Consider the following 211,148-nt stretch of genomic DNA (forward strand, 5'->3'; position numbering starts at 1 on the left):
TTCAGTTCTGCCTGGGAGGGCAAAAGCAGCTGTAGACAATATGTAAATGAAAGGGTGTGGCTGTGTTCTAATAAAACTTTATTTACGAAAACAGGGGGCTGGCAGATCTGGCCCCCAGCTGTATTTTGCCAACCTGTGCCGTAGGCGTAGAGGCTAGGCACGGCATAAAAATCTTACTAGCTAGCATTTGTGGAGCACTTACTGTTGGCCTGGCTTTGTTCCCATTCTACAGATGAGGAAACTGAGACACAAAGAAGTTAAATAGCTTGCTTAAGGTTAGCCAGGCTTTGAATCTACCCTCAGGGCCTCTGCTCTGCCGGCTACGCTTCTCTCAAAGTTATGGGAGGAGGACCTAATTCCCTGCCCACCCCCCCTAGCTTAGGACAGTGTTCTGGTGTTCAGGTTCCTCTTTAAAAAACAAAACAAAACAAAACAAAAACGGATGGAGGGAAGAGAAAGGAAGAGAAATGGAAAACTGAAGCAGTCTGACAAGCGTGGGGAAGAAAGCAAACCTCACCTTCAGCCCCTCGAATGACCAACCCCCTGGGGCCACTGACCACAAAACCGGAAAGGAGGTTAGCACTGCAGTGTCTGAGCTGTGTTCTTTGGCCAAGTCACCTAACTTCTCTGAGCCTCAGTCTCCGGCTCTGTAAAGGGCAGATCACAGCCATGCCCACGGTGATGAACTGTCCTCGACTTTTTTGAGTAAAACACTTAGAATCCTGCCAGACACACATCGAAGGCTATATGCACGTTTTTATTTTGTTTTGTTTTGTTTATATCAAGGGGAGGCGGGGTGGACCTGTGGAAAGGGAAGCCGGGGAAGGGGGCTGGGATAAGGCTTTCCCCCTTAGCGCCTACCTTTTAGAGGATTAACCATTAAGTGGCTCGTTTGGTTCTTGATAAAGGACGCCACGTGTTCCAGGTGATCTATCCCTGGGGGCGAGAGGGGAAGAAATTCCAGTGGGTCCCTCAGAGAGCCAAGGGACATCTCCCCCCCCCCCCATCTTCCTCCAGGACTGGTCCCACCCTCCCCTCTCGGGAACTGTGGTCCCCAAAGCGCCTGTCTCCCCACCCCAGCCTCGCTACCCCCCACGTGTCCCTTTCCCCCGCTGTGCCAGGCACCCTCCCCTCTCCAGCACGCACCCACTTTCCCCACAAACGCGTTCAGAGCGTAGTCCCGGAAGAAAGGCCCCTCCATGCCCAGCAGCAGGGCCCGGGCGCGGGCCTGCAGCCGCTCCTGATGGAAGCGTTTGGGGACGAGGGCCAAGCGCAGCTGGCTCAGGGCCTCCTGCACCGAGTGGTCACACTGCAGGCAGCCCCAGCCTCCGGGACCGCTCAGGCCCAGCAGCAGCAGGAGGGCCAGGGCCAGAGGCATGGCAGGGCCTTTGTGACGTCCTGGAGTGAGAACCTGGCCGGCCCCACCCCCCAAGCAGGGGCGGGGTCAGGGAGGAGGTGGGGGCGGGGTCAGGGAGGAGGTGGGGGCGGGGTCAGGGAGGAGGTGGGGGGCGGGCGTGGAAATACTCTGCGCAGGCACCTGTTTGCTGGGCACTTGCTATGTGCCAGGCAAGGTTCTAGAAGCTAGGGAGAGAGTCTAGAAAAACAGAGAGCTCTGCCTTGCCCTCCTGTATCTTACATTCATTCATGCAACCCGTGTTTTTTGAGCCCCTGCTATGTGCCAGGCCCTGTTCTAAGCACCCGATATGCAGCAGAGGCTAACAGTCTCTGTTCACATGGAGTTTATATTCATTTGTTCAACAAATTCCAGTGGAGCAGCCACTGCTGGAGGTAGACTGAATAAAATGGACGCAGTCCTGGGGCGCCTGGGTGGCTCAGTTGGTTAAATGTCCAACTCTTGATTTTGGTTCAGGTCACGATCTCACAGACATGAGCTTGAGCCCTGGTCATGTTCTGTGCTGGGTGTAGAGCCTGCTTAAGATTCTCTCTCTCTCCCCCTCTGCCCTTCCCCCACTCACTCTATCTTGCTCTAAAAAATTAAATAAATAAATAAATAAATAAATAAATAAATAAATAAATAAAGAGAAAAATGGGCAAGGAGCTTGAACAGACATTTCTCCAAAGAAGATAGACGACTGGCTAATAAGTGCATGAAAAAATGCTTAACATCTCTGAGCAACAGGGAAATGCAAATCAAAACCACAATGAGATACCACCTCACACTTATTAGGATGCCCACTTCTCAGGAAAACGGAACATAACAAGTGTTGGCAAGCGTGTGGAGACGTTGGAACCCTTGTGCACTGTTGGTGGGAATGTAAGCAACCGCTATGGAAAGCAGTATGGAGGTTCCTCAGAAAATTAAAAAAAAAAAAAAAAAGAATCTAGAGAGATCTGGAAATTTCGCTTCTGGGTATATACCCCAAAGAACTCAAAGCAGAGCTCAGGGATATTTGTCCACCCATGCTCACAGCAGCATTATTAGCAAAAGCCAAACTGTGGAAGCGAACAAAGTGCCCATTGACTAATGAATGGGTGAACAAAATGTGGGATATACCTACAACGGGATATTATTCAGTCTCCAAAAGGAAAGAAATTCTGCCAGGCTACAACATGGATGAACCTTGAGGCCATTATGCTAAGTGGAATAGGCCAGTCACAAAAAGACACATGCTGTCTGATTCCTTTCATAGCAGGTATCTGGAATATCTAGAGTTGTAAAATTTGCACTCAGGACATTTAACATTGATTTGATTGATTCAACCCTCCCAAATGCCTCCTAACTCCTCCACTTCCATATTACCTCCTCTGAGAAGTCCTCCCAGATTACCCCCTATAAAGTACGTCAACCTTTGTCGTTCCCTACTTTACGGATCAGCACACTTTTTGAAGGCCAGGTTGCAATGTGGAAATGAGTGGGTGGGCTGTGTTCCAATAAAACTTTATTTATGGACACTGAAATGTACATTCCATAGAATTTTCATGTCACAAATATTATTCTTCTTTTGACTCTTTTCAACCATGTAGAAATGTAATAATAATTAGGGGGGGACCATAGTTTGCCACTAACTCATTATCCTGTTGGTTTCTGTCCTCACGTTAATTACAACCGATAATATTTTTTCGTCTTTCTCACGTATCATCCAACAAACCCCTTGAGGCCAGGAACTATGTGTATTTTGTCCACCATTATGTCCCTAACCCCTTGGAAGGAACCCGGCATACAATAGATGTTCAATAAGTATTTTTTGAGTGAAAGAAAAATGAAAAAAAGTCAGTTTCCCTTTCTGGGCTTCAATTTTCTCCCGTGTAAATGGGGAGTCATAATATGCCTGCCTTACGTCAAGGGTGAAATGGTGTGAACCAATGTGTGTGCTTTCCAGTGTGCAAGCCACTGGTCACATGTGGCTGTCGAGCACTAGAAATGAGGTGTGATTTTTTTGTTTTTCTTTTTGAGGGAGAGAGAGAGCACAAGAGCAGGGGAGGGGCAGAGAGAGCGAGAGAAAGAGACAGAATCCTAAGCAGTCTCCACACTCAGCTTGGAGTCCCACACGGGGCTCGATCTCATGACAGTGAGATCATGACCTGAGCCGAAATCGAGAGTTGGAGGCTTAACCAACTGAGCCACGGAGAGGCCCCTGCGAAACTGAACTTTTAAGTTTATTTAATTGTAATTGATTTAAACTTAGATTTTTAAAAATGGATTCTCAGTTCAGTTACTGGGAAATATTTCAACATGTTTGGAACAACTTGACTATGTGACTCTGCTTCCTCAGCAGTAAATATCATGAAATCTAAATAGAGATCAAGTGTTTTTAGAGAAGATTTAGTGTTCAAATTGACATGTGCTATCCCGAGGACGTGTCAAAGGCTTGGTACCAAAGGGGACAAAAAAGTAAAATGTTTCAGTAATTTCTATATTGGTTGCAGGTTGAAATGATAACATTTTGGGTATCAGTTAAATAAAATATTATAATTAAGTCACCTGCCTCTTTTTACTTTCTTAATATGGCCAGCAGAAATTTTGAAATTACATGTGGGACTCATTTCAATTGGACGTCGCTGGTCTAGCCTAAAGATGGTGTCCAATAGGTACCATTTCAGTTGATGTGATTAGCCGGGTTGGTGCGGGGGAATCACACCAGGTGTAATGGGCTATCAGACCACAAGGGGGAGCTCACACCCGAGTGCAATGCCTCTCCCCGACCTGAGTCTCACCCATGACTTCCTGCTGCTCTCGCCTACCCAGAAGGAGCCACTTAAAATCGTAGCTACTGCCGCGGAGCCCATACTTCGAGGTGAGAGCGGAGATACGAAACTTGTAGGCCTTCCCTCTTCTCCCATCCCCGTGCCCCATGCACGCAGCGAGTCAGGGGGCCGTCCGCCCTAAGAAGTTGTCAGAATGGGGTGGAAAACAAAGGTAGGAGAACAAAGGCTGTAAACGCCACAGCTTCTAAGCACCAAAGCCTCAGGTCCCGGTCGGAGGCGGGAAGAATCAGGAAGCAGAACCGGTTTTATTTCTCTGATAATCCAGCCACGTTAAAGCGCATTTTGGCAAAACTTCGTTAAATTAAACATCTGCAGATTTCACAGCCCAGCGATTCCACTCTTCTTGGTGGAGAGGCTGAAGAAGTTCTCAAACTCGCCCACCAGGCGCATGCTGTTCGTCACAGTGTTGTTTATTTTTATTTATTTAAACAAAATTTTTTAACGTTGACCCGCAGGGGAGAGGCAGAGAGGGAAACACAGAATCCAAAGCAGGCTCCAGGCTCTGAGCTGTCAGCACAGAGCCCTACATAGGGCTCGAATCCACCAACCGTGAGATCATGACCTGAGATGAAGTCTGAAGCCTGATGGAGCCACCCAGGTGCCCCAACCACAGTGTTGTTGTTTATGATGGGAGTGTCAAAGGCAACCTGGGGGCCATCACCGAGGACGTGCCCTGGAGTGTGCGGCGTGGAGGCTTCTGCAGCCACAGGAAGCAATGGACTAGGCTGTGCACGAAGCAACGAGAACGGACCCAAGTGAAAATAGTAAGGAGCAGAGCCAGAACTACCACCCGATACTGTTGATATAAATTAAAGATTCATACATCCCTCCAAGAATGTGCAGGGTGGAAGAACACCTATAAACAAAAGGATTCACATAAACAGGACAGAATGGGAGCTCTGGCAGGGAAGGAAAAGACTGTGGGTGGGAGTGCAGAGCGGAGTTAACTAAGAAATAGATAAAACTTGAGGCGCCTGGGTGGCTCAGTCGGTTAAGTGTTCGACTCTTGATTTCGGCTCTGGTCACGACCTCACGGATCGCGGGTCTGAGACCCGCGTCGGGCTCTGCACTGACAGTGCGGAGCCGGCTTGGGATTCTGTCTCCCTTTCTCTCTGCCCTTCCCTGCTTGCTCGCGTGCTCTTTCTCTGAAAACAAGTAAATAAAAAAATACAACTAACACTGGCTCTGTGTGAACCAGGTGGTTAAGGGTACTGCTGGGGTGGGTCTGGCTGCCTGCGTTTGAATGAGTTAATCGTTAAGCTCCTGCACTTAATTACTGGGTGGCCTCAGGTACATTAGGTAACCTCTCTGTGCCACGGCTTCCTCATCCGTAAAATGAAGTGACAAGAGTCCCTACGTTACAAGTTGGCCCGAGGATTAAACAAGGAGTATAGGGGTGCCTGGGTGGCTCGGTCGGTTAAGGGACCTGAGCCGAAGCGGGTTACTTCACTGAGCCACCCAGGCGCCCCCAGGAGCAATGTCTTTTGTAACCTAGCCTCAGAAGTCACACCCCGTTATTTCTACCATGTTCTATCTGTTAGCAGCAAGCCATCGAGTCTAAGCCGTCGAGTCTGGCTCCCATTCAAGGGAAAGGGAATTAGTCTCCACCCTTCGAAGGGAAGAATTTGTGGATGTATTCCAAAACCACCACAGGCAGCCAGATGGTGGAATGATGGTGTGTTTGTGTGGCCTTGGGAAGGCTCCCTAAATGTCCCATAGGCTCAGGGGCATTATGGGAAATGTGGAAACTCTGCTAGTGGACAGCGAACTCTGGTCCCCCTTAGCTTGTACCAAGTGCCACACGCTATTCTAGATACTCATGTTTAATTCAAGTAATTCTCACAACGATCCTACGAAGTAAGAAAACAACACCTTGGGGGAGCTCAGTTGGTGAAGCGTCAGACTCTCGATTCAGGCTCAGGTCACGACCTCACGGTTTGTGGGTTTCAGCCCCGAGTGGGGCTCCTCGCTGACAGGGCAGAGCCTGCTTGGGAGTCTCTCTCCCTCCTTCTCTGCCCCTCCCCTGCTCGTGCTCTCTCTCTTTCAAAATAAATAAATAAACTTCCCGAAAAGGTTAAAAAATTAAAACGAATAAAACAACACCTAACGTTTATTGAGCACTTACGACATGCCAGGCACTGTCCCAACCATGCTTGACACGCATCAACTCATTTAGTCTCACAGCAGCTCAGTGAGACAGGTGCTGTTTTGGCCCCCACCCCCCATGGATAAACGGGGAGACTGAGGCCCAGAGAGGTTAAGTAACTATTCTCAGGTGGCACAGCCGGTTAGTCGGAGAGCTGGGATTTGAACCCAGGCGGTCCAGATCCGGGATCCATGCCTTTGCCAGCTCCACTGTGTCCCCAAATGTGTTATGCACACACTGCCGCTGCCCCCAAAGCTGCAACTGCTCCCCGAATATTTTCAGAGGGTTCACGGTGCTCCATGAACCTGGAAAAGCAACTGACATAAGATAGTGTATTGTCTAAATGAAGGCAATCTTTAGCACATTAAATCAGCAGCACACGGCTTAAAAAATCCCTATTGACAGATGTGGCAAGTGAGGTTTAGCAGGGTCGAGCCACTCACGCTGGGGGGCGTTGGTAAGGACAGAAGCGGGAGTGGGGCCAGGCAGCCGAGATGAGGTCACTGGCACCCTGCTGGGCCACGCTGATGGCCCGGTTTGGCGTCGGTGTGAGGCTGGTGGGAAAGAATGCCAGGGAAACGGTTTGGAGGGATTTGGCTTTGGGCCCAGAGGAGGAGGCAGAATCAGAGGAGACAGCTCCAGGGTTGGGTGGGGGTGGGATGCGGGGTGCGGTGTTGGCGAGGTGGGGGAGGGGCAGGTGAGGCGGTTAGGGGGAGGGTGGGGTGTGGTGGGGGAGGGGAGGTATAAGTTGGGTTGGTTGGGGTGGGTGTGGGGGCCGTGGAGGGGGGGCGGGTGGGGGTTTTGGTGGGGTGCAGGGAAGGGAGGAGGCAGTGGTGAGTGGGAGAGGTTTGGGGTGGGGGAGGGGGCGGTGGGTAGGCAGGAGCAGGGTACGGTGGGTGGGAGAGGGTGGGAGTGCAGTGGGGGAGGGGCGGGGTGCAGTGGGGGTGCGGTGTGGCGAGGTAGGGGGCAAATGGTGGGTTTGAAAGGGCTGGGGTGCCGTGGGGGAGAGGTGGTGCGGTGGGGGGGAGGGGTGGGGTGCTGTGCGGGTGGGGTGTGGTGACGCGGGGGGGCGAGTGGTGGGGGGGAGGGCTAGGGTGCGGTGTGGAGGGGCTGGTGGGGAGTGGTGGGCGGGAGAGGGTTTGGGTGCAGTGGGGGAGGGGCAGGTGGCGGGTTTGGTGGGGGTGCGGGGTGGGAGCGGGAGAGGTTGGGGTGCGGTGGGGGTGCTGTCCCCTCCCCCGTCGACTGCCGGGGCCCAGCCCCCTCTCCGGTCCGCAGCGCTGGGGTGCCGAAGCAGCAGCTGGTCCTCACGCGCTGGTGTGCGAGGATAAATCGGGACAACCCCTCTGGAAACGGTCTGCCAGGATCCCTCGTCAGGGCCAGGGCGCACTGGTGCCCAAGTGTGTGCACACGTCCGCCCTGGTACACGGCCGGCGAGCGCCCGCGGCCACGCTGTGCGTCCTGATCCCCAGCCGGAAACCCCCCGTGTCCGTCCCCGGGAGACTCCCTGGATAGACGCGCTGTGCTTTTGTAGATGAGTAAAAGCGCGTTACTGTTCCTTAGTGTTCTAGGGACCAAGTGTGAAAATCACGTGTAGCAGCTTTACGGTTCTTAAAGTATTTCAGATATTCTTTTCTTTCTTTCTTTCTTTCTTTCTTTCTTTCTTTCTTTCTTTCTTTCTTTCTTTCATGCTTATTTATTTTTGAGAGACAGAGACAGAGCGCGAGCAGGGGAGGGGCAGAGAGAGGGGGAGACACAGAATCCGAAGCGGGGCTCCCGGCTCCGAGCTGTCGGCGGGGAGCCCCGCTGGGGGGGTGGGGTGGGGCTGGAACTCTGGAGGGCGAGATCATGACCTAGGCCGAGGTGGGAGGCTTAACGACTGAGCCCTCCAGGCGCCCCCAAGGTTGGGCCTTTCAACCGCTAGACCAAAACTGCTTTCATGGACGGTTGCGGAAATGTGGAGTGGTTTTTACCTTGATCTTTTGTGAACGCAATTCATTGTCGGCATGTTTTGCATATGTGGCAATAAACCCTTGGATCCTAAAAACAACACAAAATCCCACCGTGGCACATTCATCCGATTCATTCACCCCGCGCGGCACTGGAATAGCCTCCAGATGGCTCACCATCTTGGAAGCATCTCTTACACGCGGCCAAGCCAAAGAAGCCACAGGAAGGAGACGTGATCCAAGATTCCATTGACATAGCAAAGATTTTGTGTCTCCCTCTCTCTCCGCCCCTCCTCTGCTCATGCTCATGCTGTCTCTCTCTCAAAAATAAGTACACATTAAAAAAAAAAATGAAAAGAAACAAAATGGAGTTAAAAAAATCAAATCAATTGTATATTTTATTCTTAGAGGAAGGATAATCGATTGACAGGATCTGATCTATGGTTTGCAAAATTGTGAACACAAAACAGAGAATTTACCATTTTAGCCATCTTTCGGCAGCCAGTGCGGGGACATTAAATACTTTCACTTGTGACCGCCACCCCCATCGTCTCCAGACCCATCAGACACTAACTGTCCATTCCCGCCCCCCTCAGCACCTGGCCTCCAATATTTTATTTTCTGACTGTATGAATTTAACTACTCTAAGTACCTCATGTAAGTCGAATCAGGCAGTGTTTGTGTCTCGGTGACTGGCTGATTTCACTCAGCATAATGTCCTCAAGGTTCATCCGTGTTAGAGCAGGTATCAGAATTTCCTTCCTTTTTTTTTTTTTAAGTTTTTAAAATTTATTTTGAGCTAGAGCCGAGGAGGGAGGGAGGGGGAGAGAGAGAGAGAGAGAGAGAGAGAATCCCAAGCAGGCTCTCCATCTCAGCACAGAGCCAGATGTGGGGCCCGAACCCAAGAACCATGAAATCATGACATAAGTCAGACACTTAACCGACTGACCCACCCAGGCGCCCCAGAATTTCCTTCCTTTTTAAAGCTGATTAACATTCCACTGGATGATGCGGCGCCTGGGTGGCTCAGTCGGTTGAGCATCCGACTCCGACTCAGGTCATGATCTCACGGTTCACAAGTTTGAGCCCCGCATCGGGCTCTGTGCTGACAGCTCGGAGCCTGGAGCCCGCTTCGGATTCTGTGTCTCCCTCTCTCTCTCTCTGCCCCTCCCCTGCTCATGCTCTGTCTCTCAAAAATAAATAAACATTAAAAAATACTCCACCGCATTTTGTTTATCTGTTCATCCGTCGACAGACACTTGGCTTGCTTGTACATTATGTGTTATGTAGTTTTCTGGATGTACATTATATTTGACAGTAAAAAAAAAAAAGCTTTAAAAATAAATACATGCAGTGCTATTTGCTGGGTAAATAGCACATGTGCACCCGCGTGCAACATACACGCACCCTCACACCCCGGCCTGGGCCCGGGTGTCACTCCAAGAATGAGGTGGGGCCGGTCACCTGTCTCCTGGGGTATTTCTCACACCCACGGGTAGAGCACGGTCACACCCACCCACCAGATTCTCCGCGTCCAGTCACCTGCTCTGGGGTGGGGGGAGGGGGACCATGCCACCTCTGCTCAAATTTCAGCTGCAGGTGGCCTCTGGGGCCAGGACTCCCCAGGACACCCAGCACCCTCCCCAGTCCAGGCGCTTCTCTGCAAACAGCTGCTCCCTCGACCTTCTCTCCCAGGCTGTCCACCCACCTCCAACCCCGGCTGTCCTTCCCCTTCCTCAAACTTGGTCCCTCAGGTTTTTCTCTTTTTGCCTTTCCCTTCCTCTGGTCTCCGTCTCCCACCTCTGGACCTCGGTCTCCCTGTGTCTCTCCTTTTCCCTGACTTGCTTTTCCTTTATCTGCCTTCCTGCTTTTCTTTAACCTCTCTTTGATTAATTTTTTTAATGTTTATTTAAAAAAAGAAATTCTAATCGATCAAGATTCAGCCTCCATCCCCTCCCTCTGCCCCTGGCCCCGGCCTCCTCCCTGCCTCCTTGCCTCCAGTGTCCCCGCTCCAGCCCATTTCCTCCAGGGGCCCGGAGCTGACCCTGCCCCTCCTTTGCGAGTAGCCCTGCCGTGGCTCCCTAGTGCCCCCAGGACAGAGGCTGGTCTGGCATTGGAGACAGCTGGCCATACCCTTCTTTGCATCACCTTGACCGTGTAGACTCAAGTACTCGGGGAAACCCTTACACCCCCATACCCCTGTCCACGCAGGTTTCCTCTGTCTCGAATGCCCTCCTTAGTCTCTCCTTCCCCACCTGCCCCATGAACTTGGTTCCACGCCCAAGTCACAGCCTTGCATGTGCCCTTTGACCTAGTGACTTCAATTCTAGGAATTCAGCCTTCAGGTAAACTCACACATGAGCTCAGAGAAGTAGGCACAAGGATGTTTGTTCACTGCAGCACTGTTAATCATGGCACCACGGGGGGAATAACTTAAACACTCATCCGGAGGGGACGGTCAGATAAATCTCCGGAGGAGAATGGTAAATAGTGAAATGTGACAGATGCATGTGGTCACAGACAGACACCTCCTCAAGATCTATTACTAAGGGGAAAACACCAGGCATAAACCCTGCAAAACCCCTCCCCACCTCACCGTGTGACCTTGGGAAAATTATTTTGCCTCTCTGAACCTCCATGTCCTCATCTATAAAATGGGATATTCAAAATCTCAGAGGTTTTAGTAAAGATTTAAGTAACAAAACATGTGGGGAGGAAACATATATATAGTAAATAGTAAGGGTTCAGAATATGTTGTTTTTTGTTTTTGTTTTTTGAGAGAGAGAGAGAGAGAGAGAGAGAGTGAGAGAGTGCAAGCAGGAGAGGGGCAGAAGGAGAGGGAAAGAGAGAATATTAAGCAGGCTCTATGCCCAGCAAGGAGCCTGACATGGGCTTGATCTGGCGGGGCTTGATCTCGCGACTATGAGATCATGATCTGAGTGGAAATCAAGAGTTGGACGCTTAACCCACTGAGCCGCCCAGGTGCCCTAGAAAATGTTTGCCTTTTTAAAAAAAATTTTTTAAATGCTTATTTATTTTTGAGAGAGAGACAGAATAAGTGGGGGAGGGGCAGAGAGAGAAGGAGACACAGAATCTGAAGCAGGCTCCAGGCTCCGAGCTGTCAGCCCAGAGCCCGACCCAGGCCTTGAACCCACAAACCACGGGATCATGACCTGAGTCGAAGTCAGGTGCTTAACCGACTGAGCCACCCAGGGGCCCTTGTTTGCTTTTAATATGAGGGCAGAAGCTGGAAAATTTTTCTGGGAAGGGCCAGATAGTCAATATTTTTGGCATTATAGACCATATGGTCTCTGTTGCAGCCACTCAACTCTGTTATCGTAGCACAAAAGCAGTCACAGACCGCCGCATCAACAAATGCATACGGCTGTGTTCCAACCAAACTTTATCTAATAAAACAGACAGCTGGCCCATGGGCCATGGTTTGCCAACCCCTGTCTTAGACCTGAAAACGAGACTGCTATTTGTTTTTATAGGCTTTCTATGGCCCTCCAACCTTGGAACTCTTCTCTCTCGAAGTCCTTATCAGGCAGCATTGTGATATCAGTTTCTCTTTCCCTTTAGGGCTCCAGGCCCCTCCCCACCCCCACCAGACATTGAACTCTCCCAGGGCAGGAGCCTTATCTGAGCTACCTGCGTCTCTAGAACCCAGCCTCGATCCCTGTTTTGGGAGCACAGGAGAAATATTTTTTGCATGCATTCATTCATAAAGGCAACTCACAACACCAACTAAGTCCCGGCTACCCTTCTAGACACTGAGACCGTAACACGGACACAAACTCCTGGGTCTTACGTGGTAAAAGCAGTCAAATAAATACCTGAAATATATATAAGCCATTAGGTGGTCCTAGGCACCAGAGGGAAGTAAATAAAGCGAGAAAGGGGTAGAGAAGTAAGCGAGGCGTTGTGAATTTTCATGGTTTGGCCAGTGGAGGCCTCACTGTGATGTGAGTGAGGCCAGGAAGGATGAAGGAGTGAGTCATGGGGATATCTCAGAGATGAACCTTTGGGCGGAGGCAAGAGAAAGTACAAAGTCCCTGAGGTGGGAACAAGCCTAGAATTTTCGAGACGCAGCAAGGAAGTCAGACAGCAGCTGAGTGTGTGAGGGAGAGTTGAAGATCGGAAGCAGGGTCACAGGGGTGACGGGGGCTGGGGGGGGGGGGCGCTACCAGGGCACTAATCCCCATCATGAAATCTCCACCCTCATGACATCATCCCTGCCGAATCTAACGTCCTAATACCTTCACTTTGGGGGTAAGGATTTCAACAGACAAATTTTAGGGGGACACAAACATTCAGGCCGTAGCAAGACTAAACACGATCTCCAAACGTCGTCCCCTGAGCGACCCGCTTGCTCCCTGTCGACACTTATCTGATGCCTGTAGTGGTCGGAATGAAGTGGGGTATGCCGCAGTGACGGGCCAGCCCCAACTCCCGGGGCATAAAAACGGCAAAGGTCTGCTTCTCTCTCATCATGGTCACAACCCTCGCGGGCCGCTGAGGACACCACCTCCAAATCCCCATCGTTCTCCCTATGGAACTCAGGCCGACCAAACAGCCACTCTTGGGGACCCTGCTGCCAGTTAGAGGGAGAAGGCAGGGGTGCCTGGGTGGCTCAGTCGGTTAAGCGGCCGACTTCGGCTCAGGTCATGATCTCACGGTCTGTGAGTTCGAGCCCCGCGTCGGGCTCTGTGCTGACAGCTCAGAGTCTGGAGCCTGTTTCAGATTCTGTGTCTCCCTCTCTCTGACCCTCCCCTGTTCATGCTCTGTCTCTCCCTGTCTCAAAACAAAACAACAACAACAAAAAACACATTAAAAAAAAAAGAAAAAAAAAAAGGGAGAAAGCAACGCGCTTACTTCCTCCCAGAAATAAGGATCATCTCGCTCTCGTTTCATTGGCCCGAGCGAGTCACATGACAGGAAGAACGCCTTTGTCCTGTGCTTCGAAGGAGAGAAAAACGAAATACTTTTTTTTTTAATGTTTCATTTAACTTAATCATGTATCTGTTTTAAAAATTTTTTAATGTTTTATGACTTATTTTGGAGAGAGAGGGAGGCAGAGTACGAGCAGGGGAGGGGCAGGCAGAAGCAGGCTCCCGGCTCTGAGCTGCCAGCACTGAGTCCCACGTGTGGCTCCAACTCATGAAATCATGACCTGAGCTGAAGTCGGAGGCTTAACTAAGCCACCCAGACCCCCCAACGAAATATTTGTGAACAGTCTACCAGGCTGTCTCAACATCAGCATATTGGAATTCATCCTATTTTATATGCGTTATTTTCACTGTATTTCTCCTTTATTTTTTTAAGCAGGCTCCACACCCGACATGGGGCTTGAACTCACCACCCTGAGATCAAGAGCTGCATGCCCCACCGACTGAGCCAGCCAGGCGCCCCTCCTTTATTTTTTAATTGATTACATGTTCATTCATTTTTTGAAATTACCTGCACAAGTAGATAATTGATTTTTTAAATTACATGTGCGGATAGGTCATATTACTTTGAGTTCATTTCAGCAGAGTAAAAGGCTGTGAGTAGCATTTGTTACGAAAAGGGGACATGGCAGGTGATTGGGTGGCTCAGTCAGTTAAACATCCGACTTGGGCTCAGGTCATGATCTCGTGATTCAAAAGTTCAAGCCCCCCTCTGTGCTAACCGCTCAGAGCCTGGAGCCCGTTTCAGATCCTGTGTCTTCCTTTCCCTGTGCCCCTCTTTTGCTCATGCTCTGTCTTTGTCTCTCAAAAATGAATGAACGTAAAAAAAAATTAAAAAATAAATAAAAAGGGCACACTGTTGCATATCCAGCAACAGTACGTATATATGTTCACCAAAATCCACATGTGGAAACAGGGATGGACAGACTATAGCCTGGAGGCCAAATATTGTCTGTGGCCTGGCCCAGAGCTAAGGATAGCTTTATATTTTGAGAGTTGTAAAGAAGAAAAAACAAAAGAATATGTGATAAAGATCATATGTGCCTCAGAAAACCTAAAATATTTACTATCTGGTCTTGTACAGAAAACGTTTAACAACCTCTGTACTAGAATGTTCTTAGCAGCCCTATTGTAATAAACCCAAACTGGAAACTACACAAATACCCATTCACAGTTGGATGAATAAATAGTGTTATATTTGTACAATGGAATGCCATCCTGCAGGGGTTGACAAACTTTTTCTCTTAAGGGCTAGATAGTAAATATTTTCAGCTTTCTAGGCCATATATGGTCTCTGCCACGGCCATTATAGCAAAGGGCTATAGACAGCAGTAAGTGAAGAGATGTGGCCATGTTCCAATAAAACTTGAATTATTCATTTAAATATTTTAATGTTTATATACTTTGGGGAGACAGAGAGAGAGCAAATAGGGGAGGGGCAGAGAGAGAGGGAGACACAGAATCTGAAGCAGACTCCTGGCTCTGAGCTGTCAGCATAGAGCCCACCGTGGGGCTTGAACCCACAAACTGTGAGATTATGATCTGAGCCAAAGTCAGACACTCAACCGAGCCACCCAGGCGCCCCTGGACTGTTCTGCGTTTTAATCTGGTTTTAATCTGGCTTCACTGGCATGCTCACTTTGTGATAATTCGTTGAGCTCTGCACTTATGATGGAGGCCCCTCTCCTGTGTTTATTCCTAACAAAGGCTGGCAGGGGCATTGGCTGGGAATGTCTGAGACCTTGCCTGGCAGCTTGCGCTCATCAGAGGCGCCCCAACTTCTCCCTGCCAACGGGATCTGACCGCTTCTCAGCCTCGCAGCTGTTGGGGCTTCTCAGAGCTGCTGATGGAATGAATTCGACGCGGCGGAAAAATTCTCAGATTCTTAATGAGAACCACGCCTCCGCGACTACTCCCTCTTAGTCTCGCCAGTTTCAGACCAGGAAATGAGCAGGAAAACAACAACAACAACCAATTAAATACCACCGAGATGCCAAGGGAAATGTCAGAACGCCCGGCAATGAAATTCACATTCATCACTATAAGAGAGCAGTTGTCTACTCCTCTCCTTCAGGCTGTGACTCCAGGGTCCCCTCCACAGAGAGACCTTCCCAGGCCCCCCCATCTGAGGGAGCAGCCCTTACCCCACCACCTCTGGTCTGCCTTCTGTGCTTTGTGTTCTGCCTTAGTGTGTGTTAGGGGTTGAGTTTTGTGGCCCCCCTCCCCCCCCCGGCCCCCCCCTCCCCCGACAGGAGGGTATGTTGAGGTCCTCGGCCCCAGACCTCAAGAAGGTGAACTTCTGTGGAAATAGGGTCGTTGCACATGGAGTTAGTTAAGATGAGCTCATCCTGGGTGAGGGTGGGCCCTGAATCCAGTAAGACTGGTGTCCTCATGAAAAGAATGCTGTGGTGCCTGGGTGGCTCAGTTGGTTGAGCGTCCGACTTTGGCTGAGGTCACGATCTCGCAGTTTGTGGGTTCAAGCCCTGTGTTGGGCTCTGGGCTGACAGCTCAGAGCCTGGAGCCTGTTTCAGACTCTGTGTCTCCCTCTGTCTCTGCCCCTCCTCTGTTCACGCTCTGTCTCTGTCTCAAGAATAAATAAACATTAAAAAAAAAAAAAAAAAAAACACACACAGGCAAAAGTAACTAGACCCGTCCGCATGAAATGAATGTAGAGGAGGAGATCTGGAGAGCCAGACAGACTGATTAGGAAGGGTTGGGCAATGAGGGAGCACTTTTAGGAGGAATTGGGATTTGAGATGAGTATTGACAGGTCGAATTATGTCGGCCCAAACAGATACGAAATCTTGACCCCCAGGACCTACGCACTTGACCGTACTTGGAAATAAGGTCTTGGCGGACGATCGCGATAAGATGAGATATTAGGGTGGGTCCTAATCCCATAAGACTGATGTCCTCATAAAAAGGGGGAACTTGGGTGGGGGGGCTCCTGGCTGGCTCAGTTGGTAGGGCAGACGCCTCTCGATCTCGAGGTGATGAGTTTGCGCCCCCCGTTGGGGGCAGAGTTTACTTAAAAAGTGGGGGCAGATGGGGCGCCTGGGTGGCGCAGTCGGTTAAGCGTCCGACTTCAGCCAGGTCACGATCTCGCGGTCCGTGAGTTCGAGCCCCGCGTCGGGCTCTGGGCTGGTGGCTCAGAGCCTGGAGCCTGTTTCCGATGCTGTGTCTCCCTCTCTCTCTGCCCCTCCCCCGTTCATGCTCTGTCTGTCTCAAAAATAAATAAACATTAAAAAAAATTTTTTTAACCACCCAGGTTGTGGAATCAGTGATGGTCCCTCTCGGGAACTGCTAGATGGGGAAGTGAGGGCAGCCCAGGCTCAGAGGTTGAAAATTTCTGCCTCCCCTGGGCTTCCATTTCCTGTTCTCAGAATTCATCTGCTAACAGCTGTGTTCTCTGTATCCCCTGGGTCAGCATTTTAAAAGACTTATCACCACCTGATATTATATCATATATTTTATTGCTTCCTTGTTCATTGTCCATCTACTTACTGTCCCCGCCCCAGAAGGTGAGATCCAAGAGGAGAGAGACTCAGGACTCTGTGTTGTCTCTGGGGCTATTCCCAGAACCTAGTAGGCACTCAGAAAATTCATGTTAAGAATGCAGGCGCTGAACGGGGCACCTGGGTGGGTCATTTGGTTGGGCCTCCGGCTTCAGCTCAGGTCATGATCTCCTGGTGCGTGAGCTCGAGTCCCACATCGGGCTCCGTGCTGACAGCTCAGAGCCTGGAGCCTGCTTCGGATTCTGTGTCTCCTTCTCTCTCTGCCCCTCCTCGCTCACCCTGTGTCTCTCTCTTCTTCAAACATAAATAAATATTAAAAAAAAAAAATGCAGGCACTGGAGGTTCAATGCCCCGGTTCTGCCTCTTGCATGTTTCTCTCTGAGCCTGTTTCTACCTCCACAAAATGGATACTGTGGTGAAACCAAGCGGGTGGGGTGTGGGAAGTTTTTGCCACATGCAGCTCATTTTCTTTTAATGTAGCATTTTGAGAGACTCTCAGACTTCGCCAATAAAGTTGCAAAAGTAGAGTGAAGAATTCCCATATATATTTTTCACCCAAGTTTCTCCAAACGTTAACCCCTTACGTAAATAACGGCAGTAAAATGATCAAAGCCATGGTATTAACCTGGGAACCTGCCTATGACCCAACTCACAGGCTTTATGCAAATTTCACCAATATCCCAGTCCTGTTCTTTTTCCGATCCAGGATCTCACATGGCAATTAGTTGTCATGCCTCCTTAGTCTCCTCCAATTATGCTTCTTCAGTCTTTCATGGCTTTGGCCCTTTTGAGAAGCACTGGCCGCTTATTTTGCAGTATGGCCCTCAGTTTGGATTTGTTTGATGTTTTCCCCTACGATTAGATTCAGGTTATGTGCTTTGGGCAGGAACACCGTGGAAGTGATGCTGTGTCCTTCTTGATGCATGACATCAGGAAGTGCATGATGATGGGACTTCTCATTACTGATCATATTAGTGTTTGTGGCGGGGGGGAGGGGGTGGAGGGGCAGAGGGAGCGGGAGGGAGAATCCTAAGCAGGCTCCACACTGACCACTAACCGCGTGGACGCGGGGTTTGAGCCCACGACTTTGGGAATCATGACCTGAGCTGAAATCAAGAGTTGGATGCTTGGGGCGCCTGGGTGGCTCGGTCAGTTGAGCGTCCGACTTCGGCTCAGGTCATGATGTCACAGTCTGTGGGTTTGAGCCCTGTATCAGGCTCTGTGCTAACAGCTCAGAGCCTGGAGCCTGCTTTGGATTCTGTTCTCCCTCTCTCTCTGCCCCTCCCCTTCTCGCGCTCTTTCTCTCCCTCTCTCTCTCTCTCTCTCTCTCTCTCTCAAAAATAAACATTAAAAAAAAAGGAGTCGGACGCTCAACTGACTGAGTCACCCTGGTGTCGCCATCACATTGGTTTTGATTACTTGCTTAGGGCACTATCTTTCTAGTGTCTCCTCTGTAAACTATTTTTTACACAGGGCAATTTTGATGTTAACTATTATTTATTATTTTTTCCAACACATATTTACTGAGCACCCATTGTGTGCCCGGGGCCCTTTCTAAGGTGTTGTGGCAACCAAGATGAGTAAGACTTGTCCCCTCTGGAAAGTCACACTCTCATAAGGAAGACTGAAAGGTGGCCAGAAACTCACAACAGAGAGAGACCAGTAGGTGGCTAAGGGCTTGAAGGGTACTTGCTGCAGGGGTGCAGAGGGTATGTACTGGTCTGTCTGAGGGAGTCAGAGGAGGCTTCCTGGAAGAAGGGATATGTGAGTCGGGTGTTGAAGGATGAATAGGAGTTCACCAGGGAAGGGGGAGAGAATCCTGGGTAACGGGAGCCGTACCTGCGCAAAGATGAGAGCGACCACTTCCAGGGCCAAGTTGAGAGGCTGGGATATTGTCTTAGAAGCATCGGGAAGCCATGGGCGGACTGTGAGCAGGCGATGGGCAGAATCGGCTCTGGGTATAGAAAGACCTTCTGGGGCCGTATGGGGGACAGTCCAGAGGGGGCAGCCTGGAAGCCTGGGAGGAGAATAGGGTAAGGGCTCAGGCTGGAGAGGAGGAGGCCTGAATGGAGGCTGCGGCCAAGGGGATGGTGAGAAGGGCTCGGGGGCAGAGGGGACAGCTGTGGGGGTTGAGCTGAGAGGCGAGAAGCAGTGATGGTGGTACCCTTGCTATCCGACCGAGACAACTGGGTATTTGGAGAGGCCATTTACCAAGAGGGAGAATACAAGGTTGGCAGGAAAGATAACGAGCCCCATTTTAGTGGAAGTGCATGGCACATTTTTTTTTTCTTTTTCAAGAAAACTCTGCGCCCAACACGGGGCTCGAAATCATGACCCTGAGATCCAGAGTCGCATGCTCTACTCACTGAGCCAGCCAGGATCCCCGATGTGCATGGCACATTTGAAAAAGATTTCCTTTAGGGGCATCTGGGTGGCTCAGTCAGTTAAGCATCGTCGGACTCTGGCTCAGGTCATGATCTCATGGTTCATGGGTTCAAGCCCTGCCTCTGGCTCTGTGCTGACAGCTCAGAGCCTGGAGCCTGCTTCAGATTCTGTGTCTCCCTTGCTCTCTGCCCCTCCCCTGCTCACACTCTGTCTTTCTCTCTTTCTCTCAGAAATAAATAAAAACATTTTAAAAAGTTAAAAAAATTAATTAGAGAAGATTTCCTTCCTAACCAAAAAAAAAAAAGAAGGAAGGAAGAGAGAGATTTCTTTCGCGGACGGCTGGCCTCAGGAGATTCGTGGCGCTTGAAGAGTTAATCCCTGTGCTATTTGGAAAAGAAAGGGCTTGGCTGGAGTGTTTTTCCCTCTTCCTCCTCCTATTTCTCTGAGAATAAACATAAGTCGGATAACTTGGTCAAGAAATTACCTGGCACTCAGTAAATGCTCATTAGCTGGCAGTTATGTGTGTACTTTTTTTTTTTTTTTTAACATAATGAGTACCTACAAAGTGCCAGACAATTATTATTATGGCTGGATGTTTTTTCCTCTCATTTTGCTTCTTCTTTATTTCTTCCTTTCCTCACCCCCAATGGGAAGGCAGTCGTCTGGCACAATACATCTGTGTAATCTTAGGAAATACAGTTGTTCCTGCAAGAGGCAGGTTGGTTTCCCTGTAGATACTTCTAGAACTTTCCATGATGATGGAATTATTGCATATCTGTGCTGTGGAAATGGTAGCTACCAGCCTGATTCCTGAATACTACTGAATACTTGAAATTTGGCTAGCAAGACTGAGGAACTGAATTCTTTTTTGTAAGTAATCTCTACCCCCAATGTGGGGTTTGAACTCATGATTCTGAGATCAAGAGTCACGTGTTCTGGAGCGCCTGGGTGGCTCAGTCAGTTAAGCGTCCCAACTTCAGCCCAGGTCATGATTTTGTGCTTTGTGGGTTTGAGCCCCACGACGGGCTCTGTGCTGACAGCTCAGAGCCTGGAGCCTGCTTCAGATTCTGTGTCTCCCTCTCTCTCTGACCCTCCCCCGTTCATGCTGTCTCTCCCTGTCTCAAAAATAAATAAACGTTAAAAAAAAAAATAAAAATGAAAAAAAACAAAAATAAATAAACTTAAAAAAGATTCTCTCCCTCTGCCTCTCCCCCTGCTCATGCACACTCACTCTCTCTAGAAAAAAATCTATAAATTAAACAAAGTAGATATCTAATCTAATCACATCACAATGATATCTAATTATTAATAACATCTAATAATAACAATAATCTGATAAGATGTCCATGTCCTAATCCCCAGAACCTGTGAACGTCTCCTTACATGGCAAAAGGGACTTTGCCAGTGTGAGTAAATAAGGATCTTGAGTTGGGGAAATTATCCTCAATATCCGATACCTTCTTGGGTGTTACCTTGGGATCATCACAAGGATCCTTATGAGAGGTAAGAGGGCAGCGGGAAGGTCAGAGTCTGAGAGGGACATGTGCGGGCGAAACTGGCTGGAGTGATCAGGCATCGAGCCACAGAATAAAAGCAGCTTGGAGAAGCTGCAAAGAGCTGGAAACGAATTCTCTTTTAGAGCCTCCTGGAAGCAGGCTCCAGGCTCTGAGCTGTCAGCACAGAGCCTGATGCGGGGCTCGAACCCACAAACCTCGAGATCGTGACCTGAGCAGAAGTCGGACGCTCAACCAACTGAGCCACCCAGGCGCCCCTGTGCATTTTTTCTAAGGAGTGGATAGATTGTAGGGTTTCTCAGTTTTTGTTACTGACATTAGGGGCCAGGTCATTCTTTGCTGTGGGGGCCGTCCTATGCACTGTAGTTGACCAACACCTCTCCCCCACACACAAGTTGTAACAATAAAAAAACGTCTATTTCTAGGGGGCGCCTGGGTGGCTCAGTCCGTTAAGCATTTGACTTCTGGTGCTGGCTCGGGTCATGAACTCACGGTTCGGGCGTTTGAGCCCTACATCAGGCTCTACACTGACAGCACAGAACCCACCGGAGATTCTCTCTCCTCCCCGACTCAAAATAAATAAATAAACATGAAAAGGAAAAAAAAAGAAGTCTGTTTCTAGACGTTGCAAAATGTCCCCTGGGGGGTAAATTTGTCCCTGGTTCAGAACCCCTGAGCTAGAGGGAAGGACGCATGGATATACATGTAAAAAAATAAACACAGCAGGGACGCCTGGGTGGCTCAGTCAGTTGAGCGTCCGACTTTCAGCTCAGGTCATGATCTCACAGTCTGTGAGTTCAAGCCCCTCGTCGGGCTCTGTGCTGACGGCTCAGAGCCTGGAGCCTGCTTCAGAGTCTGTGTCTCCCTCTCTTTCTGTCCTTCCCTGCTTGTATTCTCTCTCTCTCAAAAATAAATAAAACGTTAAAAAAAATAAAAAATAAATAAATAAACACAGCAAATGACAATTGGAGAATGTAGCCAGTGGCTACATGTGTCTTCACTGGGCCCTTTCCCCCATGACATTTCCATATGCTTGAAATGCTTCATAATAAAATATGAGGCAACAATGCACAGGCCCTAAGATCCGTCAGTCTCACTGGCACCTGCCCTGGGGAAAGACAACTGGTCTCTGTTCACAGGAAGGCTTGTGTGGAACATTCAGTTTTCCTCTCATTTCCTTGTCTATGAAACACTGGAAACCCTGTAAGTGTCCGTCAACCCCATCAACCACTGGTTGAAATAAACTCTGATACATCCGTGCTGCGGGATTCTGCGCAGCTGCTTTTTTTGAATTTTATTTGCTTAGGTTAATTTATTTATTCTTGAGAGAGAAAAAGCAACCGCAAGTGAGTGGGGGAGGGGCAGAGAGACAGGGAGGGAGAGAGAGAGAGAGAGAGAGAATCCCAAATCCCAAGCAAGCTGTCCGCACCACGGTCAGTGCAGAGCCCGATGTGGGGGCTGGGACCCACAAACCGGGAGATCATGACCTGAGCTGACATCAAAAGTCAGACGCTTAACCACCTGAGCCACCAGGCACCCCTGTTTTTATTTATTTATTTATTTATTTATTTATTTATTTATTTATTTATTTTTGAGAGAGAGAGAGAGAGAGAGAGAGAGAGAGCAAGAGGAGGAGAGGGGCAGAAAGAGAGGGAGACACAGAATCGGAAGCAGGATCCAGGCTCCGAGCTGTCAGCACAGAGCCCGATGCGGGGCTCGAACCCACAAACCGTGAGATCATGACCTGAGCTGAAGTCGGACGCTCAACCAAGCTACCCAGGTGCCCCTGGTTTTGTTTTGTTTTGTTTTTTTAACTTATTTATTTATTTATTTGTTTTTGAGAGAGAGGGAGAGAGAGCAAGAGGAGGTGAGGGGCAGAGAGAGAGGGAGACACAGAATCCGAAGCAGGCTCCAGGCTCTGAGCTGTCAGCACAGAGCCTGACGCGGGGCTCGAACTCGTGAACCGCGAGATCACGACCTGAGCCAAGGTCGGACATTTGACCGACTGAGCCACCCAGGCGCCCCCGGTTTTGTTTCTAATGAGCAAGACACGAACGTATTACCATAGTGAGTGCCGTGACACCCGCCGACCTCAGCAACTGGACAGAGGTCTTGAGAGAATTTCGAGGGTGATGGATCTGTCCTGTATCTGAATTGTCTGTCTGCTTCTGTCAGAACCCACAGAGCCATGCACTAGAAAGGGTGGAATTTGCCTGGTGTAGAAAAATGATATATGTGTCTATGATATAATTATACGTGTGCATATAGATTATACCTCAAGATCCCTGGCTTCACCAAAAAACCCCCAACTATCCTGAGGAAGAGCTTGTGCGTTTTATTAGATGGCAGAGGTAAGAACGGGAAGGGACAGGAAGGCAGGTAGGGGGAGTCAGGCTCGCGAGGCTTAAGGCGCGAGCGTTGTGTGGGCACATCAGCATCACCTGTCACAGCGCACACGGAAGAAGGGGCAGGAAGGACATCCCAAGGTGAGGGCCCCGCCCGGGCTCAGGCGGAGGCTCAGAGGTGGGTCCTGGGGCAGGTGTGCCAACCAGGAGGCCGGAATGCAGGCAACATGGAGAGGAGTGGTTGGGGAGGAGGCAGGAGGTGGGTTGAAACCAGACTGGGACTCTCCGCGTTTATGGTTTCTACCCTGTCACCAGGCTATTCACATATACAGCCTGCCATATATTCGTTAATTATACACTTGCCTTATCTGCCCTCCTAGCCTGCGTTCCATTCAGGTGGGCAGACGGTTCCAGAGGCCTGAGGGACACTGGCTGCTATGCTGGGCTCTGAGGAACTCAAGGGGAGCCAACCCAGGTCCCTGGCCTTGAGGAGCTCCCGGGCCAGCGGCGGAGACCAGCAGGTGAGCAGTCAATGCCCACACCTGGGGAATTGGGGCCACAGGTGTGGGCAGAGCTCTTTATGAGAAATCACGGAAGGCTTCCTGGAAAAGGAGGCATGGGGGGGAGGCCTTTCCCAATGTCCGCAAGCCAATCTCAGTAATAATAATGATGTTAAGATTGCTAATAATAGCTGGCAGCGTTTATTGAGTGTTTGCAACGTGCCAGAATCACCGTATTAAGCACAGGGCAGGAATCGATTTAACCCTCCAACAACTCTGTATGGTGGATACTCTTTTATCACGGTCATTATCACAATCCACCTTCTTGTGGATTAGGAAAATTGAGGCAGGACTTGGTTTCCTGCCCTCAAACTTCCCCCACTGTGGTGGGGGAGGCAGTCACGGACAGCATCTCAGTCTGGGGGAAATTGGTGCTTTACTGGTTGCGGCAGAAGTCACAGGAGGGAACCGCCTGTTTCTGGCTGGGGAAGGCTGGGGGGCTTCTGAGAAGGGGTGACCCCCCTGAGATGGAGGGGCCAGAGCTGGGCACATAGAGTTGTGACGTATATTTTCAGTGCTTGTCTCGTTCTCCTTTATCCATATTCCCATTTTGTCCTTCTAATTTTTTCCCCCTTGATCCCCCAGCTCCACTCCTGCACAAACCCAACACCTTTAAGTTCATGCCTCCTCCGGGGTTTGTGCCAAGGCTTGTGGACCAGACAATCTGTGTAACTCTATCTTCTAAAGTGATACAAAAGATACATTTTGTCTTTTAAATGGTGCTGTAGAAGCCAGTTTTGTTTCTTACTTTTTCTGCTCAACCTTATGTTTTTAGGATCTTCCCTAAAGTCCGATTTATTGCTTCTAGAATACCCTGGGGAGGGGGAGGGGTGGGGAATCCACTCCCTTTTACTTCTACACGTTCACTCCCCAAGTAACAGGGATTGTCACCACGATTGTCTCTCTGTCCCCACACACGCCGCGAGGCTGCCCCGGGCATCTTTGGACATGTCCTCGTATGTCCCCTGGGCATGCCTTCCTGTGGGTGCTTGGAAATGTGATTGCTGGGACGGAGTGTAAGTGCACAGTTAAGGTCACAAAATTCCTCCTGATCATCGAGGGTGGATCTCGAGGCCCTCACAGCATTTTAGCAGGCAGACAAGGGTGGAGAAGGGAACAGCCAGCTGGAAGAGCTGAGAAAGTCCACTGCGTTGGGATGGTGACACCCCTCCCCCCACCAAGGGGTGGAACCTTTCGCAGAATAGCCATGTAATAAATACTTGACTTGGATTGGTTTCTTTTTCCATTTCTTTCCTAAAAAGGAAACCGGCTGTGTTGTGGGTGGCAGTTTGGCAACATTTATTACCATTTTAACCGCTTAACACTCTGACTCAGCAATACCTATCCGTGTTGTGCATGAGGAAGTAGGAAGAACAATGTTCGATGTTCGCTGATTGTCATTTGCAAGGGTGAAAAGTGGAAAACCACTGAAAGCCCCATCCATAGGGAAAGGGTCAAAGGTTCTACAGATTGATGTTGGAATGCTATGCAGGTGTGAAAAAGATTAAAGTGACTTTAAATGTAGGGGGTCCAGAAAGTTCTCCGGGACCTATTGCTAAGTAAGAAAAGTAAGTTCAATATATCAAGTGTTATCCTATTTCCTAAACACAAGAAATCGTAGGAAATATTTTTCAGTTACTTTATCTATCTATCTATCTATCTATCTATCATCTGTCTATTTCTCATCTAAATCAGAGGTTGGCTGGGACGCCTGGGTGGCTCAGTCAGTTAAGCGTCTGACTCTTGGCTTCGGCTCAGGTCATAACGTCATGGTTTTGTGAGTTCGAGCCTTGCATCAGGCTCTGCGCTATGAGTGCAGAGATTGCTTGGGATTCTCTCTCTCTCTCTGCCTCTCCCCCCACTCACGGGGTCTCTGTCTCTCTCAAATAAATAAACTTTAAAATTGTTTAAAAATAAATAAATCAGAGGTTGACAAACTTTTTCTGTACAGTCTCAAATAGTAAATATTTACAGCTTTGAGCATCATACAATGTCTATCCTAAGTCCTCAGCTCTGCCCTGATAGTGTGAAAGCACCATCGATGATGCATAAACCAAGGAGCCAGGCTGTGTGCCAATAAAGCTTTATTTACAAACACAGGCAGTGGATCCCTGACGTCAATAAATAGTGCACGTTTTTGGAAAAGGACACACCACAAAACTGTGAGGGGTCCATCTGGAAGGGGAAGTGAGAAGGAAGGTGATGGTCAAGGGAAGTATTACCCTCATATTCGAATTTTTTCCACCTTGCATAATTAAAATCGTTTTAATCCGAAAAGAAAATAGTGTTTGAAAAATAGCTTTTGGTAGCCTTTTCTCCCTTCCTGGTTATAAGGTAATGATTATTGAAAGTGTGAAAAAGTAACCAGGAAGCAAAAGTTCCCCATCATCTTACCAGCTCGAGCAGAATTTTTTTTTAAGTTTATTTATTTCTTTTTAGTAATCTCTACACCCAACGTGGGGCTTGAACTCAGGACTCTGAGATCAATAGTTGTATGCTCTTCTGACGGAGCCAGCCAGGGGCCTCTCAAGCAGAGTTTCTTAAAGCGTTTATTTCAATCATGCAACAGATACTTCCAGAGCACTCACTGCAAGCAAGGGTTGGGAGATGGGGACAGAGCAGTAAACGAAGCAGAGTCCCCGCCCTCGAAAGGCTGATGTTCTGCAGTCAGAGACAGAGAATGAATAACAAACACAACAAATTAGTAAATGATATAATATGTTGGAAGGTCAAAAGTGCTGTGGGAAACAAAAACAGGAGAGCAGGTGAAGGAGATCGGGGTCACCCGGGGGCTGGTATGATATTAAACGGAATAGTCAGAGAAGCCCTCATTGCCAAGGTGACATTTAAGCAAATCCTTGAATGAATAGAGGGAGCAGACCATGGGGATTCTGGGAGGGAGGTAGCTCGTGCAAAGGTCCTGAGGTAGGAGCATGCCAGGTGTGTTCAAGGAACAGCCAGAAGGTATGGATGGAGCAGAGTGAGTGAGGGGTGGAGGGTGAAAGGTGAGGTCAAGGAGGGGACGTATGCGGGAGGGGGGGGAGCATACCCTGCTGGGACTTGCGGTAATGGTAAGAACTTCCTTTTTATTCAGAATGAAATGGGAACCACGCGAGGGCTCTGAGGAGAGAAGGGACATGAGCTGACGTGGAGGAACAGGCTGACGGAGGCAAGGAGCTGAAGCAGGGAGACCAGAGAGGAGGTGACCCCAGTAGTCCAGGCAGGAGACGATGGTGGGTTAATTAGAGCAGAGTGGTGGCAGCAAGGGGTCGGATTCTGGAATCTTATTAGAAGGTCAAGCTGGCAGTGTTTGCGGGTGGCCCGGATGTAGGAGGTAAGGAAAAAGAGGAATCAAGGATGAAGCCAAGTGCTGTGCTGTGTGATCTAGAACCACCTGCCTCGAGATCACCTGGGAACTCGTAAAAATGCAGATTCCCAGGCCCCACCCGGGTCCACTCAGCTGGGACCTCTGGGGTGGGGCCCGGGAACCCGCCTTCTGAGCGAGCTGCCCCGGTGAAGACTGGAGACCGTCGACCCCAAAGTAACCACGATGGGCTCCCCTGGGGGTGGGTCTACTCAGGAACAGAATAGGGGTAGGTGAGAGGCTCCCCGTTCCCCAGCTGCGTGGCCTGGAGGGACCCCTTAAATTCTCCCAGCCATGATTTCTTCATCCGTGAAATGGGGCCATCGACGGAGTCTGCCTCGTAGGGCTGACGTGTGATCCGCGTGAGCTCATGTGTATAAAATATTTAAACCAGAGCCAGCGCATAAAAGCTCCCCATAAAGGACAGCTATAATTAGCAGCCTCTTCCAAAGAGGATAAATACTCGGTAAAGGACCAAACTGATCATAAATAAGCCGCGATTTCCAGCAGACGCGAGAACGCCTGGCCCCATGTCGGGGAGTACAGGGACAAGAGGCAAATCAGGACCCAGTCCTGGCCCTCCGGAGCCCCCAGCCTCGTGGGCGAGGCAGTGCCAGCCCCAGACAGGCATGACTCACGGGCGTCAGAGTACGAAAGAGGAGGGCAGAGCTAGGGGGGCCCCAGCGTGGGAGCCCGAGATCCTGGAAGGGGTGTCTCTGATTTGCCAGTGAATACATGAGTTCTAGGCAGATAAGGGGGGCCGCAGAAGGGTGCTGTGGACGTTCGGAAAGGTTGGAGGTGCCTAGAATATTCCCGCGAGTGTGATGAGCTTAAAAGGCATCGGAGCCATGTGGTCAAGTGCGTGAACTTTTGAGTCAGACTGCCTGAGTTCAAATCCCAGCTCTGCCCCTTTCTAGCTGGGTGATCAGGGGCGAGTTTCTTCACCTCTCTGTGCCAAACTGCCGACCCTGTACTGGTTCTCCATGGGTGCATAACAGGTCACCCCCAAACAGAGAAAACTTGATGACTTAAAACCACACACATTTATGATCTTATAGTTTCTGGAAGGCAGGAAACACCAACAATTTTTTTTTTTAAGTTTATTTCTTTATTTTGAGAGACAGAAAGAGAGCATGAGCAGGAGAGGGGCAGAGAGAGAGAGGGGGAGAGAGAATCCCAAGCAGGCTCTGCACTGTCAGCACAGAGCTGGATGTGGGGCTCAAAGTCACGAACCGTGAGATCATGACCAGAGCTTAAATCAAGAGAGGGACGCTCAACCGACTGAGCCACCCAGGCACCCCAAGCATCTGACTCTTGATCTCAGCTCAGGTCTTGATCTTGGGGTCGTGAGTTCACTCCCCACGTTGGGCTCCATGCTAGGTGTGCAGCCTACTTAAAAGGAAAGGAAAAAAAAGTGGCTTTACTTCGAAACGAAAATAATGTTTTAAAAATAGCTGTGGTGACCCTCTCCTTCAGGACTCCCGCAAAGCCATAATTGAAGTGTTCCTGGGAATGTGGTCTCATCTTGTGGCTCAGCTGGAAAGGGTCAGCGTCTGAGCTCACTCTCATGCTTGTCCACAGGATTCAGTTTCTTGCAGGCTGTTGGCTAGAGGCCGACTTCACTTCCTTTGCCACATGACCTTAAATGTGGCAGCTTGCTTTATCAAGACCACCACGAGAGTCAGCCAGCGAGACAGAAGTCCCCGTCTTTTTATAACCTCATCGTGAAAGTGATATCCCATCACTTTGGCTGTATTCTACTCATTAGAGAAGTTTCTCTCATTTGTAAGCAATAGAATCTGACTCTAGATGCTCGTTGGGAGTTAAATGATACAACATATATGTACAAGAGGGAACTTGGGATGCCTAGGATACAATGGGTATCATAAGAAATATTAACAGTTATTATCTGGCCAGCCAGGAGGAGTCAGAGAAGTCTTCTCAGAGGAGGGAACTTCTGAGCTGGGTTTTGAAGTATGAGTAGGAGCTCACCAAGTGCTAAAAGTCATCCATCCATTCATCTTCTTAGTCAACAACCTTCTGCTGAAGCATCCTGTGTTCCAGGTCCAGTGTTGGGGGATCCCAGGGACCCAATGAGTCTGACCCTGACCTTTGTGAAGCTACCGGTATCAGGGATGTTAGTCAGACCCAAGACTTGTCCTCTAAAGGAATCAGCTGACAGATTGTTCCAATCTAGTGCAATCAGAGCATCAGTATGAGGGTAAGGACATGGTGGCCGGACATAGGATGGGGGTGGAGGGAGACCAGGGAGCCTTTTATACACCCAGCACAGATTGGAACTTGGGAAGTTGGCCTGGAGTTCTTGGGGTGGAGAGATGGAGAGAGGGTATAACAAACAGAAGGTACAGCACGTGCAAAGGTACGGGGGCACGAAAGACCATTTATCCATCCATTCATTTGTCCATCTGTCCATTCATTCATCTTTTGATCTGTTTATGCATTAATTGATTCTTCTGTCCATGTGCCCACTTATATATTTATTTAGTATATATACACTCCATTCATTCACTTATCCCTCCATTCAGTCATCCGTTTCCTCACCAGCCATTTATTTATCCACTCCTTCAGTTACTTATTTATTCCATCAGTTCCACATCCATCCATTCATTAATTTACTCATAGTACTGTCATATCATCCTTCTACTCCACATGTCCCCTCCTCAAGAGGATTTCCCTGATCCCTTTCTAAAATAACAAAGGGATTTTAGAACTCTCTGCCCTCTCTTCCGTCCTTTACTTTTTCTTTTTTTCATAAAATTTACAAATTTTTTTAACATTTTTATTTATTTTTGAGAGACAGAGCATGAGCGGGAGAGGGGCAGAGAGAGGGAGAGACACAGAATCCGAAGTGGGCTCCAGGCTCCAAGCTGTCAGCACAGGGCCCGATGTGGGGCTCAAACCCACGAACCGTGAGATCATGACCTGAGCTGAAGTCGGACACGTAACCAACTGAGCCACATAGGTGCCCCTCTTTTTCTTTTTTTTAAAAGATGCAATTCTTTTTTTTTCTTAATTAATTAATTAATTTCGAGAGAGAGTTTGAGAGAGGTTGAGAGAGAGAGAGAGAGAGAGAGAGAGAGAGACAGCATGAGCAGGGGAAGGGCAGAGAGAGAGGAAAGAGAGAATCCAAAGCAGGCTCCACGCTGTCAGCACAGCGCCTGATGCGGGGCTCGATCTCACAAACCATGAGATCATGACCTGAGCTGAAATCAAGTCCATTGCTTAACTGACTGAGCTGCCCAGGTTCCTCTTTGTCTTTTTCTTCACGGCACTTACCCCGATTTGCCAATGTGCTCTATAATTATGTGTTCACTTGTTCAGTCTATCACCAGGGCATATTCATTTCTTCAGCGAGAATTTGTTGAGTATCTACTGTGTGCCAGGCTCTTTTATAAGCACTGGGAACACAGCAGGGGATAAGACAGACAAAAATTCCCACCAGCACGGAGCTGCCATTCCAGTTGGGGGCATCAGACAATGATGAATGTAATAAGTAAATCACTGGCACGTTGGAGGATGCTGAGTGCTGTGGTTCAAAAAACAAAAACAAAAACAAAAACAAAAGGTGAGCAGGTGAGGGGCATCAGGAGTCCAGGAGACAAGGCGCTCAGAAAAGCCCTTATGGAAAAGGTGATATCTGAACAGAGACTAGAAAAAGATGAGGCAATCAAAGGGTTATCTAGGGGAAGAGCATTACAGTAGCGAGAATGGCATGTGCAAAGGTCCTGGGGCACGGCTGAGTCTGGTATATTTGAGAAGCGTCAAGGAGGCCAGCACGGCTAGAGCAGAGAAGTGGGGAGACGCCAGGAAATGAGGTCAGAGAGGGGACAAAGCGGGCCAGAGGGTGTAGGGGCCTGTGGGACCCCATGAAGACTTTGCTTTAACTGAGTGAGACTGGTGCCGGGGGTGGACTCCGAGCAGAGGAAGCAGTTTCCCTCCACCTGCGTGTAGGAGTAGATGAATATCTGAGTTCTGTGAGGGCTGGGATTATGTCTCTGTAACCTCCACCCCTTCAGCTTCCAGAACAGGGGTCTGCAGACTATGGCCCACAGGTCAAACCCTCCCACCTCCTGTCTACGGAAACAAAGTTTTAGGGAAACACAGCCACACGTATAATTTACATATAAGCCATGGCTGTTTACCTGCTCCAAGGGCAAGCAGAGTTTGTACAGCAGAGGCCATGTGGCCCTGGGAGCTGAAAGTATTTACTGCCTGGCCCTGTACAGAAGATGTTTGCTGACCCCTTGTTCAGAACAGGCCCAACACGTAGTAGGCACTCAATAAATATTTGCTGTCACGGAACTGAACCCTTCACTTATCTGGCTGCCAGCTTGCTCTTGTCTCGGAGCCAGTTCCAGCCCTGAGTCACATGCGAGAAGAGAACAGCCTGGCAACCAAAAATAAAATACTAGAATCATTCAGCTCTTTACCACAGAGAGACAACGCGCAGGGAGGATCACAGTCGGGACCCGCAGTGAAATTTAACATGCTCTTTGTCCCCGTCTTTGTCTCTGTTAAGACTTGGGACGCCTTCAGCCCCGCCAGGCATGGGAGCTGCTCCCCTAACTTTTTTTTCTGGCTCAGTCGGTAGAGCATGTGACTCTTGATCTCGGGGTTGTGAGTTCGATCCCCACGTTGGCTGTAGAGATTTAAACACAAAATCTAAAAAAAAAAAAGAATCCTCCCAGAATCTCTTCCACAGAGCAGCCCCTGCCTGGTTCTCCTGTGTCCTCTCCTCTCAGCTCCAACATTTTATTCTTGTATATGAACTTGGCTCCCCGATGGCTTTGATCCCACACCTGTGCTGCCCGTGCCTCAGATTCTGCATAACAAGGTCATGAGGAGTTAAGAATAATGAGGTCTGCGCTAGCTCGAGGGAATCCCTCTCTGCCTCTGGGGGCTCAGAATGCTCCCCCATTCCCATCTCCTTTCTCCCTGATACATCCATCCCGATAATCAATCCACCCCGATTTTCTGAGTTCCCTCTTTATTACAGCTTATGCTGCACCCACAGAGGAGTCAGACCTGGCCCCTGACAGCTTTGGGCTCACAACTTAATGGGGACGATTCCCGTGCCTGGGGTGAAGAGACGGGTGGATGGTGGAGATGCCTTGACCGCCAAGAGAATGAGTTTGGGGCTTTATCCTGAGGACCTTCGGTAGCCGACTTGGGATAGAGGACAGATGGAGGGCTTTGAACTGGTTTCCCGGGTCTCAGTCACTCTCTCGTGGTTTCATGTAGTGATCCACATTCCCTGCTTTGGAGCCAGACTGCCTGGGTTCAAATCTGGGCTCTGATGCTTTCTAGCTGTGCAAACTCGGGCAGCTTTCTCTCAGTGTCCTCATCTGTAAAATGGGCGTGACACTAGTACCTACCCCTTGGAGTTCAAGACTTATAAAGGGGGTAGCACCGTGCCTGGCAAACAGTAAGTGCTAAATATCTAACCCCAACGATTAAAGTGCTGAGCACAGTCATCCGTCTCATAGACCATCCTCAGCAAAAGGAAGCTCAATATCACCCGTCCTCGATATCATCAGTTACCCCATAGATTGAGCAGAAGCAATGACGTCTCCTGCTTCCCCCTCGGTGGGAATGATGACATCACCAGTTGCCAAGTAGATTTAACCCTAGCCGGCACTGATGACATCACCAGTTACCAGGCAGAGTGTGGCTAGAACGGGGGCGTGCCAGAGCCTTCTTTCCTGTTTGAGTTTCTGTTGTGTCCTAGTTCACACACTCTTCCCTGGTGCCCTCAAGGACATGGGATTTCATGGGCTTTAGCCTTAGTTTTCTATCAGTCCAATGAGGATAATAAAAGTATCCATTTCACAGAATTGTTGCGAGAATCCAATGAGTTAATACACACAAAGGGCGCAATGTCTGGCACACAGTTGGCACTCAGTAAATAGCAGCTCGTGTTATATATATATTTTTAAGTTTATCCATTTATTTTGAGAGAGGGAGAACAAGCATGAGTGGGGGAGAGGCAGGGAGAGAAGAGAGAGTGAGATTCTCAAGCAGGCCCCACACTGCCAGTGCTGAGTCCCATGCGGGGCTTGAACTCACAAACTGTGAGATCACAACCTGAACCGAAGTCGGATGCTTGACCGCCTGAGCTGCCTGGGCGCCCCCAGCTCCCGTTATCTTCACTGCAGGAGGCTTTCATGGAGAACACTTCGGTCGGAGTAACAGGGGTCTCAGCTCTGTCTTGGTTAGCCGCACAGACTCAGGGGTCTGATCTCCTGCAATCTAAGCCCAGATCTGCCACCGGGAGCAGCCAGGGGACCCTAGGCATGTTGCTGGCCTGTGCAGTGGGGTAATGACAGTGCCAACCTCACAGGAGCCGGATGAGGATGCACTGAGATAATGGTGGGCACATTCCCAGCACGCAATCAGGCCTTAGACATGTGAGCTGTATTATCAGTTCGGGGCCCTCGGAAAAGTCCTTCCCTCCCTGGAATTCAGTTTCTCTGTCTGCAAAGAGTAGTCAGTGAACACAGCAATGTCAAAGCTTCTTGCCCACGAGGGCTCGCCTTGCTGGGCAAATGCAGTGGGAGACAGACGCTTGCACCTGTTTCTGCCCCCAACCCAACTCCATCTCTCTCCTGTGTCTTTGTTCCCCATCTCTTACCTCTCAACCTTTCCCTTTCTCTGGTTTCTTTCCCTTGTGGTAGACTTTCTCTAGCTGCGTTGTTTCTGTCCTGCATGCTATCAGAAGGGTTTGTAGGGCAACAGATCACAACTCTCATAATAATCATTGTTTATTCAGCCTTTCCCTGATGTCTGGTCCACAGTAAGCTCTTTGCATGCATTAATCATTCATATAATACAAGGATTTGTTACTATTGACTCAACAGAAACTCACTGAGTGCCTACTGTGTGCCTGGCCCTGACCATCCAGCACTGAACAAAACAAAGATCCTTGCCCTCTCGGGACCTATATTCTAGTGAGGAGACAAGATGATAAATAGATAAGCACATAAATACTTCCAGCGCTTCGAGGAAAAACAAAGCAAGGTCAGGGGAGAGAGTGATGAGGGGTATCAGTTTATATAGAATGGTCAGGACAGGCTTTCCAGAGCAGATGACATTGGAGGAGAGCTGGCAATAGGAGAGGCAGACAGCCATGCAGAATATGGGGGAAAAGAGTTCCTGATGGAAGACACGGCAAATGCAAAGGCCCTGAGGCAGGACCACGCATAAGGAGTGTGTATAGAATTGAGGAACACCCAGGAGGCCAGTGCCACTGGAGAGGAGTGACAGGGAGAGGAAAGGGAGATGAGATCAGACAGAGCCCCAGGGAACACATCACCCTGTGAGCCACGGTGAGAACGGCTTTTACTTTGAGGTGGAGCCACGAAGCACACGTTTCTGAGCAGAGGAGGGGTGCCGTCTGAATAGAGCTCGACAGGATCCCATTGGCAGTAGTCTGTGTGTGTGTGCGTGTGTGTGATTGGGGGGGGGGTGGGCAAGAGCAGAGGCAGGGAGACATCATCCCATTTTACAGATGCAGAAATCAGGAACTTCAAAAAAAAAAAAAAAAAAAAGCCGGCAACAGGGCCAAGCCCACACAGCTGTTGAACAGCGGAGCCAGGCTGACTGGTGCTTGGATCATGAGCAGTCCCCTGCTGCCACCCTAGCTGCTCACTCCTCCTGGAATCTCAGTGCACACCTGTGAAATGGGGACACTGCTCAAAAACCAATGGTCCAGGGCTCTCCCGCAACAGGCTGGCTTCAGTCGCGGGCTCCACCTTGTGGGTTCGCCGGGCCTTTGCTTTGTGACCTTGGGAACTCACCTGCCCAAGGTGAGCCTCAGTTTTCCCATCTGTAAATTGGGAAGCATTAACCACCATTTGGCTGTAGCATGGTGATTAATTAAGAACACAAGTGCTGGGGACGTCTGGGTGGCTCCCTCTCTTGGTTTCCGCTCACCTCACGATCTCATTGTTCCTGAGTTCGAGCCTGGCATCCGGGTCTGCGCCGATAGCGGGAGCCTGCTTGGGATTCTCTCTCTCCCTCTCTCTTTGCCCCTCTCCCACTCGTTCTTTCTCTCTCACTCTCTGTCTCTCTCAAAATAAATACACATTAAAAAAAAAAGAACACAAGTTCTGGAGTCAGATTTGGCGGGATCAGAGTCCTTGCTCTGCCACTTGCCAGCTGCACGACTTTCGGCAATTAACACCCTCTTTCTAAGCTTGGGTTTACCTCATCTGGAAGATGAAGATCTTAATTCCAAGCAGTAGTTGTAAGGATTAAATGAGATCATGCAGGTAAAGCGCTTAGCACAGCTTCTGGCTTACATCAGACACTCAATAAATGATCATTATTATTCCTGACGGTATCGCCCACACCTCCCTGGTGGGTGAGAGCCTGGGAGAGTGCCTGGTACGCGGTGGGGATTCGACAACAGTGAATTCTCTCTCCTGTCTCCTGCCCGCCGGCTCCCGGGGGACCCAGGCATTCCGGCCTCCAGCCGCCAACCCCCCCTACGCCAACTCTCACAAAGGCCCCCATTCATGCAGCGCGTACAAAGCGGCGCATTCACCCGTATCCCTTGGACCTCCCGCCCCCAGCCGCCCCCCACAGATCGCCATTGGTCGCCTTCCCTGCCCGTCAGGCCTGGGGTCCTGCCCACGACCGCGCCGCCTGGCTCCGCACTCCGGCGCCCTTCTTTTCCCACGGCTGGCACACTCCGACAACTTCTGATTGGCCCGGTCAGCCAGCCGCTCCTCTTGATTGGCGGGAGCGTCCCCTACGGGCGGGGCCGTAGCTTGTCGCAGCGGGCGCCGATTGGCCCCAGCTGCGCTCGCGTGGGCGGGGCTTTCCTGGCGGGCCCGCCCCTCTTTCTCCCCAGGCCGAAGCCTCGGACGGCCCTGGAAGCCGGTGAGTGCCCGGGGCCCGCTGCCCGCCGGAGGCGGCGGAGCGGGGCTGGGCCCGGGGAGGCTGGAGCCTAGGGGCTTCGGATACGGGCCCCGAAGGCGGTGCGGGCGGCGGGGGAGAGGCGGTGACGCGGCCACTCACCTTGGGCGCGCAGCGGGACGGTGGCGGGGGGGGGGGGGCCGGGGGGGGCGGGGCGGGGAGTCTACACTCCCCCCGCTCCCAACTCGAGTTCCTACTATGTGTAAGGCCGGGTCTGGGTCCTCGCTGGAGGCTCCAGGCCTATTCCGCAGGAGGGGAAACTGAGGCTCGCTTAGGGACCTTGGACGCTCTAATACCTGAGTCATCGCCTTCACTCCTCCGCCCCCAGATGACAGTGTCTCTGTTTTCACGTGTAAAATCTGCGGACCAGAGGCAGGGGTCATGACTGGCAGAGGCAGAGGGGTAGGGAAAGACATATTTGAGCACTTATGATGTACTTGGACGCTTTTATTTTTTACAACTAAAAAATTATAGTAACTCGAGATGGGTTATATTGTACCCATTTTACAGGGAGGGAAAACTGAAGCTGGACAGAGGCGGTGATTGCACGGAGAAGGGTTAAGAATAACACTTTGGAGGCCAACTGTGTGCCGGGCCCCTTAAACTTTTTAATCTCATAGTAGTTCCCTAAGGAAGGCTGTGGTCCCTATGGCGTAGGTGGGGAAGCAGGTTCAAGAGATTTCACCAACGAGGAGGAAGACATTGATCTCTGAGAGTACCCACTACCCGTTCTCTCCAAATCCCTCTTGAGAAAGAAAGAAAACGGGTGAGCTTGAGTCCCAACTCTCCCTCTGTGTGACTGTGTGACCTTCTTCGCGTTACTTCCCTTCTCCGTGCCTCGATTTCCCCATTGGACAAATGAGGATCCTGAGCGTCCCTATTGTATTTTTTTTTTAATTTTTAAAATGTTATTTATTTATTTTGAGAGAGACAGTGCAAGTGGGGGAGGGGCAGAGAGAAAGGGAGGCACAGAATCCGAAGCAGGTTCCAGGCTCCAAGCTGTCAGCACAGAGCCCAACGCGGGGCTTGAACTCACAAACCGTGAGATCATGCATGACCGGAGCCAAAGTGAGACGCTTAACCGACTGAGCCACCCAGGCGCCCCCCTATCGTATTGGTTTTTGAGATCATTCTATGAATTAAAACTCGGAGAGATGTTCTGAGAGCAGAAAAACACCGGCGCAGAGTAGATGCGCTTACCACTATTGAGTCCTCCTTTCGCCCACGAGAAGAAAGGAGCTCCGGAGGCTGGAGTAACACCGTGGTCTTCTTCGATACACCTAGTCACTTAGTCCTCTCTGTGGATTGTGTTGTCCGGGGTTGGGGAAACTGAGGCTCAGAAAGATTAAATGTTGTCGTGAGGCACTGCTTGATTAAACACTGGGCCGGGGGCATTTTCTCCCACATCATCTTATTTCATTGGCCACAATTCACAGAGAGGAAAGCGGAGGTCCAGGTAGCTTGAGCTGGATTCGAACCGCGGAGGCTTCTCCGCCCCACCGGCCCTTGACTTTTGCCGGCCAGGAGGAGGAGGGGTGCATGGTGCCGCTGCTGCGGCCGCCGCCGCCCACCTGGCAACAATCTCATCTCCGCCTCCTCTTCCCTCCCACCTCCCCCCGCCCATCGCCGCCGCCCCCCCCTCCCCCCCCGTGAAAGGCCCTGCAGCTCCAGGACCCGCCCCCTTCCCAGCCGGGCAGGTGCTGGGTGACATCAGAGCCGGGCTCCCTCCCGGTGACGCGACGTGGCCCCGCCCCGCGCTGGACCGCGGAGGTAGTTGCACCTGAGAGCTCAAGCGGCCTGGGGATTCCCGTGCCCCTCCCCATCTTCCTGATTCCCGCACCGGCCCCGCACCGGCCGGCGGCCCCAGGTAGCCCAGAGGACCCGGGGTTGAAGGGGCGGCCACAAGGGCGCTTGGGTCTCGGGGAAATGGGGGTTGGGCGCTCGGATTCCTGGATCAGAGGAGGGGAGTTGGGGGCCAGGAATCCCGGGTCTGAGTGAGGACAGCACTGGGAACTGGACTCCTAGATCTTGAGGGAGAAAGGCACTGGGGCCAGGAACACTGAGTCTGGGGACCTGGACTCCTAGTCTTAAGGAAGGAGGGGCCTGGGGGCTCGGATTCCTGGGTCTGAGGGGGGAGCTGCTGGGGCCCAGACTCCTGGGTCTGTGGGAGGAGGGGGCTGGGAGTCCGGACCCCTGGGTCTGGGGGAGGAGGGGGCTGGGGGCCCGGACCCCTGGGTCTGGGGGAGGAGGGGCCTGGGGGCTCGGATTCCTGGGTCTGAGGGGGGAGCTGCTGGGGCCCAGACTCCTGCGTCTGTGGGAGGAGGGGGCTGGGGGCCCGGACCCCTGGGTCTGGGGGAGGAGGGGGCTGGGGGCCCGGATCCCTGGGTCTGGGGGAGGAGGGGGCTGGGGGCCCGGATATCCGGGTCTGGCAATGAGGGTACTCCAAAACTATCACTAGGCTGAGGTCAGAGGGCTGCATGCCAAGGGCCCAGCCCCTGCCCCAGGGGCGGATACCTGGCTCCTTTTCCTTTTCCAGCCCAGCAGCCTTTGCCCCTCCCAGGGCAGCTGAAAGCACCTGCCTTGGTGACAGTAATGAGCCCCGGCAGAGGTGTTCCTGCCGGCTCACGAGGGCGGGGCTGCCGGAGGGGCTCGGCCATTCCTCACCGGGCTGCTGTCGGGGCTCAGAATTTGGATGTCCCATCATCCTCACCTGTAGCCTGGCTGCCGTGAGGTGAGGGGCCCCCGGGCTCATGGGTCCCAGGGAGGAGGGACTGGGGGCCCAGACTCCTGGCTGTAGGGAGGGGAGGCCTAGGACTGGAGGATTACAAAAACTCCCAAACCTTTCCTGGTCAAAGGTCGCAGATGGGAGGGAGCAGTGGGTGGGTGGGGTAGGGTGAGGGTAGGGGCAAAGTCCCAGGGATGGGACTTGGCTCTGGGTGGATCAGGGCCTCACCGGAGGCCCGGGATTAGCCTTGGCAATTGGGGGGTCTGTGGCGTGGAGTGTGGTAGAACCCCGCTGCTTGACTGTGGGGACTCTTGGTGTGAGGCCTGAGAGCATCAGGCCCGAGGAGTGTGTGTGTGTGTGGGGGGGGGTCCGGGTGATGGGGCGCCCAGGTGGCTCAGTTGGTGGAGCGTCCGACTCCTGATTTGGGCTCAGGTCATGATCCCAGGGTCGTGGGATTGAGTCCCGTGTTGAGCTCCGTGCTGAGCATGGCTTTAAGATTCTCTCTCTCCCTCTGCCCCTCTTCCCCACTCTTGCAATCTTCCTCTCTCTCTCAAAAAAAAAAAAAAAAAAAGGAATTGGCCATTTGGAGGGACTTCTCCAGGGGAATGTTGGAGGTGGGGGGCCTGATGGGCAGAGGCAGAAACACTGAAATGGGGAGACAAATGCTCCCGAATTCCGGTGACTGGGGTGGCGGGGCAGTGATGCGGGCGTTTGAGGTGGTGGAAGAGAAGAGGCAGACGTCTTCAGGGACAGGGAGGGTGTTTTTCCCGACTGGTGCTTAGACCGCCCTGGAATTGCTGTGGTCTATTCACCGCTGACCTGTGTGCCCGTTGAGGGCAGGGAGGGGTCTAGCACGTTCTGGCTCACCCAGGGTCTCCACCACGGCTCATCGGCTCATGGCTCACACTGGCTGCAGAAGCTCCTTAAGGCAGGGCCCCATGGGAAGCATCTCTGGGTCCCCAGACAGCCTCAGGGAATGTTGAGTGACTGGAGAAGTGAGTGAATGGGGCCTCTCTCCCCATCCTAAAGAAAAGGAAGCCGGTTTGCCAGGAAGCAGGGCACGGATTACTAAAGCATGAGATCTGAGTCTGTTCTGCGGTTGTGGGGCAGACCATAGGTGGTTGGGGAACCTGCGTGACAGAAATCAGATTGACACTTTCCTAGGGCTTACACCTAAGAGGTTGATGTCCTCATCATGACCCGGTCTGGCCCTCTTGGTCCCCCTTGTTACCTCCCCTACTGCCTTCTCCCTCCTGTTTACTGGGCTCCAGCCACACTGGCTTCTTACAATGCCATAGACACATAGGCACACTCCTGCCTCAGGGCCTTTGCACTGGCTCTTCTCCCAGCCCGGAATGCTTTACCTCTTGACATTCCCATGGCTCATCCCTTCATCTCCCTCAGGTCTTTATTCAAATACCATGTCAGAGAAGCCTTCCCTGGGCAATTAAAACTGCAGCACCCCTCAATCCTCACATCTCCTGTTTCCTGCTTTATTTTTCTCCTTGACACTTATCACATTTAACATACTATATAATTTACTTATTTATCTTTTTATCTGCCTCCTGGGATTAGAGCAGCCCTATCCAATAGAAATACAATACAGGCCAAATATGTAATTTAGTATTTTCTAGTTGCCACATTAAAAATGAAAAAAAAAAAACAAAAACCCACACCAACTGGGGGTCACCTGGGTGGCTCCGTCGATTGAGTGTCTGACTCTTGATTTCAGCTCAGGTCATCATCCCAGGGTTGTGGGATCGAGCCCCGCATCAGGCTCTGTGCTGGGCATGAAGCCTGCTTAAGATTCTCTCTCCCTTTCTCTCCCCTGCGCACTCTCTCTTTTTCTCTAAAAACAAAAAAGCCTTTTGAGTTTTTGAGGAAACCCTCAAAAGGAACAAGTGACATTAATGATGTATTTATTTAACCGAGTGTATTCAAAATAATTATCATTGCAGTATAACAGTCATCAAATATAAAAAATACTAACGATTATTTTGTGGTACCACGTCTTGGAAATCCGCCCTGCGTCTTATACTTAGGACCCTATCTCAGTTTGGATTCTCCATTTTAAGTGCCCAGGAGGCGAGCCCAGTGGCTCCCATACTGGACAGACAGCACAGGGCTGGAAGGTAGAGGTGTTATTAATGTGGGCAGAATCCTTTGCTAAGGCTTTGAATGGTGCCTGGCTCAGCCAGGCTTGTTAGATAATTATTAAATGAATGAATGGAATTAGTAAAGGAGATCTGTGGGCCCATTTTGCAGATGTGTAAAAAGAGGTCGGGCGAAGAAAGGCAGTGGGGACGGCCTGGGGGCGGGGGCGGCCCGGGCTGGGGATGGAGCCCCACCTGACTCCACTCCCTTCTCTCCCCTGCAGACCATGGCCGCGGTGACCTTGTCCGTGCCTGGGCGGAAGGCGGCCCCCAGGCCCAGCCCCGTGCCAGAGGCCGCCCAGCCGTACCTGTTCACGCCCCGTGGGCCGGGCGTGGGTGGCGGGCCCGGGGGCGCGGGCACCTCGCCGCAGGTGGAGTGGACGGCGCGGCGCCTGGTGTGGGTGCCTTCGGAGCTGCACGGGTTCGAGGCGGCGGCGCTGCGGGACGAGGGCGAGGAGGAGGCCGAGGTGGAGCTGGCGGAGAGCGGGCGGCGGCTGCGCCTGCCGCGGGACCAGATCCAGCGCATGAACCCGCCCAAGTTCAGCAAGGCGGAGGACATGGCCGAGCTCACGTGTCTCAACGAGGCCTCGGTGCTGCACAACCTCCGGGAGCGATACTACTCGGGCCTCATCTACGTGAGTGGCCTCCTGCGGGGAGGGCGGTGCTGGGGGGGTGCGGAGGAGCTGGGTGTCAGCACCCGACTGGACTGGACCGACGCTGGGCGATTTCTAGTGCGCATCCCGCGCGGTTGCCAAATTCCAGTTTACTGGGCCAGCGGAACTGCCTCCGACCCCATTGGGGGTGGCCCGGAATATTATACAGTACATGCCCCGCACTTTACTGTTTTCCTCAAGTGTAAAAAAAAATTCCGATTTCGCAAATATAACACATCGAGAGGATTTTGAGAAAGGGATGTGGGTCTGTAATAATAATGGATAACAACCCTCCCCGCGTATGGAAACCGGCAGGTCAGGCTCTGCGCTAACCGCCTTCCATGTGTTAATTCACTCCCTCTCACTTCGCACAGAGGAGAGGCTATTATTAAGCCCCTTTTATCTAAAAGGAAACTGAGGCCCCGGAGAGATTTAATAACAGTAAAAGCTGACATTTGTTAAGCATGTACTAGACACTCTTCCGTACATTGTCTCCATACACTTTCACAATTATAAAGCATGTTGTCCCCGTTTTACAGATGAAAAAACAAACAAACACTGAGGCACAGAAAGGTCAAGTCCCTTGACCAAGGTCACCCAGTTAGACATGGCAGACCTGGGTAGTCTGGCTCCAGGCTCCATCCCTTTGCTCTGGTGCCTCTTAAGATAAAGATAACATGAGGGCGTCTGGGTGGCTCAGTTGGTTAAGCATCCGACTCGGTTTTAGCTCAGGTCATGATCTCACAGTTCGTGAGTTCACGTCCCACATGGGGCTCTGTGCGAACAGCACAGAGCCTACTTGGGATTCTCTCTCTCTCTGCCCCTCCCCTGCTTGCGCTGTCTCTCTCTCTCTCTCTCTCTCTCTCTCTCTCAGGAATAAATAAATAAACTTGAGAAAAAAAGATACAAATGGTGTTGATGATAGTGAGGTTGACTATGGAGCATTTCCTACCTCCCATGATTTCGTCTTCACAACAGATAGGAGGAGTAGGGCAGTGGTTCTCAAGCCTGTCTTTGCCTTAGAATCACGTGGGGAATTTTTTGAAAATATAGCACCTGAGCCCCATCCCCCGTGTAAATCAGCCTTTCTGGGGCTGTGACAAGGCCGTTGGTCTCTTTAATAAGCTTCCAGGGCGGTTCTAATGGGCGGTCAGAGCGTTATTAGAGCAAACAGGATTAAAGAGATTGACAAAGAATGTCGACAATAATAACGAAAAATAATAATACTGGTGGCTAGCAAATATTTACTGAGCACTTACCATGTGCCAAGTGCTGTTCTAAGTGCTGACTGGGTTATCAGCGCACCCCTGGGTGGGGGACTGTTGCTATCACCTGATGTTCAGGAATGTCAAGTGACTTGGGCCCTGGGTCACCTAGATAGGAAGGAGTCAGGTCGGGATTTGAACCCAGGCGGCTGGCCCCAGAGTGGTATTCCAAACATCCGCTTACAGGACTGTGGTCTTACCGCCTTGGTGCCCTCCCCCCCAAGAAAAATCATTAAATTCCTAGCTAACACCTCGAAAGGGACAGTGCTGGTTTTATATTAAAAACAACAACAACAAAACTTTTTTTAATTTTTTTTTTTTTACATTTATTTATTTTTAAGGACAGAGACAAAGCGCCAGCAGGGGAGGGGCAGAGAGAGAGGGAGACCCAGAATCTGATGCAGGTTCTAGGCTCTGAGCTGTCAGCACAGAGCCCGACTTGGGGCTCAAACCCACGAACCGTGAGATCATGACCTGATCTGAAGTTGGACACTCAACCGACTGAGCCATCCAGATGCCCCCAAAAACAAAACTTCAAGGAGAGTGATAAAAGGACATTGACATCAGGAGTGACATATATCAAAATATTATAAACATTAATATTTATATATAAATATTATACTATAATATTATAATATATATTTAGTATAGATATTATATATTGTAAATAAATAAAGAGGCCCCAATATCCACCCTGTTAAAGGTCACAAAGCACAAGATCAGAGGTATTTGGTTTTTTTTTAAATTTTTTTTAATGTTTATTTATTTTTGAGACAGAGGGAGACAGAGCATGAATGGGGGAGGGTCAGAGAGAGGGAGACACAGAATCCGAAGCAGGCTCCAGGCTCTGAGCTGCCGGCACAGAGCCCAACGCGGGGCTCGAACCCACGGACCGTGAGATCATGACCTGAGCTGAAGTTGGATGCTTAACCGACCGAGCCACCCAGGCGCCCCAAGATCAGAGTATTTTTATGAAGTCAGACTCCCGTTTAGGAAGGAGGGAACCGAGGCTGTGAGAGCCAGTGGCCGGCTCAGGCCCCTCCACTTGTGGTGACGGGCACGGGCTTTGAATGGAGGGCTGTCTGACCCTGGATGGCGTTGGCACCTTCTCCAGGCCGCACTGGCCCCTGCTGAGTCCTCCCTTGCTCTCGCAAGCCCTGGGAAAGAGACTCTGTTCTGGATCTCACAAATGGAAGTGACATGGAAGATTCCGGAAGACTAGACAGGAAGCTAATTGGGCCTTAATAATAATCATTAGCACTTACTGAATGCCTGCTTTCCCTGTTCTAAACTTTCTGATGTGATCTTGCTGACCCGCCCCCCGGCCCCCTTGCCCAGGGCTGCAAGGTAGGAATTAGCAACTATTCCCACATCTTGGAGAGGAGAGGCCGTTGGCCCGGCAGTAGTTAGCAGCTAACGTATTGCGCCCGCGCAGGGCGCCCGGGCCCTTGCTGTGCCCCACTCGTGCAACGTGAACCTGTGGATGGTTCCCAGCAGCCGTATGTGGATAGTGCTGTTCCTGTCCTCGTGTGATGAGAAAGTGAGACCCAGAAAGCTCCAGGCGCTTGCTCAGGGCGCCAGCCAGAAGATGCTAGAGGTGTCATCGGGCTGCACCCGTCCTGCCTTCGGGCCCCCGCTTTGTAAATGTTTGCTTAGCGGCTGACCGGTGATGGGGAAGGCGGTGTCACCCGGTGGAGAGTGAGGTGTCCGGGGCGCCAGAAACCCGGTTTCGGCCACTAATAACGTTATTTGGCTTTGAGTCGCTGAGGGTCTCAGTCCCTTTGCTGGGATGCTTCGGGCGGGAAGGGAACCCGTGTGTGGGGAGCACACGCTGTGCTCCCTGCTCCTTGAGGCACCGAGGCGGTTCACTCCGAATCTTTCTAGGTGGTGGGGGCGCCCCGGTGGCTCAGTCGGTTAAGCGTCTGACTCTTGGTTTCGGCTCAGGTCACGATCTCACGGTTCGTGAGTTCGAGCCCTGCATCAGAGCCTGCTTGCCTGTGTCTGTCTGTCTCTCTTTCTCTCTGCCCCTCCCCCACTGGCGTGCGCACATGCACACTCACGCTCTCTCTCTCTCTCAAAAGAAATAAATAACCATTAGACAATAAAAACAAGAATCGTTCTAGGTGGTGAGGGTTAAAAGCCCCATTTCCCAGGCCTGGGGACTGAGGCTCAGAGAGGGCAAATCCCTCTGATGTGCCAGCCACACGCAGCTGGAAACCCGGGATGACTCGGCTTCCGAAGTCTGAGCGAGCTCCCAGGCGGGATGGGTAACATGAGAGTCTCGGACCTGCGCTGGGAGTGCCTTTTGTGGGCCCCGCCTTGGGCCAGCTGGTTTTTATTCATTATCTCCCTTAATCCCCACAGCCTCTGTAATGAGGTGGGGAGGAGACCGAGACTGGGGAGAGAGGGGGGCAGGGGGAGAGTTGCTGGGCTGGTCCGCTTCAGAGCCCCTAGGGCTGGGGCCGCGGGGCTCCAGACCCTTCTGCTGGGCGTCCCCAACTCTGCATGCCCCAGCCTCTGCCCTTTGCTCCCTGGCCTTGGCAGACAACTTGGGTTGCCATGGGGTGGAGGGGTGTCGCCCGGGCAACGAGGTATGGCTGGCAGGAGGGGGCTGCGGTGAGCCGATGGGTGGCGTGGGGAGGGGGTTCCTCTGCCAGCCGGGAGTGGGGGCCGGGGCGCCAGGAGCCATGAGATACCCTCCCAGGGAATGTGGTCCGGCCGCCCCGCCCTCTGCTGCGAACAGGGGAGCTCAAGGCAGGGAGGGCAGACACCGAGCAAACCGGTTGTTCTGCTCCCGGCCAGGCCACCCACCCTCCCACCATTAAAAGGTTGGCACCGGGGAGCTGGGCCGGCCTGTGGTGGCCACACCCTGAGAAGCTCGAGCTGTCTGAGCTTAAAGCAGTCCTTGTACCAGCCAGCTAAGTAGCTGGCTAGCTGGCTGAGTAGCCAGCGGCTTAATAGTTAACTAGCCGGGTCCCCGAGCAGCTAACTGTCTGGCTAATTTTGTGGGCAACTCCGGCTAGCTTCGCCGGCTAGCTCTCTGGGTCGGTCTAGCTAGGTGGCCAGGCAGCTCTCTGGCCATCCTGTTGCCTCTCTGTGCCCTCAGTGCCTCCCGTCTACCAGATGCTCTGTGTGAGCTGGAAAAGCTCTTAACCCGTTAACGGGGCCCTGAACCCCAGGCCCCCACGGGTGTGACGACGAATTCGGGGCGTCCGTAAACTTGGACGCAAGAAAAATCGCAGCTTTATTTCCACGCACCTTGAAACCTGACGCTTAGCATTTCCAAACCCCGATGGGAGTGTACCTCAAAGGCTGTCGCGTACGAGGCCCTGTGAGTCTGTTTTCAGTAGAAACCGCAGACTTGTCCCTGTCCTGTTTCAGCTGCAGAGACTGTGATGGCTTCTGAGGCTGTTTTATGCCCGTGCGCACAAAGACATCCAAATTATTCCTCTTTTGCCTCTTTCAGTGCAAACAGCGCTCACCTTGTTTTCTTTATTCGATAATGTTTTGGAGAGAATTCTCCATCTGTACACCGAGAGCATCCTAGGAATCCATTGAAAGAACACGCATGCTGGGTCAGCTGGACGCACCTGCAGCTCTTGATCTCGGGATCATGGGTGTGAGCCCCAAGTCGGGGGTAGAGATGACTTAAATAAGTTAGTTAAAAAAAAAAAAAAAAAAAAGAACATGAAGGCAGGTCGTTTTCAGTCTCCCACCATTATATAGGGTGGTGCACATGAGCTGGCACGTGGTCGCTTTCTGTGTGTGTGCGTCCAGGCGGTGATGGGCTGTGAGCCAAGTCTGGCTGGCTGTAAAGGCCACACTCTCTCTCACGGTGAATCATCCATACAGCACTTTTGTGCCATTTGGAAAGATCCTCTTCTGCCATCAGCCTGAAAGTCTTTGTAACAAAAGTTCGAATCTACGTTCTCCTGGTGTGAATGGCAACCCCTCTGATGGATATCCTCGTGCAGTGCACAACATGCCCAACCGCACATGGCAGTCCCATGCTGCCCTCTGGGCCTCAGGCAGGCAGCTGAAGCCCTCTCCTTTCTTGCCCATTGCAGACGTACTCTGGCCTTTTCTGTGTGGTCATCAATCCATACAAGCAACTTCCCATCTATACGGAGGCCATTGTGGAGATGTACCGGGGCAAGAAGCGCCATGAAGTACCACCCCACGTGTATGCGGTGACAGAGGGGGCCTACCGAAGCATGCTCCAGGGTGAGTGTGGGGCTGGGACTGCTGGTCATGTCTTTCCAAGGGGGGCTGGTCTGGGGGTCCGAATAAGATGACAGGTTAAGAATTTCAGACTCTGTGAGGCTTCTTTGTGGGGCAGGAGGAAACACAAATGGAGGGCTCAGCGGGCAAGTTCTGGTCCTAACAGACAGGCCCCCTTTTTATTTGTCTCTGTGTTCACTCACCCAGGCCTCTGCAACATTTCCTCTTGAGACAGTGGTTCTTGGTGTTCATTCATTCAACACTTATGTCGTGGACATGATCTGCGTTGCCATGGAATTAATGTCAGTCCCATAGATGATGGGCAACATGGGGTTGCTGTGTACAGCTGGTCAGGTTGCACAAAGATGTCCAGGCAGGGGCACAGGGGTGACTCGGTTAAGCGTCTGACTTCGGCTCAGGTCATGATCTCATGGTTCATGAGTTCTGAGCCTGCTTCGGATCCTGTGTCTCCCCCTCTCTCTCTGTCCCTCCCCTGCTTATGCTCTGTCTCTCTCTCTTTCAAAAGTAAGTAAGACATTTACAAAATTTAAAAAAAATTTTTAATGGTTTATTTATTTTTGAGAGAGCGAGAGAAAGCACGAGCAGGGGAGGGGTAGAGAGAGAGGAGGATACAGAATCTGAGGCAGGCTCCAGGTTCCGAGCCATCAGCACAGAGCCCGACGCGGGGCTCGAACTCACGGACCGCGAGATCATGACCTGAGCCGAAGTCGGACGCCCAACCGACTGAGCCACCCAGGCGCCCCTAGAAAATATTTTTGAAAATGAAAAAAAAAAGATGTCCAGGCAAAATTACATAATTCACATGTCTTATACGTAATGTAACCATTATATATTTATTGTAAGTTTATTTGAATAACTATTTGGTTTATATAAATCACATTCACTATTTTAAAATGTACGTCTTACTGACGTATAATAGTATGCAGCAGGATATTTATATGGTACCTATATACTTACATCATTTACATCCTTACATCACTTGTGTATCTTATATCATTTATTACATGCCATCGTTCTATCGTGTGTTATAATAACGCATTTATATTATATAACGCAGTGGTTCTCGGAGTGTGGTGCCCTCACCACCAGCATCAGCATCACCTGGGCACTTGTCAGACCTGCCAACTTGGGCCCCACTCCAGACCTGCTAAGTCAGAGAAACTCTCGGGGTGAGGCTCAGTGGTCAGTGTTGGCACAAGATTGCTGGGCTCCTTCTGGGGATTCTGATGCTGGAGCCAAGTTTGAGATCCACTGGTGTAATATCCAATATATCACACGCCTGCATTATGCGATAGAACGCATCCGTATGCGATGTTCTTGTATTCACATTATAAATTTCTAGGTAATCATCGGGAGCGCTGATTGCCTTTCGTTATGTCACCTAATTTGTTCTACATTTCTTTTTAAAATAATTTTTAGCCTTTATTACATATTAGTTATTACGTCTCGGGAATAAATCAACGTACAATAAAGTAAGGGTGAGTGGCTACTCTGTGCTAGGCACCTTTCGTGAATTAACACGCTTAAATCTCACAGCAACCCCATGACGTAGGTGTGCTCATTATCCCTGCTTTCCAGATGGGGAAACTGAGGCACAGAGCGGTGCGGTCATTGCCTACAGTCCAGTGGTGGGTGGGTGTCTGGGATGGGACTTGAACTGAAGGCCCCCAACCTCCGCCTCCCTGTAAGTCACGCTGTGTGTCGCATCCTCCTCCTGGGCTGGGTGCTGTGGGTGTTAACGTGTGACCCGCCTGGGTTCCGATGCCGCACCCCAACTCAGCCCCTTGCTTGCTGTGTGACCCTGGCAGAGTGGCTCCCCGTCTCTGAATCTCAGTTTCCTCACCTGTAAAATGGAGACGATAAACCTCAGCTGAATAGAACGTGGTTCACTCAACAAACTACAATTCGTGCTGGGTGTGTGAGAGTCAAAGACGTGAGAGCGAGATCCCGGGCCCCAGGGCTCAGCCCTGGACACAAAACAGGCCACAAAGCAGCACTCTATACCAGCTAGTATGTAGAAACTTTTTGGACGTTCTCTCTGAGTTCTGACTACAGCCCTGTGATGTCAGGGCAGATTTGAGCCCCGTCTTTGAGATGGGGAAACTGAGGCACAGAGCACCTCGGAGTTACTAGGCAGAGGGGAGGCTGGACCTTGAACCCACGTCCGTATGGCTGCCAAACCAGGCTGAATGTAGCTCTCCCTCTGGCTTAAAACCACGTAGAGGCCTCCTGTCCTGCTTAAAAACCATCCAGATCTTTTTTTTTTTTTAAGTTTATTTATCTGTTTTGAGAAAGGGAGTGAGTGTGAGCAGGGGAAGGGCAGAGAGAGAGAGAGAAAGAAAGAGAGAATAAATCCCAAGCAGACCCCACACTGTCAGCGTGGAGTCCGACGTGGGGCTCAAACTCATGAACTGTGAGATTATGACCTGAGCTGAAACCCAAGAGTCGGATGCCTAACTGACTGAGCCACCCAGGCGCCACCCCCCATTCGAGCCTTTAACCATGGCCTCCAAACCCCTCTGCACCTATCTCCAGCTCTGTCCTGTCCCCCGGCCTCACTGGCCTCCTTTCTGTCTCTCAGACATCTCCAGCTTGGTCCCACCACAGGGCCTTTGCACTGGCTGTGTCCTCTGCCTGGAATGCTCTTGCCCTACTTCCTCGTCCTGTAGGGCTGAGCTGAAACACCACCTCTTCGGGGAAGCCTTCCTGGCTCTCTACCCCTCAGTCACTTCTTTGCACCAGGGTTTCTTATTCCTCACCCTATTGGCATTTGGGGCTGGGTGATTCCTTACATAGGGGCGTCTCATGCATTGTAGGGTGCTTGACAGGATTCCCAGTTGTGACAATCAAGGATATCTGCGGGTATTACTAACCAGTCAAATCACCTTCGGTTTTACTTTATGTGCTGCTTGTCCCCACTCAAGCAGAAGCTCTGTGAAGGGGCAGGGACCTTGCCAGTTCCCACTGTCGTAGGCGGCTGGCACTCAGTAGGTAGTCAGTGCACGTTTCTTGAAGAGTTGTGTCAGGTGCAGGGTAAGCACTGGGGGAGTCGCTGCTGTGTTGTGGCCTGTTGGATATCAAAGGCACACGCAGGGGCTCAAATTGAAGTTTGTTGAAGGAATGACATTCTTTCCGGTTGGAGTTCGTTGGCTCCCTTTTATAGGTCAGGAAACTGAGGCTGAGAGAGGGATAGCTACTTTGCCAGCATCACATAGCAGGCAAGAGGCTGAGTTGGGCTGGGGTATTAGAATCCAGGAGTGTCATACACCAAAGCCCTTCTTGGGGGCGGGGCGCCTGGGTGGCTGAGTCGGTTGGGCATCCGGCTTCCACTCAGGTCATGATCTCGCAGTCCCTGGGTTCGAGCCCCACGTTGGGCTCTGGGCTGACGGCTCAGAGCCCGGAGCCTGCTTCGGATTCTGTGTCTCCCTCTATCCCTGCCCCTCCCCTGCTTGCGCTCTCTCTCTCTCTCTCTCAAAAATAAATAAACATTAAAAAAAATTTTTTTAAACCCTTTTTGGGGGCAAAAGGCTTCCTTACCCCCTTTGAAAAGGGTTTGGTATAAGGGACCAAAGTCTCACTAGAGAGACGAGACCCTCCAGGTGACCTGTCCCCCTCTATCTCTTCCAGATCGTGAAGATCAGTCCATTCTCTGCACGTGAGTAATCCTGGAGGACTTCCTGGAGGAGGCAGGGTCCTGGCTGGGTGTGGCTCTGCTTGGAATGGGCAGGTCTTACCTGGCACCACGGTCCACCCTTTTGCTTCCCCCTTGTGTTCTCCCCCATAGTGGGGAGTCCGGGGCTGGGAAGACAGAAAACACCAAGAAGGTCATCCAGTACCTCGCCCACGTGGCATCGTCCCCAAAGGGCAGGAAGGAGCCAGGCGTACCGGTGAGTTACCTGCCTTGGGACCCGCTCTGGACCCTGCCACCTGCAGTGCCCCCTCCATCCCAGGCTCTGCTTTCCCCATGATCCCCTGCCTCCCGTGTGGAGGGCCACAGCTGTGAGCCTTCATCCGGCTGCCCGTGCTGCCTGCGCGCCTGCTGTGTGCCTGGAAACGGAAATTCGAGGGCCGGTTCTTGACCCCCCTTAGCCCTTGGAACGGCACCCAGCACGTGGTAGGCGCTGACGGTCTTGAGCACCTACTGTGTGTCGGGCCTGATCTGAGCACCTGCAGTCCTCAGTGTACTTCAGCAGGGAGCATCTACGTAGTGCCCGTCTCTCTTCTTAACGTTAACCCAACGCTCCAGTGAGTGGGTGTCATTTTCCTGAGTGAAAGAGGAGGAACCGAGGGCGAGGCTGGGGTGCCTTGGTCGTCGGAGGTCACGCTCCCAGGAAGGGGCTGGAGAGGATTCGAACCCGGGCCACCCAACCCCACGTGCCCAGTTTCGCAGCCCCTCACGTCTCTCCCCACCCTGCCCGCCACCCGGGACCTCCGGTTCACCTGTGTGTCTGTCCACGTTCCATGTGCCGCGTCCCGGTCTGTGTCCTGGTCCGTGTCTCGTGTCCCGTGGCTTCCTCAGGCTGCCATCACCGTGTCTTATGTGAGTAGCCGGGAGTCGCCTCAAGTCCTGCCCTCGTGCCCCGCCCCCCGGGTCAGCCCCACCCACGTCCTCCCCGGCAGACAGGTCCAGGGCATCGCCGGCCACCGGGGAGCCGCGCTCCTGTTTCTGTGTGCGTGCCCGGCCATGTGCCGTCACTTAATGCAGCCCCACTGTGTACATGCGGGGCTCCTTACTGCTGTTGTGGGGCACACACCGGGTTCCATGCTACTGTGTGGTGTGGCCCTACCATGGCCCACGCAGCTTGTTGATGTAAAAATTCTTTCGAATGTTCAGAGTCAGACCTGAATGGTAGAAGGGACCTACCGCCTCTTGAATGCCTACTATGTGCCAGAGTTTGAAGCGCGTCATATTGATAGTACAGATCTTTTATTCTTTTTTAAAAAAATTCTTATTATTTGTTTATTTATTAAAAAAAAATTTTTTTTAACATTTATTTATTTTTGAGACAGAGAGAGACAGAGCATGAACGGGGGAGGGGCAGAGAGAGAGGGAGACACAGAATCGGAAACAGGCTCCAGGCTCTGAGCGGTCAGCACAGAGCCCGACGCGGGGCTCGAACTCAGGGACTATGAGATCATGACCTGAGCCGAAGTCGGATGCTTAAACAACTGAGCCACCCAGGCGCCCCCAAAAATTCTTATTTATTTATTTTGACAGAGAGAGAGAGTGAGCGCAGGACGGGCAGAGAGAGAGGAAGAGAGAGCCTCCCAAGCAGGCTCCTTGCTGTTAGCACACAGCCTGATGCGGGGCTCGAACTCATGAAAACCATAAGACCATGACCTGGGCTGAAACCGAGAGTCGGATGCTTATCTGACCGAACCAACCGGGCGCCCCTAGATTTTTTTTTTTTTAAATTTTTAATGTTTATTTATTTTTGAGAGACAGAGACACAGAGCACGAGTAGGGGAGGGGCAGAGAGAGAGGGAGACAGAGAATCTGAAGCAGGCTCCAGGCTCCGAGCTGTCAGCACAGAGCCCGATGTGGGGCTCAAACTCCGGAACTTCGAGGTCATGACCTGAGCCAAAGTCAGCCGCTTAACCGACTGAGCCCCTCAGGAGTCCCTCTCAAGGGATCACGTTGTGATCTGCAGCTGGCTTTTGTTATGTTTTGTGATGTTTCCACTTCTTGTATCTTGGAGTTTCTCCCTGTTCCCTTAACAATCGGGAAAGCAGGCCCCAGCCAGTTGCAGCACAGACCCCTCCCCCACAGCTGGGCCAGCCCCTCCCCCACCCCTGGCGGTCCTCACTGACCTGCTGTCTCCCATGTCCGCAGGGTGAGCTGGAGCGCCAGCTTCTTCAGGCCAACCCCATCCTAGAGGCCTTCGGCAATGCCAAGACAGTGAAGAATGACAACTCTTCCCGATTTGTGAGTGCCTGGGGCGGGAGGGGGTGGGGGGAAGGGAGGCCGCAAGTTGGCTGCAGGGTCAGTGATATGGGAGGTAGGAGTGTAGGGGGTGGTAAAGGGGAAGGAAGATGGTGTGGACTGGCTGAGGGAGGAGGGTGCTGGGAACTAGACTCCTAGGTCTGAGGGAGGAGGGGCTGGGGGCCTGGACTCCAAGGTCTGAGGGAGGAGGGGGCTGGGGGACTGGGCTCCTCCAGGTCTGAGGGAGGAGGGGGCTGGGGGCCTGGGCTCCTGGGTCTGAGGGAGGAGGGGCTGGGGGCCTGGACTCCAAGGTCTGAGGGAGGAGGGGGCTGGGACAGGACCCTTGGGTCTGAGGGAGGAGGAGCTGGGAGCAGGACTTCTGGGTCTGAGGGAGGAGGGGGCTGGGGGTCAGGACTCCAGGGTCTGAGGGAGGAGGGGGCTGAGGGCCTGGACCCCTGGGTCTGGGGGAGGGGCTGGGGGCCAGGACTCCTGGGTCTGAGGGAGGAGGGGCTGGGGGCTTGGACTCCTGGTCTGAGGGAGGAGGGGCTGGGGGTCAGGACTCCAGGGTCTGAGGGAGGAGGGGCTGGGGGTCAGGACTCCAGGGTCTGAGGGAGGAGGGGGCTGGGAGCAGGACTCCAGGGTCTGAGGGAGGAGGGGGCTGGGGCCTGAGGAAAGCAGTCAAAGGGGCCTGGACCTTAGCTTCCCCAGGGAGCCCCTGGTTGGGACCTCATGATTGGGATGGGGTTCAGGAGGAGGGAGAAAGAAAGTTGAGATGCCGCCCTAGTTCTGGGAGGGGTGAGTGTGGGTTAGGGGTGCTGTTCAGGTCCTCAGGGGGGGCAGGAGGACCGTCAGCTAACTCCCAACCCCTTCCTTCCCAGGGCAAATTCATCCGCATCAACTTTGACGTGGCCGGGTACATCGTGGGCGCCAACATCGAGACCTGTATCCTCTCGTAGCCCCCGAGGGGCACCTGGCGGCCGGGGAGGGTGGCCCTTGGGATCTCCCTGCTTGCAGGAAACAGGTGTTCACACACACTGGGAAGCCTGGCTCCTCGCTGCTCAGAAACGGTGCCTCAGTTTCCTCCTCTGTGAAAGAGAAAGGAACCTTGGGTAGGCGTAGGTGCAGCGCCTCCCTGTGGAGGGAGGAGGGCAGGGGCGGTGGGTTGGCCGCGGCTTTACCGCAGAGAGAGGACACAGGGCACAGGCAGCAAAGGGAGAAGGTGCTTGGGGCAAGTGTGGGGGGGACCAGGGCAGAGTCTCCTCCCCGTGGAGTCACACATAATGCACAAGATGCGACAACACATGTGAGGTGTCGATCAAACAGAGGAGCTCCAGGAATGCCGCGTTTAAGAGGAGGGGCAAAGAAATCACAACGACCTGGGTTCACATTCTGGCTCTGCCACTTTGAGCCGTGGGACCTACGGTATGTTTTTTGACCGCTCTGTGCCTCAGTTTCCCCCTGTGTGCACAGGGAAGGATCATAGAACCTGCCCTCGAAGGGTTGTAGGACAATGGGGGCCAAATTAGTAGCATGGCACCCACCACATGGTAAGCATTCCAGAACGAGCTGCCGTCGTTCGGAGTTAATGATGGGAATAAATTAGCAATGTCCTTATGGGAGTTACTGGGAGCTTCCTGGGGCTTTTGGCCTCGGGTCCCCTGGAACTACCGGCACCTGCAGCCCACGCTGCTCCTCAGCATCGAGGCTCCTGCTTACGCAGGTTCTTAGAGTGCCCGGCTCTTCCTGCCCCATCCATCCCGCCATCTCGTACCTCCTCTGACCCCGGGGCTCCTGGTGGGGTATGGGGGGAGGAGAAGGGCATTTGTCTTCTCTGCCCACCTCCAGATACAAACTTTCTTTGTCCACACTCCCCTTCTAGTTCCAGCTGCCCCTCTGGGCAGATCTCTAGTGCATGGCTGCCTCTGCCTCGGGGCCAATGACCAGCCTGTGGGTTGATGTTCATGGAGGGTGAGGTGGGGGGGGGGTGCCACCCCCAGGCCAATCAGCAATCAGGTGCGTCTCAGGCTCAACCTGACCCCTCAGCTCTAGCATTAGCATGACCAGAATTTTTTTTTTTTAAGTTTATTTACTTCTTTTGAGAGAGACAGAGACAGCGCAAGTCGGGGAGGGGCAGAGAGAGAGGGGGAGAGAGAGAGAGTCCCAAGCAGGCTCCACGCCGTCAGCACAGAGCCCAATGCGGGGCTCGAACCCGTGAAACCATGAGATCATGACCTGAGCCGAAACCCAAGAGTTGGACGCTTAACCGACCGAGCCACCCAGGCGCCCCGAGCATGACCAAAATTTCTGGAGGGTTTCTCCTCTGAGAGCTCACCCTATGAGATCCCAGCTCCTCTCTCTGTACCCATACCAGCCAGATATGGCTATCATCCCATTTAACAGAAAAGGAAACCGAGGCTTGGGGTGCATGCTCCCCCAACCCTACCCTGCCTTGGGGCATCCCTTCTCTGGGTCATCTCCTTCTTACCTGAGCAGGTTAGCGACCCAGGGCTTTTGGTCAATGGTTTGCAGCTGACCTTGGTCAGGGCTCCCCAGGGTAGGTCTTACTTATGTGACTGCTGTCCCTTGAAATAGGTGCTTTGCGGTCCATGAGCGTGAGGCGCAGAGGGGCAAACACATTATCAGGTGTTTGATTTTACTTTAGGGCGGCTTGCCAATTTTTAGTGTGTGAACGTGCCATGTGACTTTCCTGGAAGGGAGGCGCCGATGGCCCCCCCGTATCTGTACGGGGAAACTGAGGCTGGCAGGGAAACAACGGACAGAGAGATTCTTTTTTTTTTTTTTTAATTTTTTTTTCAACGTTTATTTATTTGTGGGACAGAGAGAGACAGAGCATGAACGGGGGAGGGGCAGAGAGAGAGGGAGACACAGAATCGGAAACAGGCTCCAGGCTCCGAGCCATCCGCCCAGAGCCCGACGCGGGGCTCGAACTCACGGACCGCGAGATCGTGACCTGGCTGAAGTCGGACGCTTAGCCGACTGCGCCATCCAGGCGCCCCTGGACAGAGAGATTCTTGGTCGCAGTTAACTACATGCCAGGCACCGCTCTGGGTGTTTGACGCACGATAACGCACCTGCCCTCGCAGCGGCTCATTCCTGCGTGTTGCGTCCCCCCTGTTGCACAGATGAGGAAACTAAGGCGCGGTGTTTGAGTGACGGGTCTGAGGCCACTCTTCCAGTTAGTGGCAAGGATGCTGGCCTGGGCTGTGAACAGCTCCACGGTTTCACAGGAGAGCAGTGGGGAGCGGCGTGGGTCGAGGGCACTGTGTGGGCTCGCCTCCCCGCCCGTCACCACCCTTTCCCTGTGGCACTTGACTCCTGGCCGCCCAGACCTGCTGGAGAAGTCGAGGGCCATCCGCCAAGCCAAGGACGAGTGCAGCTTCCACATCTTCTACCAGCTGCTGGGAGGCGCGGGAGAGCAGCTCAAGGGTCAGTGCAGGGGCTCACGGGGCGTGGGAGGGAGCCCCAGGTGGGCGTCTGGCTTCCCTGGGCCCTCGGAGGAGGAAACGGGAGGCGCTAGAATTTGCCAGGCACCTGCTTGAGGTCAGGCTCCTGCTGGGCGGTGGATACGGGTCCCCTCTACGCCGCCTCCTGCCTGAGCTCCCCGCTGTCTCCTCTTTGCTCCTCCCACGCTCTGGCTGAAGAAAGTCCGGGGCTCCCATTTACAGTGGTCCCCACTGTCCCGAGGCTCCTTCTCAGGCTGGCTCCTTCGCCCATAGCCTTGGCTGCCTCCCGGCCCCCCTCTGTCAGGCTCCAGGACCCACGTGCCTTCTGCTGCCAACCCCACTGTCCCACGGCTTCTGCTAACTCAGGCCCCGCAGCCTCATTGCTTCTGCAGCCCCTGCCTGCCCTGGGCAGTTACGGGACTGGACAGTCTCTCCGGAAGGAGGGAAGACAAAAGGGTCTGATGTGTGCTAAGCGTGCACTCCACCGTGAGGGAAGGGTCCTCACTCGTTGGACAGGAGGAGACTGAGGTCCCCGGGGGTGGCCATTGGGAGGTGAGTCTGACTCCACAGCTCGCCCCTGACCTTAGGCCTCCACTCATGACACCCTGCAGCTGACCTCCTCCTGGAGCCTTGCTCCCACTACCGCTTCCTGACCAACGGGTCGTCGTCCCCTCCCGGCCAGGAGCGGGAACTCTTCCACGAGACTCTGGAGTCGCTGAGGGTCCTGGGATTCACCCCGGAGGAAATCACCTGTGAGTGAGCCCCAAACCCCGGCTGCAGGTGGGGCTGGGGCGCCGCATGGGCAGGCAGGGAACCTGGACAGTCAGTCCCGGGTTGGGAAAAAGAACCAGGGGCGGGGGGGGGGGGGGGGGGCGGAGGCTGGAGGAGGGAGGAGGTGTAGCTTTAAGGAGGGGATCGGGAAGGGGACACAGCGACGGTGGCCTCTGAGCAAAGGCCCGAGGAGCTGAGAGAGTGAGGACCGGTGTTCCCAGGGTGTTAACCCCAAAAATAAAGCTGTTGGCTCAGTTGCTAACAAAATGGATTGATTTGGGAACAGCAGACAACCGTAACTGGGGACAAGCAAGCTATGGCAAAACCACAGACCCGCCTGAGTTGCTGGGGCGGCCAATTTCTTTTTCTTTTTTTTTAATGTTTATTTATTTGTTTTGGGAGAGAGAGAGAGAGAGAGCGAATGAGCAGGGAAGGGGCAGAGAGAGAATCCCAATCCAATGCGGGGCTCGATCTCATGAGCCGTGAGATCATGACCTAAGGTGAAATCCAGAGTCAGACGCTCGACCGCTCGACCAACTGAGCCACCCAGGCACCCCGAGGTACTGTATTTGTTTGCTAGGGCTGTTGTGACAAAGCACAACCCGAGCACCTTAAACAGTGGAAGCCGCTGGTCTCCTGGTTCTTTCTGGAGGCCGGCAGTCCGAGATTGAGATGATGGCAGGGCCGCCTGGTCCTGGGAGGATCTGTTTGTTCACTGCCTCCCTCCCAGATTCTGGTGGTTTCCTGGCAGTCTTCGGTGTTCCTTGGCACATAGGAGCATCACCCGATCTCTGCCTTCGTCATCACGTGGCTTCTGCCCGTGTGCACATCTGTGTGTTCAGATTCCCCCGTTTATAAAGACACCTGTCGTGTTGGATCAGGGGCCACCTTACCCCACTGCGATCTCATCTGGACTTTAATTATGTCCGCTTGAGTCAGTACCCGTATAAGGTCACATTCTGAGAGGTCCTGGGGGTTAGGACGTCAGCATATCTGTTTGTAGGGGAACAGGCACGATTCAGCCCATAAGTGCATATAGGTGGACCTCAGTCCTTCTGCGACTGCCTGACTTTTCATTGTTCGTGTGAACTTTGAGGTCTAGGGTTGAGTGGAGGGGCCACGTCCCTTTCTCCTCTGGCCTCCAGCACTGCGGGAGGCCCAGGGAGCTATTGTTGGCTCCAGGGCCAGCTGGGAGGGCTGGAAACCCAGCGCCAGCTTGCCTGTCTACCCAGGCTGCAAACTGGCCGGCCTCCTGGGGCGTATTGACACAGGGTCTCAGGCCTTCCCTGCTGGATTTCCCAACCTTGGTTGTGTAACTTCCTCCGCCTGCCTGAGAGTCGCCCGGGCAGCTGGCAAACAAATTCAGATGGAAGCCACAGGGGGGCCTGGCCTCTGACACAGGTTGCCTCAAGTAACCCTGGGAGCAGCCGCCCTGCTGTGCCCTGGGTGTGGGCAATTCTTTTCCTTTATTTTTTATTTATTTTTATTATTTTTTAACTTTTAAAAAATGTATTTATTTATTTGGAGAGAGAGAGAGGAAGAGAGAGAGAATCCCAAGCAGCTTCCACACTATCAGTACAGAGCCTGACGTGGGGCTTGAACTCACGAACCGTGAGATCATGCCCAGAGCTGGAATTAAGAGTCAGATGCTTAACTGACTGTGCCACCGAGGTGCCCCCGATTTTTGCAATTCTGAAAAACAAAAAACTTTTGAAGTGCCGTAGGCGCGTGGTGACATAATCTGAATGTGCCAAAGGTCGCGGCGAGGAAACCCACGTCTCCTGAGGTGCCCTGAACCCTAGATTCCCTCCCACTGTTCAGCTTCCTGCATCCCCTTCTAGAAATATTTTAGACATCTACGAAAAGACACATGTTACTTTTCTATAAAAGGAGGCATTTCCTAGCCCCTGGGCTGATGTTCAGCCGTACTAGGGACAAAAATGTTAAGATATTGCTCTACTGCATTTTTTAAAGTTTATATATTTATTTATTTAGAGAGAGTGGGAAGGGGGGCAGAGGGAGAAGGAGAGAGAAAATCCCAAGCAGGCTCCTGGCGGTCAGCGCGCAGAGCCCAATCTGGGGCTCGATCCCACGAACCGTGAGATCATGACCTGAGCCGAGTTGAAGAGTCAGGCGCTTAACTGGCTGAGCCCCCCCAGCCAGTTTAAATGCCCCGCTGCTGCATTTAAAAGTTCCTCTGTAGTTGCTGCCGCAGGGGGACCGCATCTCCTTGACCTTCTGCCCAGGACCATCCCAGATACAGCAACGAACAGGTGAAAGGCACCTGGTACACTGGGGGTGGCATTGCGGTTAAGGACTCAGCTCATCTCTCCTCTGCTAATGTGCTTTGTGCCTCACTTTTCCCAGCAGACAGTATATTTTAGCAATAATTCTGGTTTTGTATGTATAGGTAGACTTCAGTTGTGTGTTGGGGAGGGGCTGCATGCGGTTTCATTGTTTAAATGGACTAGGATTCTTTCTAAAAAAAATTTTTTTTAACGTTTATTTATTTTTGAGACAGAGAGAGACAGAGCATGAACAGGGGAGGGGCAGAGAGAGAGGGAGACACAGAATCGGAAGCAGGCTCCAGGCTCTGAGCTGTCAGCCCAGAGCCCGATGCGGGGCTCGAACTCACGGACCGCGAGATCGTGACCTGAGTCGAAGTCAGATGCTTAACCGACTGAGCCACCCAGGCGCCCCCCGACATTTTAATCTTTTTATTATGGGCACCGCATCCGATAATCAACCATCCACTTGTGGTTTTTTGGGTTTCCCCTCGAACCCCCCCCACTCCCCACCCCCACTTCCTCTCTGAGTGTTTTTTCTTTTTTCTTTTTTTTAAATTTATTTTTGAGACAGAGAGAGACAGCGCATGAGCAGGGGAGGGGCAGAGAGAGGGGGAGACACAGAATCCGAAGCAGGCTCCAGGTTCTACGCTGTCAGCACAGAGCCCGACGCGGGGCTCGAACTCACGGACCGCGAGATCGTGACCTGAGTCGAAGTCGGACGCTTAACCGACTGAGCCACCGAGGCGCCCCGAGTGTTTTTTCAATTGTGGAGAATCCACTTCATCGCCGCCCAGAAGGTGGCGCTAGTTTCCATCTCCACCCACAGTGTCCCCAGAGTGCTGTGTCCCTGGGTGCGTGCCAGCAACCACCGTCGTAAGCTTTTGGGCTTTCGCTGGTGTGGCAGTCGGATGGGGTCTCGTCGTCGTTTTCTTTAGCGTTTTATTGACAAGGAGTGGAGTCAGCCAGTCACCTTTTCGTAGACTCCTTCTGACAGAAGAGGTGACCGAGGTCCAGGGAGGTGGGGTGTCTTCCCTGGGACTCATCCCAGTGGATGAGGAGGTGGTGGGACCTGGGTCGGACCCCACAGCCAGCCCGCGACCTGGTTTTAGGGAGGCGGGTGGGCACCTCTGGGAAGCTTTCCGGACCATCTCTGGGAAGGTGGTCGCCAGCGGGAAGCCCGGGGCGGAGAGCACTGGGGACCAGTCCAGGCAGGCACCATGAATGACACTTCCAGTGGTTGAGCAGAGAACCTGGCACTTGGGTCCTGGCTCCTGTGAGCAGGACTGGGCGTCACCGGCCCCACGCCCCTGCCCCCGCCGGCCTGGGCTTCCTTGCCATCGGCTGGTCCGAGGTTACCAGCAAGAGCTAACTGCCAACTTCTCGGGTGTCAGATTCACCCGGGCGCTTGGCCCCGGTGCAAGTTCCTAAGTCAACTGTCAGAGGCCATTTTAAAGGCCACTGGGGGGGGACTTAAGTCCGGGCTGAGTCCGGGCTGATGTTAAGGAATGAATGATCATTCAGTTTTTAGGTGATGATGCTATTGTGGGTCCATAAGGGAGATGTCCTGGTTTATTTATCTTCTGGGAGGCGCGCCGCTGTCCCCAGGGGAGACTCCCAGAACTACCAGGGCTCTGGGCTGTCCCCCGACTGCCCAGTGCCCCCGGACCCCAGGCGGGCAGAACCAGAGATCTCTGAACCCAGCTCCTCTCACTGCCCAGCTTGGGAAACTGAGGCCCACGAGGTCACCCAGCTTGTCCAAGGCCACACTGCAAACTCCCACATCCAGTAATGTATCCCCTACTAGTTAACTTTTTGCCATTTATTCATTAATAGAGTGAGTCATCCAGCCGCGAAGGGGTTTGTGGGCCAGTCATCTGTAGGCACTGACAGTGGCCAAGACAGAACGAGCCCCTGACCCATGGAATGCTCAGACCTAGAAGCGCCCGTTTACACAAACGGATTAGAGTTGAGCCCGTGGAGGGGGGAAGGGTGACCAATAGAAGGTGCATGGAGCAGGGACCACATGTCACAGGGTTCCATCACCGTCGGGGGAGGGTCAGGGCAGCCTCTGGAGGAGACGGCCCTCGGCTGAGCACTGATGACCTGGCAGGAGTTAACCAGACATAGATGGGAGTGTCTGAGGCAAAGCCCTGGCAGCAAGGAAGAGTGTTGGAGGAACCGAAAGGGGGCTGGGTGGCTGCTTGGAGTAAGCGAGGGGACCCTGGGGCCGGCGGAGCTGTGAGGGTCAGGGACAGGGTGCCAAAAACCCTGATAAGAGGTTAGATTGAATCCCAGAAGTAGTGTGGACCACGGAAGGAATTCCTCCCTGGAAACAGGCAAGCTCAAGTTCATCCGTGAAAGCATTTATAGAGTACTAACTGTATGCAGAGCGCACGCTCAGGAGATGAGGAAGGAACAGGTACTTTCCATAGGGATTATGATCTCAGTGGGGACGGAGAAAAATCAGTATTTGTTGGACACCCTGTTGTGCCCTGCAAACTATACCAAAACCTGTTTTTTTAACTTATTTTTATTCTTAATGGATGTTACATTAGTTTCAGATACACAGCGTATGGATTTGACAGTTCTTTCATTAGTCAGTGTTCACCACAAGTGTAGTCAACGTCTGCCTTTGGTTTTCTTTGAGAGAGAATTCACGTAACCGTGAAATTCATCATTGTGAAATGCACAATTCAGCAGTTTCTAGTGCACATAGATTCCTGTGCCGCAAGGTGTTTAATTCCCGACACCAAATCCTTTTCTTAAATGTTTATTCATTTATTTTGAGAGAGAGAGAGAGAGAGGGAGAGAGAGAGAATCCCAAGCAGAGTCCACACTCTTCAGGCAGAGCCTGAAGTCAGGGCTCGAACTCACCAACCGTGAAATCATGACCTGAGCCGAAATCAAGAGCCCGAGGCTTAACTGACTGAACCACCCAGGTGCCCAACATACAGCTTTTATAGTAGGAACTCTCTGGAGGTGCCTAGTTGGCTCAGTCGGCTGGGTGTCCGACTTCAGCTCAGGTCATGATCTCACAGTCTCTGAGTTCGAGCCCCACGTCGTGCTCTGGGCTGACAGCTCAGAGCCTGGCTCCTGCTTCGGATTCTGTGTCTCCCTCTCTCTGCCCCTCCCCCGCTCACCCCCCCGCCTCTCAAAAGCAAATAGATGTTAACAACAACAACAAATTTTATAGTAGTAACTCTCTGTAGACTCTCCTGTCTTAAACAGCCAGGGCTCCGAGGAGATCAAAGCCTGCCATTTGGACACTCTCGGTTACGAAGGAGACGCCCCGGCTTGGCCACCCCTGAGCCCCTGACCTGGAACACTGAACAACATGTTCTACATATTCTGCTTGATGGGCTTAGAGATGGCTCTCTATAGTCTCAAGACAGGGGCTAACCCGGGCGTGCAGGGTATGCTTGTACTAACCAGCCTTCCAGCACGTGCCTTACAACGTGGTACCTCTGACCCCCTGTATTAGCTTCCCATGACCAGTCACCAATGACCACAAACAGTGGCTTAAATCAACACACCCTTATTCTCTTACAATGCCTGAGGCCGGAAGTCCAAAGCCAATCTCATGGGACTAAAATCGAGCTCTGGGCAGGGCTTGTTCCTTCTGAAGGCTCACCAGGAACATCCGTTTTCTTGTCTTTCCCGGGTTCAAAACACATCACTCTAACCTTTGCTCATGTGGTCTTCTCCCTCTGCCTCCCTCTTTTTTTTTTTTCCCTCTGCCTCCCTCTTTTTTTTTTTTAAGTTTATTTATTTTGAGGGGAGGATGGGCAGAGGAGAGAGGGAGACAGAATCCCAAGCAGGCTCCTCCCAGCTCAAAGCCCAATGTGGGGCTTGAACCCACGAACTCATGAAGTCATGACCTGGGTCAAAATCAAGAGGCGGACGCTTAACCAACTGAGCCACCCAGGCGCCTCCCTCTTACAAGGATCTACAGTGAGAGTCTACCTGGGCAATCCAGAATAAATCTCTATCTTGACTTTTTTTTTTAATTTTATGTATTTATTTTGAGAAAGAGAGCACGAGTGAACAAGGGAGGGCCAGAGAGAGAAGGAGAGAGAGAGAATCCCAAGCAGGCTTCACGATGTCAGCAAAGAGCCCGATGTGGGGCTTGAACTCACAAACTGTGAGATCATGACCTGAGCCGAAATCAAAAGCAGGACAATTAACTGACTGAGCCACTCAGACGTGTCCCCGTTTTGACATTTTTAATTTAATCACACCAGTGAAGGCCATTGTGCTCTACAAGGTAATATTCACAGATGCCAGGAATTCGGATGTGGCTCCTGGGTGGCTCAGTCGGTTAAGCATCTGACTCTTGATTTTGGCTCAGATCATGATCTCACGGTTTGGGGTGTTCGAGCCCCTTTTTGAGCTCTGTGCTGACAGCATGGAGCCTGCTTGGGATTCTTTCTCCCCCTCTCTCTGCCTCTCCCCCACTCTCTCTCTCTCTCAAAGTAAATACATAAACATTAAAAAAAAAAAAAAAAGTCGCACACTCCACCGACTGAGCAAGCCAGGCACCCCTCACAAATTTTTTAGGTTACACACACACAGGTGCACGCACACGCACAGGCACGCCCATCCACACACATTTCCCAAGGATCACACGTGTCTAGCACGTTTCACTCTCCGTCCGTCTGGAACTATTCCTTCTTTATCATTGGTGACCTTGAGACTTTTGAAGATTACAGACCAGTTGTTTTGTCTCAACTCGGCGTGTTTCCTTGCGATTAGATTCAGGTTACGGGTTTTTGGCAGGAGTATCCCAGCAGGGTGCTCCTCCCTTCCCCCTCCACCACCCGCTTTTTCTAAGTAATCAGCCTAGAAGCAGAGACACCAAAAAAATGTGCCTGGAGCCTAAGCATCCAGTCCGGGGGCTTTCTGCAAGCGAATGCGTGTATAACTGGCACCTGGAAGGTCCCTCGTGCCCCTCCCCGTCACCAGAGTCCCCCCCCCCCCCAATGTGATCATTATTCTGGCATCTAACAGCTTACTTGTTCCTGCATTTGGGTACAAACAGACCCATACGGTGGGTGTGCTTTCGTGTCTGTCTTCTTCCGCTTAACCACGTGACAGTGAAGTTTGCCCAAGTTCAGCGAGTGGCCAGGAAGGGGCTTCTGAGAGGCCGGCTCCACGGGCGCATCCCCTCCGTAAACGCTCGGCCAGCTGGAAGGGGATGATTTGTGCGCTTTTCTGTATGCGGGCCACGTGTACGTGCTTCCATGCGAATTTTATGCTGGAAGAAGGCGGCAAAGAGGAAACGCAGCCGTTAGGGATGCGGACCCTGGAGTCAGACTGTCCCAAGTTTGCGTCTCCCCTCCGCTGCTGGTGAGCTCCAGTTGGTCGCCTGACTGTGCCTTGGTTTCCCCATGTGTGAAGGGGTTTTTTTTACTCACAGGTAAAATGTTATTGGAGGACCTGCCTCGCGGAGTTAAGAAGGTTAAGTGAGTTCATTTGGGAGTGTTTGGGACAGGACCTGGCATGGAGGGGGTGGAAAGAAATCGACGTCCATTTGAGCCCGGAAATCGCGAAAACCGTTCTGGAAGGCGTGGTTGATGGGGAAGCTGGGCGCTTGCGCGGATCTGTAGCGTCGCCATAACAGCGGCGGGTACAGGTCCAGCCAGTCCCGTGTTCATGGGTTTTCCGGTCCCACTCAAGGGCTGCGTGCAGCTTTGCTGTCGCAGATGAGAGGGCTCCCAAATCTTGATAAAATTCTGAACAAAACCCGACCACAGCGTCTCCTGGGATTTCACCGTGGCTCCGTTCCTGGAAAATCTACCGCGTGTCAAAACCAAACACGAAACGCTTGTGTTTATGCATAAACCAGGTCGGGTTGCTCAGATCATTACAAACCATTCTGTCATGGGCAAAAATGTCCACGGGGACGCTTAGGAGTCACGCGGTGTGTGGGCAGTGCTTTGTTCCACAGAAGGGCGTCTTCACCCGGGTCCCCACCCGCCCGGGCCCTGTGGTATCCAGACGCACCCCGCAAGTGGCCCCGTGGCCTCCGTCTTTATGCCCGCCACCCCCTGGGAGTTCCTGCGATGTACTCTAGGGGGCAGCACTCACCACGAGCGAAATTTCTGGCAGCTCTGTGCTGACAAGGGGGGGGGGGACAGTGCATCCTCTTTTGCGGGTTCTGCATTTGCGACTTCGCCTACTCGCTAAATTTAACCATACCCCCCACCCCCCACCCCGAACCAGTACTCCTGGTGTTTCTGGGAACGTTGCGTCTTTCATACAGGGGTGGAAAGTTGGAGTTGCCCACGCAAACACGGGGCTGGGGTTCCGCGACGCAGTGCTCTGCCGCCTCGTCTCGATTCCACCATAAACCGGCGTCCTTTTCGCCGGCTACTGAGTGCCACGTGTTTCACGGTTTTGCGCTTTGCTGGTTGATGGTTTCACTGTCTAAAGTGCCCCCCACGCATCGGGCTTAATGCGGGCTGGCATCCCCACGTGCAAGAGGGCTGTAGTGTTTCTCACAGAGAAAACACATACATTAGATGAGCCTTCTTCCGGCTCCCATTAGAGGGGTGTTGGCCGTGAGCTTGATGTGAACGAAGCAACATTATATAGGTAAGGTATCTTTGGGACAGAAACACGCATACAATGAGGTGATGTAAGGGCTCCTGAGTGGCTCAGTTGGTTAAGCATCAGACTTTGGCTCAGCTCATGATCTCGCAGTCTGTGAGTTCGTGCTCGGCATCCGGCTCTGTGCTGACAGCTTGGAGCCTGGAGCCTGCCTCAGATTCTGTGTCTCCCTCTCTCTCTCTGCTCCTACCCCACTCGTGCTCTCTCAAAAATAAACAAACATTAAAAGAAAAAAAGAGGGGCGCCTGGGTGGCTCAGTCGGTTAAGCATCCGACTTCAGCTCAGGTCACGATCTCGCGGTCCGTGAGTTCGAACGCCGCGTCGGGCTCTGGGCTGATGGCTCAGAGCCTAGAGCCTGCTTCTCATTCTGTGTCTCCCTCTCTCTCTGCCCCTTCCCCATTCATGCTCTGTCTCTCTCTGTCTCAAAAAATAAATAAACGTTAAAAAAAATTAAAAAAAAAAAAAAGAATTCATTTATCTGCTTATATGTTTTAAGAGCTTCCCAGTGTCACCAATGGATTTTAAGCTGAGGAATAGTGGTGTAATTTTGACGTAGGGTTTTAAAGCTGGATTTCCTTTTTTTTTTTTTATGTTTATTTATTTTAAGAGTGAGAGGGAATGCACATGCATGCGAGCAGGGGAAGGGCAGAGAGAGAGGGAGAGAGAAAATCCCAAGCACACTCCTTGCTCTCAGCGCAGAGCCCGACTCGGGACATGATCTCGCGAGATCATGACCTGAGCCAAAATCAAGAGTCAGACGCTTAATGGACTGAGCCACCCAGGCGCCCCATTAAAACTGGATTTCTAAGGGGCTAGTTAAGAGCACGCATCAGAGTGCAGGCACACGAATGCCCTCTCTGCCCCTTAGCCATGCTGCGGATGGTCTCGGCTGTTCTCCAGTTTGGCAACATCGTCCTGAAGAGAGAACGGAACAATGATCAAGCCTCCATGCCTGACAACACAGGTAACCCCACCTGACCCGCTGCCCACGCGAGGTCCTTGTGTCCCTCTGTTCCCCCGGACAGAGCAGCCCCCCCCCACTCCCTGCTCCCCAGCAGGGCATACCTCCAGGCTGTGCTGATCCTTTACCAAGATATCATCGTCCACTCTGTTCCTCATTGTAAAAGGTGTGACCTCTGCCAAAGCTTTGAACAAAACCAGTGTGCCCGAGATCCCCCCATCATCCTGGCCCCTCTGACAAAACTGCCCTCAGCATTGGGCTTATCTCCTCTTGGCCTCTGTGCTTTGCATATATACTTTAGTTTTTGCTTTTCAGAAGCAGAATTACAACTGATATTCCTTTTTTTTTTTTCAACGTTTATTTTTTTGGGGACAGAGAGAGACAGAGCATGAACGGGGGAGGGGCAGAGAGAGAGGGAGACACAGAATCGGAAACAGGCTCCAGGCTCTGAGCCATCAGCCCAGAGCCTGACGCGGGGCTCGAACTCACAGACCGCGAGATTGTGACCTGGCTGAAGTCGAACGCTGAACCGACTGCGCCACCCAGGCGCCCCGATATTCCTTTTTTTTAATCAAAATGGAAATAGTTCTGCTTCTTTATTATCATGAAATAATACAAGCTGGATGGGGGGGGGGGATCAGGCAATACAGAAAAGTATAAAAGCAGGGAAATTACCCACTGTCATACTCCTGAGCGGTAATTCACTGCAACATTTTTGGGCATTCCTCTCTGGGCTTTGTTCTTTTTTTTGTTTTTTATTTATTTAAAATATTTTTTTAATGTTTATTTATTTTTGAGAGAGAGAGCAGGGGAGGGGCAGAAAGAGAAAGAGAGAGAGAGAGAGGAGACCCAATCCAAAGCAGGCTCCAGGCTCTGAGCTGTCAGCACAGAGCCCAATGCGGGGATTGAACTCAGGAACTGAGAGATCATGACCTGAATCAAAATCAAGCTTCGGCTGCTTAACCGACTGAGCTACCCAGGCGCCCCACGTCCGGGATTATTTATCCCATGTCGGGGTCCCAGAGAGAGAATCGTTGGGCCAGAGGAACATACACACTTTTAGGACGTGTGATACCTCTGGTGGGAGAGGCCAGGCCCCTTGTCTGTGCTCAGCGGCCGCTGCCGCTTCCTAAGGCTGATCAGACCCCCTGTCCCTCCCGCCCTCAGCCGCGCAGAAGCTGTGCCGCCTCCTGGGACTAGGGGTGACGGATTTCTCCCGCGCCCTGCTCACCCCCCGCATCAAAGTCGGCCGAGACTATGTACAGAAAGCGCAGACCAAGGAACAGGTGGGCGGGGCGCCGGGGGGCGGGGCGCCAGGGTCCTGGAGCTTTCAGCCGCTTATGCCGGGTTTTTCTTGCACTCAAACTTTTGCTGAGTGTTCGCTCTGTTACCGTCTCTGCTTCTGGTGCTGGGAATAAAAGTAGTAATGGAAACAGACCATGCCTTTGTGGAGCTCAGGCTGAAGTAGGAAACAGATCATTAAAAAAAAAAAATGCATAAACGGTGGGGCCTCCTATGAAGGAGGGGGTTTGGGGGGTCAGGGAAGTCCTCTATGAGGAGATGATGTTTGCGTTGAGACCGAGATGGTTCAAGGCAGAGGGAACAGCATGTGTAAAGGCCCTGGGGCTGGAACAGGGTTGGCGAATTGAGAACATGAAGGAGGTCAGTGAGGGTAGATAGCCAGGGCCAGGGAGGCAGAAGCTGCAGTCGGAGGGGTTGGAAGGGGATGGATTACACAGGGTGTTACACAGTAAGGAGGTGAGTTTTATTCTGAGTGCAGCGGGCCAGTGAGGGTTTAAGCCAGGGAGTGACTTGATTCGGTTTGTCTTTTATGAAGACCCTCTTGTCTACTGCATGGAGAATTGGACCCAGGGGGCTTGGGTGGGAGCAGGGGGACATGAGGAGGTTGCTGTCAGAGTTCAGGCGAGCGATGGGGGTGGGGGGATGGGGAGTGGGGCGAAGCGAGCCCATGTTAGAAGTTTCCAGAATCCAGCTTTTGGGCAGAGGTCTCTGACTGTCCCCAGGCTGGGAACTCGAATGAAGTACAATTGTGAAGACAGAAGGGGACACGAGGGCCAGAGATCAGAGCTCCCGCCGACCCAGGTTCCATCTCGGCTGAGGTCCTGTCGTTAGTACCATTTTACAGATGGAGAAACTGAGGCACAGAGAGGTTTATTCACATGCTTGAGGCCACACAGCTTCTAAGGGGCAGAGCCAGGATTCAAACCCGGGTTGTCGGCCTCCAGAGTCCACCTTTTGAACTCTCCCGATGCTGTTGAAATTCGTTCAGGGGTTGGGGGGGCGGGTTGATGACCTCACACGCCCCCAAGCGGTTCCCAGTGCCTGGCGCAGCGTGGGGGTCTGTACCGGTCGGTGTCATCGATTAACGTCATTGTTCTCCGTGAGCCGCGAGGGGGCCTGTCCATGTCAGTGTCTCCTTGCTGGCCCTGGGCTTGTTCTGGGGCAGTGGAAGGGGGACCAGGCCCTCACATGTGCCCTGCCCCACAGGCCGACTTCGCGCTGGAGGCCCTGGCCAAGGCCACCTATGAGCGCCTCTTCCGCTGGCTGGTCTTGCGCCTCAACCGTGCCCTGGACCGCAGTCCCCGCCAGGGCGCCTCCTTCCTCGGCATCCTGGACATCGCCGGCTTCGAGATCTTCCAGGTCTGCACCTGGGGCCAGGCTGGGGCCGGAGGGCTCCGTCACTCCGGCCCTGTCCTCCTCTCTTTGTGTCCCTGTCCCCCTCTCTCTGGGTGTCTTTCCACCAATCCTGGACCATCCCCCCCCCCCCCGTCTCTTTTCTCCTCCCTGTCTCTGTCTCCTCCCTTTCTCTTTTCTCTGTGCCCCCCCCGTCTTTGTCCTCCCCGTGTCTCTGTCCCCCTATCTCTGTTCCCTTACCCATCTCTGTCCCCCTCCTCACCTCTGTCTCCCAGTCTCTGTCCCCTCTGTCGGTATCCCCATTTCTGTCCCCCCATCTCTGTCCCACCCCCTGTCTCTGTCTCCCCCATCTCTGTCCTCCCCCCCAACTCTGTCCTCCTTGTCTTTGTACCCCCCGTCTCTGTCCCCTCATCCCTGTCCCCTATCCCTGTCCCCCATCCCTGTCCTCCTTGACTTTGTACCCCCGTCTCTGTCCCCCATCCCTATCCCCCATCCCTGTCCCCATCCCTGTCCCCCCATCCCTGTCTCCCCATCCCTGTCCCCCATCCCTGTTCCCATCCCTGTCCCCCATCCCTGTCCTCCTTGACTTTGTACCCCCGTCTCTGTCCCCCATCCCTATCCCCCATCCCTGTCCCCATCCCTGTCCCCCCATCCCTGTCCCCCCATCCTTGTCCTCCTTGTCTTTGTACCCCCGTCTCTGTCCCCCATCTCTGTCCTCCCATCCCTGTCCCCCCTTCCCTGTCCCCCATCCCTGTCCCCTCTCTCACTGGTCCCTTATCCTCCGCAGCTGAACTCCTTCGAGCAGCTGTGCATCAACTACACCAACGAGAAGCTGCAGCAGCTCTTTAACCACACGATGTTCGTGCTGGAGCAGGAGGAGTACCAGCGCGAGGGCATCCCCTGGACCTTCCTGGACTTCGGCCTCGACCTGCAGCCCTGCATCGACCTCATCGAGCGGCCGGTGAGCCTCAGGGCCCGCCCGCTGCCGCGTCCACTGCCGGGAGACAACCCCCCCCCCCCGCCCGCCCCCCTCCGCCTCCTGCCCCGCTGGGCCTCAGGCCTCTCCCTCAGTTAAGGACTCGCAGGCGCGCGGCCGCCGTGGGCCCCGCTTCCGCCCAGGCTCTGATCGACAGCCGTTCTCACGTGTGGCTTCCGTCCCCGTGCCCCTCACAAGAGCTACGAGTTAGCAGCAGCCTAAGTGTCCAGCATCCGGGGATCTGACGTCCTCTTCCCCTCCTGTGGACGGCTAGGCTAACCCCCCTGGACTCCTGGCCCTGCTGGACGAAGAGTGCTGGTTCCCGAAGGCCACGGACAAGTCCTTCGTCGAGAAGGTGGCGCAGGAGCAAGGAGGCCACCCCAAGTTCCAGCGGCCGAGGAACCTGCGGGACCAGGCCGACTTCAGTGTCCTGCACTATGCGGGCAAGGTTGGAGGCGGGGCGAGCCGTGAGGCTCGTGGGCGGGAGTGGGGACCACCAGGCTGCAGACCCGGCCGAGGGCAGGGGGAGAACGCGGGGGGAGGGGGGAGGGCAGGGGGGAGAGAGGGCAGGGGGGAGCAGGAACTGCCTGATGTCCTGACAGGGGCCAGGAAAACCCCAGGAGGACTGAGGACTCTGATGTAGGCAGCAATAGCTTCCTCAGGGCGCCTGGGTGGCTCCGTTGGTTAAGCGTCCGACTTCTGCTCAGGTCATGATCTCACGGTCCGTGAGTTCGAGCCCCGTGTCGGGCTCTGGGCTGACGGCTCAGAGCCTGGGGCCTGCTTCGGATTCTGTGTCTCCCTCTCTCTCTGCCCCTCCCCCTCTTGCACTCTGTCTCTGTCTCTGTCTCTCTCTCAAAAACAAACATAAGAAAAAAGAAAAGCTTCCTCAGGGAGGGGCTATTTACGATAGGTTTGGAGGGGTGGGTCCGAGTTCACTGAGAGGAGAAAGACAGACAGCATTTTATCCTCTCATTCGGCAAAGGTGTGCCTTCTGTGCTCAGCCCTGTGCCGAGCAAAGCTGGGGCCCCAGGGTGGACAGGGTCTCTGTCCTCGCACATCTCCTGCTCTGGGCGAGAGACAAGTACAGACCGTTAGGGGGTAAGGCGGGGGTGGGGGGGTGTTTAGTGAGGGCCGCGTAGGGCGGTGTGAAAGCCCAGCCGAGGAACGCCAGGGGCATTTCACAGAAGAGAGGCAGGCGTGATTGGAAATTGAAATCGGGGGTCCACAAACATTTTCTGTAAGTAGTTTTGGCTTTGTGGGCCAGTCTCGGCCACAGCTGCTCAGTTCTGCCATTGTAGTGTGAAAGACACAGCGGGTAACGCGTAAATGGATGCATAAAGGAAGGCTGTATTCCAACAAAACCTTATTTACAAAAACGCGACAGCCTGGATTTGGCCTGCGGGCCGTAGTTTGCCAATCCCTGGCCGAAATGACGAGAAACGGGGGGTGCCTGGGTGGCTCAGTCACTTGAGCGTCTGACTCTTGATTTTGGCTCTGGTTGTGATCCCAGGATCATGAGATCAAGGCCCATGTCTGGCTCCGTGCTGAGTGTGGAGCCTGCTTAAGATTCTCTCTCTCTCTCTCTCTCTCTCTCTCTCTCTCTCTCTTTCCCCCTCTCTCCCTCTCCTTCTATCCCTCTCCTGCTTGTGTTCTTTGGTCTCTAAAATAAAAGCAAAAAATTTAAGGGAAGCCTGGGTGGCTCAGTCGGTTAAGCGTCAGACTTTGGCTCAGGTCATGATCTCACGGTTTGTGGGTTCGAGCCCCGCGTCAGGCTCTGTGGTGACAGCTCAGAGCCTGGAGCCTGCTTCGGATTCTCTGTCTCCCTCTCTCTCTGCCTCTCCCCCACTCACGCTCTGTCTGTCTTTCTCTCAAAAATGAATAAGCATTAAGATTCTCTCTCTCTGTCTCTCTCTCTCTCCTTCTGCCCCTCTCCCACTCGTGCTCTTTTTGTCTCTAAAAAAGGGCAAAACATTAAAAAATAAATGAGGACTAACAGCCATCAAAGGATAGGTGAAGGCTGGGAAGGGCTGTCTGGGGGGGAAGGAACAGCATACGGAGGCTGGGAGACAGGAGACCTACGTGTTCTGTGTCCAGCACTCACTTCCTTTCCCAAACGTTGCCTGAGACCTCCGGTGTGCCCAGCCCTGTGCTGTGAGTCAGACCTGAATCCTGGCCTCAGGGGAGCCACTGTCTTTGGGGGGCGCACACGTGTGGGGAGTTGTGTGGGTCAAGACTCGGACTCTGAGAGCCTCAAAGCAAAGCCCTGAATACTCAGAAGGCGCCCGCCGTGTGAAACTCCGCGGTGATCAGGAATGGCAGGGGTAAACGCCGAAGTGGAAATGAACTTGCACGTTTGAGGAGCCGTGAGGAGGCTAGGGTGGCTGGAATAGAATGGATAAGGAAGAAGTGATGGCGGGCGAGGTCCTGGAGGTGGGACAGAGAACAGATGAGGAAAGTGAAGGGAGAGGGGCCAGGCAGGTGGAGGGTGCAGTTCTGGGCACAGACACTAGGTGGCACTGACGCTCTCTCATCTGTGGAGAGCCCTGGAGCTGGAGGTCTCCAGGGTTTCTGGGAGGTTCCTTGGGAAACTGGGAGAGCTGGTGAACCTGCGGGCTCACCACCTTCCTCTGCCTGACTTCGTCCAGGTGGACTACAAGGCCAATGAGTGGCTGATGAAAAACATGGACCCTCTGAACGACAACGTCGCAGCCCTGCTTCACCAGAGCACAGACCGGCTAACGGCAGAGATCTGGAAAGATGGTGAGGACCGTCATTTCCCCAGGCCCTGTCCCTGGAGCTCGGTGCATCCCTCTTCCCAGCCCACAGGGTGCACACCTTTGTTCTAGAGGCTAAGTTCTGAACGTGACTTGTCTGCTCAGACGCAGAAGTGAGGCAGGCAGGCCAGACGGTCTGACAGTAGCATTTCCAATCGGTGACTCGTTGATTGAATGATTGGCTGACTGCTACAAGCCAGCCTCATGCTCAGTGATAAAACACTCCTCCTTAACCAGAAACAGACGAGGATGCCCGTGGTCGCCACTGCTCTGAAACACGGTTTTGGCAATACTAGCCTATGCAATCAGACTGGAAAAAGAAATAACTGTATGAATGTTGTAAAGGAAGAGAGAAAGTCATTCATTGTAGATGGCCTGTGATCCCTAAGGAAAAAAAAAATCAGATTTGACTGAAAATTAATTCATCACATGAAGGAAACTCAGCAGGGTGGTGTTTTACAGATTAGTCACCTTTTAGGCTTTGCTTTCTGCACTCTCACAAAGTTCCCTTCAGGGCCCCAGGGAAGAACAACGGACTGAGATGAAGATTTTGCAAAGCTTTCCTCCTCCAACAAGGCCCCTGTGGGTTTGGTCATCAGTCTTTTTGGAATGACCCTTCTGGGAGGCACGGGCAGAAAAAGTATGAGACCCCATACCTTTCCAAGCCTTGTTTGCCACTTCCCCTCCTTAGAGGAGACATGATTTTCACAACCGACAAAACCAGCATCCTGGGTTTTCCCCCCGATTCAAGGCGTCCAGGGTCTGTCCATTTGCTGACGCCTTTTACTGAAATGAAAAGCAAAGTTGTAATTGCTAGCCCACGCAATTAGACAAGAGAACAAAATAAGCAAGATGAATGGTTCCCAAATGGACTCACAGAACTAGAAGAGTGTGAGGTGCCTTGATGTTATGAGGTGATTTTAGACAGAGGAATTTGAGGTTTGTGTCTTCTGTGGTTTGTACAAGAGGGACTGAAAAGTAGTGCTTGATGTTCACTAACAGAACCAGATTCTGCTATGAGAATCATCTCCTCAGAAAATCCCCACCACACACACACTTCTTTAATATCTGTGTCCCCTTTATGGACACATCATGCCCCACCCCCACCCCCACCGTGATCCCTCACATGCCCCATCTCATATGAGCCTGGCTCTCCAGGAATTCCAAGAGAGAAGCGGAAGCTGTGTCCTTGTCTCCAACCCGGTACAGTGTTCCTTCCTCCACAACTCTCCTGAACAAAGCAGGTCAGAGCAGCCCAGATTCAAGGAGCTGCAAGTCACAGGAGGGACAGGGAACTGGGGCCCTCGTGCATCAATCTCTACTACGGCTGTCCTGAGCCCAGAGTTGGGTGCCCAGCATCCTGGGAGCCCAGGGGGAAAGCTCTCCTCAGAGAGACCAATGCAACAAGCTAGGAAGGAGCATTGAGTTAGTCCTTGAGCTTCCTGGCAGCCAGGGCAAAAAGGGATACCTAATAAAGCAGATACAGATTTAACCTCTAGGGAAAGAGATTTTTTATCTCCTTGGCATTGAATTCCCACAAAGGACGGTCATCCTTCCGGTCATCGTCATGCCCTCAATGGGTAGACACAAAGGTGAACAGGACAGTCGCCCTAGCTTTAAAAGTTCATGGCCAACATTCAAGTTTTTCCTCCCGCTTTGCCCTGTGCTGTTGACTAATAATGCTCTCTTTTTCTCTTGCCACCTTCTCTCCCTCCTCCCTTCTCTTGCTGTTCCCATTGCATCTCCCACCCCTCATCACTCTGCCTCCCCCCTCCATCTGTCCTCACCCCCCAGAACATGGGGGCTTCCAGCAATTCCCTTTCCTTGGCTCCTTCCCACCGTCACCCCCAGGATCTTCAGGGAGGCTCAGCTCTGCCATTTCTCCGTCAGGGGGTGGGTGTTGCTGTGCACCGACGGGTGAGATTTGCCGGATGAAGAGGGTGGGCCTGTTGGACCGGGTACCTGACTTTGAACATCTGTCCCCTCTCCTCTGTGCGGGGGACTCTCGCTCTCCTTCCTTGTCGCCTCCCTCAGCAGTTTCCAGACTCTTTGTAGCCACACGACGCCTTCTAATTAAACCGCATGTAAAAGTACAAGCCTCTTGGTAACACCAGCTGGTATTTACTGAGCATGTACTACGTGCCGTGTGCTGTGCAGAGCCTGTTTACAATTACTAACACCTAGAACCCTCTGAACAGGGGCGCCTGGTGGCTCAGTAGGTTAAGCGTCCTACTCTTGATTTCAGCTCAGGTCATGGTCTCACGGTTTCGTGAATTCAAGCTCCATGCCGGGCTCTGTGCTGACAGTGTGGACCCTGCTTGGGATTCTCTCTCTCTCTCTCTCTCTCTCTCTCTCTCTCTCTCTCTCTCCTCCCCTCCTCCCCCACTCACACTGTCTGTCTCTCTGAAAGTTAATAAATAAACTTAAAAAAAAAAAAAAAAAAAAGGATCCTCCGAACAACCCAACGAGGCAGGTGTTAGTGCTATTATCCCCATCATACAGATGAGAAAGCACAGAGAGGTTAAGACACCTGCCTGAGGTCACACAGACAGTAAAGGACAGAGCTGGGATTTGAACCCAAGACATCCCAGGGCCTCTGCTCTCATCTGTGCTGTAAGAACTTAATTACCATTTTGATAACAGCTGGGAGCATGGCGGTGAGAGGGAATGTTGAACCTGGGTAGGAAAAGGCCATAGGTGAGCCCCCACTTGTGCACCAAGCCCTGCCCTAAGCGAAGATTATCTGGTTGACCCCTGATGACCCTCATTGCTGAGGACTACAGGACATCAGAGTCTGCCCCCGCCGCAGGTCCCTGAGAAAGGAGGCGTGACTTCAAACAGAATTCGAGGGGCACGTGGGTGATTCAGTCGGCTAAGCATCCGACTTTGGCTCAGGCCATGATCTCGCGGTCCCTGGGTTCAGGCCCCGTGTTGGGCTCTGTGCTGACAGCTCGGAGCCTGGCGCCTGCTTCGGATTCTGGGTCTCCCTCTCTCTCTGTCCATGCCCCACTCACTCTCTCTCTCTCTCTCTCAAAAATAAAAATAAAAATAAACATTAAAAAACCCCACAGAATTCGAGATGAAGGAGTGGGGATTTCTCACTAGCTGAAGTGACGCCACCAAATGACAAAAGAGAGAAGAGTCACCATGAAATCAGGCCTTTTTGGAAAAATGGTTCATGCGGAGAGTGTCTGTGTGCTTTTAAATATCGCACAGAAAAGCTGGGCTTTATTACGTCCTCAGTGGGACATCGTGTTAAGTTCCTAAAACTGCGGCCATGCTGAGTGCGCTGTTTCCCTCTCTGTGCCTCGGTTTCCTCGCCTGTAAAATGGGAACGATTCTTACAGGCTTATAAACGAGAAGGCATATATAAAGCGCTTCGAGTGGGCCTGGCAGAGAGAACGTGCCAAGTAAGCATATGCCATTGTCATGACCACTTTTTGATAAGGAACAGTGGAGATCATTCCTCGAGAAGAAGAGCGGTCAGAGGCCAGGTTTCCAGTGGACTCTCACTGCCTGGGTTCGAATCCTAGATCTGCTCTTTCTCAGCTGTGTGACCTGACTTCCACCTTTCTGAGTTTACACATCAGTCCAATGGGGCTGCAAATACCTACCTTACCGGTGTTTCATATGTAAACTGCCAGGTCCTATAAATGACAAGACCCTTGAACTTTGACTTAAAACAGTGCACCTAAAACTGACCGCTGACCCGCTTCTTTCTCTACATCTGTTTCCTCTCCCCGTAGTGGAGGGCATCGTGGGGCTGGAGCAGGTGAGCAGCCTTGGGGATGGCCCACCCGGCGGCCGCCCCCGCCGGGGCATGTTCCGAACAGTGGGACAGCTCTACAAGGAGTCCCTGAGCCGCCTCATGGCCACACTCAGCAACACCAACCCTAGCTTCGTCCGCTGTATCATCCCCAACCATGAGAAGAGGGTGAGTGACCGGCCTGGGGACGGGGCGGGGGCAGCGCTGGCATTGGGTAAAGGCGAGGCCACTGAACCCGGTTGGAGCCACGTCTGGTCCCAGGCTCGCCTCCGACTGGCTGTGTGACCTTGAGCGAATTCCTTTCCCTCCCAGGCTCAGTGCTCTGTTAGGAAAATTCATTCTTCAGTGGGACTTAAATTTTATTGAGCACCTACTAAGTGCAGGGTATTGGGGATACTGGAGAGAGAAAAGTGCAGCCAACCCCTACTCTCACAATCTAATGGGGAGCCCAGACACTCGACTGACCACTCACGATAAATGGCCAGTTGAATTTGTAGGGGAAGTAAGTATCACCTAAGGTGAAGTCAGCAAAGCCTCCCTGGAGGAGGTGGTGACTGAGGTGGGATGAGCTTGTGCAAAAGCCCAGTGGGAGGTTGAGGCATGAAAGGTACAAGGGATGGAAAGCAGGCTGTTGGGGCTGGGGGCATCACGGAGGTGTGGGGAGACCATGTCTGGCTTCGTAGGCCACCCAAAGGTTTTCTTGTTAGGAAAGTCAGGGAAGGGGCCCTGCAGGGAAGGGTCAACATGAGTGGAAAACAAGAACACAAAATGAGGGGTGCCTGGGGGGCTCAGTTGGTTAAGCATCCAGCTTCGGCTCAGGTCAGGATCTCGTGGTTCATGAGTTCAGGCCCCGCATCCGGCTCTACACTGACAGGGCAGAGGCTGTTTGGGATTCTCTCTCTCCCTCTCTCTCTACCCCTGTCCTGCTCTCACTCTCTCTCTCTCTATCAAAATAAATAAGTAAACTTAAAAAAAAAAAACACACAAATGAGGTTCCGTCCTCAGAAACTAGGAACTGTAGTTACTGTGTGTGTGTGTGTGTGTGTGTGTGTGTGTGTGTGTGTGTGTGTGTATCTCCTGTCTGCAAATACTGTTATTTTATCGAATCTAAGACACATTTATTTCTCACACTTTAGCATCTCTGAAATTGGGCATGTGGTTTCCAATCAGTAGCCTGGCAGAGGTTAATTGATAGGAGTTTTTCTTTCTTGGTGGTACAACAGCGTGTTTGGCGATTGAAGGTGGCTTATATTTGGTGAAATACATAGTACATAGAGTCACCCATTTCTCCGAGGGGACCTGGTTCTTTTTAGCGAATGGTGCTTAGAGTCTACGATGTGGGTGCTAGGTGGGGCTTCTGGGTGGCTCAGCTGGTTAACTGTCTGACTTCAGCTCAGATCATGATCTCTCCGTTTGTGAGTTCGAGCCCCATGTCAGGCTCTGCAGTGACATCTCAGAGCCTGGAGCCTACTTCGGATTCGGTCTCTCTCTCTCTCTCCTTCCCCCACTTGTGCTCTCTCCATCAAAAGTAAATAAATACACATTAAATGAAAAAAAAAACAAAAAAGATGTGGGTGCTAGGTATACTCAGCCGTATCAAGGTGCTTCCAGAACCTCTCAGCAAATAGCTGTGTATATACACACAAATGCATATACATACATACACACACGTAAACGCATGTACTCACATATATATATACACACACATAAAAATTTTTTTAAGTGTTTATTTTCTGAGACAGAGCAGCAGAGGGGCAGAGAGAGAGGGAGACACAGAATCCAAAGCAGGCTCCGGGCTCTGAGCCGTCAGCACAGAACCCAACGCGGGGCTCGAACTACGGACCGAGAGATCAGGACCTGAGCTGAGGTCGGACGCTTAACGGACTGAGCCACCCACGTGCCCCTTCATGTTTATTCTTGAGAGAGAGAGAGAGAAGGGAGACACAGAATCCAAGGCAGGCTCCAGGCTCTGAGCTGTCAGCACGCAAGTCGGACACAACCGACTGAGTCACCCAAGAGCCCCGATACACGCACATTTTTTTAAGTAAACTCTGCCCCCAACATGGGGCTTGAACTCATGACGCCGAGATCAACAGTTGCACGTTCCGTCAACTGAGCCCACCAGGCACCCCTGGATATAAACATTTACATCTATATTTACTTATATAAGTATCCTTACATATGGAACTCTGAGTTCACACCAGTGTCATGTTCTAGTTCAACATCACAGAGTTCAGGGTCTCTTTTTCCTCGTGCAAATTTGTACCTGTGTGTGTGTGTGTGTGACAGTGAGAAATTGGGTTCCTACAAAATACTGTATATTTACATGTTTTCTCGGTCTCTTTTAATGTAATCCACCTCCCCAACTCCAATCTGCCAAATAGTTTGTCAAAGGAGGGGCTGGAGGGAGGCATGAAGAGAACACAATATTAATGTGAGACCGTCCACTATATCATTTTCAACTTACTGGTCTTTCCAGCTATTTCCTTGGGGCTGTTTTGATGGTGAGACAGTCAACTAAGATGGCTTAAGCACACATGAGGATGTATAAACTACCTAATTGAAATCCCAAGGTTGGGTTCAGTGACAGCTGGATCCAGGTGCTCCAACTGTGATGTCAGGGATTTTTCCCTTGCTTAGCTCTGCGTGGTCTTCACTCTGAAGCAATCTCATTCTCTTTCTTTCTTTCTCTTACTCCCCTCAGGACGGCAAGGCAGCCCCCAGTAGCTCCAAACTTTCATTCTCCTAGTTCAGCAACCCTGGAGGAGAAAGAGAGTCTCTTGTCCCGTGGCCTCATGGGTCCAAGATGGGTCTTGCGCTCACTCCTGAGCCGCTCACTGTGATTGATCAGCCCTGGGTCACGTGACCGTGCATGGAGCCAGGGTGGGCTAGCCCTAGCCACTCATGGACCGAGAGCAGCAGAGGAGACAAAGCTCTCTCCCACGGGAGTGCAGCCTATTGCCAAGGAATAGGGGACACGTAATAATAAAGAGAAACTGCCTTTTTCCAGAACGTAAGCAATCTGAGGGCAGAGGCTTTTACCTCCTTTTTCACTGTTGAGTCCCCAGTGCCTAGAGCAGTGCTTGGCACACAGTGGATATTCAATAAATGTTTGACAGATGCACAAATATTAGATATTTAGGCTGCTTAGATGGCCCTAGAAAAAGATCCAGAATGACGATTCTTATGGTTTAATTCTTACCACCCCCCCCCCCCCCCCCCCAGAGATCCAGATTCTACCCTGTGCTGTAGCCAGGACATTCGTTGTTTTTTTTTGGCAATTTTTTTGGTAAGCTTCCCAGAGAGTGCCAGCGTATAGCCAGAGTTGAGAACAGGTGATCTAGAAGGTTCTATAAGAAACTGGGGACTCTGTGGCTCGCTCTGGGGGCCTGGGCAAAGCAAGGCAAGAGTTCTCTTTTAGAATGTAGAGTTTGGGGGTTCCCCGGGTGGCTCAGTCGGTTGAGCGTCTGACTCTTGCTTCCAACAAGAATGATCCTGCGGTTGTGGGGTCAAGCCCCACGTGGGGCTCCGTGCTGAGTGTGGAGCCCGCCTGGGATTCTCTCTCTGTCTCCCTCTGCCCCTCTCCCCTGCTCACTTGCGCTGTCTCTCAGAAACAAAGAAATAAAAAATAAAAATAGAATGTAGAGTTCGAATTTTCAAATGGTTTAGATTTTCTAGAAGCAATTAAAAAAAAGGAAAGAAAAAGCAACAAAAGTTAGCTACCCCCAAATAATGATGTAAGGGTTTTTTTTTAATGTTTATTTATTTTGAGGGGGAGGGGCATGGAGGGAGAGAGAGAGAGATTGATTGAGATTGGGAGAGAGAATCCCAGGCAGGGCCTGCCCTGTCGTCTCAGAGCCCAGGTGGGGTTGGATCCCAGAAACCATGAGATCATGAGTGGAAATCAAAATGCGGGATGCTCAACCGACTGCGCCCCTGATGTTGGGTTTTATTCAACTCATCACCTTCCTGGGGAGGCCGGTCCCCGACTATGCTCCGGGCAAATTCACCACTCCCCGCCCGTCCTCCGGGCTGCTCTTTTCTCCTTAGCACTTAACGTTTTATTTTTCCCCCGTACTGAGTAGGGATTGATTTCTTGACCTCGTTTATCGTCGGCCTCTCCCGCTGGTCGAGCCCCCCCCCCCCCCCCCACCGGCCGGCATTTCTAAACCGGCACGCGTAGGTGCTCAGTACATTCTAGGTTCAACCATATGAAATCGCCAACCGTTTCTGAGCCGGTGTCTTGGGGGGCTGGCCCCCCGTGTCCCCCGACGGCTGCGGGCCCGCGAGTGGCGCCCCCGTGTGGCCGCCGCCGACGCCGCGTGTCCGTGTCCGCTCTCCGCAGGCCGGGAAGCTGGAGCCTCGGCTGGTGCTGGACCAGCTGCGCTGCAATGGGGTCCTGGAGGGCATCCGCATCTGCCGCCAGGGCTTCCCCAACCGCATCCTCTTCCAGGAGTTCCGGCAGCGGTGAGTGCGATGGGGTGGCGGTGGGGCGGGGTTCGGGTCTGGAGGCCACCGTGTCTGCACCCACATCCCCCCTACCGGCTACTTCTGAGCCTGGGGACTCTGGGCAAGTTCCTCTGGTTCCTGTTCTCAGCTTTCTCCTCCATGGAATGGGAGAGCGTTCTCAGCTTTCCCTCAGGATGGCATACCCTCCCCCCCCCCCCACCAGTGCCTTCCCTAAAAGCATAGAGCCTTATGTTAAGTTGCAATGGTTATGATACGTTGCCATGTTGCCATCAGCGTGGGGCAATCTGCATTTCTTTACAAATGCAATAGAACGGGACAGAACAGAAAATATTGGCATGTAAGAAGCCAGTAATCCAGGGGCGCCTGGGTGGCCCAGATTCTTCTTGGTTTCCCCTCAGGTCATGATCTCAGGGCTGGTGACATCCAGCCCTGAGGGAGGCTCTGTGCTGACAGTGGGGAGCCTGCCTCAGATTCTCTCTGCCTCCCTCCCTCCCCCGCCCCTTGTCTACCCCTCTCCCCAGCTCACGCCCTCTCTCTCTCTCTAAAAAAAAAAATACAGTAAATATTGTAACATAAATTACACTTCACACAAGCTGTATACAGCAGCACCATTACAAAGAGCAGAATGTGAGGCTTCTCCACAATTTAAAATTATCCAGTAGCGATATTTCTAATAATAAAAAGAAACAGGTGGGGCGCCTGGGTGGCTCAGTCGGTTAAGCGTCCGACTTCAGCTCAGATCACGATCTCACGCTCCTTGAGTTTGAGTTCGAGCCCCGCGTCGGGCTCTGGGCTGATGGCCCAGAGCCTGGAGCCTGCTTCCGATTCTGTGTCTCCCTCTCTCTCTGCCCCTCCCCCGTTCATACTCTGTCTCTCTCTCTGTCTCAAAAATAAAATAAATGTTAAAAAAAAAAAGAAACAGGTGAAATTAATGTTACCAAGATATTTTATTTAGTCCGGTTACATCTAAGGTACTAGATAATTTTAACATGAATCAATATAAAAACGTGGTAGTGAAATACTGTGCATTCTTTTTTTTTCTACCAAATCTGCGAAATACGGTGTGTGCCTTAAGTTCGGATGCTCTGAAATGTAGTCCTAGCAAAACAGTGAAGTTGCGTTTAACAGAAAAATAGTTTACGCCGCTTCAGCTTTTTTTTTTTTAAATTTTCATAATTTGTTTTGAGAGAGAGAGTGCGTGCAAGCAGGCAAAGGCCAGAGAGAGGAAGAGACAGAATCCCAAGCAGCTTCTGCAGCGTCAGCGCCCAGCCGGGTCTAGAGCTCACGAACCGTGAGATCGTGACCTGAGCCAAAACCAAGAGGTGGACAACCAACTGAGCCCCCCGGGCGCCCCTACACTGCTTCAGTTTTCAAATTTAAATTCCACTTAAATACAGTGAAAAACCCCCCCGTTCCTCAGGGTGCCTGCGTGGCTCAGCGGGTTAAGCATCTGACCCTTGGTTTCGGTTCAGGTCATGACCTCACCGTCGTGAGATCGAGCTCCCCATTGGGCTCCTCGCAGCACGGAGCCTGCTTGGGATTCTCTCTCTCCCTTTCTGCCCCTCCCCTGCTTTCTCTCTCTCAAAAAATAAACTTAAAAAAAATATATATATATATATATATAAAACATACATTATGTCCATGATATTCGTTTATGTGTATACATATTGTATATATAATGTGTATTTTTTTTTTTATGAAATATTGAGATCCAGGGAAGGGCACAGCAGGGGAAAGGCTCTGAAGACAGACATGAATGTGTTTATGAAACGTATCCTGCTTTATTCTCAGTTGCTAAGTTCCCACTTAGAAGTTGGGAAGACCGTGCAGTAGGGCACTTAGCTCAGGGCCTGACAAACAATACATATTTCAAAGCAGCAAGCTGTTTGTTATTCGCAGTTGCCCGGGGAGATCCGCTGGCCGGGCGGTGAAACCCTCCCGATCAGCACGTGGCGGATGTCCACCAGGTGGCGCTCTTACTGCCAGTGCTGTCGGTGGTAACGCCCTCCGCCCCGTGGGCGCTGCTCTGTAAATGTAATTTAGTTGGCTTTTCTTACTGTCCCTGTTGTTATCGCTGTCGGTGCCTCCGAGCCCAGCCCCGAGCCATGGCGGGAGTTCATTGACACCTGGCTGTAACCCACCCCCCCCTGCAGGTACGAGATCCTGACGCCCAATGCCATCCCCAAGGGCTTTATGGATGGGAAACAGGCCTGCGAGAAGATGGTGAGTGTCGGGCGTTGCCTGGGGATGCAGGTGTGGATGTGTGCATGTGCGGGGTCCCAGGTGGTGGAAGAGGGGGTCCGGGACCTCCCCCCATCGCCCCTCCTCTTTGTCACCCCTCACAGATCCAGGCCCTAGAACTGGACCCCAACCTCTACCGTGTGGGACAGAGCAAGATCTTCTTCCGGGCAGGGGTCCTGGCCCAGCTGGAAGAGGAACGGGACCTGAAGGTCACAGACATCATCGTGTCCTTCCAGGCAGCTGCCCGGGGTTACCTAGCTCGCAGGTAGGGCACCACGCCATCTCCCGGGGCAGGGAGGGGTTGACCAGACGGCTCCAGGTGTCGGGGCCTCCAACAGGGCAGAAGGGCTGAGAAACAAAGAGGGATAGAGTCACCAGATGCCCGGGCTTTTCGATTCTGCAGTCCCTGAGGGCCCCGACAGGCCAGGTCCAGTGCAGAGCGGTGCTCGGGACACGGAGAAGATCTAGGCTTGGCCATAGGGTGACCGACCAGCCTGCTTTGCCCGAGACTGGAGGTTCCCCAGGATGTGTGATTTTCAGTGCAAAAACAAAGAAAGCCCCAGGTGAACCGGGTCACAGCGGTCACCCTACTGGCCAGTGCCTCGGGGGACCCCAGTCTGGAGTGGGGGAGACCTACCAGGGCACAGAGCGTCACAGTCTGGAGTGGGATGTGCTTCGATGGGGGTCATACAAGTGCCGTGTGCAGACCCAGCTGTATGCCAGGATGCCTCCGGGTCACCCTGGATGACCAGGCAGGTGAATGAGGATGGGAAAGGTGCTCCAGGCATGAGCGACAGCTTGTGCAGAGACCCAGTGACATGAGAGTGTGATGTGTTTCAGGAGCGCAAAAAGTTTGCAGGAGTCTCCTTCCCCCTTGAAACGGCCCAGAGGGAGGATCAGACAATAAGGGACTCCCCAGACACCAGGCTGTGGGGCGGGGGGCTTGTCCAGGGATGCTGGGGAGCCGTGGGAGGGCTAGGAAGAGAGAAGGGATGGGTAAGCTCTGGGTGACGAAAGATCCCTTGGGAGGCATTTTGGGGATGGGCTGGAGGCAAGAGATTGGAGGCTGGGAGGTTGGGGGAAGGGTCCAGGTGGGGGAAGAGGAGGCCTGTCTGTGCAGACAGAGAGGCGGGGACAGAGCAGAGAGAGTCAAGGGCAGAAGGACCGACAAACTGTACACAGATCTGCCAATGAGAGAACGGTGCTTGCATACAGTAGGCACTTAATAATGGTTGACTAACGGGGATGCCAGGGTGGCTCAGTCGGTTACGCATCCGACTTTTGATTTCGGCTCAGGTTATGATCTCGCGGCTTCGTGAGTTCAAGCCCCGCATCAGGCTCTGCGTTGGCAGCGTGGAGCCTGCTCGGGATTCTCTCCCTCCCTCTGTCTGCCCCTCCCTCAAAATAAATTTTAAAACATTTATTTTTTTATGCTGTCTCTGTCTCAAAGTAAATTTAAAAAACTAATATGGTTGACTAATTGAAGGGAGCTTTGCTCTCTTGCTAAGGGGACAGGCCTGTAGGGGCCGAGCTTTCACTCTCCCACTTGGCCGTCTCCCCACCCAGAGCCTTCCAGAAGCGGCAGCAGCAGCAGAGTGCCCTGAGGGTCATGCAGCGGAACTGTGCGGCTTACCTCAAGCTGAGACACTGGCAGTGGTGGCGGCTCTTCATCAAGGTGAGGGCACCTGGGGAAGTGGCCTGAGCAGCAAGGAGACAGGACCGTGGGGCCAAGCCTGCTTGGGAAAGTGGCCTTCCATGTTTGGGCCTCGGCTTTCTGTATCTGTAAAATGGGATCCATCGGCCCAACCTTTGTTAGCCAGGATTCTTTGGGTGGCAGGTGACCAAGAATAAAAAAATCTGACTCAAACCAGCAGAGATAAAAGATTCAGGACAGCTTCAGGATCCAGGGCTGAGCTGGGGGGTCCCGAAGGCTCCCCGCCCCAGAATCAGTGATTCACTGGAAGGACTCACAGGACTTAGAGAAGCTATTTATTACACATATGGTTCCGGTTTGTTACTGTGAAAGGAAAGGGACTAAAGTCAGCAAAGGGAAAAGGTGCACAGAACAGAGCTCAGGAGAGACCAGGCACAAGCTTCCAGTTGTTCTCTGTGGACAGTGCTTACTTCTTCCAGAAACAGCGTGTGACACACATATGGGCTGTTGCCGACCAGGAAAGCTCTCCCGAGCCTCAGTGTCCGCGGTTGAGATTGGGGGGGGGTGAGTCTCATCGGCATGGCTGACCCTCCGTGTGGTTGACCTTAGTTACCCAGTCTCCAGCCCCTCCAGAGGTCAAGTTTATACCATGTGGCCCAAGACCCCCAGGTAACAAAGTCACTCTTATCAGTCAGAATATTCCAAGAGCTTGCAGATTATCTTCCAGGAGCCAGGCAGGGGCCAGTCCTTTCAAACTCGTGCGTAGGGTTTGGACAACCCAGGCCTGCTGAGCCAACCCTTTATTGCACAAGGGCCCGAATAAAGATGTCAGGTATGTGACATCCTGTGCCTCCCAGTTGGCTTTTCCTCCATGATGATCTCCTGCAGACTTTTCCACGTGGGGGCCACCAGCAGATTGAGACTTGTCCCCCAACCAGCTAGGCCACTGTGGTCCTTTCTTACCGCAGATCTCCAGAGTTTGACTCGCCCTTGGATGGCTGGAGTCATGTGACCACCCCAGAACTCACCACTACACATCAGCCTGCTTGGGATTCTCTCTCTCTCTCTCTCTCTCTCTCTCTCTCCCTCTCCCTCTCCCTCTCTCCCTTTCTCCCTCTCTCCCTCTCTCTCCCTTTCTCTGTGCCCCTCCCCTGCTTGTGCTCTCTCTCTCTCTCAAAAATAAATAAATAGGGGTGCCTGGGTGGCTCGGTTGATTAAACGTCTGACTTTGGCTCCAGGTCATGATCTCACAGCTTGCGGGTTCGAGCCCCATGTTGGGCTCTATGCTGACAGCTCAGAGCCTGGAGCCCGCTTCGGATTCTGTGTCTCCCTCCCTCTCTCTCTCTGCCCCTCCCCTGCTCTCTCTCTGTCTCTCGCTCTCTCTCAAAAATGAATAAACATTTTAAAAATTTAAAAATGAATAAGCATTAAAAAAGAAAATGATTTCTAAAAATTATGAGTATAAAATTACAGCCGTGATAAATGCCGTGGGTTAGGACAGAAAAGAATATGATACACTAAAGAACCAGGTAGAGTGGAGAAGAACCAGACACAAAGCAGGGGGACAGAAATGATCAGAGTGGGGGCGCCTGGGTGGCTCTGCCCCTTAAGAGTCTGACTCTTGATCTTGGCTCAGGTCATGATCTCGCAGTTCGTGAGTTCGAGGCCAGCATTGGGCTATGCACTGTCAGTGCAGAGCCTGCTTGGGACTCTCCCTCCTTCTCTGTCCCTCCTCCACTTGTGCTCGCTCTCTCTCTCTCTCAGAATAAATAAATAAACTTAATAATAAAAAAAAAGAAATGATCAGAGTGGCTCCCACTAACAAGGAGGAGGGCGGTTCTGTGAACCTGTCATTTCAGTCGTTCATGTGTGGGTGGCACCTGTCCTGCCCCCCCCCCCCCCCCCCCCCCGGATCACACAGTGTCAAGCGCATCTCTCACCCTGGACCTGGGACTCGGAACACACTTTGAGAAACGTTGCGCTACAGACCAGCAGCCCCCGATGTGTCTTGTACTCCCGGGTTGGTTCAGCAGAGAAGGGGACCCGTGTAGCGCTGCTTGTTGGCGGGGGGGGGGGGGGGGGGGGGGGGGGGGGGGGGGGGGGGGGGGGGGGCCTGACTGTTCTAGGCGCTTCACAAGCGTTAGCTCATACACCCATTGCAAAGACCCCGTGAGGCAGGGGCTCTTATCATCCCCGATAGCAGAGGACACTGTTGTGCCTGCCTGAGGCCACACAGCTGGCGGGTGGCAGAGCCGCCACTGGAATCCGGAAGCGGGCCCTGCTTGCTCGGTTCGGGGCAAGTGGAGCAGCCATTCCCCTCCCCTCCCCCCAGGTGAAGCCGCTGCTGCAGGTGACGCGGCAGGATGAGGTGCTGCAGGCGCGGGCCCAGGAGCTCCAGAAGGTGCAGGAGCTGCAGCAGCAGAGCGCCCGCGAGGTGGGCGAGCTCCAGGGCCGCCTGGCACAGGTAAGGGGCGGGGCCGCGGGTGGAGCCAGGGCCTGGGGGCGGGGCCGCGGGTGGAGCCAGGGCCTGGGGGCGGGGCTCCCAGCTGAGCCGTGGAGGCTGTGGGGTGAGAGTGCGGGGCAGAGCTGAATGGAAACCGTCGGGGTGCTGTTGGGCTGTGATGTGCAGGAGGCAGGGCCCTGGGGTGCAGCCGGGGTATGGGGTGGGGGACTGGCTCCTGCGGAACCCGGATGCTCAGGGGGCCTGGCTCCAGCGTCGGGGCAGGGCAGGGGCCGGCCTTGGGGCAGGGCTAGGGTATGCAGGCGGTCAACTTTTCATGGTTTCCAGCTTTTCTGGTGGCTTCTAAGTAATGGTGAAGTGAACCCCTTCTTGAGTGTTTTTCTGTTTGCTTTTGCTGAATTATTTCCTTTGGTTCAATTTCTGGGCGTAGGAGTGTTAAATGAAATGTGAGATGGTAGAAAGGCCTCTCTGGGCCTATTTGGAAGGTGGATTGGAGAGGGAGAGACTGGAGGCAGGGAGGCTGGGGAGGAGGCTGGGGAGAGAGTCCACTGGGAGAGGATAAGTAAGGCCTAAGCTTGTGGGGCCGCGGGGCCAGAGAGGAGGGGGCAGGGCAGAGAGAGTCCTGGGACAGTGGGTACAGGGCTGGGGACGGATGGGCTGTGAGGAGGTGAAGGAGAGGGCAGCCCCCGGGGGTCTGACCTGGTGACCCCGGGGGGGATGGAGGTCATCCCCAGATGGGGACCTGGAGGAAGGCCCTCCAGGCATCAAAGAGCAAAGCAGGGGTGCCTGGGTGGCTCAGTTGATTAAGCCTCTGATTCTTGGTTTTGGCTCAGGTCATGATCTCACGGTTCGTGAGTTCGAGCCCCACATTGGGCTCTGCGCTGTCAGCGTAGAGCTTGCTTGGGATCTTCTCTCTCCCTCTCCCTCTGCCCCTCCCCTGCTCGTGCTCTCTCTCTGTCTCTCTCTCTCAAAATAAATAAACTTAAAAAAAAAAAGAGCAAAGCGAATCAGGAGGCAGGAGGGACCCGGTGCTCCCCTGAGACTGTCCTGGGAGTGGTGCCTGCTGAGCGCTGACCTCCCACCCTGCCCGCAGCTGGAAGAGGAGCGCACCCGCCTAGCAGAGCAACTGCGGGCAGAGGCAGAGCTGTGTGCCGAGGCCGAGGAGACGCGCGGGCGGCTGGCAGCCCGCAAGCAGGAGCTGGAGCTGGTGGTGTCGGAGCTGGAGGCCCGCGTGGGCGAGGAGGAGGAGTGCAGCCGCCAGCTGCAAACCGAGAAGAAGAGACTGCAGCAGCATATACAGGTCGGCCTCTGCGTGCCCACGGGTCGCCCCTCCCCGTGCCCGTCTGTCTACCTTGGCAACCTTGGCTTGTGCAAACCCCTGTCTCTTTGGGCCATGAATTTGCAGAAAAGTCGACTCAAAGTGGCTTAAGCAAAAAAAAAAATTCTGTCTCTCTCTCTCTCTTTTTTTTTTTTTTGGTTCCAATAATGGGAGACTCCAGAATGCATAAGCTTCAGGCATGGCTGGATCCAGCTGCTATCCTTTGAACTCTTTCTCTGTCCCTCTCCTGGCTCCGTTTGTCTCTAGGTTGCTGCATTCCCAGGCTGGCTGCCCTGTCATTGTTCCCCTTCAAAACCCAGTGTGTGTTTTACACTTATGGTACCTTTGGATTCGGATGCTAAGTTTTCACTGGCAGTGAAACTTCACCTGCGTTTATGTTTTATGACTTCTTCGTTTGAAAAGGTGGATTTAGGTACCCGAGTTATTCCGTACTTAAAATTTTTTCCCAGTGATTCACCGAGTGTCTGCTTTTAAATTTAAATGAAATAACATTTAAATAAGCTGGTAAAGGCAGTTCCTCAGTCATACTGACCACATTTCAGGAGACTCGGGACAGATAAGACAGCGGTTTATTAAATACAGCCTGCGGGAGGCAGACACCGCACCCCCAGAGAGCCACACAGGAGTTGGACTCAGGAATAGAATGAATAGGCCACAGCCGTGGGAGGCAGGCTGTGTCGTAACGAGAGGTTGAGGTGACCCCTGGTTCCTGCAGGAGGATGTGATTGGTTTGTTTGAATAATTAGTCCACCAAGAGGGCACAAGCCAGCGCTGTGCCCGGTCCCCGTGATACGGAGGGTTATGGGGCCAGGGGAGGGTGGGTGGGCGGAAGACATGTGGTTAGACCATTATGGGTCCTTCCAAGACCAGATAGGGAGGCAGCCCATAATACTGAACCCTTTTATAAAAAGTGGAGGTTTCATGGACATACAGTGTAATATTAGCTTCAGGTGTAGGACATGGTGAGTCAGTATTCACGTATGTTGCAAAGCGATCACCATCTAGTTAATATCCGGCACCTTACACAGTAACAAAAATTTTTTTTTCCAGTGTGAGAACTTTTTAAAAAAATTTTTATTTAGTTTTGAAGGAGAGAGGGATGGAGTGTGAGTGGGGGAGGGGCAGAGACACAGAACCTGAAGCAGGCCCCAGGCTCTGAGCTGTCAGCACGGAACCTGACACGGGGCTCGAACTCACGCACTGTGAGATCGTGGCCTGAGTGGAAGTCAGACGCTAAACTGATTGAGCCACCCCTAGGTGCCCCTCTGTTGTGAAAACTTTTAAGATCTAGTATTTTAGGGGCACCTGGGCGGCTCAGTCAGTTAAGCATCCGACTTCCGCTCAGGTCACGATCTCACGGTTTGTGAGTTCGAGCCCCACGTCGGGCTCTGGGCTGACAGCGCAGAGCCCCCTTCGGATCCTGTGTCCCCCTCTCTCTCTGGCGCTTATGCTGTCAAAAATAAACAAACATTAAAAAAAAAGATCTATCTTAGCAAGTCTCAAATACACAATACAGTACCATGAACCACAGTCACGCTGTGTGTTACATCCCTAGAACTTATTTACTTTATAACTAGAAGTTCGTACCTTTTGACCCCCTTCGTTGGCTCTTCCTCCCCCAGACTCCACCCTCAGCAACCACCCACCTGTTCTGTGTATCCGTGAGCTCAGTTTTTGTTCTTGTTTTTTAGATCCACATACGAATGAGATCGTACGGTGGTCTCTCTCTCTCTGACTTACGTTACTTAGCGTAATGCCCTTGACATCCATCCATGCTGTCCCACAACCTTAATTTCCGGTCCTCATACCACACGTTGCCACATGTGCCTGGGCGGTGCCACAGGGGACAGTGCCCATCTCTAGGATATGTTCATTATGTTTCTGGTTTATAGTCTTCATGCACACACAAGAACGTGATTTCCAGGGGCACCTGCGTGGCTCAGTGAGTTAAGCGTCTGACTCTCGGTTTCCGCTCCAGTCATGACCTTGCGGTTCGCGAGTTCGAGCCCCGCATCAGGCTCTGCCCTGGCAGCTCGAAGCCTGCTCGAGATTCTCTCTCTCTCTCTCTCTCTCTCTCTCTCTGCTCTTCCCCCACTCGTCTCCGTCTCTCTCAAAAATAAATAAATAAACTTAAAAAAGGAAGAAGAACGTGATTTCCATAAGGACAAAGATTTCTCATCTACCCTCGGTGCCTAGAACGGTGCCTGGCTCACACCGGGTACTCCGTGAAGGCTCAGGGCTCATGGATGAAAACAGGAAGACCAGTAGAGGCTTGATCCTTCCCAGCCTCGCCCAGAGTGTGGACCTGAGTCACGAGCCCTAGGGGCTTGGGACCGTCCCCTCCACTCTAGCCGTCACATCACACCCTAACCCCTGGGTCCTGATCTCTCCTCCCCACGCCCCCTCCAGGAGCTGGAGAACCACCTTGAGGCAGAGGAAGGGGCGCGGCAGAAGCTGCAGCTGGAGAAGGTGACCACGGAGGCCAAGCTGAAGAAATTTGAGGAAGATCTGGTACTCTTAGAAGATCAGAATGCCAAGCTGAGCAAGGTCAGTGGCCTGTGAGCCCCCAAGGGCAGAAGGCGGTGGGTGCACTGGGGGCGCGTGGGTCTCTCTCTCCGTCTTCCCCACCTCTAGGGGTCTCCGGCTCGCAGTCTCAGCCGTGTCTCCCTTTGACCCTTTCTCTTCATACCTTCGCCCAAGCAGGTATTTATTGAGCAACTACTGTGTGTCATTATCTATCGCTGATAGATCGTAAGACCCCCCCCACCCCCAGAGCCACGTGACTGAAGACAAGCACCATTTCATTACGTCCCATCCTTCTGTGGGTCAGCCATGGCTCTCTTAGGCAGTCACTGTGATGTGGCTGGGTGTGGACGTCTCGTGTCTCGATGCTCCTTTGTGTGGCTTCTGTCCCCACAGGAGAGCCTGAATTTCTTAAAAAAAATTTTTTCTTTAACGTTTATTCATTTTTGAGAGACAGAGACAGAGCGTGAGGGAGGGAGGGACAGAGAGAGGGAGACACGGAATCTGAAGCAGGCTGCAGGCTCCGAGCTGTCAGCACAGAGCCCGACGCGGGGCTCGAACGCACAAACTGTGAGATCTTGACCTGAGCCAAAGTCGGACGCTCAACTGACAGAGCCACCCAGGCGCCCCGAGCCTGGATTTCTTAACTGACAGCTCAGGGCTCTGAGGAGGGGAAGCAAAAGCCTCCAGGCCCTGTAGGAGCCTCTGGAACTGACAGAGCACCACTTACGCTGAATTCTATAGATCAGGGGTTGGCCTGGCAAATACTGTCCGTAAAAGGCCAGACAGCAACTATTTCACACTCTGAAGGCCTCTGTGTTTCTGTCACAAGCACTCACTTCTGCCGTTATAGCGTGAAAGCAGCCGCAGATCGTACATGGTCCAACAAGCGTGACTGTGTCCCAATAAAACTTTATTTATAAAAATAGGTGGTGGGCCAGATTTGTTTGACCTGCACACTGTGGTTTGCAGACCGCTGAACTTAAAGCCCTCATAGGCTCAGCCCAGATTCACTGGGTTTAAATTAGACTCTGTCCCTGGGTGGGGACGTGGTGAAGAATCAGCCGCCACCTTTAACCCGTCACAGCGAGGACTAGGCTAGGCACAGGGTATATGGCAATGGCATTGAACAAACTAGAAAACCATTCATGTCCTCACAGGGAGATGGGGGAAAGGGATGCTAGATGAGTCACCACAGGGAATAAATATAATCACATATCGTGCACAGTTATGAACTGTTAGGGACGCCTGCGGTTACGCTCAATCCGTTAAGCATCTGACTTCGGCTCAGGTCATGATCTCACAGTTGGTGAGTTCGAGCCCCACGTCGGGCTCTGTGCTGTCAGCGCAGAGCCCCTCTTCAGATCCTCTCTTCTCCCTTCTCTCTATTGCTACCCCGCTTGCTCTCTCTCTCTTAAAAATAAATAAACATTAAAAAAACTGTTAGAAAAGAAGACTATGAAGGTCCCTCCACTGTTCTAGGGGTAGTCAGGGAAGCCTTCCTCGACGCAGTGAAGCCTGAGATGAGAGGTCAAAGACGCACAGGGGTTTTCTGGAACGTTCCTTTGGTGCAATGGCTATTCTATTCTCCTCTGTTCTATTTCTTTCTTTTCTTTTAAGTTTTTTAATGTTTATTTAATTTTGAGAGAGAGAGAGAGAGAGAGTGCGAGCAGGGGAGGGACAGAGAGAGAGTGAGACACAGAATCCGAAGCAGGCTCCAGACTCCGAGCCGTCAGCCCAGAGCCCGATGCGGGGCTCGAACCCACGAACAGCGAGATCATGACCTGAGCCGAAGTCGGGCGCTCAACCAACTGAGCCACCCAGGCGCCCCTCTATTTCTTTTTAAGGGTAGTGCGAACACAGTGCATTGGTTTCCAGAACCACTCACGGTCTGAAAAGTGCTTCTCAAATGCTAACGTGTGCAGGAATCCCATGGAACGCTTGTTAAAATGCAGATTCTGATCCCGTGGGTCTGGGGTGCAGCCTGACATGCAGCATTTCCAAAAAGCTCCCGTTCGGTGCCGATGCCGCTGGCCCACAAACCATACTCTGAGCCGTATGGATCCAGGAGGCACTGGAGTGCGCCCGCCCTGCAAGGATGTTCGCGCAGTGTTGTTTACAATCGCAAAAACGAATTGGAAGGAACCTCAGTGCCCACGAGTGGGCAAGCGGGTCAATGAATGCCTGGGGTGCATGGAACCATGGCATCTACCTGGTGGTTACTGGGTGTGAACCGGTGGGCGGGTCTGCGGACCCAAGAGAGATGGGAGAGGAGGGAAGGGTTTGGGAGCAGAAGGCTCAGGGAAGGGTGGAGATGAGCGTGGAGGGGGGCTGTCCTGACCGCCCCCACACTCCCCACGTCCCTCAGGAGCGGAGGCTGCTGGAGGAGCGTCTGGCCGAGTTCTCGTCGCAGGCGGCGGAGGAGGAGGAGAAGATCAAGAGCCTCAATAAGCTTCGACTCAAATACGAGGCCACGATTGCGGACATGGAGGGTGAGCGCCGCCCCCCGGGGAAGCCAGGGGAGCCTGCACAGGGTGGGGGGGGCCTGTGCGCGCTCCGCGGCCCGGGGTGGTGGTGGGGACGTTGGAGGAGCCTCCTGCGTTCTGGGGGGCGGGGTGGATGTTGGGTGAGTCTCCTGCGCTATGGAGCCTCAGCGGTCCAATCTGTTAAATGGGGGTCAGGAAAGATGGCTCGAGACAGATTGGGTGCCTTCCCAGCTCTTAGGTGATTTCTGTCACTCTCGATGGCCGTTCTCTTGCTCTCTCCATGGCGTCTTGGGTCACCCTCTCTCTCTGACCGTCCCACTGTTTTAGACACACGGTGGGCTCTCCGCCCCTTGCTATGGACTCAGTCACAGAAGCAGAAGGGACAGGGTGCAGGAGGAGGCTGCGGAGGCAGAGAGGGGAGGACAGGGCAGAGACAGGCACTGAGCAGGAGCAGGGCAGTCACTTGGGGGTGAGGAGGAGAGGACAGCACCTGGGGGTCCGGCCCAGGGTCCGCGACGTTGGAAAGGGGGGGGCGCAGAGGGAGATGCCTTGCGGCGGCTTTCCCCCCACCCTGGCCACTGCCGGGGGCGGGGCCGCGGGTCTCGGGGAGCCGCCGGGCGCTGGGGGCGGCGCCCCGGTGCGTGACCCCCCCACTCCCGCCCCCAGACCGCCTGCGGAAGGAGGAGAAGGGCCGCCAGGAGCTGGAGAAGCTGAAGCGGCGGCTGGACGGGGAGAGCTCGGAGCTGCAGGAGCAGATGGCCGAGCAGCAGCAGCGCGCGGAGGAGCTGCGGGCCCAGCTGGGCCGCAAGGACGTGGAACTGCAGGCTGCCCTGGCCAGGTGCGGGGGGCGGGGACGCGCGCGGGGCTCCCCAGGGAGCCTCCACCCGCGCCCTCGGAGCCTCAGTGTCCCCTCCTGTGAACTGGACCTGGCGAGAGCCCCAAGGCCGCCTGGTTAGGGAGAGGGCGGACCGAGGCCCCGCCGGTCTAGTAACTTGCCCGGGTCCGGGCGCGAAACAGGATCAGCCGTGATCCGACAAGCGCCGTGCCCGCGAGAGGAATCGCATTATTAGAATCCCGGGCATTCGCAATCAGGGAGCACCTACTGTGCGCCAGATTCCGTGCTCGGTATTTGCGAATGCTTTTTCCCCCGCTGTGCTTCCCGCCGTCGCAGAGCCCTTGGTTATCGGTGCAGCTCAGGGTCAGAGTCGTTAAAACGTGGGGAAAAGCGTGTGTCTTACCATCAGCGATGCGAGAGGTTGTGTGCGTGGTTAAGAGCGCGCACCGTTGTCTGGCCCCCGGGTTCACGCTCGGGCCCCGCCCACTGCTGCCCACCTGACCTCGCTCCTGGGGCATCGCCTCCCTGGCCTCGGTTTCTTCGTCGGGAAAATGGGTGAGATTGCAGGAGGTGCCTAGGTGATTCAGTCGGTTGTGTCAGACTCTTGATTTCAGCTCAGGTCATGATCTTACAGCTCGTGAGTTCAAGCCCTGTGCGGGGCTCTGCGCCGACAGCTCGGAGCCTGCTTGGGATTCTTTCTCTCTCCCTCTCTCTGTCCCTCCCCCACGCATGCTCTCTCTCGCTAAATTAAAACCAAAAAAATTTTTTTTTTTTAAATGGGAGCGATTTCTTCTAAGGTTAGTGTGGGGATTAAATAAGAAAGCGCTGATAAAACGCTGGGTGTCCCCTAAGCCCTCGGCTAACGCGGGTGTGTCTGTTACTGTTTCTCCTTATTTTATTCACCCATTATCATTATGTTTTCTTTTTTTTTTAATTGAGGGCAATTTTATGTAACCATTTTATTTTTTGTAAAGATTTTATTTAAAAACTTTTTTTTAATGTTTATTCATCTTTGAGAGAGAGAGAGAGACAGAGTGTGAGTAGGTAAAGGGCAGAGAAAGAGGGAGACACAGAACCCGAAGCAGCCTCCAGGATCCGAGCTGTCAGCACAGAGCCCAATGCGGTGCGCAAACTCATGAACCGTGAGATCATGACCTGAGCCAAAGTCAGATGCTTCACGAGGGAGCCCCCCAGGTGCCCCATGAGCAATTTCACCCGCGGTCCATGCTGTCCCTCCATTCGGCTTCTCTTTGCAAGAGGCCGTGTCTCACGGGGGCCATGAGGCAGGCTGCTGGGGTCAGCTCTGCCACTTGCTGACCGTGTGACCTGGGCAAGTATTTTCCCACTCTGTACCTCAGTTTCCTCATTCGGTGTGGTCATTAAATGAGACGATAAAGCAAAGGGTCATATGTGGCAGGAGCTCGGTAAGCGTCCCTGTGGTTACTCGTGGTGTCATTCCCATTTTACAGCTGAGAAAACCGAGGCTCTGAGTACTGAGCATGTGCCCAAGGGCTGAGCTGGGATTTCACCCCGGGATGGGCCGCCCCCAAATCCACACCAAGCCTCCCCGCCCCCAGAAATCATCCCTGCCCTCTGCCTGTCCCCGTACCAACTCCGTGGCCCCTGTCCCCCCCCAGGGCGGAGGAGGAAGGCGGGGCCCGGGCCCAGCTGCTCAAATCCCTGCGGGAGGCGCAAGCAGGGCTGGCCGAGGCCCAGGAGGACCTGGAGACCGAGCGGGCGGCCAGGGCCAAGGCAGAGAAGCAGCGCAGGGACCTGGGCGAGGAGCTGGAGGCGCTACGGAGCGAGCTGGAGGACACGCTGGATTCCACCAACGCGCAGCAGGAGCTCCGGTGAGGCCGGGCTGCCCTGCGGGTGGCACAGCCGGGGTCCGTGAGGGGCAGGGGCGGGGCGAGGGGCGGTGGGGAGAAGGACTTGAGGCGCGAGCCCTCCATGGACGCAAAGGTTTAGCCATTCACCAGTTGATTATGGAACATCAGCTCTGCCCCTAGTCTGGGCCAAGCTGGGGGAAGGAGATGAGTCAGACACAGGGGTTTGCCAGGAACTGCCCGGCAGATTCTGGCAAAGGGACCCAATCGAGAACAAAGTGTGCTCTAAGGGAGCAGCACAGGGCATTGTGGGTGGAAAGAGAAAGCCCCTAAACCGTGTCTGTGGAGGAAGTCCAGGAAGACTTCCTTTGAGAAAGGGCCTTTTGGGTAGGGTTTTGAAGGATGCGCAGGAGTTCACCCTCAAAGCCACACTCCTCCCACGGTTCCCGCCCAGACCCCTTAGGGAATGTAGAGTGAGGTCCTCCTCCTTGAAGGGAAACAATCAAAGGAGGCATACCCAGCTGTCAAGAGGACTCCCCCAAAGGCCCTGCCTCTCTTCTGAAATGCTGTTCCCTGTTCGCCTCCTTCAATGCAAGGTCCAAGAGGGAGCAGGAGGTGACGGAGTTGAAGAAGGCTCTGGAGGAGGAGACGCGTGTTCACGAAGTGGCGGTGCAGGAGCTGAGACAGCGCCACGGCCAGGCCCTGGGAGAGCTGGCCGAACAGCTGGAACAGGCCCGGAGGGTGGGTTGGGACAGGAAAGGGGGCTTCTGAGGGGCTGCGGGAGGGGGAGCCAGGAGCAGAGGAGGGGCTTCCTGGTTCTAGGCCGGCTCGTGTTTCCTCGTGTGTCCATTTTGCTCTTGTTTCATTTCATTCGGCAAACGTGGAGCAAATACCATGTTCTGGGGGTGGTCCTGGGGACCCCGTGGTGTATCAGACTGCTCTCTGTGGTGGAGCTCACATGTTAGCGGGAGAGGCAAAGACTGAACAATATCGACACATTCATGATATATACTGGGAGAAACATACATCTGAGTGGAAAACCGAAGGAGGTGGGGGGTGAGCCATCCAGTGCCACAGGGAAGCATGTTTCAGGCCGCCGGAACAGCCAGTGCAAAGGCCCTGGGGCAGGAAGGTGTCTGGGGATTTAAGGACCAGTGAGGCGTTCCAGGCAGAGGGATCAGCCAGCGCCAAGACCCTGAAGCAGGAGTTTGCCCGGTGGAGGGAGGAAGCATAAATCTTCGCCGGTCTCTCTCCCTTGCCAGAGCAAAGGTACGTGGGAGAAGACCCGGATGGCCCTGGAGGCCGAGGTGTCTGAGCTACGGGCGGAGCTGAGCAGTCTGCAGACCTCGCGTCAGGAGGGCGAGCAGCGCAGGCGCCGCCTGGAGTCCCAGCTGCAGGAGGTGCAGGGCCGGGCCGGCGACGGGGAGCGGGCACGAGCAGAGGCTACAGAGAAGCTGCAGCGAGCCCAGGTGAGGAGTGGGGCAGCCGGGCCACCTCTCTGGGCTTCGGTTTGCTCCACGGCAGCCCTGTCGTCCCTTCCAACTCCTCCAACACAGTCACGCATGAGTAGCTAGTGTTTGGTGAGCAAATACTCTGTACCGAATATCCTGTGTATTTCACCAAATCTTCCCGACTTCTCCTTTGAAGGAAGTGCTAATATGGTTCCCATTTTACACACAAGGAAACCGAGGCCCAGGGAGGTGAAGCTGATTGTCCAAGACCCCTCCAGAGCCTAAAGTCAAACCCAGGCATGCCTGAGCCTGTACCTCTTAACCCTACCATGACTCCCACCCTCCTAGAAGCCGTAAACAATCCGTATTCTGATTGGAAAAGCCCAGTGTGAACGCGTGGAACTGTGTGGGGACAATATCACACTGTGACTGTTTAAAGAAATGCAGCCCTTTTAAAAAATGTTTACTTATTTTTGAGAGAGAGAGACAGAGCACAAGCGGGGGAGGGAAAGAGAGAGAGGGAGACACAGAATCTGAAACAGGCTCCAGGCTCCGAGCTGTCAGCAGAGAGCCCGATGGACGCGGGGCTCGAACCCATGAACTGCGAGATCACGACCTGAGCTGAAGTCGGACACTCAACCGGCGGAGCCACTCAGGCGCCCCAAGAAATGCGGACTTTTAAATTTTAATCTTACTATGCTTTTTAACTAAATGACCGATACTTTTGCGGTACTGAGAATATACAAAGAAGCAGAAAAAACGAAGGGAAGAGCGAATTGTAATTGTCCAACTCCTCCAGGGGAAAACATCATTACAGTTTTTAGTGTCCAAATTAAAAGTAGTGCGTTGGGGTTAGGGTAAAAAATTAAGCTGCTATCACAAAGGCATCCTGGAATCCATCAGCTTAAATAAAAGGCATGTGTCTTTCCCTCTCGAGAAGGAGACTCAGGGCAGGCAGTGGAGGCCAGCAGGATACTATGCTCCACGAGGTCAGCCCAGATCCCGGTTCCTTAGTTTGTCGATTTGATGACCCCTGAGAGCATTGTCGTCTTCAGAGTCGGATCTGGGTTATGGGCACATCTGGGATCCTGCTTAGGAAGCGGGAAAGAGAGGAAGTGACAAAATGTGCATCCATCACTCTGCTTGTATTCCATTGGCCATAACACAATCTGAGCCACCCAGGCACCCCGAATGTTTTTTTTTTAATTTTTTTTTTGACGTTTTATTTATTTTTGAGACAGAGAGAGACAGAGCATGAACGGGGGAGGGGCAGAGAGAGAGGGAGACACAGAATCGGAAGCAGGCACCGGGCTCTGAGCCATCAGCCCAGAGCCCGATGCGGGGCTCGAACTCACGGACCGCGAGATCGTGACCTGAGCCGAAGTCGGACGCTCAACCGACTGAGCCACCCAGGCGCCCCCCGAATATTTTTTTAAGTAATCTCTACACCCAGCGTGGGACTTGAACTCACAACCCCAAGATCGAGTCGCGTGCTCCACCGACTGAGCCAGCCAGGTTTTTCATCACCCTCCAAAAGGAATACTATATTCTGCAGCTACCATCCCCCAGTCCCCCCTACCTCCCCTCCCCCCCCGACCCCCCCCCCCCCCCCCCCGCCGCCAAACACAACCCTCTTCCCCTTTCTGTCTCTTTAAATTCCCTGCCCTGGGCGTTTCGTATCGGTGGAATCATACGATGTTTGTCCTTTGGGGTCTGGCGTCTTTCACCCAGCGTAATGCTCTCAAGGTTCACCCGTGCCGTAGCGCGTTATCAGCGCTTTGTTCCTTTGTACTTCATTCCTTCCATCGTACGGAGACGCTCCATTTCGTTCCCTGTGCCTCAGCCAGTAGACATTTGGGTAGTGTCCACGTTTCGGGCCACGGCGAATGGTGCCACCCAGAACATTCCCTACGCGGTTTTGCAGAGATCTACGTTTCCCGTTCTTGTGGGCACATGCCTAGGAGTGGAATTGTCGTGTAACCGTTTGAGGAGCCGCCAGGCTGTTTTCCACAGCACCTGCCCCACTTGACGTCCCCGCCAGCCCAGGGTGGCAGGGGTGTGAGGGGGAGGAGCGGCTGGGGCCACCGGCTGGAAGCCGCCACTGGAAGGTGCCCCTTCCCCGCAGGCTGAACTGGAGAACGTGTCTGGGGCCCTGAGTGAGGCCGAGTCCAGAGCCATCCGGCTGAGCAAGGAGCTGAGCAGCACGGAGGCCCAGCTTCACGATGCCCAGGTGAGCCAGCCCCCCCTTGCCCCCACGCCCAGCCCCCCACGCCTCCCCACCGCCGCCCTCACCGGACCTCCGCTCTGCCCTCCGTGTGCAGGAGCTGCTGCAAGAGGAGACCAGGGCGAAGCTGGCCTTGGGGTCCCGGGTGCGAGGCCTGGAGGCCGAGGTGGCGGGGCTGCGGGAGCAGCTGGACGAGGAAGCCGTCGCCAGGGAGCGGGCGGGCCGGGAGCTGCAGACCGCCCAGGCCCAGGTGAGAGTCCTGGAGGGAGCCCTGGGGGGGCTGCCACACCCCTGGCGGCCCCCCTCCTCGTCCCTGGCCCTCCCGCAGCCCTCAGAGGGTCGGTGCAGAGCCCATCCGATCCGCCTCGCTCCTGCTCTGTGTCCGCACAGCCCTGGCCCTGCTCGGGCCTCGTCCTCTGACACCTGGATCCTCATCTGAGCCTCCCTGCGGGTCTCCCCGCCTCCAGTTTCTCCCCTTCCAGCACATCCTCCACGCGGTCTTTCTACCACAGAGCTGCCCCCTGCTTCTGCCCTGATGACAGCGCCCCTGGGATACAGCCCGCGCCCCTCAGCCCCGCATTTGCTGGCTTCACGTCTCACCTCCTTCCCCATCTCACACGACACACCCTTTTCACTCTTCAGGGCTTAACGGCAGCCTCTCCTGTGGCGGGAAGTCCCTCACTGCCCCCACTTGGAGCTCCTGTGCCCTTTTTCCTCCTCGTCCCCATTCAGTTACCTCCGGCTGCAACTTTCTCTGCCCATGGGTTCCCCTACCAGGCTGCGCGCTCCTTGAAAGGGGGACCCTATGGGAATTCGATCTCGCTCTTCAGCATAGGCCAACATGTGGGAGCCTGACGTATGGGAGGCCTGGAGACAGGCCCGCTGAATGAATGAGTGATGAATGCGTGCCTGTAACTATCCTTCTTCAACTGGCAGACTCCTCTGCATACTTCGGGACCCATCTCAGATGCCCCCGCCTCCAGGAAGTCTCTCTGGAATGTTCTTAGCAAATTCTAAATGCCTCCTGTGGACTCCCATGCCTGTTCTACCGTAGCCTCCACCACCCTGACCCTGACGCTCAGTCTCTCCCATCAGAGTGGGGGTTCCCCAGGGCAGAATCCAAGTCTGATTCATCTTCTGGGTCCCCGTGGGAGTCATTTTAATCCCCCAGAGAAGCTGAGGTTCACAGAACTCACCACCTCAACCCTCCTCCAAGGCAGAAGAGCCCAGGGCGGGAGTCTTTTCCCTCTTCAGGCCTCAGTCCCCTCGTCCGGGAAATGGGGCACTACCTCGGTGGCAGCCATGACTGTCACCCACTCCTCCTCTCCCCCCCCCCCCCGCCCCCTCCCCGCAGCTCTCGGAGTGGCGGCGCCGCCAGGAGGAGGAAGCGGGCGCGCTGGAGGCCGGCGAGGAGGCGCGGCGGCGGGCGGCGCGCGAGGCCGAGGCCCTGACCCAGCGCCTGGCGGAAAAGACGGAGGCGGCGGAGCGGCTGGAGCGGGGCCGTCGCCGGCTGCAGCAGGAGCTGGACGACGCCACCGTGGACCTGGAACAACAGCGGCAGCTCGTGAGCACGCTGGAGAAGAAGCAGCGCAAGTTCGACCAGGTGGGGCACCGCAGGTTGCCCGGTGGGGAGTCGGGATGCTCTTTCACGCTTCCACGGTCATGGTCATTGCGTGGAACTGGTAATACGCGCTGTCACAGCTCAGCTGTGAACTCGGGGGCGGGGGGGGGGGGTGCTCAGGCAGGATGCTTCTTTTTTTTTTTTAATTAAAAAAAATGTTTATTTATTTTTGAGAGAGACTGCACGAGCAAGGCTGGGGGGGGGCGGTGCAGAGATAGGGAGACAGAACCCCAGCAAGCCCCAGGCTCCGAGCTGTCAGCACAGAACCCGACTTGGGGCTTGAACTCGTGAATTGCGAGATCATGACCTGAGGCGAGGTCCGAGGCTCAACCGACTGAGCCACCCAGGCGCCCCAGGATGCTTCTTTCTTCTAAATCTCTGGAAAATAGGACTCCCATCCATCCAGATTTATGTCTCTTGTCCCAAAATAAGTGTTGGTAGTACCCACTTTTTTTCGCCAGGATATCCTGAAGGTGCACCGGAGGGTACATACGAGGAATAAATGAAATAACCCATCTTGCTTCTCCTCCTGACTCCCTGTGTACCCCCATTTTGGGCTCAGTTTGCCCATCTAGCTGGGTATCATATCAAGCTCTGGCACATATCATATCTCATATCATATCTGGCACTCTGAGAGTGCAATGAAAATCACAGAAATCCGGGGCATTAAGGTCAGACACCCCTGAGGTTCCCATCCCAGCTCAGCCCCTTCTGGCTGTGTAGCTTCTGCAAATTGCCCCACCTCTCTGTGCTTCATCTAGAAAATGTGCTTCATTCTTTTACAAAACTTCGTTTTTGCAAGATATTTATTTCACGGGCTCTTGAATTCGAGGTAAACGGTTTATTCTTTCAGCACTCTGAAGAGGTCATTCCATTATCTGTGACTTCCATTGTTTCAGATGAAAAGTTAGCAATTTTTTTTTTTTTTTAAATCCTGTGTCTTTGTAGGGAATATGATGTTTTTCTAGCTGGTTTAATTTTCTTCTCTTTATCTTTGATTCTCAGTTTGGCTATGATCTATCCGGCTGTGGGTTTTTGTATTTATTCAGCTTTGGCTGTGGGTTTGTGTTTTTGTGAAATGTGGAATTTTCAGCCGTTATTTCTTTAATATTTTTCTGCCCCATTCTCTCTCTTTCCTCTTCTTCTCAGACTCCAAATGCATCTATTTTTGACTGCTTAATACTTTACCATTGAGGGGCGCCTGGGTGGCTCAGTCACTTAAGCGTCTGACTTTGGCTCAGGTCATGATCTCCCCGTTCGTGAGTTTGAGCCCTGCATCCGGCTCTGTGCTGACAGCTCAGAACCTGGAGCCTGCTTCAGATTCTGTGTGTGTCTCTCTCTGTCCCTCCCCTGCTCACACTCTGTCTCTCTCTCTTTCAAAAATAAATAAAACGTTAAAAAAAAAAATACTGTACCATTGATTATCCAGGGTCTATTTTCTTGTTTCTCCTAGAATTTTATATAAAATCTTTTCATATAAATCTTTTTTTTTTTTTTTGATTGGCTTCTTTCACTCAGAATTATTTTGAGATTTATCCATGTTTTGGTATGGATTAATATTTCATTCCTCAGGGTACCTGGCTGGCTCAGTTGGTGGAGCAAGTGACTCTTGATCTCCGGGTGGAGAGTTCAAGCCCCACGTTGGGCATAGAGATTATTAATTTAAAAACATTTTTTAAAGATTTTTCTTAAATGTTTATTTATTTTTGAGAGACAGAGACAGAGAGAGAGAACAGTCAGGGGAGGGGCAGAGAGAAAGGGAGACAGAGAATCTCAAGCAGGCTCCGTGCTGCTAGCCCAGAGCCTGATGCGGTGCTCCAACTTACGGGCCATGAGATCATGATCTGAAATGAAACCAAGAGTCAAATGTTTAACTGACTGAGCCACCCAGGCACCCCCCCCCCAATTTTTTTTAATAATAATTTTTCCTTTTTTTTTTTTTTACTGCTGAGTATTATTCCTGCATAAACCACATTTTGAAAACCATTAACCTATTGATGAACATTTAAGATGTTTCTAGCTTTTGACTATTACGAATAAAACCTTAGTCTTTCTTGGAGTGCCTGGGTGGCTCAGTCCGACTCTTGATCTCCGCTCGGGTCATGATCTTGGGGTCATGGGATTGAGCCCCACACTGGGCTCTGCACTGTGAAGCCTGCTTAAGATTTTCTTTCTCTCCCTCTGCCCCTCTGCCCCTCTCCACTGGTCACACCCTCTCTGAAAAATAAAAATAAAATAATAATATTAAAAAAAAAACCCTTAATCTTTCTAATAGGATGTAGTGGCGTGAATTCATGATTCCCTAATGAGCACCAACATTGGATACCTTTCATGTGCTTTTTGGCATGCAAACTCTTTGGGGAAGTGTCTGTTCGAATCTTTTGCCCATTTTTTTTGTTGGGTTGTTTCTTTTGTTTTGGGGGGGCATTGTTTCTTTTCTTATTGAATTGTGAAAGTTCTTTATGTATGGTGAATCCAAGTTCTTTACCAGATATATTGTTTTGCAACCATTTTCATTCAGTCTGTGGCTTATCTTTTTGCTTTCATAGAGTTTTTCAAAGAGCAACCGTTTGGAATTTTGATGAAGTCCAATCTATTAACTTGTCATTTTGTGGACCATGCTTTTTAATATTGTGTCTGAGGAAATACTGCATGACCCAAGGTCACAGAGGTTTCCTGTATTTTTTTCCAGAGGTTTTCTCCTTTTTGCTTTTATATGTAGGTCTCTGATCCAGATTGAGTTAATTTGTTTATATGGTGCTGTCATGGCTCCAGACTAATTTTTTATACATGGCTATCAAATTGTTCGAGCATTATTTGATGAAAAGGCTTTTTTAAAAAAACATTTTTTTAAATGTCTATTTATTTTTGAGAGAGACAGAGACAGAATGCAAGTGGGTTAGGGGCAGAGAGAGAGGGAGACACAGAATCCGAAGCAGGCTCCAGGCTCCAAGCTGTCAGCACAGAGCCCGACGTGGGGCTCGAACTCACGAGCTGTGAGATCATGACCTGAGCCAAAGTCAGACGCTCAACCGACTGAGCCACCCAAGCGCCCCCTGAAAAGACTCTCTTTACTGACTTGTTTTTATGTATATATTAAAAATCAGGTAGTGTCAGCTCTCTGTTTTTTAAAAAAATTTTGTTAATGTTTATTTATTTTTGAGAGAGACAGAGTCAGAGACAGAGCGTAATTGGGGGAGGGACAGAGAGAGACACACACACCCAGAATCTGAAGCAGGCTCCAGGCTCCGAGCTGTCAGCATACAGCCTGACTTGGGGCTTGAACTCACGAACCGCAAGGTCATGACCTGAGCCGAATTCGGACACTTGACTGACTGAGCCACCCAGGCGCCCTTCCAATCTTTTCTTCTTTTTCAAAGTTGTTTTATTTCTTCTAGGTCCTTCACATTTCCACATGTATTTTAGAATCTGTGTGTCAGTTTCTACACACAGAAGAAAAATCCTCCTGGTTTGGGAATGTGTTCAATCTATAGATGGATCTGGGAAGAACTGACATCCTAATAACGCTGAGTTTTCTGGCCCAGGAACGTGGTCCATGGGTCCATTTGTTTAGGTTTCCTTTCCTTCAGGAATGTTTTTAGTTTCCTGTGTTCATCTTTTACATCTTTTGTCGGATTTATTTCCAAGCATTTTGTATTGTTGATGCTATTTTCAGTGGTTCCATTTTTATTTCGGTTTCTGATTGCCAGTGTATAGAGATACAATAGATTTTGATATATTGATCTTGCAATCCTACAATGTATTCGCTGAACTCACATCTGAGTGAGAGTAGATTTTTTTTTATAGGTTCCATTGGGTTTTCTACATTGGTGACCGTATTTTCTATGAATGAAGACCGTTTCACTTCTTCCTTTCCTTTTTCTTCCTCTTCCTGCGGGACTCAAAATACCGGTGCAGTCGACTGCTTGACGCTCCCACACAGGTCATTAAAGCCCGGTTAATTTGTTTATGATCTTTTTTGCTTTTTCTTTTTTTCTCTATCAAGGTCATTTCTATTAACCTGTTTTGTTTTGTTTTTTAATGTTTATTTATTTTTGAGAGAGAGAGAAAGAAAGAGCAGGGAAGGGGCAGAGAGAGAGGGGGGACAGATGATCTGAAGTGGGCTCTGTGCTGACAGCAGAGAGCCTGATTCGGGGCTCGAACTCACCGGCCATGAGATTGTGACCTGAGCCAAGGTCAGATGCTTAACCAGCTGAGCCACCCAGGTGCCCCTAGATCGACCTGTTTTCAAGTTTACTGGTTCTTCTGATGTGTCCAGTCTGCTCTTAGTTTCCTCCAATGACTTGCTGATTTCAGATATGATGTTTTTCAGTCCTGGCCCTTCTAATTGGGTCTGTTTTACTTTCAAATCCCTCCTGAAAAAGCTGTGGGTCTTTACACACTGTGTCCATCCGGTCCTGACATTTACTAAATGTAGTTAAAGTCCTCCTGTGATGATCCCAGGGTGGAGGTCATCCGTTGGTCTGTTTCCACAGACTGGTTTTTCTCTTGACTCTGAGCCCTGTTCTCTTCCCTTTTGGCAGATCTTGTGATTTTTCTTGTTGCTAATTTCTGTGTCTTAAAACAAAACAAAACAAAAAAAACCAAAAAACAGCAAAGGCTGAAGTACATTGTAAAAAATGACGTACCTGCTCTCTGTTACGACCACCCCAGGAGGAAGAAACACCCTTTTGTCTGGTGGGTTTCTAGAGTGAGGGGCTCGTCAGTTTGATCCACTCAGGAGCTGGGCACAGCTGCAACTTTAATCCCTCTACCTCCCTCTTGTGTCTCTGCCTCTGTCTGTCCGTCTGTCTCTCTTTCTCTCTGGCCCTGGCTGCTCCCTCCTCCCCGTCCGCTTGTACACTCCTTTCAGCTAATCTATTTCCTCCACCCCATCTCCCTCCACCCGGAAGCTCCTGGCAGAGGAGAAGGCGGCCGTACTGCGGGCGGTGGAGGAGCGTGAGCGGGTCGAGGCGGAGGGCCGGGAGCGCGAGGCTCGGACCCTGTCCCTGACCCGGGCCCTGGAGGAGGAGCAGGAGGCGCGGGAGGAGCTGGAGCGGCAGAACCGGGCCCTGCGGGCGGAGATGGAGGCCCTGCTGAGCAGCAAGGATGACGTTGGCAAGAACGTGAGTTTGGGGGGAGCCAGGGGGGCCCGCTCCCCAAGACACACATGTGGGCGGCGCACGCACACCTCACGTTGGGAGACGCACACACACGTGTGGGCTCTCACGCGTGGGACATGGGGAGAACCAACCGTCAGAGTCACGTGTTCATGCCGCGCACAGAGTGGGAGCAGAGCCAATCCCCAAACAGGCGCTCACGGAACACACGCTGAGGGCGCCCGGGTGGCCCAGTCGTTAGGCATCCGCTTCAGCTCAGGGCCTGATCTCACAGTTTGTGAGTTCGAGTCCCATATCGGGTGAGCTCCTGCCCCTCGCTCACTTGTGCTCTCTTTCCGCCCCCCCCGCCCCACAAAAAATACACAGAGTGTGAGGGGAATCTTCCACCAGACACCTGTGTTTGTACATACACGCAGGAAGTAAGGAAGCCACCCCGCCCCCCACTGAGCACATACAGGCTCCCCACCCTCCCCAGGCCTCTGTCTTCCTCCCTGGCTCACAGGCCAGTGAGGAGTCCCCTACGCCTGTCCCCCAGTCCCCGCTCACCCAGCCAGTGTCCCAGCCTTCCGAAAACTCCGCCACGCCCCTCACCCCATCCTTCCTTAAGTTTGCCCAGTAAATGTATTCACCGACGGGCACCTGGGTGGCTCAGTCCGTTGAGTGTCCGACTTCGGCTCAGGGCGTGATCTCACGGATGGCGAGTTCAAGCCCCGCATGGGGCTATCTGCCATCAGTGCAGAACGCGCTTCAGATCCCCTGCTCTCCGCCCCCCGCCCCTCTCCCACTCATGCCCTCTCCCTGAAAAAATAAACCAAGTAAATAAAACATTTTTTTAAAACTAAATACATAAATAAATATTTTTATGGAGTGGCCGCAAGGCCAGGTCCAGGGACACCAGCCACCATGACCGCTGATGGGAGGCACCGGACAGAATACGCACTTCAATGAGGCTGGACCCAGGCGCTCCCGACGTCCTTCCTTATTGCCAAACAACGTCCTCTCGTGGGCACATCAGATAAAGGCTTTATCTTCTCCACACGCTCCAGGGATGATCTGGAGAGAACCACCAGGCCTGGGGAGAACCCCTCACCCCGCGACCTACCCTTGGCCTGTAGCCCCAGGGAGACTAAAGCCAAAACTCCAGCTCCTACTGGAACTACTAAGGTCTCTACTTACGGAAAACTGTCAAGTTACTTGTGGCGCCTCCAGATGCCTACTTTGTGGGAAATAGGGTGTTGACAGGAGAAAGTTTAATTCCTTCCAGCAAGCAAAGCTGATTGGCAGGTGCCTGGTAGGAGGGGAAACCAGCTGGCCTCTTCCAAGGAAGGAGACCCGGTCACTGATGAGAATTTCCAAGCGGGTCATTGGGCAGTGGGGACATGCAGATATTGTCCCTGTCCTGTGGAGTTCACAGTCCAGTGTGGGGGCGAGCGTTGCACAAAAAGACACATCAGCTCATGTTAAATGACCGTTGTGACTAAGGCTGAGTCGAGGAAGGGCTCGGGGCCAGGAGTGTGGATAACAGGCCCTGACAGGTCAAGGGACGCTTCTCTGAGGCGGTGACAGTTAAAAGAGAGGGATGGGGCGGGGGTGGGAGTGGGGGAGGATCTGAGAATTCATAAGCCCGGATCTGCCCTCACAGGGTGTTTGGGATTTGAATTTACAACTCGCCAGAAGCTCTGGGAACCTCACCACCCCCCCCCCACACCCCCCCTCCCCCCAACCCCGCCCAAGCTGAGAAAAACATCTCAGTAGACGGGATGGTGCTCTCCTGGGAGTCTGGCACAAATGAACACTTCCCTCCGGAGCTACGTGCCTTCAACCCATGACCGCACAGGATCCCCGAAGATGAAGCCCGAGTGAAGTGAGCTCACGATGCAAAAATCACAACCGAAGACGAAGCCCGAGTGAAGTGAGCTCACGATGCAAAAATCACAAAACCCGTGAGGAAATAACCCACTGTGAGTGAGAGCCGACCTAACACACACTTGAACTGGACTCTCACGGGCTTCAGATAACACAGCTTGCAATCAGGTTATTCGTGAAATGTTTTAGGACAGTTCAGATTGAGGCACATCGTGCACTAGGTGTCAGGGAGATGGTGAGTGAACGAGCAAACTCAGAAGTGCACGTGGACCCGCTGTTTTCCCCCTTGTCCGTCGAAGCTTCCCTCACTCTGCCCTGGGCTAGATCTAGGGTCCTGACCTCCCCTTCCCTAGTGCCGCAGGTGCCCAGAGCTCACCCTCCCGTCCCCACCAGGTGCATGAGATGGAGCGAGCCCGCCGGGTGGCAGAACAGACAGTCAGCGACCTGCGAACGCAGGTGACGGAGCTGGAGGATGAACTGACGGCGGCCGAGGACGCCAAGCTGCGCCTGGAAGTGACCGTGCAGGCTCTCAAGGCCCAGCACGAACGTGACCTGCAGGGCCGTGACGAGGTTGGCGAGGAGAGGCGGCGGCAGCTGGCCAAGCAGGTACAAGCGGTCAGGCTGGGGCTGGAGGCTGCCTGGGTGCCCGCAGGCAAGAGGGGCCGAAAGTCATATTCAGCTACCTGTCGCTCGGTCATTCTTCCCGGGACCCTCCTGCTCCCCAGCGCATTCACCCACAATAACCCACCAACCCACACATATGTCCCAGTGACGGACGGATATACCCGATGGGACGTCAACCCCAAACCATTCACCCAGCCACCTACTACCCCGTCTACACAGGCCTCCCACCCACACACAGCCTCCTCACCAATCCACCTCCTCTCCACCATCTGCCAAACTGCTCCATTTCCGGCAACTTCCTCTCCCCAGCACCCCCCTCCCTGAGCCTGCCCGTGTACTCACGGAGCTGCTACACCCCTTCACCCACGACCTTCCTCCCTCATTCATTTACTCGTCCCCTCTTCCTGTGGTCTGCGCCCTTCATTCAGGACTCAACCCATCAAGGGATTTCCGGTGGTCTGTAGCTGGCTCATGCTGCATGAAGAGCCAGGGGTGGGGGGTGGGAGTGGGGGAGGGGTGGGAGTTGCAGGTCAACTCTGAGGGTAGAAGGACCCTCTAGAGGTGGGCCGGATGGGCTGGAGGGGAGAGATGGGAGCAGAGCGGGGGGCAAGGGGTGGGGGGCGGGGTTGCTGGGGGAGGGGATGAGCCCAGAGCTGGGGCCCTGGGGACGGAGAGGAGGGATCCGTCTGGGCTGTAGAGAGGCAGAGGGCAGGGGGAATGGCGCTGGAGGCCTGGGCAGCGGCCGGCAGGTGGACATCCGTGTCACCAGCACGGAGAGGCAGCCCGGGCCTCCTGTCCCTGAGCCTGCCCCTTCCGGCCTCCCCGCAGCTGAGGGATGCCGAGGTGGAGCGGGACGAGGAACGCAAGCAGCGCACCCAGGCCGTGGCCGCCCGGAAAAAGCTGGAGGTCGAGCTGGAGGACTTGAAAGCCCAGAACGCGGCCGCCGCGCAGGGCAAGGAGGACGCGGTGAAGCAGCTTCGCAAGATGCAGGTAGGGGTGGGGCTGAAGCCACCTGCGAGCCGGGCCCGCTGTCGCTCCGCCCCCTGGGCGCCGCGAGCCGCATCTTTGTAAGCACCCGCGCCCCAAGGGCTCGCTTGCTGCTTTTCATATGTTTTATTTCCTTTACTTAAAATGCTTAGGGTTTAGGTCCAATTTCTTCAGTTCATTGAATTTTTGACATGGAAATGCCTTAGGGTTCCTCCCCTAATGTGAAAGTCATAGCTGGTTGGTTTTGGTTTGGTTTTTTTTCTTTTCTTTTTTTTTTTTTTTTTTTTTTTTAATTCTTTTTTGGCGGACGCCTGGCTGGCTCGGTAGGTAAAACATGGCGACTCTGGATTTTGGGGTCGTGAGTTCGAGCCCCACGTTGGGAGTAGAGATTACTTAACTTTTTTTCATTCTTTTTTTTTAATGACAACGGTGTGTCGGTGTACGTCCATCAGTTGTAACGTCCCACTCAGACGAGGGAGGCTGATGACCGGATTCCGTGTGTGTGTGTGGGGGGGCCAGGGGCTGTGTGGGCAATCTCGGTACCTTCTGCCTTGTGTTGTCCTGAACCTAATACTGCTCTAAAAAAGAAAGTCTAATGTTTAAAAACTCCACTTTTTAAGTGTCCGATAAAGTGGGTGCCGGCCCCATGCGGCTTGGGCATCTAAGATGTGCTAGGACTGAAATCCAAATTACATGCTATATATGTTATATGTTATGATATATATGTGTATATATATATATATATATATATATATATGCACAATTTTTATAGTGATTATAAATGGAAATAATAGGGGCGCCTGGGTGGCTCATTTAGTTGAGCCTCCAACTTGGGCTCAGGTCATGATCTCACAGTTCAGGTCATGATATCACAGTTGGTGAGTTTGAGCTGGGCATCAGGCTCTCTGATGTCAACAAGGAGCCTGCTTTGGATCCTGTGTCCCCCTCTCTCTCTTCCTCCCTCTCTCTCTCTCTCTCAAATTAAATAAATAAATAAATAAACAAATAAACATTAAAATAAATAAATAAATAGAAATAAATAAATAATAAAATAAAATTGAATAAAAAATAATTGAAATAATAAATCGTTGAAATAAATAAATAATAAAATTAGTAATGTATTAAATTTTGTAAATTTAATAATAATTAATAAGAAACAAATAAATAATTGAAATAAATAGAATAAAAAATAAATTGAAAAAATAAAAAATAAATTGAAGTAAATAATAATATTTTAGATATGTGAGGCTATGTAAAAATATAGTGTTCAACCTAATTTACCTACTTCTTTTTTGCCTTTTTAGTGTGACCATTAGACAAGGTAAAACGATGTATGTCTTCCCACTGGGCAGCACTAGGCTAGAAAGATCCCTCCCCCAAAAGTAAACCTGCCCAACCGTGTCTTCCCTGAGAGAAAAAGCCTGCAGTGAAAAGCTGCTATTGTCAAACAAGTAATAATATTAATGACAGCGATGATAATTGTCCTGCTAGTTCCAAGCCCAGTGCTGTCTTCACTGTCCTCTCTGCACAGTAGGTTATTATTTGTATTATTTTTTAATGGCGGTGGACGTTTAGTTTGTGTTTTTTTTCTTTAAGCGCCATGGAAGAAAGAATTCTTATACTGGCATCTTTACTCACTCAGTGGTGTGGTCGGGTAGCAAAGTGGCTGGAAGTGTAAACCCTGGGGCCATATGGCCCGGGTTCAAGTCCCGACTCTGCCACTTACCACCCTTGGCACGTTGCTGAACCTCTCTGTGCCTCAGTTGCCCCATATGTACACCGGCCAGGAAACAAGTCCCCACCAGCTAGAGTTGTAGGATTAAGGGAGCCAGTGTGTACGTATAACAGGGCCTGGCCCACGGTAAGAGATCAGGAAATGTGTGCCATCCTTCTTATCACCACAGAGTCCAAATACAACACCTATTTCGGGCTTACTTAAATTTTTAAGATACTATTTTATTTTTGAGAGAGCGAGAGGCAGAGCGCGAGCGGAGGAGGGGCAGAGAGAGAGGGAGACACAGAATCTGAAACAGATGAAACGGACTCCAGGCGCCTAGCTGTCAGCATGGAGCCCAACGCGGGGCTCGAACTCAGGAACTGAGAGATCATGACTTGAACCGAGTGGAGGCTTAACCGACTGAGCCACCCAGGCGCCCCTAAGTTGTTACATTTTTAAACTGGAGGTTGCCGAGGCTCCAGAGCAGGGGAGGGACTGGCCCCGGGTCACACAGTGACCCAGGGACTGGCTGCGGCGGCCCCGGGCTGCAGGGTTTTGTTCGCTCTTGGGGAACCGAAGAGCCCCCGCAGGGCCGAGGCGACGTTAGGGGCTCCCGCATGAGTCACGGCCAGGCGGCACCCGCTCACTCGCTTCGTTCCGCCCAGGCCCAGATGAAGGAGCTGTGGCGGGAGGTGGAGGAGTCACGCACTTCGCGGGAGGAAATCTTTGCCCAGAACCGGGAGAGTGAGAAGCGCCTCAAGGCACTGGAGGCGGAGGTGCTGCGGCTGCAGGAGGTGAAGCCGGGATGGGCGTGGCCCTGGGGTGGAGGCGGGGCGGTGAGGGTGGGCGGGGCCAACCGGCTAGGCCTCCTGGGGAACTAGGGAGCCCTGAGAGGGTTCTGAGCAAAGCGGGCGGCCAGGTCTGCGCTGGTGCCATTAAGGAGATGGACTGGAGGGGGGACATTGGAGGCAGGAAGTCTGGGGAGAGAGGACAAGGCCAGAGCTGGGACTGTGGGGACGCGGGGAAGAGATAAAGCAGAGAGAATAGAGGGTCGACATGGACAGGGCTGTGGGTGATAAGGGGGCAGGGGAGGTAAGAAGGGACCTGGGGGTCAGGCCTGGTGCCTGGGGGCACCCGGAGGGGGAGCAGGTTGAGGCCGCGCTGAGGGGGAGGGGCCTGGGGACAGGAAGGGAGAGGTGGACAAGGGTCAGGGGCTCAGGAGACAGCTTTTAGGAGGCACCTGCCCGTGCACTGAAGTTCGTTCCAAGCTCGCCCAGGGATGGCATGTTCACGTGCAGCGAAAACAAGTCTGGGAGCCTTGAGGTGTGAGGAGCAGGGAGGCCGGTGCCCAGATAGCACCCCCCCCCCCCACTGCTGACCTCCCCCCCTCTCTGTCCTCCCAGGAACTGGCCGCCTCAGATCGTGCCCGGCGGCAGGTCCAGCAGGAGCGGGACGAGATGGCAGACGAGGTGGCCAACGGCAGCCTTAGCAAGTGAGTGGCCCATGGAACTGTGGGGCAAGACGCCCTCCTCCCGCCGTCCTGCCCTCTCACCTCCCCCCTCCCCGCCCCGCTCCCGTTCTCCCCAGGGCAGCCATTCTGGAGGAGAAGCGGCAGCTGGAGGGGCGCCTGGGGCAAATGGAAGAGGAACTCGAGGAGGAGCAGAGCAACGCTGAGCTGCTGGGCGACCGCTACCGCAAGCTGCTCCTGCAGGTGACACAGCCCTGTCCCCGCGACGGCCCCGGGGGCCCCACTGACCCGGGAGCGTCATCCCCAGTCCTTTCATTCGACGCAGAACGGAAAAGGAAATGTCTGGGTTGGGTTTTAGTGGTTGAATAGGAGTTCTCAAGGCGGGTAGGCATCGATGAAGGGCTGGATCCCGAGAGTACTTACGTGGGTCGCTGCACTGCGACGTGGTCGCATCCACTGCGTGGACGTGGGTAAGGTGGCACGTGTGATAATACAAGTATCTTTGGTCCGGGAGGTGGGCGCCCGGGCGGCTCAGTCAGCTGAGCGTCTGACGCTTGATTTTGGCTCAGGTCATGATCCCAGGGTCTGGGGTGGAGCCCCCACATTGGGCTCCATGCTGAGCATGGAGCCTTCTTAAGATTCTGCCTCTCACGTGCAGTCTCTCTCTCTCTCTCTCTCTCTCTCTCTCAAAAAAAAAAAAAAAAAAAAAAAAAAGGGAAGTATCTTCAGTCCAGCAGAGAGATGGAGGGAGGGAGGGAGAGAACGCTGCAAGAATCAGAAGAAAGCATGTGGAAAAAGGGACATTTGGCTGGGGTTTTAAAGCATAAGTAGGAGCAAGGCAGCTAAGCAGACAGAAGCATATTTCCATTTGTAGATTTATTTATATATACTGTCTGAGGCTTCTGGAGGCTGAGGTCCTATTCTGGGTGATGCTGGGGACCTGGGGATGGCTCATTCCAGATCTCTGCCCTTAAGGACATCCTAGTCTGATGGAGGGGACAGACTCTCCCAATACAGAAATACAAGTGAAAATGCAGGAAGCACAAGACACTGTGAGGACGTAGAAGAGAATTCTTACCCCGCATGGAGGCTGGGAGCTATCAGGGAAGACTTCCTGTTGGAGGAGATGTCTTAAGAGGTCATGCTGGAAGTTAAGAGTTTGCCAGGCAGACAATGGAGGGATGGGATTTCCAAAGAGAGACCTGTGTCTCCATGACTTCGTCAATTTTTTTTAAATGCTTATTTATTTATTTTGAGAGAGGGAGAGAATCTCAAGCAGTCTCCGCACTGTCAGCACAGAGCCCAGCACAGGGCTCAGTCCCACGAACCATGATTTCCTGACCTGAGCTAAAATCAAGAGTAGGACGCTTAACTGACTGAGCCACCCAGGCACCCCAATTATTTCATTGATTTTTTAAATGTTTATTTATTTATTTATTTATTTTTAATTTAATTTTTTTTAACATTTGTTCATTTTTGAGAGACAGAGACAGAGTGTGAGTGGGGGAGGGGCAGGGAGAGAAGGAGACACAGAATCCGAAACAGGCTCCAGGCTCTGAGCTGTCAGCACAGAGCCCAATGTGGGGCTCGAACCCACGGACTGTGAGATCATGACCTGAGCCGAAGTCGGACGCTTAACTGACTGACCCACCTCGAGCTCCCCTATTTATTTATTTTTGAAAGAGAAAGAGCACGAGCAGGGGAGGGGCAGAGAGAGAGAGAGAGGGAGACACGGAATCTGAAGCAGGCTCCAGGGTTCCAAGCTGTCAGCACAGAGCCCCATGCGGGGCTCGAACCCACAGACTGTAAGATCATCCATGACCTGAGCTGAAGTCAGACACTTAACTGACTAAGCCACCAGAGCACCCCTCATTAATTTTTTTAAAGATATTCTTTTTTTTTTTTTAATAATTTTTTTTTAACGTTTATTTATTTTTGAGACAGAGAGAGACAGAGCATGAACGGGGGTGGGGCAGAGAGAGAGGGAGACACAGAATCGGAAGCAGGCACCAGGCTCCGAGCCATCAGCCCAGAGCCCGACGCAGGGTGCGAACCCGCGGACCGCGAGATCGTGACCTGAGCTGAAGTCGGACACTTAACCAACTAAGCCACCCAGGCGCCCCAATATTCTTTTTTTAAAAAATTTTTTTTTAATGTTTATTTATTTTTGAGAGAGACAGAGACAGAATGTGAGTGATTTAGGGGCAGAGAGAGAGGGAGACACAGAATCCAAAGCAGGCTCCAGGCTCCGGCTAGCAGCACAGAGCCCGACGTGGGGCCTGAACCCATGAACTGTGAGATCATGACCTGAGCCGAAGCCGGATGCTTAACCGACTGAGCCACCCAGGCGCCCCATCCCCTCATTAATTTTTAAAAACACATTTTGAGACTTCTCAGGGGACATGCCCTGACACCGCTGGACATTCAGAGCAGAGCGAGACCCCAGCTTCAGCCCTTGGGGAGCACCTAGACCAGTAGGAGAGGCCGTCACACTCCAGAGTGATGATTTCACTTGTAGTAAAAGCCCAGTCACAAACAAGGCCCCACACTGTGGTCCCTGGCTACCTCAGACCTTGTCTCTAGCCTTTCCATCCCTGGTTGACTCTGCTTCAGCCACACCAGCCTCCTCACTATTTCTTGACTCTGCCAAGTGTATTCCTACCTCAGGGCCTTTGCACCTGCTTTCCCCCTTCTTCCTGAGAGAAAGCTCTTACCCCAGACCATCCCATGTCTCATTCCCAGTAAGAGCCTTCCCTGACCATACTGTGTGAAACAGCCACCCTCTCACCCGCAATTCCCCTCCATTCTCTCTGCTTTGATCTCCTCCCTTTCCCTTATGACTACCTGAAACTATATTATATATTTACTTGCTTGTATGCTGTCCATCTCCCCAGCAGAATGTAAACACCTCGAGAGTAGGGCCTCTGTCTTTATTTATTTTTTTAATTTTTAAAAACTCTTTATTTTTGAGAGAGAGAGAGAGAGCGTGAGCAGGGGAGGAACAGAGAGAGGAGACACAGAATCCGAAGTAGGCTCCAGGCTCTGAGCTGTCAGCACAGAGCCTGATGTGGGGCCTGAACCCACGAACCGTGAGATCATGACCTGAACTGAAGTCGGACACTCAACCAACTAAGCCACCCAGGCACACCCCCAGCCCACATCGTTGGCTGTTGTTGAAAAGGAGAACTTTATAAAAAATCAGAATAAAACTAGGGCGCCTGGGTGGCTCAGTCGGCTAAGCCTCCACCTCTTAATTTTGGCTCAGGTCATGATCTGGTTCATGGGATCAAGCCCCGCATCAGGCTCTGCACTGGCAGTGTGGACGGAGCCTGCTTGAGATTCTCTCTCTCTCTCTCTCTCTCTCTCTCTCTCTCTCTCTCTCTCTCTCTCTCCCTCTCTGTCTCCGCCCCTCCCCTGTGCATGCTTTCTCTCTCGCTCTCTCTAAATAAATAAATAAGCATTTAACACATTTAAAAAATTAAAATGAAACTTAAAAGACGCCAAAAAAGGAATTTCCAAGAAAATTGCAAATATTGAAGACAGGCAAAGAAGACCCAACGTACGGTACTGAGAGTCCCCAAAGAAGACCCAAGCAGGGAGACAGAGCAAATAACCTAAGACCGTCGTGCGAGAAAGCTTTCCTGAAACGATACAGCGGGAAGCGACATCCGGGAAGAGCACGCTGAGTACCGGAGGACATCGACCTGTCAAGACCGATACTGAGACCGATGCTAGTAAAACTTGCGTGTGTTAGAGGCGGCAGAAATCCTTTAGGTGGCTAGGAAAACATGAGCAAGCAATCCACAAGGAAAAGGAAATTCACCGGTCATCAGATTTTGGACAGCAAGACTTTGTGCTGCAAGAAAAGAAGGACGTAGCTCAGATTCTCAGAGAAAGATGAGGGCACCTGGCGTTGGCGCCCGTCTTCACCTGGCCTCCGTGTCTTCTGTATGTGTTTGTGACTCCTCTCCTCTTCTCATGAGGACGCCAGTCGTATTGGGTTTTGGGCCCACCCTCATCTGGCATAACCTTATTTTAATTCAACTCATCGCAGCTCCAAAGGCTCTGTTTTCCAAAGAAGATCACATTCTGGGGGCGCTTGGGCGGCTCATTTGGCTAAGTGTCCAACCTTTGATCTCAGCTCAGGTCTTGATCTCACACAGTTGTGTGAGCTCAGACCCTGCGTTGGGCTCTGCGAGAGGCATGGAGCCTGCTTGGGATTCTCTCTCCCTCTCTCTGCCCCTCCCGCACTCGGGCTGTCTCTAACCCTCTCAAAATAAGTCAACTTAAAAAAAGGGGGGGGGGGCGCCCGGGTGGCTCGGTCGGTTAAGCGTCTGACTCGTTTGCCTTTAGTTAACTCGTAAAGCCGCATATTTGATCAGTTTCTGACTTTCCGCATCACCGTTTCATTTTCTGACAAGTTACAAAAAAGAGAGAGCATATGCTAATCACCGTGTTGATGTGTTCCCGTGTGGGCAAAGTGAAATAAGGCATGAATCAGACTGGATCTGACTCATTTCCTTCTCCCCGGTGCAGGACCTCACTCGGAATACTAGCTGAGTAAATAAACGGAAACTATTATTAGGGGCGCGTTTCCAAATTCTCAATGTAGTAGCTACCATTTGTTCAGCTGGCGTTTCTTAAAATGACCCCAGAACATTACCCACATCAGAACCGCCCGAGGTGTTTGTTAAAAATGCAGATTCATGGACCCCACTCCTGATCTGCTCAAGTGGAGTTTTTGGAGGGTGGGACCCTGAAGTCTGCATCTTTTTTTTTTTTTTTTTTTTTTTTTTTTTACAAGCTCCCCAGATGATCCTGGTGCAAACAAAAGTGTGATAACCCTTGCAATAGACTCTTTCACAATCAGAGGTAGAGTTCATAGCATTGAAACAAGTTTGTGATAGTCTTGTGGACGTGTTAAAATAGCAAAAAAACTACCCAAAACGTTAAAACCTGGGGCTGGCGCTGCTGTTGGCTGATCCGCCAATCAGGAAAAAGACGTGCTAACATCTATTGTGTATTTAGTATGTACCAGGCTCCGTGCTATGCACTTAACAGTTGTCGACTCATTTAACTGGGAGGTGCCTGAATTTACCTACCACCTTCTTCCAAGACGCCACCACGATAGTTCTGCTTTTGCCTCTACTACAGGTGGACTCGCTGACTACAGAGTTGTCAGCCGAGCGCAGTTTCTCAGCCAAGGCGGAGAGCGGGCGGCAGCAGCTGGAGCGACAGATCCAAGAACTCCGGGGGCGCCTGGGTGAGGAGGACGCTGGGGCCCGGGCCCGCCAGAAGATGATCATTGCTGCCCTTGAGTCTAAACTGTCCCAGGCTGAGGAGCAGCTGGAGCAGGAGAGCAGGTAGGTGGGAGGGGAGGGCACGGCTGGAGGGTGATTCCCCACACTCTGGTCGTGAGACAGAGGAGAGCTGCGTTATAAGCACCTGGCTTAGAAACATCCAAAAGGCATCATATTATTTATGACTGCTGATTTCCCACCTCACTTAGGATGCTTTGGGCTGTAAGTAACTGCACTGCGACTAAGAATGGATTTAAGTGGTGCCTGGGCGGCTCAGTCAGTTGAGCGTCTGACTTCAGCTCAGGTCACGATCGCACAGTTCATGGGTTTGAGCCCTGGGCTCACTGCTGTCAGCGCAGGGCCTGCTTTGGATCCTCTGTTTCCCTCTCTCTCTGCCCCTTCCCCGGTCATCCTCTCTCTCTCTCTCAAAAATAAACAGACGTTTAAAAAAAAACAATAAAATATATTGTTAAAAACAAAAGAATAGGAGTTAAGCAGTAATGTAGCAGTCAGCTCTAGCTGCGTAACAAAGAAGCCTAAGCTTTACTGGTTTCAAACAGCTACCATTTATTATTTCTCATGAGCCTTTGGCTGGCTGATAGGTTCTGCTGATCTCAGTGCCGGGGTTTCATTCATGCATCTTTAGCCAAGTCAGCTAGATGGGTTTGCTGGTCTTGGATGAGCTCTCCTATGCCCAAGGCCTTGCCTGGGACAGCGAGGCCGACCCGTCTCTGCTCCAGGTTGGCCCAGGATCGTTCACATGGCAGAGACAAGGTTCCAAGAGTGAGGGAAAGTGTTAATGCCTTCTTGGGGCCTAGACTCGGAACTGGGCCAGTGTCACTTCTGTTGCATCCCGTTACCATGGCAAGTCACGTGGCCAGCTCAGATTGAAGGGCATGGAGAAATAGATTCTATCTCTTGGCGAGGGAAGCTGTAAAGTTCTGTTGCAAAGGGTGTGGATACAGGAAGAGTTGAAAATTGAGGCCATTTCTGTCCCAGGCAGAGCAGCAGCCCTGGGGACTCATACAGGAGACATCCAGGGCATCTGGAGGAGGGTGACTGGTCCTAGAAGCCTGTGACTTAGGAGAGGGATGGAGAGGCAAGAGCCTTGAATGCCAGGCTGAGGAACTCTGTCCTGGGAAGATGGGGAGCCTTGGGGGCTGTGAGCCAGAGAGAGGGAGGGCCAGTGCTGGGTGTAGAAAGTCCCCCCTGGGGTCAAATTGGGAGCAGACTAGAGAGAGACTGGGAGCTGAGAGGCCAGGGTGGAGGCTGGGTGATGGTCCAGGTGGAAGGAAATGAGGCCTGAGCTGGGGCCGGGGCCGTGAGGATGGACACGAGGAGGTGAAACAGCGTGAGTGGGGGGCAGAGGAATGGAACTGGGGGCCGATATGCTGTTGTGGGTGTCAGGGGGAGAGTACAGGGTTTGGGGTAGAGTCCTGGTGCCTGGGGAGAATTGGGGGAACATGTTGAGTTCACTGGGGAGCGTGATGAATGTGAGAAGTCTCAGGACAGGCAGTGGGAACTGGCCCCAGACGCTCATGGGAGTTGTTCTTATCCAGGGGCTCATGGGAGATGTAGTTTGGGGTCTCTGGGGAAGCCCCGCCCCCATTACATACATGGAGACACTGAGGCTCAGAGGGTGTCGGAGACCTGCTCAAAGTCACCCCGGGAGCAAGGAGTGGCGGGGGATCTGTAGCTGGAGCCCCCACCCCCACCCCCACATCCCTTTCCACGGCTGGAGCCTCCCGCTCCCCCCACCCTGGGCCTGCCTCTCAGCACATCTGGGGCTGCCCGTCGCTAGGGGCCCCGTCACGCGGACTTCACCCTGGGGGTGATGGTCCACGCAGGAAAGGGCAGATGCGCCGGGGCCACGGGGATGGGGGAGTTCGGGAGAGGGAAGGGGCGGGCTTTGGGGGGGGGGGTTTGAGGATGGCTCCGGCGTCTGGCCTGCAGATCTCGGTGGAGCAAGGGCAACCCGGAGGAGGAGCGGGACTGGGAGAAGGCGCTGAGCCCAGCGGGGAAGGGCGTGCAGGGTCTGGTGGGAGGCCGAGGCCGGGAGGCCGGGAGGCCGGGAGTGGATCCGGGCTGGAGCCCAGGAGACACATTTAGCAGACAAAAGGCTGTTGATGGGTGTGGAAACCTGGGGCGCAGATGAGCCTGTCCAGGGAAAGCGTGTGTGTGTGTGTGGGAAGGGGAGGAGGGGCCCCGGGGAGCCGAGAGGGGAGCTCTGGGCTTCCAGAATGTCCCATCGACACTAGGGACGGTGGAGAAGGGAGTTGAGAGAGAAAGGACAGGCTAGGCCAGGTGGGCGAGCACAAGTCTTGAGCTGAGGGCTGGAGGACAGAGAGGAAGGGACGAGACAGAGTTTGGAGGGGCAATGTGACAGGGTTTGGGTACTGACAGGCTGGGCGTGGGGCAAGGAGAGAAGGGGCGAGGACAGTGCCCCAGATCTGACCCGGGGACTGGTGGTCAGTGGGTCAGTTCCCTGAGAGGAGGCTGGGGGGAGGCGCTGTGGGGGATGGAGAATACATAGAGGCATGGAGACACTTTCAGGAACACCCGGCAGCTTGGTACAAGTTCAGGATGAGATGCCCTGGAGTCGGGAGCCTGGGAGCCATGTCTGGCCTGCGTAGACCGTGGGAGCCACTTGGGGGTGGGAGAGAGGGAAGAGGCCGCTCCAAAAATAGGACGCGGCCACTGGACAAGGTCGAGGGGACAGAAGCCCCCGGGAGCCCCTCTCCTGATTGTCTCCTTCACACCTCTCTCCAGGGAGCGCATCCTCTCCGGCAAGCTGGTGCGCAGGGCTGAGAAGCGGCTTAAAGAGGTGGTGCTCCAGGTGGAGGAGGAGCGGAGGGTGGCCGACCAGCTCCGGGACCAGGTGAGCCGCTCACGTCTTTGGGGAGCAGTGGGAGGGGGCGTTCCCACTGACAGAGAAATAGCACGTGTTGTCTGTGGAGGCAGTGAGTTCCCATCACAAGAAATAACGTGCAGGTGCCAGACTGGGACTGAGAGCAGACACCATCCTGGGACTTGGTGCATCAGCAGAGAGCTGGAATCAGTGACTTTGCCATCTGTAAATTGTGGAATTTTTTTTTTTAAGTTTATTTATTTTGAGAGAGACAGAGAGAGAGAGAGAGAGAGAGAGAATCCCAAGCAGGTCTTGCACTGTCAGCACAGAGCCTGACTCGGGGCTTGAACTCACGAACCGTGAGATCATGACCCAAGCCAAAGTCAAGAGCCAGACTCTTAACCAACTGAACCACCGAGGCACCTCTGTAAATTGTGGGAATCTAGGAAAGGTCCTGGTGGGGAGCTGAGACAGCCAGGGAGAAGGAAGAAGTTAAACTCTACCAAGAGGCTAGGCTGGCGCTGAAATAACGTGTGATGTTTATTGAGTTCTTCGTCTTTTTTTTTTTTTTAATGTTTATTCATTTTTGAGATACAGAGACAGAGCACAAGTTGGGGACGAGCAGAGAGAGATAGGGAGACACAGAATCTGAAGCAGGCTCCAGGCTCTGAGCTGTCAGCACAGAGCCTGATGCGAGGCTTGAACTCACGAACCACAAGATCATGACCTGAGCTGAAGTCAGATGCTTAACCAACTGAACCACCCAGGCTCCCCTATTGACTGCTTTCTATGTGACGGGCACTGTGCTACAGACATAACACATGGTACAATTAGTTCTTATTGGAACCCTAGGTACTACTATTTTCCCTCTCATTCTGGTGAGAAAACTGAGACACAGAAAAGGGAAGTAAATTGTTCAGATTACTTAGCTAGTAAGAGATGGAGTTTGGGATCAAACCCCAGCAGTCTGGCGGCAGTCTGTGTTCTTAATTAAAAAAAAATTTTTTTTAACATTTATTTATTTTTGAGAGACCGAGAGAGGCAGAGCATGAGCAGGGGAGGGGGAGGGAGAGAGAGAGAGAGAGAGCGATACAGAACCCGAAGCAGGCTCCAGGCTCTGAGCTGTTTGTTAGCACTGAGCCTGACACGGGGCTCGAACTCGCGAACTGCGAGACCATGACCTGAGCCAAAGTCGGACGCTCAACTGACTGAGCCACCCAGGCGCCCCTGTTCTTAATTATTTATTGAGCAGTGACTGTGCCCCAAGTATTGTGCCACGTGTTTTGTTTTTTGTTTTGTTTTGTTTTGTTTTTTAAATATATGCTTGCAGTCTCTCACCAGCCCCAATGCACAGGTGAGAAAATGGAAACTTTAAAAGGGGACATAGTTTCTACCAAAGTCATACAATTAGTAGAGACAGAGCCTGGATCAGATCCCAGATTTGTCTGGCTCTAGATAGAGTCGCTGTGCCCTTAAAAGCTCAGCCGCGTCTTATTTGCCATTCATTCCACAATTATCGGGTATCCACTACTGTGCTTGGCATGGGAGATATGGCTGTGAAAGAGGAGAAGGTCCCTGCCCTCACAGAGCTCACATTTGTAGCATAGGAAAATAAAGACACAAACCTATAATCAAGGAAAGATAATTACAGATGTGACAAGGGCTATGAAGAAAAAAGTGAATGAAGAGAGGAGACATGAGGTTTAGGGAATATTCCCTAGATTGGGGGTGGTGGGGTGGGGCAGGAAATCTCTTCTAAGGAGGTGACATATGAATTGAGAACTGAGAGGACAGGAAGAGTCAGGCAGAGGGAACAGCAGGTACAAGGGCCCTGGGGTGTGGAAATAAGTTTGGTGAGTTTAGAGTGAAGAGCAGAGCAGTGTGGCTAGAGAGAAGAATGGAGCAGGAAGACTGAGTGATAAGAAATGAGGCCGGGGCACCTGGGTGGTTCAGTTAAGCATCCAACTTCAGCTCAGGTCATGATCTTACTGTTCCTGAGTTTGAGCCCCAAATCGGGCTCTCTGCTGTCAGGATGGAGCCAACTTCAGATCCTCTCTCTCTCCCTCTCTCTCTCTGCCCCTTCCCTGCGTGCCCTCTCTTTCAAAAACAAATAAACATTTAAAAAAGAAGAAGAAATGAGGCCAGAGGGATTGGTGAGAGGCAGATCATATGTGGCTTCCCCCTGGACAGGGTTTAGGGAGGGTCTTAGTGAAGATGATCTGACCAATGGGTTTATAAGAAGAAGACCCTGCATGGCCTGGAATGCCAGACTGAGGGCCTGGGACCTTGTCCCAGCACCACTGGGGAGCCATGGGGGCGGGGGGAGGGGGGCTTTGAGCAGGGGAGGGACAGGGTCAGCTCTGGACATAGAAAGACCCCTCTGAGACCACATGGGGGGACAGTCTCACATTTGAAGTTGGGGTAGAGGCTGGCAAGAGGATCTAGAACAAAACGAAGCATAAACAGAAGGCAAGCGCAGGGCAGAGTCGGGGGTGGGGTGGGGCAGGAGGGATGCGGCCCAGAGCCAAGGGAGTGGGTGAGGCCGACACCCCCCGCCCCCGGACTTGACCTGGACCTCTGCTTCCACCAAGGTGGAGAAGGGCAACCTTCGGGTGAAACAGCTAAAGCGACAGCTGGAGGAAGCCGAGGAGGAGGCGTCCCGGGCGCAGGCGGTCCGCCGGCGGCTGCAGCACGAGCTGGAAGATGTCACAGAGTCCTCGGAGGCCATGAACCGCGAGTTGAACGCGCTGAGGAACCGGCTCCGGTAGGGTCACCTGCACCTGCGCACCGTCACTCCATAAGCCCCGCCCCCATCTCTCTCTGCCCCTCCCCCCCATTGTATTCTTTCTCCCGTAGCTCCTGCTCACTTTTCCCCTGCTCCCCTCAATTAACCGCCGTCTCTCGGTCTCTCGCCCCCCCCCTGCAGACGCGGCCCCCTCACCCTCACCACCCGCAAGGTGCGCCAGGTCTTCCGACTGGAGGAGGGCGTGCCATTGGAGGAGGAGATGGAGGAGGAGGAGGCCGGGTCTGGGCCGCCACCCCCGGAGCCTGACGAGCCCCCGGCGGCGCCCCAGCCCCAGTGACCCCGCCCTGCCCCCAGCTTTGGCCCCTCCCTCCCTGGCCCCTGGTCCCTCGGGGCGCCTGTCCCGGGAACCCAACCTCTGGCTTCTTGCACTTTGAAAATGGTGCCAGCCTTTGGCACTATAGCACTTACCAACCCCATGTGAGGGGGCAGGGGCTGAGACCCATGGACCCCTAAACACAGGGGAGCAGGGGAGCAGGGCAACGTGGAGGAGGGCTTTCGCTTGGAAGGAAATCCGGGAGCAGTTAGCAAGCTGTGGCCCCATAGGGCTCCCCTCCCTCCTTAAGTTGTTAATGATCTTTATAAGCAAGGGAGCATGGCTCCCCTGTCCTCGGAAGCCAGGGCTCCCATTCCCCTCCCCCTCTCTCCCCCCTCTTCCCCTCCTCCTCTCCACTCTCCACTGACCCCGGAACTTCTGAGCGACAGCAGCCGGAGCCCCAGGTCTCCACCAACCTTTGACCCTTGCAGAGGGGCGGGAGAAGGGAACCCCCCCATCACCCCCTCTCTTCCCCCATGTGTTCCGCCCCCCCCCCCTTCTGGTTGCTCTTGTGTGATCACAATTAGGTTTGGAGTTTCCTGTGGGGGCTGGAGGAGGCCCATATCCTCCCAGCCTCCAGGCTCTGGCAGAAATAAACTCCCACCCCAAGTGGACCCCCTTGGCGCTGTGTGTGTTCCTTCCGGGGGATCTCTGATGGGGCGGGGGAGTCACAGGCTTCTTCAGCCGCTGGGACAGCCGTCCAGAACCAGCAGGTGGGGCTGTCAGCTTGTTCTCACAGCTGACAGTGTTGGGAGCCTCCTGTGTACCGGCGTTTCATGTGAAGTAACTCGTTTCAGCCTCCTTCCTGCGTATTGCCTCCATTATACAGATGGGGAAACGGAGGCTGAGCCGTGACGTGCCTTGCTTCAAGCCTCCCAGTGAGTAGCTGGCAGAAGGGATGCTGCGCTCTGGCTGACCCTCAAGTCTTTGCAAAGCAGTGACAGAGTGACCGTGGAGCCATCTGTGGAGTAGCGGTCATTTGCGTAGCTGTGCTAAACAGGGGAGCTCGCCTCCACCTAGAGCACAACCCCTAGAGGTAGGAATGATTCCTTTGTTTTCCGGCGCCTAGAACAGTGCCTGGCATGTGGTTGAGATTCGTGTATTTGCTGAATGAACAGATCACCCCCTCCTGCCCTTTTAGGGTGGTGGAAACAGCCCAGAGAGGTTGAGAGACTGCCCAGGAACACACAGCTACTGAGAACTTAAACCCACAGTCTGGCTTCAGAGTAGGCAATATGGGGCATGTGGCCCTCAGCCCCTAACCTCTTATTGGAGACCCAGCTCCACTCCTCTCCTAGGGTCTTGCTACCCTCACCTAGGAGCTCATCTAAAACCAGGTGCCGTTCACAGTTTCCAGTTAGGGATGTGGATCCTATTTTACCGTCAGGGAAAAGGCAGGCACTACCCCCCGCCCCAAGTCACAAGGTGAGAGCCGGTGATCAAGGGGATAGCCGGCCCCCCCAAAGTGCACACCCTTGTTACTTTCATATGACCCCTGCTCTTGAGGCCCCCACCCTGGCCCAGATCTGGAAACCTTCCCAGGAAACAGGATGCAACTTTTAAATGAAAAGGAAACTTTTATTTCGGTGGGAAGTGAGAGGGCCGGCGGGAAGGGGGCATGACACTTTTTCTTTGGGGAGGGCAGGTGACATGCGGCAGCTTCTGCATTGGGCGGTTCATGCACCCAGGGTGGGCGTGGGGGAGACTTGGGGGAGGGGCCACGCCGACCCCTCCCTCCCTGCCCTGGGGGTGGGCTGAGAAGACCCGCCATTAGCACCAGAGTTGGACGATTTGCAGACCTCCCCTCCCCACACTGACTCCGGACACCCGCCCCCATCCCTGAGAGCGCCCCCTGGCCACTCCTCCCACCTCCCGTTTCGACAGGCCAGGCCCGCCCCGCCCACGTTGGAGTGAGAGACTCTTATTGCTGTGTGTGTGATGGGGAGGAGGAGCCGCTGAACTCAGGAAGACCCCCGCCGTTCGTTCCTCCCCAATCGCCCCGCCCCTCGCCCCGTGTCCGTGCGTTCCCGGAGCGCTGGAGGGGCGCGACATGCGTGTGGGGAGCGCGTCATGCAGCGCATGCGTGTAGTTGCAGGCACCCTGGCGGCCGGGGAGAAAAGGGGAGCGGGACTTAGAAGTTGTCCCTTTGGCTCTCTCTTCCTCCCCAAATCCCACACTGTTTGTTTGACTTGGGGGATGGGGGTTGGGGTGAAGGACGTGAATCACGTTTTGTAAAGGTTTATGATTGTGATTATTTTTAAAAGCTGAACTAAAAAGCTGGGTACGTGTGGCAGACTGGCGAGCAGGGGGAGACGTTGGGAAGAGGGCTGTACCCTTTGGAAAAGATCCTCACCCCCTTTCCCCGCACCGTTCGGCTTCCATGAGGGTCAGGGGAGTCTGGGGTCTGGTTTTTTGTTTTTTTTTTTTTTTCGTTTTTGTTTTTTTTTAAAGAAGTTAAACCCTTTGGCAATATAATCAGTCCCCACCCCCATACCCTGGTGTCTGGAGCCCCTAGCCCTTTGCCTCGCCCCACCCCGCTCCCACCAGAACCTGCCCCACCCCTCACCCCTGATTCGCCAGGGTTTAGGGTCCGAGGGAAGGATGGGGGACTCAAAATGCCCCTTGCATAGGAATCGTTGCATCAAGAATCGCGCTCAGTGACACCCCCCAACCCTCGGATGGGTGTGTGGGGGGAGGGGGGGTGGTTCCTGAGGCCGTGGGAGCAGAGGGAAGGAGGTTGCTAGTTCCGTGGGCCTCCAGCTCCAAAAGGGGAGGGGTCCCCTCTAAGGATTCTGGGACCGGTGTGGTCTCTGGGCTTGGGGGAGGTAGCGCATCCTTGAGCCAGGATGGGGTATGAGAAATGATTTTCCACCCGCGAGCGTGGCAGGACGCGGAATGCCGGGGAAGGGTGGGCTGGGATCCCAGCCCCGGTAAGGTATGTCGTCGTTTCCCGAGCTTCTGCTATTCCAGTGTCCCTTCGCGCGGGCACAGCCTCTGCTTTAAGTGGAAACACTCTACCTTGAATAAACAGTGTCTGGGCCAAGCAGCAGTATCTGGACTTACCGGCTTGTGAGCAACATGCCAGGAAAGACAAAACTTTTTAGATTAAGCGTCCTTACACTGCCTAAAACCTTAGCACATCACCAGGGGGTACCAGTACAACTCTCTGGGAAACACTGATGTCCATGAAGAGGGTCCCTTTTGGGCACCATTTAAGGAAAGGGGCTCTTGGAAGAGGCAGGGCGAGGCATACGAAAGGGGATGCCCAAGGTTGGGGGTAGGGGAGGTCTGGTTCCCTGGAATTGCAGACAGGTTGAGCCTATCTTGGAAATTCTAGTATCAAGAGAACCTGAGGTGGATGTCAGATGTTAGAGATTTGGGGATTATCTAGGGGTGGGGGGGAAGGCCTGAGGATTTGGGGGTGTCCAAGAAATGCCCAAGTGTGGGAAGGATCTGGAGCATCCCAAAGGCTGAAAGTGAGCTGAAGGGCTGGGTCAAGTCTTGGAGGTTTGAGCTGTTGGGATGCGGTCCAGGGATTGGGTGGGGTGGGGTGGGGCGGGGGACAGCATCTGTACGCAGAAGTTAAGTCCCAGGACCCGGTGGGGATTTAGGGGATGCGGGGTGCCAGAGTGGGTCTCGGGAACTGTGGGTGCAGGTCTCGTGTCCTGGTAACCTGGAGGGGGCGTTGGGGAATTTTGTGTGCTAGGGCCAGATCATCCCAGAAATTCCGAGATGGGAGGTCTGGGTCCATGCAGCAAGAATAGAGGCGAGCAGACCCCGTGGCGGGGATGGAGAGGGATGAAAGGGTCACGTTCACCAGAGGGATCTTCCTAAAGGCTGAGGGAGAAGCTGTCCACAGGCCACTCCCCAGGTCTCTGCTTTCGCCCTCTGAGCTCAGCTCGTTTGGGGGCCTGGGTGGCTGTTCCTCCTTCCCTCACATTGTTGCTACTGTATTACTCTTTGCATCAATGTGATGGGCTGTCCTCCTGGGGCGAACGGCGGGAGGCTCGGAGACCCTCCCGCGGCTGCAAAGCCGGCCGGACCCCCTTGAGGCCCCGCCCCCTTCCCAGACTTCCCCTTCCCTCAATCGCGTGGCATGCAGCCCCCGGCGGCTTATTGCTGAGGTGGAGCTGGAAGGGGGAGGAGGGATCCGGGTTGAGGGAGGCATGCAGACTAGCGGAGAGGCGCCCCAAAATGTAACTGGCATAATTTGGACGTATTTACAGGAGTTTATGGGAGCGGGATGTCCTATGGCTCATGGAGACCTGAGAAGGCTTTATTGGGGGGAGAGGAGGGGGGAGAGGTGGGTGGGGGCTGGAGTTTGGCTCCTCCCCCTCCATCCTGGGGGCCCAGGTGGGGGTGAGGGGTCCGGGGGTGTCTGCTGGCGTCGTCGTCTCGGTTGCATATTATTAATGACTTTTTGATTTTTAAAAAAAACCCTTTCCCCCACCCCCCACCCCCAGCTCCTTTGACCTTCTTCCCTGTCACCCCCAGTCCCCCCACGGGGGGGAGGGGAGCGTTAGAGGATGGAGGGCAGGGTTGGGGGAGCGCGGCGGGCGGCCCTGGGAGAGCCAGGGGGAGTGGCAAGGGGCGCGAGGCGCAGGGACACCCCGCTCAGGCCCGCGATGCTGCTCAGGCTGCGGGATTTCTCGTAACCTGGGGGGGGGGAGGGGGGGGGAGGGAGGGGCAGAAACATGGGGAGGAAGCATGGAGGTGGGGGTGCAGGGGGAGGGTCCAACAGACAGACCCCGAGCCAGGGAAGCAGGGGGAGGAACGGCCAGAAAGGATAGGAGTCCAGAAAGGATAGGAGCCGGAGAAAGAGAGAGAGGGACGGGAAGAGGCAAGGAGACAGAAAAAGGGTGGAAGCACAGAGTCCGGGATAGAGACGGCGAGGGAGACAGAAGGGATAAGAGACAGACAGTCAGACACCAAGACATAACAAAACAGATGGCAAGAGGCAGAGAGATGGACAGAGGCGGACCAAGGAGATGGAGAGAGAAAAGTGAACAAATCGGACAGTCAGTCGGAATCAAGGAGAAAGGTTCAGACATGGGGAGGGGGGAGAGACTCAGGGTTAGGAGGCAGGGTGGTGCCCACCGAGCCTCCCCCACCCCATCCCCACCGCAGCCCGCCCCTCCCACCTCCCCTCTCCCTACCCCCGTTGGCCCCCTTATCTGAGGCAAAAGGGTTGGGGGGGGCAGCAAGGCGGATGGTGGGCAGCACGGGCATGGGGAGGGAGCTCGGTGGAATGCATGTGGGGGGAGCAGCCGGTGGGGAGGGCTCGGGAGGGCTCCGGTGGGGGCTGACCTAGCGGTGGAGAAAGGAGGAAAGGCAGGTGGGTGGGGCTGTGAGAGGCAGAAAGGAGCGTGAACTGGCAGTGCCCCCCCCCCGTGGGGGGGCGGACCTGAGAGAGGCAAGGCTCACCTGAAGGTTGTGATGAGGTATCTTTAAAGGGTCGTGGAACCTTCTGATGGGAAGGTCTAACAGAGGCCTGAGAGCCAAAAGGGTCTAAGACCGGGGAGTGTGTGAGTGTGTGTGTGTGTGTGTGTGGTTTCTGGAAAGCTCGGGAGGATCTCAGAGTACTGCCGGTGTCTGGGGGAAGTTCTAGTGCGTTCCCAGTCAGTGCCAAGGGGTCTGTCTGGGCGAGGGGGTCTTGACCAGAGGACAGAGGGCCTGGGGCGCAGGGGTTGGAAGCCCAGTATCTTGGGAACACCCCCTCCCAGCCATTCCCAATTGCTAACCTGGGGGGAAGGGGCAGGGGGGGACCGAGGGTCTCGCGAGGTCTCAGGCGGTGACAAGAGCTGGGGACAGAAATACACAGAGTCACGGCGGGGGGAGGGTGGTCAGGCGGAACCCCCCAACACAGCCTCACTGTTGGGGGGACGGAGAAACGCCGGAATCTCTTCCTCCTCTCTGGTGTTTTCCGGGGGAGGGGAGCAGTGAAATGGGGGCGGCCAAAGACATCAAATATGGAAGGAGCTTCCGGGGTGACTGGGGGGAGGGGTGGGGGGAGGGAAGATGACAGAAGGAAGAGGGGGAGGGCTGGGGAGGAAGGGGAAACAGGTGTTAGGTGTTGGGCTCAGGTGATTCGGGAAGATGGACAAGGGTAGGGTCATGGGACAGGTAGGGGATTGGGGGGGGTTCTGGGAGAAAAAGAGGGGGACAACAGGGGATGGTGGGTCACCCAGGAAGGATGGAGAGAGAGGAAGGAGCTTGGAAATGCAGGAGTGGGGAGGGATCCAGGTCGTTGGGGCAGAGAGTTCAGTCAGCCCCATCAGCTCCGGCCATCATTTGAGTTCAATGAATGGATTTTGGCATCAGAGGCAAGAGAAGCAGAGACCCCTCCCCCAACCCACCCAGCCCCCACACCTCCCTCCCTCCCTCCCATTTCCAAATCCTCCCCCCTCCCTCAATTCTGTGGGGGCCCATCCAGACCTCATGGTGGGAAACAGGGTGGAAAGGGCCTGGGCGCAAGCAGGGGGAGGGGTGGGTGAGGTGGGAGCAGGGAAAGGGGGGGGATAATGAGATGAAAATGGAGGGTGAATTGGGGAGTTAGGGATTGGAATGAGAAGGGCCACTGTCCCTTCTGGACTCGGAGCCCAGAGGCCTGGGGTCTCATTCCTGTCTGCTCATGCCCCACCCCCCCAACTTCCGTGAACCAAGGCTGTCCCTGGAGGCCCCACGTCCCACTACAGCACCTCCCTAAGCTGCAGGTAGCGATTCGATTCTTTAAGGATGTGTCTGTGTATTTCTAAAGAAGATTCCACAGAAGTTTGTTGAAGGAATAAGTGATAGATCAAATTCCTTCGGGTAGCTCCCTGTCACCTTTAAGGTCAAATCCAGCCTCTAGCCATGGCCACAAAAACCTCTCATGATCCTTCCCCCCACCCCCACCCCAGGCTCTGTCTGGCACCCCTCTCCCCTGAGCTGCTCAGTTCCAGCCACACCCCCCTCCTTGCTACACCTTTAACAAATCAAGCTCATCCCACCTCAGGACCGCAGGACCCTTGCACCTGCTGTTCCGCCGGCTGGCCCTTTTTACCTTTCAGGGTTCACGTCACCTCAAAAAGGCCTTTGCAGACCCCCTTATCTGAAGTGGCCAGAGTAATCATCATGTCCTTTTGTCCATTTGTTGGGTTGCTTTTCTGCTTCCTCTGATCAGGGGGTGGCAAGCTTTTCCTGTAAAGGGCCGATCGCTACATATGTTCAGCTCTGCGGGCCACACGTTCTCCGTGACAACTATTCCACTCTACTGTTGTAGCATGACAGTGGCTGTGCTCCAGTAGAGCTTTATTTACAAAACAGCCTGTTGGCAGGTTTGGCCCAGGGGCCGTAGCGTGCCAATCCGTGCTCTAGAGTGTCAACTGTGATGGCAGAGTCATGCTTTGTGAATCGCCAAAGTTCCAGTGCCTGGAACTGTGCCCTCAGTGATTAGCTGCCGAAGGGAGGAAGGGAGGGAGGAAGGAAGCGAGCTGTGTGTTAGCTAGGGGTGCAGTGAAGATTACAGAATCCTGTTAAATTCCTGGCGTGTGATAAGTGCTTGGTTATGTTTGTTGAATTACTCAGCTACTCTCTGTCTCGCCAGTGCCAGTTCCCAGCCCTGTCCCTCCCGGTCTGTCCCTGATCCCTAACTCCCTCTGCCTTGTCCCTTCCTCTGCATCCCCTCGGACCCTCATCCCAGCCTGCTCCCCAGGCCTCCTGACCTCCAGTCTTCTGTCCATGCCCCACACAGCCCAGGTGCTGACCTGCCCGCCCCCACCCCCAGGGTCCCTAAACACGGTCCCTAAACAAGGTTCAGCCCAGGCCTGCTTTCCTACCTCACGTCTACCTGCCAGTCCCCAGTCTCCTCCGCTCTGTTTGGCCCAGTCTCTGTGGTCACTATGTCCCTTGGGATCACTTCTGCACTTGAGGTCAGGACACCTCCAGACCTCAGTTCCTTCGGGAAGCCTTCCCCGTTACTTTCATCCTGTCCTGGGGAGCGTGCGAGTTCCTCTTACTGCGTGTCCCTGTGGTACCTCCCCTTGCGCATATATCACCCCAAATAGTGGCTTTCTAGGTCAGTGTCTGACTCTCCCAGCAAACTGGGAGCTCCTTGGGCCGTGTGGTGGTGGGGGGGGAGGGTTCTTCCCTGTTGATTCCCTGTGCCTAGCACCACGCAGGTGACACACAGGTCCTTGGTAAGCGCTGGCCAATTCACAAGCGACTGGACGAGCGGCTGAGTCTTCCCCATCCCATCTTGCACCCCAAAGTGTCCTGGGCGTGTACCCCATTTTCTCAATTGAACAAAAAACCCGGGGGGGGGGGGAGGCAGGGAGAGAGATGTGAATGGGGGTGAGGATGGGGGTCAGTCGTGAGGGCAGGGGAGGGAGGTCAGGCACACGGTGGGGAGGGTCGGGTTAGTTCTGGGGGGTTAGTGAGGGGCAGGGCAAGTCCTGGGCGGGTGGGTGTGGGGTCAGTGTCGTGGCTGCTGGTTAATTGGATGGAGCTGTTCACAGTGAGGGGACAGGAGTCTCGGTCAGTGGGGGATGCATGTTCTCAGAGGGGTTAGTCAGGAAGAAGGTGGGGATCAAAGGGTGGGGGCTACTTACCCCGGGGGGAAGGGGTTCGTCCGCTAGGGGGATATCCAGGCTGCGGCGTTGGCGTTGAGGTCGGGCAAGAAGCTTGGGGGGCCTGGCTTACGCCAGTCTGGGGGGGGCAGTGGGGGAGCACCGGTGGCTGGGGGTGGGGGAAGAGGCCAGAGGGTCCGGGGTGGGGTGGGGGGAAATGGAGATGGAATAAAGACAGGTGAAGGGTCAGTGGTGAGGAAACTTGGGGGGCGGGGGATCTGGGAGGAAGGGAATTTGGGGCCAGGGGATGGGGGAAGAGAAGTCCAGCACCTCCTCCCCCATCTCCCTCCCTCCCCTGAGGGAGGGAGAGAGAGAGAGAGAGAGGGAGGGCTCCAGGGGGCCAGTGGAGGGCACCTCACCTTTCCGGATGGAGCCATCAGGGGAAGGAGCGTAGTCAGTGAGGAGGAAGCAGGCTCGGTCCCGGCTATAGCGGCCACGGCTGCCAGGGGTGATGGGGCTCTTGTCTTCCGGGGACATGGCGGGCTGGTCGATGGCTGGGCAGTCCTCGTGGGCAAGCGCAGCTGCTGCAGGGTCCCCATTGGGGCGGGGATCTGCGCCGGAGGGACAGACAGAGACACAAAGGAGAGAGTGAGGTGCAGGAACTCAGGGTGGGGGTGCCATTAGCAAGGAGGGTGCTGGAAGTAGACGACTGAGGGGCAGGGTGTCTCAAGGAAGGGACAGGAGGGGCAGGCCGGAAGCTGGGTGCTGGCGTGTGTGGCTGGTAGGTTTAGGGGACAGGTCACGGGGTGGGGGGAGGTGTTGAGTGCCGGGAAGGACAGCAGGGATGCGGAAGGGCGGTCAGGAGTTGGTGTGGATGGAGGGTGCTGTGTGGCGGGAGGTGTTGCTCGGGCCAGGTGTTGGGTGCTGGGCAGGGCAGGACTGGGTGGGGTGCTGGGCATCTGGAGGGTGGTTGGGAAGCGAGCTGGGTGCCTGGAAGGAGGCTGGGGTAGAGTGTCGGGTGGGCGGCCGGCTGAAGTGAACCGAGTAGGGCGGGACTGGGGTGCGGTGTTGGGTTGGTCGGGTAGGTGGGTTGGGGTAGGTTTGGAGGGACGGCTGGGGGGCCTCAGGGGGCTGGGAGGTAGCTGTTTAGGGAGGGTGTTGGGTGCTGGGAAGGGCACAGCGGGGAAGGGTTGGGAAGGTGACAGAGGAGGGAGGGCGGGAGGTGGGGGTCCCCCAGGCTCTGACTTGAGCTATTTTTAATTGGTGTGAAACTGGGTCAGCGGCCGAGGGAGCCAGATGAGGGCCGGGTGGCCCAGCTCCCTTTCTTGACCTACTTAAGTCATGGGGGTGGGGCCCACCGGCTTCTCCCTGCTCAGGACCACAGGACCTTGGCCCCCAACCTTCAGAGACACAGACTCCCCTAGGGGAAGGGACATACCGGGTCAACTTTCTTCTCCCTCATCTCCTTCCCTTCACCTCTTCATTTGGCCTCTCTTGTGCGTCTCTCGGACTGAGCCGGAGCCAAGGGCCCTGGGTCCCGAGTCACTGTCACACGGCCGGCCCGCCCTCTGGGCCTGTCTTCCTGGCCTCTACCTACTTCTTGGTCTTTGAGTCTTGTCTCCTCTCTTGGCCTCGCTGTCATTAGAACCTGAGCTCTCTACCACTGGCCCTCCGCCTCTGTCCTCTCTCTCTCCGTCTCTCCTGCTCTCGGGGACAACTTCTTGCTTTCTGTCGCTTTCGGGCTCTTTCTCCGCATCACCACCGGAAGACTCAGACGCCGTTCTCCGGTCGGCTGGTGATTCACATGTTAGACCGTCTCTGTGCCTGTGCCCGAGTCCCCCCTCCCGGTAGGCCGATCTCTCTGCCTCCCTGGTCCCCCCGAATGTCCTGGCCGCGAGTCTGGCTCTCCCCCAGACCGTCTCTTTCACACAGAATCCGTCTGTTTCCGTGCCTCTTTGTTGACCTCAGCAGTAGGTGTTCGCTTTTCTCTCTCCCCTCTGTAGTGACCGCCGGTCTCTTAACCGAAGCAGTGGCCTCCTCCCCCCACCCCCCTCTGCCCCTCATGCACCCCTGCTCACCTGCGCGGTTGATCTCAATTACTTCCTCCTGAGCCAACGGGCAAGGCTCCCCGGGGGCCGGCAGAGGAGGCAGCCCCATGATCCCGAGCCCCCCCGCGCCTCCCCTGAGCAGCCCGGGGTGAGTGTGGGGGCCCGCTGGGTAGGCCCCGGCCACAGTCACCCCCACGGAGGGCGGGGTGATGGGTGGCGGAGGACTGATACCGCCGCTGCCGTGGTGGGGGTGGTGCGGGGGCGGCGGGGGAGGGGGGTCGGGCTTGCAGTAGTTGGGGGAGCCGGGCTGCGGGGGCCGGGGGATGTGTTTGTTCTTCTTCTTGGGCAGCTTCTGCTTGGCCATGGCCAGCGAATAGTACATGCCAAAGTTGTTGACGATGACGGGCACGGGCATGGCGATGGTGAGCACCCCCGCCAGGGCACACAGTGCCCCGACCAGCATCCCCGACCACGTCTTGGGATACATGTCTCCGTAGCCCAGGGTCGTCATGGTGACCACGGCCCACCAGAAGCCGATGGGGATGTTCTTGAAGTAGGTGTGGTTGGAGCCCAGGATGTCGTCGGGGTCGGCGCCGATGCGCTCCGCGTAGTAGATCATGGTGGCGAAGATGAGCACGCCCAGCGCCAGGAAGATGATGAGCAGCAGGAACTCGTTGGTGCTGGCGCGGAGCGTGTGGCCCAGCACGCGCAGCCCCACAAAATGGCGCGTGAGCTTGAAGATGCGCAGGATTCGGACGAAGCGGACGACCCGCAGGAAGCCCAGCACGTCTTTGGCAGCCTTGGAGCTGAGGCCCGAGAGGCCCACCTCGAGATAGAAGGGCAAGATGGCCACGCAGTCGATGATGTTGAGGCTGCTCTTGAGGAATTCCACCTTGTCCGGGCAGAAGGTGATGCGCATGAGGAACTCGAAGGTGAACCAGACCACGCACACGCCCTCCACGTACGTCAGGAAGGGCTCCGTCTCCACCTCCACGTTGGTGATGTTCTCCGGTGGAGCCCCCGGGATGGGGGAGGCCTGCGTCACCGTCTTGTTGCTGATGTGGATGAAGCCTTCGTGGGTCTCCAGGCAGAAGGTGGTTATGGAGATGAGAATGAAGAAGAGGGAGGCGAAGGCCACATACTGTGAGGCAGGGCAGGAGAGAGAGGGCAAAAGGTGACCCAGGCATCTGGTCAGCCAGCCACCTCTAGGAGACCCTCCCAGTGGCCGCCCCTCCCCAGCCCCCACCTCCGGGGAAATCCAGGAGTCCCCACCCCACGCCTCCATCACAGCCCGTGTCCTGCTCTTCCCTGTAAAGCTTGAAAAGGATCAGAGGCAGCTCTCCCCGGCTTGGGAGAGGAGCTGGCCCCAGCAGTGGTGGCAGATGGGCAACCAACTGTTCTCACGGAAACGGCCATTTCTGGTCCTTTACTCTGTCTCCCAGACCACTTCCCCACACCCGGTGTCCCATCTCAGGACTCCCCAGCGGGTCCAAGGATTCTGCGATGGGAGGGGAGTGGCGGGGAGACTAAGATCACTCACCCTCGGGGTATCAGAGGCTTTGCAGCTCAGCTTGGAGCCAAGGGAAGGGGAAGTGGAGAAAGTGGGCAGGGAGGCAGAATCCCAAAACAGTTACGAAAGTTATGAAAGCCTGCATTTGGAGCCAGCGTTTCCATGGCCTAATTTGGGCAAGGAGATTAAGCTTTCTACACCTCAGGTTTTTCACAGGATGATTGAGGATTACATTAGATGAGTATACAAAAGTCCTGGCTCCAGAAACAGTGCTTGGCCCAGTACCTGGAACTCAGTAAGAAAATCTGAGCTCCTGCTAGGGTATGGAGGCATCAGTTAGTGGGGGGCAAGGTCGATGCCTCAGAGAGAAGCCAGGGTTTAAGGACCTTGGTCACAATGCCCGGGACCCAGAGAAGGGAGAAAGCTGGGTGTCCAGAGAGGACAGCAAAGGGATGGAACCACCGAGGGGTGTTAGGGCCATAAATGGGGGAAGAAGTGAAGGGTCAAGTGTGCAAAAAGAGAAAAGGACAGAGGCAAGGAGGGTTGGAGTTTAAGGCTCTGGAGAGAAAGGGAGGGTCAGGGGCCTGAACGTGGGGGGAGATGGGAGATGGTGGAGCTAGGGCCAGAAAGGTGATGAGGCTTTAGCCAGAAGTCCAGGGGTGGGGGGCACATGGGTCATTTCAAGATGGGGAGGACTCGAGTCCTGCATGCATTGGTGTGGATTTTGAAGAAAACCTTGAGGAGCCGAAGGGGTGCAGGCAAGATCTTAGAGAAGGAAGAGGAAGGAGCAGGCCCCTGGAGATGACTGTGGCCTTTATCAAACACGCAGAGAGAAGAGTGAGGTTAGTACCTTGGAGAGAGAAGGGGATGGGTGTTAGGGCAAAGAGAGGGCTTTAGTCAGATGCGCAGAGGAGGAGGGCCTGGGTCGCTTGACTTTTAATCAGGGACTCAAGAAGAAAAGGGGGCTCAGGGTCAGACTGAAGAGAGGACCCTAGACTTTGGGGTGGACTGGAGAGCAGCAGGGTCCCTCAGCAACTCCCCTTCCTCCACAGGGCTGAGGGGGCGGGGTCCGGGATTGGGAGGGCTTAACTTTAATCTGAAGTGCAGAGAGGCAAGCCAGAGGGTGCCGCAGAAGGGCCCGGGACCTTGAGGTGGGCTGGGGTCAAACTTGGCCCTCTCTGCCCCGCCCCCCTACTCGGTTCTCCGCAGTGGTTTAAGAGGCCAGAGGCCGCCGCAGAGCGCATGCCCGATGCTCCCCCGCCCCCTCCGAGCCGGGTGCGCGGCGCAGGCTGCGGCACCGCAGTGGGGGCGGGCCGGCCGGGCCGGGGGGCGGGGCGCGCGGCGGCCAGCACCGCGGCCAGCTCCCCCGCCGCAGTGCGCAGCCGCCGCGGCCGAGAGCGGTCTTAACCCCTTAGGGGCCGGAGCAGAGCAAGAGGGGCGCAGCCGCAGTGCCGCCGCTTCGCGTCGGGAGACCGAGGGCCAGGAGTTTAACTCTTTCCCTCCCAGGGCAAGGAGGGGAGGGTGGGCACCCGCCGCAGTGCGCAGCTGTAGAGGCTGGACAGCGCCGGGACTGGTTTAACCCCTTGCCCCGAGGTGGTTCAAAAGCAGAAGGGGTAGGAGGACATGGAGTCCCTGTAAGAAGGAAAGGAGAAATTACGGGGAGGGGAGCGAGGATGAGGTAGGGCCGTACCCTCCACTTTGCATTGGCCTCCGCTCCCAACTCTCTCAAGCGATCTCACTAATAGTCTGGAAAGTGCTTGGCACGCCTACACTCAAGAACCATTTGTGGAGTGAGTGACCACCCCCACCCCCACCCCGTACCTGTCCCGGACCCCTAGTCTCACTTCAGCACCCTTCAATGGGTTCACGAGGGAAGGGCGCCCCAGGCCATGGGGGAGGAAGCCACTCAGAGGCCTGAGGGATCATTTAGGGCCAAGTCCCTTCGGAACCTCTTCCTCCTCACCTCCCCCCACCCAACCCCAAATCTCGCCAACTCAGCGCTTCTCAGGACCAAACTTTATGCGGTGCCTCCGGGTCCCCCCCCCCCCCCTTCGCTTCCTCCCCTGGCGCGAATGCGGCACTGCGGCTCCGCGTCCTTCCCGGCCCAGGACACGGCACGGTGGGGGGAGGGGGCCGGACCGTTCCTCTGGGTGTTTGGGTCCCAGGGAGGCTGGGGGGAGGGGGGGCCGGAGTTGCTCCTCTTTGCCCCTCTTTCTAATCCTCCCCCATTTTGAACTACCCCCCCCCCTTCCAACACAGGGAGGAAGTTAGTAGGAGGAAGAGGTTCAAGGGAGAACCAAGGGGGACGGTATCTGGGAAGTTATAGATGTTTAAGGAAAGTTTTGGGGGGAAGATGAAGGGAGCTTTGGGGGAAATCTGGCATTTCAAGGGAGATAAGGCTGGAGTGTGGGCTCTTTGGCTCACTTTGGGGGTAGGGGAGCAGAGGGGCCCAGTCCTGGGCTTTAGATGGTGGGGCAGGGAGCTTGGGAATGGGGGAGTGAGCAGGGCTGGGGTAGGGACCAGTGGAAAGATACCAAGGCAGGGTGGAAAGAAGTGGGAGCTATTTTGAGAAGGAGGTTTGGGGTTGCTAACTTGTGGGGGAGTCCCAAAGACAGGTTCGGTAAAGTTCTGGAGCAGGAGGAAAAGTCAGTTGACTGACTTGGGAAAGGGCCAGGAGGCTCTGGATGGGGGATCCCAGAGATAAAGAGTGGGCTGTGGAAGGGAGAAGAAGCTGGGAGAATCTGTGGATGAAGAAGGCATATGGGAGCTTCTGGAGAGGAAAGACATATTATGGGGGCTCAAGGCTCTTCTGGAGACACTGAGGAGGAGTGTGAAAGGCTTGGGGGAAGTCTGGAGCTTTATAGGGAAAGTCCTTGGGATGGGAGTTGGCGGGGAGGATGCAGGAAGATATGTGAACACAGAGGACTGGAGGGTCCCAGAAAGGAAGACTCTCCAAGGCTCAGTGTTGCAGTAAGGGGGAGGGGGAAAGTGTCCTAGCCAGACAAGTGGTTTGGAGATTCACAGGGGTCTAGGAGGCTCTGAGATGAAGGCGGAGGAGTCCTCTAAGACTTTGGAGGCAGAAATAGGGTTCAAAAATAGCCAGAACACTCAAACTTGGAGAGAGGAGGAGGTGCGGGGAGAGGGGCAAAGGGAGAAAGAATCAGGGAGGTGTTGTAGAACTTGAGGAACTGAGGGCTGGAGAGAGGGCTTCAGAGGAACTGCAGGGGGCAGGGGAAGCCAGAAGCAGTGTTCACAGGGTCTGGGACACTGAAGGCTAAGGAGGGAGGTCTTCGGAGGGTCTGGGGATGGTCCAAGAAACTCAGGGCTGCGGAAGGGTCTTCTGGGGTCTCCGGGGTGGCCAAAAGAGGTGAAAAAGGATTTGCAGGGGCTCAGAAGACTCGGGGCTGGAGAAAATTCTTTTGAGGGTCTCAGAGAAGTCCAGGAAAGGAGGGGTGAGGTTGTTCACAGACGCCCAGGAAATTCATACTCGGGGAGGAAGTTTCTAAGAGTCTTGGGGATCCTAGGGAAGCAGGGTGGGGTTTGGAGGGATCTGGAGGATTCTGAAGGTTGCGGAAACGTCTTCTGAGGATCTGGGGATGGTCAGGAGATGGGGGTGTGTTCAGAAAAGTACAGGAGACTCAGGTCTGGGGAAACAGGCTTCTAAGACACTGGGGAGCCCAGAGACCAGGAAGACCAGGAGGGGCTGGGATGGGCCAAGGGATTCTAAGGGTTAGGATGGGGCATTCACAAGAGGCTGGGATCTCCAGGAGAAGGAGGAGGGAGGGGGGCTCCGAGAGCACGCTCACCCTGGCGGCCCGCGACGAGTAGGGGTCCTCGAAGAGCGCCCACACGCGGGGCTGCCAGCGGCGCCACCACGTGCCGCCTGCGCCGCCCGCGCCCCCTGGCGGCCCCCCGGCGCCGCCGCCCGCGTCCTGGAAGCAAAGGCGCTTGAGCTCGCCGCCCGCGCCGTCCAGGCCGCCGCCGCCCGCGCCCGCCTCGTCGTCCAGACCCGCGTCGTGGGCGCCAGCGGCGTTGGCGGCGTTCGCTGCGCCCGCAGGGTCCGGAGCCTCAAAGGAGTCGAGCGCCTCTTCGGCGTCGCGGTGCTGCCGGTAGGTCATCCAGCAGCAGGCCTCCACGTCGGTCTCGTCGATGCCCCAGAAGCCAAGCTCCTCCTCGAAAAGAGGCCCGCACACGTCGGCCGGACAGTGCAGCTTGCCTGTGCGGTAGTAGTTGAGCACGTAGGCGAAGACTCCCGGGTGCCGGTCAAAGAAGAACTCGTCGGCGCCGGGATCGTAGTCGAAGCGCGCCGCCGCCTCCGGCTCCGTCAGGCCGGCCAGCCGCGTCCCCGGCAGGGTGCGCAGCGTCGAGCGGTACGTCTCATGGCGCACGCCGCCCACGTTGATCACGATCTTGCCGCTGTCGCCACCGCCGCCGCCGTGCCGCCCCATGGCCGCCGCCGGCAGCCCGGGGCATGGCTCGGCGCGCCGGCCCCCGGGCCCGCGGGGTGCCGGGGGGCCCGCCGGGGACGCGGCGGAGCCGGGCTGCGCAAACTGCTGTTGCTGCAGCGGCGGCGGTGACGGCGGCGGGGGCAGCGGCGGCGGGGACTCGGGCGGCTGCGGCGGTGGCGCCGGCTGCTGCTTGCTGGCCCCCTGGCGCCCGCGGAAGGACGAGACGCAGACTGAGCTCAGCATTGGACGGGGGGCGGGGCTGAAGGGGCGGGGCGTCGGGGGCGGGGCTGCAGGAGGAGAAGCAGACGTGATTGGGTGGAAGAAGCGACTGGTGGAGGGGGCGGGGCCTCGGTGGGGGCGGAACAGAGCTGATTGGTCTGGGGACGCTAGGGCGGGGCTGAGGCAGGGGGAAGGACAGGGATTCCACACAGCCTAGCTGCTCGGGGCGGGGCTGCAGGTGAAACACACCGATTGGATCTTTCCGAGAGAAGGGGAGGTCCGAGAGAGGTGCCAAATGGGCAGGGCGGGCAGCTAACTGAGGGGGTGGGACTAGATATGGGAAAGAGATCTGATTGAACTGAAGAAAGGAGTGGGCGGAGCAGAGGAAGTGGACAAGTCCAAACTACTTAAAGACTTCTGACTGGCATGGGGGAGACGGTCCTGATTGGACAGAGAAAGGATCTAAAGAGCCGGCAACCTGGAGCCTGTGGGGAGGGGCAGATGGAGACAGCCGGGTTGGACCCCTAACTTTGCTTTGTCGGGGCAGGGCGGATCTTAAGAAGAGGCAGGGCCTAGGAAAGTTAGAAACAGTCCTAACTGGGCTGGGTAGTGAGGGGGCGAGACTGAACGAGGGGCGGGAACTGGAAATGAAGAATAGATCGTACTTTCGCGCGAAATGGCACTAGGCTGGACAGAAAGGAGGAATAGGGACTGAGACCCAGTGAGCAGGAGAGGATATAAGCGAGGCCTGGAAACCTGAGAGCGTCTGCCTAGGACTAAGAAAGGGAACGGAGCGAGGAAGGGGTCGGGCCGGGGTTGCAAGCTTGGCCTGGTCAGACAGGGCTGGGCGGGAAAAGGAGTGTCAGGATGGATGGATGAGACCGAGGAAGGTGGGTGGGATCTACAAATGGTAGAAACCGTCTTGAATGGACTGTGGGAAGACGAGACTAGGGGAGTACTGGGGCTCTAAGAGGCTTGAAAGCAACCAGCCTAGGCGGGGTTGGGGCAGGGCTAAGAGAGTACAGAACGGGTATGGGGACGCTACGGGAAAGGTGAGACCTGCAGAGTACAAAATTACTGGGCTGGATGGAAGAATAGGACCTGGAACGGGGAGTCTGGGCTCAGAGAACCTGGGAGAGCGGCGTGAGGGTCAGCAGGGCTTTGGAGGGCGCTGCAAGAACTTCCAACTGGTGATGTAAAAGGGACCAAGTCTAGATAACAGCGGACTGCAGACTGCAGAACCAGGGGATGGATGAGGACAGGTGAAGAGAGAGCCTTAAGGGCGGCGGAGGGGAGAAACCTAAGCGCCGGGAAACTGGCTAGGCTGAGGAAATAAGCGGGGCCAATGAGAAATAGAGCGGGGCTAGGTGTCCGAAAGTCCCGGCGGGGGCGGAGAGTTGGGGCGGGGCTAGTGGAGGGGCGTGTCCTGCCCCGCCCCCTTGGCTGGCCAGACACCGAGCAGCTGGGCGCAGGCGCTGGAGCGGGGGCCTCAGCTTCTGCCCGGGCTGCGGCGGGAGGAGGCGGTGCCTGCGGGAGCGAAGGGGGCGGGTCAGGGGCTGCGGGCTTTCTCCCGCTGCATTATCCCTGGCCCACCGCCTCCCTCTGCAGGTGCGGCGGCTGGTTCGTATCGCCTACCCACCCGCCCCCGCTCCCGTTTTTGTGTCTCTCGATGCCTTTCTATCCCCTTTCTTTGAGTATTTATTTGTCCCCTCGTCTCTGCCCTCGCCCCGCTGAGACTCTGGACCCTCTTTTCTAAGTCTCTACCCTCCCTCCGGGTCTCTGTCTCATTGTTCTCTGAATCTGTTCCCCTCCTTCTGAGTCTTTACTCCCTTCTCCCTAAGGTTCAGTCTCCTCTCCCCCAACTGTGTCTCCGTCCCCCCACCCCCAGTCCCTTTCTCCTGGTCTCTGTAGCTTATTCTCGGGGATTTGCCTCTCTCTCTCTCTGGGCCTCTGCCCCCTCCCGGTCTCTGTCTCTTCTCTTTGTGTCTCTGTCCTCCACTCCCTCTCTGGGGCGCTGTCCTCCTTGCCCTAGGCCCTTGTCTTCCTCTCCCTGGGTCTCTGTCCCCTCCAGGTCTCTGTCCCTCTTCTTTGTGTCTCTGTCCTCCACTCCCCTCTCCCAGCCTGTACCCCCCACCCCCCGTCTCTATCCATTCATCTGCATCTCTGTCCCCCTTGCTCTTGTTCTCTGACGACCTCTCTGTCAGTATCTTTTTCCTCTCCTCCGTCTCTCTCCCTCCTCTGTAAGTGCCTTTTCTCTTTCTCTCCTTTTTCTCTCTGTCACCCTATGCGGGTCTCTATCCCCACTCCCCGTGCCTCTTTCATCCCCTTATGAGGCTCTGTCTCCACTTCTTTGGGACTTTGTCCCGCTGTCCTTTGGTCTCTGTCCCTCCATCACCCCCTCTAACCCCCATCCTGGCCAGGACCCGAGGCTGCGTCACTGCGGAGAGAGTTGCAGAAGTGGAGCCTGTCCTGCAGACCAAGGAGGTATTTCCTTCACCCCCCCAGACCTTGGGCGGTACTCAAGCCCCCGATGGGACCCAGGAAGGCAGAGAAAAGACATCAAAACTTCCTACTCTTCTCTACCCTGAATTCTGGTGTATCCCCAGGCAGAAGCAGTGAATCCTGAGGTGAGGGACTGGGCTTAGGTTGAGGCTTGGGTTGAGTGAGGTTTCTGAGCGAGTCACGAGTGGGGGTGGTGGCTGGAGGAGGGGTTGGGTAGGCACTAGGGGTGGGAGTAGGGACTAGGGTAAACACCTAAAAATCAGCTATGCTCCCTTATATCCTCTCCCCTCCCCCCAATTCTACTTTTCTCTTCTGCTTTTGACAGCAGCCAGGCACGGGATCCAGTTACCAAATCAGCGTTTTTGCAGAGGTCAGAAGGTGTGGGAGAAGGTGGGGGCTGTGGGCGAGGGGGCTGCCATAGGGGACGATATGGGATGAGACTCCAGATTAGAGACCATGGGAGCGGGGCGGAGGCCCTGGGGCAAGGAGTAACAGTATAGTCCAGACTCCATCAGGTCCAGCGAAAACTGAATGCCACCACTCCCTCGTGGCCCTCTCCAGGACCCACCGGGGTATGTGGGGGATTTGTGAGCCTCGAGTCTATACCCATGGGGTAGGCGACTGGAGGCATAATGTAGGCTCCGGGTATGGGACACCCAGCCCTGCAAACAGACCAGGGGAAGCGGACTTGATTTGGGGCGATGGACACCAGGAGGCTGTAGACCAATGTCTGTCCTGGTTTCCAGCCCTTTCCCACCCCTCCTCCTTCCCAATCTATCCTTTTCCTGGTCCTCCAGGCACAAAATTCCTGAAAGCTCCAAACTCCCACCTCTGTCATCCTTGGCGCCCCCCTCATCCCCCCTCCCCCATTCTCCAAGGCCCTGGAATTGGGAAAGGGTCTCCCGCTTCCCGACTTCTAGGATCCCAGCCTCGTTCCTCCACCCCCATTCCCATCAGTTATAAATCCAGGAAAGAGGGTCTCCCGAACAGTAAAGCTGAAAATATGGAGACTCTCCGCCTACGATCCTTGGTCCCCCCCAGGCCTTCCAAGAATCTTGGCTCCCAAAGCTCGTTATTAAGGAAGAATTTCTCCGCTGTGATCTTTGAGTCCCCATCTCCCGGGTCTCTCGCCTCCAAAACTGGGATTTGGGTCGTTTTACCGCCCCCGGACCCTGTGCCTTCTCCCCCTCCCCCCGTACTCACCCCAAGTCGAGGCGGGGCGGGGATGGGGGAATCCGGGGCTGGCGTTGGGGGAGGGGTGACCCAGCCCCGGCAGCTCAGGGCAGCAAGAAGCTGCGGAGGGGGGGGATGACATCATCGCCGGAGGAGGGACAGCACAGCTCCCCCAACCCGGGGGCTTCAAGCCCCGCCTTTATGGCGGACCCAGGGGTCTCGGAATCCCAAGGGGAGAAAGGAAGAACAGAGGTTGAAGTCTGCGGGAATCATATCCCCTCCCCTTAAAACAAGGGTTGGAAAGCCCTTTACGATTCAGGCACCACCCCCCACTGCCACCTGTCGCTGCCGTCGCGACCTGTCGCCTCCCACGCATGTTGTGGCTGCGCCCGCCCCCGGCAAGACGAGAACACGGCCTGGAATACAAGGTCCATGAGGCTTCGCGGTGCCGGACGCCTCTGTCTATAGACAGCGTAGGCGAAGGGCCTCCTGGGATTCGTAGTACAAGACCTCCGCACCGGCGGGAGCCCTGCCCTGAAAAGGAGTGATACCTTTCTCCTTCCTTTCTTCCTCAAGTCAGAGAGCTGGACACTAACTTTTCTCTCCAAAAATCACGCGCTTAAAAAAAAGAAAAAAGTGACCCAGGTAGAGTCAATGGTAAGAACGGATTTTTACGGAGTACCTGGGCCTCGAGTACCACTCGGTGCGCATGCGCCTAACCGAGTTGCCAACCGGAGAACTGCGCCTGCGCGGGCCCACCCTTTCGTGGGCCGGTTTCCCCAAAGCGAGAGCGCGCCAGCCCCACTCGGGCCCCGCTCGTCAGGTTCCCGCGGTCGAAGACGGCTACGTAGGTCCGCAAGAAGACATCGCCGAGAATCCAGAGGGGTCCTGCAGGCGAAGGCATGTCGAGGGCCTGGAAGCCAGACAAGCAGAGGCGGAAACCACCCCGAACACTCTGCAAGGCGACAAAACGGGCCACTGGGTGTCAGGCACACCGAACCCGCCTCTTCCCCGGGAGCCACAGCTTTGCCCCGCCCACTACCCCTGGCACCAGAAATGTTTCTGTGGCCCCTACTCCGTCCCAGTGATGTCTCGTTCCCAGCTCCATCCTCTCAAATCCCATCTTATTGCGTCACTGCCTTGTGACGGCCACCTACCTGGATGACGTAGTCCTGAGCCGTGAGGTTAAACCAGACCCCACCAAGGAGGAAGGAGACGGGGGGCAGCGTGGGGATTGTCTCGCACTGGATGAGGTACTGAGGGAGAAGAGGAACAAGTGGGGCTGAGGGATTCCCGCTCTGCTTAAGATAGGTCTTCACGGTCTTGTGCGGTCAAGTTCTGCTGCCTTCTCTCGCCTCACCCGCTCTTCCTTCGCCCCTAACATTGTTGTTGTCACTTCCTTTAGGCTCCCATTTGATCAAACCCTCTTTTCCTTCATCTACTTGTGGATCAGAAACTACCGGCCCCGAGGCACATGGAGCCCACAGGGTGCATTTAAGTTGTCTTGCACTGTGTCTAAAATGTTTTAAAAATTAGTTACCAACTGTACCCCACGGTGGTGCAGGTGGTATCCTTGGAGTCTGCTGCTGTGCAGCCTTAGGCAAGTTACTTAATCTCTCTGTGCCGCGCGGTGTCCAATTTGAAGGTGTAGTTGATAGTAACACTTCATAGGTATGTTATGTGGATAATAAGTTAGTTTGGAAGAATGCCTGGACACATAGTAAGTGTTATCACAAACCAGGGGCTTGCTTGCTTGCTTGTTTTTTAAGTGAGCAGCGGGCCAAAGTTTATTATTGAAAATTAGAAAGTTACGAATAATATGGTGGCGCCTGGATGGCTCAGACGGTTAAACATCCAACTCTTGGGTTCAGCTCAGTTCATGATCTCATGGTTCATGGGTTCGAGGCCTGCATCGGGCTGGTGGCACAGAGCCTGCTTGGGATTCTGTCTCTCCCTCTCTCTGCCCTTCCCCAACTCGCAAGCACGCGCATTCTCTCTCAAAACAAATAAAGAAACTTAAAAAAAACAAAACAAAACAGTATGAAAACTCTCTTTACAGAGAGGGGACATTCGAAGGTGAATACCTGTGGCTGTAGGCAAGGGACCTTGTTTTATAAGGTTTTGGTCACCCCCTCCTTCCTTTCCCCCTTGTTCCTTCTTTTCAGTTTCTGCCCTTATTGGCTTGATAACTCTAAATACCTAGTCATTCCTTGTTGATTGGCTCGTTTCCTTTGTTTAAGGGGTGGTCTGTGGCCCAAACCAGGAGCTTTCAAATAATGTGTTCAGCTTTCTCCAACAAACCAGGAGATCTGGCTTTCCCCACATGGGAATACTTAGCCGGAGCTGAGTGGCTGAGAGCTGCCCTTTTTATTTTTGTTATGTTTATTTTTATTTTTTGAGAGAGTGAGAGAGAGAGAGAGAGTGCAAGTGAGTGAGGGTGGAGGCAGAGCGAGAGACAGAATCCCACGAGGGACAGAGAGAGAGAGAGAGAGAGAGAGAGAGAGAGAGAGAGACAGAGTCTGGCTCACCCTGAAGCCGGGCTCGAGCTCACCCAATGCGGACTCGAACTCCTGAACAGTGAGATCATGACCTGAGCTGAAGTCAAAAAGCTTAATCGACAGCCACCCAGGCGTCCTGAGAGCTGCCCTTTTTAGATTGTTAGAACAGTTGTTCTTCACATTACCTCAAATCCCACCACCCCCCAAGTACCCAAGAATACAATGTTAGGCCACTGTAAGTAACTGCCAGGAAGTCTGTCTTTCTTCAAAACCAATAGTCATTACCTTGTTGGGAAGATAAGGAATAATGGGAACAAGGTTGATTTCCGGTGTATGATCAGAGCATCAGCTTAGAACCTTATGTAGGCTAATGCATTCAACCCTCACAACATACCTAAAACACGAGTATTAGTAACCCTGTTTTAGAAGTTAGGAAACTGAGGCAAAGGAATATTAATGTTTTATTTATGTTAGAGAGAGAGAGACAGAGTGTGAGCAGGGGAGGGGCAGAGAGAGAGAGAGAGGGAGACATAATCTCAAGCAGGCTCCAGGCTCTGAGCTGTCAGCACAGAGCCTGACGTGGGGCTCACACCCACGCTTAACCAACTGAGCCACCCAGGCGCCCTGAGGCAAAGGAATATTAAGTGGCTTGTCCAAGAGAAAACAGTGGCAGAGCTGGGTTCCAACCCGGACAACCCACGCCCATAACCACTCCAATCTACCTGGTTCCCTTGGCTCATTATAAGCCCACATCCTAGGCATTGGATAGACCTCGTGGAAATTTCTACCTGGAAGGACCCGCCCCCTGCCCCCCCCCGCCCCTCCCAAACTGAAGGGCCTGCTGATGAGAAGTGGGTGAGCACCTTTTATGTTCACCGTGCCCCTCCCTGCCTGAAGCTTCCTTTGCACAACCTCAGTGAGCCCCCACTCTCCAGGCGCCCCTCCCCTGCCTGCCATCGCTCCTGCCCTGTCTCCACTTCTCCATGTGGATGTGCCCCAAGGCTGCTCCTGAGACCTCTTCTCTCTCCCAGAGACGGCTGCCCTCCAAGGCTCTGAGTACCATCTGATGGTAAATATTCCTCAGCTTCCTGTGTACCTCCCCCGGATGTCCCCAGGCTCCCTAGGCGTCTCACTCCCATGCAGTCCTGAATCAACCCGTATCACCATCTCCAGACTCACGCAGCAGATGCCTAGGAAGTGTCCTTGCTTCCGACCACTGCCCCACAGCCTGTCACTCGTGATGCCCAGTGCCTTCTGCCTTGGGATACCTCTTAACCACCTAATCCCACCCTCGGGCCCCAAGCATCCTGCCCAGTGTTTGCCATCAAAGCCCCACCAGATACTAGGTCCTCACCACGCCCACCAGCAAGGAGATTCCTCCAATGGCTGTATTCAGGGCCCGGATCTCTTCAGTGGGTCCTGTGATGAGGGATGTGCCCGTGTCCAGGATGGCAGCGCAGCCCTGGGCACAAAGGGTCAGCCCTGTGCCCACCTTCATACTGTGAGGGGGCAAAGGGTAGACGTTGGAGCCAGTGTCCTAGGAATCCAGGCCCTCAGCCCCTCCTCCCTCAATCACAGGAGCCCTGGCCCAGCCTCTCCTCCCCCAGACCCAGGAGTCCAGGCCCCCAGCTTCCTCCTCCCTCAGAGCAGGAGTCCAGGCCTCCGGCTCCCTCCTCCCCAGGACAATGGGGATTGGTCTCTGGCCCATTCTTCCCAGACCTAGGAGGCCAGGTCTCTCACCGCCCCATGTGGATCTGCCAGTAGGCGGGGATCGTGACCGGCACGAAGGTGAGGGGTGGGATATAGTGAGCCGGATCAGAGCCCCCCAGGACCAGCTCTCCTCCGTCGGCCGCTTCAGGATCCCTGCAGAGGCAAAGTGCCGTCAGTGTCCTGCCGGCCTGGCAGGGTCAAGGAAGAGAGTTCCTGGGGCTCCTGGGTGGCTCAGTCGGTTGAGATTTCTCATGGTTCGTGGGTTCGAGCCCTGTGTCAGGCTCTGTGCTGACATTGCGGAGCCTGTTTGGGATTGTCTGTCTCCCTTTTCTCTCTGTCCCTCCCCTGGCTTGCACGCGCATGCACTGTGTTCTCTTACTCTCTCTCAAAAATAAATAAACAAACTTGGGGTGCCTGGGTGGCTCAGTCGGTTAAGCATCCGACTTCAGTCAGGTCATGATCTCAAAGTTCGTGGGTTCAAGCCCCACATCGGGCTCCGTGCTGACAGCTCGGAGCCTGGAGCCTGCTTCGGGTTCTGTGTCTCCCTCTCTCTCTGCCCCCCCCCCGCCCCCCTCCCCCGCTAACACTGTCTCTCTCTGTCTCTGAAAAATGAATAACCATTTAAAAAATAAAACCCTTTTTTAATAAATAAATAAACTTAAAAAAAAGGCAGGGAATTCCTGCCAATGGGAGGTCACCAGTTCTGGGTGGAGTAGTGGGATGTAGGCAGGGTCTAGATGTTGGGACTGGAAACAAAGCAAAAAAAGGAAAAGGAAATGGGACTTTTCTTGGTGAAGGTCTTTTAGGGTCCTGGGGGGCTTCTGAAGTGGGGACAGGACTTCTTTTTTTATTTTTATTTTTAAAATTTTTAATTAATTATTATTATTATTTGAGAGAGAGAGAGAGAGAGAGAGGGAAGCGGGGCTCACCCAGAGTGGGCTCCTGTTTTTTTTTTTTTTTTTTTTTTTTTTTACCTGAAGTGGGGCTTGAGCTCATCAGATACGTGGTTCGAACTCACGAACCATGAGATCATGACCTGAGCCAAAGTCAGATACTTAACGACTGAACCACGCAGCAGCCCCCAAGGGCTTCTTGATTTGACTGTGGAAGGTAGAACTTTTGGGGTGGAATTTGTTACTTACTGGAAGAGAGCACATACGCGTGCGGGTGAGCAGGGGAGGGGCAGAGAGGGGGGAGAGAGAATCTTAAGCAGGCGCCCCCCCAGCGGAAGAGCTTGACCTGAGCTGAAATCGAGAATTGGACTCTTCACCAACTGAGCCACTGGGGTGGAGTGCACATGGAGCCCTGGGGTTTGCGAATTGGCTCTGGCAGGTGTCACTTGGGCAGAAGTGGGGTGGCTTCCTGGGCACATGGTGAGACTTTCTAAATTGTAGGTCTCATGGGTCAGAGGTGGCAGACTTCCTGATTTGGCTGAGAAGGGCGGGGATTCCTGGAGGTGTGGAAGGAGAGGACCCCTCCAGAGGTAAGTGGAGCTTCCCGAGTGGGTGGGACCTGCTCAGGCGTAGGATTTTATGACTGTGGGGGATGGACCTCCAGAGGGAGGGTGGGGCCTTCCTGGATGGTGGGTGGGGCTTTCTGAGCGTAAAGTTGAGCTTCCTAAAAGATAGGTGGGACTTCTTCGATTAAAATGGGTAGCTTCGGACTTCTGGAATGTATTCTCAAATGGAATTTGGGCTTTGTGTGCGGGGAAGAGGGAGTTCCTAAGTTGAGTAGGTAAGGCACGGAGTTTCCTGGTTTGGGTTTGAAACATGAGGCATTTAAAGTGACAGTGAGTGCTTGTAGTAGGTCTTAAGGTTGCTCGGTGAGTGGGACTTTTTGATCACGTGTTATTTATATTGGGTAGGTGACTTCCTGAGTGGAAGATGAGACTTCCTTTATTGGACATGGGACTTCTGAAAGCAGACAGAACATCTTAATCGGGGCTAGGACTCCTAGGAAGGTAGACCCTCGCCCATTACCTGTTGAGGTAGAAGGAGAAGACGGGCTTATCCAGTAGCCCCTGGTCCACCAGTACATCCAGTGGGGGTCGGACCCCTCCCACGGCCAGAACGGGGAAAGCAAGGCCCAGTACCCCATCGAAGCGGGCAAGAGTGAACACCAGGCTGGACTCCCACAGAGCCTCTCCAAAAATCACTGATGCATTCATCATTCCTCCAATCTACGGATAGATTCAAATGGGGCAGGTTGCTCCTTGAAGGACATAACCTACATAACCCTGAAATGTTCCAAACCAAGGCATGAATCCCATATGGACACACCTGAAAACAGCCCCCAACCGTCTAGGAAGGATTGCTTCCCCACTTAGGAAGCCCACCCCTTTAACCAGGAAACCCCGCCCCCTTCATCCATTTCCCCAGAAGCCCCGCCTCCTAAGCCCCCTCCCTAAGCCAGATCCTCTCAGACGGTGGGGGTTCTCCCAGCCTCAAGTCTTCCTGGGGTCAATGGTCACGCACAGTCAGCTTGTCCTCACTCAGGATGCCAGCTAGCCTCCCAGTTCCATACTGAATGGCAAACTTGGTCCCATTGGGTTGGAAGGAGCTGGAGGCCTTGGGGTTGAAACGGTGGTGGAGCCCTAGGTCAGAAGATCAGGGAGGTGTCACTGGAGGAAGGGAGTCTCCCCAGTGGCCTCCTGCCTTTGTGAACTTGTGACCCATGAGGGCATGTCAGAAGAGAACAGCACCTCAGAAATCCTCGGGAAGCCAAGACCCAGGCCCCACTACTCCCATCACCCCTGTTCAGTCTCATCCTCCCCCATGAAAGCTCACAGCAGGGCAGGCTGAAGAAGTGGCATCTTATGGACGGGACCCAGAGATTGGAGGAGCCAGTGTCAAAAACGACAGAGAAGTTTTGTGGGGGCGTTCCCAGTCCAATTTCCCCGTAATACTGGACCTGAGGGTCAAACGGAGAGAGGGTGAATGAAGGGTTTGACTTCTTAAGTGGGGAGGAGGGTGAGGACTCTCTGGGGCTGTGACTCACATTCATGTAGTTAGAGAGAGGTATGAAGGTGGGCTTGTCTCCAGGGGAGGGGGCCCCCAAAGCGGGGGTCACTGCTGGCTTCCCCCATCCCCTCAGTGGGTTCAGAGTCCTGTGTCCAGTGTGCACGCGGCGGAGAGGGATCCTGTGGGGGAGGATACTGACACTTAGGAAATTACTCTTCCTGGAGACCCTCCATAAAGGAATCTCCCAAATAGGGTGGAACGACAAAGCAAACGTCTCAATGGTCCTACAACAGCAGCCATTGTCAGAAACCCTGCAATAACAACCTTCCAGGAAACCCAACGGAATACCTATCAAACCATGATGACAAATCTCCCCAAAGACTCTGCAAGAGCGAACCAGCCCACCCCAAACAGACTTTCCCCAAAGTCTTTCAATAAGGGCCATTTCAAAGAACATAACATAAGCCATCCTCAGGAACTCGACACTCACAAAGGCTTTCAAAGACCCCACCGTGAAACTAGACTTGGCAAAAAACACTTGCATGCTTCACTTCATGATGTTGGAGACTATTTTCTTCACTGTTGGTGTGGGGGAGACTGTAAGCACCAAATCCCAGTTTCACTCTTTACACTAAAATACATGCCTTGGGGCACCTGGGTGGCTCAGTCGGTTAAGTGTCCGACTTGGGCTCGGATCATGACCTCGCGGTTCATGAGTTCGAGCCCCAGCATCGGGCTCTGTGCTGACAGCTCGGAGCCTGGAGCCTGCTTCAGATTCTGTGTCTCCCTCTCTCGCTGCTCCTCCCCCTCTCGAACTCTGTCTCTGTCTCTCTCAAAAATAAATGAACATTAAAAAGATAATAATAAAATACGTTGCAGATAATCAAAGATCTAATGTGAAATGTAACATAAGAGCACTAGAGAGAAGTAAAATGTTTACATAACTCTGGGAAGAGTAAGATTTTTCAAATCATGTTACCAAGACCAGAAATCATTGGGGAGAGGATTGATGAATGTAACTCTAAAATTTTAAACCTTTGTACTCCCTTCCCCAACACACAAAGCTGTTTAAAACGTTTTTTAAAAATCTAAGGGAAATAATTACAAGTTGTATGTCAAAGAATTAATATATCTAATATGCAAAGAGCTTTTACAAGCAAATAAGAATAATATAAACAACCCGGTGTTGGAAGACAATTCCCTCATGGTTCTCTCACATTTCTGCAGACAGACTGACTGCCTTTGTCAAGGATTTCATTTAGTGAACAGCCTTGGGGGAGAAACAGTGTCTCCCTCTGGGCCAAAGAGCACGCAGGTTTATGATCCATTGTAAAAGGTCCGGGTTCCCTAAACTTGGGGTTCCCCTCCTGTAATGCACCCCACTGCATGGGCAGATCTCAGCCAGCTCTCTTCATCTCGCCCTGTGGGAACTGGGGCTCAGAGAACTGATACTCTGGCTACTACTGTTGCCAAGAGTAATAACCTGTCCTTGTCTCTGACCCGGGGGTCTTGTGTCTTCTACAAGCAGCCACAAAACTGTGGCAAGCTAACATTACAGTTCTTGACATTTACCAGGATAATAAGCAAAGGACACAAACAGGTAATTTGCAGAAGTACAAACAGCTTCTAAACAAATAACATCTTTTTATGTTAGATGTCCAACCCCAAGAGTTGTCAAAAGAATCCAAATGATGAGAGTCAGAAAACTTTTTTCGCCCTGTAGATTGGCAAAGACCTAAGAATACTCACCGTTGACTAGGGGCTATCGATTGATACCAACTTTCTGGAGGATGATTTGCCAGATGTGTATCATTGGGCTTAAAATTGTGCACACCTTTTTTGGGGGGGAGGGGCAGAGAGAGAGAGATGGGGACAAAGGACCCAAAGCGAGCTCCATGATGACAGCAGCTGACAGCAGTGAGCCCGAGGTGGGGCTCAAACTCACGAACTGAGAGATCACGACAGGAGAGGAAGTCAGACGTTCAACCCACTGAGCCCTTACACGCCTTTTAACCCAACTTCACTTCAGCTCAATGAGTTTCATCCACAGGAGATCACTGGACAGGTGCACAAAGCTGTGTCTGTGAGGATGTGTCTAATTTTGAAGACGGGACCGGCTAGCTAGGACTTGGCTCTGCAGAATGGAATTCCCCCAACCGCTAAAAAGGAGGAGGTAGCTCTCTGTGCCAGTGATTCTCAAACTTTAAGTTTTTTGGTAAAGATCTTGCCTGCCACCAGCCTCTGTTGCAATGGCTCGGCTCCGTCTGTATAGCACAAAATCAGCCCTAGACAACGTGGCTGGGTTTTGTTAAACTTTGTTCGCAAAAAAACAGGCGGCAGGTTGAATTTGGCCCCAGGTTGAGAGTTTGCCAGCCCCTGCCCCAGAGCTGAGATTCAGAACTTGTAGTTTCTAATGAATTAGGTCTGAGATGGAGCCTGAAGGTTTGCATTTCTAACAAGTTCCTGGGTCCTGCGGCTGCTGTTGACCCTGAAACAACTCTGAAGAGAATCACTGCCCTTTGTGCTGGCTGGGGAAATGGCCGTGATCTATTAGGTTCAAGAAGCAGGTTAGCAAACATCACGTGCAGGGATATTCACGTACCTGCCTAAAATCACTCCTTGGAGCCCTGCCCCCTCACTCACTTCTTTGCCACCCCCCACCCCACCCCCGCCATGACTCAATCTTTGAGAGGCTCAAGAACGTCAAGTGGGGGAAGTGTTTCCTGGAAGAGGACCCCTCCCTGCCCCCCCCCTCCGGTTCCAGGGGATGGGAGAAGAGAGGAGAAGTAAGAGATTGGGGTGGGAGGCACCAGAGGCTAGGTGAGTGAGGGATCCCTGGGGTCCCCCAAACTGGGCTTCTTGAGACCTAAACAGTCTGGGAGATGTGAAGCTGGGGGAGTCAGAGTTCTGAGTCTCCAAGATCTGTTGGGTTGGGGGCCAGGGGAGTTGCATGTCTGGAAACCCCAGTACCAGATCATCAGAGCTCAGGGTGGGATCTCCCAAAAACTTGTCTGGAGAGGGGAGGGAAGGAGGAGTCCTCAGTTGAGGGTCTCAGGATTGGAGGACCTTGGACCGAAAGGGCTGTGTGTCCTCTTAGGACACATCAGGGCAGAAGCCCCCCACCCTGGGCGAGGGGAGGGCGGCGAGAGCCCAATTTGGAGGTCTGGGAACCCAAGAGATAGAAGTCACGGGTCCTGGGGTGCCAGCTTTGGGAGTCACTGAACTTGGGGGCCCCAGTCTTGAAGGGCAAAAGGGGGAGAGTCCATCCCAGGTTCAGGGTAGGGGGTCCCCAGTACCGGATCAGCGAGGCGCTGGCAGGCTCCACAGTCAGCAGCAGCAGCCACCACAGCAGCAGCGTCGGTAGCAGCGGAGACATCTCTGGGGACCCGAGTGTTGACCCATCCGTTTTCTTTCCTCAGAGACTCCGCCCTGTTCACCGCCCACCTCCGGGTTTCTGAGGTGACCGGGGAGGTGAAGTCTCTCTGTGGGTGAGGGGGGACAGGAGCGGGAAGCGGGTAGTGTATTTTGAGGGACGTGTGGAGTATTTTTGTAGGGACACCAGAAATGTCAACTTGTGTCACTGGTCGCCTCACTCCCGACTTCAGCGAGGGGACAGGGACGGTCTCCCGCGGCCCCCACCCCACTTCTAATCCTGTAGCTGCTGTTGCTTTGTTTACCACTTTCACTTCACTTTTCCGGGACTCATTAACCACAAGGTTTCCTTGGGCAAGTGCAGGGATGGGCGGATGTTGCGAAGGATCTGGGGGAAGGGAGAGACGGTCAGACTAGAGGAGCTCCTTCCCCTGGTAACTGGGCAAAGAGCATAAAAATATTTGACAATGTCTCTCTGGGTCTCATTGTGCCCCTTTTTTCATTGACTAAGTTTCTCAAATATTAAATGGGCATCCGAATGTCTAGTTAAAATGCAGATTCCTGGGCACCACGCTCAGAGATTCTGGTTCCCAAGGCCTGAGATAGAGCCCAAGAATCTGCATTCTTTTTTTTCCTTTTTTTTAATATATGAAATTTATTGTCAAATTAGTTTCCATACAGCACCCAGTGCTCATCCCAAGAATCTGCATTCTTAAACAAACGCACTGATCATGGAGCTACAAACATTTCTGAGAAACAATTTGAGGTCTTTGGTTTTCTAGCTTAGATTTACATGTCAATAATCAGCTTGTCGTTTTTTTAATTTAAACATTTTTTTAAAGTTGGGCACCTGGGTGGCTCAGTCGGTTAAGTGTCCGACTTCGGTTCAGGTCATGACCTTGCAGTCCGTGAGTTCGAGCCCCGCGTTGCGCTCTGTGTTGACAGCTCAGAGCCTGGAGCCTGCTTCACATTCTGTGTCTCCCTCTCTCTCTGTCCCTCCTCCGCTCAAAAATAAATAAACATTTATTTATTTAATAAATAATTTATTATTTATTCCCTCAATAATAAATAAACATTAAAAAATTAATGTTCTCTCAAAAATAAACATTAAAAAATTAAAAAAAATTTTTTTTAAGTTTGTTTGTTTATTTTTGAGACAGAGAGAGAGTGCACATGCGAGCGGACGAGGGGCATAGAAAGAGGGAGAGAAAGAATCCCAAGCAAGCTCCACATCACCAGCGCAGAGCCCAGTGCTGGGCTCGAACTCACGAACCTGTGAGATTATGACCTGAGCTGAAACGAAAAGTCTGACACTCAACCCACTGAGCCACCCGGGTGCCCCTGCCCTTTTCTAATATTAAAACAATGCTACAGTAATCTTCTGCATATGTATTTTTCTGCGCACTCATTCCATAATATCTGCATGACAATTTCTTTTTCTTAATATTTTTAACTTACATTTTTTAAAGTCCATTCATTTATTTTGAGGGAGAGAATCTCAAGCCCGACGGAGGGCTCGAACTCACCACTGAACCGAATGAGACGCCCTGGAGCCCCTTTGCATGACAATTTCCAGGTTTCTTTAAAAAAAATTTTTTTTAATGTTTTATTTAGAGAACGAGTGGGGGAGGGCCAGAGAGAGAGGGAGACACAGAATCCAAAGCAGGCTCCAGGCTCCCAGCTGTCAGCACAGAGCCCGACGCGGGGCTCGAACTCCTGAACCGCGAGATCATGACCTGAGCTGAAGTCGGGCCCTCAACTGACTGAGCCCCCCAGGCGCCCCGACGATTTCTTGTTTTTAAAAATAATCTTTACATGCAACATGGGGAAACTTATGTCCCCAAGATCAAGAGTCACACGTTGTCCCTGCATTCCGATTCCTCGAACCATAATTACTCCAGCCATGAGCAGATGTAAGTTGTAGATCTGGATATATGTTGCTTAGTTACTCCCCAGAGAACTTGTGATGATGTAGGCTTCCAACTGCAGGGGCGATAATAACCCCAATTTCCCCACAGCCTCACCAAAGCTACATGGAATCAGATAGATAAAGAAAAAAAAAAAGCTCTTCCATTGTCTTGAAACATCCTGTCCCCTGGGGCGTCTGGGTGGCTCAGTCTGTTGAGCTTCCATCCGGCTTCAACTCAGGTCTTGGTCTCTTGGTCTGTGAGTTCAAGCCCCACCCCCCAACCACCCCCCCATCAGTCTCCATGCTGACATATCAGAGCCTGGAGCCTGCTTTGGATTCTGGGTCTCCCTCTCTCTCTGCCCCTCCCCTGCTCATACTCTCCCTCTCTCTCTCTCTCCCTCTCTCTCTCTCTCTCTCTCTCTCTCTCAGAAATAAACATTTAAAAAAAAATAAAAAATAAAGCGGCATTATTCACGATAGCCCTAAACTGGAAACAACCAGTATGGTCGTGAGCTTGAGAATAGACATACTGTGGAAGGTATCCATTCAGTGGCTCACTACTCAGCAATAAAAAGGAATGAACTGATAAGTCATGCAATGATACGGGTAATTTTTAAAAATAAACTTTGTGTCTTTATTTTTTTTTAGTAATCTCCGCGCCCAACGTGGGGCTCAAACTTACAACCCAGAGATCAAGAGTCACGTGCTCTTCTGACTGAGCCAGCCAGGCGCCCCCAGGACATGGGTAATTCTCAGAGACCTAATGATAAGTGAAAGAACGAAGAGTGCCTAGTATGGACTGAATGTCTGTGTCCTCCTTCCAATTCAATGTTGAAAACGAACCCCCAGTGTAAAAGTATTTAGAGGTGGGGGTTTGGGGAGGTGATTCATTCAATCAGGAAGGTGGAGCCCTCCAGAATGGGATTCATACCCTTTCAAAATTGACCATAGAGAGCTCCTCCGCTCCTCCAACCCTTGTGTGGACACAGTGAAAAGGCTATTAACCAGGAAGCAGACCCGATCAGTCAGTGCCTTGATCCGTGGGCTTCCCAGCCTCCAGAACCATGAGAAATAAATATCTATGATTATTAGCTACCCCATCTACAGTATTTTGAGACCAAACAGGCCAAAACACGCGATTCCATTCATATTATGTTCAAGAACAGGCAAAACCAACCTCAACTTAGAAGTTGGAATAGTGGTGATCCTTCGCGAAGGGTATTGACTGGGAGGGGGCACGTGGGAGCCTTGAGGGATGCTAGAGATGTTCTCTACCTCAATCTGAGTGGGCGTTCCACGGGTGAATACATCAGTAAAAATGCATCGAGCTGTACGTTTAAGATTTTGTATTTCACCTTGGGTAGGTTTACTTTATAAGTTTTTAAAAGTTTATTTATTCTGAGAGAGAGAACAAGCTGGGGAGGGACAGAGAGAGAAGGGGACAGAGGATCCGAAGTGGGCTCTGCGCTGATAGCAGAAAGCCCAAAGTGGGACTCGAACTCATGAGCTGTGAAATCATGCCCTTAGCCGAAGTCAGACACTTAACTGACTCAGCCACTCAGGCGCCCCTCAGAAGAAAAGTTACTTTAGGGAAGTTTTACCTCAGAAGAAAAGTTAAAAAGAAATATAGAAACGCATTCCAGAAAAAAACAGGGCAATGCTTACAGTATCATAACACTGTAAATGCTATCCTCATTTGCAAGGTCTGGAAAGACACAGAGAAAAGCAGACTCGGGAGCGTGTACTAGTTAGCTAATGCTGTGCAACAAGTCACCCCCGGACTAAATGGTTTAAAACAGAAATACACATTTATTATTTTTCATGGTGTCTGGGTTAGAAATTTGAAAGCAGCTTGGCCATGCGGTTCTGGATCACGGGGTTGCGGACAGATGTCAGCTGAGGTGGCCATCGTGCAAAGCCTTCACTAAAGCTAAAGAATCTGCTTTCAAGATGGTTGGGGCCCCCAACTCTTGAACTTGGGTTTCTGTTAGAGAACTGTAGCAAGAAAGTCCCGTAGGTGGAGCCTAGAGGAAAGGGATCTTCACGGATGGAGCTATGAAGTGGGAGAGGTGGGGAGCTCGGGCAGAGGAGTGAGCCCAACACACGCAGGATTCAGGAAGTATACTCAACAGCACCGTGAGGACATGCTGGCATTTGGTGAAGGGGAATCCTTGAAGGTCAACGGCTCAAAGGTTGCACAAACAGTGATGCAAGAGAGAGGAGGAAACATTGCAAGAGGGAAAGTTTTGAGTACGGGAAGGAGAAAGGATCCGGTGCCTAAGTGGGGGGGTGGGGGAGGCCTCTTACATGCTGTCCCAACACGGTCATGGGCAGGGCAGCCGTTCACCTGTACCTCTGCAAGTGAGCTCGTGGTGTCCCTGGGGTAAACGCACGGAAGTCTTCTTCTGGTGGCTTCTATTTTTTTCTGCCAAAGAAGAAGTGAGAATGAAGAGGGGGAGGGGTGCTGGAGATTTTGAGAGAGAAGGTGAGAACACGCTTTCTTAGAGATTAGAGAAGGGAACTGCAGAGGCCCTGCAGATTGTTCTGAATGTCCACTGGAGGCTTGCCCTCACACAGCTGAAGTGTGTCCACTCACAAGCTCAGCTGGGGGGAGCAGGCACAGGAAAGGCAAAGTCCATTTTTAACCAGCGTTGGGGTTTGCCAGGCAAGCAGGACTGAGGGAGAAAGAGCAAGGAAGTTAAAGTAATGTGTACAAGGACCTGACTGCACTGGGCCACAGAATCCAAGGAAGGAAGAGAGGACGTGAGAGGAAGTGAGGCAAAGAGAAGAGAAGATCAAAGGATCAGGGGGTACCAATGGCATCCCAGAATTGAAAGGCACTTTATGACTTGGCCCCTCTCTGACATCTTCTCTCCTCTATCCCCCTTGATCATTCAGCCTAGCCACATTGGCCTCCTTGTTGTTTCTCAGAGAAACCCAGACATGCTCCTGCCTCAGGGCCTTTGCACAGGCTGTTCCACCCAAGTGTCTTGCCTCCGAAAAACCCTAATCAGCCTCTCTCCTTTAAATATTTTCTTGAATATCACCTTCTTAGTGAAGTCTTCCCTGACCACCCAATTCAATATGGCAACCATCCCCTCCCCAAATCTCCAATCTCCTTTACCCTGACCTATTTTTTCCCATAGCATTCAACCTCTTTGAACATTTAATTAACTCTAAGATGTCATCAGGTTTAAGTCACGTGCATCTTAGAATCAGTGATACTGCCTGTTTCCCCATTATAATCTTATTTCCACGAGGGCAGGGATCTTGGTTTATTTCATTCGTCACCACGTCCCCAGCACCTAGGACAGTGCCTGGTATCTAGCAAATGCTCAGCAAGTATTTTCAACAACCTACTTTGAGCACAGCTGCTTTAGGGAATTTCCTTGACCCAGAAGACGGAGCATCAGTTTCTCTACGATAAGTCTTACCACATCTCCCCCTCATCTATTTTAGCAGCTGGAATATTCCATCTCGATCCCTCAGAATCCCCTCACCCAGATGTCGTGTCCCAATTCTTGCTTGCTCCGGGGTTAAGGGATTTCTGAAAGATCCTGCTGCAAATTCCCAAATGGCCACACGGCGGTGCTGTGGGCCTGTTTTCCCAGCCAAGATAGCCTCGGTTCGCCGCCGCCCCCCCCCCCCCCCCCCCCCGCCCCACGTCCCCGCCAACCTTCCGCCCTTCCTTCCTTTTTTTTTTTTTTTTTTTTTAAGCATCCTAGCGCCTGATTTATTCACTCTATAAACCACACGCCCGAAACCTGGAAATGTAAAGCCTTGTGATTATCCTCTATTTGGTATGGGGGAAAACATTTCTGATCAGTCTCTTTTACGTGAATTCCGATAATACAGTTTCATTTGTTTTTTCACATCAATTTCAACGTACATTTTCTGAAAGTCTTAAAAACTTAGCATATGTGGTATAAAAATGGTTGACTCTACACACGACATTTTTATGTTAACAACAATATTTAATGAGCTGTTTTTGGTAATTATGAAGAACCAGTCTCTTCGTTCAACTGAATTTGCTGCAATCCAATAGGCTTTTTAAAAAATGTTTTTAAGTAATCTCTACACCCAACGTGGGGCTCAAACTCACAACCCTGAGATCCAGTTGTGTACTCTTCCAACTGAGCCAGCCAGGTGCCCTGCCCCCAACAAGTATTTGGTTAAGCACCTTCCCCAAGGAAGCAACCAAAAAAAAATATATATCTGTATCATCTATATCTATACCTATGTTTATCTAAATATCTATCTAAATATATATGTGTATATATATATATATATATATATATATATATATATATATAGTTTTTTCTTGCACCCTGTCCCCCCACCTCACTCAGCTCCAGCCACCCTGATGTACTTGCTGATGTACCATGATTTTTTTTTTTTGAATATGCCAAAATTATTCCTACCTTGTCTTATTGATAACTTTATTAAGACTTGGCCACAATTTTGGAAAAAAATTGTATCACCCACGGCAATGTTGCCTGAGGCATTTGAGCTGATGATCCAGCCCTCCTGTTAGACTGCTCTGTTGCTTTTAAATTTTCAATAATTCTGTCTTTTGAAGTAAGATCTGACTGCCATATTGTGTCTCTTGTGCACCTATGTTGAAGTAGGTATCGCTTTATTACAAATTAGCTTCCAGGAGTGCCTGGGTGGCTTAGTCGGTTAGGCGTCCAACTACCTGATTTAATCATAATGACAATCCAATGAACTCTTGTTGGTCTCAGTTTAAAATTCTTTTAATGCTTATTTATTTTTGAGAGAAAGAGCAAGATTGGGGTAGGGGCAGAGAGAGAGGGAGACACAGAATCTGACCCAGGCTCCTGGCTCTGAGCTGTCAGCACAGAGCTAGACCCGGGGCTCCAACTCACCAACCATGAGATCATGACCTGAGCCAAAGTTGGGCGCTTAACCAAATGAGCCACTCAGGTGCCCCTAGTTGGTCACAGTTTAGAAGAGGAAACTGAGCAATGGGGAGGGTAAATAGCTTGGCAACATCACACAGCCAGGAAGTGAGAGACAATAGATAGTTCAGCCCTTTCCCTGGAACCCCATGTCCATGCCCATGCCCATGTAATCACACCTTTTATTGGTAACATACTCAAATCCCACAGCTTCAAGATCATGTGGGAATGGATAAAACAAAGTGTAAAAGAGCATGGTTCATACATTCCAGTTTCCTGAAAATGGATGTATGATCAATATAGGTCAGATTATCGAGGGAAGACTTTGGAACGATTCCTTCTACCTATTCAATTACTGTGAGTTTTCTTTAAAAGCTGTTATTTTTCTCTTCTTGGTATGAGAAGGCTATGCCTTTTTTTTTTTTAATTCCTATCAACAAGTTTATTTTTTAAACATATTTTTCCTGGATCTAGGTTTGTAATTAAATTTATTTAAAACCAATAAGCAGCGCGCCTCTAAAATCAGAAAACTTGTTTAATAACCAAAAAATGACAAACATGCTTCAAATCGGCCGTGTGCGAAAAGGAGCTATAGGCGGGGAAATTTATGCCGAGCCAATCCTTGGCCGCAAACACCGAGGGGCACTGGGATGACTTAAAGCCGCCCCGTGGGGGCCGGAAGGTTTGGGACTGACCACGCCCCCCTCGCCGGCCCTGCGTTTGATCGAGCTGGTCCGGAACTCTTCTGTCTGGCCCCAGCGGAGCTACCCCGGAGGGTAAACTTCCGGTGACCGTACGACTTCCGTGCGGGGCAGCCGATTTGGCTAGTCCTAGGCGGACCGGAAGTCCGTCACTCCAGACTACCCGCCCCTTTCCTAAAGTGACGCACGGCGGGGTTGCCGGAAGAAGTGGCGAAGTTACTTTTGAGGGGATCCGAGAAGCGGCGGCGTGCCAGGGGCTACAGAGCAGGAAGAAGAGAAGCAGAGCAAGGGGACCGAGGCAGGTGCACTAGAGTATGGGAAGATGCGGGAGGCGTCCCGGGCCCGGGGCTTCCCGGCGTTCTCCGCGCTGCCCCCGCTCAGCCCCTTTCTCTCCTTCCCCCCCCCTTCCGTAGCTCGCGCTGTCTCCGGCTGTTTCCAGGGCAACGGGAGTAAGAGACCCCCGCGAGAGGCGGCCCACGGGACCCTCGCGCGCAGCCATGAGCCCCGCCCCCCACTGGTGTTCGGAGAGGGGCGGGACCTGGAGCGAGGTATGGGGGCGGAGCGTGATGGGAGGAGGTGGAGGCGGGGCAGGATGGGAGGGGATGGGGCTGGACCTGGAGGGAGGGGTACCGATGGGGCGGGGCAAAGTAGCGGGGCGGGGCATTGTGGATAGAATGAGGGTGCAAGCTACAAGGGTTGGGCGGGACCTAGAAGGAAAAGATGGGGAGGAGGTGGGGTCAGAATGGGAGTTGGGGGGTGCTTCTTCAGCAGAGGTGGGGAGTTAGAGGAGGCAGGGTGAACTTGGTGGGAAGGGGGAAGTTAGGGCGGAGCACGATTGAAGCAGAAAGGGCAGTACCTGAAGAGGGAGTGGGCAGGATCCGGAGTGGGTGGAGCCCACATGAGGGGCGGGGTCTAGATGAGGGCAGGGCTTGAGACCCAGCCGGAAGATCTGGAGCAATCGTGGGTGGGGTCTGTCAGAATCGGAGGAGAGGTTTTACAGGCCGGCAGGGGCCTGGGGTGGGGTCTGTGTGCAGTAAAGGAGGAGTCTGGAGAGATGGAAGAAAGTGGTGCATCCTTCGAGACCTGGGGCTGGCCTAACCTGACCCTACCTGGCCCGACAAGGTTCTCAGTCCCCCTATATTCTGCAGGTTGCTCCGTGACTCCACCATGTCCACTCCCACCACCAGTTCCCTGGACACCCCCTTGCCTGGTGAGCGACCCCTTTCCCAGCCCAGTCCCTCTCCCATTCCACACTTGGCAGGAGAAACTCACTGTGTTTCCCTCTCCCAGGAAATGGCCCGCCTCAACCCAGCGCACCCTCTTCTTCACCAGCTATAAAGGAGGAGGGTCCTGAACTGTGGCCTGTGGGTCCAGACCCTGATGTCCCAGGCGATGACTGGGCCCGTTCAGCCTGCAGCGAGGGTGAGATGGGGCCCAGGGACAGGGGCTCGGGATGGAGATGGGGGGCCTTGAGGGGAGATCTAGGAAGGGAGAAAGATAAAAAATCAGAATGGGAGGCCCCAGTTTCTTGATTTTTTTTCTTCCGCTTCTTCTTGTCACTTCTTATTCTTTTTTTCCTTCACTTTGCCTGTGAGTGTATTTTTTTCCTGCTTGACACCTTTTGTTGTTATTTGTTCTTTGGGGTTCATACATCTTTCCTTCTGAATTGCCGTCTCCCTGGTCACCCCCTATACACTGGCTCTTTGTGTCTTCTGTGTCGTGGGGATGGCCCTCTGGCTGCTGTTTCTTTTGGGGGCTTTGTCTCTCTCATGGCTTCTCTCCGCCCACCCCAGTCGTCCCAGACCCGGCAGAGGAACCAGAGCGCAAGCGAAAGAAGGGCCCGGCTCCAAAGATGCTGGGCCACGAGCTGTGCCGCGTGTGCGGGGACAAGGCCTCCGGCTTCCACTACAACGTGCTCAGCTGCGAAGGCTGCAAGGGCTTCTTCCGGCGCAGCGTGGTCCGAGGCGGGGCCAGGCGCTACGCCTGCCGGGGCGGCGGAACCTGCCAGATGGACGCCTTCATGCGGCGCAAGTGCCAGCAGTGCCGGCTGCGCAAATGCAAGGAGGCCGGAATGAGAGAGCAGTGTGAGTGCTGGAGAGGGCGCCGTGCTTGCCTGGCCCGTGCCCAGCTCCGGGGCCACCGCTGAGGCCTCTGTGTCCCGAATAGGCGTCCTGTCGGAAGAACAGATCCGAAAGAAGAAGATTCGGAAGCAGCAGCAGCAGCAGCAACAGTCACCTGTGGGGCCATCAGGCGGCAGCAGCTCAGCCTCTGGGCCTGGGGCTTCCCCTGGAGGGTCTGACGGAGGTGGCCAGGGCTCCGGGGAAGGCGAGGGTGTCCAGTTAACAGCCGCTCAGGAACTAATGATCCAGCAGTTGGTGGCGGCTCAGCTGCAGTGCAACAAACGCTCCTTCTCCGACCAGCCCAAAGTCACGGTACTGCCCCTCCCGCAGCCTTGAAGGGTGATGAGGCCAGTTGGGGGAAAGCCATCAGGGCTGCAGCCCAGGGCATGGGGAGGGAACAAGGCTCCAGAGGGTGGGGCCTTGGAGAGGAGGGTCTCCTAGGGCGCATTCTTTGCCTCAAGATGTCCCCTCGGCCTCGGGCTCATTGGAGGAATCTGTGAATAACCTTGACCCCCGTTGGCCCTAGCCCTGGCCCCTGGGCGCGGACCCCCAGTCCCGTGATGCACGCCAGCAGCGTTTCGCCCACTTCACGGAGTTAGCCATCATCTCAGTCCAGGAGATTGTGGATTTTGCCAAACAGGTGCCTGGCTTCCTGCAGCTGGGCCGCGAGGACCAGATTGCCCTCCTGAAGGCATCTACCATTGAGGTAACGGGCAGTCTTCCCATCCTCAACATGGCCCTTCATTCCTGCCCACAGGGAACCCCAGGGATAAGCCTCAGGACAGATGTTGGGGGAATAGGGATGAGCGAGACCCCTCTGGTGGTTGCCCTCGTGGGGACGATATCCTACAGGGGGACGCCGAAATACTAAACAGAGAGTCAGAGCCTCCCATGAGCCAGGGAGAGAGAGGAAATGGGTTGAGGCTGAGAAAAATTGAGGATTGGCTGGGAGGACGCACTCTAAAGAATGTGCTGAAAAGGCCGTTCAGAAGAGTTGACATTTAAACCAAAGCAACAGTAACAAATAAGTATTGAGTTACTAGTGGACCCCAGGCTCCATTCCAAGTCCTGGATAGGTCGCAGTGAACAAAACATGCCTGTCCCCATGCCCTGCAACCACCTGGGGAGAGTATCCTGGGAGGAGGGTGCTGTGGGCGTTGAACCTGGAGGAGGGAGAGCTTGGAGTGTCGGGCGTGCTGACTGCAGGCCGGGTGACTGAGGGAACGTGCTTGGGGGCAGAGGGGTGAGAGGTGATTCTGGCAAGATTAGGTCCCCCCATGGGCCAAGAGAGGAGAGACCAGTGGCTGCCAGCTCACAGGGACTTGTGGCGCCCCTGCCCCTGCCTCCTCCTCTCCCTGCTGCCCACAGATCATGCTGCTAGAGACAGCCAGACGCTACAACCACGAGACAGAGTGCATCACTTTCCTGAAAGACTTCACCTACAGCAAGGATGACTTCCACCGCGCAGGTGTGGTGGGGAGAGGGCTGGGGGGGGTGCAGGGCCGTTGCCCCTGCCGGGCCTCTGCTGGTGGCAGACCTCAGGCCATCTCGCTCTTGTCTGAGCCTCTATTTTTTTACCTCCAAAGTGGAGTGAGCCAGCCTCAAAAGGAGACGAGAATGTATTTATTGAGTGCTGAGTCTGTCCACTGGGATGCAGTGCGGGATGAGACAGAGGGGTGTGTGCTCTCACAACGGGGCATCTTGATAGGAATTAAGAAAAGACACTCCCTCCTTCCCAAACCTGGTGTCACTGGAGGGAGGCCGGATCTCAGTTCATTGTGAAGTACGCAACCTACGCAACTGTACGCGGTAGGTCCCTGCCATCCAAGAGCGCTTACCTGGGGATGTGACCTAGGCAGTGGGCTTCTGGAGGAAGTGCATATGAACTGAGGCCTGAGGGGTGAGATGTATTGCCTAGGAAAAGGAAATTGGGGGGTAACAATGCCCACCAGGGAACCCCATGTACCATAAAAGCCTTGTTCTCCCTCAGGCTCGGGCTTCACTCTGGGAGTCCAACTCTCCCCCATCATCTCTTCCCGGGGCACCTCTGTATTTTCCTAACCCCATATTCTTCCTTTCCTCTAGCCGCTGGCCCTCCCAGTCCCCTTTGAATATGAGTGTGGCAGGGGAGCACCGAGCGGGGAGAATGTTTCTGGCAGTGGGCTCAGCACATACAAAGGCCCTGAGGTGGGGGAAGAGCTGGATGGTGTTAAGGAACTACAAGGAGGTCCAGGCATCGGGAACACAGGGAGATGAGGCTGGAGAGGAGGTTGGGGTCCTACCGCTTCCCCCCATCCTCTGCCATTGTCCTCCAGTGCCTCTCCCTGGAACACTGTCGGGGCCCCTCACTGGGTTCTCCCAAGTGTGTCTGTTCATACAGCGGTCGGTCGGAAGGGTCGTATTCATAGTTAGCTCACGTCCCTCCTCTTGCTCGCTACCCCTGCATGGCTCCCGTCTCACTGGGAGAAAAGCCAGAGTCCTTGGCCATTTTTCACAGGCTCCGAGGGGCCTCTCCACCCCCAGCTCCCTTTGTTCACCCTCCTCCAGCCACACTGGTCTCCCCCCTCTTACTTGAACCCACCAAACATGCTCCCGCCTCAGGCTTTTGCAGTTGCTCAGCCAACATGGGCGACCACCTCCTCCTGGTTTGCATGGGACCTTTGTGGTGTCAACATTTGGAAGGCTCAAGGCCCAGAAAGCTGCCCAGTCCTGGGAAAAACAGACAGGTGGTGCCCACCTGGAACACTCAAAACGTCCCCGTGACTCATCCCCTCCCCTCCTGGTGGTTTCTCAAAGGTCACCCTACCGTGTGGCCTTCCTACGGCGTCACCCTACACACTGGCCACCTTGTCTAAGATGTTGATTTGATTTTCGATGCCCTGATTACCTTTCCTTGTGTTACCTTGATCCAGCTCACAGACCGGATGATTTAGTTACACGTTTGTCTGTTGTGTTCCCTCAGCCCCCAAGTGCAAGTTCCGCAGGAGGGGAGGCTGTGTCTTCTAAACAGCTCTGCCCTGGGGCCTGCCACATAGTAGGTGCTCAACAGAGTCTGAAAAACAAATGAATGAACTACTCCTGGGGATGAGTTCAGGCCTTACTCGGTGAACATTGGAAGCCACCACAGGGGTGACGCAGCGTGACCTAGGTTTAAAAATCTTTCTTTTTCGTTAGGAGAGAACCGGGGAGGCCGGGAAGGAGGTGAAGGCAGTGATGAGGTCGCAGGAACTACTGAATAAATGTTCACATTCATTACTCATCCCTTTATTCAGGCAGGGGTTAGGGCGCACTTCCCCGTGCCAGCCACTCGGATGGGGACACAGCTGAACAGAAATGACCAGAAGGCTAGCATTGCTGCCCTGTCCCTCACCCCGCTGATAGCAGCGTCAGGGACCCGGGCTGGGGCCAGTTCGGGGCTGGGGGAGCTCATCCGGCCCCGCCTCCTGCCCCCCCAGGCCTGCAGGTGGAGTTCATCAACCCCATCTTCGAGTTCTCCCGGGCCATGCGGCGGCTGGGCCTGGACGACGCGGAGTACGCCCTCCTCATCGCCATCAACATCTTCTCCGCTGACCGGCCCAACGTGCAGGAGCCGAGCCGCGTGGAGGCCCTACAGCAGCCGTATGTGGAGGCCCTGCTCTCCTATACGCGCATCAAAAGGCCGCAGGTACGGGAGCCCACCCGTCCCAGGGCCCTGGCGGGGACAGGCAGTCCAGGCCCCACGTGGGGTCCACCGCGGGCTAGGTCTTGCCTCCTCATCAGGGCCGGGCCCTGTCTGCTGCCCCCACTGCCCGGCTCCTCTGGCAGCGCCCTGAGCCCTGGCCGGTGTCCTCTTCGCCAAGTCTGTCCTCGGGCCTCTGTCCCGTGACCAAGGATCCAGGCCCAGTGCAGGCATAGGGGTGGGGCTCCCCACGCTCTGCCCGGCCCCTGCCTACACCGGTGGTCCTGCTGGCTGACCAGAGCCCACCTCCCTCCTGCCCCCCGCCCCCCCCCCCCCCCCCCCCCGCCTCCCTGCAGGACCAGCTGCGCTTCCCCCGGATGCTGATGAAGCTTGTGAGCCTGCGCACGCTGAGCTCTGTGCACTCAGAGCAGGTCTTTGCCCTGCGGCTCCAAGACAAGAAACTGCCGCCTCTGCTGTCTGAGATCTGGGATGTCCATGAGTGAGGGGCCCGGCCGCCCTGCCCCACAGCCCTGTACCCTCCAACGCATGGACGTTGTCGCCCCTTCCTCCTCCTGGAGTGGGAAGGAGCCGGGCCTGGGGTCCCATCTTGTGGCTTATAGCACAAGCCCTGGCCCCACCAGCCCTCAGCCCTCGGGTGAGCCCCCATTAGGGTCCAGGAGGCTCCCGCCCTGCCCACTGAGTCTTCCTGGGAGGGCTGGGCGGGTCCTAGATCCCAACCTCTGACCCTCCTAGCACTACCGGCTGCCCTCCCCACCCAGCTTACACCTCAAGCTCACTGCGCAGTGCACCTTGAACAGAGGGAGTGGGGGGCCCGTGGCTCTCCCTGACAGCCTGAGAAACCGCAGGCCCCCTCCCTCTGTTCCTTTTATTTAATAAAAACTAAAAAAAGACAAAAACAGGAAAATAAAGTATGAATAGAAACCTGCCCTGAGCCAGAGTGAGTTCAAGATGTACGGGGGATGGGATCAGCCACCTGAACCTTGTGTTGCTAGGCTGGTGGAGGGTTCAGGGTGATGTGACTGAGTGCGGGGGTGGGGGAGGAAGTGGGGCGTCCAGGAGAGGCTGACGTCCTTGGGGTCATCTTCCTGTACTAGGTGAGTTGGAGACTGCTGAAGGACAAAGAACACTTAAGTGGATGAAGGGTCAGGCACTCAGTCCCCAAATGTTTCCTGAAGCCACTGGGCAGTGTGCTGGCCGTTCTGGGGATGCAGATGATATTCACGTAACGTGTGTGGGGCGCACTTACTATGTGGCAAACACAATTTTAGGCACTGGAAACACCAGAGAACAAGATAAAGCCCCTCCTGGGAGGTGGCTACCAGTCAGGGCTGGCAAAGGGGGGATGGATGGGGCCAGCTAGCATGGAAGGGAATAGGGGCTTTCTTTAATGCAGGCAGCGCGTGGCAGCATGGGAGCCCAGAAGTAGAAGGCAGGCAAGTCCTCACACAGGATATCATGTCCCAGGGGGGAACCTAAACCATGACAAGGGGGCTGGGCCCCCAAATTGAGGGGAGGGTGCATGCCAGGTCTGGGAGGTGGGAGAGTCTGGTGATTTCAGAGTAAGGACGGGCTGTGGACATCTCTTAGTCCCTCCTTCTCCTGTGCCAGGCTCCCAAGGGGTCTCAGAAGTGAGCTGGGTGGACAGTCCTGGCCAAGAGTGAAGGGGGTGTTGCTTGGAGGGATGGGCTGGGTACTGAAAGGTGTTTTTCTTTCGAGCAGCTGGGGGTAAGGTGGGGAAGTGACTAGTTACGAGGAGAAGTCCTGTTGCAAGCAGTGTGCCCGGCGCCCCCAGGTGTGCCCGCCCTGCGCTAAGTCTAGTTTACAGGTAGGGAAACCGAGGCATGAGACAGAGCTGACCAGACCTCCCTACACGGGGAGGGCAGACGTCAGGTCTTCCGCCAGCGGAAAGAAGGGCCGTGCGCAAGTTGTCCTCTCGCCTGGGCCTTCCTCAGAAAGCAGGCCCGCGAGCCGAGGATACGCGCGATGCCCCCGCGGGCGGGGAGGCGGGTCCGGGAGGACAGCGGGGCCGGCCGCGCCGCCGCGCCGCCGCGCGCAACGAGAGCCGGAATCCGCCGAGCTGCCGTCGGAGGGGGCGTGGCTTAGGAGCAGGCCCCTCTCTCAAGGCGGGGCGGGGTTTGGCGAGAATATATGGAAAGTAGGAAGAGGCAACATCCTAAATTGGACGGACGGGGCGTGGCCTAGGCCCAGTTGAAAGGAGGGGCGTGGCTCGAAGGCTTGTCGGGGCGTGGTCTCGCCCTACTTGGGCGGGAGGGGCGTGGCCCAGGGCGGCGCGCGGCGGCTCTGAGCCTGCGCGCGCCGGAGTCAGGGGTCACAGCGACGTAGGCTGTGGCGGGAAACGCTGTTTGAAGCGGGTGAGTGAGGGGAGAAGGGGGCTTGAAGGGACTCGACTTGGCAGAGAAGGAAGGTGGAGGAGTCGGGCATGTAGGCCTGAGAGAAGGGTTGCGAAGGGGAGCGTGGAGGCGGGAGGGCGCGCGGTAGAGGGGCGAGGGCCAGTGGTTCTGGGCGCGTGCGCGGGGGCGCGCAGGAAGATGATTGGGGCTGGGGGGCCCCTCGGGATGCGGGGGGCTCTTGTGCTGGGCGCCTGGCCCCTGGGGTGAGCTGGGAGATGTACCCTGGAGGATCTTTGGGGCGACGGGATCCCGGACGCAGTGGAAGACTGAATTGGTGCACGTGGTGGCATGCTGATATGCTTTATTCTCTAAATATTGAATACTCCGTGCCAGGCACTGTTCTAGAAGCAGAGGCTACAGCCCGAACAAGTCAGAGAAAGTCGTGGGCTCAGGAGAAGACAGTAGACAAGTGATAAATAATAACGATAAAGCAACGCCTTCAGGGTTTGATACCTTATCCGAAGTGAAATAAAACAGGGTAGCCTGTTTCTTTAGCTGGAATAATCAAAAATCCTCTCTCTGGGGAAGTGACATTTGACAGAGCAGTCAGCCATGCAAAGAAAGATTTGGACAGGGGGACCATGAGGTGCCCAGGCCCTGAGGTGGGAAGGAATTTGGCTCCTATTCCAGGTTCCACAGGGAGCCATGGGAGGTTTTGAGCATCAGAGCAACATGACCCACCCTGCGTTTTGAAAAAGTCCCTGGGTGCTGATTGAAGATGGGATTGTAGTGGGAACAGGGATGCGAGGAGGAAGACCAGTTAGGAGACAAGTGGGGACATTGGCTCAGACCACAGTGCTGTCAGCCTCAGGTTGTCTTCGGGGTTTGAGCCAGCAGGTCGCGGGGGTGTAAGGAAGAACTCAGGCGGCTGGGGTATGTGGTTTGGCTGGATGGAGAGAGGAGGCGGAGGCAGAACGGATTCGGGGTGCCACTCTGAGGTGGCAGTGAGGGGGCAGGGTTTAGAGAGAGGCAGGTTGATGATGTCACCTTCTCAGCTTTATAGCCCCACCCAGGCCAGGTTACCTGTCTACCCCCAGCACGGGCTGCACTTCACCCAGGCATCCTGTCCCGTAGAGACGCTCCTTCCCCCCGAAGGCCTTTGCCACGCTGTTCCTTCTCCTGCGATGCTTTTTCTTCTCTCTTCGGTCCCTTTTACTCAGCTGCTCTCAAGAACAGGCACTTTCCTGGGCACTGGGAAGCCAGTCATAATTCAGTCTGGTTGGGGAGAGGACAGGCGATCTCCATCCAGAGTGCTCTGAGCCCAAACGAGGCAGCACTAGTCTTTGGGAAGCGAGAGACGCTCCAGGGACTTGGGAAATACCTGGGTCGGTGGCACTCGAGAGGAGTCTAGACTGCCCTGCCGCACCTTGAAGTGACCTGCGTTCTGGACACCGCGTGAGTGATGCTGGGACCCTAACTGGAGTGAGACCCTGACCCCTGTTTTTTGTTTTAAGTTTTTAAATTTATTTTGAGAGAGGGAAAGAGAACGTCAAGCAAGCTTTGCGCTGTCAGTACAGAGCCCAACGCAGGGCTTAAACTCACCAACCACGAGATCATGATCTGAGGCTTTTTTTTTCTTTTCTTTTGTTTAATTTTAAGATTTTTATTTTTAAGTAATCTCGGTACCCAATGTGGGGGCTCAAACTCACAGCCCCGAGATAAAAAGTCGCATGCTCCACCGACTGCGCCAGCTGGGCCCCCAGTGAGGCCTGTTTAAAAAAAAATTTTTTTTTAGTGTTTATTTATTTTTGAGAGAGAGAGACAGAGCGCGAGTGGGGGAGGGGCAGAGAGAGAGGGAGACACAGAATCCGAAGCAGGCTCCAGGCTTGGAGCTGTCGGCACATCAGCACAGAGCCCAGCGTGGGGCTCGAACTCATGAACCACGAGATCATGACCTGAGCTGAAGTCAGATGCTCAGCCGACGGAGCCACCCAGGCGCCCCGATTTATCTTACTGTCCGTCCCCACAATGCCGAATGAAAACTCTGTGAGAGCAGGGATTCTGTCTCTTCTCCTGCTCTGTCTCATGCGCCCTGAAGAGTGCCCAGGACAGAGGGTAAAGATGGAAGGAACTCACAGAATCTCCTGAGGCAGGTGCTGTTACCCTCCAACGCAATGACTAGAACCAAGGCCCAGAGAGGTGAAGCTGTCTCCCCAGGGTGGCACAGCTAGCTTGGAGGGTTCAGAGCCTCATCCCAGAGCCCCATTCTGAGCCGGCACCGCAGACTGCCGGCCTCCAGGGGTGTCTGGCGAGGTACGGGGGTGAACTCTCTACCCAGCGAAGGAGACAGACTGGGGATGGATTCCTCTGCTGGCTCGCCCCTGTACCCTGGCTCACGCACCTAGCGAGGGAAAGGTTAAATAATTGCAGAAGTACCTGTTCCGTCTGCCCCCTCCCCAGAAAACGACCTGCTTTTCGTGCTTTGGCCTCATCCCTCCTCTGGGCCTCCCTGACTCTCACTACCCTTGTCGCAGGCCAGGGACCATCTGGGCCTGTGTCTGACTCCCCTGCCAGACGGGAACCCCTTGAGGTCTGCTGCTTCTCTGCGTCCTCAGCATTGCCCGGCACAGGCTTTGGGAAGTGCGTGCTGGGTGAGACTGCCCCCCTGCTTTTCTCAGCCACCTGACTCCTCTGTCCATAGAGACCCAGCTCCAGTTCAGCTCTTCCAGGAGAGTCGGCGGCCCCCCGGGGCACCCCAGGCAGCTGGTCCTACTTCCCTTACTGTACAGGTGCACCCAACCCAGAACTGCTTCAGAATGTGAGCCCCCCAAAAACAGGGGTCAGGGGGCACCTGAGTGGCTTAGTCGGTTAAGCGTCTGACTCTGGATTTTGGTTCAGGTCTTGATCACACAGTTTTGTGAGTTTGAGCCCCGTGTTGCGCTCTGCACTGGCAGCTCAGAGCCTCCTTGAGATTCTCTCTCTCTCTCTCTCTCTCTCTCTCTCTCTCTGTGCTCACATGCTATCTCTGTCTCTCAAAATAAATCTTAAAAAAATTTTTTTAATAAATTAAAGTTAAAAAAAAAAAAAACAGGCCTCGCTGAGAAGGTGACATTTAAGCAAAAACCTAAAGGAGGGGAAGGAGGAAGCCGTGGGGACATCCGGGGAAGAGTAGGGCTGTGGGAACAGCTTGTGCAAAGGTCCTGAGGTAGGACCAAGCCTGGCACGTTCAGGGAAGAGAGAGGAGACAAGTGGCTGGAGCCAAGTGCACAAGGGGGAGAGGGCAGGAGATAGTGTCTAAAAGGGAAGGGGGTGATTGCGCAGGGTCGGTGGGCTAGCCGGAGGACTTTGCTTTAGCTCTGCATGAGATGGGACCCAGGGGCCAGTTCCGAGGGGAGGAGGGATGGGATGACCTGATATATTCGTATGGGATCTCTCTGGTTACTGTGTGAAGAGTACACTGAGGGCTCCTCATTCATTCAACACATCGTTCTCCAGCACCTGCTGTGTACCAGGCTCTGTTGTAGACACCCTCAAATGCTTCAGTGACAGGGCAGACCAGATCCCTGCCGGCGCTGGGCTCAGGTTCCAGCAGGGGGAGACAGACACAAAGCAGTGCACAAAATAATGCTGCCAACAACCTCTGAGAAGCAGAAGGGCAAGGCTGGGAGCCCAGCGGGGGCTGGGAAGTGCTGAGACTCTGTCCAGTGGCAGTAGAGCCTATGGGACTGACAGGTGTGTTCTGAGGGGAAGGGAGAAGCTGGGGTGACTCCGAGGTGGTTGGCCTGGTGGGAGTTGCCTCTTCGTGAACTGGGGGAGGCTGTGGGATGCAAGGAGCAGGTCGGGGCAGGGGAAGGCGAGGGGCCCGCCTTTGGAGTGTGAGATGCCTGAAGAGACACATGCTCAGTGAGCAGCTGGGTTGGGCAGGCTGGGGCCTGGGGGGCGGTCTGGGCTGGAGACAGGAAGGGCAGACGTGATCATCGGCATAGAGGTGGCAGTGAAAGCCGTCAGATAGAGATGGGACGAGAACCCTGAAGGAGGGAGTGTCACAGAAACCAGCGGGCACTCAGCGTTGTCTGTTTGCCAGTGAAGGGTCGAGAAAAGGAGAGGGCCCCGTGTTTCCCCAGCTCCTGTCCTGTGCCAGGACACACTGGGGCCTCTTTCCTTCTAATCCTTCCTTGACGCGCCTGGGTGGCTCAGTCGGTTGAGCGTCCGACTTCGGCTCAGGTCACGATCTCACGGTCCGTGAGTTCGAGCCCCGCGTCGGGCTCTGGGCTGATGGCTCAGAGCCTGGAGCCTGCTTCCGATTCTGTGTCTCCCTCTCTCTCTGACCCTCCCCCGTTCATGCTCTGTCTCTGTCTCAAAAATAAATAAACGTTAATCCTTCCTTGCCTATGATGGGGAACTAGCATAGGAACCTCGGTTTTGCCCCCAGAGTCCCCTTCCCTCCCACCACACCCTCCTGGCCACAGCCCGCTGACCTGGGGAGCCAGACTGCCCCCCTCCTGCCTCCCTCTGCCAGGCCAGGGCTGGCCACTGCCCCTCTGCCCCACCCAGGCCTCCCCCTGCAGGTCCGAACTCCGTCTCTCTGGCCGCCTGTATGGCTGGAGCAGAGGCCTCCAGGCTTTTTCCTTCCTGTGGGATAAGCCACTCGTAGGCACAAAAGGAGAGGCCGTACAGGGCCTCCGTCCCTGTACAAAGTGTGTGTGTGCCCGGTCCCAGCAGCGCTATCCACGATAGGCCAAAGGTGCAGACGCTGCCAATGTGCACTGAGCGACGAACGGATCAACACAACGTGACGCAGCCACACAGTGAGGCAATATTTGGGCGTAAGAGGGAATGAAGGGCTGACACCTTCTGCATCCCGGTGAACCCGGAAAACACTATCCTAAGTGAAAGAAGCCAGACGCTGAGGGACACATATTGGAAGGGTCCGTGAATAGGAAAGGCCCAGAATAGGCAATCCAGAGACAGACAAAGTTGGTTAGTTGGGAAAGTGGGGTGGGGGTGGGCTGAGTTGAGGGGTGATGGCCAAAGGGGTGTGGGGATTCATTTTGGGGTGATGAAAAGGCTCTAAAGTTGACTGTGGTGATGGTCACACAGCTGTGAATATACTAAAAGCCATCAAACTATACACTTGAAATGTGTGCGTCACATGGTGTGTGAATTCTATCTCAATAAAACTGTCCCGGAATGGCTGGGTTGGTCGGTCAGTTAAGCGTCTGACTCTTGAGTTCTGCTCAGGTCATGATCTCGTGGTTTGTGAGTTTTAGCCCCGAGTTGGGCTCCGTGCTGAAGGCGCGGAGCCTGCTTGGGATTCTCTCTCTCTCCCTCTGTCTCTGCCCCTCCCCTGCTCATGCTCTCTCTCAAAATAAATAAGTAAAACTTGGAGCTCCTGGGTGACTCAGTTAAGTGTCCGACTTTGGCTCGGGTCGTGATCTCACGGTTCGTGGGTTCAAGCCCCACATCAGCTGATGTGCTGACAGCTCAGAGCCTAGAGTCTGCTTCATATTCTGTGTCTCCTCTCTCTCCCTGCCCCTCCCCCACTCACACTCTCTCTCTCTCTCTCTCTCTCTCTCTCTGAAAAATAAATAAACATTAAAAAATTAAGTAAATAAGTAAAATAAATAAATAAGCATAAAGCTGTCCCATCTTGTCCCTCCCCTCCCCCCTCCTGGGAAGCCAGTGTTACCAGTTTATTACCTATCTTTCCAGAATTATGCATTAAAAACAAACATGCTTTTACATATTCTCCCACACGCCTTGTAAAAATGTTATTTTTTAAATTTTACATATTTTCCCCCAACTTTTTTTTTTTTTTGGTAAGTAATCTCCACACCCAATATGGGGCTTGAACTCACAACCTTGAGATCAAGAGTCGCATGCTCCACCAACTTTTGTTCTGAAAAGGCACCCCTGTAACTTTTGTTCTGAAAAATTGCAAGGCTGCATAGAAGTTGCATGACAGGGGCCCTTGGGGACTCAGTCGGTTGGACATCCGACTTCAGCTCGGGTCATGATTTTGCTGCTCGTGGGTTCGAGCCCCGCCCTCGGGTTCTGTGCTGACAGCTCTGAGCCTGGAACCTGCTTCCAATTCTGTCTCCCTCTCTCTCTCTTTCCCCCTTCCCCCACCATGCTCTTTCTCAAAAATAAATAAACATGAAAATTAAAAAAAAGTTGCATGACAGATACAACAAAGCCCTGTGTACCCTTTGCCTGGACTCACCAGCTGTTAACATCATTTGCTTTATATGGATGCACATACACTTTTTTCTTTCTTTCTTTCTTTCTTTCTTTCTTTCTTTCTTTGCTTTATCTGGATGCACATACACTTTTTTCTTTTTTTCTTTCTTTCTTTCTTTCTATCTATCTATCTATCTATCTATCTATTTATTTATTTTAAGTTTATTTATTTATTTTGAGAGGGAGAGAGAGAATCCCAAGCAGGCTTGATGCTCACTGTGGAGCCTGATGAGGGGCTCAATCTCATGACCTGAGTCGAAATCAAGTCGGACGCTAAACCGACTGAGCCTCCCAGGTGCCCCATGTTTTCTTTTTTGGCTGAACTATTTGTAAGTTATAGTCATCATGGTACCTGACCTGCAAAAACTCTAAACAGTGACATCCTACAGAACTGCGGTTTAATCATAATCAGACCATTTAACCCGCGGCAACCCTTGTTCAGTTTGTCCAGTTTCCTGGTAACATTCTGCATAGCTGTTTTCTTTCTAATTAATTTTTTTATGTTTTTTATTATTTTTGAGAGAGAGAGAGAGACAGCATGAGCAGGGGAGGGGCAGAGAGAGAGAGACCTGGAATCCGAAGCAGGCGCCAGGCTCTGAAATGTCAGCACAGAGCCCGACACAGGGCGCTAACTCACGAACTGTTAGACCATGACCTGAGCTGAAGTCGGACACTTTGCTGACTGAACCACCCAGGCGCCCGTACATAGCTATTTTTGAGAGAGATATATATATGTATTTTAAGTAGGCTTCATGCCTAGCACAGAGCCCAGTGTGAGGCTTGAACTCACAATCCTGAGATCAAGACCTGAGCTGAGATAAAGAGTCAGATGTTTAACCAACTGAGCCCCCTAGGCGGCCCTGCTATTTTTTTTTTTTTTTTTTTAGTGTGTTTTTATTCATTAGAGAGAGCACGTGCATGTGCGCACGAGTGGGAAAGGGGCAGAGAGAGCGGAACAGAGGATCTGAAGCAGGCTCCACTCTGACACCAGTGAGACTCCACTCGAACTCACAGACTGTGAGATCATGACCTGAGCCGAAGTCAGATGTTCAACTGACTGAGCCACCCAAGTGCCTCTGTTTTTTATTTTTATTTTTAAAAAAATTTTTTTAACGTTTTATTTATTTTTGAGACAGGGAGAGACAGAGCATGAACAGGGGAGGGTCAGAGAGAGGGAGACACAGAATCTGAAACAGGCTCCAGGCTCTGAGCTGTCAGCACAGAGCCCGATGCGGGGCTCGAACTCACAGACCGCGAGATCATGACCTGAGCTGAAGCCGGCCGCTTAACCGACTGAGCCACCCAGGCGCCCCTGTTTTTTATTTTTTAATCTAAGATCTGATCTGGGGTCATGTTACATTTAGTTGCCAGGACTGTGCAGTCTCTCCTTCAATTTAAAAGTTTCCTGGCTTTCCAGCCCCCACCCTTCCATGCCATTGACATTTTTGAAGATTCCAGACTGGTAATTTTTGCAGGCCAGTCCTTACTTTGGCTTGATTGTTTCCTAATGCAAAGAATCAGGGCAAACTTTTTTTAGACATTTTTTTTCCTAATACAAAAAGATAGCGATCTAAGTACACCGTTCTGCACGTTGGTTTCTCTAACAATGGGTCTTTGAGAGCCCTCCACATGAATGCATAGAGAGCTTCCTCATTCCTTTATACAGCTGCATAATATTCCATGGAACAGTCTTCATATAATTTATTTAAACAGTCCCCCGGGGGAGGACATTTAGGTGGTTTCCAGTCTTTTGCCATTGCAAACAATGCTGCCGGAAATAACCTCGTAAATGCAGTTTCTCATATGTGATAGTATATCTATAGCACAAACCCCTAGGTGGGGAAATGGGGCCTTCCAACTTTTATGTTTTAATGGAGGTGGAATTTACATACAGTGAAATGCACAGGTTCTCAAGTGGACAGTTGTGGGTAAGGTACATTTTTGTCAGCCCAGAAAATTCCCTCATGCCCCTTCTCAGTCAGCCTCTCCCTCCTGGTAAGCAACCACTAGCCTAATTTCTAGCACCATAGATTAATCTATTCTAGAACTGTGTAGGGGTGCCCGTGTGGCTCAGTCGGTTAGGCATCCCACTCTGGATTTCAGCTCAGGTCATGATCTCACGGTTTGTGGGTTCAAGTCCCACATTGGGCTCTGCACGGACAGCGTGGAGGCTACTTGGGATTCTGTCTCCCTCTCTCTCTGCCCCTCCCCCATGTGCACCTGTACACGCACTCTCCCTCTCAAAAATAAACATTTTAAAAAACAAGTTGAAAAAAAAAAACTTTGTGTAAATGGCACCACACCATATATACTCTCTCATTTTCAATTGAGGTGAAATTAACCATTTTAAAGCGTAGAGTTCAGTGGCATTTAGTACGTTCACAATATTGTACATCTACCACCTCTGTCTACTTCCAGAACATTTTCATCCCCCCCAAAAGGAAGACCCCATACCCCTTAGCAGTCACTCCCCATTCCTGCAATGCATACTTGTGTGTCTGGCTTCTTTATTTAAAAAAGAATTTTTATTTATTTATTTATTTTTTAATTTATTTTTTTTTCAACGTTTATTTATTTTTTTGGGGACAGAGAGAGACAGAGCATGAACGGGGGAGGGGCAGAGAGAGAGGGAGACACAGAATCGGAAACAGGCTCCAGGCTCTGAGCCATCAGCCCAGAGCCTGACGTGGGGCTCGAACTCACGGACCACGAGATCGTGACCTGGCTGAAGTCGGACGCTCAACCGACTGCGCCACCCAGGCGCCCCCCAAAAAAAGAATTTTTTTTAAAATGTTTGTTTATTTTTGAGAGAGAGAGAGAGTGCGAGCAGGGGAGGGGCAGAGAGAGAGGGAGACACAGAATCTGAAGCAGGCTCTAGGCTCCCAGCTGTCCGCACAGAGCCCGACGTGGGGCTCGAACTCACAAGCAGTGAGATCATGGCCTGAGCTGAAGTCGGACACTTAACCACCTGAGCCGCCCAGGCGCCCCTATGCATCTGGCTGCTTCTGTGCAGCATATTTTTGAGGTTCATCCATCCATTGTGTCACTAAGTAGCTGCCTCCTGTCTGATGCTGAGACATATTCCATTGTATACCATCCTGAACATTTGCCAACAACACATCCCCAGTCAGTTCAGGATTTTTCTGTGCTCTATTTGTTAAGGTCCGGGCTAAGCTGCTGGAACAGAGACCCCACGGCACGGTGGCCCGGGCAAGATACAAGTGTATTTCTCCACATAACTGCCCTCAAGTAGGCATTTCTGCCCCAGAAGCTTGTCAAGGGGACTGGGTTCCTTCCATCTTGTAGCTCTGCGTTCCATGGGGTGTTGTCCTTGACCCCGTGGTCAAGGTTGGTTCACCCCCACTGTATCCATGCTCTAGCCATAGAGAAGGGAGAGGAGGCTAGAAGCAAGCTTCCTTTTAAGGCTGTCCCAGTCATTCCTTCCATGAGATAACTCAGTAAAGTGACCATCCCTAGCAGTGCATGCTGGGAAATGTAGTCTCCGGCTGGGTTGCCTGCAGCAGCTCAGAGGCAAGGGGTCAGCTGCAAAAGGACGAAGGGGAGACTGGATCTGGGGTTTGGGTGGGGTTACGGGATCCAGAGGTGTTCACTTGAACTCAGAGCAGCTGACCTGTGCCCTTCCTGCCCTCCCTCCCAACTGGGTCTGGGGTCTGCCTTAGGTTCCTATACTCTGTCTAGGCCTGGATGCTGGGAAACAAACTTTTAAAAAACTTCTTTCTTTTTTTTAATCTTAAACTGATGGGAAGATCTAAAGAATAATACAAAGAGCATATACCCTTTACCCAGATCCACGTTTTAACATTTTCCCTTACTTGTTTTATGATTTGTATGTACATAAGCTTTCTTTTTCTCCTGTCTCTACACACATATGCCACCTAAAACAAATTTTTTTAATAGCTTGCATACATCATGGTTATTTACCCTTAATAGTTGAGTTTTTATTTATTTATTTATTTTGAGAGAGATAGACCGTGCAAGTGGGGGAGGGGGGGGGGAGAGAGAGAGAGAGAGAGAGAGAGAGAGAATCCCAACCAGACTCCCACCTGCCAGCACAGAGCCTGATGTGGGGCTCAAAATCATGAAACCTTGAGATTATGACCTGAGCCGAAACCAAGAGTCGGATGCTTAACTGATTGAGCCACCCAGGCACCCTGAGTGTGCATTTTCTTAGAATATTCTCTTACCGAACCATAGTGAAGTTGCCAGCCTAAAGAGGCTTAACTTGAATACAATCTTCTGTCGAACCTACTAGAGGATGTGTACTTTTGTATCAATATATCTTGTCAAAATATGCTCCAAAATGATTTTTTATATGTTGCAATTAAGGAAACATAAATGGGGCGCCTGGGTGGCTCAGTTGGTTAAGCGTCTGACTTTGGCTCAGGTCATGTTCTCGCGGTCCGTGAGTTGGAGCCCCGCGTCAGGCTCTGTGCTGACAGCTCAGCCTGGAGCCTGCTTCAGATTCTGTGTCTCCCTCTCTCTCTGTCCCTTCCCTGCTCACACACACACACTCTCTCTCTCTCTCACGTGCGTGTGCACTCTCAACAATAAATAGTAAACTTGTTTTTAAAACATCAAGTTTATTTTAAAAAAACCTATAAACATGTATATTGCAGCCTCTATTTGGTTTTTTGTTTGTGTTTACTACATTAGATCCTAAATTACAAGGGGAATACTATAAAGGGCATTTGGGGGGATTGTTAGAGAAACTGGAAAATGGACTCTTTACGTTGTGATTGGATTGTTAAATGTCCTGGATTTGATCACTGCACCTTGCTGGGTATAGAGAATGTCTTTGGGACGCCTGGCTGGTTCAGTCAGTACGGTGTGTGACTTTTGATCCCAGGGTTGTGGGATCCACTTGGGGCATGGAGCCTACTAAGAAAAAGAGAGAATGTCTTTGTCCTTCAGCAACACATTGTAAAGTACTCAGGGGTCGAGGGGCATAATATCTAACTAACATATCTACCTGACGCACAACTCACTCAACTGACTCAGAAAAAGTAAATCATTTGATGATGTGTGCATATTACCTTGTTACGTATGGAGGAGGTAATGAAGCAAATGTGGCGTCAAGCTGACACTTGGGGAATCTGGGTGAAGGGTGTGCAGGTGTGGAAATTTGAACTTATTTCAAAATTAAAAGGGCTCCGTTTCTGTTTTGTTTTTAAGGGGGAGGGAAGCCTCTGAAGTGTTTTGAGCTGGGAAGGGACCAGATCAGATTTGTGACTGGCCTGAAGAGGTGCTTCCCGGCTGCTTGTCGAATGAAGGCCCGGGCAGGCAGGGTGACAGGAGGGTGTGGACACCAGAGAGAGAGGTTTATGAAAGGAAGGGATGTGCTAAGGACCAGGTGTGTGAGTGTGAGTGTGGAGGCCCTGCAGACCGGGTGACAAGGGGTTGGCCAGGGGCAAGCAGACAGCAGAAAGGATATGGAGGGTTTGAGCATGTGAGGAGAGGGTTACACCGAGGTGGGGAGTGGGCTGTAATCACAGTAACTGATAGTATTTGACACGTGGAATGTACCACCACCCCGTGAGCCTGCGGGTAGAGGGTCGTGTTACTCTTGAGGCACTCTGGAGAATGGAAAAAAGGCTCACAGTCACGGTTGGTACACGGGGGGTTCAGGAGGAAGACAGGAACCTTCTCCGAGCCTTGACTTGCCCCACAGGATGGATGCCAAGCGGCGGCCGGGCCCGGGCCCTGGGGTGCCCCCCAAGCGGGCCCGTGGGGGCCTCTGGGATGAGGATGAGCCGTCTCAGCCATCCCAGTTCGAGGAGGAGCTGGCGCTGATGGAGGAGATGGAGGCAGAGCACAGGCTGCAGGAACAGGAGGAGGAGTTGCTGCAGCCGGCCCTGGAGGGAGCCGCGGACGGTGAGACCCACGGTGGGAACCCCTTGCCCTCCCTCCCCCTCTTGCCTGTGAACCGTGTCGGCCACGAGGCTCACCTGTAACCTCTGACTTCTGGCCCACTTTGAGCTCCGTGAAGTGCCAGCCTCTGACCTCACACCAGTATGCATTCTGCCTTTGTTGTCTGCAGCTCCAATTCTGACCTTCACCCTTGACCCCATGACCTCTCCCGAGTTTCCGGCCAGACCCAGAGCCCCGCCTCCACCTGACTTTCTCTGCACATCAGGGGCCACCTGAGAGATCATGGGCTGGGTTGGGCGGGCCCGTTACTTACTTCTGGGGGAGGACCACCATTCCATGTAGCCTGCCTCCCTCCCCCCATCCAGGGCCGTTCTCCCCAACGGCCATAGATGCCCGCTGGCTTCGCCCCTCCCCGCCCTCCCTGGATCCCCAGACGGAGCCCCTCATCTTCCAGCAGTTGGAGATCGACCATTACGTGGGTGAGCTTGGTGGTCAGGCCTGGTGGGTGGGAGGAGGGGCCCAGGGCTCCTGGGGCGCAGGCTGGGCCGGGTCAGCACCTCTGGCTTTGAGAGAAGAGATGGACACGGACAGTCCCCGTCCAGGTGGCCAGGGCTAAGAGAGGGAGGGACAGGGCTGTGGGTGCCCGAAGGGGCAGCAAGAGGGAAAGTGGCGGTGCAGGTGTCCAGCGGGGCTTCCTGGAGGTGGGGACTGTCTTCCAACTGAGGCCTGAAGGTAAGAGCCGGCTCCTTGCTGAGGAGGGAGGTGTGCAGTTTCGACATCCGTCCGTCCATCCAGTGTCCATCAGGAACAGCCAAGCATCTGTATTGAGCCAGGCCCTATTCCTGTCAGACCAGGTCCCTGCTCTCAGAGGTTCACCTTCTAGAAGGATAGGCAGAATAAAAAAGGAAGTGGAGCCTCAGGTGGCCATGAGGGTTATGGCAGAACATAAAGGAGGGTAGGGGTGCCAGATTGTGCATCTTGGAGGTCTGGGAAAGCCTCTCTGAGGAGGCAACAAGGAGCCACGGGGCTGTCTGGGAAAGAGGGGTTCTGGGCAGAGGGTCCTGAGCAGGCAGCTGGTCTAGAACGTTTGAGGAACAGCGAGATCAGTGTGGTAGGAACAAGGAGCAAGGGGAGGGGCGAGGGGTGGCACCTGAGATCCTGCCCGCCGAGGCAAGGACTTCGGGGCTCCGTTCTGAGCAGGCTGGAAAAGTCTTTGGAGAGACCCAACCCCAACTCACAGGTTAGAAGGCTCCCCGGTAAGAGAGGGAAGGGACGAGTTACAGGCGGGGAGGAAACATTGCGTTCCCCGGATCTGAGCAAGAACTCGCGCTGCGAAAATATAAGAAGCATTCAGATCTCGACAGCGAGAAGACAGTCCAGTCCAAAAGTGGACCAAACACCCGGGTAGACAATTCACTGGAGGATACGCAGGCGGGAATAAGCTCAGTGTCACTGGCTGTCAGGGAAATGTAAATGACAGCCACACTGAGACCTGACAACCTATTAGGAGAGCTAAAAGAAAGCCCAGAGACACGAACGATCATTGATAAGGATGCAGAGCCACCGGAAAGCTTGCTTGTGCCCCGCTGGTGGGAACGCTGTGTGTTGCTGCCCCTGTGGGAAACAGTCTGGAAGTTTCCTAGAGTTCAACCTACTCTTCCCCCGCCCCCAGCTTTATTAAGATACAAGAGTTAAATCTGCTTTTTCCATAGGATCAGGCAATTCCAGATATTTCCCCTGAAGGAATGAGAGCCAGGAGACTGTGATTCCGTTTATATGGATAGACTGAAAAAAACAAAATTAAGGGCACCTGGGTGGCTCAGCTGGTTAAGCTTCTGACTCTTGATTTTGGCTAAGGTCATGGCCTCACGGTTTGGAGGACCGAGCCCCACATCTACACTGATGATGTGGAGCCCGTTTGGGATTTTCTCTCTCCTTCTCCTGCCCCTCCCCCGCTCATGCTTGCAAGCGCTCTCTGTCTCAAGATAAATAAATAAGCTTTTTTTTTTTTTGAGTTGAAAGAAAGACAAAATTAGAATGACGGAGAGTGGACCATCAGTGCCAGCGGGTGTGGTTCCAAAAATGCATCTCGCAGGAGCTGTTTGGAGTGATGGAGCGGTTTTGTACCCTGATTTTGATAGTGGTTACGTGAATCTGTATAAAATATGTGTTAAAGCTCCTAACTGCACACACAACGTCGATTTTACTTTTGTTTTTAAATACTTATTTTTGAGAGAGAGTGCGCGCGCACGTGAGCGGGAGAGGGGCAGAAAGAGAGAGCAAGAGAATCCCAAGAAGCGCAAAGCCCAACACAGGGCTCAAACTCACCAACCATGAGATCATGATGTGAGCCGAAGTTGGGCACTCAAATGACTGAGCCACCCAGGCGCCCCTCAGTTTTACTTTCCAAAAGAAAATATTTTTTGCAAAAAGAGGGCAGGGGGCTCCTTCTAGCTATAGGAGGTAGACCAAGATGAGAAGGAGACCAGTGGGGAGGCGCTCAAAGCCGAGTGGACAGTGTGGAAGGCCAGTGTGGGCAGAGGCACCCGGTGCTGCGGGAACCAGGGGCTGTATTCCCAGCAAAGGAGAAGCCTGGGGAGGCAAACCTTTGAGGAATACGGAGGGGTAGCCTCTGCCTCATCCTGTGAACCCTCCACCCCCAGGCCTGGCGCAGCCCCTGCCTGGAGCAGCCCCGCCACCCCCCGGCTCCGTCCCTGTCCTCCGTGCCTTCGGAGTCACTGATGAGGGCGTGTCCGTCTGCTGCCACATCCACGGCTTTGCTCCCTACTTCTACACCCCGGCGCCCCCTGGTGAGTGGCCCTGACCCACAAGACCCCCGCCCCAGCCCTCCGGAGTCCCCCTGCACTCCTGACCAGCTCTCCCCACTCCCCTCAGGTTTTGGGCGCGAGCACCTGGGCGACCTGCAGCGGGAGCTGAATGCTGCCATCAGCAGGGACCAGCGCGGAGGGAAGGAGCTCGCGGGGCCGGCCGTGCTATCTGTGGAGCTGTGCTCCCGGGAGAGTGAGTGCCCCGCCCCCGGGTCCAGCAGGCAGGGCTCCCTCCGGGCCGGTGCCAGCCTTGTCTGTCCGCAGGCATGTTCGGGTACCATGGGCACGGCCCCTCCCCGTTTCTGCGCATCACCCTGGCGCTGCCGCGCCTCCTGGCCCCCACCCGCCGCCTCCTGGAGCAGGGCATCCGTGTGCCGGGCCTGGGCACCCCCAGCTTCGCACCCTACGAGACCAATGTGGACTTTGAGATCCGGTACGGCCCCTGCCTCTCCTCTCCAACCTCCACCCCCACTTCCGCCCTTGCCCCGACCCCGCTAGTCAGCTTCTGCCTCCTGCTCTTCATCCCCTGTCCAGGTTCATGGTGGACACAGACATCGTCGGCTGCAACTGGTTGGAACTCCCAGCGGGGAAATACCTCCTGAGGCTGGAGGGGAAGGTGCGGGGCTCACTGGGGGCAGGGGCACAGAGCCGGGCCCCTGCAGCCACTGACGTGCCCCACCCCTACAGGCCACGCATTGTCAGCTGGAGGCGGACGTGCAGTGGTCTGACGTGGTCAGTCACCCGCCAGAAGGGGAGTGGCAGCGAATTGCGCCCCTGCGCGTGCTCAGCTTTGACATCGAGTGTGCTGGCCGCAAAGGTCTGTCTCCGGGTCTCGGGGCTCCTCCCTCCCTCCCTTTAGACACGTGACATGCCAGTCTTGCCCCACGAGCCCCCATACTTCTTGAGCTCGCTGAGGAAGGAGTGAACATGAAAATGGACAGTTATCGTAAGATTCTCACTTGGAGGATGGTGGAGAGTGACAGGGCAGCTCAGACAGGTGGGCGGGAAGGCCTTAGGAGCGATGCGGCAGGCCTTGTGAAGAGGGACAAGCGGGGGTGTATGGGTAGGGGGAACCTCTGCCCCCCCCACCCCTCCGCAGAGAAGAGGAAGTGCAAAGGCCCTGGGGCAGGACCCAGTCTGTGAGGGGCAGGGAGAGGGCCAGAAGAAGAAGGCAGAGGGGAACAGTGTGGGTCATGCGAGGGCTGTAGGCAGTGGGGTTAGGAATCGACAGGCTGGGGAGATTTGGATGTGCAGCTCCCCTGATGTGTCACAGAGGAAAAGAAGAAGTTCGGTCCCCTGCATCCCCCTCCTTCCTCCCTGCGCAGGCATTTTCCCGGAGCCTGAGCGGGACCCCGTGATCCAGATCTGCTCACTGGGCCTGCGCTGGGGTGAGCCGGAGCCCTTCCTACGCCTGGCGCTCACCCTGCGGCCCTGCGCCCCTATCCTGGGCGCCAAAGTGCAGAGCTACGAGCGGGAGGAGGAGCTGTTGCAGGTGGCTCTCATTCCATGTCCCTTTATGTCCTCAGAACCCCCCACCCAGCCTCCACATCCCAGGTGCAAGGCCATGTCCTCTGCATGCTGAGACTCCAAGTCCATGGGTTCAGATCCCTTTGCTTTGGTGGGGGAGGGGGTGTGTGAACATTTCCCGTCTGGGTCCTGTGTTATTTTCAGAAGCACCTGCCCGATCTTACTGCAATGGGCAAGAGGGCTCCAGGCTCGCTCTTGAGGACTTCTGGAATGTTCCAGGAGCGGGGAGGATCCATGCTAGGGGGACGATCAGGATGACAACCAGGGTGATCCTGTGTGCTCCCACCCCATAGGCGTGGTCGACCTTCATTCGCATCATGGACCCCGATGTGATCACTGGCTACAACATCCAGAACTTTGACCTTCCATACCTCATCTCCCGGGCCCAGACCCTCAAGGTAGGGCAGGAAGGTTAGGGAGGCTTGCCTTTAGATGCGCCACTGGGGGCCGAAGGGGTGGGTGGCCGCCCTGCTCCTCCTTGCTGCTTTTCCCTTGTGGCTCTGTCCCCCTTGGGCTATCTGGCTTGCTCTGTGTCCCTGCAGCCCACCGCCCCCAGTGGCTCCAGGGACATCACTGAAAAGCCAGCTCTGGCCCCATCCCTGCCCTGCTCGAAGTCCAGAAGGTTATTTGGCTTTTGCAGAGGCAAGGAGAGCATTTATGGTTAAATAAGGAAAGGCCTGTGTGTTGGAAGGGCAGACGGAAGCGTGCGTGGGGATAGTGTCTTGTCTTCTAGACTTTAAAATATGTCAGCCAAAAATAAGGAAAAGGGGGATTCCTTGAAATGTATGGCAAAACCCTGACGCTTGTTGAACCTGGGAGTCACCGTACGGGGCGTGCTAATTTGCTAGGGCTACCTGAGAGTACCGCAGGCTTGTGTCTTCTTGCAGGCTGGAACTCAGAAGTCCAAGATCAAGGCCTCACAGGCTTGGTTCCTTCCGAGGCCTCTCCTAGCCTGTGGTGGTCTCAGACATACCTGGGGTGTCGGAGGCGGGCTCCCCGATTCTTCAGCTTGTCTTCTAATTTGGGCATATCTCTGCCCAAATTTCCTCTTTTTCTAAGGACACTGTGGTCTTGGGTCAGGGCCAACCCTGATGATCTCAACTTGATCGCCTGTAGAGACCCTATTTCCAAAGAGATTACGTTCTGAGGTGTGGAGGTTAGGACTTCAACATCTGGGATTGATGTTGACAACAGTTCAACTCACAATAGTGGTTATGTTGTATCGTTTCCTCCTTTTCCTTATGTTTGGCCAGTTTCGTGATGAAAAATAAAAATCACATTTGGGGCGCCTGGCTGCCTCTGTCGGTAGAGTGTGCAACTTGATTTCAGGGTCGTGAGTTCAAGCCCCATATTGGGCATGGAGCGTACTTAAAAAAAATGCAATAAAATGGTATTTTAAAAATCATGTTGGGGTGCCCGGATGGCTCAGTTGGTTAAGCATTCGACTCTTGATTTCGGTTCAGGTCATGATCTCACGGTTCGTGACTTTGAGCCCCACATCCAGCTCTGTGCTGACAGTGCGGAGCCTGCTTGGGATTCTCTCTCTCTCCCTCTCTCTCTCTGCTCTTCCCCAGCTTGTGCTCTCTCTCCCTTTTTCTCTCTCAAAATAATTAAACTTAAAAACTTATTTATTTATTTATTTATTTTTTATTATGAAATTTATTGTCAAATTGGTTTCCATACAACACCCAGTGCTCATCCCAAAAGGTGCCCTCCTCAGTACCCGTCACCCCCCTCCCCTCACCCCCACCCCCCATCAACCCTCAGTTCTCAGTTTTTAAGAGTCTCTGATGCTTTGGCTCCCTCCCTCTCTAACCATTTTTTTTCTCCCCCTCCCCCATGGTCTTCTGTTAAGTTTCTCAGGATCCACATAGGAGTGAAAACATGGAATCTGTCCTCTGTATGACTTATTTCACTTAGCATAACGCTCTCCAGTTCCATCCACGTTGCTACAAAAGGCCAGATTTCATTCTTTCTCATTGCCACGTAGTATTCCATTGTGTATATAAACCACAATTTCTTTATCCATTCGTCAGCTGATGGACATTTAGGCTCTTTCCATAATTGGGCTGTTGTTGAAAGTGCTGCTGTAAACATTGGGGTACAAGTGCCCCTATGCATCAGCACTCCTATATCCCTTGGGTTAATTCCTAGCAGTGCTACTGCTGGGTCATAGGGTAGGTCTATTTTTAATTTTCTGAGGAACCTCCACACTGTTTTCCAGAGTGGCTGCACCAATTTGCATTCCCACCAACAGTGCAAGAGGGTTCCCATTTCTCCACATCCTCTCCAGCATCTGTAGTCTCCTGATTTGTTCATTTTGGCCACTCTGACTGGCGTGAGGTGATATCTGAGTGTGGTTTTGATTTGTATTTCCCTGATGAGGAGCGACGTTGAGCATCTTTTCATGTGCCTGTTGGCCATCTGGATGTCTTCTTTAGAGAAGTGTCTATTCATGTTTTCTGCCCATTTCTTCACTGGATTATTTGTTTTTCGGGTGTGGAGTTTGGTGAGTTCTTTATAGATAATTTTGGATACTAGCCCTTTGTCCGATATGCCATTTGCAAATATCTTTTCCCATTCCGTTGGTTGCCTTTTAGTTTTGTTGATTCCTTTGCGGTGCAGAAGATTTTACCTTCATAAGGTCCCAATAGTTCACTTTTGCTTTTAATTCCCTTGCCTTTGGGGATGTGTCAAGTAAGAAACTGCTGTGGCTGAGGTCAGAGAGGTTTTTTCTTGCTTTCTCCTCTAGGGTTTTGATGGTTTCCTGTCTCACATTCAGGTCCTTTATCCATTTTGAGTTTGTTTTTGTGAATAAAAATATACGTATTTTAAAAAATTGTGGGGCGCCTGGGTGGCTCAGTCAGTTAAGCTTACGACTTCGGCTCAGTTCATGATCTCGGTTCATGGGTTCAAACCCCGTGTCGGGCTCTGTGCTGACAGCTCAGAACCAGGACCCTGCTTCGGATTCTGTGTCTTCCTCTCTCTCTGCCCCTCCCCTGCTCGTGCTCTCTCTCTCTCTCTCTCTCTGTGTCTCTCTCAAAAGTAAATTAACGTTAAAAATAATTTTTAAAATTGTGTTTATGGCCCCCAAGAGTTCCGGGAAGGAGTCCATCCCTCTCAGTCTGGCATTTATACGTGGAGACACTGCTCCCCTGTCCTCTGCACCCCTGCCCTGCTACTTCTCCAGCTCAGGCCTCCGCTCTCTACCCTGTCCCTCTCATGCCACCTCCTGTCCTGGCCTCAGACCCAGCTCTCTGTGCTGCCCCCTGCTGTGTGCCCACCTAACTGTCCCCCAGGCCCCTCCCCCCACTCAGTTCAGCATCGCCCCCAAATCTGTTCTTCCTCTGCTGCCCATCTGGGTGCAGCACCCCAGCCACTGAGCACCATGCCTGCCCCCCTCAGCCCTGCAGCCGTCCTGACCTCCTGTCTCCCTGCAGTCCATGCCTACCCAGCCCCAGAGCGTCTTTCTGCATCAGAGCCCCACCTGCTTCCGCCCGCTCAGCCCCAGCTCCCAGCAGGAAGAGGGTGGCGTCGCGGGTGTCGTGGTGGTGGCTCGTGTGGTCTGCATTCCTTTGGCACGGCCCCAGAGGTCCCAGATCCGGGCCGGCCGTTGCCCACTGCAGCCTCCGCCCCTCCCTGGTGCTGTGTCCCCAGGTGGAGTCGTTCCCCTTCCTGGGCCGCGTGTCTGGCCTCCGCTCCACCATCCGGGACTCGTCCTTCCAGTCCAAGCAGACCGGCCGGCGGGACAGCAAGGTGGTCAGCATGGTGGGCCGCGTGCAGATGGACATGCTGCAGGTACGCGCGCGGGGCCGGGAGGGTGCCCGCCCTCGTGGGGCTGCTGCCCGGGCCCTGGGCCCACCCTGCGCCCCCGCTCCCCCTCCCCACTGCAGGTGTTACTGCGAGAGTATAAGCTCCGCTCCTACACGCTCAACGCCGTGAGCTTCCACTTCCTGGGCGAGCAGAAAGAGGACGTCCAGCACAGCATCATCACTGACCTGCAGGTGCCTTTTCTGCGACCTCTGACCCCCCTCCGCCTGCCCCGACCTCACACCTCCGCTCCCTGCCCCCAACCTCTGATCTTACTCTTCCGTCTAATTCTCTGACCCCAGCAGCCCACCTTCCTGACCTTGGGCTGCGATCTCCCAGCTGTTCTCCCGACTCTCACCTCAACCTCTTGCCTCTGATCTGTGACCTCACTTGGCAGATGTGACTCCTCATGTAACCTCTGGCACTGTGACCTTATTCCCTTGTCCTGCCCCCGCCTCTAGCCTACACTCGCCCATCAGACTGCTCCCTTTTCCTCTGACCCCGCAACTCCCCGACCCCCAGCTCTGCCCACTCCGCACCCAGACCCTCGCCCTCTCCCTGACCCCTGAGCCCTCACGGCTGCCCCCCACCCCCTGATGCCCTCCATGCCTGTCCCCAGAACGGGAACGACCAGACACGCCGCCGCCTGGCCGTGTACTGCCTCAAGGACGCCTTCCTGCCCCTGCGGCTGCTGGAGCGGCTCATGGTGCTAGTGAACGCCATGGAGATGGCGCGCGTCACCGGTGTGCCCCTTGGCTATCTGCTCACCCGCGGCCAGCAGGTCAAGGTCGTGTCCCAGCTGCTGCGGCAGGTCAGTGGGAGGAGCTGAGGGTGGGCATCCCAGTGCTCTGGCAAGTCCCCGCTCCCAGCCTCTGGTCACTTGGTCACTCAGTCACTCGCTGTGGCTTCTGGGCCACGACACCTGACGCGCTGCCCCACCTGGGCCTGCCTCCATTTTCCACCTTCTCCCCCCCCAGGCCATGCGCGAGGGGCTGCTGATGCCCGTGGTAAAGACAGAAGGTGTCGAGGACTACACGGGAGCCACAGTCATCGAGCCCCTCAAAGGGTATGACCCCGTGTCTGGGTGGGGGTGGCTCGGGGCTTCCGGCCCTGACTCCTCCCCTCCCCCCCAGGTACTACGATGTCCCCATCGCCACACTAGACTTCTCCTCTCTGTACCCGTCCATCATGATGGCCCACAACCTGTGCTACACCACACTCCTGCGGCCCGGGGCCGCCCAGAAACTGGGGTATGGCACCTTTTTCATCTTGGGGACCCCAGGCCCGGGACCCAGATGGGAAGGGGAGTGGAGGAGAGACTTGAGGTGGGGAGAGCCTGAGGGGGTCTCGAGGGGAGGAGGTGGGGAGGCTGGGCATCACCCCCCGGCGTCCTCCGCCTCAGCCTGACAGAGGATCAGTTCATCAAGACGCCCACAGGGGATGAGTTTGTGAAGACGTCAGTGCGGAAGGGCCTCCTGCCCCAGATCCTGGAGAACCTTCTCAGCGCCCGGAAGAGGTGGGTTCTTGAGTGCCCCACCCACCCCTTCTCAGAGCTCAAACTTGCTGAGGCTCCTCACCAGTCTGTCTCTCGTGGGTCACCCCAGGGTTGCCGCGCCACACATTAACTGCCACGGTGTATGAATTAGAACAAGACACCCCTCCAGATGGCTCCCCTTTGCCCCCTCTGCTGGACACCTCTGTGTAGTACGCAGCCTGCGCAGCTGTACGTGGCACCCATTTCTAGAAAGGCACCTTGACCAGTGCCCAGGCCAGGGCCTCTTATCTTTCCCTGAGATATAGGATGCTGCCTCAGTGGCCTGTGCTTCCTCTCTCTCCAGGGCCAAGGCTGAGCTGGCCAAAGAGACAGACCCCCTGCGTCGGCAGGTGTTGGATGGGCGGCAGCTGGCGCTCAAAGTGAGCGCCAACTCTGTATATGGCTTCACTGGTGCCCAGGTGGGCAAGCTGCCGTGCCTGGAGATCTCACAGGTGAGTGCCCAGTTCCCACGGTGGAAGGTGGGGGGCACACAGCCCCTCCCTGGGAGAACCAGGGCTCCGTGTGGTAGAGCCCAGGCTGCCCCAACTTGCCAGCTTTCGGGAGAGGGGATGCGTGAGTGTTTGGTTCATTCATTTTTGAACAAATGTTCGCCGAACGTCCTGTGTGGGTCCAGCAGGTGGCAAAACGGATGAGAGTTCCTGCTCTCGTGTGGTGCGCAGCCTCGTGGTCACGCAGATGGTGACAGCAGCAGATATGGGAAGGCAGTTGGTGCCGAGGGCTCTGCAGACAGATGAAGCAGTGGCAGGGGCGTAGGGGTGGTGAGCAGAGGCTTTGTTCATTGCTCTTTCATTTAATCTCTCGTAGTCCACCTGAAGACCCACCCACCTCTCCCCTGGTCCCCATGAGGGTGGGGGAGTGGAGAGCAGGTCCCCTGCCTCCAAATGAGAGGATGGGGCCATGTGTCTGCTCATGGGGGCTGGGGTGGTGCCCAATAGCACAGCCAGCCCCTGACGCTTGATTTGCCGTGTGTGCTCCATCACTGAAGGAGCAGGAGCGCGGACACCTCTTCCTGCCCCGGGTGTGAAGATGCTTGGTCAGTGCTCTGCTCTGAGAGGGAACATGGGCAGAAAAGCCCACCGCCTCACTTCCCAGCTGTGTTCTCGGCCTGTTCACCGGACGCAGCTCTGCTGCTCGGACAGAAAAACATCCACGGTCAGACCACAGAGGGTCTGAGTCCGAGGTTCTGCCAAGCTGGGATCAGGGCCTCAGCTCCTGGCTTAAGAGAGCCTTAGAAGGGCCTTCCTGCCCAGCCCCTTCCCCTGGAGTTTGGGTCTCGGCACATTCCAGGCTTGGTTACTTCCAGCCCCAGGAAGCTCCCTCTGTATGTAGGCGTTATATCGTTCCTCACGTGGCTCTGGAGGGAAGGCTTGGAAGAATTGCCAGTGGCGGGGCTTTTTGGTGGGAGAAGCCTATGCACACACCCACTCATCTTCAGTTCAGGGGCCCCCAAGACCACCCTCACCTCAAGTGATCTGCTAGAAGGACTCCAGGAACTCAGAAAAGCTGTCCTACTCACAGTTATGACTTAATACAATTAAAGGATAGAGATTAAAATCAGCCAGGGGAAAAGGCGTGGAACTTCCAATTTGTCTCCACCAATGGAGTCATGCAGACAGTGTTTATTTCTCCCGGCGTTGATGTGTGACAACATGCATGGAGTGTTGCCAACTAGGGAAGTTCACTGAGCCTCAGTGTCCTGGGTTTTTACTGGGGGCTGGTCACGTAGGCATGGAGCATCTGTGTGACCGACCTTCGTTACTCAGTCTCCAGCCCCTGCAGAGAGGTCCGGCTGCTAGCGTGTGGCCCGAGGCCTCACCATGAGTCACACTGTCAGCACAGTCCAAAGTCCTAGGTGAACAAAGACACTCTTTTAGGCAGGACGTTCCAAGGGCTTCAGGTTCCCTCCCAGGAGCCAGCCAAGAGCCAGGGCTCTTTCTGGGCAAGTTTCCTCCTATAGTGCATCCCACCCATATTGCTCGCATTGGCCTTTCATAAGTCTCTGTGGGCCTCCCCCAGGCTCCCTGGTAGAGAGAGGTGGGTGTTTGGCTGTCAGACTCCAGCCCCGAAGCAGAGGCCAGGCCAGGAGGACTTGGCTTTGCTTCTCTTGGGGCTTCTTCATCAGGGCCACCGCTTCCTGGTCATGTCCCCCTGTCTTTTCCCTCTTCATCCTTCCCTGTGTTTCTTTGCCTTTTTCCTTATTGCTGTCTCTCAGGCTTACAGGGGCAGGGAGATCAAACAAACAAACAAAATACTGAATCATTCCAGAGAAGGATGAAGGAAAGAAAAAGGAACATAGAACAGGTGAAACAAGCAGAAAGCATATAGTAAAGTGGTGAACATTTAAGCCCAGATATGTTCAGTAATTATACTAAGTGTAAGTCACCTAAATGGTCCAGTTAAAAGACAGAGATCTTCTGACTGGATCCAAACAAACAAAAGCAGAAAGAGTCACACCCATCTCTCCTTGGTGTGTGCCCCGGGCATTTTTTTTTTTTCTAAAATTTTTTAATGTTTTTATTTATTTTTGAGACAGAGACAGAGCATGAGCAGGGGAGGGCAGAGAGAAAGGGAGACACAGAATCTGAAGCAGGCTGCAGGCTCTGAGCTGTCAACACAGAGTCCGACGCGGGGCTCGAACTCACGGACTGCGAGATCATGACCTGAGCCGAAGTCAGATGCTTAACCAACTGAGCCACTCAGTCGCCCTGCCCCGGGCATTGTTTAATGTTTCTTTATTTTTGAGAGAGAGAGAGGGAGACACAGAATCCAAAGCAGACTCCAGGCTCTGAACTATCAGCACAGAGCTTGACATGGGCTCATGAGCTATGAGATGACGATCTGCACCGCAGTCTGAAGCTCAACCTTCAGTTGAAGGCTCCCCTTCGGTTCCCTTATTTGTAAAGTAAGATTGTTGGAAAGTTTCTCCATGAGCCTGGCACATCCCCCTACTCTGAGGGGGCATTTGACAGTATGTAGGGTCATTTCTGGTTGCCCAAGGATTTGGGGGTTGCACTGCTGGCTTTCGGGGTGGGGGCCGGGAATGTCAGTGATCCTGCACCATGGAGAACGGCCTGCAATGTTACCACATGTCACAGCACCTCCATGGCAGGAAACAAACTGTGCTGATGGCCTCTTCTGGCTTCAGCCTTTCTAACACTCATCTTTGCAGACCTTCCTCCTCTGTGCCTAGAGCTCTGGGCTAGCGACCCAGTTCTTTCCAACAGATGGTTGAAAAGGAGCTTAGTAGCTGCGTTTTGTAGATTTGGGCATCGAGGCCCAGAGGGGCAGAGTGACTCACCCAAGCCCACGCCCCCAGGAAGTAGCGGAAGTGGCACCCTGAGCCCAGGACTCCTGGGTCCTCACTGCGTGGTTCTCTCCCTGACAGAGCGTTACCGGCTTTGGGCGCCAGATGATTGAGAAAACAAAGCAATTGGTGGAGTCCAAGTACACGGTGGAGAATGGCTATGGCACCAGTGCCAAGGTCAGAGGCCGCCCCTCCCACTGCCCAGAGATGGGGCTGGGTCAGGGGAGTTGCGGGGGCTTGGCCCCCATCTCTCCATGCCTCCCAGTCGTATACGTCCCTCCCCAGGTGGTGTATGGTGACACTGACTCAGTCATGTGCCGATTTGGTGTCTCTTCTGTGGCCGAGGCAATGGCCCTGGGGCGGGAGGCTGCGGACTGGGTATCAGGCCACTTCCCCCCGCCTATCCGGCTCGAGTTTGAAAAGGTAAGTGGGAGCCCCCCTCAGGGCTGGAGTGGCCAGATGGGTCTCGCAAGTTTCAGAGGGTCTCTGATTCTCAGCGCCTATCTGCAGATGTCAGCATCTGGAGCCCCCAGTGGCCCTCGGGGGCTCTCCATCTTGGGGGTGCCCTGATCTGGGTACTCTGAGTATCCCATGCTTCACATTCTATAGGTCCCGGTTTGGGGGTATTTGGGGGCCTGGATTCTCCTGAGTTTGGAAACTTAAAGCCTTGGGCTTTGTGATGCAGGACAGTGTCTGTTTTTTTGGAAACTTTTGTCAGTCTTGGAGCGCCTCTGGTTTTGGGTGTGGGGGCTGCCTTGGGTGGTGGGAACCCTGACCGGGGTGAATCCTGCATCAGGGCACCATTGGCCGGTGCTGCTTGGCTCCCAGCAGGAAATTAGGCTTGGGGTCTGGGGACTCCAGGGTTCAAACTTGGAGTCAGGTCTTGGGTACACCTGCTCTCAAATTTAGAGCCTCCCCACGTTGGGCCTCCCTGCCTCAGGGCTCCCTCCTGGGCCTTAGTCTCAGCTCCTTGGGGTGGAGGGAGGTGCTGCCTTGTACCCCTGTCTGCGTCAGGTCTGTCCCAGATCCAGATTTGGGGCCCTCCAGCCTTCACCTCATGACTGGGTCTTGTTTTAGGGGCTTTCTCTAGTTTTCAGATTTGAGATCCCTGGAATGCTGAGGTGTGCCCAGGCTCAGGCACGGGGGTCTTGAGATCTTGGGATCCATCTGTCCCAGGGCCCCAATCCTGTATCACATGGACCAGCCCTGTGTGTCCCAGTTTCTGAGGGAAGTCTCAGGAGTCAGGAGGTCTTGAGGGTCTCAGCCACGGGTCCCTCCCTAGGTCTACTTTCCCTACCTGCTCATCAGCAAGAAGCGGTACGCTGGCCTGCTTTTCTCCTCCCGGCCAGACGCTCACGACCGCATGGACTGCAAGGGTCTGGAGGCTGTGCGTCGGGACAACTGCCCCCTCGTGGCCAACCTCGTCACCGCCTCCCTGCGCCGCCTGCTCATCGACCGGTGGGTGGAACCTCCCCTCAGCCCCGGAGGCCATGCCCCAGCCCCTCTCCCTCAGACCCAGGAGCCCCCAGCCCCCTCCTCCCCTGGGGACACAGGTGTCAGGCCCAGCTTGTCCTCCGTGGTGGAACGGTGGAAAGAATGTGGGGTTGGACAGCTGTGGGTCTAGGCCCCGCCTCTGCCACTTTGCAGCCTGTGGCCTGGCTGGGTCCCTCCCCTCCTTGGGCCTCATCCCCGAGAGCACACTCTGGCCCTCAGCAGCCACTGGTGACCTCCCCATCCCGGCCCTGCAGAGACCCCGCGGGTGCCGTGGCCCACGCACAGGACGTCATCTCAGACCTGCTGTGTAACCGCATTGACATCTCCCAGCTCGTCATCACCAAGGAGCTGACCCGCGCGGCCTCTGACTACGCCGGCAAGCAGGCCCACGTGGAACTGGCCGAGAGGTCCGCCCAGTGGGAGGGGTGCAGGGCTGTCCAGAAATAGCCCCCTCCTGCCAGCTGGGCACCACTTCCTACAGCCCTGTCCGCCCCCGCCATCCCACCTGCCCTCACCCGCCCCGCCGCCCCGGTCTCCCCGCAGGATGAGGAAGCGGGACCCCGGGAGCGCGCCCAGCTTGGGCGACCGTGTCCCCTACGTGATCATCGGCGCTGCCAAGGGCGTGGCTGCCTACATGAAGTCCGAGGTCAGGCCCACCTGGGCTGCCCGCTCCGCCCAGCTCCCCTCTGCTCTCACTTCTGCTTTCCAAGCCCTGCGGGGAGGGTGTTTCCCTCTGTGGGCCCCACAGGGTCCTGAGAACTGCCCCCAGCACACCCCTGGGAGTTGGCTCCCTGATGCCTTTCTCCCAGGCCTCCCGTGCCCTCTGGAGGGCCCCCCCCCCCATAGTCTGACCCCTCCCTCGCTCCCCCTGCAGAAGAAGACCCAGACTCACCATGCACATCACGTCTCTCCATCTCTCTCTTTGCGTGTCTGCTTGGTCCTTGCTCTCCAGCCCATAATTCTCTTGGATTCCTGTCCTTCCCCCTCCTACCCCAATGTCCAGTGACCTCTGATCCCCACAACCCCTTCCTCAGTCCCCAGTTCCTGTCTTGCCTCCTCATATCTTGGCTTCTAGCTTTCACTTCCAGCTGCTGTCCACCTTGGCACACCCCCTAAGCTGTGAACTCTGACCCTTGCTTGGGGTCCTGAGGACCCCCACCTGTGGACCCCAGCATGCACCACAGCTCATGGCCAGAGGACCCTTCACAATCTCCGGTGCCATCCCAGACCCGTGTCCCACCTCGATGCGGCGCCCCGGAGGGTGACCGCCCCCAGGGACTCCCCCACACCACTGCCCACACCCACAACCGGGGGACCCACCAGCCCAGTGGCTCCCAGTACCCGTCACCACGCTGCCTGCTGTTGAGCACAGCCCCTGGCCCCCGGGTGTGACCCCACCTGGCCGCTCTGCTTGCAGGACCCCCTCTTTGTGCTGGAGCACAGCCTGCCCATCGACACGCAGTACTACCTGGAACAGCAGCTCGCCAAGCCCCTCCTGCGCATCTTCGAGCCCATCCTGGGCGAGGGCCGCGCTGAGGCTGTGCTGCTGAGTACTGAGGGGGCATGCCCGGGGAGGGGGGAGGGCACCGGGGGTCACAGAGGGCACCGGGGCCCACTGCCTGCCCTCGCCTGCAGGGGGTGACCACACGCGCTGCAAGACGGTGCTCACGGGCAAGGTGGGCGGCCTTCTGGCCTTTGCCAAACGCCACAGTTGCTGCATCGGCTGCCGCACTGTCCTCGGTCACCAGGGTGAGCACCGGCCCCCCCCCCGCCCGGACCCCAGCCCCAGGCCCCCATGCTCCACCCGGCTCTGCCCTCACCCAGGTCCCTGGCACCTGCCGTCCAGGCTGGCGGTGCCACCCCGGATAGGCCTGGGCCCCTGGGTGGGGGCTCCCATTTACAGGCACCCCCTCGAGGGTCCCGGGCCCCCCGCCCCGGGAGTTCCCCGGGGAGTTTTCCCCCCCGCACACTTGTTCCCTTGTTCTCTTGTCTCTGGGGACTTTCAGAAGCCGGGATGGGCAGCGGGTGGGGAAGGGGCAGGGATAGGGCAGCCCGGGGGCCCTGGCTCTGCCCCAGCTCCCCTGTGCTGACCCACCCCCTCCCCCAGGGGCCGTGTGCAAGTTCTGCCAGCCTCGGGAGTCGGAGCTGTATCAGAAGGAGGTGAGGGTTTGCGTGCGGACGGGGAAGGGAGGAGGGATCCGCTGGGCCAGGGCCACCCTGCGGTGCTCTCGTCCCCAGGTGTCGCACCTGAATGCCCTGGAGGAGCGCTTCTCGCGCCTGTGGACACAGTGCCAGCGCTGTCAGGGCAGCCTGCATGAGGACGTCATCTGCACCAGGTACAGAGGCCTGGCGGGCCCGCCACCCCCGCTCTGTCCTGCCCGGGCCCCTCCCAGCCCCCAAGGCCTGTGGACCTGACCCCAGGGTCCCAGGAGGCACCCTTCACCCCCTCTGCCGCCACCACCATGGCTGACCCTCAGTGTCCTGGCCTGCAAAACAGGCCCGTGCTCATCCCAGCCTTAGTTGGGCGGGGGGTTGCTGCTCAGGGGGCAGGGCTGGGCACCTGGTATCTGCCCAGGAAACGGCCATAGTTCTCTCTGCGACTCTCGTACACACACGAGTGAGCGCGCGCGCGCGCGCACACACACACACACACACACACACACACACACACACAACGGTCCTGGCCCCCTCCCCCAGGGCGGGCCAGGCTTTCCCCAGGGAACAGGTGGGCGGGGCGGGTTCCCACGCCAGGTGACAGGTGATATACGGCTGGTGGCCCAGCGCCCCTGCGGGCTCCCGCTGTTAGGGCTCCCCCCATGCCCGCTGAGCAAACAGCCTGCCCCTGGAAGGAGGGTTGGGTGGGCAGCGGGTGGGGGGGATCAAAGTCCTGGGAACAGCCCCCACCCCATCGCTGGGCCGGGCAGACGCCCTGATCCTGACCCTGACCCCGACCCCGCCCCCGCCCACAGCCGGGACTGCCCCATCTTCTACATGCGCAAGAAGGTGCGCAAGGACCTGGAGGACCAGGAGCAGCTTCTGAGACGCTTTGGCCCTCCTGGCCCTGAGGCTTGGTGACCTCTGACCTCGGCAGGCTTCCCACCAGGGCCTTGGGGGGCCGGATTGGTGGAAAATTAATAAAGTTCAGGCCTCTTGTTTCCTGGTGTTTTGTGGTCTCCAGTGCACAAGGTCCCCTGTCATGAACCCTGGCCCGGGGAGGTCATTTCCACTCAGCCGGAGCCCCTGACCCCCAGGAGGCCCCCCACTGACTCCTCCCCTTCCCTCCAAGAACCCCTGGGCTCCCGGCACTGCTGCCAGCCCCACAAAAGCCAGTCCTGCCTCAGTCTCCCCCTGGGACCCTCCCTCAAGGGCCTGAGTGAACATCTAACCACACATCCTCTGCCTGGACCGCCCCGCCCTCCAGGTGCTGACCTGTTTCCTCCAGGCCTGGGGCAGCCCCTGGAACGGAAGCTCCCACTGCCCGGCATGACCCAGGGGACCCCCCCCACCATGTCACACACCCACGATCTTTCCACCTCAGGGTCCTCGCAGGCTCTGGGCCTGGATTTTCCTCAGAATCCTCTCTCCCCACATTCACATCCACTCCTCAGAGTCCCGGCAACCCCACCTCGCCTTCAGACCCCATCAGTGCCTGAGCCTGTCGCTCGGTGTCATACGCCCCCCCCTCCCCGGCCGGCTCCTGGGTTCAGAGCTGCCCCCCGCCCTTTTACTGACCTCAGGAACGCTTGGCTTCTCTACTTTCTTAGGATTCCCCCAAATCCAGCTCCTCTCCCATCCACCCTTGGGCTCAGCCCCCCATTCCCACCCCAACTGTGGGGATCCCCAAATCCAGATGGCCCCTGGGCCTGCCCTCTCTACCACGTGACCAAGGCGTTGTGCAATCCAGCCCCCTCCCCTGACCCTCCCCGAGGGGATTTTCGAGGAGGGCTGTGCTCTGTGCAGGCCTGGCCGGCACCCCTACCCCCCCAAGGGGCTGGGCCAAGGTATAAATAGGGGTGGTGGCTGCAGCAGGCAGCAAACCCAGCCGGCTCCACCATGCTCGCCCTGGAGGCTGCACAGTAAGTGTGGGGGGCCCTAAAGGAAGGAGTCCCCTGCACTTGGGACTCTGCCCCAGGGGGCGGGTGGGAGGGAGGGGGTCCACACTGCCTCTTGCCCCTCCTAGATCTCTTGTTCTCTCCTAGCCCCGCTTCCTTCCTCCATCCTATCCCTGTCTCTCTCGGACCTCGGAATGCTCGCCTGTCTCCCCTCCCACCGACGGCCTCTCCCAGGTGGCTCCCCAGGTCTGTCCGCACCCCCGGCCCCCACCAGGCCTCGCTGTACCCCTGGCTTGTTCACTGTTGCCCGCTCTGCCTCTTGCCGTCTTTTTTTTCCCCTGGGGCTCTATTCTCTGCCTCTCGCTCCCTCTCTGTCTCTGTCTCCGTGTCTTTGTCTCGGTCTCTTTCCAGGTCTTCCTCTGTCTGTCTGTCTGTCTGTCTGTCTTCTTTCCTACTGTCTCCCTGTCTGTTCCCCAACCCCATCTGTCTATCCCTGGGGCTCATAACCACTTCCTGCATCCATGAATGTCTCTCTCCACACCTTCCTCCCTTCCCGCCTCTCCCATGTCCTTCCCATCTCTTCCCAGAGGCTCTCGGGCTCTCCTCTGGTCCAAGGTGGACCCATTTCACCGACTCCCTGATGAAGGCCCCCTCCCTGCCCCCACCTGGGCACTGACGCCCACAGCGGCTCTCCAGGGACTTTCTCTCCTTCACTTTCCCTGCCCCCAACCAGCCTCTGTCTATGCAAATCCCAGGGGAGGGGGGACATTTGCCTGCTCCCCCCCACCCCCCACTTCCTGCCCCGCTTGAGTGTGGTGGGGCTGGTCTCACACAAGGACACACAGCAGAAGAGCTGTGGTGGTCACAGCTGCAGCCTCCCCCTCCCCCCGCACGGGCTCCCAACCACTTGGGAGATTCAGGTGGCCGAAGGCACCCCTGACATGCCCCTGTGTGTCTTCCCCTCCAGGCAGGACGGGCCACACTTCAGCTGTCTGGTGAGTTGGGGCCCTGGGGATCAGGGAGGGTGGGGGACCCAGATGGCCCACCTTGACCTCCCTGCCTCAGTTTCCCCTTCCATTCCTTCCTGTCACTCTGTCTTTCTGACTCTCCCTCCATATCTCCACCTCACCTGCCCCCTCCCCGCCCCATATATGTTCCACAGAAGTTTTCCTGGTGTCTCTTTCCAGCTCTCAGGCCCTTGGCATGACAAGGGATGGTGGTCTCTCTGTCCCTGTTATGTATTTATTTTGAGGCAGGGGGAGGGGGGGTGAATCCCAAGCAGGGTCACGAACCGTGAGATCAGCACCTGAGCTAAAATCAACAGTTGGACCTTTAACCAACTGAGCCAGCCAGGCACCCCAGTTTTTGCTTTTTTTTTTTTTTTAACAAAAAATCGAGGTATAACACACAAGCTGGTAAAGTGACAAATCTTGGGTACAGCCCAATGAGGTTTTACATCATGCACACACCTGTGTAACAGCTAACCAGAGCAAGATATAGAACATTTCCGTCCTTCTGGAAGATTCCCAACCAACAACCCCCTCCCCTGGATATTTTTCAACACAGATTAGTTGATTAGTTTTGTCTGTTTTCAAGTTGTATATGAAATACATCACGTAGGATGTCCCTTTTGGGGTCTGGCTTCCTTCATCAACATTTCAGTGTGTGTCAGGCATTGTTTTTGTTGTTGTTGTTTTAATAAACTCTACCCCCAACGTGGGGCTTGAACTCATGACCCTAGAGCAAGTGTCCCATGCTCTAATGGTCTATTGACTTAGCCAGCCGGGTGCCCCAACGCTGGGTCTTTTTCCTTGCTGTATAGTACTCTGCTGGGCTCCCCCCTCCCCCGCCACACACACACACACACACACACACACACACACACACACACACACACACACACCTGTTCATCCATTCTCCTGTCCGTGGCACTTGGGCTGTTTCTCACTGGGAGCTATTTGAAAAGCTGCTCTGATTGTTCTTGAACAAGGCTATTGGGTGGACATACGTTTTCAGTCCCTTGGGGGGAATACCTAGGCGTGAGACTGCTGCTACCTTGGGATGGCGTGTGTCCAGCTTTGGTCTTTACTCTTGTTGCTAAAGCAACACATGATTCTTGGGATGGATCAGAGTGATACGGAGGCGTCAGACTTTCTTTGCCTCTGTAAAAAACACTTCCGGCCCTGGGACAGGCAAGCCTGGGGGAATTCTTCCACACTTGCCCCAGGTGTTGGGGTTCCTGGGAACCCAGTCTTTAGAGGGTGCTGACAGTTGTGTGCCTCTCTGAGACCCCACGTCTCTGTGTTTCTGTGGGTCTCTGCCTGTATCTTTCCGTGTGTTGTGTTTGTGTCATTCTGTGTGTTCCTGCTGTGCTCTTCTGTTCCCCTCTTCCGGCATCTCTGCATGTCTCTGCCCCTGTCTCTGGTGCCTGGTCTCTGTGTCTCTTGTGTTCTTCTTTCCGTGTGTCTCTTTCTCTCCTTCTCCCAGCCTCTTCCTTCTTCTCCCCCGTCCCTGTCAGAATCTTCCCGCTGGCCCAGAATGGGGGTTGGGGGCTCCCCGAAGGCTGGGATGACCCCTCTTCTTCCCCCCGACCCCATCAGTACCCAGATGGCGTCTTCTACGACCTGGACAGCTGCAAGCACCCCAGCTACCCTGACTCAGAGGGGGCTTCTGGTGAGTGGCCCTGGCCTAGCCAACCCCCTGACCTGGACCTTGGGCCCATTTCACAGATGGGGGAGCTGAGTCCCAGGGGAGGATGCCACCTAGTTCGGCAGGACAAGGCTAGCCCAGGTCTCCAGGCCTCCTCCCCTTCCTTTTCTCACCCAGCCTCTTGCTCATGCAAATTCTGGGGTCCGAGATTTGCATGGCCCACAATGGCCCCTCTGTGTAGGGGGCTTCGAGTGGGAGGGGCTGAGGCCAGACTTGGCTTCTGACTCAGTGCCCTCCCCCAGACTCCCTGTGGGGCTGGGACCTCAGTCCAGCTGTCCCAGCCGCCTCGTATGAAGCCTTCAACCCAGCTGTGGCCAACTTTGGCCACTCCCAGGGAGTCCAGCTCTGTTACGGACCCTCGACCTACAGCCCCATGGGGAGCCTCGACCCGGCCCCCAGCCTAGAGGCCCCAGGGCCCAGCTTCCCAGCGTACTCCACGGAGGAATTCACCAGCCAGGTGAGGGGCAGGGACACAATTAACATCGCCATCATTTGATTGAGGTTTAGCAGGTGCCAAGCAGTATGTGAAGACCTCTAACAAGCCTCTGAGGTTAAGTGCCATTATCACTCCCCTGCACAGACCAGCCAACAGAGGCACGGGCTCTGACCGAGGGGCGGTGTAGAGTGCCATTCTCAGTGTTGGGCACACTTTCGTGGAGGCGGCCCGGGCATCCCTTGGCCATGCCTTGGAGATCTGAACCGAGGCCGGAGTGCAGGCCGTCAAGAGGGTGTGGGGGGAGGGGGGGACACAGTGGGGACCCACGAGGAGGAAGCTGAGGGAAGACAGCAGAGGGAGGGAGGGAAGGGGGTCCCTGGACTGCAGGTGACCCTGACCTTTTGCAGACCGTGGGCCCCCCGGCATATGCCCCCTACCCCAGCCCTGTGCTGTCGGAGGAGGAGGATCTCCTGCTGGACAGTCCCACCCTGGAGGTTTCAGACAGCGAGTCGGACGAGGCCCTCATGGCTGGCCCCGAGGGGAGGGGATCTGAGGCAGGTATGTAGGAGCAAGTGGGGTTGGGGGGGCTCCGGACACAGATGGGGGAGGGAGCTAAAGGAAGCATGGCTTGGCTTCCCAAGCGCTTACTACGTCCTCCAGCGTTGAGGGCCGTTCCCGGGTCCACCCTTGGCTGTCTGTGTGGCCCTGGGCAAATGACTACCTCTCTTTGCCTCGGTTTCCTATCTACAATGGGGATGGCAGGAAGTGTTTCTTCCTGGGGGTCGGGGAGATTAAGTGGGATAACCCAGGTGAGTGAGAGCAGCTCTTGGCACAGAGTGAGCAATCAGTAAGACTTCACACTTATGATTGACACAATAGCAACAGAAATAATCATATCAACACCCGGCTATTCGGCCCCTGCTTCCGCCCAGGCGCCTGACGTGCATTATGCTCAACTCCTGGGAAATTAGGATCTTAGTTACTTTCCTATCTGGGTCTCAGTTTCCCTTCTGTAAAATGGGCAGCAGCAGCAGCGGCCCCAACTCCTAGTGTTACAGTGATTAAACGAGCTCACAGCACTAAGTGCTTCACAAAGGTTTGTAAAAGTAAAACACACACACACACACACACACACACACACACACACACACACACAGGAACGGTTCATTTATAGCTGAGGAGGCTCCAGCTCAGAGAGAGGTTAAGTCACCACCTCAAGGTCACTGCTGGGAAATGGCAGACCAGACCTGGGGTTCTTGTACCCAGTGCCCTGCTATGAACCACCCCCCCCACCCCCCCACCCCCCCCCCACCCCCCCGTCTCCAGCTTGTGGAGCCCTTGCTGCTTGTAGGAGCCCCAGAGTCAGACGCCCTGGTCTCTTCCAGGATCCCAGTCCCTCAGGGGCCCAGAAACGGCTAGGTGAATTCAAACCCACTCCGGATCTCTTCGCCACCAGTCAGCTCCCTGTTTATATAACCCTTTGAGGAGCGCTGTCAGCCCATTTCACAGATTCATCTATAGGAGGGACAGAGCAAAGCAACAGCTTCAGGGGTAACAGCTTCAGGGAGGAGAGCAGGTTGCCTGGGGTGGGCGGGGACGCCGCACTGGAGGCAGGCAGACGCCAGCCACCTCCGTCGCCCCAGTTCTCCTGGCCTGGAGACTGAGGCTTGTTGGGGCTCGGGTTGAGGCGGGGGTTTGAACTGGGGTAGGTGTGGGGGCGGGGCCCAAGGGATACCTCCCCTAACGCACCCCTCCAACCCCCCCCCCCGGCTCCCCCCCCCCCCCCCCCCGCAACAGGGGCCCGCAAGAAGCTCCGCCTGTACCAGTTCCTGCTGGGGCTCCTGACGCGCGGAGACATGCGCCACTGCGTGTGGTGGGTGGAGCCGGGCGCCGGGGTCTTCCAATTCTCCTCCAAGCACAAGGAGCTCCTGGCGCGCCGCTGGGGCCAGCAGAAGGGCAACCGCAAGCGCATGACCTACCAGAAGCTGGCGCGCGCCCTACGCAACTACGCCAAGACCGGCGAGATCCGCAAGGTCAAGCGCAAGCTCACCTACCAGTTTGACAGTGCGCTGCTGCCGGCCGCCCGCCGGGCCTGAGCCCAGTGGGGGCTGTGAGGGGCTCCACGCCTGTGTCACGTTGGCGTCCCCACACCCTAGGTCACGGCACCTGTGGATTCCCCACACTGGGGGGAGGGGGGCTGCTATAATCCCTAAGCCCTGCCCAGGGCCCCTCTGGGACACCACCCCTCCCCCATCGTGTCTGGGGCCCCTCTGGGATTTCCTTGTCATGTCTAGGATCCCCAGGATCCTCATGTCTGGGTTATGCAACACATAGAGGACCATACAGTGTGTCTGTGTGGAGGGGAGGGGCAGGACAGTGCTTCCAGATTCCCAAGAGCTTCTCTGGGATCCCCTTGTGGTGTCTGAGATCCTCCAACCAAGCCTGGGACCCCTCTGAGCTCCCTTGTGTGTCTGAGATCCCTTAATCTCATCTGGGAAGGGAGAGCCCACGGATGGTCACACAGGGAGGGGGGTGCCTTGTCGAGGGTCTCTCTGGGATCCCTTTCTCACGCCTGAGTCCCTCTTGTCAGATCTGAGATCTCCTACTTAGGTCTGGGGGCCTTGCGGAAACCCTTCATCAAGTCTCAGATCTCTATGCCCATTGTGACTCTCTTGTCCTACCAGTCCCCCTAAATGATGACCTTTGTCATCTTGCAATCTCCTAATTCTCTGGAACCGCCGTACTGTCACTTCCTTGTGTCTGGAATTCTCTAATCACATCGAGGGTGCCTCTGGGATCCTTTGGTCATGTCTAAAAACATCCTCGTCAGGCTTAGAGGGGACCTCAGTGGACCTTGTCTTGTTCAGGCCGCCTCTGGGATACCCTTATCTATCTGGGATCCTGCAATCACATCTGGGGGCCTCCCTGGGATTCTCCATCTGCTATGCCCCTTTGGGGACCCCACCAGCAGACCTGAGTTCTCACAGGGACCCTTCCCTTCCTGGGATGCCCTCTGGAGGACCAGACTAGGGAGCATTCTGGCCACTCAACTGATTTCTGGGTGATCTTGGCAGCCCCCCCCCCACGTCATCTCTAACCAGAGGTCACAAGTTGGTACCCCACCCCCACCCTTCCGGCTCCCTTTGGGGCAGATCAGATCTCTGGTGGTGGTTTCTGTAGTTCACTGTGAGGGAGATTTTGCCTGATCCTTCACTAAAACTTTGCACAACGCGGCAACAGGCAACAGCGGGCTGCTTTGCGGTGCAGAGAGGCTGGAGGAGGGTGGCAGCCACTCCTAATGGGGCTTCTGTTCCCCAGTTGGCCCCAGTCCCTGCAGCCCCCGGCTGTCATACCCCAGTGGCTTTTCTCAGTCACCTGTTGGCCCCCAACCATTTACATTTTGGCCCCTGGTGTGAACCCAAGGAGGTGTGAAGCTTGGGTGCACTGTGGGAGCTCTGATTGGAACCCTCCAGGGGTGCCACAGACCGTGGGCTAGGACGTCAGAGTCCCAGGTCCTGGAGGCTTCGCGGCTGGGGGAAATCTAGGGTGAAAGACTTGCTGCTTCTGGGCCTCAGTTTGTCCCTTGTGTGAAAGGGGAGAGAAGGAGGAAGATAGAAAAAGTCCCTTGCAGTCATGCTGAGCCTTTGATACATCTTCTGGAAATCCGCCCCACCACCCATTCATTCACTGACATCCAGGAGGAGGAGGACAAAGGAGCTTCAAGGACCCAGAGAGGGAAGAGGTCCCTATGGGGCACACAGCTGCTGGTAGCAGGGCCCAGGCTGGGACCTGCCCTCAAAAGGACAGCACCCCCCACTCCTGGAACGGGGGCAGGGTGGGAGGGGAGTGCTAGGGACAGAATGTCCCCAGGGCCTCCTCCTGCAAATGAGGTACCTTTTGCAAAGACTATTATCTACCACCCCCAAAATGTGGAATAAAATAAAATAAAAAAAAATCAAGGTAGACAGACCTCCTAGGACCCTTTGTTAAGGACAGCAATGCTGTCTGTCCGCCTAGGCCTGCTGACCTTCAGAGCCGCTGTGGCAGCGAGGTGGAAGATGAGAAGAGATGGAAAAGGCAGTGAGAGCCAGACCAGGCTGAGCTTTGAAGGCCGCGATAAAGGGCTTGAGACGCAGGCGCTGGTGGTTCGGTTCAATTTTTGTCTCCCTCTCCCTCTCTCTTTCTTTTTTCTTTTTCTTTTTCTTTTTCTCATATATATATATATATATATATATATATATATATATATATATTTATTTATTTATTTGTAAGTAATCTGTACCCCTAACGTGGGGCTCGAACTAACAATCTCCAAATCAAGAGTCGCATGTTCTTCCGACGGAACCAGCCAGGCGCCCCTGTCTCCCTCTCTTTTTGACGATTGGAGTTCTCCCTGCGTCCCTTTCCCTCGAGGTCTCTGTCTCCCCGTCTGAATTTATGTCCTCCTTCTCTGTGTCTCTGCCCACCTCTCACTGGATACAGCCCTGCGGCAGGCAGGGCAGGGCTGGAGACTCCTGGGGACAGCGACCCCCCTGTGGCTCCCGGCTCTACACCACCTAGCTGGGCCCGCAGAGCGGTGTGGTAGTCTGCCTGGGAACGCGTGACGTCACATGGAGGCTGTCTCCGGTTGGCTTGGCGCTCCCTGGAGGCGGGGCAGTTTCCGGCATGCCGGGGCTTTTGGAAAAGGGGGGAGGGGAGAGATGGACAGGAAGAAAATCGGGAGCGACTCGTCTTCCCTCGAACCTGCTCTCTCACCCAGAGTTACTTCCCCTCCCGTCCTCCGTCTTAACTCCAATCCCCACACCCTTCTCCCTCTCACACCTCTCCTTCCTCTCCATAACACCTCCTGCCCCTCAAAGACCCTCGCCTCCCCCAATCCTCTCCTCCTTGCCTCCTTCACCTCCCCCCATCCGGCGTCCAGCCACACCACCCCCATTCTGAAAGCCACAGGTCCCCCTGCCGGGAAGGGCGCCAACGTCCGGGCAGCCCTCCAGGGCCTTCCCGGTCTCCCCACCCACCCCGCTGGGGGCACTCGCCCCCTCCCCCGCGTCCGGTGCCCGCCGCGCCCGCTCCGGGAACCGCAGCCGGCCGGGCGCGGTCCCAGGAGGGGCAGCGGACAGTCCGGGGTCCCAGGTGGCCGCGGCCCCAGGCCTTCGGATGTGCTCTCGCCCAGAGGCGGGACTCCAGAGTCCCCAAGCCTCAGTGCCCTCCCTGCGGGCACGGAGACCTCCCCCAACCCCCCGCAGCCGTCCTGCCTACGCTGGGAAACCGGACCCTCCCTCCCAGCTCCGGTTTCCCGAAAACGCCTGACTTGCAGATACTAAGAATGGCTTTCGAGACCTT

General features: G+C 54.1%; 6 protein-coding genes across 18 annotated transcripts in view; 4 read left to right on the top strand and 2 right to left on the bottom strand.

The window, feature by feature from the left end:
• The window catches only part of IZUMO2 (IZUMO family member 2), an 11,262-nt gene extending 9,829 nt beyond the window's left edge, over positions 1–1,433 (bottom strand). For 3 of the 8 annotated variants that reach the window (XR_008293768.1, XR_008293767.1, XM_053211006.1), the window contains exons 1-2: positions 1,147–1,427; positions 862–936 (exon numbers count right to left, since the gene is read on the bottom strand). Coding sequence is in view for 6 of the 8 variants with exons in the window: in XM_053211006.1 (XP_053066981.1) it covers positions 862–936; positions 1,147–1,378 (307 nt within the window). In the remaining 2 variants the exon portion in view is untranslated. Of the gene's footprint in view, positions 1–861; positions 937–1,146 lie in introns of all 8 variants that reach the window. The other 5 variants (XM_053211009.1, XM_053211007.1, XM_053211010.1 and 2 more) reach the window with 5 other exon arrangements.
• Positions 1,434–23,390: 21,957 nt separating this feature from the next.
• MYH14 (myosin heavy chain 14) lies at positions 23,391–125,910 on the top strand. Of its 5 annotated transcripts, none has more exons than XM_053210909.1 (42): positions 23,391–23,548; positions 40,994–41,404; positions 46,755–46,911; positions 50,557–50,584; positions 50,714–50,816; positions 51,449–51,469; positions 52,763–52,855; positions 53,731–53,794; positions 56,201–56,299; positions 56,928–57,068; positions 66,853–66,948; positions 68,113–68,231; positions 69,454–69,606; positions 70,388–70,561; positions 70,851–71,024; positions 73,222–73,336; positions 77,097–77,284; positions 81,462–81,583; positions 83,740–83,809; positions 83,932–84,092; positions 85,394–85,502; positions 87,814–87,945; positions 89,036–89,242; positions 91,691–91,828; positions 94,173–94,296; positions 94,957–95,128; positions 96,763–96,975; positions 97,548–97,692; positions 98,214–98,420; positions 100,528–100,632; positions 100,724–100,876; positions 101,981–102,229; positions 107,161–107,373; positions 109,627–109,839; positions 110,686–110,847; positions 113,227–113,355; positions 113,965–114,053; positions 114,149–114,272; positions 119,184–119,392; positions 122,099–122,207; positions 124,769–124,941; positions 125,104–125,910. In XM_053210909.1, exons 1-42 carry the CDS (start codon positions 23,465–23,467, stop codon positions 125,258–125,260), a joined length of 6,105 nt encoding a protein of 2,034 aa, XP_053066884.1. In that variant the 5' UTR covers positions 23,391–23,464; the 3' UTR covers positions 125,261–125,910. The 5 variants fall into 5 exon arrangements, with proteins under 5 accessions (XP_053066884.1, XP_026892825.2, XP_053066887.1 ...); XM_053210912.1 differs by lacking the exon at positions 23,391–23,548 and adding an exon at positions 35,792–35,855; XM_053210911.1 differs by lacking the exon at positions 23,391–23,548 and adding an exon at positions 36,508–36,657.
• A 943-nt stretch (positions 125,911–126,853) lies between these two features.
• On the bottom strand, positions 126,854–142,229 carry KCNC3 (potassium voltage-gated channel subfamily C member 3). The gene is given in 8 exon segments (XM_053210915.1): positions 126,854–129,952; positions 131,038–131,097; positions 133,114–133,267; positions 133,885–133,990; positions 133,992–134,011; positions 134,262–134,453; positions 135,921–137,031; positions 141,207–142,229. Coding segments are annotated over 8 exon segments (2,700 nt in total). The 5' UTR covers positions 142,092–142,229; the 3' UTR covers positions 126,854–129,780.
• Positions 142,230–163,655: 21,426 nt separating this feature from the next.
• Positions 163,656–170,535, top strand: NR1H2 (nuclear receptor subfamily 1 group H member 2). Its single transcript, XM_027037125.2, has 10 exons — positions 163,656–164,113; positions 164,225–164,359; positions 164,960–165,021; positions 165,102–165,233; positions 165,605–165,895; positions 165,978–166,243; positions 166,458–166,637; positions 167,300–167,399; positions 169,387–169,595; positions 169,946–170,535. The coding sequence occupies exons 3-10, from the start codon at positions 164,979–164,981 to the stop codon at positions 170,090–170,092; spliced, it is 1,368 nt and encodes a 455-aa protein (XP_026892926.1). The 5' UTR covers positions 163,656–164,113; positions 164,225–164,359; positions 164,960–164,978; the 3' UTR covers positions 170,093–170,535.
• A 1,297-nt stretch (positions 170,536–171,832) lies between these two features.
• Positions 171,833–201,770, top strand: POLD1 (DNA polymerase delta 1, catalytic subunit). The gene is made up of 27 exons (XM_027037027.2): positions 171,833–171,982; positions 183,891–184,093; positions 184,456–184,569; positions 186,754–186,900; positions 186,986–187,111; positions 187,183–187,351; positions 187,453–187,534; positions 187,606–187,735; positions 188,244–188,410; positions 188,739–188,843; positions 192,103–192,243; positions 192,339–192,449; positions 192,875–193,066; positions 193,233–193,321; positions 193,389–193,505; positions 193,658–193,771; positions 194,094–194,241; positions 197,196–197,291; positions 197,400–197,537; positions 198,397–198,572; positions 198,863–199,015; positions 199,152–199,254; positions 200,026–200,158; positions 200,244–200,357; positions 200,716–200,768; positions 200,847–200,944; positions 201,578–201,770. The coding sequence occupies exons 2-27, from the start codon at positions 183,892–183,894 to the stop codon at positions 201,681–201,683; spliced, it is 3,324 nt and encodes a 1,107-aa protein (XP_026892828.1). The 5' UTR covers positions 171,833–171,982; position 183,891; the 3' UTR covers positions 201,684–201,770.
• An 856-nt stretch (positions 201,771–202,626) lies between these two features.
• On the top strand, positions 202,627–209,969 carry SPIB (Spi-B transcription factor). 2 transcript variants are annotated; one of them, XM_027037181.2, is made up of 6 exons: positions 202,627–202,684; positions 203,628–203,655; positions 205,261–205,333; positions 205,612–205,826; positions 206,213–206,363; positions 207,603–209,968. In XM_027037181.2, the coding sequence occupies exons 1-6, from the start codon at positions 202,662–202,664 to the stop codon at positions 207,899–207,901; spliced, it is 789 nt and encodes a 262-aa protein (XP_026892982.1). In that variant the 5' UTR covers positions 202,627–202,661; the 3' UTR covers positions 207,902–209,968. The 2 variants fall into 2 exon arrangements, with proteins under 2 accessions (XP_026892982.1, XP_026892981.1); XM_027037180.2 differs by lacking the exon at positions 202,627–202,684 and having other exon boundaries at positions 203,587–203,655; positions 207,603–209,969.
• Positions 209,970–211,148: the final 1,179 nt, after the last annotated feature.

Source organism: Acinonyx jubatus, chromosome E2, assembly GCF_027475565.1.
Source record: "Acinonyx jubatus isolate Ajub_Pintada_27869175 chromosome E2, VMU_Ajub_asm_v1.0, whole genome shotgun sequence".
Classification (NCBI taxonomy): domain Eukaryota; kingdom Metazoa; phylum Chordata; class Mammalia; order Carnivora; family Felidae; genus Acinonyx; species Acinonyx jubatus.

What these genes read in the sequence shown, in the direction of transcription:
- POLD1 (XM_027037027.2), top strand. Translation starts at nt 183,892, where the DNA reads ATGGATGCCAAGCGGCGGCCGGGCCCGGGCCCTGGGGTGCCCCCCAAG. An exon ending in TCCTGAGGCTGGAGGGGAAG is followed by an intron (nt 187,535 to 187,605) that starts GTGCGGGGCTCA and finishes CCACCCCTACAG; the next exon opens with GCCACGCATTGTCAGCTGGA. An exon ending in GGGAGGAGGAGCTGTTGCAG is followed by an intron (nt 188,411 to 188,738) that starts GTGGCTCTCATT and finishes CCCACCCCATAG; the next exon opens with GCGTGGTCGACCTTCATTCG.
- MYH14 (XM_053210909.1), top strand. Translation starts at nt 23,465, where the DNA reads ATGCTGGGCTCTGAGGAACTCAAGGGGAGCCAACCCAGGTCCCTGGCC. An exon ending in TCCTGCACTATGCGGGCAAG is followed by an intron (nt 71,025 to 73,221) that starts GTTGGAGGCGGG and finishes GACTTCGTCCAG; the next exon opens with GTGGACTACAAGGCCAATGA. An exon ending in TTCCAGGAGTTCCGGCAGCG is followed by an intron (nt 81,584 to 83,739) that starts GTGAGTGCGATG and finishes CCCCCCCTGCAG; the next exon opens with GTACGAGATCCTGACGCCCA.
- NR1H2 (XM_027037125.2), top strand. Translation starts at nt 164,979, where the DNA reads ATGTCCACTCCCACCACCAGTTCCCTGGACACCCCCTTGCCTG. An exon ending in CCGACCAGCCCAAAGTCACG is followed by an intron (nt 166,244 to 166,457) that starts GTACTGCCCCTC and finishes CGTTGGCCCTAG; the next exon opens with CCCTGGCCCCTGGGCGCGGA. An exon ending in CGCGCATCAAAAGGCCGCAG is followed by an intron (nt 169,596 to 169,945) that starts GTACGGGAGCCC and finishes GCCTCCCTGCAG; the next exon opens with GACCAGCTGCGCTTCCCCCG.
- SPIB (XM_027037180.2), top strand. Translation starts at nt 203,602, where the DNA reads ATGCCCCTGTGTGTCTTCCCCTCCAGGCAGGACGGGCCACACTTCAGC. An exon ending in GGCCACACTTCAGCTGTCTG is followed by an intron (nt 203,656 to 205,260) that starts GTGAGTTGGGGC and finishes CGACCCCATCAG; the next exon opens with TACCCAGATGGCGTCTTCTA. An exon ending in TGACTCAGAGGGGGCTTCTG is followed by an intron (nt 205,334 to 205,611) that starts GTGAGTGGCCCT and finishes GCCCTCCCCCAG; the next exon opens with ACTCCCTGTGGGGCTGGGAC.